Genomic DNA, 282454 nt, shown 5'->3' on the forward strand with positions numbered 1-282454 from the left:
TTTTTCTTATTTGCTTTAATTAATATCTTGGGGTTGGTGAAAGACTTTGCTCAACTTATTTCAACTTCCAGAAGGTTTCCACCAGAGGTGGCGAGGACCCTTCTTCCTTCTCTCCCTCCACCCTATGGAAATGGTCACTCACCTTTTCTGCACCACAGATTCAGGGTCTGTCTCTCTCTTCAGTGCCTGTCTGCAGTGAAGCCCCTGCCCCTTCTCCACCATGCCTCATGTGTTCCTGTAGCAGCGCTGCCACCTCTGTGATTGCTCTCTGGACCTCACTGCTGGGCACCTCTCAGCAGAATGAAATTCACATTAGTGCTGGGAGGGCTGGTTTGTACCCTCTCTAGCCAAGCTTTGCTCCCAATTATTAAAGCCTTTGTCAAGGAGGCTTTGATGCTAGGAATTAACTTGAAAGGAATTTGATAACCAAGGGCCATATTCATGATGCAGAGATTTCCACTAAAGGGCTCTCCCCGACTCCCCAGCATCTCCTGAATTTTGAGCAGATTCTCTAGTTGTCATGGCAACAGCCTAATTTGCTCTCTTTTTGTGGTTTAAGTAAGCATCATGTAAAAGCTCTTCAATAAATGATGCTAAAACATCCTGGGCTTTGGTAGTGACATTGGGCAACTTGCCACATGGCTTAGTTTAATTGCTCTGAAGCTACCACCAAGTGCATAATTCAGGGTTTCCTTTAACACAAAAGCTCTTAAAAGTTTGGATGGCTGCAAGGGAAAGAGGAGAACAAAAAGAGCAGCTGCCATTCTTCAGAAGTGAAGCAACTTCAGAAGCAAGAGGGCAGTTTTGTCCCTTTTTGTGGCTAAATCCCTAAAGGAGGAAGACAAAAGCTTAGTTGAGACTCTTACTTTTTCAGCCTTCAGATCACTTTGAACTAGGTGAGAAGGGCAAAAGCATCCCCTGTTCCTGTACTCTCTTCTCCCAAGGCAGGCAGCATGGCTCAATCCTACTTTAGGACTGAGATGGAGGTAGACAGTCCAGCAATTCAGGAGGTGGCAATCCCTTTGCATTGTCCTTGCTACCCTTTCAATGTGAAGGCAGTGCCTAAAGAAAGGCACTGCCTTTAGGAAAAGCTCTGGTCTGTCACCAAAGAGCTGCCTTTGTAGCTTTGCTGTACTTGGGCTTGACTTCACCCTGGTGTCCCTACTGCGCCTGGAGGCAGAGCTGAGGCTACCCAGCCCTCCAGGCCTGGGAGAGAAGACAAACCAAGAGCTGGTGGAGGAGTTGCTTGAAGGAGTTTGGGCTCTAGTGCAAACCTGAACCTCTCATCGTTGTGGTAGTAGATATATAGACTCTACTGAGTAAATATTAGCACATGGGAAGCAGTGTTCTTGGACTCTAATGGAAGAAGAATGGCGGCTTCATCTTGCCTATTTATTTTCAGTTACGGTGGAATGACACAGCTGTTTGTTAGCGCTGTGCACATGAGCATGTATTAGCAGTAGCTTTCATTATTGCTGTGAATGGTCATTAAAAATCCCTGTTGGCTGCTTGGCCTGTTCTGAGGATACCAAAGGCTTAAAGGGTGGTCTTGCTGAGCTCCCTCCATTTTCACTATTCTTCCCATGACAATAAAACTCTTTAGGCAATAAAGGTGGCCTGAGGCTTGATTTAGATAGTGGTGATCCTGTTGAGGGAAGCGCAATGGTCTGTAACTCTTCAAACAAAGCCTCACCTGAGAAAAAAACAGCGGTATTCATTTTGAGACCAACTACTTCTTAGGAAATACAAGTATAGATACTTGTCTCTACAAATTTCTGGTCAGGAAAAAAAAAAAAAAACACCAAACCAAAACCAGAACAGAACACTTTAGTAATTTGGTTTGGGGGAAAACTTCAACTTTGGTGTGGGTATTTTTTGTGTGGGGATTCAAGCTCCCACAGCAGGCATGTGAAGTCACAGTCTCTGGGCAGTGCATCTATGAACCTTTCTCTTTCAGGAACCATGCACGTGCACCCTCTGGGTGTCTGAACTGATGGGATGACAGCACAGTTGCTTTACAGAGGATACTGTGCTACAAGGCAGACTCTCCCTCTTCCCTGTGATCTGCTTGTCTCGTCACTCCCTTCTCCAGAACGGTTTCGTTCTTTTTTCACATATTGCATTCAGGGAAGAGACAAAGTGATGTGCTGCAATATCACTTTGCCTGGACAGAAATCTCTGTATCCACTGAGATGGTAGCGACCATTCACAAAGGAAATACTGTATTTTGAGCCAAGGATGGAAGTGCAAGAATAAAATGGGAATGGCATGCTTTAGGGGGAGGAAGACAAGAGGGATGGAATGAGAAATTCAAGTGGTTAATGTAAGGTCTCCTTTTCAGGAATGACAAACAGATTCTGGTATCTTTACCCACCTCTCTGATAAAAGCCTGACAGTGGGGGCGAAGTCTGTGACACCAGAGCCTGCACACCCTTGTTGTTTTACTAAATTATTCATTCCTGTTCCTGTGATAATATAGTTATAAGGAGGAGCCTAATTGAATTTACTGCCAGGCATTGGCCAATAGGGTGATAAGGATCCGGCAGAATGGGATGACGGTGAATCCTGCTGGTGTGCTGTGAATGTGAAGCAGGACAGACTGGCAGTTCGTGTGCAGGAGAGAAAGCAAAGCGGTCCAGGGCCCCTGGATTAGCAGAATAAGGAAAGGAAAGGTAAGGCAGCGGGTGAGACCGGGATTTGCCTGAATCATATGCTGACCCTGTGCTGAAAGGCTGGTTTTGTTCATAGGGAAGCACTCTGCAGGCAGTTTTCCTGCAGGGTTTGGAGGGAACAGGAATGCGTGTGGTGGCACTTGCTCAGTGTAGCCTGTGCCTTTGTCTTTAAACGTGCTGCAGGGTTCTGTAATGCTGCATGTTCACTGAGCGTGTCTGTACGGAGATTCCTGTGGTTTGTGTGGATCCAGCAGTAGTGCGTGGAGCCTGTGCAGTGAGGGGAGTCCAAGGGGAGGAATTACCTCATGGGCACAGTGGGGAAAACAGTAGTGCTTTCTGGTTTGACTGAAAATGAAAATGCCGAGGCTCTTGGTGAGCTGTTTGCAAACAAAACAGAGCAAGTGTGTGTGCATCTGTCTGTGTATGTACTGGATCTGCAGTGAGATGTTAAAATGGGAAAGAGGAGCTCAGACTGGAGCATTAGGTGTCGCAGGTGGAGATAAATTGCAGGCAATCTGTGTAATCAGATTCTCTAACATGGAGAATGCAAGTGGGTACAGAAGTGAATTAATCCTATCTGCTGAGCTGCCTACACCTGAAAAGGAAGGGGGAGATGGGCTGGGAATCGGGACAGGTAATGTGGCTGGTTAGGGAAACTGAGGCTCAAACCATCCTGCCTGCTGTGCCTGCTGCTAAAGTGGTGGCTTATTGAGTTACTTCTACAGATGTGTTATTTCCCTTTTAATGATGCAAAGGTGAGCATCTCTGAGGATCAGGTTAGGGCCCACAAATTACGTTAACTGGAAGAACAGGACCACATCAAGCAAATGAGCCTGTGCCCTTCCTTTTGTTTCACTGCCTTTGCTCTGATAACAAGTGATGGCTGAACAGACAGGGCAGGTGGGGGAAGATGGATTACAAACGTGGCAAGTGGCATTAAGCCATGCAGACAGCATTTGCAGTGATGATGTTATAATCACACTTCTTCAGCTTACGTTTTTGCAAGCCTGTAAGACAAGGCTGTCACAAATTTGGGGTAAACTTATTCCAGTCACTAACTGGAGCAGAGGTCACAGCTCACTGTAAGGCACTAACATTTTTAGCTGCTTCTGAGACAAAGATATTGCTCACCTGTGGATATCTCATCTCTGTTGGAAACTCACGATGAGTGTTCAGGGAGATACGCTTTTTCTGCTTGCTCAGAAAACAACACCTAGAGGCTCCCTCCAAAAAGAGAAGTGAGGCAGAAAACTCCATAGGGAGATGCAACTAAATGGCTTCTCTTGGATTAGCCAAATCCTTTCTGCCCAAATAGGTTCTCATTTCTCCCTGACACCAAATTTCTTACATCAGGGGTCAGATTTCCTCTACCCAAGCTTCTTTTTTTTTTCTGTGGTTTTTCCACCTGGCCTGAAGATGAAGAAAATGACTCATAGTCCCTTCAGAGAGCACCTCCCTGCTCATGTCTATATTCTGCTCATGACATCTCCTGGAGTCCCTCTGGGTCGTGCTCCTCCGGGTGTGGGCTGCATCTGACTCCCTCTGTCTCACAGCTTGTGCATGCACCCCAAGCAAGACCGAAGGGATACTCACTTGGTAAAAGTATGAAAAGGTTCTACCTTGCGGTGGATATTTGTGTTTGGTGATGAAAAAAAGGAAACATTGCAGATTCCCATAGGATAGAGGCAGGCTTTCCTCATCTCACCTGGAAGAGCTGACTGAAAATGGATCTAACACAGGGCATATGGTCATAGTAGAGTTTGACTCCAGCTTTCGAAGAACTTGCAACAACAGAGTGAGTGAAGACATTAAAAAGACAAGCCTGGCCATCAGAGAATAAACTCCCCAGTATAATCAAATTCTTTCCCTTTGCCCCAGAAACAGAGGAAGAGTCGAATAACTTGCTTATTCACACACTGCAAAAGGCTGCACAGCTCCCTGGTGCAGAGCAGGAGGTTCTTCCTACTAAAGAGTGGGCAGATACTCCTTGCTCCTGGAGAGTCGCTCTCTCTGCACATCAGAGGAAGCCTTCTGCTCTTGCCGGTTTTGGGAAGTGCGCCTTCCCTGGGAGATCCCCACAGGGATTTGGCAGGAGAAGCATCCCTCTGACGCTGCAGCAGCCTGGTGTTGGCTTGCAGCAGTTACTGCCGGTTGGGTGCCTACATTGTTTGCTTCTGCCCTCAGAGTCAACAGGGAGGCTCAGGAACAGGCAAAATGCCAGCGTATTCCCAGGGAAGCTGACGTCATTGCCAATTCACTGGTGCCAGACACTGTGCTGGAAACCTGAGGTTGCTTTTTGCCATTAATTGCTCAGATGATTAATTCATGCAATGATATCATTTTCTTGGGTAGAGGTTAGGAGGTTATGTACTCTAGTAATGAGAGGCGTGATGGGATGCGAAACTCGTGCTCCTCATTGATGTTAACACTAATCAGAACAAACTAGCCATTGTGTGCTCCACATCATACTTCCTGCCCCAGAAAAGGTACCATTTTTCCCTTGAGTTTTCTAGGGGGGATGAAGGGCTGATGCCATGGGATGTGTGAGCAAGTGTTCTCGTGTGATTTGCAGTATTGCAAATTCTACACGAGAGGACTGAACCACAATGCCCCTTAACTCACAGCTATTCTGCAGCAAGGAGTTTTGTTTTCATGTTAACTACTTTATTTATATAATTTAAATTCCCCTTTCAAACAAGAAAAAAACAGTATTATCCTCATTATTTAAAAAAAAAAAAAAAAAGGCATTTGTTTCTTATCACACAGTGGCTGGTGTGTTGCATTGTGGTGTTCTCCCCTCAGAGGGTTCTGCTCAGTCTGCAGGGGTGTAGGATCAATTTTTATTGGTCTGGAAATTCCCCAGAATGTCAAGTTTTGCTGTAAACACTCTAGGATATTTAATTCTTTTGGGGACATTTTTAGGCTGAAAATCCTTTTCCTGTCTCTTCAATAGCTAAGCAAATAAGTCTAGAATTCCCAGGTGGGCATTACAAAGAGCTGTCTTGGCCCAGATACAATTAATAGCTGATAAAGTTGCAGCAACTTGATCTGGTAATCTATTGGTAGGTGAAACTGCTAACTTGAAATGTCAAACAAACCACCCAGGGCATTTTCAGAGCTGTTGTAAGAGCATTTTGTGTCAGATGACATCATTGCTCTGCCACATGGATCCCTCCCTCTCACTCACTCCAGTGTAGTTCTTCTCACTTCAGGCCTCTGTGGTTTTGGCTGATTTGCATTCCCAGAGGTGTACAAAGCCCTGGATCATAACTTTTCAAACAGACTTGGTAAGACCATATGGAAATCTTCCAATTTCTAGTTTGGCCTTTCATTTATGGGATAAAATGGTTCCCATTATATTTAAGCAGTGGGGAAGCTGTGCTCTCTCTCCATTCTGGATAATTCTTCACTTTTCCCATCCTTCATGATTTGTTGTGGTATTCTACCTCATCTAGAGATTTGAAAATGTCAAGGAGCTTTTTTAAATGCTGACAAATAACAGAGATTTGATTAGCAGCTGTAGCAGATCACTTACCAGTCCATAAGTCCATCACTTACCAGTACTGTAGACTCATATATATTTATAATACAGTTATCAAGGAAAATGAAGTGATTATGCAGAACTAATGATGTCTGTATTAATGGCTATAAGGTTCCAGACGTTCATCTCTTGTCTGTTTAATGAGGAATAATTCTATGTCTGTGCAGATCAAATGCTAAAGCGAGGGTGCAGTTTGGCTCTGCTGCCCTTAGCAGATTACACTGGCCACAAGAAAGGTGGCTCAGGGCATGTGCTTGTAATTTAGACCCTGCTCATAAAGGTGAGGAAAACTAATGACACAGCCCTGGAAAAGTAGGAGGAAGAATCTGTGATGTGGCCTTTGGGTGGGAATGATCTTTTGTCCTGGTGGGAGCAATCTTTTGTCCTGGTGGGAGCCCTCCACTGCAAAGGGCTGAATTCTGTATCGCCATCAGAGTGACAGGAAGGGGAAGAAAAGATTGTCTGCTTCCCAGGATGGTCTGTGGTGGACTGGGATGAGGGGAGGGAGGACAACATGAATTGGATGGAGTAGGAAAGACTCTTTTTCCTCCGGAGTATCCCCTTCCTATCACTTTGAGAGAGTAACTACAGTCATTTTTAAAAGCACATTAAATTTTGCTCTGAACTATCAGACTGGGATACAAACAATACAGAGAGCTTCTGTGTTGTATCATACTCCAGACTGAAGAAGGCGAACAGCATTATACTCCTGTGTGTCTGAAAAATAAATCAGAGCCCGTGTTAAAAGGAGGAGAAAGGTAGGACAAAGGTAGGAACGAAGAGCCATGTGAAAAGCTGGACAAAGTAACAGAGAGGGGTGTGCCTTTTTTTGGAAGAAGGAAATTTTGGTTTCTGCCAAGCTTTATGGGGTCAGGCTGATTTTTTTTTTCCCACTCTCAGCCTGAGCCAGAGCCAGCACTCCTTCCCTGTACACTTCAGCTGGAGGAAAAAAAAAAAAGGCATTGGCTTCCTTGTTTCTTCTCATAAACCGGAGCAAACATACAGAAGCAAACATACTCCTTTTGAAATATGACAAACAGTGTTTTCAGCCAGACCTTCATGGTTTGAAATTACTGCTGAGCTCCCTTGAGTATAAAAAGTGTGCTACCTTGAGCCCTATGTTTTGATTTACACTTTAATGTTACATTTAGTTGACAATGGCACAAGAAGGAAATAGTATTTTACCTTGCTGATTCTAGCCCTTTAAAACCTCAAAGCCATTTTTAAAAAGATACTAATTGACCAGTTGTTAGTAAAAGCCACAGCTAAAGCCACTCACATTACTTGGAGTCAAATAAGGAGTTTACTGATTCCCATCCAAGTGTATGGAGAAAATCCCACTCTTCTGCAACTCAGAACTTCCAAGCCTGCTGGAAAAAAACAGCCAGAAAGGCTTACATCATATCTTTTATGTAGCCAATGCAAAATATTTTTCATCTAGAAGGACTGCTAGGTTTTCACCAGCACTAAATTAAGTTTATAAGCAACCACAAGTATATTTACATAGAGCTATTAGAAAAGCAAAACCAATAGCAGCAGAACAGTCAGCTCCAAGATGACTCAGATCCTTAAAATCTGTCGTTTAAAATATAGTAACACTCCTTTTTTAGATGAAGTGTATTATTTTTAATATAGGGTATTCCAGCCCTATGTGGCCGTCTTCTTTTGTAAAATACAATCAACATATCTGTTATGCCATCATCTTTCTCCCCTACTTTTAACTGTACTGTGCTGGGTTTAAAGTAGGACAGAAGAGCCCAGGAACATATCAAAGACATTCTTGGCTGCAGAGACACTTTTTCCTGACTCTGAAGAGCAAGCTGATGAACTCCAGAGGATGATGCTAGAAAATACAGATCCTTCCTGGAGAAGGAAAATCGGGAGTTTTCTCATTGAACTTACCAGCACAGCACAGCTGTTTGTAGCCGCTGCTGTAGAGCAGTGAACAATAAAATGGAAACTTGGGATAAAGAATGATCCCGTGGTGCCAGAGAGGATGGTACCATGTGTTTCTGTCCCTGAGTCACCGCACACGCTTCTGATGCACTGTGCCCATCACTGGCAGATGTCGGGGGCTGTGGACACAGCGTGTGGGCAGAGAAACACACTTGGCGCACGGCTGTTTTCTCAACTGGGCTTAGCAAAACCAAATGATGTGACAAGCTAGGAAGCATTTATTCTTTTTTTACACCCCCCCCCCCCCTTTTTTTTTTTTTATTTACTGCTTAAAGATGAGAACTCAGAGCCTGTATGTTTGCTAAAACATTGATTGCACTTTGGCAAGACGGGTTGGATGAAACACTGCGCTCCCTCCAGCAGCTCAAGGCTGCTGTATTTAGCTTGATACTTCTATCTAAAATAGGCCTGTGTGTATTTAGCTAATCTTTCAGGCAGGCTTTCTTACTTCAGCAGCCTTGTGAAATTTCTTTTAGCAGGAGAGAGAGGAGTAGGCGAGGTAGGGGGTTGCTGCTTTGTAATAAAAATGAAAGAGGCTGACAGGAATCCACATGAAGGTTACCTTGGTTTACTCTGGGCAACCTTAATAATTCAGCAGAGCTTTCAGTCAGGGCTTCCCACGCTGTTCCCCACAGGGGCAGTTTCAGATATGAGAGTTTCTTGAGGCCATTCAAGGCACCAGCTACTGAGAAACACAAGGCATAGGAGAGGATGGTGCCTGTCAAGAGCTGGAGCTGACAGTTCCTATTAATGTGCAGGGAGGCTTTTCCAGGGAAGATTCTTTGATGTCTCTGACTCTTGGTCACAGTTCACAGGCCTCTGGCTTTACATGTCATGCTTCTTTCATGAAAGAAAGTGCCACATCTTTCTTTTGCTGAGAAAGACTGTGAGACTGTCCCCTCCTTAGGCGTGACCCTCAGAGCAAGACTGTGCCTTTAGTCACCCAGGGCAAACTCAGACCTTGCAAAGTCACAGCAGACATCTCACGCAAAATTCATGCCAGCTGTGCAAGTCCATCTGCCTTCCACCATCTTCAGGAAGAGAGAGGGGTCACTTCTAACTTCCAAATTTATTTTGTTTCAGAGAGGACCCCTTAGAAGTTGATGAGAATTTCCCTTGAGCTAGAAGGGAAGGAATTGAGTTTCTACTTGCTGAGATAATTTCCAGTTAAATAAGTTGCATTGCTTCAGTTTTTCTGTATGCCCTGTTCTGCTAATAGAAGCAATAGCTGATTACCTCACACAATGCTGTCAGACCACTATATTTTCCAAGAACAGAGTAGGTGGTGAAGAATGAATAGACTCTTTAGTTGTCTGAATTTCTAAGTGCATGTTTTCATGCTTAGTGATAGGGCAACAAAGGCAATGGGCAGGTGAGGAAAACTGATTTTTTTAAGGAGAGCATAGCACATGCCTATTTCATGGTATAATCAGGGGTAGCAGCTGATGGGGGAGGTGAAATAAGAATAGAAGCACAGAATGTCTTGGGTTGAAGGAGACCTTAAAGATCACCTCGTTCCACGCCCCTCACCACCACAGACAGGGGACACCTTACAGTAGGTCAGGTTGCTCAGGGCCCTATTCAATAATCATCTGCAATAAAGAGCAAACAGTTGCCACTTCCTGCATCACTTGGCAATATTTTTTATTCAGCTTTCAGGGCAACAGAAAACTGAGCAATCAGCTCAGGTAAGACTGCTGCCAGGCACTGCTTCGCCCTGCACTGTCAGCAGCTGCTGCTCAAGATCTAGCTGCCCAGGAGAGAGCTTCTGGTTTACACCATGAACATCTGAGCTCTCCTGGGATGCTTAAGCAAGTGTCTTTGCATTGGGATGTCATATGGCCATGCTTCAGTCCTTGCTGAAGCTGGGAGAAAAAACTGTTTTCTTCACTCAGGTTTTCATGGAGCTGTTGCTTTGCTCTTGTTGCAGAGACTATGGTTTAGGTACAGGACTGGTTTGGACCAGCTGGTGAGTATTTACAAACTAGCCTTGGAGTTGTTTTTTCCATCATAAATTATAAACTCATGATGGGAGGAGATAGGAGAAGCTACACAAGCTGCACTAGTGGGAGGACAAGCTCAATGATCCTAGTCTTCAAATTCATTTGATTTTTACAAGTGCTCTGCGGTGCTTTAGTGGTAATTGAAGAGATCCAAAGCAATTATCCTCTTTCAGAAATGAGATACTAATGATGAAGAGCTGAAGCGAGACAAGAGCAAGTGATTAAGCTGATAATAGTGAAGGACTTCTATATATTTGTTATCATGCTGTGTACATTATTTTTGCTCACAATATGGCCCTTTCTTGTCCTGGTTTTACATTTGTATTCCAATATGAAGTGGTCTAACGAGGATCACTCATGGAAAATACATGTGGATGTGCAGGGCCTGGCACCAGCCTGTAAAGGTGGTTCAATATTTCAATGAAGTTCAATGGTGATACCAGATTTTATAATCCCATCACTGGGACATGTTTAGTTACTGCTTTTTCGCTGAAGTAGTTAAAAAAGGGGACAGGACTCCTTGTGTCTAACCTGGCTTATTTATAAAAGATTATTCATACACTAATTTCTTACACATTATCGTCTTCTGGCCATCAAAAACATTTTTTGCAGTAATAGCTCTGAAACTGGACACCAGTGACATAAACAGTACTCATTTGAGCTGAGAACCCTGTATATCCTTCCATATTAAAAAGTAATATGTTTTTCAGGTAAACTTAATTTTAAATTGTTGGTATACTTACATTGCATATTATTGAACACCTCTGCAATCTGTATCACCACACAGATCGGTCTCTCTAGAATGTGACCCAATTTAACCTTTCCATGCTTAGTTATATAGTTAGTGATTTGCTTAAAGTCATTTAGAAAAAAATAGAGAAAGGAACAAGTATTTTGATCCACAAAATCCCGAAGACTGGTTTTCTTTTGTGTGGAAATAAAGAGTAATGTTTTGTGTGTTTTAGTGAACTGACTCCTGTACTGTACCATGCAGGAATATTAGCTCTGCCCTTCAGCTCAAAGCTATGGCAAACACTGGCTATGCAAGTGTAAGCGCAGGTGGATTTTGGCTCATCATCTGAACAGGAGGAGGCCAGGGTGAGTGCCTCTGCAAAGCTGCAGGGAATAAACACACTTCCTCAGCCTGCTTTATTTAACACCTTGCCATCCATGCCAGCCACTGAAATCTTGAAGCTAGAAGTTACTCTCTGGGGTTTGTATTTTGGTTTGGTTTGGTTTTTTAACCAGTTCTCTGTCTAAACAGTGATGACAAAGAGAGGCATTTTTAACAGGTGGCCAGAAAGTTTCAAACTTTCTGACCTTAATGATCCTGAGAGCACAGGCACTCTGTCTGGGCAAGAGCTGGAAATAAACCTAGCAGAACAAGGCAACTCTCCAGCTGTTACTCAGAGCACTGTGGAGTTTGGTTTGAGTTCTTCAGCTGATACTGCAGTCTACTCTTGGGCACATCTTTTTGTTTTGTAAAAGCATATCCAGAGTAAAAGTGTCTTCTGTCTGTAGGCTTCAGTCATGTGGGGCAGTGCTACTTAATTCTGAAAAATGCAGACTGACCCAGAGAGGAATAGGAATACTTTGCAATGCTGCTTCTATCATTATCCATATCGTTGTGCAATTGTATACGTGTAGTGACTGCCCACCTGTCCTGCTAGTTAGGACACAGATGTGGAAAGGGAGACTCTGTGTGTCACTATTGTATTAGGGACAGCAATAATAACAACACACAGCTCTCCAATGTCAGAAGAAGGTAAGAGAGCAAATCTTTATTTTACAGTGTCCTCTTTATAGACAATTCTGAGGGAATAAGAAATGACTGGCCGTCAAACCAACACTTCACCATCATTGGCCACTCAGAGGCAACACTGCTTGAACAGACTTAAAAGTAAACAGCCAGTTGGACAAACAACACCTGCCAGGACCAAAACAACACCTGCAAGGACTGTTTTGGTTCCTCCTAACAATTTCTCAGGCCGGAGTGGGAAAGTTTTGTGACTTGGTTTCCCACAGGATCAACTGCTGCCTGGTTTCTCTCTCTGACCTTGGTTTCAACATCCACACCTGTGTGGCTCTCAGGTGGATTCTCTGTGAGGTTTTCAGGATGTGCCCACTTCTGTTCTGCCTGCTGCAATGCTCATGCTCTCTTGTGACCAGTAATTCACACCATACTTGTGTGTGTATCCAGCAAGAGCTCACAACAATGCTTGTGTCTTGAGTTCCTCTCACAGCACCTGCTGGAGCTGTCCAGCTGCAGAGCAGCTACATGCTCCTCTTCTCCTCTTCACCTTCCATCTCTCCTTTCCTTGAGACAGAACTTCCCAAAGCACAGGAGAACCTAAAATAGCTGAGCAGCTTTATCCTTTGTGTTCCCTATTACAAAATGGTTCTAAGTGCTGCTTTTTACCTCGGAGAAAATGGTTTTGCTTTTTCCCTCGCTGATGGTCACTATTTACCCTCCAGGTCTTAAAAGGTTTGGTGGTTGGTTTCTTAAATAAGGCTGGCCGCTTTTGTAACTCTTAAAAGCTTTGTAATTCAGCTATTGATCAGCAGGGGAAGCAGAGCTCCTGAAGCTGCCTGTGCTTGGCTCAAAGGAGCAACATGGAGGTGAATGAGCTGAGCCTGGCAAGATCTCTGCACTCTGCAAAATAAAGCTTGTCTTCTCAAATGGGAAACCAAGTCACTGACACTGCATCCCCTTCCTCCAAGCTGATAGCAGAAGACCCTGTTAAAATCACATTGTGCTTTATTTCCTTCTCTGGGCAGAGCCCACCAGCCTGATCCCTCATAACTTTGTCTGGGTCCAGAATCTAATCCAGTTCCCACACTCATGTATCCTATGTTCAGATGCTTTCTGTCTACACATAGCATCCAGTGCTGGGGGGCTCCGACACCACCCAGCTTGAGTACAAAGACGGGATAGGCAAGCAGGCAGGAACTGGGAGAGAACACAGCCAGATAAAAGGGAGTTAGTGATATTATATTATATTATATTATATTATATTATATTATATTATATTATATTATATTATATTATATTATATTATATTGTCTATATTATTTATTTGTAATATTTATTTATATTATATAATATAATAATTATAATAATATAATATATCATTATTTATAATATTTATTATATTATATTATTAGTAATGATATAATTTATCACTGGCTTTTTAAAAGCTATTTTCTAATCTTAGCAGTGCACCTCTGGTGGTGCAACTCTTTGTCAACGCAGTGTCCCTACAGAGACAACATAAATTCATAAATGGCCTTCAAAACCTGTCCAGATTCTTTATTGTAAGGGAGCCAAACAGCTACCCCCTGGCTGTCCTGCAGAGGCTCCTGCTGGTACCACAAATATATTTGGCTTCTGTCTCTCCAACCTGCAGCCATGCTAGAGCAGGATCTCATGGACATTTTTGAGGCTGCAACAAAGCAGGCAATGTCTCAAAGACTGGGGTGCTCAGTCCAGCTCTGGGATAGGGGAACGTGCCTTTGCTGGGGTGAGAAGTGTGTGGGTACATGGTGGGAGCAAAAGGGACGTGTTCCACAAACTGACACATCTTTTCATGTGTCTCCATGTGATCAATACTAAAGATGCAAAAAGGTGAAGAAAAACATCTCCCACAAATGCTCAGCATGGTTTGGGTTGGCTGTCACAGAGCTTGAGACCCTGCAGTGCTCCAGTTGAAGGTCTACCAATCCCCATTTTCTCTGTCTCTTTGGCAGGAATAGTCCAGCCAGTCAACCTCCCACCACTTCTACATTTCATGAAAGAATTTTCATCAATCTGTCTTACAGTTGTGCCACAAGTCTTTCCCAGAATGCAGTAAAACATTGTCTTGCTCTTCCATCACAAAAATAAATCAGTAAGCATGCTCCAGTTATTGGCTTAGTCTTCGTGTTGCTACATGAGATGAGCAAATATGGTTAGAAAGCAAATGAGCTGCACAAAAGGAAGTTACAGGTTTTATTTCTCCAGGTATCTGCTGTTCACACTATCAGGTGAAGTAAGTCTCAAGTATATGATAATGGGTTCCTTGCCATATGGGGAAAATCTGGGAAACTGGAATCTGCCTGGAATGATTCAAAGGGAAGAAATGAGACAGATTTCTCTGTCTCATGGCAGCAATGGCAGCAAATGGCAGCAAAGCTTAGATGGAATATGTTAGTACTACAGATGGTTTGGAGGACTTCAGAGGTTTGAAAGAAGACTTTTTAACCCCTTGAAACATAGAACATTTGGAAAGAAATTGAGTTTTTGTGGCACCTTAAAATGAATTAGAAGCACAGATGCAAGAATTATGAAGTTATGTTTGAAGATTTTTTTTTATTTGGAAATGTGTAATAGATTTTTTTCTTATAAACATATCAAAAGTAATGCAATTTGTGCTCCAAAGAGAAAATCCTTCTTATCATTATGAGTTAACTAATAATTATCTATTTGATGTATATTATAATCTCTTTGTTAATTGTTTCTTCCTGTTTCACAGCCTATAGCATCTTTTTCCCTACAAGGTATCTAGTTCACTTTATGATAGTGAAATATTTTGTTTACAAGCATTTTGAACAACCAGTCCATTGTGGCAGAGCTGAAATAGAGTAGAAAGAAAATGGCACAGGAATTAGGAAGTGTTTGTGATCACAATCAAGACATGAGCCCCATTAGCACTGGGCAAGCTGCTGCCTTTCCTCTGAGATTCTGTGAGTTGTCAGTCCCTGAGGCACCTCTTATCTGGATGAGTCCTAATGCATATTGGCAGGGCCTACATACTAAATACGCCCAGCTTCTTGATTTTATTCAGATCAGCACTCTTCAAAGCAGCACGCCTCTCAGCTGAAGGAAATCCCTGCTCCATTAATGGCGTGTCTGGTGTCACTTTCACTCTTATCACTGTGAAATCAGGACTTGCATGGTCGCTGCAGGAAACTTGGAGCATGTATCACAGCACACAACATGTACAGCATCAGATCCAAGACTGGGAAGGAAAAAGACAGGGCCTTCCAAGCACTGCTTACTTCCTTCTTACCATTTCATCTACTTCACATGCAGGGCATTTATCTCTACAAATTCTCTGGGTTGTACTGCTGTCCTTTGCTTTCCTTTGCTTTCCTTTACTATCACCACGAGGACCCACTTTGGCATGTATGTAACCACCAGCCCTAATGGAAGCATTAGTGTCGCCATTGCTTGGGGTAGGAATGACCACAGTCCTCCTGGGAAATAAGAAATGGAGCCAGGATGCAAAATCAACCAACTTTCAGATGGAGATGGCTCTGTGGCATTCAAGGATTAGACACACTGCCTGCTCCAGTTGAGCTGGGTCTGGCTTTGCTGATAAGCAATTCTTGATGTGAACAGAGACAGGCCACAAAAGGCCTCCATAAGCTCATTGATAAGAGGATATTACCACTGAAACAGCACCACATCCATTAGGTGCCAACAGGATTTCCACAGTGAGAATAAAATGAGGAAATAATATATTGTTTCCAAGAAGTAGCACATTGTAATTTGTTCTTGGAGGATATTAAGGCCAGAGAGTATTACCATAATATTCAGACTTATTTTTCACTAGAAAATTTTTCACTATTATTCATGGTTTTAGTCATCTCCCTTTGCAATCTACTCGAAAGTCTGATGACCTTACAGAGACATTTTTTCAGATTGATTTCAGATTGTTTTTCCCCATCTTCTTTTCCTTGCCATTATGAAATAATAGGCAAAAGAGGAAGCAGACTAACTCATTTGCTGTGCAAATGAGGGTGTAGCTCTTGGGAAGTGGTTCCATTTGCATTTGGTTTGATTTGCAAACTATCCCCCACTATCTTCAGGAGATAAAGCAGCCTCCCTACCACAAAGTTGTTATGTAGAAAGCTCTGGCAGCTTTGCAAAAGGAAAATATAGATAAGATTTGTGAAACCAAGACTTCCAGTTAAATAGCCACCCAAGCAAGCAGAGAAGATTTCTCTTTTTTTAAGATCTACAGGAACGCAACAATAAGATCATTGCACCTTTATATGTTTCGGTGGCTCAGTGAAGCATGTTGAACATTGTGATGTGATTCACTTCTGACAAAGAGACATCCTCTCATCTCTGACAATCTCTCTGTTTGAGCAGAGAAATTGAATACACGAGAGACTGACTTCTTGTGAAAATCCACTAAAGGATGGGTGGAACTAGATGATTCTTCAGATCCCCTCCAGCCCAGGCCATTCTCTGATTCCGGTGAGCTGCTGTCTAACACATAGCAGGAGACGCGGCTCCGTTATTGTTCTGATAACTGTTTCTGCTCCCCTGCCCTGCCATCCCCTCCAGCTGCAGGCTCCTGACTTCTTGCAACTGCCTCAAAAGACACCATATGGCTCTGCTGGTGTCAGTGGAATTTGTGCTGTAGTTTTACATGCTCTAGAAAATATAAACCAGTGTCTACATTAAAGCTGTATTCTGTTGCTGGTGTTCGGGAAAGCTCTCTGCAAACTGAAAACCAGCAAACTGAAAACTCTGCTTTCCTCTGTTCTTTGGGCTGGCATACAGTCCTATACTTTTTGTATGTGCTTCAGGTTTACAAAACGTGGAGTACTTGGGGGGTATCCTTTTCCTTTCCTTTTTCTAACCATATTGTTGTAATTTCCTGATTTATGGAATTTCAGCTGTTGCTGAAAAGATACCAAGAAATGTTTGAACATGTGAACCCAGGACTGTGGCAAATTAAATAAAAATCCAACAAAAATTCTAATTAATTTCAGAACTATTTTTTTTTTCATTGTGCTTTCAGTTCTTCCCTAGAAATGCCAAGTTATGCCAAGCTTGGGAATTCTGAAACCATTCAGGGTGAAACACTAAAAGCTTGACAATAATAAATAATCTCTTGCATTCCTCTTTTTGAAATGTACTAGAAATGTGGAAAATACAGTTTTAAAGAATATACTGTATGCGGAAAGGCATCCAGCTGGATTTTGAGTTTCCTAACATGGCTGTGCCTCCACAGAAGCTGACTCCCACGTTGTGTCAGTATGCCTGAAGGCAGAAAGGGATCCAGGGGAATGCATTAAAATTCGAATGTGTGCTGAAGATGATCTGCAAAATGGATGTGAGGGATGTAAGTCAATGGTTATTGCCAGGCGAGGAGCATCCCCCCCACCTTCCCACCCACCGTGGGGCAGAAGGAAGTGTGCAATTCCTTACAGTGAGGTGGGGGCAATAATCCCTCCGCATTGTTTTTCCCTCCTGCTGCCCCCAGCATTGCTCTGTCAAGAGCAGTAATCAGATGCAGGTTGATGTGGCTGTGTCAGTTCATTACCTGAGAGCATGAGATAACAAGCTCAGGGGAAATCTAAGCATGGATAACAGCTATCAGCCAGCTGAGCTGGGTTCCCTCCGGACACTACTTCACATCAGAAAATAACCCAACAAGAGGTTTAAGTGAACATTTTGTTCTTGCTTTCTAACACGTGTCAACGAGTTTTCTGCGATAACTTGTGTCTCCATGGAATATACCCTTGAGAGAAAGCAGGTAGGTGCTTGGCTGCTGTCAGTGTGCTGAGTGAGTAGATTGCATACCCTCCCTTGCTCTTCCAAAAATACCAGCCAGGAAGTTTAACTGCGCGTTAGTAAGGGGCTGACAGTGCCAGCCTCTTGGCTGTTGTTTTCAAGGTCAGCTCTAATTGACCCCCTTCTTGCCTCATTTTGTTGCTCACATTGTTCCCTTTGGATTCCCTGATGGTGCTCACATTGTTGGGATTTCTGCGTGTTCCTGGATTGTCTGCTGGTTAAGCCTATTCCTGCTTGCTTCCTCTGTTTCTGCTTGTGCCTTCTTCTCCTCCTGCTCCTCTCCCCATCTCTCTTGCCTGCTCTCTTTCCTCACGACTCACTCATTTTTCTGTGCCTCAGTTATTATTTCCCCACTCCGAAGTGCAGACCCAGCCTGTGGCTCCATGGCCCAGATGCTGTTTTCCCAGCTAGTTTTTAGGAGCAGCTGTTTCACTCAGCAGCAGATGACTCCTGCTTGGTGAGAAGCAGCTGCTTGTCTTGCAACTTGAGGAATTCCACGGGAGCTGTTGCTTTGTCTGGAAGCAGCCCATGGGCTGTATTTCCAGCTGTGCAGAGAGCTCCCCTCCTGCAGGCAAGTTTGTGCCTGGCTCGGCATTAAGTAGGTGATGTGTCTCCATGTGAGTCATTGGAACGCTGGTGTGCACAGGGAACGTACAGCTTGATGGCGTAGAGCCAGCAGCTCTCCTGCCTGTGGCTCTGGAGTGACAGAAAAACACTCAGTGGATATGCCTTGCTTCTGATGGAGGTGTAGGCTCCTGCAATTGTTAAAATTGTGAGCAGCCCTGTTCACTTGCCAGGATAAGATCTGTACGTGCACTGGGTGGATGCTGTGCTGCATGAGAGCTACAGAGCCAGATTTGGCCTGACAGGCTGAGCCCTCACAAAGTCCACAGAGAGTTTCAAGCAGTAGGAAAATGAGGTCCTAACCTGCTCAGCCTGCACATGTATGAAAATGCCTACCTCTGAAAGTTAAATAACAGTGTGAGTGATGCAAAAGCAGACTGAGGTTTTCTAGTAATCAAAGCAGTGTAAACTGCTGGCAGAAAACCTCCTGGCAATTTGCACTAATCTCATTGCAGAGAAGATCTCCTCTGTGGTGGCACTGATGGCATTTGACAAATTAGTACAGTGAAGCCACCAATAGCTTCATTAAAAAGAAAATAAATAAAAATCTATTTTAATTACATTAGACAGATCATTAGAAAACTGTATCTAATGAGAAGAGGACAGTCTGCGCCATTACTCTGAGATGCCCAAAGTTGAGGCTCCTGAGAGGAACCCCAGACTGGGGCCAGGCATTGCTCTCTGCTGCAGCAGTGTCATCCTGTTTGATTTTAACCTCCGTGTGCTTTGCCAGAGGGAGATTTCCCTGTGACTTCAGTGTTTAGGTTTCCTCTCCTTCGTCCCCAAGCCAACGGCATGCAGCCCACTCTTAGCAGATAGTGGAGGCTGTGCCAGCCGGCAGAGGGAAAGGCCAGACTAAGTGCAGCATTCCCAAACTCTCTAGACAAGAGAATTTTGCCAGCTCCCATCATCTCCTGGGCAACATCTCCCACTACAAAACACCTGGTGGAAAAAAAATGACAGATCATTGCAAATATTCTTGTTTAAAAGGGTGCAGGAAGACAGTGGTCATGGCCTTGCACTAAATATGATAAATTGTTTAGTTTGAGCACTGGGCACAATTTGAGAAGCTCCATTGCAGAGGAAAACTGTGTGCCTTCCATGCACATCATGGAATACTGTGGCCCTCCCCAGCCTTGGTACACTGTAGGTCATGAGCCTCCATGCTGTTCTTCCCTCACTGCAGGGCCCAGCAGAGGCATTTATTTACTTGCTGATGCTTTGCAAGTTACCCATGTTCATCTGGAAAGTGATAATGTCTCAGGGGAGGAAGCAGCTATGCAAACATCTGGCAGCGGGGAAGAAGCACCTTCACAAAAATGCAGGTCCTTACGGTCGCTGTCCCAAGGATGCTGGCTTGTGACAAGAGCCTTGTCCAGCCTCTGTGGCTGGGGGCAGGTTCCCTCCCGTGGCTGAGAGCTGCCACAGCAGGAACCCGCGGCTCTGTGATGTCGTGCAAAGAGCAGGTATCTTGTGCTGCAGGTGCTTCTCCCTAGACCAATATCAAATTTATGCCCCGTGTCTTGCCAGTTCACCCCACGGCCATAGAGAAGAGCATGACTAATAGCTGCACACAGTAATGAGATACTCTTTGGACCCCTTCTGACAGTAGACAGATCTCTGGGATGCTCCTCTTTAACCAGGATTGCGCCTACTCCTGAATGGATTGTCACTGAATGGAGAGGATTTTTCTTATTTGTGCTATGCAAAGAGAAAACACAGGTTCCTGAGCAGAGGCCAGCACAGCCCATTTTTACCCAGTCTGTGGATAAAAATCCCCGAAAGCCTTTGCAGGGTGTACCACCCGGGTCATCCTAGACAGGTAGGAGTGGCTGGCTCTGTGCTGGCACTCACCATTCCTGCAGCAGGACAGGTGTTGTGTGCGTATGCATGAGGTGAGCAGCTAGCTCACAGTTCATGGGTACTCTCCATTGCCTGCTTTTTGGAACAATTGTTGCAGGACTAGCCAGTCCTACTAAAGTGCTCCGTGGTGTGTGTCTGCTGATGTTGAGCAGTCACAAAGTGCATCAGGATCAGGCGGGAAGTCAGCACAATGCCCTGAGATACATTATCGACTGTGAATGTGGCAGGAAGTCATTAAAGATTTCCTGAGCCATTCCCTGGGAAAATACCACCTCCAGGCTCCAGCAAAGTCAGAGGACTTGCACTGTCAGGGCTTAGAAAGCAAAAGAAAAATTACTTAATTAAGCCAATGCCAGCAGCTCCAGCAGGGAGCCCTCTGCTCCGGATGGATCCTATGCCCGTGGAGTCAGCATGGTGATGGAGAACGAGATCTGGGGACATGCCAAGGGGCTCTTTGTAGCTTGCTTACTCACAGGTAGGCTCATCTGAGCCTCTCTAAGGGTTTGGGAGCTACGAGAGTTATATGGACATGGACAGGTCTGACTCCTTTGTCTGTAAACCTTTGTAAATCCCTGCAGGTGAAAATAAATGAGAGCTGTTTGGTTGCTCCATGAGCTCTCACCCACAGCTCCAGGAGGGAGATTTACAATTAGTTCTCTTGGACAACTGGGAAAAGACAATTTTCTGCCATCAGGAGGCAATCAGAGGTTGGGACGAGAGGGTGAGCAGTAAGGGAGACCAAACCAGGTGAAGGCAAAGCAGCTCCAATATTGGTAGGGAGTCATTCAAACAGACTCAAAGGGGGTTAGGCATAATTTAAACAATTATACCATGGATGCATGAGACTAATTTCACTAGATGTATGGGATATCTCTCATTTTTGTTGCTGCAAATATGTATGTCTTGAAAAACGTGTGTGTTTTACTAGTAATATTTTTTTTTGTTTTTCCCCTAAATCTCACCAACCAAGACTCAAAGGTTGTCTTAGCAGACAAAAATTTATTGGGAAATTACTGTGGAAGTCTGTCTTCTGGGATGTGCCTAGAGGTGAAATTTATTTTTAAGCTGTGAGATTATTTAATTGGCAAAAATACTTGTATTCTGAGTAAAAACAAAATCATCATACCATGGTCAAGGGAGAAGAGTCATATACTTATATTTAACCGTGTTCATTTTCTCATTTTAGGAGATGAGCAAAATAAATTCTCATTATAACAATGCAAACAAAAGAACCAAACAAACCAAAAACACCAACAAGAGAGGAAAAAAGCTATATGAAGATTAGACAGCCAAGTTTCTAGGTTTGAGTACCTGCAAAATTCCTACAAGGGAATTTCTAAAATGGGATAACCTTCTAGTATCTACCAACCAATCACCAGTGAGCACCTGGCTCAGAGTCTGAGTGCAGAGAGGAGGAGGGGCAGAAAAGAGTAATTTCTGTCACTGAACTTGATCAAAATGTGTATGGGAATTTTTCTGCTATTTGTTGTTTACATCCTATTTGAATTTCAGGCATTTGTTCCTTACATTCAGAACCTTGCTCACAAGCCTACCAAAGATGATATAACTTTATATACATTTGGATTATTCTGGTTATTCTGTGATTTTAAACACACAAGATATGAGAAATAAGATGCCTCTCTTTTTAAAATTAGCATTTATCAGAGTAATTTTTTCTTTCTCCACAGTGATAGAATTGTTGGCCACTAGGCTAGTGCAGGTTGGTCTGTATGAGAGACATTCTGGATGAGGATGGTGACATATATTCTGTCCCAAATTACTGCAGCAGTGTGGAATACTGCCTAACAACCAGCAGTCCTTCCTTCTCTTGTTGATTAATGTTCCTGTCTGAGACCAAAAGGGGGTTACTTATCTCACAGTATGTATCTCATATATATATGTCTTTGATTCTCTTCTCACAGGAGAGAAAGAAAACATAGCTGACAAAATTAGGCATATCTCTCCAGCACAATTTCAAGGGGTAAAGCTTGCCTGCCTGGACTTTAAGGAGGTACCCACACGGACACAGAGACATCCTCCAGGATTGGTAACAGCACTGTCCAGCCTTGCTCTTGCTGAGGAAGTTTCCCCACAGCACTGCAACGATGAATTTCCTCCGGCGGCGTCTCTCAGACAGTAGTTTTGTGGCAAATCTGCCCAATGGCTACATGATGGACTTGCAGCGCCCCGACAGCTCCACCAGCTCCCCGGTTTCTCCTGCCACGGAGAGAAAGCACCTGCAGCCACCTCAACCCTCGCACTCTTCCTCTCCCAGCAGCAGCATCTTCAGTTCCATCTCCAGTGCCATGAAGCAAACCACGCAAGCGGCTGCAGGACTGATCGATCACTCGGCCGGCCCCGCGCCCCCCGTGGCACAGAAACCCAAAATCCTCCTGGTGATCGATGATGCACACACAGACTGGTAAGTCATCCGTGATCCCCCACCGAATTCAGCTCTGCATTCTCAGGGATCTGGGAATCACGGATAATCTGCAGGGGGTGCACAGATGCTTTCACATCTGGGTCATCAGCTCTGGCCCCAGGCTGGTGTCTGTCAAACAACTTGTGTGAATGGCAAAGTGGGATTTTTCGTAACTTAATTGGTGAAAAATGTTCATTTGGTATTCATTGACCACCTTCTTCATAGCCTGAATATATTAACACACACGGGGCGTTCTTGGCTTGGCAGGCTTAGCCAAGCTGTCATACCTAGCAATGATCCTAAGAAGTCACAGCTGAAGGTGTGTTAATGATGTGGTTCAGGACCTTAATCCACTGTGCTGACTCTAAATGTTAAATGTGACTCAATCTCTCCATCTCTCTTGAGCTTTTCTCTGTATGCAAATTTATATATAAACTATGAAAAGATAACCAAACTTTCTACTACCTGTCAAGGGCCCTTCACCTGCTAAGCATAGCAACAACTACTGGCAAAAGGATCTCAGGCTCAGCTAAGACTCGAATTTGTCTTTTTGTCTTGTCATGCAGATCTCTTTACAAAAAAAAGTTTGGAAGTTTATTTCCTGTGACATTGGGTAGTACAGTACACTTTCCAAAGTGTTCCCAGTTGAAGTCTTCTGAAGTGTTAGAAAAATTACTTACTGCCTTTTGTATGCTCCTTTTCAAAGTCAGCTGGTTTTGAAAGCTTTAGGCAACCTGTCTGAGAGTCTTATCCAGGGGAAAAAATCCAGAGAATGTGTTGAGAAGATGCTCTTGTTTCATCTGCCAGCTTCTCGCAAGACAAAAGAAGGAGAGAGTAGCCCAGGTAAGGGGGCAGTATGGAAGACTTCAAAGTTAAAGAAGTTGGGTTATTGGGTCATGGTCAAGGGGGATTATTTTATTTTTCTGTTCATCCTGCATCTCTTCTCAGTTTACCTAGAAGAGTGGGGACAAGGTGAGACCTACCTTTTTAGTATATCTTCACAAATCAAAAGCTTAGCTCTTACATAAAATGAGACCATGACTGAATACATGTAGGTCAGGCATCTTCAGCCAACTTGAAGTAAGGGAGGGAAAACAAAGGAAGAACAACTTCTTAAGTGAGTGGGAAAGGTTGTCACCGTGAATGTTTCCCTGGCCTAGTGCCTTTCATCACAGTAGAAGCCTCTCAATGCCAGCTCCATCAGTAAAAAACACCAGTCTGGCTCAACCAGACCTGATCTCTCCTGGGTACACCTCAAGTCTCCTGCAAACCGATGCTTACTAAACTCTGTCTTTGCAAAGTGTTTTTGCAGTTCCTTGGAGATGCTGCCAGGTGGCAGTCCCTTAACACAGCATCCTCTGTCTGGGAATGGGAGTGCTTTTGATGCACAGCTCCAGCATCTGGGGCTTAGCCAGCGCTGTGTACTCCAAACACTGTAATCAGAGAGGAAGGCCCTAGCTCAAAGGCCAATCTAGTTTTTCCTTGAGATTAATGGTGCTGAAGGTAGTCAGGGCAGGGCAAAAAAACAGGAGGGGTTGGATCCTGCTGCAGTGTTTTCATGTTTAAAAATACACGCGCTTCATTTGAATCTCTGCCTTTATATCTCCCAGCTGCTGTTCTGTCATGCAGGCTTTGTGGTCTGTGAGCTGAGCTTGCTGAGGGAGCAGCAGCTGGGATATATAAAAAGGAACTATACCTTCCTTTAAGCAAGGCTACCCATGCTGTCCTCACTCCTCCACTCCTGTAAGCACTCCTCGCATCCTGCTCTCTTGGCTATCCCTCTGCTGTCTATAACTTAGCAGTTTCTAGGAATGATGGGAGTCCCCTTTCATTTATCCCAGCTCTCTGACTCAGCCCACAAGTTTGCAGGTATCAAATGCTGATTGCAAAGGTTCCCTCCCTTTTCTTTCTCTAAGGCTGTGAGGACACTGAACAAAATTAGTGTATGAATTCACGATTGTACCCTGATATATGTGTGACATGAAGAACAAGGAAAGACTATTACTAACCCTTGCCTGCCATGGCTCTTTGTAGCATGGACAGAAATACATGCCTGGAAACTTTCCCAGCTTAAAGGCTGGTCCTTTCTGAGAGAGCATAGCAATACAACCATTCCAGTGGGCCATGAGTACTTTCTCCTGGTTGATTTTTGTGTCTCCAGGAAACTCAGTGAGCCCTTGAGAGTAGCACTGAAGAGCAGTAGCTCCCATGGCTCCGTGGGTGTTTATTTTTGGTAAGGTACTTCTGAGCAATGCCAGTCACCCTCTCGGTATCAGCCAGGGTATTATGTGAGTGCAGGCTGAGCAGCCTCAGGAAGCAGCGTTTGCCTTGTGAGACCCTTGCTAATGAAGCTGATTATCCAGGGATTCTGACTATCCACTCTGCATCATACACAGAAACAGTCCCAGATTTTGGAGGGTGAACAGCAGCACATTGTTACTTCTGTGCTGGTGATTCTGGGTTCGGAAGGAACATCATGTTTGTAATGCATTTCACCTCTGCCCGCTCTGGTCTTCCTGCTTGTGAAACCTTTGTATTTGGTTTTCAAGAGTGTCTTTCCTTCTCCTTTTGAAACAGCTAACTAGAACAATCCCCAAGAAATAAGTACTGACATGTTGCCCTTATTTCAAGGGTGAGGGGCTTCCACAGTGCCTCCTCCCCCAGAGCAAGTTACACAGGGTTTACAACAAGGACCAGCTTGTTCATGGACAGGAATGGTGAGAGACAGTGGAATCCACCATTTTATTTCTCTTCTCTAAATGAAAACGCTTTCTCAGAATTGAAGACTCTAGCAATACTGCCAAGCCAGACATATTTATCATCACTGTTTGTATTACAGAAAAGGGCTGCAGTTGTGCGTTGGGACGAGGTGTTGCACAAGTGCTCAACGAAATGCTTTAACAACCCAAACAGGCAAGCACATGTTGAATGCACTTTAAAGTGACAAATGACAATCCTTTCTATTTTTGAGGACCTACTAGGTCTCTGATGGCACAGCATAGCACTAGATTTCTCTCAGAGGTCTGAAGGAAAGAAAGAGCATCCATGGAAATCCATGGCCTGTCTTCCAGAATCAAATCCTTGCCATCCTTGACATGCAATATGCTCTGGTTTATTCCAGAGGCAAAGTATTATAAAACCAATGTGAGTCCCACAGAATACGATCAGCTGCTTTCTGCATTAGCAGCAGTAAAAGAAAGGTACATTCTATTAAGAACAAGGGAACTCACCCAGCTTTCTGTTAAAGTGGCAACATTTTGACAGATTTTCCATTCTCCTCAAAGACGCAGCTCTAGACATTACAAGGAAGCACGCAGTGAATTGGCATGTGTAGGATGTGCACGAGAGGAAAATCCTACATATACAGCTCCCTTGTGCTCTTGGCTTTGACAGGCAGTCCTCAGAGGCACACACAGCAGAGAATGTACCTGTGCATCAACACACCAGCGAAAAGCTTGGCTTCTCTTCTCTCATAATTGGCACATTTCTCAGCTGGGGAGCCTCCGCCTGGAGAATGAGGCTCCTTCTGGTGGATTGAGAGTATCTGTGCCTTGGGACACTTCCAAAAATGCATCCACAACTTACCCACAGCAGCTGCCAGAGAAAATGGAGCTCAGACGTGAAGACACGTGCATGTGTTGAAAATATAGCAAATGGGAGCAGGGCCATGAGTAAGGAGGACAGCAGAACTCCAGGTGGTGGCACATGGGCCAGCTCCAGCAGCCCAACCTCAGCCAGGAGGGAAGCATCCCACTGCTGGCAACCTCCTCACCCACCATGCTATTAAGCAAAATTATGCTCTAGCTGGATTGAATTTCTCAGCAGATCAAACAGGATTTTGCACTGAATTATTAACCCCTATCCTCTGTGCAAGTGCTCAGCTTTCCAGCCTAATACCTCATGTTTAAACAGCTTATGGGGGAAGTGATCAAGCACAGCTAAGGCTCCTATTAGCCACACATGCTAAAAACATTGCTTTCTGGGCCAGACAGCATAACAAAGTTGTTCTTGTTGCATTTGCTGGATATCTAAGTTACATTTGTGAAACAGCTCATGTAGCTTTTCAAAGCCATTAGCGTGTTTTGCCCACATTTCAGGCTCTTTCCAGAGCTCAGAGTGCTATGTTTACTGCCTTGCCCAAAATACACGTGCCCTGCGTGCAGCAGCTGCGCACAGGAGGATTGTGAAATGCTTCAGCAAAAAATAAGTCACAGGATATTTTAGGAGACACAAAATCGCATTGTTTTTTCTCCCCTTTTATTTGCATCCAAATCTGCCTGAACATACTGTCTCCAAAAATTTTAAGATCAAGGGAGAGAGAAACTGTGATTAACACTGAATGAAATCCTCTTAAAACATTTGAAATGGTTCTTTGTATAACAATAACGTCATGATTCAGGTTTAATTATGGACTGATTTGACAGGATTACTGTTTTATACTGGTCAAAGGAAATGATCAATTTATTTTAAAAAGAAAATTATTTTTACTTTGGAAAGATTAAAATATTGAGCTCTAAATATGTCATTTGCCTAAAAATTTGATTGTGAAATAGTAATAGTCTAATACTGAATTTTAGTAACATGGGAGCTCCTAAATCCTGTGGTTTTTTTCAAGGAATTCCTTTTAAAAATATTCAATGAGTGTCATAAGTCATTTCATGCTTTCAGTAGGCTGAAGGTGATATACTAAGGCTCCCATTAAGAGGAATATTTCTGTACCTAACTCTTTTAAACATAATAAGAAGTTTTGGAGTTTAGCTTGAACTTAGGAAATTGCTGGTAAAATTGCAAACTTTTGTTTACATTTCCTGATAAGAAAGTCCCAAATCCTCTAACATGGTGGTCACTGACAATAGAATATTATGAATAAGTTGGGGTTTTTTACACAGTGGTGAGCTTTTAAGGTTTCACAAGTTCTGTGCAACAATCCAGCAATAAGTTGAAAAAACACATAAAATGCATGTTTTTACAAATTTGGTTTAAAAGCCCTTGTACTTTCATCATTTAACTTTGGCTACCCAGAACCAAATGTTTTTGTTCCGACACTTCTAGCCAAATTCCACTTTTTGAGAAGTGGAATTTGGCTAGAAGTGGCAAGTGTGTGTTAAATGAGTGTGTGTGTGTTTGTGCACATGTGCACACCTGGGAGCAGTATGGAGAGTTTCTGTATTCCTTAGCATACAGACATAGGGGTGAAAAGGAGGCAAAGCTGTCAAAACTTGTCAAGGAATTGCATTTATCACATCACTTTCCAGTCTGTTTTAGGTATAGCACCATCATGTCTGTCTGTATTTTTGTCCTGCATATGTAAAGTATCTTGGGATCTAGTCCCCCTAAATGAAAGGTGATACAGAAATGTAAAGGATTAGTATCATTACAAAAATAGACACAAGGAATACGGAAAACATTCCCTACCAGGTTATAACTATGCTAATGCAAGTCAAATCTGAGTCCTTAATTACTTTACCAGAGTTCCAATAAATGCATAGAATTTAACCTCAGAATGTCCTGCCTAGTCCTGTACATCAGGACATATTAAAAAAACCAAAAACCCTCCAACAAACCCAACCCTCAGATATATTTCTCAAGAATTGTGAGCCAGATTTCTTCTGCCTGAAAGTCCACAGCCCTGCCCCAGCGTTGGTCCAAGTTAGGCCAGTTCTACTGCTCCTCAGATTCAAGGAGAACTGAAGTAGGCAGGAAAAAAATATTGCAAAATCCTCAACAAAATGATACCCCTTGCAAACAGCTCTGGGCCATATTATTCAGATTTAGCAATGTGGAAATGTTCCAGCAATGCACTATTTTGATAATACACAGTGTCAGATTGCTGCCTCATGTTGTACTTAATGCAGTACCCCACCTCCACCCCCTACCCTCCTACCCCCAGCTCTTTGTGGGCAGGAGGAATGTGGCCACAGTACAGCCTGGGTGGGGGACCAGACCTACAGCAAAGTGTCCTTCCTATTCTGACAGCTCAGAGAAGCACAAAAAGCTGTGCCCAAAAGCAACAGCGCTGCACTAACTAGTGCTTCTTCTCTTGGTGGGGGGATGGCTTTGATTACCCCTGTTTGATGTGCAGGAGGTGGCACAGGAAGATGCTGGGAGGCCACTATTGTGTGGGACTCCACAATTCCTTGAATAGAACAAGTGGTCTGAATGGCTGTGTCTGCAATTGTTAAAGTGCTGGTGGCTGGCCAAGCCAGGTCTCCCTGGAAAACAGGCCCTCAGAAAGGGAGGACTCACAAAAGAAGATTTTAAAAACCCTTCTCCCTTGCTGCCCCAAAACTTCCCTTTCCATCTGCATTCAAGCCAAAAAAATCCAGCCCTGTATGGTGAGATCTCAGGTCTCATCAAGGACCTCACCAGCAGTACTTCCTTTATCCAAAAAACCCCTAACCCCTACCACCATCAGAGCCCAGCACAACCTCCTCGGGTGAGGCGTTCTTTCCCTTGATGTGATCCCATAACTAATAATGTTTCAGGGGCAGTTTTACAGTAACCAGAGTGGGCTAGGTTTTGTGGCTCTTCCCAGGAGGCAACAAAAGAAGTCTATTCCTGCAGCCCGACGGAGGACACTGAGGACACGCCTGCAGCGCTGTGGAGCTGGCTCTCCCTTTAGTGGCAACGCCGGGTCACGTGGTGACCGCACCAAGAGCAAGGTGATCTTGCCATGGGGAGAAACACGGCTGGTAACATCACTGCTGTGCCCCAGGGACGGAGCTGAAATTTCTATGGAGCTCCTGGCAAAGTATCAGTGTATTTAGGGTTGCCTTTTGACCCACCACAAATCTGAAATTTACTTCCCTGAGATTTACAGGTCCTTCCCTGTTGGTATGTACAATGTGAATACCTTTTCTTTCTTTCTGCACTTGCCTCTAGTCCATTTAACTTTGAATTTAATTTAACCTTGTTTTCTGAGGTGTCAAAGCACACATCCATCACTCTTATTCACCATTCTGATACCCCCACCCGTTGCCCCAAGGTACTCTTGCAGAATGAGTATTAATTACCAACCAGTCCATTTCACAGCTGAACACTGCATAAAGGTCTCTGGGCCAAGCAGATGTGGACAAAAGCTCCAGCAGTTTGCAGACCTCAGCATTTATGGAGTGATTTTTCACATCCTTATGCCCTGAGCAATCAGGAGTTGACCATCTCAAAATTCCTTACTATGTACGGCTTAGAATTTCTAAAGTGGGGAAGAGTGGTGGAGCGGGTGAGAACTGGCTCCTGAAAGGAAAACCTTCCTTACTTTCACCCTTGAAAAGAAAAGGGCACAAATGCATCTCTCCTCCCCCTTCCCTCCCTGCTGCCCTTATAGCGTGTAGGGACTGGGGGGGTCTGGGCATTCCAGCAGCTGCTGGCCAGTATCCTGGAAACTGCCTCCTTTTTCCCAGTCCCAGCCCCTTTTATGAAGGAGACAATGCGAACATACAGTGAGTGCCTTGTGCATCACTTGGGCCCCCAGGCCCTTTGACACGGGGATTTTGTACAGTGGCTCACCACCTCCCCACCCTCCCGAGGTGCCCCCACACCCAAACCAGGGGGCTTCAGTCTCGCCTTTTCCTGGATTATCCAGAAAGAAATTGCATGCCTTATTTTCCCAAGGGCTCGAAAGAAATATGTGTATTGTGGTACTAGGGAAATAGTCCAGATAATTCCAGAATTTACCAATGGATGCTTTTTAGTTTGTTTACTTGAGTCTCTTCTTACCGTTTCTCTCCGTCTTTCTTCCACACAATCCCTTGCCCACCTCTCCCTAAGAGTCCCATGCATTTCTCCCTTTGTCGTGTTTTGCTCTGGTCCCTCCACATCTTAGGAAAGGCTCCCTCCTGCTCCAGTTAAGAAGTGGTTTCCATGCAAAGTTTGGCTTGGCTTTCTCTGCGTGTTGTGTCTTGATCCAGAGGCACAAGCTGAGTTAGAGGACTTGGAGGAATTTGCCATTACAATATCCCAGTGTCCTTTTGCATGCCCTCAGTGAGGAGACCCCATTTTTAGGTTGGAGGTACAAGCCATCTCTTGAGTTTGTAGCTCAAGGCCTCTGTTGGCCAGTGATACAGGTGTGAGTCAGGGCTCACTCACATCACAGGGGATTTGGGCTCAGGCTTATTAATTCATCTGAAGAATGGCTTCTCAGTTTCATGACAATATTTGCTGTATCAGTTCCACTGAGATCTCTCCTAGGAAGATCTGAAAATCTGTGAATTAACCTGAGTAGGTCATAGGAGGTGAATTGATCATTTATTATTCCCTGCTACTTTTAAAGGTACGCTCCATATCTGACAGAAAATTGTTGCATATGCTTCCTCCAACCATGGTAATTGAGGCAGACTGGGGCTGGTTTACGGAATATCTCTGCAAAATTAACTTCTATCCTTTCCAGATTACTTCATAAGAGGAATTGGGTTTCTTATGTCCCTGTAATCATGTCAGAGCTGAGGCAGAAAGTAAAAGTTATGTTTATTTGATGCCTTTGCACCCAGAAAATGCATCCTTTTCCAGAGCATGCAGCTTCTTAAACAGAAAGAGAAAGGGGTTCAAGGCAAGTTTCATTCCTACAGGCCAGGGTAGATATTTGGCTGTTTGTCACAGCGCTTCCTCCCTCCCAGTCCATGGGGCCACATTTAAATGGATTGCCAGCTCTATAAATCCCACCCAGGAACTGCTCTTGAGCATGGCCCTGCAGTTTTCTTCAGTCAAAACATGTTTACATGTTAATTCACTGAGATCACAGCAACCGCACCAGCCCATCTGCACCCTGCCTAGCCAAATTACAGCTCTGTGTTCTGCTGAGCTGAACATCTGACATGCTTTAAAATAAAGGGGTGGCCAGCCAAGCAGTGGTCAGTGCTGCAGACTGCCTGGGAGAGGCAGTGGTCTGTGTGGCCAGTGGCTTGCCCGGTGTCCCCGGCTGGGGACGTTGAGCCCTTCTGGGGCCATGAGCTGCTCCTCTGATCACTGGGAGCTAGCTGTGCTGAAGGTGAGTGGGGACACTTCCAAGGTTCCCAGAAAGTTTTTGGACTGGTCTGGGCACAGCTCCTCTGCTGCACTACAAGCTGCCTAGATTAACTCTGCAGCAGGCAGGTCCTAGACAGAGGTCTGGAAGAGATTTGCTCAGGTGGTTTTGGGTCAGAGAGCATCAACAAATATCTTGTACAGTCATGAGACTTCCAGAAACATCCATCTCTCTTTCTCATGCATCCCCACCACAGCAGCGTGGCCTTCCTTTCCTCTGTCTCATGCCCACTATGAGAGCCACAAACCACTTCAGACATTGTGCAGAGCTGACCAAAAGAGTCTCTCTCTTGTAAGAGGTATGATGCTTCCACTGCATCAGCAATGATTCCAGCTTGCTTAAAATGTAAAGGGCTCCAGGAGGATGCTAAGGCCATTTTTCATTTCAGTGTGATAGCCTCTGCTGCCCAAGGGCTCCAAAACCCCAGGTGAGAATTGAAAACATCACTCTATCCATTTCAGAGATATTTCAGAAAGAAATATTTTATTCTTACCCTGGGCTGTGTCAAAATGATGGGCAGACCAAAATCTTTGGCTGCAAATTTCTTGGCACCTGTAGTCTTCACAGACACTCAGAGCAGGTTAAGCTTCCTGGGGGGCTGTCTTGGAAACAAAGTGATATATTGTACAGTTAAAGGAAAGTTCTAGGGACATTGGATGAGACAACCTGCGTGGAAAGAGGGATAGGATAGAGAGGTGACATTAAGCTGAGGTCCCTTTTACTACTCCAACAACTCCTAACGCTGGTTTCCCCCTCTGTGTGACCATCCATAAGCGCAGCCAGTACTGCAGAGGAGAAAGGTGATTTTGTTAACAGAGTAGAGGCTAATTTCCTGGACCAGGCAATGGAAGCCTCTTTGCTGCATCTGAACCAGGCTGAGGACTGTGGTCAATCACGCTTCATTAGAAGCTGAATCAAAACTTCAAAGCTACAAACTCCCCAAGGAGTTTGCAACCAGCTGGTCAACAAAGAGGGGAGGCCATAGAGGGAGGAAGTGTGTTCCATAAATGTGGGTAAGGAATATATATTATGAGCATGCTGGGAATAAAAACAAACTTGTACCAGGGAATAGCGCACCTCAAATTTCAGATCAGTTCCTGTGAGCCCTCTGAAAGCCTATTGCAGTTTGTAAGAAGTCACTGGTTCCAGCAATGTCCTCAATGTTTAGGAGTGAGGAATGTTGCCAGACCCTCTTGAGCCATGCCTTCAGAAATTTAATGGAATTATTAAGTGCATTTAGAGTTCCTGTTTATTGTTAGAGGCATAATGTCTTAACTTGTCTGCTGAGTTGTTTTTCACATGCAGTGCTCATAAATAAAAAAAAAAATAAAATAAAAAAAAAAAAATAAAAAAAAAAAGGCCAGAGACCTACTTGTTATATCAAACAGGAGTTGTTTGAGTCACCTGGTCTCGGTAACACCTGGCTGCTACATTGTCCCTCACCTATGCAGAAGTCTTATTTGCCCCATGCTCCTGGAAGGGCTGTCTGGGAAGGGAAGTGTTATACAGCATTCAGATTTCCTTGTTAGAATTAAGCAGAAAGCTTTTGACATTTTTAATGTATTTTTCTATTACAATGAAAAATTTTGATTTCATTTTGAGCCAGAATGACAAAACAACTTTTTTATTTACACATCACATTTCTGGGGGAGGGGAACACTCACTATTAAATTGTGTGTTTCAGCCATGGGGAAAATTTCCTTCCTACTGTCTTTCCTTTTTTATTGTAACAAATAGACACATAGTAAAAACGCGAGCCAGCTTTCTTTTTCTTTCTTTTTTTTTTTTTTTTTAATACTATAAAATAGGGAGCAAAGTTGGCTTCCCCTAATTTTCCTTTACTTCTTTATTCTGTCCTGTCTTTGCCAATTTGAAACAGAACCCAGAGTTACTTTTTCTCTGAAAACAGGCTCTTGCAAGACTAAACTGTTTTCAATGCATTCCAAATAGAAGAGCCCTTTGGAGCCTACAGAGCCTTCTGAAAGTTTGTAAGGGAGGAGGACTGACAAAATAAATTCATATTTTCTTCTGTCAAGCTTGTTTGGTGAGAGGAAGAATTGGGGAGAAATATTCACAGGGAAGTTTATGGTGGCAATTTCCCCACTGACCAATCAATATAAAGGACATTATACACAAATATGAATATGAAAAGTTAAACTGCCTGTCCTTTTCCTGTTTTCTTCTCCAGCACTACTGTCAACCTTCCCCTCGCATGAACAACTTCTCAAAGTGCTTTATTGTCTGCATAGCATGGGGACATGGGAACAGAGGTGACGGAAGGTGTGTGTTGTTCTCACAGTAGTGATCAACCCCAAAGCAAACAAAGTTTCTCAGTCCAGGAGAAGAGATTCTCCACAAGTGACAGTGTAGAGGTGCAGATACAGTTTCCCTAAATCAACATCAAAAAGAAACAGAAGTGGAAAGCATCTCTGGAGTGAGAGAGCATGAGAACAAGCGCTTGTGCTGTGAGGATAAAGCTCCTTGCTCAACATCAGCAGTTGCTCCTGATGCTGCGCCATATGTTGCTCTCCTTTTACAGAATAAAGATTGAGTATTAAATGAGATATAGCAAGGAATCACTGATTAGAGCTGTTCCCTGGAAAAGATTAGGAGAACATTTGGTTTTCAATTTGAAAATTAAATGGAAAAGTAACAAGCCTTGAAGGAACTTTCCAATGTGGTTTTCATCTGGCTTGGCAGGTTTCTCCTGGAGAACAGAAAGCTAAAAGAAGATAGGAATTAGAAAAACATGCTGTGACCCGGATAGAAATTCTTCAGCAAAAAGGGAAATGCAGAAGCAAAACAGTATGTAATGAAAGACAAAAATCTTATTTAACCACGTTTGTCTCTCTTGTTTCTTCTGCAGGGCCAAATATTTCCAGGGGAAGAAGGTGAATGGAGAATTTGATATCCGAGTGGAACAGGTCAGTGACAAGTGAATTTCTCTCTAAGGAAATGTATGTGGACATGGCTAGGGAGAGGTAATCTATCCCAGAAACAGTAATGAGGTTCATAGCCTGGTTTTTTATGTGTTCCACTGGGCACTGGACACATTCTCTTTCCCTGTTAGCCTTGGCACCAGACATTCATTCCAGCTGAAGCCTCTTCATGTTTGGGGTCTGTCCCCTGCTCTGTGTGTTGGTGCAGTGTCTGTCAAAAAAGGTCCCATATTGACTGAGAGCATAATGCAATTTTGCTGGTGAGGACCATGGCCAGGCCTCTGCAGCTTCCTTTAAATGCCCACATAGCGACTCCAACATTGTCCAAGGGAATGAAGCCCCCAGTGGGTAGGTGATTTGAAGAATGGAAAACAAGGATCCTGGCTCTTTCCAGTTTTCCCCTCCCTGCCACTCAGATTAGGCAGCCCAGCCTCCATTAGTGGACAAGAAGCTGGTCTTGACTCCTCCAGACCTCAGAAGGAGAAGAGATGATGACATTTCCCATCTGTATCACTATTTCTCCAGGGAAACACAGAAGCTGCATTGTCAGTGGCAGTCCTTGAATCCTACCCCAGGTCCCTCTTGCCTATTGTTAAGGTCAAGAGAGGGGCACTGCATCCTTCAGATTGGGGCTTTTTGGCCCCTTCTTATTTTGTCCATCCATCTTTGCTCAGTATTTCTTGATATTTTATTTTCCTTCATTGCTCCTACCCTATTTATCTAGATCCTTCCTAACATCTTCACCTCTTCCTCAAGCAGTCTAGGAGCCTAAACTGTTGTGGGAACAGGTCCCCTAAAGCTGAATGCTGACCCTCTCTACTTGAAAAATGAATGTTCTCCCACAATTTTCTTATTAAAAATAATAAAAAAAAAAAGATGGGGCGAGGGAATAACTGTGCTCATCAACATGGTCCACATATTTCTCTGTGAGTTCCTGGCTTACCAGTCTTCACTCCTATAACTCTCCCCTGAATGGAACGCAGACTGTGCCATGGTGCACAAGCCTTAACCTAGCTGTTTAGTTCTTCATAAAGTCTCTGTCAGAGAGTTTGACTCTTAGACACTTCTTGAACCATTTGGTCATCTCTGTAAGTTCATTTAGTTTTTCATTTTTCCATTTGATCCTGTTTCAGATAACCACATATTATGTGCCAGAAATACAGTTTGCCTTAGGATTTTTTTAGATTTTATAGGAGAAAAACCACTTCTGATCTGAAAAGCTAAATAACAAAGAAGTTTGAATGGCAGAAAGCAATGAAAGGAAATACCCAGATGTTTAAATACTCTTGGAAAACCACATTGGGAAAAAGCCGCTGCCTTACTTTTACTGACCATGCTAGCTCTTTTGCCATTCTTCCAGGATGTTCGGTAGTTGGTTTGAACTTTTTCTCCTCTTCTTTCATATCCATCTCTGTTACAACTTAATTCTTTCTAAGCAAGCCATTTTAGCAATGTGTGGGGGAAGCAGAACAGGATAGTAGGTGATATTTTTTGAAAGTCGCAATATAACTTATTTGTAATGGAGCAGGAGTGCTGAAAGCAGCAGTGTCTCTCCCTCTCTCAGCAGCAGGAAGTCGGTTATCTAATCTGGTTGTACAGCCCTACCAGCTCTCCAGGCTGCCTCCCCCTCCTCTGAGGAGAAAGCAGGCCATATGTGATCACGCTGTCCTGCTCTGTGGAACGCATTGGTTCACTTGAGCTGAATTTGAGAAACAGACAGATGTTTCAAGATAGTAAGTTTCTGCAAGAGGTGAATCAAGTTCAAATTAGACACTGGGTAAAACACAGGGAAGAGACTGTTAAATACTACACTGCTGCTCAGGGAGCTGCTTCTGAAGTCTTAGCTTGTGTGAAAATAGGTTTTATGGACTCTCAAATAAGGTTTTCTGGTTCTTTAGTACGGAGTGAATTATATGACCTTGATAGCAACCCCCAGGCCCTAGTTCTTCACATTCATTATTCCCAGGAAGAGACAGGGGTTACTGTGGGTATCACCTGGTGCCCGTGTATGAGGAGAGAGCTGGCAGGGACACTGCATTGTGTACACTACTCTCCTGTCATTCATTAAAATGAATGTGAAGCCAAACTTTGTTTTCCACCTTTGTTTCTTCTCTCCTGATCTTCAGTGTAACACTGAAACAATATTTATAATGTGCTTTAAAGGCTGAAGGATTTATTATTGTCCACCATTTGGTGAACCAGTCAAGCAGTGCCATTGCCTTTTTCCTGCTGGCTGCAGGGAGAGAGGTGAAAGGCTTTGGTGGTGTGAAGCCAGTCAAAGTGCTCTCCTGAGTCATGGCCCCTTTTTCTTTGGAGGCAGTTTGGATTACATTTTGGTTATTTGGGTATTTTTCTACTTCTGTAGCAATGATAGTCATTCATGAGACTGATTGAAACACTGACCCAAAAGTGAAAATCTCTTTGACCTATTCTGATTAAAACCCTGATGGTTTAAGTTGTATTCAGTGTGGGTAAAGCTCTAAGCTTTAAGAGAACAGCTGAGTCTAAAAATACTATTTCTATTTTATGCTAAAAATAAGCTGCTTAGATTTTGATCCATGTTTTTTCTTTTACTTGCCTGGTGATTTCTAGCTTTCTGAACTGCAGTATATGCATCTCTAGTTCTTTTCTCTAGAAATGCAAATACTAAAAGAGTTCTTTTAGAAATGAAAAGCATAAGTTTAAATAAATGTCTCTAAGTCTAAGTTGAACTTAAAGAAGAACCTTAAAGTGGCATGGGAATGAACCACATTGCTTTTAGTCTCTCACAAAAACAATTTTTCTTTTATCTCTTCTGTTCGTCATTGGCCAGAAAACAGGAGGCATTAGGAACCACAGTATATTGAGGAAGAGGAGGAATTATACCATAGGCCTTAAGCTCTGTCTGATGTTTTCCTTCATTAGACAGAAACTAACTCAGCCCCTCCTTTCCCACCCCTTTTGTGCTGTCCCAGAGGAAACTTAATCTTGTGTGCTCTAAGGATTTCTGGGGTTTTCCTTTTGGAGCATAACACACCTTGTGTGGGGTCTCCTTGGGCCTTCACCATGCCCCATGCCCAAGGGGAATGCCTTGTGGTGGTATATCCCCAGCACACTTGCAGACAAGCAGAGGAGGGGGAAAGAGATGGTGCTGCGACCTGGACAGCCACAGACCCATCAGACAGACCATGACCCTGAGGGTGTGTCTTGGTTTGGAAGGACAGGTGTTCTGGTTACATCTTGCATTGCAACCTAAGACAGGGTGGGGGGCAGGTGAGGGGGACACTTGGCACCTGCCTGGAAGAACGATGTCTACAAAGCAGGAGATGTGCAGAGCAGGGTCACTGGGATGGCCACAGAGATCTGGCTTATGAGAGGATGTTTCTGCCCATCCAGGGACGGCAGTTGCCGGGGACTCCTTTGCAGGAGTTTAAATTCCCCGGCATTCAGGTGGTTTTAGAGTCTTTTTTGCCCTTTGCAAAGCTCTGAGCCAAATGGATGAAAAGACGGAGTCTTCAAGGTTACATGCTTTGCTTTTTAGTTATCTTACAATTTTCTCAGTGTCCAAAAGATGTTTGCCGCGGCTCGGACATCTGGTGACTCCTCCTGTCTCTGGGCTGTCCTTATCTTTTATACTAATTGCTACGTATTCTTTATTTACTATTTTTTACCAATGTCTATCACTATTACTAAAAAGGTCATCTTTACTCTGACCCAATCCTCACTAACTACTTTGTGCCAACGTCACTGCAGAAATGGAGTGAGGGAACAAGAAGGAAGAAGAAAGGGACAACGCCCCAAATTCTCCATCTTGCCCCATTCACTTCAATGCCAAGAATCCCAAACTCACTGTTTTTTCACCCTGTGATATACTAAACTACTATTTTTCACACTCTTGTGGCCTGCAATGCTTCCTGCAGTGCAAGAAGCCTCTCCCATGGACTGAAATAAAATCCAGTGTCTCTCTGAGCTCTGGGCTCTGGGCTGCCAGACCCCCCTGCCCAGGTCTCTGACCCTCCAGGGCAACCAAAGGAATGCCCTGGACTCCAACAAGAGGAGACTGGAAGAGTTGAGTTTGTTTCTCCTGCCATAACAGAGGATAAAGGAGACATGAGTGCTTTTAGTAAATACCTTGGTGCAAGTAAGGGTTTCATGACACAGTGCCAAAGGGTTAGATCCTATGGCTCTGATGGGCTTTTCTAGTCCTGTGTCCTGCATGGACCAATGAGAGACACAGCAGGCAAGAGCAAGCAGAACCTCTTAAAAAGAATCCACCACCTTCAGGGTATCTTTCCTAGCACTGGCTAATTGATGGTGGACACGGGTGGAAAGTGTGAAAGGAGAATCATGAAGCCAAAAGGTCCATCTGCATTTTTATTCCTGTTGGTGGTTCACACGTCTTCTTCCCACCATTTCCTGCTGTGACAAGGTGGGTCCGTCTGTCCATCTGACGTGCATTTTTCTTGCATGGCTCATTCACTTGTTCCCACTGTTCAGCTTATTTTCAGGGAATTATTATTCAGTGAAGTCCTATGTACATGCTTCTGGAAAAGTCTTGCGGTATAGATTACGACTCTATTGGCAGTCTTGTCAGGAAAAAAGTTGTATTTGGCAGTCACAGAAGATAATTGTAATACAAATCATGAATTACGGCTCCACTGTACTTCCTGCTCTAAAGAGGTATTTTCATGTGTGGCAAAAAATGGTCCATTCAAAAGGTAGAGTCTGACAGGTCTCTGTCAGGTTATTGATTTTATGTTTAGGGTTTGGGGTTTTTTCCAAATGAATGCCAGAAAGCAGTTCAAGAACAGCAACAGAGTTCTCACATGCAAGCATTCAGAAAACATGAATAAAGAGACCTGAAGAATTAGCAAGAATTACACAAAGATCATTATTTTCCTAAATTAATACTTTTTTTGGGGGGGGTCTTGGAATTTTAGAGTTTATGGTTTTGAGCCATTTTATTTCAGGCAGTCACATAACTTCTGAAATAAAAACGTAAGAAACAATCCTGAATGCCATCAGGGCTGATGCACCAAAAGGTGTTCACACAGCTGAAGACACAGGGACCTTCAGCACCAGCATTGTCTCTAGCCTAGGAGAATGCATCCTAACTTCAGAACTTGTGAAGAGCACTTGTGGAAGCTGCTCTTGGAGCCACAAAGCAGTATTCACATCACAGATGGACTCTGTCCATTCTTTTCTCACAGAGAGCAATCCTAGTACTGGGGAAAGGTGGGGAGCAGGGTGCCTGCCCAAGAAAAAATGTCTCAGGAAGAGACACGGGGAATCAGGATATGTTATCTCTAATTCTGCATGCATGCATAGCCTCAACCCTCATCCCACAGGCATCCAAACTATCTGGTCACCTTTCTGCCTCTGCAGGATTTAAGGATTGCTTACTTTCCCCTTGGGATGCTTTTAATGGTTGTAGTGAAATGTGCTGCTTTAGGAATGAAGCCTTTCCTTGTACATATTGGAAGATCCACCAAAAAATAAGGCATAAAATCCACAGAGGAATGTGTGCGATTGTATTATACAGTAGCAATTCCTCATCCCAAGTGCCTAAGCCATGGCACAGACCAGGCTAGTCAGTAGCCTAGACAAAGCAATGCAAGGATTACAGTGGATCTCAGTCAGAATACAAGTTAAAAAACAGTCACACTGCTGCCTGTGTGACAAATCCATACTCAAGCATATGGTCGGCAGTATTACAAATGGAGGAAGCTGTCGACCTGCCAGAGAGAATCCCAGTGACAGCAACAACTCTGATCAGTTCACTGAGATGCATCATCTACAAGAAAAATCTTACAAGAATGGGACTAGTTTTGTCTAAAAAAAAAACAAAAAAAAAACAAAAAAGGAAACGAAAATCTTTGAGGAATAAGTCTTAAGGTTCTGCTGAAAGGAGTAATGGACACAAAGAAATTGCTGTCTTAAATGTAAGGAGAAAGATTTAGATTGGGCTTTGGGAAAATTTTCCATTGTTGTTAAGGTACAGACTGCCTGAGGAGGTTCCTCATCTATGGAAAACCGAAGAAGAAGGTTATATAGTATCTGCACACAATGACAGAGGCAGAGCTGGTCATGCCTTAGGAAAGAGAGAAAGACTGTGTGACGTCTTGAAGCCCTTCCAACACAACTTTCTGTTATTCTATGAAAAATCCTTAAAGTACACCTTGAACAAATACTTCCCTTAAATCACGAACAGGCACAGCTACCAAGCCAGGCATTTCTAGCATTTCTACTATTGCATGATTGAAAATGACAAAATCTCTCATTTTAGCATCAGGAAACAGAAATAGACACTCTAAAATAGCTCACGAAAAAGATCTCCAGCACATAGAGGATGCTGACGGAAACTGAGAGTGCCTTAAGGTTTAGTCCAAATGATTTGGAGAGTCTTCTGATTCTTAATACCTGAAGGAGGCATTTTTGACAAAACTATGATTGAAGTAGCTGTGGGCATCATCTCATATCTGAGCCTCACAGAGGTGTGAAATATTTCTACTCCCACAGTCTTATTACATTATTCTTCAAGACAGATTGTGTCATGTTTGTCACACACGGTTTTCTCTTGCCCTGAATGTTTTTGCAGCCACTGGCACTGCTGCAAAGCAAGTGTAAAACACCATCAGGCTAATGCAATGCCTTCTTCTGTTCCGTGACTCCTAATGCCACAGACTCTGCAAGGCCATGGGGAGCTGCGCTCTCCTGTTTCATGCACAGTTACCTGTCACTCTATCTGCATGGGCTGCTTTCAAAGACCTCTTTGTCTGCAAGGTAAACTCAGGCTGGAGATGATCTCAGAGCTGAAATCTCAGCCAAGGGAAGTCATTGGGCTACAAAACCCACAAAGTTAAAAATACAGGGAGCACTGGAAAATCAACAGGAAACAATTTCTGCTGACTGAAGGTTTTAGCCTTCTTCCAAATGCCAGCTAGCAGCAGCCTGTTGGATGGAACAAAGCAGATACATGAAAGCAGCAGCATTCCTTAACTTTGTCTGTTAAAGCAGGAGTGAATGCCATGCAAAGGTTAGGATGGTTCCTCAGCTCTGATTGTAGATCTGGACATTTTGGGAGTGAGATAGCTGAATCCCCCAGACCCTCTCTACATTTCTCTCTCCTTGCCAGTGTTCCCTGGACAATGGTTGCCAAAGGGGATTTCTCCTTTTCTTCTGGCTCTTGACGTTAGCAGGGCCTGAAATTGTTCCTGGCAGTTTGGCATGAAGTACTCACCAGCTCGAGGGGTTCTCAGGCCTATTTGCAGGTCAGGTGTCTGAGCACAGCTTTGTTTGGCCTGACTGCCTCAGAGAAACGCCTGTCAGACTAACTTAGTCAGGCTGCAAGTGCTCTTCATCAAATGAAGATTGCTCATTTTCACCCCCAGCAAAGAGGAGTGTTAAGCTCTTTACCACAAACCTTTACTGCAAGTCATGAAAAAAAAATTTGGAAGAAAAGCATAAAAACCATGAAAACACAGACCTAAAACTTCCCTTTCCTCCGCTGGTGTTCACATCAGATGATGCATTCCTCAGCAACAGAAGCTGGAGGTCCAGCTCTACAACACTCTGCTTTCAGAGTGGGACATCTCTGAGGCACATGGAGATACACAGGTGGGGAAAAGATCCTTTCATCTCCCCAGTCCACAGTGCCTCTGGAGCTAATGTGTGCACTAGCAAGCTTGCCTTGGTCCTTTGGGGAGATCACTGATGGTGCCCAAAGCATCTGATCTTACTGAATTTGTCCAAGATGGACTCCTCTCTCTCTAGGTCTCCTGAGATTTTTCAAATGTAAAAAAGGCAGGTGCCTTTTAGGGATACATGTTTTCTTATCTCTAATCTGATAGGGTCACTGAAGAAGCGTGGCTGTGGCCAAGGCAACGCAGTGCAATCTCTCATGAGTAAAACCCAGGCAGTCACCTGAACCACAGCCAATCCCTCCCTGTGAGCATGTCTGTGTGTTTGTGTTTGAAGCAGAATTTATTTCTTGGCAATAGGAATTTTCCCCCTCTTTTCATTGTAATTGGGAGTTACAATGATGTAAGATCATGTAAGGGTGTTGCTTTAAAAAGTTTACACAGGGCCACTGACATGAAATCTCATTACATCATCGGGTCACCAGTCCATAGCCATTGCTTTTAAATTACACAGATTTTAAAAGGAAAGTTGGAAATTATTTTTTCATTTGTCGTCTGGCCTTTGAGCCTTTACAGGTGCACTAGTTCTCCATTGGCAAGTTTTTTCCATGAGTTCATGAGGACAAAACACAGCCGGGGGCAGCAGGGGGGAACTGTCCCTTTTTTTTTAGGTATAAATGTTGTTCCTGGCACTATCTTTTGGTTCCAACTAATAGAAGTAGCAGAAGAACATTGAACAGTACAAGGATCTCAATAAAGTCATAAGTATTAGCAGCACCATCTGAGTGCTTTGGTATTAGATAGCTACTGGTTAGAAGATGATATTACTGCTGCCCAGTCTTCATCATACTAAGTCTGAAAAAATGTTTTAAAAAAAAGGGGAGACAAACTGTTCAAAGGGAGAAGGCTAGATTTTTCTGCCTCAAAAAAATGAAACCTGTTTATTTATATTTATCATAATCACCCCTGTGTCTTTTGCTCCCCACGGCTGAAATACCCCTTGCCAACCTTTCCAGCCTTGCAAGTCGTGCCTCTTTTAAAATACAAAGTGTTTTAATGATTGAGCAGCTCTGTTAATAACTTACCCAGCTTTGCTAAGTCTTTAATAGTAAAAATCTTAATAAGCAAATCGCATCATGTGACCTCTGCTTAACACCTTCCTGCAACATAATGAGGTTTAAAAAGGTTTAAATCTTTTGTATTAGATTTATAGTTGGCCAGTGGCATGGCAGCCAACTCAGACATCATTCTAAATGGATGTCTCCAAGTGGAAACTTGGAATTTGAATTCAAATGACCTTACTTCTTTTTTATTATTACTGTTATTATTATTCTTTCCTGTGTGCATTTTTCAGCCTGCTCATTCTTAATTCCTTCAGTACTTACTACTGCAATAAGCCTAATCCTGTGTACTTTTACACCCCAAGTGTGGGAGCCACAAATACTTCTGCAGTCTTTCAGGGAAAACCAGATATAATTGGATCTCCAGTTGCCTCACAGAAAGAAAAAAAAAAAAAAAAAGGAAAGGCACATTCCAGACGGAGAAAATTCTATGTCTGTGTGTCTGTGTCTGGGTGTTTGTATCTCTGATGCCCTTGAGTAACACTTTGTCCTTTTTCTCCCCTCCAGGCCGAGTTCTCCGAGTTGAACCTGGCTGCTTACGTCATGGGTGGCTGCATGGTGGACATGCAGGTCATGAGGAACGGCACCAAGGTGGTCAGGTGAGGAGCACCAGCTGGTCTTGAAAACTGGGCTTTGTGGATCAATGTTGGGGCAAGCAGGTCAGCCTCAGGCAGTGACAGATATCTGAATCAGGGCACCACAGTCCTGTAGCTTCAAGGATTCTTGGAAGTGGTGTAAAGATTGACTCGACTCTGATGGGTTTGTATCAGGACTCAGGTGCACATTTTGCCGTACAGTCATTGTTTCCAGTCTAGACCCTTTCATGCAACAGCAAATGCCTCCTTCTCAGGTTCTTTTTAGTCTCCAGACTCCCAAGAAAAGAGACAATAGATCTTCTTCTCCCTTATTTTTCTCTCCTTCTCTGTCAACTAACCCTCATTTTAAACAGTGGCTCTAATTCATTAGCCTACCTGTCTTAGGCCCTGATCCCAGTGGATAGCCGCTAAGCTCAGATGACCAGATCAAGAGCCCTGAGAAGAAGGACTTGGGGGTGTTGGAGGATGAGAAGCTTGACATAAGCCAGCAGTATGCTCTCACAGCCCTGAAAGCCAACCACATCCTAGGCTGCCTCCAAAGAAGCGTGGCCAGCAGGGCAAGGGAAGGGATTCTGCCCCTCTGCTCTGTTCTGGTGACACCCCACCTGGAGCACTGCATCCAGCTCTGGGGTACCCAATGTGAGAAGGACATGGAGCTGTTGGAGCTAGTCCAAAGGAGGGCCATGATAACCATCAGGGGTTTGAAACACCTCTCCTGTGAAGACAGGCTGAGAGCTGGGTTGTTCAGCCTAGAGATGAGAAGGCTCCAGGGAGACCTTATAGGACACTCATGTACCTAAAGGGAACTACAATAGCGTTTTGCAAGGGCACGTAGTAATAGGACAGGGTGGAATGGCTTTAACATGAATGGGGATAGATTTAGGCTACGTATCAGGAAAATATCCTTTACTGGGGGGGTGGTGAGGCACAGGCAGAGGCTGCCCAGACAAGGTGTGGATGCCCATGTCTGGCAGCATTCAATGCTGGATGTTGCTTTGAGCAACCTGGTCTAGTGGAAGGTGTCCCTGCTCATGACAAGGGGGTTGGAACTTGATGAACTTCAGGGTTCCTTCCAGTGCAAACTATTCTGTGATTCTGTGGTCCTGATGCTTGTAGCCTGATTTGCTCCTGAAATACCACTTTTTTCTTTGTGGGAGATTCCCAGTGCTCTGGCCTTGCCTCGTGGTATATCTCAGAGGTAATACCATCTCTGTTAGATGGGGATTTCTGTCCTACTAGCATTACCTCGTCATTGCAGTCATTGCAAGCAGACTCTTTTCCCAAGCAAAGCTTCTCCAATCACACATCCAATTCACTTCCCAAAAGCATTGTTCCCGTTCTTTCAAACACCAGAGCGACAGCAATTTGGAGCTAATGTTAGATGCATCTTTACAAGTTCTAGGTAAAGTATAGTATATGTTGCCACATCTGCGTATGATGCCTCTGTTTACCTTCACCAATATTACTTTCCACCCTATTATTCCCAAGCCTTCATCTTTATGGGTTCCTGTCATTACAACTCTACGTGTCATCTTTGACACAATAGCTTTTCTCTGTGTTGAAATCTCATTGCTGTTCCAAATTAATTTTTCTAGCCACCCTGCTTCTTTCTGTACAGTTTCTTTGCACTTTTTGGTATACTCAGCATCTTTGAGTTTAATACTGTTGGCACATTCAATCAATGCTTTTTCTGGTTGCAACTAGTTCAGAATTAGAGGTAGAGACATATAATGTAGCATGCAGTGATATTTTTGAAAGGGATTATTAGAACAGCTGAAAAACTGTGATTTTGAGCATGCTGGCCTCTGTTTAATTTCTCAAAATCTCATTTCCAGTCCAAACAGTGCAAAGCAAAACATGTCACTGTCAATTAGCTATGACTGTGGTCCATCAATTCATTTCAGGTCTTGACATGTCTCTTAGTACATCCACAAGTCTCCATTTGTTCTCTGGTAAAATTTCACAATCGTCTGCTAAAAACCTTTAAAGTTGTGTCTGGTACATGCATTTGCTTTCTCCTGTCCCACAAATATCTGTTTCTGAGTGAAACAAAGCATTATGTCCCATGAACCAACCACTGGAGCACTCATCAGACGGTGTGCAGTGCTAATGCACTCCCGTGTTTGCTTGTTCATGGTGCTGGAAGGTTTCCCAAGAACCATTTCCTAGGTTGATCACTTCTTCATTTTCCTTCCTGTGTCTTTCCTCCCAAAGCCATTCATACATCTGGCAGAAAGATCTTGAGCTATTAAACTGAAACTGAAGACAAAATTTATTTCACAAAACTGTCTGGGGCATGGTTTTCATGTTTCTGCTCACATTGAACACACAAGTATTCCAGCTACCATTTTTACATGGATATTTATATGTGAAATATGTGGTATTTTGCATGGCATTAGCTCAGGGGATTTTGTTTTCATTCCTGCATGTTTGAGGACACATTTGTATTGTGGGAAGCAAATTTGGCAAATACATACATGTCTGGATATGCAATTTATATCGCATATGCTATATGCCATAATCCTTGCAACCAGCAAATATTTGTTTACAGCCTGTACAGATGTGCCCCTGTTGTGCCCAGCTCAGTGAATTCAAGTGCTCAGGTCAGCCAGCTTCCACAGCCACTCCTAGCAATAATCTAGAAGGTATAGAAATTAAAACTCCTCTTTACTTTAGAAAGTAAATTGTGGAACTGAGCTGTGTAGAAGCACCTCGACCCATCCACATGGGCGCAGCTGCTTCCCACTCACTTGAAGTCCCACCATTCCATCCACAGCCACGTCCTGCCTGGCCACAGACACCCCACAGACACCCGGCCCAGCCACAGAGAGACACCTTCAACTCACACATGTGCACCAACCCTGCTGCTGCTGTCATCTTTTTTCCATCCCTTATTAGGCCCTTGATAATTATTGAACAAAACATTCAGTCAAAACTCAGAATGTTTCTAGATGGTGAAATGTAATACTCATCATATTTTTTAAATACCCAGAGCCATGGAAATCCCACTGAATATTTGTAAGAAGGTAAATACAGCACCATCTTGCTAACAAGCACATTTGGGATTCCCCCCTGCAGGAGCCTGCCTGCTTCACATTCTTCTTCAAAGGGAGAATAATAAAATGTAGCAGTTTAGTGGAAAGACAGCAATATGGTATCATAGACCAGTAGATTTAAACCACTGAAATAATAAATTTCTTAAGAGCAACAATTAATATTAATATTCATTTTTCTATTAAGCAACCACTGGTCTGTCCTCTCCAGCTTGACATTATGTTTACTGATAAGCTATCTAACAATTTATTAGCCTAATAAATTCTGTCATTTTGGAGCAGATCTCCTACTTCTTTATTTAAACAGGAAATACCAGATGGCACATGTAAAGCAAAGTTTAAACCAAAGTCTTTTTCTGCTGATCACTTGATATTTTCTGACACCTTGGAGTTAAGGTATTCTTTCACACCCCATGTCAACTGATTTGAACAGCACCAGAAAAAAATTGTGGTTCTTTTACCTGGAAGATAAATCCCCTAATAAGATGGTGTAAGAGTCCTTAAAGCCTTTCATTTACCACTTGCCTCAGAAAAACTAAAAAAAACAAAACAAACAAACAAACAAACAAAAAAAAAACAAAACAACAACAACAACAAACTTTAGAAATATTACGGAAAGCAAAGACATAGACATATACATAACTCTTAGCCTCTGTATCTTGAAATAAGTAGCTATAAGTAAGTTACAAAACAATCTAACTGAAGCCAGGCATTACTTTGCTTGCCTGAGTTGTAAAATAACCGTGGCTCCAAGAATTTATTTTTACAGTAACTATGTTCTGGGTCTCCAGCTTCTCTTTTTTAGCTACTACATTCTGCTCATCTCTAGGAGGTGGTGGAGGATATGAGATAGTGTTCAGTGAAATGTGCTGCTGGAGACAGAGGCTATCATCTAACAAATCTAAAAAACTGCATCTGTGTTTTCTGTGCCAGTTCCACCATGGTTTGCGAAGGCTCCATCACCCTGTTCAACACATTTCCTTCAGACAGAGAGCTGGCCATGAAGTATCTTGTGCAGTCTCTAAGCAGGAACTTTTCTATGTCAGTGCCCTGTGGCCCTTGGCCTGACTGAGGACACTAGTGGGGTGAGCCGGGCACCAGAAGCAGTGTTGGGCACTAGCCAGGGCTGGTGAGGAATCTCCCACACATTGGTCCTTGTTATCCCAGCCCTTATTTGGAAAAAATGGCAGCAGACCTTCCCCATTGAAAAGTTAAATATGGGAAGCAGGAGGTAGTGTTTATTCACCCCAAAGGTTCCCTCACCAACTTAGACATAGCAACCCTTAAAACAGAGAAATGGAATCATTTCAGGGCGCAATAGCTGGAGTACTAAAGAGAGTGTAAAAACAAGTGTGGGTTTATGCCTACTTTTAAAACACTTGGGTGGATTCCTCATCCTCCTCCCAGTGGCATACACAACCTCCTTTTGAACAGGTCTATAAACACAAACAGAAAGAGACAGAGTGAACCATCTGGAATCTAATTTACTCTAGAAAGCTCTTGGACTATGTCACTTTCACTGGGGTTAGATGTGAGGAATGGGATTTTTATTTTCACATTCCTCTGAAGGGCCCTTCATATCAATATTTTGGAAGTGTAAAGAGGCTGTCAGTGTCAGCCCTGCACCCACTTTGAGGTGCATTTATGCTTTCAGGATATTATAAAAGTGTCTAAGTAGAAATGAAGATTTGGGCTGTGTCTGTTTCTGACAGAAACATTTAGACTCCCAAACTATGATCTCAGGTTCTGTATTCAATTAAATGCTTGACTGTTGGGCTTCACAAGACTTCAGCTATTAAATCCAGTAGATATAACACAGGGATATGTTGAAAATCTGGACAGCTCTTTTACCCAGGGAATATTAATGTCTTTGGGAGCATTTCAGACCTTTAAGGATATAAATTAATCATGCACCAGACTACTCTCATCTCCTGTCTCCCTGCAGAGCTTCCTCTTTTGCCATTGGGGCCCATCATCCTGGAGAGAAAGCACACTTTCATGCTTGCATGGGACCTGTTAGAGAAATGGCCACACCATACCAGTGTGGTATGCAGGCTCCATGCAACCTCACAGCACAAACAGCTGGTGGACCAGGAGATGCCCAAGGCCTGAAGTGGGGAGGATTCTGTGACAAGAAATGGCCCTGGCGAGTGTAGTGGGGTGTCCAAAATGACAGCAAAGGAAATAGGAATAGCACCAAGGACAAAGTCTTGCTGTGGGGAAGGATCTCTGCTGTGGAATGATGTTTAGCCCGACCGGCCTTGCCTGGATGTGACCTGTCTGTGTAAGGTGTGTGTGCCCCCCTGCTCACCCTGGATGATGTGCCCTTGCTACTCACAGCCATGGTGGGGTCAGTGAATTCTCCAGTTTTTCCACACAAGCCCATTCATTCCTGTAGAAAACACTGACATTCCTGTTGTTTCCAGCTGATTCAATGCTTCTGTGATGCTCTGAGCTGTAACAACAGGACAGCAGCCTGTTGAGTCACCATCCCCCAAATCCCTGAAAATGCTTTTTTCCTTAAGGATATTTTTACCCTGCGAGTTGCAGTAAAGTCACTGCATGAGGAGGCAAATCCTTTTATGTGGGAGAAGTAGAGAAGAAGCTGGCAAACCCACAGGTGTTCCCCTGCTATTCAGAGCTTGCAGATTCCAGATATGTAGTCTGACTTAAAAAGATCTGTCTGCACCAGGATGCAAGACTCTTTAAAGTCCAGTAAGGACACTGTCCTCTGCCCACTGTGTTTTTCCCATCCCATTAGGTTCACTCACCCCAAAGGTCCATTGAGAAGCAGCTGCCTGAAAGAGGCATGGAGGTTTTATATCCTACAGAGGCCATGCTTACTCGCCACACAGTAGTCGCATGTTGCTAGAAGGATGCTGTCTTGTCTCTCCAGGACTATTTGTTCACAAGAGTTGATGGTTTCTTGTAGCTCTCCTACAGGGACAATGTCCAGGAAGGTCATGGGAGTAGCTACTGTTCCTGGACACTGATGTAGGAAGTATTGGCAGGCAGTAGGTCATTTTCCAGCTTCTCATGTTCCAGGAAACTTGTGCCAAAGATGAACTCCAGCTGTTGTCTAATCCCTATCTTTTTAAATTTAACTCTTGACCTAATTGGGGTCTTTTTTGGGATGTCTTTTTCTAGTTATTTCTATTGTTTCTGGGTTTGGGGGTGGGTTAGTGTTGTGTTGGTTGGTTGGTTGGTTGGCTGTTTTGCTGCTTCCAAACCAAATTTCTGCAATTTTCTGTGCAGTTGCAAATAGTAGAAAAAATGGCAGAAACTGATGGCAGCCAGAGAGAAAAATATGTTGAGCACATGGTTCTCCCAAGTTCTGCAGAAAGTGCCACATGGTGGAGTACAATATGTGCTATGTTATTTAACACTGAGAAACATTTGGGCAATTTTTTCTATCGATGGCATGGCAATCCATAAATGTAATTGAGAAGTGTGTGTAACAGCCTGTAAGCTTTTGAAAATTCAGTTTAGGGAAGGGACCAATGTACCACTTTCCACACTGAAATACCCTGTAGAGACAATGAGCTGGGACGAGGTGTCTAACAGGGTACACCCTGGCAAACTGTGGTTACATATGAAACAATTTAACACCTCAAGTAAACATCTATAAACTGAGAAATTATTCCCATATGGGGGATGACCTAACATTGTTTTTCACTAATATCTCCCCCCTGCTTCACCTGCTTGTCCCTGGTTTTTTGTTTGGTTTTGGCTTGTTTTTTGTTTTTTGGGGTTTTTTTTGAGCAGGAAGTACAAAAGAGAAGAGACAGTGGGGTGTGATTACTTACGTATTTATTCTCAGTTACTTCCACCTCAACTCCTGCTGCTAAACAGCTGCTTGGAGGCCTGCTTCTCCCTTCAGGGTTTGCTGATGTCCCAGATGAATAATGTCCCTGTTCACCTCCTCAGCAGCTGGCGCCCGGCCGACATGCAGGCAGGACACTGACAATTATTGGGAAAACATTTGGCACGCAGGCAGCTGCCAGAAAGCAAAAGTCGCTCTGAGCAGAGCAGGGTGGGGAGCATTGCAGATACTAAACTACTCCCTGACCCCTTTTGCATTTACAGTAATTCTTTCCAATAAGGAATGAGCAGCCAGGGTCTAGAGCACTCAATAATTAGTTAATCCAGGATTAAATATAATAATGATTTTTGTACATTGTTTCAGTCTTAATCGGGGTTTTTGTTGTTTATTTTAATTGATCCTGCCACAGATCGTTTCCTTTCCGCATGGGTTTTCGCATTTGCGAGTCCTTCAGCAGGAATGAGGGGTGGAGCTTCCTTAGTTGCCGAGTGCCTTTTATAAGAGGCCTCCAGGGAGCGCGGCAACCTGGAGCACAGCGACCAGGAGCGGGCAAGCAGGGGCGTGGCACGTCTCTGGGGCGTGACCACGGCAGCTCGCACGGCAGCTCGTGCGGGCAGGGCAAGCAGGCAGGGATGCAAGCTCTCTTGCTAGTAAGGTGTGCTGCGTGTTGTTTGAGGTGTTTCTGCTGGCTGGTGGGTCTTGGGGTTTCTCTTAGCAATGGTTTCACCACGGTCGAAAACTGTGGTTGGTACAAGCGTATGTGGCCAAGTGGAGCTCTCCAAAAGGGATGCGTCTGTACAGACCCATTCCTGCCCGGAGTGTTTGAGCTTCTCGGTTGTTTCAGGGGGTGGCGGAGGTATGCCTGTGGTGTTGTAATGGTTTTAATTTAATAAAACCGGGCGGAAACACCAATTAATGTAGGGGGTTTAGTGTTAATATTTTTATGGGGGGGAGAGATTAGGAGAAAAATAAACAAAGCAGGCTTATGCCTAAAAATGAACAAAAAAAAATAGTTTTATTAACACACACTAAAAGAATAGGAAAAAAAAAGGTTAAAAAAAAAACTAAAACAGAATGAAACTTCAAAAACACGCTTCTTTCCTCTTACAAATGATTAACTTTCTTATTGAACAACATAGAAAGACACAACTTAGGAATCTCAGTCAGTTTCACTACTTAGACATAACTACACATTATTTTAGGAGAAGAGTCTTTCTAAGATCTTTTTATGAAGACGTTTGCTACAAGACAAAATAGTCCAGTGCTCTCTGTCTGTCACACCTTCTGCTGCCACCCGGAATTTTCACAGACTGTGATGTTCTATCCGCAGAGCTTCTCAGTGTATCTGGGGTATTATTTATGAATACTTCTTCTGATCTAAAATTATCTTTGTCTTAAAAAGCTGAGACCTCCTTTTGACCCAGGAGCGGGGGTTTCAAAGTTCCCAAATAAATCTCTATTACACCAGTCCTTAATTTTTATTAGAATAGCATTCTACCCAAATAATACTAAGATGCTGCAAAGAACAGTTCATTTCTTCATCATTTACCTTAGAAAAGTCCAGTTAAAAATGTCCACTTCTTCAATCCTATTCCAATATTATTAGTTCTTTCACTTCTCATCTAACTGAGTTCATGCAGTGTCTGTTCCATGTACCTTCTGTTTTTCTTTCTTCTTTCTCTCGAGGAAGAATTGTGCTTTAAAAGTTTCGTGTTGCTAAGAAAGGGTTAAATCTGCCCGGGCTTGCAAAGGCCAGGTGCACAAGCCGGGCTGCAGGGCTGAAGAAAAAATGCAAGGCCGTGCTGATGGAGGAAGCTGGTAAAGGTCCTTTTTTCCACCCCTCGGTCTCATCTAGGGCGGTCCAGCTCAGAGTTGTTATGGAGCTGCAGGCTTGCTTTCTCCGCTGCCAGCGGTGATTAGGCTGGGCCATGTTTTGGCCCCTTCTGCCGTGGTCTGAGCACATGGCCCCGCACTGCCGAGCTGCAGCTGCCCCTCTCCCCTGCCAGCAGCGAGGGAAAGGGGCTCAGCCGGCCCAGGCTCTCTCTGTGCGGGCAGCGGCCCTCAGACCCCCGGCCCGGCCGCCCAAAAGGGCAGCGAGGCCGGACCCGAGGCTGCCCGCCGCCCCCGGTGTTACCTCATGGCTGATCCTAAAGCGAGAGAGCCGGCGGTCAGCTGCAGATCAGTTTTAAATGTTCCTTCCAAAGGCGCACTGACACTTCTCATTGGTCAACTTAGCTGTCAATATCCCAGCCTGCTTTCTGATAGGTCCTTGTCCTCCTCCCCCCAACCCACTCTACGGTCAGGGCAGGGAAAAACATTTTACATTTCCCTATATCTAGACAACAAAATTGTGCCAACCCATGATAGGTGTGAACAGGTAAACAGGTGAATGATCTCCTTTCACTAGTGGCTGAACTTAGGGAGGAAATTGAAAGATTAAGGAGTATCAGGGAAAGTGAAAGGGAAATTGACTGGTGGAGTTCAACACTTCCATCTTTAAGGAGGCCCATAAAGTTTCAGAGGACTCATTTGCCTCCCCCTCCCAGGCAGTAGAAGGGCACCTGGTAGATGAAGGGGAGTGGAAATTGGTCCCTGCTTGGGGAGGCAATAATAAAAACTCCTCCTGACCCCCATCCCCTAGCCAGGTGTCACTTCATAATAGGTATGAGGCCCTGGATCTAGAGAGCCAGCCAGATGATTTAGATGATTTAGAGGGAAATTATCTGCCCAGTGAGCCTCCCAATTATGATTCATCTGTAAGATAGATATCCGCCTCTAACATCAAGAAGAAAAGAAGGGTAATCGTAGTAGGTGACTCCCTTCTGAGAGGAACAGAAGGCCCCTTATGTCGCCCGGACCCATCCCACTGGGAAGTCGGCTGCCTCCCTGGGGCCTGGGTATGAAATATCACTGAGAGACTTCCTAGGCTGATTCAGCCCTCTGATTATTACCCACTGCTTATACTCCAGGCTGGCAGTGATGAGATTGAAAAGAGGAGTGTCAACGCGATTAAAAGGGACTTTCAGGCACTGGGTCAAGTGGTTGATAAGACAGGGGCCCAGGCAGTGTTCTGCTCAGTCCCTTTGGTGGCAGAAAAAAATTATGAAAGAAATAGGAGAACTCATATCATTAATAAGTGGCTTAAGGGTTGGTGTCATTGACAAAATTTTGGATTTTGATCATGGGGCAACATTTAGAGCACCTGCTCTGTTGGAACCAGATGGGATACATCTCTCTGTTAAGGGAAGAAGGTTCTTAGCTCATGAACTGTCAGACCTCATTGAGAGGGCTTTAAATTAGGTTTGAAGGGGGAAGGGGATGCAGCTGGGCTCTCTGGAAGCAGGCCCAAAGGTGGTAAGCCTGAGTCAGGAGTGAAATCAGTAGCCCAGCTGAGGTGCCCGTATACCAATGCACACAGCATGGGTAACAAACAGGAAGAGCTGGAGGCCATGGTGCAACAGCAAAGCTGTGATGTAGTCGCCATCACAGAAACGTGGTGGGATGAGTCACATAGCTGGAGCACTGCACTCGATGGCTACAAGCTCTTCAGAAGAGACAGGCAAGGGAGAAGAGGTGGAGGGGTGGCCCTTTATATTAAGAAGGCTTTCGACACCATAAGTACTGAAACTAATGAAGATGGAGTTGAATGCCTATGGGTAAGAATTAAGGGGAAAGCCAACAAGGCTGACATCCTGCTGGGAGTCTGTTATCTCCATCCAACCAGGAGGAAGAGGTGGACAACTTATTTTATAAGCAGCTGGAGAATGTTTCAGGATCGTCAGCCCTTGTTCTTGCGGGTGGCATCAACCTTCCAGATATCTGCTGGGAACTTAATACAGCAGAAAGGAGGCAGTCCAGGAAATTTTTAGAGTGCATGGAGGATAACTTTTTGTTGCAGCTAGTGGGTGAGCCCACCAGGGGAAGGACTATGTTAGATCTGTTGTTTGCAAATAGAGATGGGCTGATGGGAGATGTGGTCGTTGGAGGCCGATTTGGGCAACTTGCCTTCAAGACAACTGTTCTCTTGGGTTGGTTGATGGTGCTAGGGAGTAGAATGGTTCCCCTATTATCCAAGAGGAGGCAGTCAGAGAACTGCTGAGATGCTTGGATACTCATAGATCTATGGGCCCAGATGGGATCCATCCCAGAGTGATGAGGGAGCTGGCAGATGAGCTTGCAAAGACACTCTCCATCACTTACCAACAGTTCTGGCTCACTGGATAGGCTCCAGATGACTGGAAACTGGCCAATGTGACACCCATTCACAAAAAGGGTGGGAGGGAGGATCCTAGTAATTATAGACCAGTCAGCCTGACCTCAGTACCTGGCAAGATAATGGAACAGTTTATACTGAGTGTCATCACACAGAATTTACAGGATGGCCAGGGTCTCAGGCCCAGCCAGCACAGGTTTAGCAGAAGTAGGTCATGATTGACCAAACTGGTCTCCTTTTATGACCAGGTGTTCCACCTGGTGGATGCAGGGAAGGCTGTGGATGTTGTCTGTTTGGACTTCAGCAAAGCCTTTGACACTGTCTCCCACAGCACACTCCTGGAAAAGCTGGCAGCCCGTGGCTTGGACAGGAGCATTCTTTGCTGGGTTAAGAGCTGGCTGCATGGCTAGGCCAGGCCTACTGGTGACTGGCCGCCAGCTGGTGCTGCATCCCGCTGGTGGCCAGTCACCAGTGGTGTCCCTCAGGGGTCTGTGCTGGGGCCAGTTCTGTCCAATATTGTTATTGATGACATGGACAAGAATATTGAATTTTTCATTAGTGAATTTGGGGATGACACTAAGCTGGGAGCGTGTGTCGATCTGTTGGAAGGTAGGATGACTCTGCAGAGAGATCTGGAATGGTTGGATGGATGGGCAGAGTCTAACAAGATGAAGTTTAATAAGTCCAAGTGCCGAGTCCTGCACTTTGGCCACAATAACCCCCTGCAGCGTTATAGGCTGGGGACGGTGTGGCTGGACAGTGCCCAGGAGGAAAGGGACCTGGGGACACTGGGGACAGCAGCTGGACATGAGCCAGCAGTGTGCCCAGGTGGCCAAGAGGGCCAATGGCATCCTGGCCTGGATCAGGAATGGTGTGGCCAGCAGGAGCAGGGAGGTCATTCTTCCTCTGTACTCGGCACTGGTGAGGCCACACCTTGAGTGCTGTGTCCAGTTGTGGGCCCCTCAGTTCAGGAGGGATACTGAGACACTTGAGCTTGTCCAGAGGCAACGAGGCTGGTGAGGGGCTTGGAGCACAAGCCATATGAAGAACGACTGAGGGAGCTGGGGTTGTTTAGCCTGCAGAAAGGGAGACTCAGAGGTGACCTCATCACTCTCTACAACTTCCCGAAGGGTGGCTGTGGTCAGCTGGGGGTTGGTCTCTTTCTTCAGGCAACAACAGACAGAACAAGAGGACACAGTCTCAAGCTGCGACAAGGGAGATACAGGCTGGATATTAGGAAAAAGTTTTTCATGGAAAGCGTGATAAAGTACTGAAATGGTCTGCCCAGAGATGGTGGAGTCACCATCCCTGGATGTGTTTAAAAAAAGACTGGATGTGGCACTCAATGCCATGATCTAGTTGAGGTGTTAGGGCATGGGTTGGACTCGATGATCTTGAAGGTTTCTTCCAACCTAGACATTCTGTGATTCTGTGTGTAAGGCTTCTTCCAGGGAATGGCGATCATCCCAATGGTTTCCAAAGATCCTCTCCTAAATTACTCTATGATTTTATTCTGTGATGTTGGAAAGTATTTGGATCACCTTCTGTAAAAGCTTAGGATCACGAGCATTTTTTAAGGCAGGTGTTGGCAGCTGTGGTTGTTACTACTTTAAGGTTTGTCTGAGTCCACATGCTTTTCCTTGTCAATGTCAATCAGTTTAGAAGTAAAATATATGGCAGAATTTTGAGGCTTCCATAATACAGTTCAGAGAGTGTGTGACACGATTTAATGGTGAGCATTTATCTGTGACTGAGAAGAAAATCAGAGCACCTTCCAGGGTGTCTTCATCTGCCTACAGTGGTATTGGTCCTACTGCAGCTGTTCTTCCTGGCTCCTGCTGCTTTTGTTGCACTGATCTCCCACACCTCCCATGTTTTTTACCCAGCCATTCTCTATTACAATATTCAAAAAACAAAAACCTGTTTCTCTCCTCCAGGCTAGTAAAGAGAGGTTATTCTTTATTCTATGTTGCTTTCTTTTTTCTCTAAAACCAACTCTCTGTTATCTTATTTAAATAAGCAATCACATTTTTTTCTTTCTTCTAATAACTTCAGCGGGGTTTATTTTTTTCCGTGAAAAATATGACATGAGGTTTTGACTGAAATGACTTTTTTTCTTAGCAAATTTTCCACTTTACTGAAACATCAAACAGAATGTTAAATCTAACATAGGGGGAAGTGTCATTGATTTCATATTAGTTTTCAGTAATGTAACAACAACACTATTAACGCCCAAGCAAAACACAAAAAGAACTTGTTCCTATTTATAAATGCCATTTTCTATTAGGTGTCAGACACCTGAGGCACTGCATATTTGGAGGTATTTTTGCACTTCTTGGGCAAAAGTTGCAGCCTCTTATGGCTTGGACTTGGGCCTCAGATGCTTCCCTGAAGGCTTCATTAATTGCCAGTAACTCAGAACTTGTTGTATCATATTCCTAAATTATGCAGTTCTCTTCTTTGTGTCATGCCAGACAGGAAAGGCTTTAGAAGGAAATTTAGCCGGAATGACTTGATCGCTGGAAAGTGTCTAAAACTGAATGAAGTCACCTTGAATAATGGAGGGTAGCCAGAACCTGAAGTGAGGATGTCGTCTTCAGTGTCCTGGGGAGTCTTGTAAGGGCAAAGTCTTGTAAGACTCTCAGTCTTCTAAAAAGAGGAGAGCCCATCCTTCTCCAACAACACCAGGAAAATGCTCTCTCACCCCTAATGGTGCTGAAGTATAAAGCACCCTTTGGCTGCAAATGATTATGCACAGTGGAAGGGGTCATTAAGAAGTATTTTGACAATCACAGAATTGGTTGGGAAAGACCTCTAAGAGCATTGGTCCAACCATTAATAAGCACTGACATTTTCACCACTAAATCACACCCCTAAGTGCCATATCCACACACCCTTTGAACAGTTCAAGGGATGGTGACCCAACCACTTCCCTGGCCAGACTGTTCCAATGCTTGATAACCCTTTCCATGAAAAAAATTTTCCTGATATCCACTATCCTCCCCTGGCAGAACCTGAGGCCATGCCCTCTTATCCTTGTTACCTGGGAGGAGAGGCCAATCCCCACCTCACTACAACATGTTCTAGCACCTCAATGTCTTTCAGTGAGGGACCCAACACTGGACACAGGATTTGAGATGAGGTCTTACCAGTGTTCAGCACAGGGGAACAATTTAATGTGTTGATCACGCTATTTCTGGTACAAACAGCGTATTCTGCTGTGTTCTTTCTTCGTACTCTTGAATCTCTTTGTGCTTCAGTAAGAAAAGCTGAAGGACCAGGAACCAAGCCAGAGTTATGGCTATATGCAGAAATAAGAAATAGGAGATCTCTTCAAGGCCTGAAACCTCCCAGCAGGATTTTCTGTCATCATCTTCTCTACCACAAAGCAGGCTGGGGACCTGCTTTCTGCACAGAAATGTTATTGATTGTTCATTTTGCCGCTGGTCTTCATTTCTCCATTCAGGCTCTGGTGCTCTTCAGCTGATGTTTATTCTCAGCTAGTCCCTGGCCTGGCACTCCACTGCCTTGTTCTCAGTATCCATGGGAACATGCACATTGTTCCACAGCTCAAAACAGGGATTCAGTGTCCACCTTCACTTTAGAGATTCACTTCTCATCTGCTGCATGAGAGAGTGCCCTGCCTTCCTACAGGATACAAAGTTTGCGAATAGGCTTTTCGACATTAATTCTGTATTCTTGTATCTATCATCTAAGTGGAGAAACTCTTTCTTTGCCAGGATCTGAAAAGACAAGAGCTTTTTTCCTGAGCTTTTGGCTGGCAAAAGTAAAGCCAAAAAAGGCAGTTTCCCAGCCGCCCTGTGTCCTCCCCCTCTCAGAAATCTGGATGAGGAGAGACACGTCCGGAACTCCTGCCTCTCCAGGCACAACAACTGTTCAATAACTCAGCACAGACACCGAGCCCTGGTCCTAAGTAGCTGGTTAATCCTTCTTGAGGACCTGTCCCCGCCTCCAGGCTACTTTCTACACAGCAAGTCCAGCAGAATGGAGCAGCCCAGGCGTTCCAAGATTTGTATTCACTTGCTGTTTCTCAGCAGGGGTCACCACTTGCCTCATCCCCATTGACACCAGGGAGGTCCATAAATCAGCTGCACAGCGATAGCACAGCCCTCATGATGATCATTATGCGTCTCACTGCTGGAGGAAAGCACCACCTTTGGTGCCAAGTACATTAGGGAACATGCCTACGTTCAAAAAAACTCCAGGGGAGGGAATCACAACATTTCTAAAGTTTGGCCTCTTGCATCACCAAAGCTGAGCATGCTCCTCGCCATGTCTTAGGCAGGCGATAACAAAAGTCCAAGGCCAACAAACCAAACTAACAGCTTTAAAACAACAAAGCTGTGCTGCGGTTTGTGTACAGCGTTTGTTGCCACAATCTGGCCCAGAGTCACCATCTCACATTTCTCTGCCAGAATGATGGAAATATAAATAGGGGCTATAAACCCAAAGTATTTCCAGCTCATACATCCAAAGGATAGAAATTATAGTCTCTTAGCAAGGAAAATGTTTGAGGGTAGTGAGGTAATGGGACCTGGTTACAGAGCTCATTTCTTTGAAAATCTTTAATACAGCATGGAAATTTTTCAATGTCCTTGATGCAACCTCTGTTAACTTATAAAATAATCCCTTCTTTCAGTGGAAAAGCCCCTTCCTTTGAGAATGAACTGCTGAGCTCCATCTTGGGAACCGTTTCTTTCCAGCTGCTGTTTCCAGATATTTTTGAATGGTTCTGAAGACAGAGCGTCAGCAAGGAATGAAATCTGGCTGCTTGAAAGATAATCCATTGCCTGCTGGCTTACCTAGAAAGGGCCTCACTTTTCTGTGCATTAGCTGAGGGCTGCTGCTGTTGAGGCATAGGAGTCCAAGCTCCAGTCTTGCTAAATAATATTCTGGAAGTCCATACCATGAGTCACAGCAGCATACAAGGGGCTCTGCTCATTTGATTAATTACATTACCATGCCTGCCCTTCACTTGTTGACACACAGCCATAAGAGCCTGGGATGTGCTGCGTATGTAGTAAACTGATTAAAGGGGGAATGTGTGTCAATGTATGGATGTGTACGAGAGCTTTTTGAAATCCCTTATGATCTTTCCACCCACTGGGCATTGCTTCAATACGGAGCTCAATCGTCAGGAAACAAACTTGCTCCCTCATCTGCGTCGCACATTGAAGGAAGCTTGCCAAGTACGGCCAAGCTTTTAGAAAGAAAAAAGAATCCCCCCACCAGTGAATTTATGACCCTTGGCTCTGTTTGTGGCTTGTTCCTTTGCATGCCTGAGTGACATGGAAACTGCAGAAAATCTGTTTGGCCTGTTTCTATGCTCTCACACTTGAAACTATGTTGGATTTTTCCTTTTATTAATGACTAGGGGGTTTTGTTGGGTTTGTTACATTATAATACAAGCAATACACCATGAGAGGCCCAGAGAAGAGCAACACATATTAGTGAAAAGAAAAGAGAAGGATGGAAAAGAAACAAGGAGTGGCCAGAAGTGCTTTGGGAGCATTTGAAAGTAAAACACCACTCTCCTTGTCTCTTCCAGGTCCTTCAAGCCAGATTTTGTCCTCATCCGCCAGCACGCCTACAGCATGGCACTGGGGGAAGACTTCCGCAGCCTCATCATCGGCCTCCAGTACGGTGGCATTCACACGGTCAACTCCCTCTACTCCATCTACAACTTCTGCAGCAAGCCCTGGGTGGTAAGTGATGATCCAGCTCTGCTGCACGTCAGCACTGCAAAGGAGATCTCTGGTGCCGATGGAATGTCAAGCTCGCCTTCCTGGAGTTTCAAAGGATTTGGTCTCTTTAGGTTAAAATCTAAACAACCTTAGGAATCCAGGTGGGAATTCTTGGCGGGGTAAAACCTGCCAGCGCTACTTCTTTATCAGCCTCTAGTTGTATCACGGTGTTATTTCTTTGCCCTGAGTAGGACATTTCCCTAGATTTCTTGTAAAGCTTGGGAAAGACCCACATTGGAGAGTGCATGGAGGACTGTCTCCCGTGGGAGGGATCCCACACTGGAGCAGGGTAAGAGTGTGAGGAGTCCTCCCCCTGAGAAGGAAGGAAGGATCGGTAGAGACAACATGTGATGAACAGACCATAACCACCATTCCCAATTTTCCTGCACCATTGGCTGGGAGGAGGTGAAGAAAAATCAATCCAGACAGAGTCAAACCACCACACATGTAGAGTTTTTCAACTCTTTTAACTCCAGAATGAAAATAAATGCAATATTATCATAGATAATGCTGTCTCATTGAACCTGAAACTCTGCACCTTGCAAAAACTAAGGCTGAGTCAGCTCCTGATGAGGACAGGGCAGTGTTTTGATATTTTTCTCTGGAAGCTCCCTTCACCCATTGTTTAAATTTCATCAAGTTCACATGAGAGTCTCAGAAAACCTTGAAAAATATTATCATTCGTTTTTCTCAGCCCCAAATCAAAGTATGTAATAATTCCCCAGACCATTTCTATGACCAACTCAGTGGCAGCTGAAGCTGAAGAAGCAGGAGAGCTGGAGAGATAAGTTGGCTGTGGGTCAAGAGTAAGGATGGCCATGGCAATACCTGCTGGAGGAAGTCAGACCCTGATACCATTTTAGAGCTGGCATATGCATTTTCCAAGCAGTTTTGTCCCAAAATATCTTTTCTGATCTCTGATGCCTCCAGAATGGAAATTTTCCTGCATTCTTCTAGGTTCAAAGCAGGAAGCTACAGCTATATGGATGTGAGAAGGAGATGGGATTTTCCAATATGGTGCCGTGAAAAACCTCTATATGCAGTTTCAGGAATTCCCTTCTCATTGCACAAATTGAGCTTGGGGTGAGATGGAATGTTTATATCAAATTATAACTATCTCACTCATCACCTTATTAAGTGGGGTTTTATTGTCATTTTTTTCCTTGGAATAAATATCCTAGTAGTCCTTAGTCTGTTGGCAGCTCAAATCCAGATGAGGTCTGTAGCAACTCAGACTTTTTTTTCCATGACTGGGCAGTGCTGGATTTAAGTAATTTCTTACTAAAATGGTACCAGTGTAATAAACTGAGTCTTTTCATTTTTCACCCTTTTTACAACATTTGTGGGGTTTGTTGAGACCAAAAGAAAGATCTTGTCTTTTCCAAAGTGTTGTCATGCAATAGTCAGGGTAGTGAGAACAATCTCACTTTGCCATTGCTGTATAGGTGGTTAATTTGACCTCAGTTTCCATTTGATTTTTCAGTTCTGAGCTCAGTACCACACCTTCACATTGTTTCTGACAGTTGGTCCTTCACTCAGGTGCATCGGCCCTGGTGATCAGACAAATAGCCTCCACATTTCCACTGCCTTTTGCTGACAGTCATGTCATCCATTCCATCTGATTTTGGGGTCGAGTCAGTCAGGGCTTAGTTAACACTTACAACTCATGCTTTGTAATTACATTTCTGATGGTGTGAAGGGGCCTCAAGATGTGAAAGGCCTATTTTTAGGCATCTAAAATAAAAGAAAACAAACAAACTTAGTACATTAAAAAAAAAAAAAAAAGAAAAAAAGAAAAAAAATCAGTGCTGAAAAGACAGTGTGGGAGAACCTGGCTCTGCCAGCAGCTTGGCTCTAGCTACTCTGGGTATTGTTGTGCCATGCTTTCCTCACAGGGAATACAGCTAGCACAGACAGCCTTCCCAGAGGAGTCAAGGAAATCACTTGCAAACAATTTAAGCAGGTTTGCAGAATGCCCCCTTTCCTTACTGCCCCTGCACACACATCACACTCAAACCAGTGATTGTAACGTGCTCAGCAATCTAAGATTGCATTGAATGAGCAACACTGAGATGGTATTTAAGCTCATGTAGAGATTGCAGTGGGGCATTTGAGGGCAAAAAACCTTCACTGACAGCAGAATCACAAAATTTTGTTTTTGGGATAGCTGGGAACTGAGAGATAGGGACACTTGAGTGCACGTTCCACTTTGATTGCAAAACAGGCGTCTTGAAATAAGGGCTCTGCATAACAAAGATTACTGGAAACTTTTTGGATCTAGAAAACAGCTGAGATGCATGAAGAAATGAAATTAAATACCCCTGGGAAATGTGCTTTTCACTCTCATTTTTTATTTTCTCCAAAAATGGTTGCTTTTCATAGAAATGTTTATGATTCTGTGGAGGGGGATGAAATTGAGACTGTTTTTCCTTGGCATTTTGCAACCACGTTTTATTCTCAGCAACTCTAATCACAATCAGCTGAGTTTGGGTTTGAATTTACTCAAACATGCAGGCCCATTTTTGATGACATTTTCCAGGTTTCCAGTTCTGCAATACAAACACTTATTCAATGATTAAAACAGGCACAGTTTGAACTTGATGTTTCTGAGAGAAAAAAGTATTTGGGGTGTCTCACACCCTGAGAGAAACATCTAAGAAATCTAATTTTTAGGATGATCCCAGAACAATTGAGAAATAACACTACAAGCACACTAAGCACAATGCTTCAACCACCAATAATAATTTCTGTGTTAGAATTCTAAGTTGCAGTCCAAAATACAGTGGGAAGAATGCTCAGAGTAGTACTCACAGTGCATGCAGGTAATGTCTATAATTGCAAAGCAACTTTTGCATCTGTAAGGCAGCAGAAAACATGAAATTTTCCTGACAGTCACCTCCTGAGTCCAGGGACTCCTAGCCAAACTGTCATTGACTGTCAAGGGATATAGGCTCCCTGATGACCTAGGTACTTTCAAAATATGCGAAAGGCCTTAAGGTCCTCTGAATGGACCTTTTTATTTCTCTATAAAGACTCTCTGCATTGTAACTCTGATCTCCAGTCAAGCTGAGACATTTCCCCTGCTTACGTGTTCGAGGTACCTAAACCCAGGCTGTGTCACACTGCTTTGCCCCATGTGTTATCTGTGGTCTGGATGCAATCTCACTAAAAGTGGTGGAACAACAGAAAGCAAAAATTGCTGCCAGCATGTGAAAGGTGTGGTTTTATCTAGCGGAGCTGCTGACAACAACATTCCAACCCATCTGCATGGGGAGATATTACTTGAGCTCTGTTATCAGGTATCTCAGAGGCTGCTGCACCGCGTAAAGTGAGAGTCTCTGTCAACATCCTGTCCCTAACAACTGGTAAAAAAAGAGAAAATGGGAGGGAACTCTCCCATGAGGGACAATACCAAAGTCAGACCTTTTTGCAGGCTTGGCCCAGTGACGAGGCTCCCAGATGTCTGAGTCTCTCATATGAAACACTTGCTATTTCAGCAACAGCCAAGAGCTGTATGCTTCAAAAGGAACAACTCAGAACATTGTCCATCAGCTGCGCAGTTGTTCCAGTTATTTTGTTTGAGCTGTTTTCCCGGGATAAATGTATATTGCCTCAACATCATGGTGTCCATGGTTCACCAGGACTGCAAGCACACACAGCAAGAGGCATGGGCTGTTCTTAGCCAGTGTTTTTCCTTCTCTCTTTGTCTCTAGCTCATTGTGTTTAACTTTTAAGCCCTGTTTGCTTACCTTGCTAGTCAAAACAGGGCATTATTTTTCTTTTCTAGAATGTGCAGGGCTAATACAAGTAGTTAAGAGAGGCAAGCTGTCCTCCTTCCACAACATCAATACCCCCCTTGCCAACAATAATTATTCTACATTGGGAGTTTTTCCTCTTATCTGCTGATGCATGTGAGGGTGGTGGTGGTGTTAGTGATGGGATATGCTGCCTCTTGATGTTTCCTGGATTTTCTTTAAATGCTGTGTTTTGAACTATGAGATTAGGAAAAAGATTTTTTTGCATTTGTCTGCAAATCTGCTGGCAGCTGCCCCTTCAGCATTTGGCCTGCGTCTGGCACACACCTTGCAGCCTAATTTTTTTGCACAGTGACTGCATGCCAAGATTTAACTCTCAAAGCGGTATTCCTTCTCCACCAGCAAACGAAGTTTCAACTTCTCATGCAACAATTCTTTTGCTTAGACTAGTCCAGTAACCAGAAAAGGAGCCTTAACAGGGCTACTCAGCAGAAAACATCCTCAGTAGCTCTCTCCATCTGCAATGTAACCTTGGTGTTGTGATTTGGTGCATTCACTGGCTCCAGCTGTTGCGCAGAAGTGCTCAGAACATGCAAGATTAAGCAGCTAATGTTATCGAGAAGAAAGGGAGCTTACTTTTTCTTCTCTTCTTCCCTAGATGTCTGTTTCCTTCCCTTATCTATGTGTTACTTCCCTCAGGTGACACAGTGATCTCCTTCAAGATTAATACGTCCCTACCTTTGATGGGCAACTTGAGAAACTCATGCAAAGGACTTAAAATCTGTCCTTACTTAGCCCAGGGTGGAGACCTTTATTAATTAACTTCACTTTACCAAATTCTGGGGGGCTTGGAAACTGAATTCAATATATAAACTGCTTTGTGAATATGACTCAATGGGGAACTCAGTCCTATCTATCAGCTCAGCAGGAACCAATACCCAAACATTTTATTCTCTTACACGGTCGTCACTTCACCAACAGCCATGCCAGTTCAGCGCTGTCTGTGGTAACAGGGCTGTGTCTAAGCTTCTCCTGAGATTCTGGGATATGCATCACCTCTTACTCTCTTTGGTATACCAATCCGGCTTCAGAAATATTTTCTGTCATGGTTATTAGGTTTCTCTCTTATAGTTTTGATTTTTTTCTCCTGGTGAATGATGGATCGAACAGGGAGGCAGCAGACAACATACAGAACAGTCTGCTTGCTTCACAGATGGCTGAAGCGGAGCAGGAATTTGCCGTGATGTGTTAGGCTTCTGTTGGGGTTCTGGAACCTGAACAGAAATCACAGAAGTCCTAGGGTGGAGAGCTTTGTGTCTGGTTGGGCATTACCCAGCAGGATAAAAGGGTTTATAATGGTGGTGATAGTGGTGATAATGGTGAAGTTCATGCTGACGGGTGGGGACAATTACAAATGTTCCTCCTTGTGTGTGAAATACTGGAGGGTTGCTGCCCCCCCCGATGTTGGTACTGCTCTCTAGATACCACCCTCACAGACTGGTGCCTCCCTCAGACCTCATGTAGATGGGACAGGGACAGGCAGATGAACCCCTCTCTGTCCTGTCATTCATGAAGGGCTGTTGGGGGGCCCTTGGTTCACGATAAATGTCAGTTATGATTAACAGTGCGCTCTTACTCCCTTGGTCTGACACTCAAGACCCTCTAGTAACTGCCGTCCCCTAGCAATTCTCCTGCCCTCCAGCACAAAGGGCCTTGCTTGGATTTGGCTGTGGGGAAGAGATCCAAGGGACAGTTTTAGTTTATTTAGTCCCTAATTGAACTGGTGGCACTGATTTTCCAGGCTCTATCCTCTACCAAGAAAGACTCCTCTCCCCAGCTGCATTTGGAATGCAAATCTTATTCATAGTAGATCTGTAAGAAAATGCAAAATTATTCTCTTCTGGGTCTTGAATCCCTTCTATGCTCCTTTAGTCCAAGGTTTGTGTACATAGGCTGGCTTGGCCATGGATAAACACAGCAGCTTCATAGTCTCTTGCTGCTCTCAGGTGAAGAAAGCAAGGAGGGAAAGACATGATAATGTTTCTCTCACCTCCTTCACCACTATCAGAACATTTTGCAAGCATTTGCCTGTTGCACAATAAGTCACTGACATACGTTGTATCTGTTTTTTGTTCCCTTTCCCTCACCCCAAGTTCTCTCAGCTCATTAAAATCTTCAACTCGCTGGGCCCTGAGAAGTTCCCCCTGGTGGAGCAAACATTCTTCCCAAGCCATAAGCAGATGGTGAGTAACTTTGCTTTCTTCTGATGCCACTGTGGATGGGGTGGAAACAACAGATGCAACTTGGGCACAGGAAATGGTGGTGGGAATGCTGGGAAGAGTCTAAATTTTACTTACAGAAAATATACTAGCTAAAAAGTGCTATGCAAAAGGCGCTGCTTAGGAGTCTCTTTCCTTTCTTGCCCAGCCCTCCCCCAAGTCATGTAAGAACCCTGAAAAAAATGTACAAAGAAGCTGAAAAGCTCAAAACTAAAGCAGAACTCCATTGTAAAATACATTCAACAACAAGCTCATCCCTTAGAGCAAAGAATCACTCTATTCAGATAAAGTGGATTTTCCCTACTCCTGGAATTGTTTAAAATATGCTGACAATTTGGGACATGGGTCCTAAGAGATGTTTGTTTCACAGTGTTAGTTTGCTTGGTCTGTCACGTGCCCACCCTCCAAGAAACATTTATCAGCCTGAAGGTACTCGGGGTAACTTGGAGTTCTTAAAAGTTCGTTTCAGCTTCTCATGTTTTCTTTGCACAGTGCTCTGGTCTTTCTGTCAACAGCTAAACACTCAGTGCCCTGTGTGGCTGCTGGGCACTGTACCAAACTCTTAGGACACCTTCCAAAGAAATCTGTGTAGGTGCCTTTAATCCTGGAGAACATGGCAAAGAGAGGAGCTTTGTTTAAAGCTGGTCATGGCTCTTGTTTTCCCTGCATTAAAAGAAAGACTAGTCCTTTGTGAGATTTTGCTCCCAACTTACATCCATGAATTAATGGCCCTTCCTACATGGCTGAGGCTTGGATGAAACCCTGTATGAACCATGACCCCCTGTGTGACCACTGGCTGGCTGAGATGATTTCCCAGGCTTGACTGTGAATCCAAGCAGCATTGCCAGCCTGAACATGAGGGCTCTTGAGAATGCCAAACTAAGGCTCAAAAATATTCAAACCCCTCTCTTCTCACACACTTGTTGCAACACCGTGGGCCAGCCAGAGCACAAAACAGGGTGTAGGTACATGATCATCTAGTTTCTTGTGAAAAATCCCACTGCTGCCTGCTAGGTACTCAAGTATTTTGAGATGCCAGTCCTTCACCTCTCTGTTCCAATGCTCTGCTCTCCACCTCTGCCGTGTAGACTACAGCATTTCCATGTTTTACAGGCACATTGTGGAGGTAAGTACAGTCATGAAGTTGTATTATAATTTAAGACATAAAGAAATGGATAGTCCATAAAAAATGTGACAGTTTTTTGCACATCTATAAGATTAATTTGTTGCACACCTGTTGTATTTAATTCCCTATGATTTATGAAGGTTTTGTGACATAAGTAATGCTTCAGGACAGTTGTGACTTGGACCACCATTTCAGGAATGGTGTTTTTGGAACACTTGATAAAGTTTATCATTACAAAGAAGTTAACACTTTTAGCATGATTTTTTTTTTTTTTTTTTTTCCTGGCTATCTGCTTCTTGGTTCCTCAAATGTAGATGTATTTGGTACCAGCAAAGTAGTTTGGTTTAGCACTGATCTTAATTTCACTTATTTTCCATCTTTATAATTAATCACCTATTTGGAGATGCTATTACTTACTTCCAAAAGGATACAGGAAGCCTTTTAAACTGTAGATAATCTCATATGAACACAAACACTACTGCTGACATGCAAGCCTGAGTAATCTGGTTTAAATTGGTCACTTTCCCACATTTACAGAAGCAAAAATCCACTTGGGCAAGTTCAGGTCAGCCCTTCCCAGGTGAGAGGGGGCTGTCTGCCTCACAGAATGAACCTACACAACTTATAAGTATCTTTTCTGGGAGCATCTTCCCAGCATCCTGGGCTGTTAAGAGTCTGAGAGGTCAAGTGCTTACACCAAGCAAGCTGCATTGCAGTCATCACCAAACACCTGTGGAAGTTGCTTGCCCACTGTGCATCAGCTTGCCCATCTGTCCGATAGGAATATACTGATCCCCTTTTACCACTTTCTCTTCCCTCTCCTGGAAGCATTACCAAGATGTACCAGTGAGCACTCATAAAATTCATCGTGGTCCTTTGATGGGTGACCCCCTGGAAGTGTTCATAACGAGTATTATGGTTTTACCTCTCTGCAATGTGACACACTTTAAGCACTTAAGCACATAGGAGACCCTCATCCTTCTATATACAAAATTTTCCAGAGTCTGCTTTCTAAACCTTTGGATTAAACAAAGAACAGATTCAAAGATCTCTTTCATTCTTTCATCTCTGTAGAGACTAGATTTTCCAAGAGTAAAAAGTGAGCTATAGGAAGTTTCTAACAGTAGGTCTATTTTTGTGAGCATTTTAACTTATCTGAAAATGCTTTTTTCGAAGCTTCTTTCTCATGAGAATGGGGCACTTTTAATCAGCCTTAAACAGAAAGCCTAATGAGAAGACACAAGATTCTGACATTTCACAGCAGAAGAGATGAAACTCTCTTCCCTTTGCCATGGGCATGCACATTTCAGACCTCACCCCCAAAATGACCAGTTTTCTGGAAAATAAGGGTGGTCTGGCAAGCATTCTTCCAAGGACCTATGGGTGCTACAGCCAACCCCAATGACTGCCTTGCTCTGTAGTGACCTCCCATGGCCAATTAACAACTGGGAGTCATTAACTTCAAAACAGACCTTTCGCCTCTCCTGGGCTTATGACCACAGTAACAATTCTTAGAGAGAACAACCTCTTAAAAAGAGGGGGGCATTCCTGAAGGGATCTTTGCCGAAGCACAAGAATTGCCAGAGGTGGAGTATCTGCTTTGGGACCAATAAAAGTGTATCAGGAAGGGGAAGGAAATTAATAAAACCAGTTGCAAATCCATTTGTGTACATTTGAAGTCAACAGAAACTAATATAAGTGAAACAGAGACAGAATGTCTGTGATAGAAATAAAACCACTTTACTGTTTAGAATAAAAGGACACTATAAAAAGTGAACATTATGCAACATTACCTTAAAAGACAATATACATTCACTGAATATAAAATTTATAAATAACATGGAGGAAAACTGTAAACAGTGCTAGAAAATTTAGCAACAAATACATTCCTTCTGGACAAGATTTTTCACATGGGTTTGGGTCTCTCCCCAAGTTTCCATGACTATCAGGAACAGCGGAGTGGCTCCGTGAAGGAAGGACAGCATCAGAGAGAAGGAGAAGCCAGTACAAGCAAAACAGCAGCAAATGTTTAGTGGGTTTTTATGGTTTTTTTTCCTCAAGACTGGTAGCCCAAAAGTCACTTATTCTAAAAAAGATAAAAACTTTTATCAGATATTCTGTTCTGTCCTTCTAAGCTATAAAGCACACAATAAGTGAGCAGTATTTTCAGAGACATCTGGAAGGATGGACGTTTGTTCTCATGGAAGCTTTTATTTCCAACAGTCTTTACTGTAAAAAACACAACAGTATGTTTCCCATCATCCCATCATTGTGAGGTAGCATTTCACTCTGACAAGTGTGAATGGGCTACAACGATAGATTTAGGTTTTAGAATAGTCCTATCTAAAGGGCCACATTACTCTTCAAAAGATGGGAAATTTAGACTTAAAAATGGCATTTTTTCTCCATACAGGGGAGGCAGAAGCCTCCCACAAGAGGATTTATTTAAGGAATTCCATGTACAGATCTCCTCCTACACTCTACCCCCTCCATTTTGGAAAGGGCAAATAGAATCTAACCTTTCCCAAACCCTCGATATATATTTTTGTCATTTTAAAGGGGAAAACACTCTCCAGCAAGTAGGGAAAAAAATATGCATAAATAAGAAACTGGACCGCTTCAGTCTAGAAATTAGCTATGCACTGTAAAAAGTGTTTTTAATAATGTCGGTGTGTCTAAAGCATGGTGGCAAGGAGTGTGTGTGTAATTCTGGACATGTCCATTGGCAGGCAGAAGTGACTTAGCAAAGCAGAAGAAAGGAGAGCTGACAGAAAGGAAGAAGTCTTTGAGTCTGATTTAGAGCCAGTTCAATCCATGTAATGGCTTCCACTTCAGGAGTGCCTTCAGGCAGGTCCTTAATGCAAGCACAAGCCCAAGAAATGCATGTCCCTGATAGCGTGCACAGAAACAAAATAAAGAAGCTTCCCAAAAGAAATGTATTTTCACTGGATTCTTCCCCCTCCTTTCAGCTCCACATTTTGAAAAGCCTTAATAACTGTTTCTTTACACAGCAAGGGCAAAGATTTGCCACCAAACCTCCGCCTCTGCCAGTCTAGCTGTCTGCATCTCAAATATTTTACCGTCTGCAAAACAAAGTGGGAATATGCTTCACTTTTCAGTAATGCATCTGCTGTTTTGTTGTTTACAAAGCACATAGCTACACTATATTCCTACGTAGGGACACAAGTCCTCATAGTATTAGAATGCAAATATTTTCACAATAATTTGAGTGCAATACTGTGATGTCTCAACTAGCTAAATGAATCAGTGACAGGTAAAATACACAGAGCTGCAGTTTAATGAAAATTCAAATCAATACTTTACTGCATAGAGGGGCATTTTTGTTTAGCCTTCCAAAGCTGTGAGAAGTGGCTGCAGCTCAAAGAGATGCTGGCTTTGACAAGTCAGTCACCTTGAACTTGAGGAGGGCCACATCCTGCAATGCCGACTCCAAACAGTGCAAACACTTAGGGTGGCTCCATTCTGCCCTCAGTGATTTTGTCAGCCATGCACAACTCGAACAGAGATTGTTCCACTGGGCCCAAAGCCCAAACCCATATTTTGCCAAAAGGAACAACTTTCTGAACTACCACCTGATCCTGTGACAGGTGTCATGAAGCACCCTACTCTCCCTCTCATCTCCAACCCATAATTTAGGAGTAGTTACAGAGAAGAGAACTTCAGAGAAGTGTTCCAAGTCTAAATCACAGGAAAATCCAATAGACTGTCAATGTGGTTTGTGCTGCATTGCCACTCAGAGCTGCTGGGAAAAAAAATACATGCAGCAGACCTAGGCACCTCTTACAGCAACTCCATGAAAATGCCCTTTAAAGTTCATGCTAAAAATGAAGCTTTTTGTTGCAAAAAGTAATCCAGCAAATGGGGCATTTCAGAGGGTGTACATCTGGCAGAGCTCTGATAGCACGCAAGGAACATAAAAACACATCAGGACCCATCTCAGACACTCTTTCTTTTCCATTTGGCAAAGAGTCTGAACAGCTCCCCAGTAATTGAGGTCACTGATGGTAAAATGCTGTATTGCCCCAAGCTGGAATCACTGCAGCAACTTTTTCCTGCTGGTGGCAGCTCTGCTTTCTAAGTGGAATGAACAGAAGATATATGGAAACCTAAGATAAATAATCATAATAATACAAAAATGAAGTTAAGCACAATCTTCTCCCTGCCCAAGCCCTCCCCATCCGAAACTTAGTCACCCATTTTGTCAGCACCCCTTCTTCACCATCATTAAAACTTAAAATACTTTTATTTGATAAGAAAAATTATATTATAGTTTTCTTAATAATTAAAAAAAACCAAAACAAAATAGAATGAAAAAAACTTCTCCAGTCAACAGCAAAGCACAAGACAGTAAGGCTTCTCCTCCCACATGACTGCAGAACATGGTATGAGCACATGCACAGGACTACGCTTAACAGTGCCTAGAGGGAAACACAGCACTTGACACAGAAGGAATCCTCCGGGCAGCTGAAAATTTTATGATCCCAGACAACGCTTATTAGGAGACCACTTTTTCTTGCCTAGCCCACACACACACTTCCTTTCACTATATAAACAAATGCAGCTATTGTAGCTGCAAGGGAGGAACCGCGGTGCAAGGAGTTACAGAGGAAACAATGACTGTAGCCACTACTGCAGATACACTGGAGTTTCGACATCTTAAAAGCAACTCACTGACTCGGAATGTCAATATTTCTGTCTTTAAAACACAACCAAACCATTCTTTTGTTTATAACACCAAAAAAAATTTCACCTCCTGTCAAAAATAGCTTATGTCATTAAGTCTATATACATCTTAGTTCAGCAAAACACTATTTTGGCAATACTTTTTTTTTTTTTTTAAATAACAATAAGAGTTCTGGCAAGTCTCCCCTTTCCCTCTTGCACGTGATTGATTTACAGTTGTTGGTTTTGCATCTGTTTGGTTTAAGGTGTTCACAAGCTGTTTTTGCTGTTGAAGCTAAGCTGCAAAAAATTTCAGGTGCCAATGCTGCTCAAAATGGGATGGCACAACCCTTCATATGCTCTGCTGTAGTTGCATTTACCTCCCTGAAAATAGGGGATGGGGCTTTTGTTTTTGAAACAACAAAAACAAGAATACAAAATACTCTCTTTTCTTCTGGGGAAAGCCAGAACTTCAAATGTGCTGTTGCATTCACACTGTGACTGAATTAGCAAGGACAGTCAGTCAACAATGCTTATACCAGATGATGTGGTCAGACACACCAGGTAAAGTCTCACACTGCTGGAGTCAATCACATTGCCAGTCTCTCCTATAGAGGAGGATTTCTTTTGGATGTAATTTTGTCCAGAGTTTAGGCTGGGTTTCTTTTCATTTTGCTTTGTTTGCCTGATTTTTCTGATTAATGAAACCTGTTTCCCTTAAAATAGATTTTTCTATGTATTTTCAGCACTTAGTGCATGAAAAGGGGTGATGGGAAGCCAGCGCATAGAAGAACACAGTGCCTAATTGGCATCGTTTTTAGATTTTTGTTTTCCTAAAAAAATAGAGATTATATTGCTACAGCTAATGATACATGTAAGAGAGCAAGAGCTCCTTTTTTTTTTTTTTTTTCCCCTCCCATTTTTCCCTCTGGTGTGCAAAAGTAAGCTCCCAAATGTTGTCTGATCAAAATGAGTGGTATCGAAAAATGGAAAAGGCGATTACAAATTCAGTAAGGTAGCACAGACTTTTTTCTTTCCTTTCCTTTTTTTTTTCCTTTTCTTTTTTAAGTGTTCGAAGTGCTAGAATTTGCATGAAAATAGGCACTAATTTCATTGTCATCATCACGATGTGGTAAGAGTTAGTGTCCAAAGGAAGATCAGCCACAAGTAAGGGAGAGAAGAGATAAGGAAAGGGAGAGTTGCTCAGGGATCTGTGGCATTGATTATCGTTTTGTCTGGAGGTGCCCATCCTCTATACCAGCTGCAGTAGCCTTCCACCCTCTGGATGCAGGCATAGTGCTTTGCTTGATATCCCAAGTGGCCGAAGTTGGAGAGCATATCTGTCCAAATGCACTCATTCTTGGAGGTGGCAAAACAGGGCAAATAGTAGCAGGGCCTAATCTGCAATCAGAAAGAGAAATCAGGTAAGGCTACATGTAAAAACAATATTATATAAAATGTCTTTTTAACAGAGGCAAGTGATTCAAAATTCCATTGCCTCAAACCTTGCTTTCTAATCCAAAATACAGCCTCAGTTCTGTAAGCACGTAAGCATGTGCTTAGTTTCACAGACACAGCTAATTCCGTAGTCAAAAGGGCTTTTCAGGTGCAGAAAAGTTGAGCTTATGTCTATGTTTTTGCAGGCTTGACGCCATGTGCAAAAGTCTTAGTTCCAGTGCCAGGCTGTGGAGTTTTAAGTACTCAAAATGTTTACACAGGAAAAAAGCTGGACATATCTTGACAGGCCTTTGGTACCTGGTTTCATTCACTTGCAAATGATTCTGCATAGATTCTGAAAGTCTTCCCCAAGCCCAGCTAACTCCAACAGGTTATTAAAGGCATAGCCTGCCTCTGCATTTGATTGTCTCTTCTCTGGTCTCAACATGAAAAAATGAACTTTACTTCTCTGTAAAAATTGTTGTCCTCCATTTCTCTTTCTGGCTTGTCTCTGGTACCGCTGAGTATTACCAGCCAGGAGAAACAGAGTTCTTGGGCTTGGATGTCTGAATGCCATCTTGGAGACACACATACCTTGCAGCCACAGCCCAGGTGATAACGGTGGTTCAGTCCTTTGCGCTGGGACAGAGTCAGCCGGTCCCATTTCTCATACCAGTTGCACAGGCCAGTGTAAACCTTCCCCTCATACACCCGGCCTTGAAAACAGACACATGGTCACAAGTTAGCACTTCTCAGCTCAAGCACTTCTCTTGTTTCCTGAATTTGCTAATGCTCTCAATATGTTTGGCTTCAGCCACTGCTCAGCAAATGCTTTCTTTTATTAACTGGTTCAGGAATCTCTGGCCCAGCAAGATGACAGCAACTCTGAAAGTCAGGAGTGTTGTGCTGGCTGAGAGCACCACCAGCAACATGCAGGTTAGTAATGCTGTCCAGCTCCTCTTAACAACAGAGCAAATGAACTGACACCTTCCCTAGAAACAAGACTTGGCAAGTGCCACATGTCCATCTCCCTGCATCCCCCCATTGCAGCAGCCTGCATTTCTCCAGCTCTTTCAAAAAATGACCTTTCATTTCTGACACAGCCCAATAGCACCCAGTTCCCTGTGACAGACATCCTAGCTCAGGTATAAATTGAGAGTCATGAACTGTCATACAACATACTTGTCACATCATGCCTGGCTATAAAAGATACACTTTAGGAAAGAGAGGGACATCTAGAGAATGAAGTGACTCTCAGAGTCACTCAGAGTAGAGTACTGAACACCAGAATACTGTTGACCATCTTAACACTTAGGAAATTGTGTACAGAGCTGTCTACACGAGTGCACATGTCCTTAGCAGGTGTACGTATAAAAGAGAAGAAGTTTTGTTTATTGAGAACTACAAGGTCCTTTACCTGTAATCAGATATTGGTACTTGTTGACCTCCAGCTTGACTCCACAAAGACTCTCAGAGGCTTCTGTGTAGATGTACTGAACATGTGGCATTATCTGGAAGCCCTTGTACATCTAGAGAAAGAAAAAAAAAAAATTATTTAAGTAATCTGAAGAGGACAAATTTCACTTAACATTCTTTACAATCTACATTCCTAGTTTGTGGTAGTAAGCAATAAATTTTCTGTTTTTCACAAGAGTGAAGGAATAATGACACCGGCTGGACTCATGGAAGTCTCCCTACCAGATCTGCTGGTAAAGCAGAAAAACCACCTGCTAATAAGCCATTACAATTCAGCACAGGGATCAGTTTTTCCCATTCATATTAGTTCCAGTGGCAGTGACTGAACAAAGTGCTAATGCTGCAGGCTCTGCCAACATCCTGATTTTTTTTTCCCCTTATAAAGGTCATAATTAGGGAGAAATAAAATTAGTTCAAGCTTGGAATCTTTCTCCTCTATGTGATTTAGAGGAGACTTCCCCTTTCCCTTCCAAACTAAGTGGTTTTTCTTTTAAATAATTACCCTATTTTCCAGTGTTGCTGCTGTTAGAGTTTCAAACCTTTCGCACTTGATCTAAGTCATCAAGGCAGACACCTCCTCCTCAAAGGCGTAGCACACTCAACTCCTGCTGACCTCAGTTTCTCTAACTCAATTAATGCAGACATTGAATTCTACACTATCTTCTAAATTTGGTCTCGTACTGATGGGTGCCATAAAGAAAATATCATGTATACATAATTCCTCTGCACTCCTCCTTCATAATCTTTCTTCCAGCTCAGTTTAATTGAAACATGAACCCACACATACACTGGCAGTTGGATTCAGTCAGAAATTAGCACATGTCCCCATCTGACCTGGCCTTACTGTTGCAATTTAAAGAAACTCATGCCCACCTGTTAGCAGTGTAATTAAGTCTTTGCATAGCAATGAAACAACCACTACATGTGTACATTGGACCCATTAAACATATCCTATTTTTAAAACACATGATTATTTTCCCAGGATTTTCATCTTTAAAATTTTTTGTCTTTCCAAATCATTCAGTCACTTTTTTCCCTGCGAACTCCACAAATGGCCAATATTTAGAAGTTAAAGAAGAAACAATACAAGTCAGAGAGAATTAGTTGTCTGGCATTTCCCAGTCTATTCTCTTCTCTCTCATCTTTGCTGATAGACAGCACATACACATTCAGTTTAGTAGTAAATAATTACTTAGGCAAAAGAGGACCAAAAAATCCCAAACAATCCTAGAGCTACAGATCCTTGCTGCTGTGTCACCTGAGCTGTAGTATTCTTCTCCAGGCTGCATTCTATTCCTTAAAGTCCCCTATCACCCCAGGGTATTTCACCATTCCCCCACCTCCTTTAAAAACAACAAAACTTTTTCTTTCTGAAAGAACATCTGTTAATTTAACAGACTTTATGCTAGGCCCAAATACTTAATACAAAATCATAAAAAATTACTACTAATTCTGCCATGCTGAGGGGCCAAATTATCTTTGAAGCATCTATGGAATGTCAGCCAGGTGAGTTTTTTTCTTCCTAGATAGATTCCCCTAATCGGTATGATCTTGTAACAGTGTCACAACTCAGTAACACCACTGCTAACTACAGTAAAAGACGCATTAAAGAGTTTGCATTTTCCAGCCTTTCTTCTATACTCAGCTAAATGCAAGGAAAGTATTTTTTCAATTAACCCTACTGTATCAACAAAAACTCACAATGTCATATTTCAAGCATGATCTGTATCTGTAAGTGGCCAATGGAGAAGGAAGAAGTGAACTTTACCTAATCTCTGCTTTATCCCTTTCAATTTTCTTGGTACTGGATGACCTACTCAGATTTTCCAATCCAATCAACATAGGTGGAGATCTACATTCTGGCACAAGCATCCTGTCTGTCCTTGGATGAGTTATTTAGCCCTCAGCACACTTTTGTTTCTTCCTTCCCATGGGTACCGTGAAGAAAGGCACACAGAATAAAGGTCACGTGTCCAGACTCCTTTCTAGTGTGTGTCACACCAAGAAGCTCAGATAACAGTATCTCAGCAGATAAAACTAGCTAAGATAACAGCTGGGGCTGCCCAGCCCCTCCAGGCAGTGCATTATCAATACTGCAGAGAGCTGCACACCGTGCATGACAGTGCAAGGGATGTGTCATGCACAGTGCTGAGTTCCCAGCCATGTTGGGCTAATTAACTCTAAGGTCTGCTCGTAGAGAGGCACACTTGGAGCCCTTTCTTCCTCTTGCCCACAGGGCTATGAGCTACACTAATCATTCCCCTGGGAAGCTGCTCAGGGCCTTCCCACAGGACTCTTACAGTCATCACTTTTCACCTCTTCTGAGCCATCAAGCCCAACATGACTGCCTATGAAGTAGCCAGTGATGCTGAACTAGGGCTTCTTTTTCGGCTCCTGGACCTAATTTCCTGTTCACATTACCATCAGGGCCACCACTGTCAAGGCTGCGAAAGAAAGCATGCTCAGCCTCCCAGAAAGCACTTCCACTCAGCCCTCAGTGACCCACATCGATGGCAGCCATGCTGACTGAACCCATGCTGGGGCAGACAGGGCCTCCCACACTCTCTGATGACTGAATAAAATTCACCAGGAGGACCTCGGTCCTCAGGGAAGGAAAAAGAAAGTTTGGCAAGGAGGAATCTTCTACAGATGCCCACTGTTAAAACAAATAAAACACTATCTTGAGCATTATTTTTGGATATGCAAAGTGTCTTGGAAGTGCTGTTAGGTCAGTCAGAAGAAACCCACCCATAAAGCTAGCCTCTCTCCTAACTGCTACCCTCGGAGTTCTCCTGTCCCCACAAATGTGTATTTTTGGAAGCATAATAACAGGGAATAAAGTATTAGCAAGCATGACATGGTGATGTCTCCTAGTGCTGTTTGATTTCCATTTATGTCAGCATTCCCCTTAGCAGCTCCCATTCTGCCTCAGAAATGCACAGGTAAATCCTGTGGTGGATCCTGCTGCTTAAACAACTTCACCCTGTAAAACTGTTCATGATGTTCCTCCCTCTATCCCTCCCATGTGAGGTTGCACCAGATATCAAAAGCTGGGAGTCACACCTTGCCTAACCTTCAGCTACCTAAAACATAGGCAATTCACAGGAATTAGGCATCCTCTCTAGTCAAATGCCAAGAACAGACATCTCCAGAACAACTCAGCCCATCCCAAAACAGCTGCCTAAAACTTGTGGGCTGAATTACGCTTTGGTGGTTCCTCTCTCTACCCGCTGACAATCAAGAGAGCAGGAAAGACTCAACACCTCATTTTAGTCTGTCTAAAATTAAACTAAATTAATCCTACCCCACTTCTTTCCTCTTGGGACTATCACATTTCCCCCCATAGACTCATTTTACAGATAAGCAACAAACCAAGGAAAGTCTTGCTTCTGGCAGCCTGTGCAGGGTGCTGCCCTGGTCAACCAGGATTGTTTGTGCTCATGGAGGAGAAATATCTTATCTCCTTGTTTCCTTTGCAGTTTCCTGAAATAGGCTTGGGCCATTCTCAGAATGCACTGCAAGATCACAGAACATATAGGGGTTAGATCAGTCCTGTGCAGATTTATGACACGTGATCTCAAACTATTTCTATATTATTCGAGAAAGCAGTGGGGAGAGGCAGAGGCTGCTTGAAAAACTACAAGGCCTCTTCAGGCAACAAACCTGAACTCTAGAAAGCCTGGCACTGTTCTGTCCCTGTGGGCTGACCTTGTGCTCCAGTCCAGGCCCCAAGCTGATTTAGTTGTGAAATGCCGCAACGAGTTCATAGTGAGATCAAGAATCTAACCAGGCAAACTCCAAGGAGCCTGTGAAAGAGCTATGGAGATAGTTTGTTGCCCTTTAAGGCTTTCAGTGCTTTCCGCAGGCAATTCAGTACACACGGATAGACTAAATGGCTTGTTTATTTTTCACCTGCAGGTGCAGAAGGGTTTATGCAGACTGATAAGTTAGTTTTATCTTCAGAGTTGTTCCTATGCAGCTGTGCAGAGCCATCAGCCTCCTCAGTTCTCTTTTCAGTAGGAGGACAGTCAGCTTTCATTGGAGCAAACAAGGGAGAAATTTGCTGCATCACTCTGAACTCCCCCACTGTATGGATCTAAATCCCTCTTTATACTGAAGCCTCTAAGCTCAGCAGAAAGACAGCAGGGTTTCCAAAGAAGACACTTGGTTTGTTTGTTTGTTTATGAAGAACTATGTCCTCCGGACATTCCAGTCCTGCTGAGCACTTTGCTCCAGGTTCCTTCCGGCCAAAGGTCACAGTTAAATGTCCAGTGCAACATCCCACCAGCCCACCATCTAGGCAGCAGACGTAAGGGCAGTTTGGCCAACACACGATTTCCTCTTGAAAATCCCTCTTGCTTTTGTTGGATGCATAACTTCCCAACAAAACACTGTGGAAATGCTCCTAGAGAAAGGCCCTGTGCTGCAGAATAACCCAATGAAAATAGCCAGTACAGGCTCAGGTGTCTTAGTTAGAAGAGGGGCAGTGTTCTGAGTGATAAAAGGTAGTAGTTCAATATTCTAGATCACTGTTCATGGTCGTGTGTTAGGTGGGGAGGACCAAACTCTTGCCACTGAGAAGGCGGAAAAGTAGTGGTACTGGACAGACCAGGATGAAATCAGAAAGACAAGCTGATGAAGCCACTGCAGCATGTGGACACTGAGTAGTTTTGTGAAGCAGGGTATGCTTGCTGAGCTGAAGAGTGACAAAACTAGAGAAGAACAGCACAGAGTGCTGTAAGCCTGACAAAGCCAACAACAGCCATAAAAAAAAAGTGGCAGTGTTGTCTCATTATTGCCAATACAACCAGCCGTTTATGTTTTGGTTTTTGTTTGTTTGTTTTTTTAATAAATATATATTTCTTTTAGAATATTGCAGAGAAATTCTTAAGGTTAAGGAAGTCAACAAGCCCAGCCTCATGCCCTCTTATTCAAAGTGCAGGCATTCCACTCTTGTGGAAGAGCCATGCCAGGACCAGATTTGGCTACGTGCATGGTTTTGCGACAGCTTATGAAACAGGCTTTGCCTCTCCTCCTCCCTGCTTTCGTGCTTAGCTATAAACTGCCTTATAAAGAGAGTTACTGTTACAAGGCAGGCAAGTGACTGGTTTTTTCTGAACCTTTACTTTGTCTAATATGTTTCAGATTTCTGCAGTCTCTGCCAAGCTTTTCCATTCCCTTTCTTTTTTTTTTTTCCTAAGGACATAAACCAGTCTTATGACTGGAATGCCATGGCCAAGAAAAACAATCTAGGGCTGATTTTTAGCATTACATAACAAGAGGGCAGTTTAAGAAAAAAAAAAAAAACACAAGTCCAAAGTAGCAGGTTGAGTGCAGTTTGTGCAACAAAGAATTAGAGCTCTGAAGAAATAAGCGAAAGAAATCAAGCAACTGGCATAGTTCTACCTCTTTTCATCTCTGAATCAGTACTTTGCAGCTCTTCTAAGCTGACAATATTTAAAAGCTGCAATGCTACATTTAGCTTTATATAAAGAATCACTACATGATTTTAATTTTTTTTTTTTTGCATGGAAAAAATGCCGTAATCTCAACTGGTGGTCACAAAGAAAGCAAGGAAAGAAGAGAAATGAGCACTATCCCAAGCCTGGCAGACCCCCTACCATAATTTCCTTCTTTGATTTAATGAAAGTACTGCACAGAAAAGCTGGCATTTCCAGTCAAACACTGCATGTGGAACACAAAAGACGTCTTCAGTACCTAAAGAAGACCATCTGGCAACTTTTACTACCAGAAATCTTAAAACAATGGAAGAATTCAGGTACACAGCACTATATGTCAGGATTGATCTCTTCCTGCTCCTTTTCCCTCTCCAGGTAAATTTCTACCAATTGCTGGTTTCCTTCCATTCTGTATGGCCAGTACAAAAAATGGAGGTGCTGTTAAGTATGCAGAGTGTTTGTTATTCTGTGTTAATTAGATTCCTTACTATATCTACTAGCTTGTGGGAAATGTCTGCAAACATACCTTCATCTGCTTGACCGTGTATCGCATCGTTCCAAACGGTCCATCTTTCATGAGCTTCTTTCCCACCACTTTAGCTCGGATCACTGTCATAAGGGAGGAAAAAATACAGCAAATTATAGACAACTTTACACAACATTTATACTATACACTCCACTTTAAAAAATCCTTCACAAAACTGTTTAGATAAGTTATCCTGTAAAATAAACAAAACTCCAGGTCAACCTTCTTCTCATATTATTCTAAATCTCACTCACAGTGAAGGCATGTAAAATGGGATGGCAAAGCAGGCATTTATTTAGAGGAAATCTAGTTTTGTGTGAAGAATATGAACAAATATTATTTGTGGTTAAGTCCCACTGAAAGAGCAGACTGTAGCTGGGACCAAGATAGATTAAAATCTTTGCACCAAACCACGTTTGTGATGTCTTAACTCTCAACATACAGGATGATGTTCAATAGGATGCTACTTTTAAATTGTTCTTTGTGTACCCAATGCAGCTTCTGCTCCCCAATAAGCATAACTCAGTACAGGGTAGTGGAATATCCCGTATCTGGGATTTCACTACAGCTGCCACCTTTGAGGTACCACAAAACTAATAAATGCTCCCTTGAACAAACAGTGACTGTGCAAAATCAGATTATTCAGCAACCATCAAGTGCCCAGTGAAAGCCGCCAGACCAACCAGAAATCATCTGGAAGACAAGCTAAAGCTGATCCATCAGATCTTATGTACACTGCACTGCATTTCTTCACGGATACTAAGGGGCAGTGTGTGCTCTGTGGCACAGGTACCAGCACTGTACCACAGATGCATCACAGCAATATCAACTGAGTCCAAGCCACCACAGATACGGATTTTGAGGTCCCATAGATAAGGATTTTTTTATTTTTTTTTTTTTTTAATCTAATAGGAAGTTTACAGTGAGTGCTTAATGAAGGGTTCTCTTGCTCATCCATTTCTGGGGCATTCCACACACACACAAAAGAAAACTTTAAAAACTGTTTTATTGATCTTCTTTGAAAAAGTTCTGAAACCCCCTGCTCATCTCAGCAGAGAAGCAAAGCTCAGGGACAGGGCAAGTATTATTCATTTTAATCTACCACAGAAAACAAAACAAAACCAAAAAAATGCAGGGAGGCTTAGAAAGGAGACAAAGAGGTGGAAGCAGGAAAACACAGTGAGTTATTTGCATTACAGCACTATCTAACAGCAGCAACAACATTTAGGGATATGTTTTGCTGGCTATAAAGGACATTAAACAAGCATCTTGTTGCATCTTAGTTTATTTAGGCTTCAAATCTGTAAAAGCCCACTGAAAAGAATGGGGAAAAGAGAAGACTAAGGGGTTGTTTATGGCCTAGGTCCAACCAAGGAGGCAAAAAGCTTGTCTCAGCTTTTGGAATAAACAGAACAGATTTAAAGGAACAAACAGGTCTGGTTTTACACACCAGCTCCTGAACCTTGTTCCACAAAGGGTGGCGTGAAATGAAGACAAATCCACTCTGCTCTGGTTTATATCCTGCTGGTTTATATCTGGCTTCTGCCAGACTTGACAAAGAAATTTTAAACTAGGTAAGACAGACCTGGCTTTGATTCAAAGAACCAACAAAATTTTTCACTGAGTGTAAAACTTCCATTTTTTTCAAAACTTCTATTTCCCAATGGCAGTAAAAGCAATTTTATTGATTCTCCTATTTAACAAGTTGTTCCAACTTCAACTTACTCTCACTTTCAAACTTTAGCAGCTATATTCAACCATGTGCTTGAGGACTGAAGAACTAGCTTCCTCCACTTGCTGCCCCTAACCACCACAACCACCAGCAGAGCTACTGGAACCAGGCTGTCCAAGGGTCAGTGAGAAAGAATACAATTGCTTAAGGCTTTGTGAATTCCAGGACAGCTCACTAACACTGGAGTCTGTGGCAGAGAGTGTCAAAAGTCTTATTTTCATCTGCAGATACACTGAAATTGAAAAAACTGGTATTTTCCCAACACACCTAAAACCAACAACAAAAAAAATCTTGTATGTTACTGACAATGCTAAGAAATATACTAAAAGGCAGTATTGCAAAATGTTAGGGTTTCCAAAGCAGAATGCAGTTAAGCATATAAGATCACAAGCACATTCTCAGTTTCTGAATACCTAAAAAAAATTCTTCATTTGTTTCACTCCTAGCTTGTCAGTCCTTTGACTTCTAGTTAGGTATCACAGCCATTTCAGACAGAAGCTTTGATTTATGGACTAATCAACAGCTTCAACAAATATTCAAAATGCAGATTTCCACTGGGACATAAGAGCATTCTGATCTCAACTAATAATACCCTTGCAAACAAGTAAAAGGGTCTGTATTTTACTATTATTGTTCCACAATAAAGTTGGAGAAGAACAACCATCCTAGCAAATTTACCTGGAAAAGCCATGATAAACCTTAGTGTGGGAGCTGTCACTTCAAGCCATTTGTAAGAGGGTCAAGCTCTCTGTTTTTCAGAAATTTTGCCTTTATCACTCCAATGGTAATGTTTCTAGCTAAGTTCTTTTCTTTACTGAAGAGCTAGAAATGGGGGGAAAAAACCAACCAAACAAAAAAAACCCCACCTTGCATAACTTTTCCCATATTAATGGAAAAATCAAGATGTTAGCCAAGGAGCAGAGGATAATCCAAGTTAAGTCTATCACCTGTAATTTGTGAGGTTAAATTCCCATCCCTGAGGATGAGATGCCTCCGAGCTGCTGGAGAGTCTGCTGGATGGGCAGAACTGCTCAGAGGTTTCTCTCACACGTGTACCTTCAAACCCCTAAGGCTCCACTCATGAGAGCCACTTGTACACCTTGCTCAGAGCAGAGCTCCATGCTGCACATCTGTAGCCACATGTTTCCCAATCCCTATCTTTGCTCCTTCAAACCACCACTCCCCAGTTATATGGCTGGGCCACTCTTCACACCTGGCCACAAAACAAAGAATTGTTCCTGACTGAGCAAGGGCCATGCATACTTGCCAGAGGAACTTTTCACCCTCTGTGAATTATCTAAAATTTACGGCATTTCTGTTGCAAAATTCAGTCCATGTTAAGTTAATGAAGTCGACTGTTTACTGCTACAGACTCCTACTTCTTGAGCAGAATGAGGCAAAAGGTGCTCTGACTGCTCTCCTGAGCTCCTCCCTTCTCCTTGAAGCTCCATTACAGTCCTGCTATTACTGATGGGAAACTTTATCCCACACAAGTGGTCACCAAAATAGCTGCATATTTTTAAACCGCAATTCCTTTGAAGCACTGCATATGAAAATACTCCAAGATGAATGTTTCTCAGTACTTTGGGGTTTCAGGTCAGGTCACTTTGTGGGACTGGAGCAGTTGGCAAGGTCTCATGAGCGATTTGTAATTATTTATGAAAAGCTAAATTAGACAAGGATATAAATCTTGGTAAGATAAGCATGGCAGCCATGCCATGATACAAAGAGGAGAAGACATACGTACTGCTTCTCAACATTTGACATGATTAAAAAATTCAGGAGGAAACATCCCCTCATGAAAGGAAAAAGCCAGGCTTTAGTTGATACTCTAAAACAAAACAAAAAAGAACCCCAATAATCTGCTGTGTTTGACTATTCAAGAAATGCATCTAAGAATGTATCACAAATTATTAGTGTATTTATCTCTTTTCCCTGCCTTTTTTGTGGTTTTTGTTTGTGGTGGGGTTTTTTTTTTAATGTAAACTAGCATAGTAGTTAGGAAAACAGAGATGGCTCAGATATGCCAGGACTAGTATAGTGCCAGTAGCTACTGATTTGTGTTTCCCTGGCATCTCTAGTGTGGTACAAACTGTCTGCAGCTGCAAGAATACATATAAATACCGGCAAAAAACACCTACATCTTTTCCAAATGTCGCTGGATGAGGTCCTGTAAAGTCAAACAAATCAGAATGGGCATATGAGAAAAAGTGATCTTTTATTTGCCCATATGCATACATATCTAACTCAAGTACTCTTTAACTTACTACTTACTCTGTGGCCATTTTCTCAAGGATTCCAGGGAGAATAGGCCTAAAGGCAAGCTATGAAGCAGAAGAGGACATTGACTTTACATCTGAGATGGCAGAAGGCATTCTTTTCACGAGTCAAGGAGCAGAAAAACAGGCAATGAGAGAATAAGACATGCACTTGCCAAGCTGAGGAAACAACACGGTGAAAAGACTTGTGGCTACCAATTCCATCCAGGCACACAGTAACTATTACATGTGTGGTAGCTCTTTTTCCCAGCTGACAAGCAACATCAAATGTCCTGGTTCAATCCAGCCCATGTCCTTTATCGGGACCAGCCACTAGATGGTGACCCTTCCCAAATCCTACCTTCCCCTGAAGAGAGGGCAGCAGTACAGACCCAGGCTAACACCACCAATCCCAGCTGCTTGCTCAACTGCACCATGAGAATCAGATGCTTTCATGAAAGTGGGCTGGTTGTCATCCATAAACAGCATTTTAAATGGAGGCACACCCTTCAGAGACCAGGATTTGCTCCTAACCCATTTCCCTTGTGACCAATTACCACAAATGGCTCAGGAGGGTAATGATTGCTACACTTCTCATTATTGTTTCAAGGATTTATTTTATTGGTGTGCAATATGAGTAATTTTAAGTGAGAGCTTTAGCTGAAATGCATGCTCTCTGCAGTTAAGTGAGTGAAGGATGTGGAGGACTCGTTGTTTCCTAATGGAGACACACAGGACAAGTTATTCTCCCAGGCCATTCTCTGACATCCAAATAGTGGCTAAATAAAACATATAAGGAACAGCAATGTGACTGGGAGGCTGAAGAAAAGCTCCTTCTAGCCTGAGGCCACTGACTACATCAACACTCAAAAACGCTGCTTTAACACCAGACATGGGACACACCAAGGAAGATGGTTGCCATTTTATTAATTCAAAGACTATACAAGGGTTCACTTCCAAGAGCACTTTACTGAGACCTTTTTTACCAGCTTTACTAGCCACTCTCCCATTTGATCTGCCTCACAAGAACTTTCTGTGCTGGTACCTGTTGGAGGGCTCACATCACACATGGCTAAGGCAGCTGGTATGTTTTAGACTCCTGAGTATACCTAGCACACTACTGAATATTAGTGTCATTTATGGGGGTGTCCCCTAATGTGGTCAAGGCAGGATGCTTTTACACACATTTTCTAGTACTGGTGCTGACTGTGCTGCTAAGATGGAATTGCTGTCTCCCTTGCTCGCTCTCACAAGGTGCATTCCTTTTCCCACTCCCCCACCTGATCTGTTAGCAATTACTACCAACACTCTTGGCTGCCCTAAAACCAGAGGACCATAACTAATGAACTGGAAGCATGGCCCAACTGTATGCGGCCTCTTGGGAGGCTCTATTAAATTGCCTGGCAGCTGCAGGCTTCTATGAACAGCAAGTTCATGGTGCCTGCTTTAGGAGGGAGATGAGATAGCAGCCCTTCACCCATTCCTCCACTTCCATAGGAAAGCAGAGTGAAGATGGAAATACTGAGTACAGCAGAGGATTTATGAAGAGGGGAAAAAAACAGAAGTCTCCAGGCAGTTTGGTGATCTGTTAGTACTGAAAGTAGCCTCCTCCTCCATAACCAAAACAGAATTCTTTTACAAATCAGTGTTGAATTTGAAAGCTTCTTGCAAAGCACAAGAAAGCTGAAAAAATACCACGGAGGAGCTTTCTTTTGCCTCATTCCATCATGACCTTCATCCAAAGCCAAAAAAGGCAAAACAAACCCTTTTGCTTTGTCTTTGGAGAAGTCAAATGCAGCTGTGCTGGTACACAGCATCACCAAAGAATATCAAGGAAGCAAAAAAAAAGGTAGCGAAGTTAAGAGGTTCACTGCTGGTTGTCTTCCTCTTAGGCCCTGACTAACAAAATAGTTCCCATTACTGGCACTCCAAATCTTGACTTCTCGTCTTTTCAAAGTACTCACAGGAACACTAATGGAGAAAGAGCACTTTTTCAACACCATTCACCTCTGCCAGTCAGTTGCCACATGAATATCACATTGTAAAAGATGCGTGTTTACATAAGTAAGTGTGTTGGTAAATAACAATGAAAGTCCAAATAAAAACAGGAAAGCAAGACACATATAACTTTCCTTCCCCTGTTCTAATGAGAATTCTGACATTTACTTTCAGCCTTTGTTTTACAGATCCAAAAAAACTTCCCCTGTGAAGCATGGCAAGTCTATTTGAAGGCTATCCCCAAACAAGTGGAAGGCAATTAAATGGGTTTACCCAGGTCTAAGCTACACATAAAACAAGTGATCACAATTACACTTGCTAAATATTAACCACATTTCCCATCCCTGCAGATTTCCTTGCCACTGAGAGTCTGTTTGCATAACATTCTGTGCTGCTTGATTTCTAACACTGCAAAATAAGGAGTGATACAACTTTTTCATACAAGACTTTGATTGTGTCAGACCTTCCATCACCTCAAAAAGTACAAACTGCTCTAGAAGGGCTTTTACTTGGGAGAAAGTTAATCATCCCAACAAGACCATAAATTAAAGAAACAAGGTTGCATAAAACAACCAGGCAGAACTTGGTTAGTGGTTGGCATTTCACCTGTAGCTTATTAACCGGATCCAGCCTTTGTGATGGCAGCACTATCAAGCATTTTTCTCCCTCCCTATATGGTGCATCTGATCCTATGGAAGTCCAAGCACTCTTTGAAATACATTAGAATCAGAGAAAAACTAGAGAAGTCTGTTAAATGAGAACCTGTAAATTCTATTTGGGCATTTCTTTCAGGCTCCTATATGCAATTTAGTCAAAGACTCTTCAACTTCACAACACTGCCCCTGCATTTAACTCCTGATGTTAGTTCCCCTGCTTCACCATCATACACACTGTTGGGAAGATAGAGGGAAGACTGAATGGAGAAGGAAGAATGGATGGATCTGAAATGCATTTATATCCAATTAGAAGATCCAAGCAGAATCTCTTAGATCCACATGTAGATGTTAGTACATGTAAAAACTAGCTTCAGGAAATACCTCATGAAAAACAGAGAAGGTAAAGGAAGAAAAGAGGAAAAAATCCCATTGTCTGTTGTTACCAGCTATTACACCTACTAAACTCAGTGAAGCCAGGTAGACATAAGAGATTAGCTACATCAGGCACAGTGTTGAGTTACTGGAGTTACATGCTTTGCTGGGTTAATCTCACATTTTACATCAACAAAACATTCTAGGTTTGCTATAGAACTAAGCAGAGACACTGCAGACTATGTAATGAGTGTGCCTACAACATTGAGAACCCTGTGGTAAAATAAAAAGAGAAAACAATGTAATTCCTGCCAACTAGACATTTCTCTGTCTCCCTTTTGGCAGGCTTTTTTTTAACTTTCCACCTATATTTTTTAACTCATCACTGGAAGCTGAATTCAGGCTAAAGGCGGTAGGCAAGAATCAGAGAAAAGGAAGGAAAAATGACACAAGTGGAGGGAGGGGAAGGGAGTGCCTCACAGACAGAGCACAGTAGAGGCACCTCACATCTCTCTCCAAGGAGTGTTTTCAGCAGAGTGCATTTTGCCTCATTCTGTGTCTCTGACAACTGCCAAAGACAGAAATTATATCAGCCAAGGTTAGCAGTGTTGGAAAGATGGTTGTCAAAACCAACACACAAAAAGCACTTCCTAAGCCAGCTTACAACAATGGATAAAAATAACAAGCATATGACTCAGAGCAATACTCAGCTCAAAACACCTTTTCCATTTCCTTTTGTCTACATACAATTGGTGCAATAGAATAAGATTTAGTTCAGCCCTCTCTTCCAGATCAAGTACTTCCCAACACAGTACATAGAGGACCAGGGGAAGCCAGGCTGAGACGAGCCTCTGGTTTCCCACAGTTCTTTGAAATTGTTCAAAGGAGCCACGGGTCTAAGCTTTCCACTCAGAGGATATGGTAGAGCTGATGTGAGACCAATTAGGGGCAAATGGAAACCATATGCAATTTTAATGAAACAAGAAGCTGGTGCACATAAGTTACTGCTGCAGGAGCATTTACTGCCTGAAAGGAATGTGCATCTGGCATTGATCGTTTCCCAACCCATCAAGTGAGCAGTAACATGGAAAGCAAATTGGAGCATATGATGAGAGATGAATTGCCTAAAGAGTACAGTTAGGGGAGCAGCCTCTGCAAGGAGAAAAACATATCCTTTGCCTGTGATTTAGTGATAAAAGTGCAAGTGAGGCTGATCTTCCATTTCCACAGATCATGATGATAAACTGCAGGAACTAGTGCTAAAGTGATGAAAATGGATCAAGTGATATTTTCTAGAACCTACTATGATCACAGAAATCTCATTCTGATTCACATGGGGCAGACTCTTTCTCTCTTGAGGTCATGGACACTCCTTAAAGAACAAAGTACTGTTGAAACTAAACAAGGGTAATACAGTCCTCAAATGACGTTGCTTTCTGGTGTACATCAAAATGGGTACACAATGAGAATTCATGTTGAAGAGGCAGTGTAGACACATCCTTTTGAATTTTTTTTTTTAAATTTACTATAACTTACCTAGGAAGTTTCAGTTCTGCTGAGAAAGGTAAGACTCAGCTTGCAAAGCCATAGATAAATTGCTTTACTGGGCTATGGTAATTTCTTCTGTAGGCTGTTGTGTTGATATCAGGTTTCAGAACAAACACCGTGTCCACTAGGCCACCAAGAGATGGCTCACATATATCAAAGAGGAGGTGAGGGAAGATGCTCTGATCCAGCACTTGACCAGTGAATGCCCAGGGCTTGAACCTGGTAGATGTTACTTGGCATTTCAAGTAATAATGAGACTTCTGCAAAACCAGACATGTAGAACTGGCATGTCTGCTCCTTAGTGCTAGATTCCCCTTGGGGTATAACAAGCATCATAAATTCGTCACTGTATTTTTTAAGGATGCTATAGAAAAATTTGAGCCAAATCTGCCAATTTATTAGCCTTTCTTAACCCACTGTGCAATCTACAAACCCACTGGGCACCAGATCCAAACAGTTCAACAGGTGCTAAAGAGAACACCTGAAGGCAGTTTTCATCTATGCATTAGAAATAGGGCATCTCTGAGAGCCCATGTAAACCTTTCAAAAGAGAGATTATCAAAAGCCACAGGCCTGGACACTCCCTGCTTCATCAGCTTACTTCAGAGGACTCTCCTTGCTTCTGCACCTTGCCCATCTGGGACCAGTGCCAGCGTTCTGCAAGGAGGCTGCACTCCACTGATCACATGGTTTATGCTCAATTTTGCACGTAGGAGCTAGAGAGGAAGAACTGTTTGGGAACATGTATAGATTTCAAGGGTAGTGGGTGGGCCTGCAAATTCCTTCCTGCATTACAAAACTTGTATTAAACTGACAGGCTAAGCAGCTGTCCACACCAGAGAGGTACACATATTTAACCAGGTCAGGCCTACACGCGTTGCTCTGCTGCTCCTATTCACACTGGGCCTGACAGGACCTAGTATTTGGTCTGCCAGACCCTGGGATTAAACTTACGTTCAAACAACTTCCCCAGTGAAAAGACTATCTCTGCCCACTATTCTTGAAACATCATCAATTGTTTTGAAGCTGCCAGCATCTACAGACTGTTCACATATACTGGACACATCCATGACACAGTTCTGGTTATATCACAATGTTTAAGGAATTTACTAATTGCCCATTTTATTAATGTCTGTTATGTAATCACAATAATTACTGCCATGTAGCTGATCTTAGGTACATGAAGAATTTTACCCTGGAGTCTGAGCACCACTTAAAGCCTTAGGTGCGGCACTCAGATCCTGATTCACTGTTAACTAAAGCAAGTAGGAAACCTCCCTGAGTCCCGTGTGAGCCACACATACAACAGTTCCCAGCAGCCTATAGTTCAAGGTTAGGACAATACCAGGGCAATTTAAATAATTTGCCCACTTATCCAGAACTTTCCAGAAGTCCATGTAGTGCAATGTCATAACTGCATTCCAAAGCATCGTCCTTCATTTTTGAGCTTAGAAGGGCTAATGAACTCAGTATTGATTTATTGTGGAAATCAGGTAACAAAAACCCAACTAACAACAACAACAACTGAAAAAACAAACAAACAAACAAACAAAAAACACACACCAAAATCACCCATTTTTTACATGAGTAACACAAATACTGCACATTGTGCATCCTCTGGCTCTGAAGACAGGATTCTCCCTGTGCAATAACACAGAGCACTGATAGCAGAAAAGGTAGCTAGACAATGGCCAGTAACCTTCCTTCTTCGAACAGTTTGCTCAAACTCCCTGACTGTCCTACTGACAGACAGCCTAAGGTGTTCCATGGAAACTGTTTCTCATTCTTCTGCTACCCAAACTTTCTTCACCCATACTTTTCATCAGAATTTCATGTCCATGAACAACGTAGTAAACCCGTAATCCAGAAGTAGTGTATCATTACCTGGATGCTTATATACATCCTTAGTGCTACCAATGACATGAGTTATGGCTCTTAGCGAGACTAAGCACAGAGAACACACTGAATGATTAACAGTGCCTGTCTACCACTAACTGCTGACTTTTTTTTGCACAAGTATTTACACAAATTAAAGACTAACCCATGTTTTTTTATTCTTAGACAGTGCTGATAATAAGTGCATTTTAAATGGAAATGCTTAAGTCTGACAATATGAATCTGATGGAGATTCACTCCAAAGTGAATGTACCAGTCACTTAGCTCATGTGTGCTACTGGAGTCTGACAGCTTCTGAAAGAACTCTTACTGAAAATTTCCATCAGTTTCCAATTTGAGGGAGGCAAGCTTGCATTCCCATATCACTTCTTAGGTGTACTTGTAACGTTTTAGGAAAAAACCTAAAGGTCACAAGTTATGGTTGGATAATCATTTCACAGCTGCCCTGGCACAGTGATGGCTACTTTTGAATGTTCTAAGGCCCATTAACTGTTTGGGAGGCAGCAGTTCTCTGGATACTGCAGTTCTGAACGTTTACAGAGAAGGGTAATCATTTCCAGGGTATCCACTGAGCCTGTTTCCTGTCTGTCTCAGTCTCCTCAGACATTGCTGTAACAGGACTATTTTGGCAAAGTAATGAACCACACTCCCAAGAGACAGCTTTTCAGGGCCGGAGTTAAGCTCACACCTGGAGCACAGGTGTAAGCTTGTTTAAACATTGACACGGACGGAACTAACAGAAATACAAGGGGAAATACCTTGTCTCGCTCCACCGACAGCAACACAATCACAAAGCAATCTTGTTTGTTTATTAAGGCAGCAAACCCAAGGAGAACAGCCCATTGGCAAGGACGGGAACAAGCAAAGGGAATATAGGTTTGTGCTGTAAAGGGAATTCTCACTATTCAGGGAAAGCTAACTATAAGCTGAGAAGGACTGATGAACTGGAATATCTCCCACCTTGAAAGGTGGTGCATAACCTGATCAAAATCATCACTTCCAGGAGGGGAGGCTGTTATTGTTAAGTCATCAGGGATGTTTTTGGAAAGGCCTTTTCCTGACAGGGATCATGGCTTTACTTAAGGCACAAATTTCTAAGGAAAGTATCAACTTCAGCAAAATTGGGTTTTTTTCATTTTTTTCTTTGAAAAATTATGACCTATTTTTAACCTGCATCAGCAATTCTCTTCAACTACACTTGAAGTCTCAGTGATGAGGTGAAATGACACCTTCATTCAAACTGGACATCCTTCAAAACATCACATTCAGAGGTACCTCAATCACTCTTCCCAGAAAATGCCATGCTGAAAACTCCAATATTATCATTTTCCCTCCCATTTCAGATGGAATGAACTTCCACCATTCCAAAATTCTCTATGAAGCAGAAATTCTGACCCTCCTCACAAAGTTTCTAGCCTTCTCTTTCACTGTATAAATCAGGTGACAACAACAATCTCTAATAACAGAAGTAAGAGTAATTCCATTTTTCTCCTCATTTTTCAGCCATGGCAAGTAAATTCATACCAATGAGAGCTGCAGGTGCTGAGAACTTGCATAATTTCAAAAAGTAAGCCATTATCCCCTACAATCTCAGAGTATCTAAACTAAAATCAGCATTCAACATCAAAGATCAGTCCTTTAATTCACTGTGCCAATAAAAGTCTGTCAACACCACAGACTGTAAATGAACATAGACCTACAAGAGCTATTTTTTAATAGCAAGTTAGGATACCACGAACACTAATTTAACCTGTTCCTCAAGTAAAACATCGACCTGCTGAGTGCTTGTACTTTGAGTCTGCAGGCAAGTCAGAAAGCCAACTGTGAAAAATGCCTTCCTATTCTTTCTTTCCTTTCTGGCTGCTTCCAACATTTTGAAGCAGTATTGTTTGATTGCAGGCTGCTTCCTGAAGCTGCTTCCTTCAACTGTCTGCTGAACCCAGTTGGAAACTTTCTACTGATTTTAACTGGAGTGGGATCAGGCCCTAAATAAGTAGTGGAGGAATCCCTAGACTTAGAAACTGAACAGTTGTCTCTAGCTTTCCAAAAGAAAAGTTATCCCTGCAGCTGTTTTCCCCTAAGTGCCATATCGCTCCAAATTGTTACAGGACTGGAGGGAGGGGGAGAAGGTGGAATCTCAATAACCCATTAAAAAGGCGTATGGGCCGTTGCGCAGCAGCTCTTTCAGTTCGGCTGAGGCAGGGTCACTGCTGCCAGGCTCAGACAGCCCTAAGGGCACGGGAAAAGTCGTCTTCTTGTTTTCACATCTCATTCACGCAGTGGATAACGAGGGGGAGGGAGGAATCAGATTTTGGGTTAATTAGCACCATGAACAGACAGCTGCATTGTCATTAAAAGTTCAAGAAGTCACCGGGGTCATCACCGAACTGCAAGATGTACACACACGCACACGAGGCACACGTCTAAGCCTGGGCTTTGGCAGCCCTGCTCGGGGTCTGCTTTTCCCCCGCCCCAGGGATAGACTTGGAGTCAAGAACACTGAACTGTTGTAGCTGTCAGGAGAAGACAGAAGCATAAAGGTACTCCCTCTGAATAGCAGTTGTCCATCCCCTTGGAACTGCTTCATTTCACATGTAATATACCAGCTAAGAATAGTTACAGAGCTTTTTTCTCCCCTGAGAAAAATCAGAGGTATGGCTTACCAATGTATAGTTTCATGTTCACTTCCAACACTCTGTGGGATAAGCAGAACCCCAGTTACCAAAACCATGCTGCTGGTGCACACTGTTTCCTTCCACAAGCAAGGAAACTGAGGAAGTGCAAGTGCACATTAGCAAATTCAGAAATGAGCATGTATGAATAATAATGAAAAGATAAAACCTCTAAAATGTCAAGGATTGCTATTAATAAGATTTGGAACTGTGTTAGCCTCAGAGAGTCACAAGTTGGCTTAAAAACAAAAACAACAAATTATCCAACTATGCAAAAAAGCCACAGATTACATTTTCCTTGCCTCGGATTGTAGTAACATTTTCTGTTAAGGGATTTTAAGGAAAACACAAGACAATTAAGGATTCCCCTGCCACCTTCCAAACAGAGCAGAGAAGAAATATAATCTTGAATAGCTGAAACATTACTGCTTATTCAGAAAGCAAAATGGCATTGCCTGGTTCTGTCGGCTTTGCTGCCGATATATTCTAAAACCAAAATGGATCTGAAACCACCATCATTATAGTGAAATCTCACCAAAGCATTGTTTTGTTTTTCTGGGTGAAAAGCATTACAGATCCTGCTTGCTCTTCCTATTAAATTGGCAGGCGAACATGTAGCTAGCTCCTGAGTGTATAGTTCCATTCAGGGGCTATTCTTTGGCAAGGGAAAATAGCCTGGGAATACAGAAACAAGAATTATTTTATTTAACACCTGTTTATCCCAGTGTACAATGATTGTCCATATTACTGCATTTCAGTATGTTTATGACAATACGGTAAGTTGCAGCAACTCTAGCAAATGTTCACACGAGGAAAAAGAGTAGAATAAAGTGACACAGTCCAAAATTCAGTGTGAAAATTACATACATCAGCATTTTGATTCTAATTGACCAAGTTAAGACTGGTACTACAAGCTCTTGTGGATTTTATCAGAGAAGGGAATCAAGTAGGCTAAGCTACTCCTCTTAGAAGACTCCTCTGAATTCTTTCCCTCCCATTCTGGACCTGGATATTTTTTTGAACCAAAACCACCTTTCCCATATTTTTCAACAGTGCAACCTAGTGATGCTTCATCAAAACACCACCACAGTATTTCACCAACAACTTTGGTCAATCTTTCCTTGTTGGTCCACATATATATTGAGGAGTATGTACTGGAGGAACCCTGCCACGCGCTGACCTTATGACAGTTTGATGAACAAACACTGAACCTGCACAAAAATGTGAATCCCTGCATGTGCCAAGACAACTATCACCATAGAATCATGTTCTGTCCTCTCTCCTTTCTGTCAAAACAAGCAGTCAGGATGTGAGTAGGCAATGTCAAATTCAGAAGAGGAGAGCTTTGAACAGCATAAATGATGACGTTTATGTCAATATCCCAAGCTGCCATGCTGCATTAAAGGACAAACAGGAAAGCAGTTTCTGAGACAGCAGGGAAAGAAAGACCCAGTGCTTTCCTATACCCAGCTCTTCCAACAGCCATTAGTACTAGAGGAAACCAGTGTGAGAGAAGGGCATGCAGAAACAAACATGAGATCGTGCACTGACAGGAAGGAACCTATTGGCTTGAAAACTTTCCGGTACCAGTGAAAGCTTTGTTTCCCATACAGCCAAATACACCAGACAGGTGTGGTCTGATTCTCTCAATCTAAGCTATTTCTGCAGTCAATTTAAACGTGCCATTGGAATTAATGCTGGCAAGAATCTGCTTCCTACCCTCTTGGTCTCCCAGTCAAACAGAAAAAGATGACAACAGAATACACTGGCAAGCTCAAGAGATAGCTACAATTTAGAATGCACATGGAAGGTAGATTAGACACTCACCCTGATAAAGAAAAAAGGACTCCAGAGTTGAAGTATTCCTCTAAAGAGTTTTGGAAGGAACTTAGTACTCCATGGATTGAATCAATCACTAATAACAAGGAATTAAGATGACAGTCTGAAAAAGGCGTTTTGGGAAAGTCAGAGCTTCTGAGAGGTATATTTTATCAGTATCAGGATTCCAGCCCTGCTGGATGATGCAAATGACTATCACAGGTTCTGCTGCAGCGTGTTTGTTCCAAAGTAAAGGTGTTAAAGGCAAAATACTGGTAAGTGTCACTGGCTATTTGCCACCTGATCTAGTTGAGCTTCTCTCTGAATGCCTTAAAACCTTCCTGTGGTAACTGGGAGTCTCCTAAAGTACACCTAGAAGTTCTATCTGATATTATAAAAATTTCTATTTCTCTGCTTCTCTGTAAAGCTGCAAACTGTTACACAGTGGGGGAAAGCAGGACAGCTGTTTAATTCTATTGAAAATATACTGTCTCTAGAGAAGATGGAAAGAGACTTATTGAAGTCTCTTTTTTTTATTTTGATCCTCTAAGGAAATAACCAACTAAATCCTTAATCCCCCAACCCCTTGGGGAAACAAAACAAAACACACACACCAAAAAAAAAAAAAAAAACACCACAAAAACAGGTGCTGTTCTTCATATTTAAAAAAGTAAAACAAAGGGCTTAAGAACTCATCCTGCCCCCACCCCAGCACAATCCTTTCCAGTCCTGAAGTTCCTGCACAGGAACTGCAGTTCTTGTCTTCCCACGCTTCTCTGGGTTTGTGATTTTTGCCCTGCAGGATGCTAAGGGAGGGCTGGGTATTTGGTGGCTATTGAAGTACTGTACATGATGGCTATTGAAGTGCCCCAGGGATCACTTTGCTCTTTTATTTCCTCTTGGACTGATCCACCTCACCAAAGCATTTAAGATATTCAGTACTGGAAGTGCTGTACTTTTGCATGCAGTGTGGTCTCTCAACTAGTTCCATCTTTTCTCCACCCCACATTCTCCCAGGTACCAGAATTCTTTTAGGTTTCAGTTCTGTGCCTTGTGTAGCACATTATTTATTGGAGGAAATAATTTCCTTAGAAACAGACTCACACATCCTAATCCAGAGGTGAGCATGATAAACAAGGAGGATGTTTCACTCTTCAAGAAATTTAAAGGAGGGGACTCAGCAACCTCACACTTTACAAGATAAAGCAGAGGACCCAACAGCCACTCACTTCACAAGAGCTGGTCTTAAAGCTCTTTCATATTTTCACCTCAGATCCATTTCATCTCGATGTGCGTTTCTTTGGACCTATGAAAGGCAGGCAGGATATTTATAGCAGTGGCAGAGGAGGCAGGAAGTAGGGAACTGGGGTGGGTGCTTGGAAAGCATATAAAGGGCTTGGAGCACGAGGGTCAGCCTGGAACTTCATCCCCCAAAAGAACACAGAGCTGAAGGACAAGTGTCTGGGGAATAAGGGAAATCTGGTTTTCCACAGATATCCACTGGCTCACTCCTCCTGTACCTGTTCCCTTTCCAACACCAGCCATTTCCTGTCTTTCAAAGTTAAGCGGAAGTTTTCCATTCTGTGGTTTTCCTGTCCTGGTAAAGGAAGCAAAAAGCAACAACTTTTTTTTCTCTTATATTTTAACTGTTTGGAGACTAACAACAAAACCTCCTCACTGGAGGGAGAGCTTCCTACTTACAGTTGATCCATGAAATTTGAGAAGGCTGATTAAACATCAGAGGAGCATGATCTTTGCTTGTTGGTGTATTCACTGAGCATGAGAGATTGAACTTGTTGTCTGACCAAATGCTCCAGTGCTCCTCTATAGAAAATTAACAGACTAACATAATGCCAGCAGGCCTCCCTGCTGACTTCACTGCAGTAACACCCAATACTGAGGGAAACATGGAGAAAAGGAAACAGATGTTGAAGTCTCCATACTGTAATTACAATGCAGCATGAGGGAGTTAGAATTCAAGTCCTTCATTCTAGGCCAGCAGGAGCTTGGATCATTTTGAATATAGCCTTGTGAAACAGAAGTACTCCTGTTTCTACAGACTGTTGTGTGACTTTTTTTTTTTTAATGAATCGGTAGGGAGCAAGAAGTGCTCCCTAATGTGTTACCTTCATGCTGTTGCATCTGGTGTAGCCATTGCTACCTGCTCAAGCTTTGTGCAAATTTGGTGCAACTTCTAACAGCTTTGCTGAAGTACCAGTGATTATGCAGGCCAGCAGAAAGCTGGTTTTTTCCCCTTTCAAATACAGGATTAGAGAAAAGAAAAGTCTACAAGGTATCTTTTCCCTCCTTGGGGCCTCTAACATGCTTTTTTTAACATCCCAAATAAACTGGTTCTAAATTCTTACAAACCAGCAGGATTGCAGAGCTCTGACACTTTAGAAACAGATAGGATAGCTAAGGAAGACTGTAAGGTTTTTTATTAGTGTATTTTTGCCCAGGATCAGTAACAGTGTGTTGGACAATGATGGTTCTGCTATTTGCACGCTCTCCTTTTATCTCCTGGCTGCAGTGGGGCACGTTACATCATGTATCTCAAAAGTACCTTTAGACAGCATGTTATATATGGCTTCATTTCATTTGCTTCTCCTGCTGCTCAATGTGAATCATTTTCCAGCTAAGCAGTATTTTCCTTACAACTCACCTGGCAAAAATAAAAAACCAAGTCTTGCACACACACCCATACAACCTGCATTTCTTGAATGGCTATCTGAAGGAACTTTGCATTCATCTCAATGGAGGAAGGCAACAGCTTGGCTGGAGTCCAGATAGAGTAAAGGGCATGTGCTCTGTCCATGGCAAGTCCACACAGCCAGGTTTTTTCAGAGCCTAAGCCTTGATTGCCAGTCAGAAATTACCATGCTGCAGGCTGTTAGGGATCAATCAATAGAAAACCAGATTGTTTTATGGGGGTTCTCCTACTTAAGTGTTCCCTGAAGCCCAAATGCACACTCACCTTCCTGGATGGAGAAGATCCACCTTAGGCATGCCCCACACAGCTCCAGGCAGGTGGCTTCCCATGTGTCACAGCTAGTGACTCCTCCCGGCTTGACCAACCAGTTCATCATTGGGCCTTCCACACTGTACCTCTACCTTCTCCAGGAATCCTTCTCTCCTCCTCATACTCTGAGATAGTCTCTGGAAGACCTTTGCCACTCCTGCAGCTCCTAAATACCTTCTCCTGTTACAGTTCTCCCACTGAGCCTATTTCTGTGGCCATTCTCTTCCCCAGCCTGTAATAAAGACAGAAGTTTTCAAAGCTGAGCCCACTGACACAGGCCTCTAGCTCTCCACTAGCACAGCCCAAGACCATATCCCTAAGTTGACAATGGCCTCTCTACTCTCCAAGCACTGCTCTCTGATGGTTCTTGGCACATTTCTGTCCAAGGAGGGACACCCGAAACCACCTCCTTTCTTCCTAAAGTAAAATGAGATTCTACATCACAAGTAAACCATAGTGATTTTTATGAGGCTTGATATAATTTTTTGTATATGCACCTCTCTGCTATTTAACTAGAGTTTTATTGTCTGTATACTGTTTCTAAGGGCTCAAATTGCCCTTTAGAAAGGTCTTATATAAACACTAGCAGGAATTTGGACTATTCATGGTCAACATTAATTTTAGTACTGTGCCACTCAAGAGACTTCTGTCTTGTTTCCAGAAGACTCCCACTATCTTTTCTAGCTGGCAGAAGTTTTGAGTAAATAAACTAATCAGAGTTATGTGAAATTACTTGCATTTTTATGCTATTAGACACTGTCAGTTAATGCACTATGTCTTCACTCTGGTCACTCAAAAGAACTACTTCACATAACAGTACAATGTTAACTTTGTTTTTGACAATAGCTTTTAAGCTCTCTAGTGTTTGTAACATTCCTCTTAGAAACCTGAAGTGATCAAGTCAAATCAAATTCCGATATAAGGCAGTGAAATATTGGTGAGACAAATGGCAATGCACCTGCCTTACACAGAGCATGAGGCTTACAAGGCAGATTCAATATTTCCTCTCCATATTCATTACTAGGAGAGATTTTAGATCTTGTATTGGAGGGTGCAAAACCATTTAACCCACCTTGGTCTCATTTACCTGAGGTCCAGCACCAGCCTAACACTTTCAAATAGCAGAAATTTGAAATTCACAGTGGTTAACATTCTTTTCTCAAGTTATTCCAAAGTAGACCCAGTTTGGCCTAGTTTTAAATAAGACCCTATTCCACTGTGGGCAAATAACACCGATAAGAGTGTCACTGGTGGACAGAGACAAGATAAAGACCCAGCAGTGTGCATCCCTCCCATTAGCCCTGAGTGGTTTTACACAGAGGGTTACCAAGTAGGTTGACCTTCAGCTCAGCAATTGCAAAGAGCATTCAGTGCCACAGTGGAAAAGCTGAAACAGTCTTGGATAGTTTCAAATGTAGTCAGCTGCTCTAATCAGCCTTGTCTCAGAGAAGTCTATGTAAGGGATAGTTAGCTTAAAGAGTAGTAAGAGTCCAATAAAGTTCTGCCAGTAAAATTTCAAGTGTCACATGTGGATGTGCTTCAGAGGTTTAGATGAGCTACAGTAGGCCTTTAATGAACTCTGCATTTACTTAACTAATTGGTGCTTGAAGGCATAATTTTCCTCCCATCTTCTACACTACTATTATTTTACCAGTATAATTTGCTTGCAATTTATATTATCATGTGAAATACAGAATCATATACCCAGAAAGTCTATGGCAATAAGCAGCACATTAGAGCAAGAGCCTCTTCATCTTGGGAAAAAAAAAAAAAAAAAAAAAAAAAAAAAAAAAAAAAAAAAAAAAAAAAAAAAAAAAAAAACACCTCAACTTGAGGGAAACTCAAGCACAGGCCCTGCTGACATTATGAGGATTGAAAATAAATTCCTTAGCTTAGCCTGGTTCAGAGCTGGCAAACACAGCATGCCTGGTCTTGCCTGTTGACTTAAACCAAGCTGTCCTCTCAGGTTTACCAGCTGTTACAAACTCCCAGAGAGTATCTGGCGGAACTTTGCTTTAATTCCAAGACCTCCTAGTGAGACCAAATAAGCTCCTTCCTTCAGTGATGCCGGCTTGGTTGGACTACCTAAGAGCACCACATGGTATTGGAGCTGTGAGGAAAAAGAAGTTGACCTTAGACAACATTGTTACATGATAAAACTAGGTTTCCATCTTAGTAATTCTAACATCCAACATAAGGCAAGGTGAGTCAAGAGTGACTGCTACTAAAAAGGCTTGGCCCCAGCCACCCTGACTGGGATTGCCCTTGAGTACAGAGATCCATCTCAGATGCAATGCAGTTTCCATATCCAAGAAAGTCTGAAAGTGCAGGACTAACTGTATTATTGTCTTGGGAAAAGTGAAGTCCACTGATAGAGCTGAATTAATTTGTCACCTTGTGTCACTTCTCCTATGGTCAAACAATCAAATCTGTTCGTCCTGAAAAACAGACATGAATAAGGCAGAGCCTCCCTGAACCCAGATGAAAAACATTAGTACTATGTATGGCTGTCTATAACTAGGTTCCCACCAGCCCACTTCTTTCCAGAAACATCAGAGGAGCAATTGGCAGGTGGAGAGTTCTAAAGAACATACGGGAAATCAGCGAAAATAAGAAGGAAAGAAATGTCTGCATAAAGCAGGAGCTCCAAGGCTTAAGGTTGGAACATCTGTCTCTCTGCTGGCTCAGAGGCCTTGCTGGGGATAATTCCTGCAGGAAATCTGGAGTAAGCATATGCAATAATAGAAAGAAATAACCTTCTGCCTTACATCTTCCAAACAGTAATTTCCACCACTTTTATTTTTTAATAGATACATTTGGAGAAGTGACTAACTCCAGATCCCACTACTCTTATAAGGACTAAAATTGCAAATAACCCCCCCACACACAGAGAAACAAACAAATAAAAAACCACCACCAACAACGAAGTAACTTCTATTTCCACTTCTACTAAATAGGACAATTCAGCTATGAGTGGCCATCTTTCTGTCAGGAGACATGACCAGTCACAAGGAACACCCTCTTCCAACAAAGTTTTTACCATGGACATTGGAATGCCATAGAAGTTAAACAAATCTCTTCCATTTCTTCACATGTAAAATGAAATTTGCAGTACTTTTTTTTTCCCCCTTTTTTGAAGCTTTACATGATGCTTCTCAGATTTCCTCCTTCTAAAATGCCTCCAAGGGAAGTACGGTCTAAAAATAAAATCACATTATTACTTCCTTGACAAAAGTCTGATTCCAAAATAGATACACTTTTGCAACCATTACCACAACATGTAACAAAAAAAAATAGTTTTAAATTCATCTCGACTCTAAAGATTGGTCTAATTAATTGGAGTTGAGTTATTGTAACTTTTAAATCAGTCTGGCAGACGTTACCTGTCTGTTTTAGAGGCTAAGACAGGATATTTGATATCACTACACAACAACAACAACAAAAAAAGCATGTTCAAAATTTCATGTACAATCAAGTGTTCAAAATTTCACGTACAATCAAGTGTTCTGCACAGCTCTTTTAGCTTATTAGTGAGAAGGTGGAATGAACAACTCAGGGAAACCAGTGAAAGGCCAGGTTTTCAGTTAGGTGCTTAGACTTCAGGTCAAACAAATTCACTCATTTCCTTCTTGCTCTTCTCTCACATTCTCAGTTCAAAGGATGGGAACCACTGCAGTGCTATTGGTATAGGAGGATGTAAAAAAGATTGGCTTTCACAGCACCAGGGGACCCTTAAGAACTTAACTTCACCTCCCCAGGGCTTGCCATCTCCATCTCACCAAGAGTGAGGTTACCTAGAACAGAGAGGAGCACTAACCACTGGCATCCTTGCTGATACAGGTATTTCTTCCCCCAACACACACCATACAAAGGAATTAAGCTCCTTTGAACTTTGGTAAGAGACATCTAATAGTGCCATAGCTCTTCTCTAAAGTATATGCACAAGATAGAAGAGAGCTGTGGAGTGAATAAAGTACTTTTTCACTTGCAGACTGGTTTGTCAAAATGCAGTCTGCAATTTCATATATTTTCTCCCTTTTGAAAGGAGATGTGGGGCAGAGGGGGCCAAACAGGAGGTGTTTTCCAAACCTGTGAATTCAACATTTAGCAGCCAAGCTCAAAAATTCCTGCTGTTCGTGAAAAAAAAAAAAAAAAAAAAAAAAAAAAAAAAAAAAAGACAAACAAGTCCCTTTCATGTCAGCTATGTCCAGCTGGAAATGTCACAGCTTTGTCACAAAAGACCAAAGCATGCCTGGTGTCTGTTCTTTCAAAAGACCTCCTAATTCAAACAAAAGAAAAATATTCACATCTGGAAGGGTTCATAGGCAGAGGGCGGGAGGGGAGGAAGCAAAGTTCAGATGGCAAACCATAGCAGTCACTGTTTGTCCAATTATGGAACTGCCTCTTCTGGCACTTACTGATCCCATTAAAAGAAAGAAAACCAAGAGTTAAAACAGCAATTTAATTATTGTTTGACTCCATAGGGCCAGATAAGACACACCTCTTCACTTTTGCTCCATTCATCATGATGGAACAGTCAGGCTGAGTGAAAAGATCCCTTGTGACCTGTCTAGCAGTAGAACCTCTTTTTTTCCTCCCCTCCCTCCTTCTTTAAATTAAAAATGTATATATACATCATTTATGAAGGTCAAGATTCCTTCAAAGACCACAACCTTCACTTTCAAAGGATGTACATATTGAAGCCCTACCCCTTCTAATGGGTTTATTTGACCATCTGTTTCTGTAAACATTAAAACCTAGTGACTGCAGGGTTGGGAGGCTGTATCAGAACTGAACCACTGGAAAAGGAAAAATTAAATGTCCAGTGAGATCAGATTAAAGGAGAAGAGAATAAACTGGAGAGTAGGGCTTCACTGGTTAAGCAGGAAGCAACAGCAGAAGTTCACATTACAGTCCTCAATTAAAAGTTTTCTCCTTCAAAATGCAGTGCTTCTGAGGATAAAAAGCCTCTCCTAGGCTGCCACCTAGCTAGTTAATTTCTTACATTGTTTTAGGAGCTATTTTAAAAGCCTCTTTTGCTCCAGCCCTTACTGCACTGACTCCTCCCTTTAGAGCTGGTATTTTGTCAGAAGTTTCAAGAGCGATAAAAACTTGCTGCCAAGTCCCTTTCTTCCACAATGTGTTTTATAACCCAGCATGTAGTTTAGTCTGTCTAAACACTGCACTAGTACACTGCCATCAGTTTCCATGGAAATGATTAACTCCTCCAGAGCCAGAAAGCTTTAGTGAACTTTTTGTCCTTTCCACATATGAAGAACGTGACAGCATTTACTAAATTCCACCTATAGAAATACCACATTTTCCAGACAGTTCTAGAAAATATAAGGATTTGCTCTTGCTTCAACCCATCAGAAACTTGTCGTTTTAACCAAACTTGCATTCAAGTCATTGAATGGGTTGCTCTTTCCCCTCAAGCTGTTCTTCCTTTGCATTGCTGTGATGTCTGAAGGCATGACAGCCCCAGAGACATCAACTTTTTGAACTGCTTTGTCTCAGAGCAAGCCAAGGCTTGAGAGATAACGAAGAGCTCAGAAGAGAGAAAGGAAAGATGAAGGGAAGACTTTGAACTTAACCAGAAATCAGAGTAGAAAACAGAAAAACTTTGTGACCTAAAGTTTACAAGCCCCGTTTTATGAAACATCATAGTTTGCTCCTAGTCACTTACACGTCTAGTAAAAAATGTATTTAATACCATTTTTTTTAACTAAAACTACCCCTCATCTATTATAGCATGACCTAACCAGAGCAAGAAAGCAGTCCTTCTCCCAAAATACAGTTAATGAAGGCCACATGCTGCCATCAGCTTTTGCTGTGGTGAAACTGTTTCCCAGTCTCACTTTCACAGAAAGGACAATCTCCCTGGCAGCTGTCACTTAAGTGGCACACTTGTTGATCCAAATTATGAAAATGGCAACAGAAGTTTGAACAATTTCATTTCCTGGAAGAAGTTCCCAGTATTTTATAAATATTTTCCAGGCTATCATCACTGAAGCAAACTGTAACCTTTCCACAACTTTTAACATGTAATGGTTTTTTTGGCATTCAGGAATAGATACACTGTATAAACTAAACACAAATAACCAGGCACAACTGCAATTTCTGTAGAAGAACTGAAGGCAAGAAGTAGATCTTTTGCCACTAACCTTGGCTAACTTGAAAAGGCTACTGGCAGCATTCATAGCAATGGGTGTTCTGCTGCAGTGAAAATTTACCTTCTATTTGACTTCCATAGCAGTTGTCAGGATTTATTTGCAGACTCTATTCCGAGTCAGTACCATGTGGGTACCAGCAGTGCTAAGTCCTTGGCTTTTATGCTGTGCTATTAAGGCAACCTACAGAGAAGGCAGGAGATTTCTCGGACTTGTGCCGTCCTCTCACCACTGCTGAAGTGACAACCTGCATTTACCATTACAAGGACATGTGTCCAGTAGTAGCTCAAAGGACGCCACTAACTGATTTCATGTACTTTGCCACCAAAGAGCTACCAAGCAATAACCATATTTTGCTACCCACTCTTAGCCACAAGCAAGCCAAAACTTGGGAACAGAGTCTCTATTGCCTCCTCCTCCTCAGAGATTTTTGGTGCTGTCCTTGTCCCCTACCTAAAGTTAGTGTAACAAAAAAAACCCTAGGGATGCTGAAACCCATAGTGGAAAACCTATTAGGATCCAATGAAAGCGTTTCAACTTTCCCAAAAGCGTGCAGGTTTCAACTTTCCCAGAAGAAACCCTCCCACACACAGCTGCAAAGACCACAGCTCAGCGTGCAGAAAGCCTGGAGACACTTGGTACCTGCTTCTCCAGCCCTTCCCAGCATTACAAGCACAGCACCACAAGCCTGGTCGAGGCGCACCTACCACCAGCCGCCACGGGCTGTTTTTTGGCTTGGGAGAACCCATCCTAATCCTACCTCCTACATCTTGTCACCAAGTTGACGAGGAAATTTTGGCAGCCCACACCTCCAGTTGTGTTTCCGCCCTGCTGTAGGAAACATGCCACTCTAACAATTACTGATTTCTTTAAAGTACTTGTGGGAGAGGCGGCTGCCGCCGCGGGACGGGGCCAGGGAGGGCCGGCCAGGGGTCCGCCACCCCACGCCTCTCCTCTAACCAGCCCAGGCGTCTGAGGCAGCGACGGAGCCAAACCCGCTCCTGGAAAGTCGGGTCACGGCTCTCCGGTGTGACCCGCCCGCCGCACCTCCGCCTCCCTGCGCGCCTGGCGGCTGCCTCGCGGTGACAGCCGCGCTGCTGCCCGCACCCCTCGCGGCCCCGGCAGCTCGCCGGCTCCCCCAGGCTCTCCCGGCCAGGGCGGCTACGGGGCGGCGGCACTTACCGATATCGGAGTTGCAGAAAGCGTCCTGCGGATGGATGGGGACGCAAGTGCAAGCCTCCACCACCAAGTCCCGCAGGCTCCAGCCGCACAGGAACACGACGAGGAAGCTCAGCCACGCCGTCATGTTGCCCCCGAGGTGCCTCCTCACTTCTGCGGAGCAGGAGGCGGCCGCTGAAGTGTTCGCCCGACTTTATTCTTGCTCCCTAACAGCCCGTGCACGGCGGCTGCCTGTCCTGCCCCCGTCTCTCCGGCCGGCTCGCTGGGCAGGACGGTGCGGGTGCGGTGCGGTGCGGTGCGGAGCTGAGGGGAGCTGAGGGGAGCTGAGGCACGGCGCGCTGCGGACGGAGCGGGACCGGCGCGCGGAGTTATACCCGGCTCGCGCCGCTCGCGCTCCGGAGGCGCCGCCGCGGGCGGCCAATGGCAGCGCCGCATTACCTCATCGGCGCGAGCGCGGGGCGGGGCCGCGCCCGCCGCGCCTTATAGGGAATAGAGCGGGCGCGCGGCGGGCGGACGGGGGCGTGGCCCCGGGGCCGGTACCGGTACCGCGGGGTCGGGCCGGGCCGGGCCGGGCCGGGCCGGGCTGGGCTGGGCTGGGCTGGGCTGGGCTGGGGCCGGTACCGCGGGGCGGGGGGGCCTCGCTCCGCTCCGCACCGCACCGCTGCACACCCCTCCTGCCGGCCGGCGTCCGCCCGGGCTCGCCACAGCCTCCCCCGGGCCGCCCCGCGCCGTTCCGCGCCGCTCCTCAGGGCACCTGGAAAACGTGCGCCGGGCTTGCGGTTCGCTTGGAGAGCTCGCGCTGTTTCCCTTCAATCCGTATGGGCTCTCTGCAAACTGACTTTGAGCTGGAGGCATGGCACGCTATTCGGGCTGTTCCAAAGAGCTTTCAGACAGCCGTCAGATACCGCGCGAGTGCGGTGTGCTGCTTCTTTTCCTCTTCCAACAGGCAGTGGAAAGGATGGGGGGAAAGAAGGACAAGACCTATTTGAACTGTAAACCCGGATTTTGCCCTGAATGTTTTTAATCCTGCTCGGATGTTCCTTCTCCACTGCCCAGCAATTCCCTTTCTCTGGCCTTTCAGTCAGAAATGGGTCATAAACTGCTAAAACCAAGCTGGAAAAAGCAGTGTTGTATCTACCCGGGCACCCCCAACATTTAATCTCAAAGTATATTTTAGCAGAGCAGCTTTAGTGGCATTTAGAGAAACGTCCTGTTTGTTTTGTTTTCCTTTATCCCCTTTCAGAGCCATAAATTTCTGTCAGCTGTAGAAATGTAAATGTTATAGAAGAGCTGGGACTGTAAGGAAGGAGATTGCCAGCTGCATGATATGGACAGCCTTATTATCCTCCAAAGGGGACTGAGGGGTGATTAATCACAGTATCAAACCAGTGTATATAATGTCAGAGTACTTTCCACGGGGTTTACAAGACTTAAGAGCGTCTAGTTATAAATTATGCTGGTATTAAAGGCCAGGGACCAGCTGTCCTAAATTTCTATATAGTCAGCTAAGTCTTTAGATTTACAATTCTGCTCCATCTGGGTGAAGCACAGGCTGCCTACACCTTTTCTTTAATCACACTGTCCATATAAAATTAAAATCTCCTGTCTTATGGAAGCCCAGGCTTTTATTTGGAGCATCAGTAGGCAAGAGCTTCAAGATGGGTGTTGTCAGGGATCAAGGTTGCAATGCCAGCAGTGGAAAACACAAGTTCCCATCCTCGCTGTGACACAGACAACCTGTGTGGCAGCTTTGCCTCACTGTGCTTCAGATCTCTGTGTCATGGGACAACAGTGATGGGAGCTGCTCAGGAGCGCGCATTATAGAACACACTGAAAAAATCAAACCGTGCTGGGGCACTAATGGGTTATATAAGTATGTATGAGAGGGGGGTATTAAATAGGTCATTCCTTTTAGACACGTCAGAGTCTGAAGCATTGGGCCCAAACTGCAATACAAGAAACCCTGCGCAAAAAATACTTTAGGTACATGGACTCTGTGTTCAAGGTACAAGTGAAGCTGGATCCATTGGATTGGATGGACTGTCATTTCAGTTTTACTGGGTGTAAACAAGGAACAACTCCACCGACCTCAGCAGAGTAACACAGAAGAAAAATGAGGTGTGTCTGACACTCTTATTTTTCCTTTGTTGATGTAAAAAGTTTGATATCCACTAACATCATGATACACCTGGCCTATCAACATCTCAGATCAATATCTGAGAGAAGTGGAATTCTGCCAGAACCTGACACTGGTGTAAATAAGGGAGAGCTTGGCCCACACACAACTAGATTATAATCACAGCTCCTGCACCACCTCCCTTCGCTCTCTGGCCAAGTAACTCCCTTGAGTATGTTTCTTCATTCCTATAATAACAGCTTTCCTGCGTGTTCCGAGGACTAACAAGCTAAATGCTTTGTAATAAGCTTTTAAGCTGTTGGGTGCTGTGTAAATGCTGAGTGTCTATGATACACAGATGCAGGACACATTCAGAGGAGACGGAAAAACAAACTCTTTAGTCACCTTCTCAATTTCTGAAATGGGAGAGGAAGGGGCCTAGAAATTACTGAAGTTCCACGGGGCCCTCCAAGGTATAGAAGTAGCTTGTTTACAGTGAGGCTGACCATGCTAGTTAAAATGATGCCAAGTTTGTGCTGATTGCAGGAACTAGCTCACTTTTCGGATATAATCCAGAGAAGCACTCAGATGAAAAGGAGTGACATGGCTTGATCCAAGTCTGGGCACACCTCTTTGGGAAGGGATGGGGTGCAGGCTGTCAGTATGGCAAGGCTTTCCACTATCTTCTATACCACTGTTTAGGACATGATCTAGAAATTTTTTTAGTGCTTGTATTATCATTGCCTGGAGTAGTAGTACCTGTGTTTGGTCAGGGCTTAGATGATTCACCTGCTTTTTTTAAACTTAGATATTCTTTTTCAAATAGATAATTTCTCTACAGTAGCAGGGATCCAGTTTTTTCAACCAGGACTGGATACGGTACAATAAGAACAGTATTTATTTGCCTCTGGAAGACTACACTTCACACAGAGAAACCAGTGTGTTATTTTTGTAAAGTACAGGTAAATCATACTCAGGAAAGTTCAATCTGGCCACTGGCCTGCTTGAGGACTCTGTTAGATAGTTTAATCTGCTTGTACACTCATTTTATCATCTGTAAATAGAGATATTCTATGTTATCCTCTCATAATATCCATTAGATATGCAATATTAGCCTCTCCCCTTTAAGACCTACCAGCAAAGTGAACTCTGAAAAAGCCAGCCAAGGATTCTGAGTGTTATTTATAAGAAAAAATATTGATAATGGTGTCAGAGTAACAGAGAAAGTCAATGAAGGAACTGAAAGGAGAATTCTCTCTGAATTCTTCTTCTATGCCCTGTCTGCATGGGAAAAACTACAATGAGAAAAAAAAAAAATCAAACAAAAACTATCATTCCGCTTCTTTGCTCAGATAAAACTTTAAGCCTTATATGGCCGTAAAGAAGGTAGCATTGAAAGAAGGAGAAGGTAGAGACTTTGATCTTCATATGAGAAAATTCAAGTTCACATTTGGTTAATGTCACCAAATAAAGAAATGTATGTTATCCCAGTCTTCCGTCAAGAACACATCGCTGAACGCAATTCAGGATCTCTCTGCCGAACCGAGCAGCCACACAGCTTCATGCTGTGATCCTGTCGGATCCCGCAAGCCAAGCATGGCTGGGCTGGGTCAATAGTTGGTGTGAAAATTCCCAGGGAAAGCCATGTCCCGCAGGTGTCGTTGACTGAGCACAGGGTGCCTCTCCCCTCCGTCCTGCAGGAATGTGCGCGGCAGTGCTAGGGGGCAGTGCACTGCAAGAGATGGTTCCGGCCTCCGCAATGCCTAAAGAACCGATCTTTGGAAAAGGAAACATATTAATCTGTGTGTCCATTTAAATTTCAGGAAGGAGAATTACCTTCTGCTTTCACAGATACTCAGTTTATATCAGGTGCATGTTAACATAATCATTTTCCTTCCACAAGACCATCCTGGAACCAGAGACGAGAGACAGAGGTACGAACTAAAGGCATGTTCACCTCCCTTCTGATCCCATTTCATGAGATGCCGGCTGCTTCAGTACAGGAGGGCTTCATCACACTACAGCAACTGCTGGGACAAAAAAAAAAAAAAAAAAAAAAAAAAAAAAAAAAAAAAAAAAAGAGCCACGAAATGCCAGGAGGGTTGAGAGAAAGAGAGAGAGCAAGCCCACTACCGCCAGAGAAAAATACCCTTACAAATGTCACGTGTAGTGGTTGTCACTCTAGCTAACACTCCAGTTCCTCACCAGATCTTAGCTGGCTTAAACTGAAGTTGGCATGAATGAAATCAGGAGTTCAACCTGTAGTTCAACAGCCCTGCCACCTCCTTAACAACATATATACTTTAAAAGTTTTTGAAGTAAGGGCCCTTCTCTATTTTAATTTTTTGACAGCAAATTGACTTGATTCATGAGCATGGATTCTTGCCATTAGCATTCTAAATTGTCCATCTGACCAGCTGCTCAAAAGCATCCTCTTATCCCAAAAACTTTTCTTGAAGTTGATGATCTTCATATCTTTTACATCAGCTCAGCATCGTGCCCTCTAGGAGGTCTCATGGTTTTTCTGCTTTTGTGCAGCATGAGGGGAAGGGTAGGTGTTTTCAGAACTATCTGATGTCCTTTTCAGAGCACACCCCTGCCATCTTGTAGGACAGTAGAGAATGGTCATGCATCGCAACAAAAAAAGGTTCTCATATTTGTTGATTACCTACTTCTTTTTCAGTAAAATGTTTCTTTTCTAACACTGCCCTCCAAGAAGACTTTTTGTTTAAAATGTTTGTATTTGCTATGATTTATATGTGTGAAACAAGTTGAAAAAACTCCTATTAATTCTACCATTGTATCAGTGAACTTTATGTGCTATTTAAAATGAGAAGACTCCTTCTTCAAAAATGTCTTTGATTCTATAAATACATACCAAAAAAAATTCATTTGATCTCTTTCTCTGAGGTTGCAAAGGAATTATGTCACCTTCCTGTCTGCAAGCCAGACATAGGTAACACTCCATCCCATTCCCAAGCTTTTCATTGGAGGTACACCATTAAATTTTCATCAGCTCTAACGGTTCTGTACTGTGTTCAGTCTTCAAGGATCCTTTAGAGATTGTGCCCACTGAGAGCACTCAGCCTGGGAGCAGACTGTAGGCACCATGTATTTCCAGGAATATTACATTATAAAGGGTTGTGGAATATGAAATCACCCTCTCAGTAGTGTGGGGATCCTCCAGTCAGGCTGTGATGTGGCATCAGCTGCAGAAGAGTAACCAGGAAATATCTTTTAACAGCCTTATCAAGCTGAAAATGTTTCCTGCACATGACCGTGCTCTTTGGCCCAAATCCAGCGAAACACTAAGGCACATGTTCAACTTTAAGCACACAAGATGCTCTGCTGAAGTCAACAGAACCATTTACATACACAAAGTTAAATATAAGCTTAAGTGCATTTCTGGACCAGGGCCAAAGGGCTCAGTACCATGCAGGGTTCAAGCCAGGAGGCTGTGATTAGATGGTCTGACAGAATCCGGGAGGGAAGGACATGACGTGATTTGCTTGGTTCTACCTGCCTATGCCTCATTCCAAGCAACTAATTTTCTCTCATTTTTGTTTATAGCAAGTCTTTCCATTTCTCTTGTTTTGCTTTCCTGCTGCTGTAGCCATTTCCACATGAAAGTTTTGATTTTCTTTTTTAAACCCTTCTAAACTGCATCAATAGCTTTAAGTGACTGAACAAAGAGATTTCAAATAGATGAAATGCTTCAAATGGTAATAAGAGCTGGTGTTCTCAGAACTTTGGAGGCTGCACTAAATACAGAAGAAAGTGAGAGCAATTGAAAATCACTTTTCTGTTGTTCCTTTGTATGAACTCGTTTCTGGCTTATGCAATGCACAGTAATTAAAATGACTGGAATGCCTTACATTTTTAAGAGAGCTTTAAGGCAGCTCTGTGGCATTGCAGCCAGCAGAGTTCATGAGCAGATTCATGGCTGTAATCAAGGTTTGACGTTTCTATCCACGTAACTTGAAGAAGACAATATCTTTGTAGACACCTTTGAGGGGAGTTTGAGGAAGGAGAGATAGACAGAAAAGCAGTAACATCTGCTCCCTGAATAAGCTCCATGAGAAGCTATGGGGCAGGTCTTCCTTTTGATGAGACAAGAGCCTAAAGACTGGGGTCGTCATCAGAGATTTCATTGCCTTCTCTCACTGTAGCCTTAATGTCCAGCTCAAGTTCAAGTGTGGGACAGCACTTACAGACTATCTCTCACTTTAATATCAGAATCTCGTAGTACCTCCTCCTAGGTGCTGTGCAGGAAATGTCTCTATCTGTGAGAGAGGGTTTGTATTTGAGTACTGAACACTGTAGTTGCTGTGTGTATTTGTGGGGTTCCAAGCAGCTCCCTGAGGTTTAGCTGAGAGCCTGGCAGACTGACATGTCTCTCACAACTGGTTGCCCTCCCTGTGATGATGTTTGCTCTGCCTGGCAGTGGTGAGGGATTATCTTGGTACTTTTCGGTCCCCCAGTTTTTGTTTTTACTGAACACAGTGGTCAGCCACCACTGCCATCCCTGGTTTTCTCTCAACACCTGGCCTGGCTTTTCACAGTAATGATTTGCCACAGAGAAGCAGGAGAGCTGAACACAAGCCCCCCTTGGGAGGAGAGCTGACTGACTTGAAGACATGGCCTTTTTGGCATGTTGAGCAACTAGATCCTTCTTCCCTCGTCTCTCTGTGCCTCTCACCAGCGTTCTGAAGGCATGGACTAAGCCTGCTTCCTCATCTCTCAGCATAATCTTTCACTCCTTCTCATCAGAGGGCCTGTCAGGATACAGCTGCTTCCATAAACCCATGTGAGTGTAGGGAGGTAGAGAAAGATCCCAGGCAGGAGGCAGTGATTCTGTATGTCTTAGACCATCCTGAGGCAATTAGAGCTGCAGTCCCTCTATATGCAGTCCCTAGGATGTGTCTGGTTTTAAAACATGTTGGAATCCCCTAAAATCACCATACCTTGAAGAGCAGAAAGATCTTTACAGGGCTTGCATCCCTCTTTTTGTTTCTTTAATGAGCCTAGAGATAGTATTGGGCTGTCAGGTGTGAAGGAAGGGTCTTTTCTTTACCTGCAGAACAGGTGCAAGTGCAGGAAAAGTTGCTGTCTTGAGTTGCCTCTCCCTGCACAACCTTCAGAGACTTCCTGTAAAAATAAGCCAGTCTCTTCATCCCCATAGTGCAGGTGTTACCAGTCTCCCACCTGAAACTGCAAATTAAGGTGTTAGTTACAAGGACAGTCTCTAATGACAAGGATAGTGTCCCAGCAGGGAATGAACTCGGTGATTCCTGTCATGCATGCCACCACATAATGTCAAAAGTGAGAACCAGTTCCTCTGTGTGGAAATCTCAACAGGGATTGTTGCCCAAGCATAGGATTTTTCTTGTAAATCCAAACTTTTTCAATGCTTTTCTTCTTGTGTTCCCTAATCAATGCTGTATTCTAAACAGTAGCTGACTGCTCACTGACATCGGGCCCTTCCCTCAGACTCACAGTCCCAGCCAGGAGAAGCTGGGGAATTTCCGATGTGAGGTTTCAAGGATAGATCTCTTTCTTCTCTAGAGAAAAAGGCTGTGCTTTGGTTTCCTCTCTCTTTTGGATTTTTTTTCCATAAATCTTGGCATTCGGTGTGAGACAAAAGATGAGGAGATAGTAGACCTGCAGTGTAAAGTGAAGACTCTTATTTGTTTATTGTCTTGCTCTTCCCAAGTGAAGAGTAATGCATTCCTGAAAGGAGCTTTTCAGGTCAGCATTGTGAGTTCCACACCTAATGTATTAATGTCAGGAGTGAAAAAATCAGTGTTTGATTTAGCACAGAAGTGCAAAAACAGTATTCTTTCTCCACTGAAGACAGGGGTAACAATCCACAGCCCCTCTTCCCCTTTCCTTTAATCTGACAACCTCTATCCCTTCGCTGTGCCTTTCTGAGGGGTGTTCCAGTGAGAGCTAACCAGAGCCAGCAGAAACTAGGAAGGTATAGTCTGTAGGTACAGATTATATACCAGCAGTTGAACTCTGAAGCTACCAAAGCTTGACCTTGTACTCTGAGCAAGCAAACACCTCTCTAGCTTTGCTCTTAGTAGCTGTGCCACCAAATCTCGCACAGTGTTGGCCAGGGGTTTGGCATTATCCCAAGTGCCTTGCAGTGGGATCCTGGCCTGCTCCAAAGCAGTGGATCATCTCAAGTGCTAAGAGGTTGGAGAGGTACTGAACACTTCTAGCAGTAGCAGGTGTCCAGTAGCAGCTCAGCACAGCACATTCTCTCTCCTCTTTCTCTCCCTCTGCCTGCCTCTCCTCTCCAAGGTAACTGCGAGAAGAGATTGAACTCTCGCCACACAGGCCAGGGAGGCAGAAGGGTTCTCCCTAGACACTTAGCTGAGGTCAGTGAGAAAAGTGCTCTCAGAGCAAAAGTTATGCAATGCATGGGAGGAATCCACAGTTTTAATCATGGGGTAATTAATGGAAAATAATAAACAAAGGGCTGAGCAACAGCAGTTTCTACCAACAGAGGTATGATTCTCCAGCAGACTTTCCCCAGCACCTGACAGTACAAAAGACAGTAGATAGACAAGCATTTTATGTGGTTTCATTTTAGCTGTATCTTTCTGTTCCCTAAATTACAACCCAGCATTTTTAAACCAAAAGCTTGCTTCCTTTTCCCTCAGTTCAAGTTCAGTGGAACTACCACACGACCATTGAGTGGAATGGGAATGCAGGGGTGGAGGTCTGCTAAGTGCCAGCAAATCCTTAGTGCAGCTAGGATAGAAGGCACTCATCTGGTCTCCCTTTCCTCACAGGATACCTGTGGGTGTACCTACTGAAGGCATTTCAATTCTTCCCAGTGTTGAGATTGAACGAGCTATTGCTGGAGAAAACCTCCCATTGATACTTAAATAAAGAAGCAGGATCATCCAGAAGAGCACAGTCTGCCTCACGAAAAGAGAAGGAGCAAGCTAGGAAGGGAATCTCTTACTTCATTTGAAATTGATTTCCCCATCCAGAATAAAACTTCACCTTTGAACACCATATATAATGGCAACTTAGCCTAGAGAGACTAATACAGTGTACAGTGTAATCTGTTTATGGATGTAAGCAACAGCACTACAGAGAGCTGGCTGGAGAAAACCCGTACGCAGTCATAGAAGTGCATTTCCTTCTCCTCCTGCTTCTCCAGAACCTACCTCCTTAACTTAGACAAGTCTGTCTCCAAGTCCCCTAAGGAGTTTCCACAAGTGTCACTGCAGTCACTTTTAACAATCTTTTTATTCTTTTTTCCCTGAAATTATAATCTGAAGAATTAGGCAGTCATAGCCATTTGGTTTTATTTTGAGAAAAGGCTTTTAAAAATAGGAAGGAGAAAATAGGAGAACCTGCTGCTGCCAAAACCCCCCCAGTTTATTCCATCAGGCATTTCTGGAAAGAGGGAGGGAGGGCAGCTTTTAAAGCCATGCCTGAGGCTGCCTATAAGGGACAGTTCTCAAAGGATTCCCTTAACCAGATTCTGAATAAGATGGGCTGTCTCATTGTAATTCACTCCATGTCTTATTCTAAGGCCATATGCTCTGGTCACGTGAAGATTTACAGTCTCATATTTGCTGGCCTCAGAGAATCTGAAAGAATTATGCAAGAAATCATGTTCTGTCGTAACTGAGGCCTCCCACAGCCGTGCTTCCTAAGACTGCTTCTAACTCGATACATGGCCCCTCTAGGGCTTTGTAAGCCCTTCTGGGGAAGAGGGAAGGGAAGCAAAGAGGGGAGCTGCTGATCATTGCCATATGCGAGAAGCGTCCCTGTCTGCACGTGGGCGTGATGTCCGTGTTGTCACAGAGGCCGAGCTCCGCCGAGCCCCCCTGTTTCCTGTTTCCAGTCAGAATCTTGCTGCCAGAGCAGGAATCCCATATCACTCTGTATTGCAGTTACAAAAGAGGAAAATTATGGCCAATGGAGGGGGAAGGGGCGGGGGAAATCCTCTTCAATGGCCATGTAGGATGTCTGGGCAGGGATGTGAACCAGGAGTCCTCAGAGGCAGTAGAATAAGTGGGAGTTTAGCAAATAACCATTTTCTTCCTTTGACTAGTGTTCCTCAGAGACCTCAGCACTCCAGTTCTCATAGCTAATTTTAGCTATTTGTGGCTGGCCTGTTCCTAATGTCCCTTTCCTATCTCTCTCACACACACTGAACCTTGGGATACTCTCTGTGGGCTGACAGATGACGTGCAAACCTCTAATCTGCAGGTCAAATATCAAAAAATAAAGTGGGATCATGAAACTGGAAGCATAATTTGCTTTTTTTCCAAATAAGGGAGATATATTCATATTAGGAGTTCTTAGCATACCAAGTTTATGAGGTTTTTTAAAAGTATATGAGGGGAATGACTTATTCTTTAAAATTTTATGGTAACCACCAAAGATGTTATCATCCCATGGACACTGCCTTTCCTATGCAGGCTATGACTGATATGCTTTCATTATTTTTTGGCACTGCTCTTTGTTAGAAAAACCAAAACCACATTCTCCCAAACACTGTACTGATACATAACAGGCAGGATGAGTTCCTGCCAAAGGGCATCGAGTACAAGTTAGAGAGTGTTAAAAATTAACATAGTGGCAATAAATGTGCCATGCCATGAGTGAAGGAGCTTGCAGCATGTGGCATTCGTACTGCAGGTATCACGTTCATGGAACTCTGAGTCTTACCTGCTTTACACTCCTGTGGTGAATTGATGTCAATGCTTTATCTGCCATGAAGTTTGTTCTACAGTTTGTGAGGAGTCTGATGTCCAGGGGCACAACAGAGTACAAAAGAAAGGTAAAAGGGTAGAGATGACTCCTCCCATCTCAACCAAATTTTCCCAGAAACATAAGGAACAGGTGGCTCTTTTTCTTCCCCTAAATTTCTCATGGATTCCCTGTCCTGATCATCCCTCCTCTCCACATACAAATCTGTAGAGGATGCTCTGCAGGTGCAAAGTGTGTGCTCCAAGTGATGGATGTGTGGCACAGTGGACAATAAAAGGGCATATGGGCCCTAAGATGCTGACTCTGCTCTGTAAGAAAATTTAGTTCAAGGCCTGGAAATTGGGTCACTAACCTTATTTTCAGTTGATTGATTTTAAAAGTCTTAGAGTCAGGTGAGGAATCCTGAGAAACTGATTAGGAGGAGGAAAAGGTCGTTATTATATCTCTCAAGTATAGAAAAGCAGTATTCCTTGAGATGTCAGAGGCCAGATTAACATTATTAATTAGGCAGACGGTTTTGCATTGGACCAGAAATAGAAGACTGACTAGGGTATCTTGGGCAAGACAGCCTGTAGCACCCTGTTCTGGCTGGCAGGAAGCAGCCAGTCTGCACAAAAAACATACCTCGTGAGCTGCTTTCCTGGGAGCTCTGCTGTTTGCTGAGGGTCCCTTAAATTTTATGAAGTGTTGGCAGCTTGTTTCACTTTCAGACAGAGATAAGTCCGGCCTAAACTGAAGGAATGAATGGGGCGAATCTCTCCGCCACTCCCACCCCTGCCTCCCCCCATCCACAGGTTGTCCTAATAATCCCTGAACAGATGGACGTGGCCATGAGAGCCCTTGAAACTCTATCTGTTTTGGAAGAGTAGTGGGTGTGGTGGTGTGGCCATGGATAGATATATGTGCTGCCTTTCACAGAGAAGCTCACTGTCCTCCAAAGCCTGCGTATCAACAAAATCCTTCCTGTGGGGACTTCCAGTTCTGCCCGAGCCAGCTGTAAATTCCTTTGAGGCTAAGACTAAGAAAATTGGAATCCTGGGAGGGCTTTGGTACAGTCCCAAAACCATTTCCACTGAACCTTCCCAAAAATATGGTTTCTCTGACCCAGGAATGTGAGCTCTGTAACTATGCAAAGCTGAAGTCCTAGACCGCTGGAATTAACCAGTATTAGCTCATTGCATCTTTGAGCTCTGTCTGTCTCAGCTAATAAGAAAATCATTTTCCCTCTGGGACACAGACTTGGTTCCATTTTTGTGCAGCACCTGGCATGATGGAGATGCTGGTATTTGAGTGAGGTGCTACTTCTATATAAACAAATTAAAAAAAAAAAAAAAAATGGGACCCCTAGTTTCTTCTTTTCTGCTTTTGAGTTGATTTTTTAGGAGTAAATAATCATAAAGCATCTGAATGAGCACTGCAGAGCTAACAGCTACTTCAGCCAGGAAATGCCTGAGGAGCAAGGAAAACAGAAACTGGAGTATAATTTGCTGTAGCACAGTGGAACAGAAGGCATCAGCTGATAGAGACTGGCTGAAGCAGGAGATATCAGAAAAGTAGTCATGTACAGAGAGCTCCTCCACTGGTCCCAACAAAGCTGGAACAAAACTACATTTGCTCTACAGCAGGTGAAGGTCCAGTTCTCCAAACCGAGGACAGCTGGCCATCCTGACCACTGGACCTACCAGCTGCCTCCTCACTTGCCAGACCTTCTTCTTTAGCCTTCTGTCCCTCACCATCTGTTTGTCCGTTTTATGGGAGAGGTCCCTTCCAGTTGTCACACTCTGCATGAACCAGTTGAAATATTTGCCTCCCCTGCTGGGGACAAGTTTCCTTCACATTTTTTGTGATTCTTTGCATGATACAAGTTATTTTCTTAATGAACATTTGCAATCTTCCCCTTTTAAACACAGAATTTCTAGAGCGATGTAACACCTCTTGGACCAAAAGCATTCCCTAAAAGTTTTCCCCATGATGTTGAGGCCCCAAATGTCAACACTCTTTCTCCCAAGGATAGGGAATGTACTCCAGGCCTCCCTCCCATGCCTGTGGTTTCTCTGTTGCAGTAAAGTCTCCAGTGAGCAGACAGCCAGAATAGCCACCAGCATGCTGGGAAGGGCACGTCAGGGGTGGGAAGGAAGAGTGGCTGCACCACTTTGTGTTCCAAGCCTGTTTAGTTGGTAGATGGTCCCTAAGGGACTGCTGGACGCTGGAGTATATCTAGGGCAGCTTCTGGGCTACTTGAGCTCACGCTGAGAGGGGCAAGGCAAAATCATGCAGCTGCACCTGGCTCCTAGGGACTGTCTTCCTTCCCACTGCTTGTAAGAAAGGTCTGAGCAGAGCAGAGCAAATTTAGACCCACATCACACCACTACACACACCGACTTCTCTGCCTCTTCCTACCTGCCGGAAGTAGGAGGGTGGGAGTTCCAGTGAAAACTTTCTTCTGGTGTGGGGAAAAAGGTAAAGAATAGCCAGGTGGTTTGCTGTGCTCACACTCTTCTCACATCCTAAAGCAGCCCCACTGACTGACATGAATGATCTTATTAACTTGTGCTCCCATGAAACGCACACAAACACAGAAGTGGGGAAGGCTGTCGGGGCTGTTCCCAGCTCTGAAGCAGCCCCTTGACAGGACTGGACTGGTTGTTTTTTTCTCTCCAGATGAGAGGCTGGTCAACACCAGCCCTAAACTCACCTCCACCCCCAAACAGCTGTTTTGCCAAAGGGTGGAGAAGCAGACCTCCTGACTGAGGGTGGAGCAGTTTGAAGGGGAGGAAAGCAGTGACTTCACTTCTTATTAAGTAATAGCAGAGCAGGGTGTGCGTCACTCTGAAAAACAAGACTTTGGGTGGGGGCAAAGGCTCTCTGCAGCATCTTGTGCATGGAGCCTTCCCCTGTGTGGGAAATGAGCAGAACACACCATGAAGAGTGAATTGAGAAAGCAAAAGATGTTTGTAAATCTTATTTAAGGGAATCCAAGAAGACCATCAAGGTGAAAAGGCTCATAATGGTGAAAGTTGTTTGGGCTACACTTTTTAGGAAAAAAATTCCTCCAGCAAGGATAGAGAAACACAGGAATAGATCGAGTTCCTGTCAAAAAAGCAGCACATGGCAATCAGCTTTCATGGGGTGCCTGTGGCACTGGGATCTGTGTACATATACCGGGGGGTGATGGCAGAACAGACAAAGGTGTCTTTGTGATCACAGAGTTACCTGCAAGCGTAACCCTGTGATATCAGGGTCTCACCCTTTGCAACTGAGCAAGTGTCACAAGATCTGGATCTATCTTCCCAAATAATATTTTCCCTGCAGCTGACTCCTTCAGGGCTGTATGAACAGCCTCAGGCCAGTCTGTTGCATTCTCTCTGCCTGATTCAATTGGCTTTTCCCAGTCCTGACTACAGCTGAAACAGTCTCTCAGGCTTGAGAGCAGTCTGGTATGTTAGACATCATTACAGGCTGTTCTGAGCAACACAAGAGTAAGAAGCAGCCTTGGACTCCAAAGGCTTCAAATGTAACAAATATTTTCATACTGCTGATACTGCGCATATTGCTCTGAAAGTGCAGTCACCAGAAAGGCCATCAGAAAAGAAGCTGTTTCACAGACGGCTCTGAGCCAGCTGTAAAAAACCCTTCCCAAAGGCTCTGTGCAATGCTTGTGGCATCATCAGAACATACCTCTGGCCCCATTTGCAGTCCGGGACATAACCAAAGGCACTTATTTCCTCCCCTAGGCCTCCCAGGTGAAACTCAGAATACCTTGGCGGTGTCCTAGAGAGACATGGCAGTGTGGAGGCACACCTACCTCATTCCTCTGGCTAGCACAGGGAGCTGCATTGCAGTGCATCCATGCTGGCGTGTGCTTCACTTGTTGGGCATTTACCCAAGATTTTGCCTGGGCACGTTTGACCTAGAGGTTCAGGCCGTTGAGTTTAGACCCATGCTACCACTCATATGAGTTATTTTACATCCAGTTTCTACACACCTTTGAATACTGCAACCACACATGGGGAGCACGTATCAGATGCAGTTAGGAATTCAGGCTCTGCTTAGGAGAGGTGTAAAAGCTGCCAGGCTGCCAAGAGGTCAGGCCCTTTATTTTTTTTCCTGTGTATAAACTAAAGCCCCAGTTTTGTGGTACCAACCTCCCAATGGCTCCTCATACAGACTTTCACTAGAGACTCATCAAATCTGCAAAGAGCCCAAGCACAGGCAATAAGCAGCTTTCCTCACCCTTGCCTCAAGTATCTGAGAAGGAAAAGATAAAAAATTAAGAAAGGAATAAATGTACCCTTCCTGCCAGTCTGACAGACAAAAGCAAGGGCGGTTCAATTTCATTAATAAACAGAATTTTGTGTTCCGACTCCCAACCTGAGAAAAATAAATTAACTGAGTGTTCAGAGAGTTCTACTTGCTTGCTCACAAATCTGCTTAGCAGAACAGCACTGTTTTGGAAATAAAGAAGGAAAAGACAAAGGAACATAAACAAAATAACAGACATCCTCCCGCTCCCAAAATTATACTTGCCAAAGCCCTTTCTCTTTGCTTGCTGGCACAGCTGCAGACCATTGCTCTCCTGGTCTGGAAACATTCCACTCACAGCTGACAGTTCAGGGGAACTGCCACACACCTGCTGGGTAGCAAAGGCTTCCTCAAGCTGGAACTGAAATAGGGTAGGAACCCCTGACCAGTCCCTCTGCTTGCTGCTTCTTGCAGCTATTCTAACTCCTTTAGCAGCTCCTCTTAAGTGGCTCCAGCTAAACATCTCCCACCACCTGCAGCTCCTGTTAAGCACTCCTGATCCTCACTGGGTTCTGGCTTTTTGTTGCTCAAAGACAACTGCTTCAACAGACTTTTCTGGTTCTCTAGTTTGCTGTATTTTTATCAGCCAAGACTGCAAACTGTTACATGAAGCTAAGGACGGTCATCTACTATGGCACAGCTAGTCCCAGCTTTTCACACTTCATCATCCTCATTATCCTCATTTTTAGGATGATGATGTTCTTGTTTTCTTACACAAATCCTCCCATATGTGCTAGCATATGTTAATCAGTATTAGGCCCACCTCTAGGCTTTTTCAGCTCTTTTCTCTCCAGCTAAGACCAGTAGAGCAATTCTGTCACTATAGCTCTCCATCTCTCTGGACCTTCTTGCTCATCGGCCAACAAAACAGAAGAGAAAACACAGGGTCTGTGTTAGTTCCTTGTGTCTTGCAGCCAGCCTGAGCCCCTCATTAGTATTCACCAAAAAATAGTAATTGTCCTATACAAGCCTCAGGACAATCCTTGTTTGTAGCAATTCAATATCCTAATGTCATATCTGTGCCGCAGACAAATGAACTCAGAAAGACTAAGCCATGCTAGCGAGTTTGTGAGTCCCAATGCTTCTCCACCCCTTCCCTGTTTTCTTAGAGCAGGCACTATTCCCTTCACAAACCAGGGAATTAGTAACAGTAATGGGGGAATGTGTCACCTCTGCATGCTGAGTGTGACTCACAAAGTCAATACGGCCTTAGCAGCTGAGAGGAACAATAGTTGTGTTCTCAGTTAGGTTTTTTTTGGCTACACCATCACTGGAGCCCAGAACAAGGGCAGTGATGTCATGGCCATAGGCTTAATGTGTATCATATATAAGACTACAAGCTCTCTGTGATCTGTTACTTCCACATTAAAGGAACTTGGGGCATATATATACACAAATAGTTGCCAGAGACAAGAATAAGTCATTTGGAACAGATTATTTTATTTCAGGCTTTTAACAAGAACGCTTGTCAGTCCCAACAGGCTCATTCTGGGGAGGTAGTACCTAGTTCAGTACTGAGCTATATAATTTAGTCAAGACCTCAGCTACAAAGACAGAAGTTTGGAATGTAGAAATGGGCAGACAAGAATCCTGCTAAGAAATAGCTTACATTTTTCTGACGATTAGCCATTGTTGCAATTAATTATATAAATAAAGAAAGAATAAGAAAAAGTTCTGAGCCAAAGAAGGAAATTACTCCCAGCCATTTTCAAGAAAATTACTTTGAAGCATTTCATACACTTGTATTTGAACAAGACTTTTCTCCATTAGCCTCTGAGTGGAGTTGGGAATTGTTTTTCCTTTCAGCAATGTGCTGTGTGTATTAGTGGTCTGTCAAAGGATCCAGTGCAGGGGGGGGTGTAGAGCTGAGCATACAGTGACACTGTAATCAGAGCCAGCCCCTGGGTCACGCAGGCACGCTCGAACTCGCTGTAACCTGCCTGGAGTGTGTGCTGATAACTGAGGCTGTGGAGTTCACAGGCGAGCTGTTAGCAAACATCCTCACCCCAGGAACTGCACAGGGCTGGAGCCTGCACTGGGCTATGAGCAGCCCACAGTGCTGTTAAAACCCAGCTCAGGACATCTGAACTGCACATGGATGGGGCTTCAGGAGCAGCTGTCTGCTTTCTGCAGGGACAGCTGTGCCAAGAGCGACAGTTCCCTGGTTTATAAAACTGTTTCCTAATGTATGGCCAGGTACCTGAGGTGACAAGACCTGCCTCTGTCCCATGTCATGGGCCCCTTTCATCTTCTGCTAGGTTAAGAAAGGATTACTCTGCCCAGAAAAACAGGGGAAGCCCTGAGAATTCATAACACAAAATCTTATCTCAAGGGAGAAAACAGAGACACGTGTGTAGAGGCTTGTTGAACTACGCATTCCTCTAATAGTTTCCCAACGCTGAGTAGTAGTGGGACAGTCACACACTTTGCTGCTTGTTCCCAACAGGCTGGAACCTTTATCTTCTGGGCTGGCTGGTGCTGGAGCCTTGCCAGTATCCCTGGAGAGCAGCTGTGGCCCCCTCGGTTCCTGTGCCTCTGCGCTGGGCAGCAGATTGGCAGAAGCTGGTGCAAAGCTGCCTGTCCAATTAAATTTGTTATTTTGCAAAAGGATTTAGCTTTGCTTGTCGGTTATTATTTAAGAAAAATCCTAAGCTGGTGCTTTAACCTGTTTTAAACCTTTCACAGGGTGAAGGAATCTGGTTCCTTTGCTTCCAAGTTGTAAACAAGGACCAGAAAGCTAAGAGAGGGCAGAGAAAACAAAACAGTATTATTTTATAATACTATTTTGCTTCAATTATTTTTATTTTCCAGTCAAAAATTATGTTAAAATCTCCTGTACTAAAAGGCTGCCACATCAGAAGGATTGCTGAACTTGGCTGCTGAAAAAATTCTGACAACAGGTCATCAGCCACCATCTCAGACACACTCCAGCTCCCACACATACCTGCTGTCTCTCCAGGGATGTGTTAGTAAGCCCATCCAGAAGGGTTTGTAGATTATAAAGATGATGAGAGATGTTCACGTTTCATAGTTTTTCCTGGGAAAAAAAAAAAAACAGAAAACAAAACAAAACAAAAAAGCCAAATCAAATAAACCACTTATTCCAAGAAAACCCGTCTATATACAAGATTTGCTCTGGCTTAATTGAGCTTGTAGCCAACTATTAGTTAAAACAAAACATTTTCAGTTGAGAAGGTTTCAGGTCAGCAGGGACTGGTAGGCTACAAGTGAAGATGATTGTAAATGCATTGTCTAAGTACAAAAACTACATTCAAATACTGTTGTACTTGCAAAGCCAGGAATTGCCCATGGGAAGTGCCCATATGAAGGCTGACACTGAAGTTTTAATTTCATTCTCTGAGCCATCCAATGTAGATAATTTATTTCACAGGATTCCTGTCACAGGATTTCTGCAATTAAAAAAAATAAACATTTCAGACTTAGCTTTGTCCTCCTGCTCAGTGGATGAACTAAGATCATCTTCAGTTCATAGGGTTTAAACAACTTTCTGAGAGCAGAATGACTAAAACTGCTTTTGAGATCATGGCATTCAACAAGATATCATATCTAACAGTTTCAGAAACATCAACAACTTTGTTTTCACAGCAGGACAGTAAATATTATGTATTTTGTAAATGAGAGGCTGCCTGCTGAAAGTGCAAAGTCAGAAGATTTGTGTACTTGATACAGAATGACAAGGACTTGGATTTTCAGTTTCTACCACTTTATATTCAAAGCATGGAGTCCAGGTGCAGTTGCAAGTGTTCCTTCCCTTTTGCAAGTCAGCTGTGGCTCAGCCACTCAGGAGTTTTGATTACAATGCCAGCTTCAATTGCTTCCACACTGGTCAGCAGAGCCCTTGCCTTCCCACCCTGGCCCTACACTGAATCTCACAACACACACACACTTTCAGTTTTGGGCCTGTTCCGCAAATAGGATCAGGGAATCAATGAATGATAAAAAAAATAACCCCTCTTAGCCTCAGAGCACAGTCTGGGACTGGGCGCTATGTCAGACATGCGGAAAGCAATGGACAGCCTTGTCACAATCACCCATGGGGAATCTGGCTAACTTGCCCAGCATCTACTGGATGGCAGGAGCACTGGCCAGCTCTGCAGGGCAGCAGTCCATCCCTTCAGTCCCATGACTCCTGCTCCTTCTGTAGTCCCTTTTCCTCTGCTGACCCTGCCAACTATGTCCCATGATGCATGAGGCAGGGAGTACTGCAGAGAGCCCTTGTGAGGCTTTCACAGCCATCAATAGCCATCAGGGGATGCCCAAATGTTACCCAGGTAACTTTCATCTTGGATTTCCTAGGTTTCTAAGCGCTTGACTCCACAGCCATTACAAATATTTTATGCAGGCATTTTGTGTGCAATATGTAGCACATGTAGATGTTGTTCTTAGGAATTTGGTTTAGTGATGGACTTGGCAGTGTTAAGTTAATGTCTGGACTTGATCTTAGAGGTCTTCCCCCACCTAAGCAATTCCATGATTCTGTATGTCCACATTTAAAGTAACCTGAAGTACAAGAAGAATGAGTAAGGGAGGACATGTGTACCTGGACAACGCTGAGGACCAGAACCAATGCTTTGTGCTTGCTCTTTATGCTACATTACTTGGAGTTAAAGAAGTTTGGAGGGACTACCAGCAAAGATTCTCCTCTCTCAGGACCGGGTTGTAGCTGTGAGCTGCAGAGCGGAACTTCCCTCTGGTTCCTTCAGAAAAGCTGCCACGTGCAAAGTGCTATTTTCTATTGGAAGCAAATGGTCACTGTGTGATAGTCTTACATGTGGCCAGAGTGTAATGAGACCTGTGAAGATGTATCAAGTCTGAGGGTTGACCTGCAACCTCCCAGTGTCTTAATAATATTTGCCAGATGGCTCCTTGGAAGTGTTTTGTGAAGCAAAAGTTTTAATAAAATATAAAATAACAAACAATACAGAAACAAAAGAACAAAGCCATGCTCAGGTGCCAGAGAAGCATCTGACACCTGACTAAGACACCCCAAGAAGCACTTTGGCACCTCTGAACTCCTTCTTAAGTATACAACCATCAAGGAGGGACAATTTGGCTTGCTGCCAATAGAAACAACTACAGGTTTTGAGAAATATTTTTAAAGCCCAGCCAGTGGCCCTGTGATGGCATTGGGCCAATTGCAGTAAGGGAAGAACAGAAAGTTCTGGGGCTTCTTTTTAAAAGTTGGGGTGTAACTTAAACCCCTTTTTCTTATTTGGAAACATCTTCTCAGGTGTGGGGGTGCATTCCTACAACTGTGATGTTCAGCACAGCTTCCTTCCTAACCCACAACCACTGTGAATGTGTCAGTGTCTCTGTTGGACACACAGAGCATGCATGACAGGTTTTGCTTCATGTCACTGTCTATCAAAATCCTTTTTTTCATCTCTCTTAAGGAGAAACACAGAGAAGTGACAGTTTCTCTGCAAGTATTGCCATCACTAGGATGGTCTGTCTAGCTCCTCTCCATTAGGACCCACTCCCAGACATAAGCTGGAGAAGCCTCAAGGCTTTTCCGATATCTTCATGATACATGGGGCATCCTTATTCCTTTCCTTTTACCATTTCAGCAGAGGATGGAACAACAGTGTCATCCGCTTCGCTTATACTCTTGGGCACTATGATAATTTAATCAGATTGTGATATCAGCTTTGGTGAAGATCTGTGTAACTAAAATGGCACAGAGCCAACTGCTGAAGAGGCTAAAACCTGACACAGGACTAGCTCTTGTAAAAGTTACTAAAATAATTCAAACTTCAGCTGGGTCATCCTTAAAATAATCTCTTTTGTTTCTCTCATTGTACCCGATCCAAGCTCCTCATTCTCAGTTTTAATGCTCAGAATATCTGTGCCTTCCCGTCCCCAGTCCTACCATTATTTCCTTAGAAGTACCATCTGAGGCTTACCGTTTTTTCTTGTGGTGCACTGCTTAGTTCTCTCCTGCTCCAGAGTCTCTGGGACAGACTCAGACAGAGCCAACTAGCTACCTTAGGGGTCTCCTGCAACACAAAGTCATTATGGGGCACACTGTACTGTGGCAAAGGGACAGCAACCCACTTCCCACTTTGGAAGATTATCAGCAGTTTACAGAAGGGATGCACAACTAAAAAAAATTAGCAACATGCCAATCCCACTTATTCTGAGCCATGTCACTTCTTCAAATAATAACCTTATTGGGTCACAACTGCATCATTAAAGGCATATTATCATGAATGAAAGATTTTTCATACTTTTTCTACCTGAAACAGGCAGCTCTTATTTTCCATACAATTGCAGCCTTCTTGTTTTCTTTCCAAAAGCTCCTTAAAAGCTCTGACCAACAGTTTTCCACAGTTTGATGTGCCATGCCCACAGCTCAGATTTTCTTGTTATTATATCTGTCATTACAGTCTGGAAGATATTGAAAGGCAAGCTTGATACTTGGGTTTTCTGTAATGAACTCCCCATAGGTATTTCTGTGTTAATAACCATAAAGAGAATACTGCAAATAGCAGGAATAATGATAACTATAAGGTGAGTTGTAAATTTACTCTTGAAATCAGCCTTAAATTTGAACAAAATGTAGTAATATCCCTTCTTGAGAAGCCAGGAGCACTCTCCTCTTGCAGGATGAAAGAGCTAAGGAATGTGCCGGCTGGCACTGACTCCCTGTCCTCTTGGGCCTTTAATGGGTTTCCTGCTCCTCAAGGTTCAAAGAGCAATTACAGTATCCAGCAAAAGTACAGCAAATGGAAAACAGATTCTCTGGGTTTCACAAAAATGCCAAGAAAATAAGTAACCAAAAGATGGAGGACTCAAAGTCACCTCATTGCAGCAGTTGACTGAGCTGAAGGGAAATTTCCCTCTGTTCATCCCTAAGGTCAGAGATAGTCCCTACCATGAGAAGTGGGTTGTGGGAACCCAGTTTGCAGACCTGTCTCCCTGAGGAGGCTCGTATTATTGGAGAGAGATGATATCAGACAGCTGGAAATTGCCTCTGGGCTTCAGCTCCTTCACTTCTTTGTTGGGGGTTTGGTTTTGTGCCTTTGAATTGGCTTTTGGAGAGGAGCAAAAGCAAGATCAGGGCAGCTTCCTTCACAGCAGCAAGTCATCATATACATAGAGAGAGTCTTTTCCCTGAGGTTTCTTGCTTGGTATTCAATAAACTCGGCCATACAGGGCAAACTGAATGAGCCTGTCTGAAGTGAAACGCCCTCCAAGTTGCTTTGCATCATGTTTCATTGCCACCTCAGATTACTTGAGATTAGATCCTATCATGGGAGATAGGGAGAAATAGCTAGAAAGTCTGAGCATCAACAATAATACCAACTTTGTGTTCAAACAAGGATGCTCAGTATCCAGTGAGAGTACAAGTAGGTCACCCAACCAGCTTAACAACAGGAGGAACTTCTCCATTAGGATTTAATTCTGGCACTGTTCAGTCATACTGCACTCATCTGGGATGGAGCTCAGCCCTGCAGTTCCTCAGGTGTAGAGAGGAAACTGTATCCTCATAATTAGACAACTGTGATGAAATAATTGCTAAAGATTTCTCTGGTCATCTTATATTACAAATTGATGCTTCCTCTAGTTTTCCTTACTGTCTACAGAGGAAGAAGGAATCCATTCTCTCCTAACCATATGGATGTGTAATTCCCCTTAACCTAACAGGAACCAAAGAGAAATTGAATGCTAAAGGGGACTGGTAAGGAATGACTGAATGAATAAAAGGCCCCTTGTAACAGCTCTGACCTGGATGTGTGAGGTTGTCTTAATCCCCAACCTCCTGCTAACAAATACGGACTACAGGCAGAGAGTTTGGATATGAAATATCCAAATCCAGAGCCAGGCACATTTGGAGAGTGAATGGGTTTTTCGGTCCCATCTTTTCACACCAGGAAGAAGGACTTGCAGTCAAAAGAAAATTAAAAATTAATTTATTTCATTTGTTCGCCTTTTGAAACTCTTTCAGTCTATCTGGGGTGAGGAAATGAGTCTGTTGTAATTAAATGTTATGACAGAAGGCCAGGTAATTTTTCCTAGATGTTCTCGGTTGACAGGTTTGGACAACATAAGGTGAAAGTGATCTTTTCTCACTGCACTTTGTTGGGTCTGTAGACATTAGCTGGCAGTATCAGCTCACTGTATCTACCCCAGGCCTCATCCTTTCTCCTTAAACTGCACAATCTATCGAAATTTCAATTTGTATAGGTAAGGAAAGAAGCAGTAGCAGAATGGGAAAGTAACAGTTTTGAAGCTTCCAGCACAACAGAGCCACACTATCTTCCATAAATGCCTGATTCCAGTTTGAACATCGTCTTTCCTTTATCAAGCCCATATTGTTACCGACAGTCTTTTTGGAGAATCTCTATGTAAGAATTTAGGAAACAATACCCCCAGTGCTGCTTTAGCAATGCTTAGAAATGGTAAATCTCTGCTGTCTTCTAGGCTCTTCAATGCCAAGGTTGGAGCAAAGGACTTCTAGGTGGTTAAAAAATCAGCTGGACCACAAGATTGGGAAGGTCATGATGATGAAAGGCTTAGTGTCTGCTTATATCTAGTAATAAATAGTGTGCACAAGAGGTTGATCCTGTGGTCCATATACTTCACCAACAACCTGGATAACAGATGTGCAGCCTCAGCATATCATTGAAAGATGCAAAATTATGACAACTGACACAAGAAATGATATCTTCAATGACGAGGCACCTCAAAGACATAAGGATTATAGCAATAGAAACCTTAAGAAGTCCACTAGAGAGAAATGCAAAGTTCTTCACCTGAGCTGGAATGACTCCCTGCATCCTTAAATGCCGGGAGGGAATGGTTGAGATACTGAAAGTCAAGAGGTTACAGTGAATTTCAGGCTGAATGAGCTGACCATGCACTGACACCCCCAGGTAGCTGTGTTCTGCACTACACGAGGAGCGGCATGACTGGCAGAACTAGAAAAGTTCTTCTCCCTGGTGCCTGACGCTGATGAAGCTGCATAGGACATGCTGTCCAGTCTGGAACCTGGACGATGTAGAGGGAAGGGAGGAAACTGGAGAGTGTCCAGCAGAAGTCTACCGCTCTGACCAGAAGTGGTCAGAGGTGTGGAGCACATGATTGGCGAGGGTGTGTTGAGGCATGTTGAGGCAGGTGAAAGGAAAGCTGATCAAACAGCCTGCAACTGCCTGAAGGGTATTTACAAGCACAACAGATCCACGTTTTCCTCAGCGGCATCAGATGATACAACATTGAACAGGAGCCACAGGAGCTGGACATCAAGAAGGAAATTCCTATAAAGGTAGTGCAGCATTGGATTAGACAGGCCACAGAGATCACAGAATATCCAATTTAGGCAGTTTTCAGGATGCAGCTATTCAGAGTTAGGGCTGAACAGATGATGTGCTGGCAACAGTACTTCTGCGAATAATTCTGTGGGTGGAGTAGATGACTTCTACAGCTGTTCCAATCACAATATCTATTGTTCTGTGATTCTTTACAGTCACTAGTCAGTGAATTTGACAAGGGGATTTCTCAAAGTTCCCTGTACAGATGGAGTTATTTCCTAGTAGACTTAGATCATTGCATGCTTGACAGCTATTTTTCCTCTAAAATATGGTGAGCAGAATTATAGTTAGATATCCTCATGCTGAGCAACATGATTCCCATTTATTATTCTGACTCTAAGTCAGCCCCAGATCATATGTACATAGAACCTGAGTTTGAGATGGATGCTCTTTGGGACTAATATTGGCATCAGCTGCACAATCAGCCCCTTCTCTAATCAATCCTTGGTCAGAGAGGACCTCACCTCAAGCAGTTACAAAGGATTTTAAAATCTTAAGTGAGGTTTTGAGAGCAAGCTTACACCATCCTTGATGGTCAGAGACATCTTTTGGATTTCCTCTTTGGTCCTGAGAAGCTATAAAGACATTTTCAGAGGTATTCAGCTGCAATAGAGATGTTGCCACAAAAATCCCGAAGCAGAATTTATTGGCTTCAAATAACTTATTGTCGTGTAAAAATACTCTGAAGGCCCATATGCCTGTGTCCCAGATATATATGCACCATACCTATGCAAGAAAAGGCACTTATTCAGGTGACAGCAATCATTCCTTGCTGTGACAGCTAAAATGTGAATGCTAGGTCCTCTTTTTACCAGTGTAGTCTTTTTGTCACAAAGTAGTATCCTGAGTGAGTCCTGGCTACAGAAACACAACAATGACAAACAGCTAAAGTCTAAATCTGGTAACTGCAGCCCACAGTTCAGTCAATGACCTTTTAGTTAAAAAGGCTGACTAGTAACAAGGCAAGCTCAAAGTGTTGCGTTGTTACGAAGAATGCAGTACTTTTACTCTGCTGTTTATGACTAATGTATCACAAGGACTCAGAGCTGCTAGTTAATTTGTAATAGTATTTGTGAATCAGAAGAGGGACAGTCTTGTGGTTACGGCTGGACTGACATTCAGGATGTCTGGGTCCAATTCCTAGTCTAGCATAGATTTTCCTTTGTAAACTTTGGCAGGCTGCTTAATCTCTCCTCCTCAGTTCCTTGCCTACAAATTTTTTCCTCCCCTTGGCTTTTTGGCTGTCTGATCCATTTTAGTTGTGAAGTATTTCTGTAGTTTCTGACATCCAGGAAAGTACAGAGTAACATGTATGATGTAACAAATTATGCTTTGAGCTGCAAATATCTCTAAAACAGCCTAAAGGCTGGTGGTGTTTGCTTCAAAACCTAACAAACATACACTTGAAGAAACCAGCCTGGACAAGTAAGTGGTTAGCAAGCAGAAACTACACTCAGAAGTAGCCATTTGTAATGAATTCAGTTAAATACCTGCTACTACTATTACTTTTGAAACCAGTACCAGCACAGTCATATTTACTACCATTTCATGCCAACCCATTTAAGTGATAGTACAGGTTCCCATTGGTATTTCTATCACATGTATTACATTAAAAAAAAAAAAAACAAACATGTATTGGAGTATTTTCTGATCATCAAATGTGAAGCAAGAATTCTATGTTTGACATTTTAAAACATTCCTTACAAATTGCAACATTCAAGTGCTTATCAGTGATGTCTCCCAGGGATGATACCCCTATCTTTCAACATAGAAAATAGTTTTAAAATTGAACCTACTGCTAATTAGGTTGCTTTGCAGCCTGAAGTTTTCAGAGATTGATTGAAATATCAAGAAATACAAAAACAAACGTGGACATAATTATTTCTACCTTACTGTCTCTAGTCAGAAGAACTCTCTTGGCATAGGAGGTCTAGATTTAAATAAAATCAAGAGTAAACAAGTCACATATTATTCACTTGGCTCTTTGGGCAGCAGAATGGAAACACATGGATCTCAGGGTGTTAGAACTAAAAATTTTTTTTTTTATTCTACCAGCAGAGCTCTGTACCCTTACAGACATGTCAAAATCTGTTCCTCCCAAAAGAATAAACCACAAATATAGATACGGAATGGGGATTTAATTGAAAAACAGCAGTAGACTATTGTATGCATGTGGAATCAAAGGGAGGAGGTAGATATCTACAGAATTAAATTCAGAGATGCCAAGAGAAAAAATACTGGAGGAAAAAAAAAAAAAAAAGGGTTCTGGTTTCCTATCAGAAATGCAATAATCAGGGTAAAATCCATGTACAGGGCATATGAGTTTTTACTACTAAGCAAGAAAAGAAAGCATTCACAAAGTCCAGCTATGCAGTCAGGTGGACCCTCACTGAAAATGGTCTTTGTGCATGCCAGGCATCTTTCATTCTGAACTAAGGGAAGCCATGGGTTGGAGTTAGTAGGACAGTCTGTTCTGGAAAACAGCATGAGCTGGAAAGTTCTCCAATGGCACTAAAGGGCAGCAAAACCAGAGAATGCAGTGGGGTTTTCACCTCTGCAGAAGATAACGTGTCTGCATGTTAATCAGCTGCATATCCACTAGCTCTGCCTGCAACACAGAGAAAAATCCCAACAGAGGTCATTGTGCCCACCAAATTGCAGCTCTTCATTATATACAGCTCTGAATGCAGTACTACTACCAAATTCACATGGCTCTACCCCTGTAGTTATAAACCACAAAGCCTGAGGGAAAAAGGAGGAAATCCCTGGGGAAGTTTTGCAAAACTAGAGGTGGGAAGTGATGGACTCAATGAGTTTCCTAGGACTTACTGTACTATGGTGAGAAAGGCTTACAGAGATTTTGGACAAACATGCTGAGCTCTGAAAAAGCATTACAGGGCCTGTACAATTTTCCAGAATTTACCAGAATCTGAGGTGCTATCAGTTGACCACTCTTCTACACGTCATGAGCTGGTGAGGACCTTTTTCCCTGAAGCCTTTGAAAGCCATTAAGAAAGTAAACATTCCTTGAAAGTACCATTCTCCCCTTTCTTTAGTTATGTTTGGAAATAAAGCAGATTCTCATAGCAAAAACGTTTGGAAAGAAGCTAAGGTTGTATAATGCTCCTGCAGGATCCTAGACTAGCAGCAGAATGGTACAGCTCAATTTTGAGGCTCTACCAAACATCAGCTGAATCTGCCACCTCAAAACATGGGAAAACAAGAACTGATGGGCTCATCTGAGGGCTGAGCCTCTCTGCTGCCAAATGGTGCACCTAACAACTTACCAAACCAGCACATTGCTGAGTAAAGGGATGGAAGTACAAACAAACAAGATCATGTACAACGAGGTGGAAGGGCTAGATTAATCAGTTAGACCTTTCCTATAACACAGCCATCATTTCAAGCCCTATCATTCTTGGTGACGCAGCTGCCAGTGCTGTTTCAGAGACATGATTTGTAGTTTCTGCTGGCCTGGGCCCAAGACTGTCACAGCTGGATAGCAAGGACTGACCCCTGCTTCATCAGGCCACACAGCATGACCAGGCCACTAAAACAAGTCCCTCTTAGCCCATTAATCATCGGTACAGGTTACTTCAGCTGGCCACCTGCACTGACTTTGACAGCAACTTCTGGTCATCAATAACACCTTTTTTAAATAAGAACATGCACAGTTTAGACACACACACAGACTCACTCCATTCTGTCCAAAGAAAGGGTTTTTTAAAACAACATATTCTCATCCGTCCTTTAGATTGGGTTGCCACTTCCCTAAAGTACAGATATTGCCTAAAATGAGGATGTTCAAGCTCTTCCTGTGCATGTTTAGGTACCATGGTTTGCCCAGCATATGGCACAAAATTAAAGGCACAATATCCATCCCCATTATATTTGAAACTTTTTTTTTAAAGCTTCACTACTGTCATAATAAAACCTAAAGTGCCAACTGAACAGACCCAAGCTTACCCATGAATCCCTTTCTGTCACTTCCCAAGATGGTGAGAGGGGACACTGTCCTCACCAGACCACACATTTTTTCTCATCAGAGGGATCTCCACGCCCTTCAAACTTGGGCTATCTGGCTCACAAGGGAAAGTCTGCCTCAGTGTTAGAAGCTGTACAGTGTTGGTAGTACATCTATAAACCAAAGTAAACTCCTTCCTGTTAATCTCTGTCACAGGCAGTAACAAGGGTGGTTACATTACGTGGTATTTACTTGCTGGGAAACAGGCAGAGGACATGCACAGATAAACTTTTCACCGAGCTTATACACAGCTTCTGTGCTTGGGCCAGCTTTTGGAAACACCTCACCAAGGCTGGCTTCGAGCATGAGACCTTTCTTCTGTCATTCCCAGGATGACCATTTTTTGTCCCACACTTGATTTCTCACATACTGGAATGTCATAGAAGATAAACAGATCCAGCAGAGGACCACGATGGGAAGCAGCCTCACCCAGCTCTTGAGGAGCCATCAGAAATCAAAGCAGCATTGTTTTGACTCAGACTCTGGAGTGCACTGTGGCAGTCTGGTCAGGGCCAGGCCTTCATCCTGCCTCGAATGTAAACATGCATGAGGCTTCTCTTACCACATGTTTTGGGAAGCATCAACAGCTCTTGGCAAGCAATAGGAAAGATGACTGAGAGGCTGTTGGCATGCTGCTTAAGCTGATGTCATCTTATAGTCAGACTAAAGCTCGGGGTGCACGCACTTAGTCACACATACACACAGCTACCAGTCACCAAACTTTTGTTATGGCTAAAAAATTAAATTAGTTATGTTTGGCTGGAGAGTTCTCCCTCCCTCTCAGAAGAGTTACGTTGCTTTCTTGCTCAAAATGGCAAGGCAGCTGCTCCCTCAGAGCACCCAGCACCCCAATACAAGGATATGTCTGTCAGGGAGCAGCAAGAGCAGGACTGCTTCTTAAAGGAAGGTGAGACAGGAGACAAGAGGGAGCTTTACTAGGGAGGTCTCAGTCCCACATTGCCAGAGAGAGGTGAGCAAGGCAAACCCAGAGGTGGTGGTCAGGTCCAACCAAAAATTCAGATCAAAATGCTGTACAGTGGGGATGGGGCAGGTACTGAGGCCAAGCTACAAAGTCAGGGAAAAGAATCAGATCCAGTATCCGCCGGGCAGGTCCACAGTGACAAAAATAAGGCCATGAAGCTAATTCATAGGTTTAGATCCAGTTCGTCAGGCTGCATAACCAGACAGGAGCAGGGCCATGGCTGGACAGGAGACCAGCACTCCTCCAGTATAGATCAAGCAAGCAATGAATGCCAAGGGCTGAGCTTAGCTCGATAGAGCTCCTGGGCCCATGGGTGTGAGCTCCAGATGAGGGGTCTCAGGGTCATTAGGGCCATTAGTGGGCTCAGGGCTCTGATAAAAACAGAAACTTCATTTTATTTTGTGTGTCAGATAATAAACTGAGGAACATCAGACTGAAAACTGTAGGTATCTTATAAAATTCCACTATCAGGGTTGATTGTAACAACTTTCTTTGCTTCTCTTTTGCTTATGCATCTGTGCTCCGGTCCTTGATTACTGGATCGCGAACTGACTTTTTTTTCCCACAAATTTTCTGCATCATTTAACACCCATTTCTGACTGAATGACCTGTTACCTCCTCATAAGTTTTGGTCCACTGTTCTGGCACTATTCAACTGCTGTCCAGAGGAGAGAATTATTCTTTTACCCATGGGCACTTCAGTGGTTCTCATTGCTGAAGTTTCATAAATATTTTCCAGCTAAGGGGATTTTATCACACCCATCATATAGATGCAAAATTGAGCTAGTAAGGGATTATGTTCAAAAGTACTGTATTTCAGTATCTTCAGTGAGATACCTGAGATTTTGGGGTTTTTTCTGTCTTTGTAGCACTATTTAGAATTTTGTGTAATCATAGAGAAGTTTCAACTGACTTCAGATGCAATAATGACTACCTGACACTTGGATTAGTAGAGATAAGGGTTGTTAGGTCGCAGAGTCTGACTTCCTCTATTTTACAGATCTAAATATAATTTAATTAAGTTATCCCTGTAATTGGTCAAATACTTCAGGATTATCCAAGGAAAAAAGCAAGTAGCTATGAAGGCAGTTAATCTCAATTTGAAGACCTGAAGAGATAAAGAGCTGGTGATTTGCTTAGGTTGATTTTGGACAGATGATTAATTTCTTTCACTTTTAAAGCTTTGCCAAATTCCTCATATGACTCTGCGTAGCTTCATCTCACAGATACAGGTGCTAACTTTACTTAACTCCACTGGATATAGATTCTTTTTACATCTGGTATTTATTCCTCAGGAACATATTTCTAACCTGTTTTCCAGTCACATTTTAAAAAGTTGGGTAAGCAGCTCACTAATAGACATGTTCTTCAGCTCTTAAATAATGTCAGTTCTTCCTGTCCACAATAATTTTTAAGTTGTTTTTTTTTTTTTTTTTTTTAATATGTAAACATGAATCCCAGACGCCGCTCTCTGGAGCTCATTAGAGCAGGACTGAAAAATTTTCAAGTTAGTTTACAGTGTTCAAAACTAGGAAAGCCAAAAATTGAGAGAGAGAACATTAATTCCTACAGAGAACTGTGATGTAAAGGATTTTCTCAGAAATTCATTTGGACTTTTTGGCACACTTAGCAACAGAATTCAATTCCTTAAGGTGTCTTGCAGCTGCCTAAATCTTCAGAGTGCCCTCTCTTATTCTGCTACTCTCTGACACATAATTTATGCATTTTCTGACTTCTGGAAGAAATGAAGCAGGGGTCCTGCAAACAACCTCTTCCTTAAGTGCAGATTTAGCCTCAGAACAGGTCTACCTGGTGGATCCTTCTGAAGGGGACCTGTGGAAAAAGTAGCTCACAGTCATGTAATTAAATGCTGATTCATAAAGCTTATGTACAAGGAAGGAAAACAAAGTTTGTGTTTCCTAAAGTTTGGGTGCTTAACTTTTTGACCTTAATAAGGTTCTTTTCATATGATATATGGGCATGGCAATCCCTAGGCTTCCCACAAATCACACTGGAAAAAAAAAAAAATCACTCTGGCAGCCGCATATTGGTACATGCATGACTCACCAAGGTTGGCACTTTGACCTGCACTTCATGAAGAGCAGGCATGTGTTTGCATCCACCACCTGTGGCCTTAAGGACATCTTCGCAAATATTTTCTGCTAGGAGAGAACTGGTAACAATCAGGACATTTTAAATCCACTCTGGACCCTGAAGGGAAAAGGTCACATTGGAGACAGACTTTCTTTCTGTGTTCCCTTGAGTTCATCTGTATCTACATTCCGGGTCTGTCCGATCCTGGGTCCTTTCTGAGCCCCATTTTCCTCATGGAGTTGGTTTTAATACCTGTCCTACTCTTTCCTGTCATAAACATGGTGCCCACTAAGTCCCGATATTTTTCACCGGTGCCACTGGCCTTGGCTGACCTATCCAGTGCCTTTATCCCTGGCTCTCCAGTGTCTTGTCCATGCTCTCTCCCCTCTCTGACTTTGCCTACCTGTTTGTTTCTTCATTCAAACTCCCTTCCCAGATATCTGTTAATTCACAGTGCACCCCTTTGTTTCAGACTCTCTCTCCAGCCCATCCCAGTTTTCTGTTTGCCCCTTGATCCTTGTGAGATACCTACCTTCCCTAAGATCCTTGTCAACACCTTGCTCTTCTTTGGTCCATAGGTCATTGCCCAGCTGCTCCTTGCCTTCCTCATCACTGCACATCAGATCACATCTCTGCTGTCTTTCCTCATAGACTCTTTGTCCCACTGGTCCCCATATACTCTGCTCTTGTCATCCTTACTCTCACCTGGCCAGACTTTTCTTCTAGTTTCCTCCTTCATAGCAGTCTTCAATCCCAGTGTCATCAGGTGACTTTCCACTGCTCCTTGGACAAATCCACTCCTTCCCAGAGCTGATTCTTGTTTTTCCTGTGCTTAAAAAATGGCTTTCCTGGTGGCCCTGATGTTAGCCCAGCACAGGGAGTGTGACATGCACAAAGAAAGGGACAGAGATACAGGAATTTCACCATGCTGTAGCACATCCCGTCAGCTCCTTGTGACCACAGACTGGAGTCTATCTGCTTGACAACTCTCACCATGCTGTAAATGTAGGGCAGTTTACTTGCCTTTTATTGAAAGGTAAATTGCCGTGAATTACCCCATTTTATGCAAAGAATGAACAGGGATAATTGCTATGTATCAGTTCACACAAAGTAATAAGCTTCCCTACATTTGTTTGTTCAAGTTTCCACATCCACAGACTGCCTTGCATCAGTTCAGTACCTGTAGCACCTGAGACTTGCAATTGCAGGGGAAGATCTCAGTGAGTCTCTGTACTTCAGAAACCTGCTTAGCCCAGGGAGATGATTTGATACACTTGAGGTAGATCTTTGGCAGGACTGTGTTTAGCAGGTGCTAACTGCGGGCATCAGAAGTTTGAAACTTGACCAAAGTTGGCCAAATTTTTATAATTATTAAAAATTTCAGGGACTGCTACTCTTCACTGGCTCCTTTCATAGCTGAAGTTGTCCGATTCACAAGGAAGCAGTCACAGGTATTCTTCACTATGAGCAAACCAACTCTTCTTTTGCTTGTGTGTCTGAGTTTTTGTCTATTAAGCCTTCTGGTTTCCTTGAAATATTCCATATACTCTTTTAAGGGAAGCACTCAGGGTGTAATATTCCGACCTGAAGGGTCACCAGAAGGAAAGTTTTTTCAAAAGGTAAACCAGTATTTTATAGTCAGCTATGATCAGCCACAAAGACAGCAGGTAATGGCCTGTCTGCATGGAACCTGCTTGTAGAGGACAGTGTTGAACATACATACCATCCACAGTGTATGTATAGACAGAGGAAAGTCTGACAGAAACAAAGAACAAGTTATATTTGCATCTATGCAATCTTCAACAGAAACATATGTGATGATGATGCTAATGATGATGCTAGTAGTAATAATATGCTGACCACATCTATGCAAGCCCAAGACTGTTTTCAAGGAAGAGAGATTATTGTGTATTAGTCTAGCATGAAGCTGAGTGATAGGAAACATATGTTTTTTGGAACTTGTTCTTGCACAATGGTATAAAAAGAGTCCTGACATTCTATAGGTCTCTGGACAATTCTGCTATTGATGTGTTGTGAGTCACTGCAAACAGACCATCTTATGTTTCTGAATCACTTCCTGCACAAGGGGTTCCTCCACTTCTTCCAGAGATTGTGTGCTGGGGAGGAATTCAGTGGGCTAAAGCCCTGGGGACCCATTCAAAGTGCTTTCCCTTTCCCTTCCCTTCTGTGCAGCTGAATGACTCAGACAGGGGATGACACCTTGAACCAATGTCATTATTCCCTTATTGGGATGGGAGAACCCTGTGAGGAGTCCTGAATGATATTTAATACTATATTTTATTTTAAGGACATCCTTTTTGTTTTGCTTTATTTTTGTTGTTGGCATTTTATGGTTTATTGGAGTTTTCTGGAGGAAATGGGTTTAGAATTTAGGACATGGTGCTGTGATAAAACAAAGGTTGTTTCAGCTGTTTCCAACACAGTTGCAGTGCTTTGTCCCTCTGTCCCAAAAGTATTCAGGCCCAGACCACAGAAATGGTCCTTAGATATCTAAGTACCTCAGAGGTCCAGTTAATTTTCCAGTTGTTAATAGATTTAACTAGCTTCATTTAGATTCCCAAAACATTCATAAGTGCTTCTCTTAGGTCTGTGCTGTTGATTTGTCATTTTTCTGATAACACAAGAGGCTGTAAGCCTGGCAGAAGATAGCAGATAGACCATCACAGAATTACAAGTTTTGTGTGATTTTCAATGTCCCAAAAGTCCTGCTTTGCATAAAAAGTATTGTTGATTGACTGTTTTAATGCATTTTCATAAAGAAAAAATTATCTGCATTTAAGGGAAATATATTCTTCTCCTAGTGAATAAAATGTTCTTGCTTTCATTTGACATTTCCACTAGAAAATACTATCTTGATGACATTTTTTCACAAAGAGATAAGCCATTGTGAATTGCTGAAACCTTGCATTTCAAGTGCTTTTAAGTTTGCTTTTCCCAAGTTATACTGGACTGATATGTGATCTTTTGGCAAATCAGTATTATGATGAAAGTACAATAAGTTTCTAAGTAATTGCAAAATTATTTTGACTTCAAGAGATCCTTATCCTGAGTGTCAGCTAATGCAGTACTTCCACACTAAATGGCAGTAAACTGGTACTGAATGAGCTGTGCCTGTTGTTCAGAAATTATTTAGAGCTGTCACAGCTGAAGGAGGTGCATTTCACTGGGGCCTGATTTTCAGTCCATCAGTGCATAGCACAGGCCTGTCATCCAGGCAGTTGCTGCTTTCAAAATATAGTTCTCCCTATACACCTTCTCCAACAAAAACATAGAATGCCATATATATATATGTGTATTTATATATATATATATTTTAATTGTCAGTCTGCTTTGCTTTCATGGAGAGGATGGTTCCAGGACCTTAGTTCTTAAAAGTTTGTTCCACCTCATTTGTTTCTTTGTAGATGTGCCAGGCTTTAGTTTGATCACTTTCTAACAATTTAGGCATTCTTACCTCTTCAGATTTTTGCTGAAGGACATCTGCGTAGCTGGAAAACCACTCATCTTCTGCAAAATCCTGTAATTTAACAATGCTAAATGCAGGTTGCAATTAACTTTCTTACATCCTTACCCTTTTCCACTGCATGGTTTCTCATTTCGGTAATGCTTCCTACCAATCTGTTGTATTGAGAGTAAATTTGGACCAGTAATGTCTTATAAAGTCTCATCACAGACTCAGATCTGCTAAAACTGCAGTGTCGTGTTGGCAACTATCTATGCCATGTGAGTAGACCTAGCAAAAATTGATATGATCACCTTTATGGCTATCTAGTTAGGCTGCCTCTGAAATTAATACCTAATTTCTCCAACGTAAAGGAATTAATGCCAGACTGCATCAGCTGACCAGCTGTTCCCATGCCATGGGAGTTCTCACTTGACTGGCCTGTGATTTCAGTAATTGTGACAAGCCTTAACAGGTTTCTTTTCCCTTGGAAGTTATCCTCAAATTCTTTTTTAATTGTTTTGTTCTTCTGCCTGTTTGGTGAGTTACCCATTTAATGAAATTAAGGGAGTGACATGTTTTTATTCGTGGATACTTTTTACTCTTGGTGTGCTTATAAATTGTACTCCTTCCAATTTGCTAATTGCCCATGAGTTTAGTCACAACTCTAATAGGAATTAGCTCACCACACAAAGTCCTGAGCTTCATTTGTTTATGGTCAATTGCCTGTAGTTTTACTTTCTATGCTAGCATGCCCGTTCCTGGCAACATTTCAGCTTGCATCAGCATCGTGTTCAAGACACAAGACATTTTCTTTGCTTTTGAGAAGGTAATGCTTTAATCCCCTGCAGCACTGCTCACTGGTCCCATGAAGTGTTGCTTGCAAACATGGTGCTCTTGTCCTCTTTGACCATGCATGGTCTTGGACGGCAATAGAAATTACAGTGGTCCTTGAAGGTTTCTCCAAACAAAAGTCCTTGTCCTGACTTGTGGTGTTTGTAAATCTGTGTGCAGCTTTGTGAGGCAGCTCCATGCTCAATGTTCCGTTCTACTGACACTCTTCTGTCTTGTAATGGCATCCTCTGTATGTGTCTTGTGTAGCTTTGAGTCTGAATTAGGTAACGCCCTTTGGCTGGCAAATTTTAATGGCATTTCCCAGAAATAACTCTGGCTCATCCAGTAGATTTTGACTGCTTTTTCTCAGGTTCCAGCCCTGTTTGCTGTCTTCCTAAAGAGTCAGTTTCTCAAGATCAAAGAGTTTGGTTTTTCAAACTCCTGACAATCCAAAACTCTGCTGCTCTTACCCCTGGTTATCTTACTGCTTAATGACATATGGTTCATATGTTTCATTTTGATGTGGAAGCCAGTATTCTTCAAATTCCCATGTTGTAGTATCCTGGTGAGGCACAGATATCAGGCTTGATTCAAAACTATTAGAAGCATCCAGTAATCCAGAATCAGCTGTTGTCAAAAATAAAGCCATTTCTGAGTGATGTAGAAGCATTCACCTGAAGAGTCACCTAAGCATAAGTTCCTGTAATCGCTGAGCAGCAGAGGCCATAAGGACACAGAGTGTCCATACTTCTATACACTGTCATTCCAATTACCCCTCTTCAGCACCTCAGGGCAAACCAGGCGTCTCCTTTTCCATGGCCCCCATGCCTGCTAGCAGACAACAAGCCCTGTTTAAATTTTTCAAGTTAACCTTCATACGCCCAGAGATCATTGGCTCCAGTAAGGTGAGGGTTTCTCTTCAATTCAGAGAATTTTCTTAGCTTTTTTTTTTTACCTGTGGGCACCAGGGTGTCAGCCAAAATCAATTTCATTCAACCAAATCCACCCATGTATTCTGTAAATGTATATATTTGATCTCATAGCAGGCACTGTCTTTGTCTTTAGTGGCGAGGAATACAGGTATTACTGTGGAACAGCTATTCTCAGCCTGAGGTACGAATCTCAGATAGTTTGGACAAACCAGGCTCTGAAACCTCCAACTGATCTCTACTGATATTAAACTTTGTTCAGACTGGTGGATGCAGATATAAAAATGAGATTCATAGGTACTTATCACACAATGTTGGGTGATAAGTAACAGATTGGAGGACCGGGACAGAAACCTGCTTTATTCAGTTTCTCTCTCTCAACTCTTCAGCTTAAATATCACAAACCTGGGCACAAGAAAGGAATCTATCTGTAACCTTTAAATGTCTTCAAGCTTCGATCATGGAACAAAAATAGAATGTGACAGCAGCAATTTCTCCTGGAAGAGACACAGTGGCTGGAAGGATGCAGCTACCAGCTTCCAGTTTGCAAAGTTTCTGCTTTAAAGGGCAATCTTAGACATAATGCTGGGTGCATCAAGTGTTACTCACATTTTCCTGATATTCCTTACAGATAAAAAAAAAAAAAAAAAAAAAAAAAAAAAAAAAAAAAAAAAAAAAAAAAAAAGTGTAAAATTACCCCAGTGAAAATCAAAGTAGGGCTTGTGTCTTACTGGCAGCAATGTCACGGGAAGAGAGGGTGGCGCCTTTTCAGCTCTGTAGACAAAAGCCAGAGGTCTGCCAAATTTTCTAGTTTCACTTTAACTGTGGGAAAGGAGTTGCAGGAGAGAGCCCAAGTTAGTGAAGGCTGATCTACATACAAAACATGTATTGGGCAGACTTGCAGTTGTTTGGCACGTGCTCTGGGCTGGCAAGGAGGGGCATCATCCTTCTAGCACAGCACCAGGCTCCAGCTGATCCACTGCCATCTGCAGGGGCAGTTGCCTCAGGCCCAGTACTCCCCGTCAGGGGCGGTGATGTGGCTGTGCTCTGGCAGGGGTGTAGCAGCAGACATGGTCTGTGCTTGCTTCATGTATTGCAAGAGCGGCTACCACAAGAGAAGCTGCCTTTTGACCCTCACTGGGAGTCTGTGCTGGCCAGGGCTATGTGGCACTAGGCTGGTAGGCAGTCCCTGCAAAATGATCTCTTGTTTGCCTGGGAATGCCATCCCCATTGATCACTTTCCAGCTGGCTTATATTGATTTAGCTTAATTCAATGCAAGTGTTTTTCATGTAGAAAAAGGCTCTGTGAATATTCCCATGAAGTCTAAATCAGTTCTTCTGTCTCTCTTATTCTTTAAATCCTATTGTCACTCACGTGTGGCTTTCCTGAACTCAGTGCATGCCTATCCCTGGGAGGAGCAATTGCCAGGGGCTTTATTTTAGAGAGGAATGCTCACCCTGGTGTCTGGGAATGAAGCCTGGCATAGCCAGCTTCAAAGACTAGACAGATTTGCTGAGTTTAAAAGACATCATTCCCTTGACTGTGATTTGTATCCCTTTTTGCTCGTATCTTCCCTTTCAGCATATGGGAAGGCTCAGGTGCTTTCCAGACTCTTTCCATTTTTGGGCCCTTTCAAATGCACTTGCAAAGGTACCAGCAAATTCTCAGTTCTGCCTCTTGCCCTCTCTTGCCCTCAGATTGCTGAGATGACTGAGGATGTGGTGGATTTGATGGAATCTGTGCTTAAAGAATCTGTTGTTTGACCCCCTGTTTACACAGAGCCCTGGCACTCAGCACAGACCTAACGGAAAGCTTATTTTTAATTCTAATAAACTAGCACAGAAGGAGAGAGTTCTTTGCCTTTTTCCTTCACTTCACATAAAAACTTTGTCCTAGTGAAGGACTCCACTCAAATATAATAGAAGGAAGAATTATTTTTCCTGTGTGCCTGTTGTTTTTCTAACAAACATTTGTGTTTGTTTATTTTTAGATTATAAAATGCAATTATTGTGTTCTCTGAAGTACACAAGTAAAATTAAAAACACATTGAGTCAAACTTGCTGCTTAATTTATGTTAATTAAACTATTCAATGGGAAGGATGTTCCTAGTTAGGTTACTTCAGTGGGATCTGGATTTTTTTCTTGGCTCTGCCACAGATTGCCTGTTTGATTCACGGCAAGTCACTTAATCTCCCAGTTCTTCATTCCCCAAATGAAGATAATTCACCTTCATTGTCTCTGTTTTGACTACAAATGTTTGAACTGGGGTGTGTTTTGCACAGTGTTCAGCGTGATATACTCTAATTTATAATCATATGTATTGATAATAGGTCATCTTGTCTCCAAGAAAGGACACCTCTGTAAGTTCTTCCCAATGCATGGACTTATAAACAACTCTACTTTCCACCATGCCCAGACAGGCAATGTCAGAGCTCTGCCAGATCATGCTCAAAACTGAGTTTTCATCAGTGGAAATATGCTGATCTCGGGTTTCCAAATCCTAGGTTTTTATTCTGGAAGTTAAGAACTCAGCTTCAAGAAGAGCTTAGTTCTTTCATTGCATCCTTAGACTTCATCTAACCTAAGGATGAAATCTCATCAGAACAGTTACTATAGATCAGGTCCAGGCCTGTGGGTTAGGTAAGACAGAAACTATGGCTTGAGCACACTTGGCTGGCACGCCTGGGAAAAGTGTTGTGTGAATGGCTGAAGGACTGCTTCACTCTGATGCTTCCTCACCTGTCAAATAATCAGTCTCAGAATAGCTTACACTGGGAGCATCTACTCCTGGACTTCCCCAGGATCTACCTCTCACTAACCAGGTAAGTGTTTAGGAGCAGTGACGATTTTCTGTCACAATGTGGTCTATACTCATTTCTGCTGACCACCTTCCTGCTACACCTGCACTCATCTGCTTTCCTGTTTATTCATCAGTTGTGTTTTGCCTGGATGTTTCCATTCTGGTTTTGTACAATGCCTAGCCGCATTGAAGACCCCAGCCCTAAGCTGGCAACACTGAAGCATCAGTTACCAGCAGAGCTGCCCTCTGTTTTCAGTCAGTGCTTGCTTTAGCTGAATTATGTTCTCAAGCTGATTGAGTCCATTGAACCTTAGATCTAAGCCCTTATTTCTCCAAATCTGGGAACTTGGGCTATATTTGCAGTAAAGAGGGCGAGCAGGAACTAATGCATGATGAGATTATGCTTTTCTTTTATCACCTGACAGCACTCTGACAGATTGCGTTTCACTGTCATCCGCAGTCACTACAAACCTCCAAAAAGACCATGGTACCTATGGAGCTTCCTCCCTTTTTGCTGTCTGTGTCTACCTGAGCAGTGTAAATGGTCAGCCCTATGATCTTTCCACCTGCAAAAATTTCCAGCTCTTGCACACTCCTACAGACTAAAACTCCTTTCTTCACTTGACATGTATTGTATGTACCATCCTTTGCAAATGTGAGACACATCTAACACAAGGGTCACAATGTAAGCTCAGAGTGCTAGTGCTTTGACTGCCTGGCCAGCTGGGCTTGGGCTGCGGTCTCACAGGAAAAGAGGAGTCCCAGCCTGTCGCTAGAGGACACAAAAAGAATAATACACATTCAAATCCAGAGCAAAAACAAGGCAATTTTATTTACATGACTTCGTTTATATAGATTCTGGACAATAACCAGGGATTGGAGAAGAGGGTTGCCACCTCTCCACCCTACTGGCCAGACTAGAAGTCCATCAATTGTCCCTCATCAGAGAGGAATGCAAAAACAACTACTTTGTTTATGTTACAAGCATGAGAAACTCCACTACAGAAATGTAAACAATTTAGAAGGCTAACAGAATATGGCAACGCCAGCCTTGCACTACTGCCAGAATACATGCTGGGTGTTGGCCCCACACCCCAAATGGATTTCCACTAAATGACACACTTCCCATAGCCAAGCAAAGCAAAAGCCCTGCCCCAAGCAAGACCCAAAGGGCCAAAGTATCCATTCTCTGCTGGCTTTTGTGGTTGTGTTCACAAAGAGGAAGTGGTGAGGAATACCAGTAGCACTTGTCATTCTTAATGTCATCTAAGTCACTATAAACCCCACTCCCTCCAAAATTCCGGCACAGTTTAAATCTACCCTCCTTATTGCCATATACATTTGCCCAAATGAATTTTAAGGTGCGTGATACAGCTCATCATGCTCATTAACAACATAGACCTCTCTTGCTGGCTATTGCTTCGGAGAAAAGTTCTTGCCACCTGCTGACACTTCCAGGACAGATCAAACTAAGGAGGCTGAAATAGAGGTTATTAAGGTTCAGAGCTGGTTCAGTTTGGACCTGGGTATTTAATTCTTCGTGTTGCTTGTTCCCATCAATAAGCTGCAAGCAAAGGAGAGTGGTAGGACCCAAGGATCAGGGTGCCCATGGGCATCAGCCTCCTGCAACACTCACACTGAATTAAAGCAAATAGCCTGTGCTTCATCCTGTTTAGGCAGCTCCCTAACAATTCACACCTGTTCCATACAGCCATTTCTGTCTTCCTACTGGTTCACTGAAAAATTCTTGCTCACTCTTTCTGTTAACTCAGCATCCTGTCTTGTGTTGAAGTTACAAGCCAGATGTTAGCTTAGCCAGTGATTAATACTTCGAAAAGGTCAGCATTGAATTTCGCTGCCAAGTTCACCCACCTCTCTGGGCAACTCCTTATACATCTCCTCTTGCCTTCATAACATATTTGCAGTTGAAAAATATTAAAACTGCTATACTACTTTATATCTTGAAAGCACATTAAAAAAAATCTTAGGTGCTGGGAAATGTTTTAAGGCTGTGCTTGGAGAAGAAGGACCTGTATAATCCCCCTCTCACATGGACTGCTTGTAGCTCTGAAAATCTATCTCTGGCTCTCTGTGTTCTTTGTGTACCACCTAGTCACCTCTCAATCAGCTCAGTGGATCTAAAGAAGTGAATCCAATATAATTAATGTCATCTTTTGGTGGGGACACAGAAGGTCTACACCAAATTTTACAAATGAAGTGTCCTTATCCTCCCTCAGTCTCAAGCCAGACTTTGTAAGGTTGGACAAGTAGTCTCACTACATTAAACATTAACACTGTCTTTGCCACATACTGCACAGCTTAGCTTGTCCCAGTTCTGTCTGGGCTTCTGTGTGTGCAGCATCACCAAAGAAGCTCTGCTCTTCATCAACAAATGCAGAGTAATCCTTTTTGATAGGTAATATTTTGAAGAATTTGATCTTGGATCCTCTCACATGGAGAAGTACAGTTAGGAGCAGGCAGATTTTGCCTAAGTGTTTTCTTGTTTCTTTTGAAGTAAAAGAGGAAATGTGGGAACCATTTCTAAATTGCCCATGCTCCAGAGTGACAGAAGAAACCCAGAAACAGATAAAGACCGACAGCTGGAACATATTGTGGTACAAGGAAGCAATTAGCTTATGGCATAAAAGAATGAAATCACATATAGAAGTAATTTGTGTCTCCTGGCATTACTTGGTAGCCTGGAAACTTTGGGACAAATGAGGTCTGTGGTCCCAGGCCAGTGCTGGCGTGGCATGGAGATGTGCCACCCTAGGAGGAAGAGTCCCAGCCTGTCCTTAACGACCTCGTCTGAGACCTCACAGATGTGTGGGAAGAGAGAGAGAGAGGAAGGGGTCAGCAGCTTCCCCTTCTCTCTGAGCTTTCCCAGCACTGCTCCAAATTCCTGAAAAAGCTTGCTTCTCCCTGCTGTTGGGACACTTTGAGCCAGCTTTGGTCCATGTTCCCCTGGGACCTCACATCATAAGCTGGGTGACTGGCTACAGCCTCTCTGTTGTCTCTCTACTCTCAGTCAGCCTCAGCTTTGGGCATGAAAGGCCATCTTCATATGGATTGCTTAAAAGTTACATCATTGAGCAATAAAACAGTGAAAATACCTCAGGGTGGGAGAGGAATTTGAGATAAACATTCTTTAGCAGATATTACAAAAGCAAGCATGGGCTCATCAAAATGGATGAGCTGATTCCCATTGCACTCTTTGTGGCCAGAGCTCCAACCCTTACGTGTGCGATGTCGTGCTACCGGGGTGATGAACTCAGGACAGCATTAGCCTCATGAAGTCAGACAGCTGGACTGATGGATGTAATCAAATTTCCTGCCCTGGTTACAGTTTTACCATCCAAAGCTTCAATTTAATCAGTGGTTGTACTCATAGTGGGATTTGTTTCAGGAGGTATCCCATTTACCACTCCCAGTTTCGGAGAACTGGTTAATCCTTCCGTGGGGCAGGGCTCGCATTTCATACCTCATAAACTCCCTGTGTGAGGGTTTAGGAAGAAAGGATAGGGTTTGTCATTAGCACCCTGTGAGCGTGTCTTCACAGCAGGCACAGAGATACCCAACCAGATGGCTTCACTCCATTAACTTTTCACAAGTGGAGACTGAGGTCCAAAACTGTACAGCAGCAGCCAGATCCATGTAGACCAACCCCATGCTCTCTCCCCAGAAAAGTCTGGGAACCGAAACACCCAAACTCTCCCTGCACAGGCCATCTACATGTGACTTTTTTGCCATATCCATCCAGCCCTACATTTTCCAAACTGATGGGCCTGCATCATGATGTGCTTCATGAGCCCATCAGCCCAGAGAATCTCCACACAGTGTCCCACTGAGATTATGGAAAAATTTGCTCTGCACAAAGAATCAGGGCAGTATTTGTGCTTTTGGGATCCCCTTCCACCAAGGACTATCATTAGCCCTGTGTGGTGCAGGATCAGTTTAAAATAATTTCACTTGGAGTACTCCATGGAAATCCCCTGCCAGTCACCCGCCTCACGTGCTTTTTGTTCTGACAATCAACAGGCCTCAAAGAGCAGTCTCAGAAGAGGCCACATCTGTATAGAGTTTAGTTCCATCCCCACAAGTGTTCCCAAACAATGCTAGTGCCAGCCGGAGGTTTGCTGAATGGTATGAGAACCAAAGGCTTTCTTTGTCTTTTCTTCATCCATTAAAACCTCGTGAGTCAAAATTAAGAAGATAGGAGTAGGAGCTTTACCAGGCTGTGGTTTCTCACAAATGCCTAAAGCTAAGTACCAATGAGAAAGTTAAAAAAGAAGTCTGCAACCCATCACCAGAGCAATGCCATAATTAGAGACAAATCCAGTGTGTGTTGCTTTACATTTATGATGCAGACAAACTAATTTAGCTAATTAGGGCTGTCTACAAAATGCATATGAAATAGCACACTGTCCTCAAGGCCCAGTATCAGAGATTCTTGCTGCTGAAATCCAAAAGTACGCAGATAAATAGCATTGACACCTGCTACTCTCTGAGGATGGAATTAGCCAAGCCACTTCTGCATGGGAAGTTTCGAATATTGTCCCACCCACAACTGATGGATGAAAACCAATCAGTTGAGAAGTCTGCAAGGATAAGTGTATATAAAACTCTCTTTGATTTCACAATTAAAGAAACAAAACCAAGAAAAAAAAGAAAAGTCCATTTGGCTTCTCTCATTAAAGCAAGCCTAAACAGTTAAGGTATGATGTATCTTCTTTGAGAAAGCAAACTATTTTCTTTGTCTGTGCAAAGATTTGTTGTTGTTGTTTAAAAGGTACTCCTGCTCCCCTGAAATTTGGTTTGTGTATTTTGATAGTAGCAGTTTGTGCAGCACAGAAACTCTGCAGAGAAGTTCAGCTACTGCGTTACTGAGGTGCTGGCACTACCTCCATGAGAATGAAAGCCCTGACCATAACAGAAGACTTCAGCAACTAGTTCTGCAAAATAATTTAGTGACATGAAGTTTGATGGAAAGACGTAGAATTGTATTAAATAAACAAGCTTTTAAAGAAACCCATCTTTCCAGACTATTTTCAGACTTTGACTGTGCCTGGTTCTACCTCCAACCAGAGTGCCTGGCATGAGGTCCTCTGCTGAACCCAGTGCCCTTCTTTTGGACACATCCCCAGTTGCCTCCATGTGGGTTTCTGCCCGCATTCCAAAAGCCTACCTGGATCCCACAACAACCTCAGTACTGTGCCTGGGAAAAAAACAAATGCCTTCCTGTACTGGGTGTGGACCAACTCACTCACATTTGTCTCATTTATCCCTGAGAAGTGGAGATATTGCTTCAGAGATGAAATCAGCTCAGGTCTCCACCTCTTTTTCCAGTAAAGGGTGACCCCTTTCTCTCTAGACAAACAGGAGTGGGCTCACAGAGACCACAGCATCCTTTGCCACTCCAGGCTTGCCCAAGGTAAAGAAGAGGGTCTATGTATCACTCCAAAAGGAATTTCTCTGCTTCCCGCTTCTTGCCATTCCTGGCTGTTGCAGCCTGCGGTACATCAATGTGTGCTCAGCAGGGGAAAAATGCTGCTGGCCGAGGTGTTGGTTGCGAGATGAAAAAGGCTGATCTGCACAGTGGTTTCTTCTGTCTTCATCTGAATGCTTTCACTTCAGGAACCCCTTCCTTGTTACAGCTGGGAAGGATGTAAACAGAAGCCAGTCCCAGCTGAAAATAACTCTGCCTATGTCCTGTGTGGAGCACGCTTGATCTCCCTTCTGCTTTTTACTGCAAATATCAAACTAGGTTGTCTCTCAGCACTGAGTTCACAGTTAGGAGCACAGGTCACCCACAGTTTCTTACATTTCATTGGGAGCTCTAGTGGGTTTAGCAAACAGGTGGAGCAGGATTGTATCTTTTCTCATGGAATGTGACACAAGAGGGAGACAAATACCCAAGTGGTGCCAGTGTGGACCCATGCCCTTAAAGCCTAGGTAGAAAAATGTATTTCTTAGCTCTTGAGAGATTTGAAGGTTTTGGATATCTCCAAAATCCTCAATAATGAACCATGGAGAAATTAAATGCAGGTCAGAAAAACTTCCCTTTTGCTGTTTGAAACCATTCCATGTCCCATTTGGATTGGGGAAGAAGTTAATTAGTGTTCATTCACTGAATCATTGAAACATGATACTTTCACCTTTCAAAATATAAAATTTTCCCCCTGGGACCTCATTCTCTTTCTCAAGCAATTGCTGAATTTCGAGAGATTGTGAAATACAGCCCTTCCTACAGTTTTTGGCTCCTACTGAAAACATGTAATTTGAAAGTTCCCAAGAAATCTCAAAAGACACAGAGCTGATTCAAACATGGGATACAATGGCTGCCTTTCATGTCCTCAATGTCTCTGACATGAGCCAAAAATTAGTCTGGATAAACACAGTAGATTTTATCTCGAGAAAGAAGCTTGAAACTGTGAAGCACAAGAATTAGGATATAGGAAGAACAGAGTCCATACATGGCCCCTGCCTGCTCTAGGTACCTAAAAAAGACAACACAACCAATTCAGGGTTAAGAGCTGTTGCCAGTGTTTAACTCCATGTGCAGCCTAAGGAGCAGATAAATCCATGGAACAGGATTTACTCCCCACATTTATGTCCCAAAGCACAAAAAGTAGGGGACATATATTTCACTCCAGACCACATTAGCAAAGTATTTGAATTCCTGCATGAGCCTAAGGGCTCAAAAAGCTGAAAATACAATCGGGCTGTAAAATAGAACAAACTCAGCCCATAGCTCAAACATTTCTCATGTGAGGCAATACCTGACTTTCCAGGTCAGCAAGCAAAAGAAATGTGGTGCAAATATCTGTGGCTATAAGCCAAAAAATGACCTGCTGTGAATTCAGTCTGAAAAAGGCGGTGAGTGAAAACTGTCATATTGGAATGGTATGACATCTGGCTACATGAGATAGACCAGTGGTGTGTACGACCAAAATGAAACACTAATGTGGGAGCAAAGATAATACATCATGCAAGATAAGAACTACTCTCCTGTTCAACCCAGTAAGGCAGACAGAGGCTATATTAACAGCAGCAAACCATTCAGTGCCAGGCTCATTCTCCGGCAGCTCTCTCATGGCCCAACCACAGCTGTGCTATCAAGCTCTTCTAGCCTCCAGTGTTCTGTGGGGCATGTCTGCAGACTTATGGTCTTTCCATGTTATACTTGGGAATTGCCTGGGAGAAGCTTATTCATCTTGAAACAGAATATGTCAGGGATTGGTCTAACAATTTAGCAGTATAGGCAAATCAGGGCCAGTAGCTTGCTATGTCATTGTTCTATTTACTTGTATAGATGTGGCATGAGATGCCAGCTGCAGGGTGATAGTTCCTGTAATCCTCATTCTTCTTTATGTCCAAAGTCCCTCCTGAGCCATTAATCAAGATCATTAACTGTGTTTTTAAAAAAGCATTAAAAATGGATCTTTCAAAGAAGTCCACCTGTGAGTGCCTGGTCCTCTGTGCTGCTGTTTCTATAACTTCCAGTGCTGAAGAATGGCAAGAAAGAAGGAGGTGGTGATTCATTGCCCAAATGCTTTCAGGAGCCCAGAGAGTATTTCAAATGTTCCAGTACCCCACAGCCTGTACCAGGCAGCACCCATGGCTCATTGTTCATGCCAGCAACTGACATGGCAATGCCAGCCAAGTCTGCATGCCATCATTGTCACTTACAAGGGCATGAGGTTTACAAGAAAACTTTGGAGCCATTTCTGTGGCAGGATGCAATTTCTCAATGAATGTAATAATAAGCCCAGGACCTGCTTCTCATTTTACACTGACATAAATGCACCTATCTCAGATGTACTACAGAAGGTTGTGAAATCACAACTAAACCCTTGCAGTCATGTGGGGGCCTCCCAGCTTTGCAGTCAGGGCACACAGCTTCACTGTGTGTAAAAGCCAGGGTGAGAACCATATGCACTTTGTCCTTTGATGAGAGAAAAGTACCTGCAGCAGACTGTGTGACAAGATTAGAGACCAGCAGTAACTGGGGCATGATTGGCATCAGTGAGACTTGTTGCAAAATGTTGTTTACCTCTCTGAAGTTTAGGGAAGTTTGTTCTCTCCAAAGAAACCCCATGCCGCCCATTTTGAAATCAGTGAGAAATCAGAGATTCCACACCCCCCCCCCCCCGCCCCCCAAAAAAAAAAAGGACAGTCAAGCCTGCCAAGTGAAGAGAGGTTTGTTGGCCAGTATCTTGTGAACCTCAGGTATTCTTAGAAGAGCAATGGCTTTGAAGACTCCAGCATAAATTCATAAAGCATTTTATTTCCTCTCTGTCTCCTTCTTACATCTTTTACCATAGCTTAGATGCTGCAGTTGACAAGTGTTCACCATCTCTTCCTTTGCAATGTGTTTAGATGTAGGATAGAATTTTCTAATTAGAGAAAAATACAGCAAAAGGCACACAATTCAGGTCAGGAGGAAAAGGAAGCTCAAGAGTTTCTTCTTCTCTTTCACTGCATCCCACAAAAAATATTTGGACAGTTTCTCAACATAAGGAGTTGGGAGAATGCATTCACTCTCCTAGCTAAAAAGGAAAGATAAGAAGCTTCCTTAAAGGCACCACTGCAAAATATCTAAGTGAACATCATGCATTAAGGAATGATAGCAATTTTCTCTGTAGTCATAGATCCTTTAAAAAGCCTGTTTGTGTTTTGATATATGGTAATGGGGATTTATTAACTAGGACTGCTAGATATGTGTGAGAATACAAGCCAACACATACGGTATTTTCGGGATTTTTTGCTGAGCATCGGCTTGTCTGGATATGTTGATATAATTCTCAAACTTGAAGCTCCAAAGGAATGAGAATATCAAATGCCCCCACTTCTATTCTCCACTAGGGGAACCCAAGTATTTCCTGTCTCAAATAAAGAAGTAAAGTAACATTAGAGGTGGAATCAATGACAAAATGTTCCGGTTTGTGCTTACCCCTTTTTACTCACTTCCATGACCCATTCTAACCGCAGCATGTTAGGAGCCCTGAAACACTGATTTGTGGTTTGTTTACTCGAGGATGTGGGGATTAAGTCATGCTGCTGTTGGGGTTTCTTTCTTTTTTTTCTTTAACCTCTCTTTTGTTGTGCTTTTTAAAAACAATGGAAGAATCAAAGGATATTTTTTTACCACCCTGCTGCCATCTCCTCCATCAACTGCCTCACTGCTTCAGATCCCAGCTGTATAATGCTGTCATGATCCAGCTGTCATTGAACTCTTCCTGTCACAAGCATCTCATTGCTCTTCTCATCATACTCCCTATTTACTCCTTTCTCCTTTGCAGATACCTACTCCTCCTCAGGATTTACTTCAACTGTCTTGAAAGCTGTCTTGAGGCTCTCTTACCCCAAATAATGGGTTTTTTTCTTCATTGTGCTCTAATTACAATACGGTAATCAACACACAGGTGTGTGTCTTACAGGAAACCATATCACATACAGCTCTGATCTTGCCATGCCTGGCAAGGCTGGCAGGCAACCAGTGCTGATCTTTAGCTCAAGTTTTGAGTAAGATAGTTCCATAAACACAATGACATCATGTCATGACATCATTATTTTCCAGTAGGTTTGAATCAGCTTGCTTGCTTTTACAGGAAATTAATGTTCACAGCTCCTTTAACTCCTTAAATTGACACCAGGGAAGTGCCACACACATTACTTCCAACATTCAGGTCTCAAGTGCATGAGACCCATCATCCATTAGGTACCCACCCAAAACAGACTTTGTCATCATACAAGTGAAAGCAGCTAAATAAACATAAAAATCAGGTTTAAAGGACAAAAGAAAAATTCAGAATATTATTTCTGGGGGAAGGGTGAAGGCAAAATTACAATCCTGTTTCCTGTGTGGCCTTCTGGCCTGGCTGAAAACCCTGGATGCTATGATAATATGACGCCAATGCCAAGAGACCAAAGTTTAATGATTCCATCTCCCACCACCCCAAATCCCTCCTAATATTAACCATGATCTAATTGCAGCCTGTAGTATTCATTTTAGCATTGATTGGAAGGGTTTTGCAGAAGAAAAAATAGTACTAGAAATTGAAAGTTCATTGTATAAAATGAGCTAGATAATGTGAATTATATGCACAAAACTTCACATAAAAGAAGGAAATCAAGAGATATTCTACTTTGTTCATGGACTACAGCATAGTACAAAAAACCACAAACTTAAAATCAGCATCTCTTTTGAGGGTCTCAGTGAAAGAGAAGAGTCAAAAGCATTGTATTTATGGGTTAGATCAGGTTTCATAGAATCATCAAATGTTAAGGGGTTGGAAGGGATCATCTATCATCTCTACTGCCATGTGCTGAGACATCTCCCACTAGACCAATTTGCTCAAGGCCTGTCCAACCTGGCTTTGAACACTGCCTAAGATTCCTTCCATCAGATCAATTTAGATCCAACTTTCTTCTACTGCTCCACCAGTAAAGAACAGAGAAAATATTCATAAATTTACAAGAAGCACTGAAGCCCTCATTATTTGCTGGAAAGGAGGGGCAGAAGGTAAAGGGGAAAGAGTCACAGTTGACAGCCATGTGTTTTCAAATAAAGGCTAAAGTGTGCATACCAGCACTCATTTTACACACCACTGCCAAAATTGATAAACTGCAAAGTCATCATTGCAGTGACATGACACACGGAGCAGAGTCCTGAAAATCAGGGGCTGAAATGGTGCACTTCGGGCCATCAGTGCTCTAAGTTGGAAATAACTTCCATGACTCTCCCTTCACTGCAACCAAAGACATGGATGAGGTCCTAATTCAGGATTCAAACTGCTGTTTGACTCTTAACAGGCTTCTACACACACCAAGACATTTATGTAATCCTTGGCACCTCAAGGCTTTGTCACAGTCTCTGGGAATTCATTTGTAAGATTTTAATTCAAAGGGTTGGAGTTACACATATGAACTAACACCCCGCATAGGAGCACTGAGCAAGCTGCAGCACTACAGTCCCATCCCAAAGCCTGGCAACCTCATCTATAACAGTCCTGCCAACAGTTTATGCACATTTTAAAATGATTGAAGTGTTTTTCACTATTTTTCCGAGAAAAGAGCCCCTGCAACACATAGAAAGACACAGACATATGTCTTTGCATGATTTCAGTAAAAACATACTTTTCTTATTAAAATGTAGTGCTATTCTGTGATTATAATAATCTTCTTTCCTGGGAAATTTATGACTCAGCATGTATAAATACTCATCTCAGAGGTCTGCCCTTGTGGGGGCTTTGGCCACCTGCAGAACTTCTCACTGTGTTCGTATGTGAATTGCATCAGAGTTGTGCGTATAATAGATTCTCCCTTATTTTGGCTTCCCTATCCATCTGGGTGCTTGCCAAATATTCTGGCTGGCCACCTTATCAGCAACAAAAATGGGACTTGAGTCCCAGCAAGACTCTGCTGGAAGCTGAAGGTCTCCTTGTTGACTGCAGTGGCATTCAAGCACTTCCACCATTTCAGCAAGGGCTTTCCAGTGGGTGGTTGTGGACTTTGGTTGCTTTAGTTCTGTGGACTGTGGAGAGCTTTTGATTATGCTTAACTTCAGCACAGACTAAGGGGACTCCACTGTCACTAGAAAAACTCATTTTATAATGCAGCTTAGTGCATGTGCCATGCTCTCTTCTTGGTTCCTCCATAAGGCAGGTTCATGTACGTGGAAATCTGGTGGGTTTTCAGCGGCAGAGGCAGATTCCTGGTTAACCATGCACCAGCATTTCTCTGGAGCCACAGCTTTCCCAGCAAGGCTACCGCATGTTTGCAGTCTGGGTCTGTCTCACCTCAAGCCCCAGGGGCTATGCCTAGGCCAAGCCACATGTGAACCCAACATGCCCTGACACCAGCTGGTCACCCCCACTTGGGATGAGATCAAGCCCTAGTAAGAAAGCTGAGCTCACGTATCCAAGAAACAAAGAGAAAGAGAGAAATTTGCCCAGCACATTGTCATTGCCGGTGGTATTTTCCAGACTAACAGTAAACTTGGGTTGTTTACTGGATCTCAAACTTTCTTTGCATGTATACAGGAAAACAGATGCTTCCCACTCCCGGGCCCCATGCCCAAGCAGGCTCTCTCAGCAACATCATAGTCAGGGGACATAGAACAGGGCAGCAGGGACATTGCTTCCTGCTTCTGTCTGCTTTGAGCTGGAGATAGAGCATTATCTATCCCACACACTTCTCTGGCCTCTTTGCCAGGGTATCAGGCGGGCTCACAGCATGCAGTTTGTTTTTCCTGCTCCGTAGGAACAGCTGCTGCTTCTGCTCCCAAACAAGGAACACAGGCCAGGGCTTCCAAGCACTTTGGCTCAAACAGGGCGCATGGGGCAGAGATGGGAGAGCTGGGAAGTGAGCCACATCTCCCAGAGCCTGAGCAGGTGGGTGCTCCAGCTACTAGGTTACCTTTCATCTTCCAGCATTGAAGGCCTGGCTTGGTCCATTCAGAGCCCTGTCTTCAGTAAGCCTCAGGTGCAGTCCTTCAATTGATCCATTAATGCTAGCAGAAGTTGAATTTCAGGCTCTTACAATGAATTAAGGAGGCAAAGGTGAAATAGAGTACAAACTCATGTGCCTGGACATATTACTTAACCATTTGACTTCATGATGGCCACCTATCAGTCTCTTGCTTCTTCTTTTGAAGCAGTAGTGCTGGTCCCTGTCTGTGCCAGGACCGTGATTTATTGTGCCCTTCTGTGGTCCAAAGAAGATCTTTCTTCAGCTTTCTGCCTGAAGAAAGTGACACAAGCTGCTTGAGGACGTGATACACTCACTGTTCCCCTCTCCTGTGACACTTCTTTATATAAGCAGCTGAATAGCAAAACATATCAGTGTTCATTACTAATTTTGTTATTTATAGTGAGCTGCCACAGATGGAGACTGCAGCACCATTCTATCTTTAGGGCGTAGTGCCTGCCTGTCCATACAGACAATTGGTAATTAGCACAAGAACAAGTTGTTTATCTATTCTCAAACTTAAATAAATAGGAGACCCATTTATGCATCAAAGTTCAACTGGCTCCCTTTGCCAGATCTCCAGGTTAAATGCTTAATGAATAGAGCACATCGCTTTGGGCTCTAAAGTAAAGATAAAAGTGTCTTTAAAGGAAATGAAATATGCAATAAAAAATAACCAGCTATATACTGAACAAATACCACTTGGATCACAAGTATCATAAGCACAAGACAAGGTCACAGAGGTGCCAAGCAGAGGTGTAGAAATGGGTAAACCAGTACATAGGGGAACTGTAGTGCATATATCCTACATACTCATGACGTGCACTTCCTATCAGTACAGCCACCCAGCTCTGAGCTGATCGCTCCAAGTGAATCCTTGCATGAGCATGAAGCTGGAGAAGAAAAGGCAGAGAGGGTACTTGCAGTACTTCAAGTAAAATCCCACATGTGCTCTAAGATGACCTTGTATGCCTTGGGTGGCAGGACCCTTCCCAACAGAAACACCACACAAGCCAGGCAGAACAAATTACTTTTGTTGTTGTTTTTGTTGTTGTTGCTGATTCCAATCCTTCTTTGTTTTCTTTTATTCACTCTACCCACCCCTGAAGGTAGAGAAGGACAGGCTTTATGCATAGATGAACTCTGTGAGTTGCACCTAAGGGCTGGCGCCACTTCCTACTCTCCTTGTCCCCCCACCCTCCCTGTGGATGGGAGGAGTGCACTATTAAGGCCAAAGCAGTCTGTGTGGAAAAGAACAAAAAATCCTTGTCTTTCTCACCATTCGGATGTTTTCAGCATCTGAAAGTGTTCACTTACTCAAGCTTGGAAGGGCAAGTGTTTTACATGCATATGGGTATACACAAATCCTTATGTACAGGGTGGGAAAACTGCTATCACACAGCAGATGTGGGTCAGATTAGAGGAATTCTGCCAGGCCTCCATTTTCAATCATATGGAATCCAGTAAAGTGCTATTTGCTCACTGCCCAGCCATCCAGACAAAGTTTATTTGGCCTTTTTATTGTCCAGTTTACAGCATTCAGGAAGGGGGTAAAAGCTACTAAATGAAAGAAAATGATTCCAAATACAGTGGCTGGGGAGAAAAAAAACAAAACAAAACAAAACAAGGGAAAAAAAAAAAAAACCACAAAAACCAAAAAAACACACCTAATGAAAGGGTACTTCTTTTGTATTTCAGCTCACAACTCCAAATTTTCCTGTAGTGGTCAAGCTGGGACATGCTCATTCTGGAATGGGGAAGGTAAGTAAAAGAAAAAAAAAAGTGTGTGTGTGTGTGTGTGTGTATATATATATATATATATCTGGAAGCAGATACATATGTGGCACAGCATTCCTGTGATTACATATGGCATGTGACCAGCCAGACAAGGGGTTAAACGTCCCCACAACCTATCAGGGTTGCACTGGCTGTTCCTGTGGGAGAAAAGGCCTTTTTCCGCTGTCACGCACTTGGAGACAGGCAGTGGGATTGGGCTAGAGGCTGTCTGGGATAAGGGAAGGGGGGGTTGGTGAAGCGTGGGGGAAAAGCTGCCTGGGCTGAAGTCATTAGGCTTGTCTTTTATACATTTTCTCTTCTCCTGAAAGTGGTAGTGTTGTTTATTCAAGCACCTGTAAAGTGCAGCTATACCCCATAGCACTCACAACGAGGAGCTGAGGCACTGGGCTTCTTGAGTGCATTATGATGACGTTATTTAAAAAACAGGAGCCCTTCAGTTATTTTTTTTCCTCCTTGCAAGGAGGAACAAGACCTTACAAAGCAGAGTGGCTGGTTGCCTGCCAAGGAATCCTGAAAAACAGTTCACTACCCAGAAGGACCTGTTTGTTTTTCCCAGGCTCTCTGGGATCTTTATTCTTCCAGTGAACTAGCAGCCCCTGTTTCTTGGGGTGACTGGGCTCCCCTTTCAGTGAGGCATCACCAGCATGTTCCTGCTGCACTTCAGTCTCCTCTTTCTTGCCTATATCTTTTCAAAAGGCATCCCCTATCTGTCTAAAATTTGACTTGTTCAGAAGTACAAAATTGAGCTATCATCTCTGAATCCAAAAGAGCGGTACATGAACTCGTAACTGATATGCCTGTCACAGTGCCTCCCTAGAGCAGACAGACCTTCTCCCGGCCTCACACTTTACCTGAAAAATATATATAGTCACACCACTTTTAAACTTGGTACAGTTTGTTTGCTTATGCTCTGGAAACAGAAGCCCTTTCTGGCTTGCTGGATTGCACATGGAAGATCTAATAATCTTTCTTGCTTTGGTTGCAATGTTCCCTTGTCTGGATGGTAGCTGCAGGGGAGGAAGTGGGCACAAATCCCTGTGCCAGTGGTGGAGTTGGCTTTCAGCATCAAGGAAGAAACATGTAAATAAGCAGGAAATGTTGGTTAATATATTTGTGCTGCCTATGTTAAGCAGGCAGAGTTGTCATTGAATTAGAGTGTGTGCAGACAGCCTAGAGGTGCTTGTAGGGAGCCACTAACTTTTTCCTAGGAAGGATTTCATTAGCAAAAACCAACCAGGACAAACCAGGAGGAAAACCTCTGCCTTGAGACCCTGCAAGCCTGCATGTCTCTGACTGCTCTGCCATTTCATCTGTAATGCAGAGAGGGCTTCGTGTGTCCCATGAAGCAAGGATCCTTAATGGCTACAGAAATGAGGGCAGAATCAGAGTAGAGTACTCCAATCTTAACAGTATTTCCAGACAAAACTCTCAGCAAAACATTTAGCTTTTGTCTTCTGCACCACACACCAGATCTTCTTCCACCTCATACTTTCCCTACCATTTTATTCTTTAATTATGTTGATTTTTGCTGTCACAAGTTACAGAGGAAGAGAGTTTCTGTTCAGGTTCCTGGCACAATTGTACTCAGAGGTACAAGGAGGGTATGTAGGAAGTCATTCCAGATAAATAAAGATAGGCTAGCAGCCAGCATCTTAGAAGAAAGAACTGGTCTGAGGCCAAGTTTACTTTAGTCCGTTATGAAATTGGTGACTACTAGCAAAGTCTGGATGTGCATTTGGGCACTGAGTTTCAACACTGCTCTGTTCAGTAGCTGGGGAAGGTACAGGAAGCAAGGGTTGTTGACCTTATGGTTTTAGTTTGGGCCCTTCTCCAGACACAAGCAGCCTGAAGGAAAGTTGAGACTGATTAAATTTTCTCTCTTCAGTCTCACGGCAAAAAGAGAAGAGAGAAAGATAAAATAAAGAATAAATCGGTTGGTTGAAAAGACAAGTAACAAGAATTTGTTTCATGCTTTTTTTGAAACATTAGCATTCAAGCCCAAGCAGGAATGACAAAAGAAACCACAGAAAATATCAGAAGAAATACAGAGAAGCGGAACTGTGGATATACTACAAAAGTTACACCTACCGATAAAAAAAAGCAAACCTACAATAAAGTAATGCAGAAGGGGGAAGTTCCCAGGAGACATGATGGTGTTTTTAACCATCATAACGCAAAAACATTAGATTAGATTAGATTAGATTAGATTAGATTAGATTAGATTAGATTAAGCTAAATTATTTCCTTGCACTGGTCTTCAGAAGTAGAGGTGATAGCAGGAAATAGCAGGTCTTTAGCTATACAATATAGATAATATGAAAAGAGAGAGGCTTGCTTTTGGTTTGATGTGTGCAACAAAGTAAATGTTAATAAAGCACCTGCACCAGGTCATGTTTTGTATTAAACCAGTGACCGGAGAAACAGGATAGAATAACCAATGTATTAGCCAAAGTACACATGTGAGTATTAAAATAGTACTTACTGCAACAAATGATGCCAATATAGTGAGCCACATATTTACACCTGCAATTGGTGCTTTAAAGGACGTGAGCATTCAGGTTACAGTGTTATTGCCAACAGAAATTGTCAAGGAAGTACTTACATTTTTTTTTGTTATTAATGATAAAATCATATGTAATGGGAGGCACCAACACGTAGAAGAATGAGCAAAGATGGGAAGTCCAGGCACTGTTATTCTTTATTTGTCTGAGGCAGTGGTCAGAAGCCAGAAAAATTCTGGATGCAGAAAATGCATCTTCCCCGAAGAGCTCCACCATCTGCTTTCAGGGAGATTTGTGTCATTTCACAGTTTCCTTCAGTTTTGCTGTGTTACAAACTAGAGGAATTATAATGATTACCTGATACTTATTGCTAATTCATGTTCATAACGTTCTTGACAGTGTAAGTGCTGAGTGTTTATTATTTTGCAATAATTGCTAGAAGGAGTATAATCATAATAGACTTTCATTTTCACATATTGTTTGTTTTGACATAATTTTAACAAAATTCACTCACCACATTTTTAATCAGAGGGCTGAACAAAGAATCCTCAAAGCTGAAATGAAAAATAACCGCATTAGGGATTGTATAAAATAGGCAGTATTGACTGCCTTCCACTTAAGGGTGGGTCAACACAATTGTCTTTAGCTTGGGAGAAGAACAGCTATTATTCACGATCAGAACCAAAAGGGGGGGCAGTATACCATTCATGAAAGAAATGCTCTTGCCAAGTGATGTGTGCATTTGAAGTGCACATGGAGATGGAGAAAACAAATTTGCAATAAAAGGCATTTTTTAAAAATTTTTATTGAGAAATGCAGAAACAACAGCCTCTCTATTGACTTGAACAGAGACACCAGTAATAGCCTTCATCCAGGAACAGACAATCTCCTAATCTAAAAACAGAACACATGCCCTTCACTCCCTCCCATGATCATCATTATCCTCCTTCCAAAATTTGGAATCACATCATATTTCAGTGGCACTGGAAGATTGTAATAAGTGCTCTCTGTTCTGCTGGGCTTGTGCAGTCTTGATACAAATAAAATATTTGTAGAAATACTGCTTAGACTGTTTACAATGGAGTCAGCAGAGAGGGACCTTTCTCATGTTGCGTTTTAGTTGTCCAGACTCACAGGATCAACAGTACTTCCAGGGGAACCATGGATGGACACTGAGAGATGTCTTTCCATGTGCAGAACAGAACTGCTGTTAACCCAGCAGCTCCTTAGAGGTCAAGGCATTTTAAAGCATTGTGCAGTTTGAACCTAGCTACCCCAGAAATGATTGGGGGCCTCTGTTGAACAGGGAGAGCACTGCAGTGAGAAAGGAATAACACTTCTTCCTGACTCCGGATCTCATAATGCCAGAGCCCATGGAAAAGAATAAGGCTCTGAGTGTGTTAGTATTTGCCATTTGTGTGTTAACATGACCCTAAAGTGCCCTAGGAACAGAGCCCAGTACTGCAAATTCACTCAAAGAGCCTCTTCACCTCTTCCTGATCAGATTATGAGAAGGAAACAACTGCCAGATCTACAAAGAGAGGAAAACCACTATCTGTTCACGTGACTTTACATATATTTATACCAATTATATCTATATATATGTATATTTTGCTACTCCTACTTTACTTTTAGACCTCTCTAATTAGGTCAGTTTAAGAGTCACCTCCTATCCCCTCCTGCCCCATAATTATGAAAACACCTTCCCAGTACAAATCCCGGTTCAGATGAATTTATTACATTGTAGAAGAAAAACTTGTTGTTCATAATAATATGGTCAGAGTTATTTTCTCTCTTACTGGATGGGAAAGATTTCTCTGCTTCTTTTTTTTTTTTTTTTTTCCTGGTATAAATATAGCACAAACTAAACAGAGCCACTCTGTAATGTAAAAATACTGCAAGGTTTTTATCAGGAAGGACAGCTCGTCACCTTGTCTCTCTCAGGACTGGAAATAGAATGTTCCAAAAGTGAGAGCTTTGAAAATCCAGTGTGCTAAAGAGGAAAGGAAGGGAAAGGGCTGCCTCAGTTTGTCAAGGAACAAATATTTTCTTTTAGAAAAGACAAATAATGACTTGACATGTAACATTCATTCACAGCAGAGCAGCGCAATCACTGCATTCTCACTGACTCATGAGTGAGGATGTTCCAAATGTCTTGAAAATAGAAAAAAAATCCCCTTTTCTTGCACATCAGTCTGGAAGCTTTTGCTGGACACAGGAAACTGTGACTGACCCAAGGCACCAAGGACCACAACAGCCAGGACCTGGGCTCTGTATTGGGAAGGTTCAATGCATTAAAGGCAGCAGATGGGGAACTTCAATGTGAGGATAATAATGAAATGCAAACGCCATTGTGACTTCAAAGTTAGGCCTAAACTGATTGTGTGTCGGTTGGATTGGGTATTTTCTGAGAAGGAGAGCATAAGTTGGGGTAGAGGAAAGGAGAGGTTCAGGAAACCATCTGCACAAAACTGTTCCTGAAGACCCACTATCCCAAGATGGTAGGGTCTCTACAGAAAGGCTGAGAGCAAGTCGAGATGGACAAAAAATCACAAACTTTGTGTGGCTGCACCATTTCCACTAGAGGAAAACACTCAGACAGTGCATTTTCACAAGCCCACCAAGAGTTAGTTAAACATCACATTGCCAAGTCCAGCCCTGGCTCAGCCTTCGGCACTCACCTCCCAGCTGAACCTGGCTCTAACCTCATTCTGGACTCAGAAAGTGCTTCTGCAAGTTATCTCCAAAGAGATGTGTGTTTAGCCTGTAGGGCAGAGTTAACCTCAAAGGCAGAGTTCACACTGGATGACGCTCAAGAAAGACAAAGCTAGGGCAGTCCTAGCAGACTAAGATAATTATGACACTTTGGCTAACCGATTATTTTTTCATGTGGCCACATAATGAAAGCAAAAGGGGACTGCAAAGCAATACCTTGCAGTGCTTAGGCTAAAGATGAGGGAGGAGAGCTGCAGCTGTGGGACCCTGGTGTCCAGGAACATCTGGGATGTGCAAGAGGTAGCAGATTAGGGAACTGTGAGACAGAGGAAGCAGAAGTTTTGTCCCAGATAGATCCCTCACTGGAGGAACCTGTGCTCAAACAGATCTCAGGTGTGGTTCAGACTGCCCAGGAAATTGCCACAGTGGAGTTTTAACTCTGCCAGAACTGATCCAAAATCCTGCCTTGCAAGAAAGGCCTCAAAACAAGGTCTGCAACAGGAATGGAGCAGAATGTTTCTTTATGACCTGCCCCTTGGACTGCTCTCCAGCCAAAGGCAAAAAGATCAGTGCTTCTCAGGAAGGCTGAGGATGGCAACTGGTAATGGATGCAGGTCATGTAGGCTCTGAGATGCCACCACAGGGCAAAGGGATGTTTACATCTCTGTAAGCATGTCCCCAGCAATCCAGCCAGACTCCCCTTTCCAACAGGGAGCATGCTAGGGCATCACTAGTGCCTGGGTTAGAGAAGAGAGACAGAAGGGAAGGAGGAACTTTCTTACTCAGAAAAGGCATTTGTCAACACACTGGCCCAAACCCTTCTTAATAGGCCACTAAAATGCTACAGCAAACAGCAGCTTAAGGCTTCAGAATGAGGCTATTGCTGCTCAAACAGGCAGCACAGCTAAGCAAACAGGCTGCCAGGGCAGGGGCTATGTTTGTACTCACTGTTTGCACACCTCTATGCAGTTAATGGGATACAGCATTTATCCTAAGAAGGTTGCAAAATAAAAGAAGGGGGGGGATAGGAATGGATTCCTGTTGGTTTCTTTTCAATTTCTTTTATCAGCTTCATGTGTTGGCCAACCTACCATTTTAGAAGACAGATTTGTCTCTTGTTAGGTAAGTTGTTAACTTTGCTCTGGATTGATTTTTAATGGTACCTTCTTAAATAATGCCCTCTGGTGTCACACTACATCCACCCTGGCTTTGGTTATGTCTGGGATTTTTTTCTTCTGTTCAGAAAATGGATATCTTATTGACATCTAAAAGAGTTACAAGACAGGAGGAAGTTAATTATACAAAATTTAAAAGTAAAAAGCCGATAAAATGGGGGAGTCAATAGATAAGGCAGGAAAATAAATCTAATTTGACTGTAATTTGAGTGCTTCCTGTTTATGAAGTAATAACCATACCCTGGGATAAACCAGCATTAACCCAGAACACGGCCGTTATTTTGTCAAATTTGGCTGGCTCTAACAATTAACAAATGGTGGCTCAGATTTCAGCTTTGGTATGGTGATTATTTTGATGCCTGGTGGGAAATAAGGCTGTGATCTCCTACAAGGGGACTTCTGTGAGTTGCTTTCTCTGAAAAGTCCATGGAAAGGTCTCTGGCACAGGCCAGGGAAGATGTCCAGAGCTGTTTCCTGGGGACTGTGCAGTGGTATAGCACTGTGGGAGTCATCTTTATTTTTCATTTCTTACTTTGTGTCCTTGGTGAGTCCCCCCTCTTTATTAACCCAGCTAAAAGTCCTCAGGCCTATTAGAAAGAACGTTTTCAATTGCCTTCCTTCTCTCCCCGTTGGGAAGGGGTGGTGGAGAGGAGGAAGAAATGGACCCCTCCTTTCCACAGCATGCTGTATTTTTGAGGAAACATCATATTTAACAAGATGAGTTCCTTTCTAGCAATATCAATATGGTCTAATTCCAGTCTGGAGAGAGAAGCTGCATCCTTTCCTTTGCTCTGGGTCAAATGTTCCTGGGCTGTGGACGCAAACATTTCAGTTTGGGCCCAAAGACCTCTGTTGCACTAGCACAGCACTTTGTTTTAAATCCCACAAACGTCCTTGTTTCAAGTAGGTCATTATATAATAGCTTTTGTATTTTCTCACTCCCAAGAGGGTCCGGGAGAATATGTTGTAACACCATGTCAGTGTCGCCTGCCCTTGCAGTCCCTTTTGTGATCATCTCATCTGGGTGGGACTCTCTTGCTTGATGTCATTCAGCTCAGGGCAGCTCTTATCAGTTCAACAAAAATACCCAGCTCCAACACAGCCTGCATTGTTCCCTCTGGTATTTTGCAAGTCCAGGCTCTGGGTTCCCTCTCTCATTCTCCCCGCTGCCTCCAGGGCATTCCTACCACCTCACCCTGCCCTGCATATCCCTACTCAGACAGAGAGGGAAACAAAACAGCCTAGAGCAAGGCTGTTCCTCCTGGATGGCGTGTAATGGTTGCCTTTTATATTGGCTATTTCCTTTATTTTTTCTTTTGGTACCCTCCCTTCCCACAGATGACTGTCATCGCCCTCTGTTCCTTTCCTCAGCAATTCCTGGATGGTGAGAGCACAGCCCTCACCACAGGAAAAGGGAGAAGGACTAGGGGTATTTGTTAGTCAGTAACAGGAGAAGCAAAGACGAGTTCTTTTTCCTATTCAGGGATCTAGAAATGGTCACAGGTCAAACTGGTTGCACTTTTCACCTTCCCCATAACTGTTCAGTTTTTGAGAGCTTTTCTACAACAGGATGTGGCCAAATCTTTGGCCTGTATGTAAGCTGGCACTTACACAAAACAATCTAAACATAGTAAAACAGGTTAGCAACAAGCTTGTCCTCGGTTCCCTAGTGAAGATGTCTCCCGCCCTCCCTTGGCTGAAAGCAGATACAAAAAACCGCAGGTTTGTTCTTTGAGAAGAAACACCAGATACCATTGCATGTGCTTCCTTCAGCCGGCTCCACAGAGTCTAGCATCACTTTCCTTTAACACACAGTGACGCAGCTGGGAAACTCCTCTGGAGAAGAGACCTATGGACTGTCACCTGTCAGTGCACACTTAGCAAAGCAGTGTTGCAATCCCCAACTGTGGTCTCAAAGCATCACCAAGATACAAAGTGAGGGTAATAACATAAAGAGAGCCACACACTTGCTCATCCTTTTCATACAGTCGTGGTCTTTTTTCCACAAATTCATCCACTCTTCCTGCACACGTCCAGCCCTAAGGAACAAGATTTGTACAGGTTTCTCTGACGCACCAAACAAGTGTTTGCCAGTACACTAAAGGCCATGGTTAAAGGTATGAGTGAGCTGAAGTTGTCCACTATGTTCTTGTTACATGCTTGTTCAGTTTTGCTTTCCCAAATCAAAGAGCTTTTGTAGAGGTTTGATTATATCATTAGAAATTCTGCTGTTTTGGTCATTCCTCATTTCACTTTTTTTTTTTTTTTTACTATGATACAGATCATTTCCCATAACTGAATACAGATCTGTGAAAAGCTGTCTTCTCAGAAAAACTGTAGCTCATAGATCTCAACTGTTCTTTTATTTCCAAATGCAACTGAAGTCTAACATCCAACAAGCTGTCCTACCCACATGCTCGTTGCCTCACACTCATATAAGTCTCCCCAAGAGTCACAAACTCCCCCAGAGACATCCTTTTCCTTCAGAGTTTGCATCCAGTCAAGAGACCTGCACAATTCCTCAGAAAAATTTGGAGGGGGTTGATGTGAAATACCAGGGAGCTGAAGCCTAGAGGTGTCAGACAACCAGCTCTTGTGTTGATTTCCCGGAACTGGTTTGTATATCCTGACCACCCAAAATATTCTGTTTTCATCCATCCCAACATGGAAAATAGCAGTTGTAAACTTTGAATGAAGTAATACCTCTTAACAGATTGAATATTTTTTTCTGAAGCATCCTAAAAGCAAAGAGCATTAGCAAGAGCCACTTGGGCAATGGTCTAGCTGCCTCTCTGGTGCCAGGTATACCAGGACTGGTGCATGAGGAAGGAGAATGGGATGGATTTGCTCTGGGTTGGTTTACTCTGGGAAATGTCTCTCTTTGAATCACAGAAATGTCTCTCTTTGAATCACAGAAGCCCTGCTCTGTCCTCAGCTGTGTCTGTGTGGGGTTTAATTGACATTGTGCTATTCAGGTGCAGAGATGACTTCAGCTCACAAAGTATTCATATTCTTTTTGCTCTCGTCTCTTTTTTACTGGATTTTGATAATGAAGGTCAAAGTCGAGAACCAGCACGACTTCCGGGACATGGCCAGCATAGTAGCCATGGCAAAAACCTATGCCACCACCGAGCCATTCATTGACTCCAAATATGACATCCGAATCCAGAAAATTGGCAGCAACTACAAGGCTTACATGTGAGTGCATGGCTATGCCAGAGCGTGACGGGGAGGAGACAGTGCTCTGGATATGACTGAGTCGGTGTCTGCTCTGGGCAGGAGTAGGTAGCTGACTTAATTTCCTTGAAGAATAACCCTGCTGTTGTCCTCCCACCTCCGAACTCAGATCCCTCATCTACCAATCATCTTTTCCGTTAGTCACTCTCAGGTCATTGTTTCTGGAATGTAAATCTCTGTCTGTCTGTTCCTGAGATTCAGTTAGTTCCCACTATAATGACTGTGTTTGGCCATCACCTCTCCATCCTGTTGCTGAAGAGCTCATCTTTCCCAGCAAAATCCTCCAGCTCCAAGTACCCTCTAGTGGGAACTGAACCTGCCCACTTTCCACCTGGAGAAAAAAATAAAAGAGATTGAACTAGGTGCAGCTCCTGGAGTCCTACAGTGTCCAGGCCATAGCAGCAGCCCATCCTGCAGCCTACAGCAGCACATCACACAAGGGGCACAGAGCACCAGGTACGAACGGCCTCAGCCGGGGCAGCGCGCAGAGTTTCTGTGGGCATTTTGCATGTGTGCTCCTCCATGCATACAAAGGAGAGAGAAGACGTGAGGCATTTCTGTGGGTGCCCCAGAGCTCCTTCCTGCCCTATGGGGTAGTGAGGGAGGTGGCATGACAGCAATCTTCAACACTGGTATGTTTAAATCTATTAAAAAGCATTCAGCCGAACTTCAGTAGTCACCACGCTCAATGAGAGGTGTTACCACATGAGTCAGTAAGACACCTGTTTCTTCTTACTACAAACCAGCAAATGAAAAAAGCCACACAGCACAGCTCATCCAGAAGCTCTTTATCCAACCACAGAATTCTGGACAAGTAATCTGCTCCAGCAGTACATTCTTCAGTTTGACAGATAAATTGCATATGTCACCTAACAACCCACAACATTTTGACTTTTGGGGCCATGTTTGCAAACTTCTAGGACATAATTCTGCTGAAACATAGTTAAACAAGATAATCAAATGTACACAATCACATATTTTTCAGCTATAACTGCCTAAAATTCCCAGCTGGATTCCTAGCACAGAAATGTTTAAGAAAACTAGATAATGACTGAGTCACTTCTTCATGGGAAGGAAGGACATGTGGGACACTTGCCTACTTCATGTGATCTCAATGGAAGAAAATTTATTTTTAATTGGATCAGGTCAACAATAGCACAGTTGCCTAATATTACATTAACATCTCAGAGAGTCTGACCTAAAATGGCCAAAGGAAAGAAGGTTTAAAATATCAATTAAAATTCCCTAATCCTGCCAACACACCTAGCCTTGGCTCCAGAGCCTGCTCCTCAACTGCCTCTAACTGCAACAAAGGCCAAGTTAGTCTGACCATACTCGCTCCTCACTTATAATTTGCACTCACCATGCATTCATCCAAAACAGGGATCAGAACTAATACCAGATCATTGAGAAAAGGAAGCAGTCACACTAAGACTTATTCCCACTTGGGAGTATAGTTGCACAAATAATTGTTTGCTAAAAAAAAATGTTTTCATATGAAAACAGTCATAAACAGAGAACACCTTAATGATAAATGAAGCTCATTAGCAAAGAAAGTAAACAGCAGGATTCACCCAGTGACTTGCTAACCCAGTAGGTTGACTTGGATTGAGAGAGCCATTTATGGATGTGACCTTCAGAGAATGGTATAGTCAGTCCCACCAGGGACTGCTCCTTCCACCACAGCATTAGACAAAATAGGTTATTTCTATAAGTATAAGGTATAAGTCCCTACTATGTCCAAGGACAGAGGTAAAAGCACCCAAAATATCAGAGCTCTCACTGGTGTCCGGAAGAGGAAATTCAAATCCATTAGTCATGCTAGCAAAACTCAGCCTTAAAGGTAATTCCAACATCTGCAGTAGCGTCATACGTAGTGACTAGCTTTGATCTGTGAACCATGGAATCTATCCAGTAATTTTATACCTTCACCCACACATATAGACTTTAAAAGTCCCTTTTCTTTTGAGAAAAGGCTGCACTGAAATTCTCCAGAATATGTTTACTTTGCACCAAGCATCTGCCAGAGGGAGGATGCTGCAGGGTGAGTCATGCATTCCTCCCTGCCCTACATGTTCAATGCACTTCCTTCCAGCCCATGACCCAAGGCTTCAGTTCAGTTTCCCATTGGCTTCAGTGCAGTGACTCTAGATTTACACTGCTAACAATCTCCTACTTAGCCCATGCATTGAGCCAGTCTGAAATCAGCAGATAAGCAGCATATGATACATACCTAAAATTCCACCAAGTGTATTTGACTGCCGTTATAATACTGGTGAAGATAAAACATGAAAACAGCTTGTGTTACAGCTCAAATTGGGGCAGAATTTTTTGCTTCCACACTCACCCCAACTAGAGGCAAACAGGGGGATCATTTCCAGTTGGGACTCCTGAAATGTTGTTCAGTTTGAATTAAGCCAGCAGCTACTGACTTTCAGGCATGGGATATTCTTGCCACCAGCTCTTATAAGAGGGTAATACCCTTCCTTTGTAGTTTCCTGAGTGGGATTTCTGACCTTGTTACCTCCAATGCAGTTCAATGTGCTCTGCAGGAGGTACCACATCAACTGTGTCTAAGCTAGAACTATTTATAGACTGAGATAGGACACCAACAGCTCTTGGTCTGCTCATTTATTCACTTCTCCTAAACAATGCTGAAGGTGTTGTGGTCACAAATCTGTTTGAGCAACTGGTCTCTGAAAGTCTGGGGTCCTTCTCTTTAAGATACTGACTGTACACTGTGTGGCCCCCTGATGTTTAGGATGGTTAGAGGCACTTCAGCTTTCAGTCCCTAAAAGAAATGGGGTTTGAGGCAGGACATCCTTAGGAAAATATTTCAGTGTCATTTTTCACTTCATACCATACCAAAAAAAAAAAACAAAAAAAAAAAAAAAAAAAAAAAAAAAAAAAAAAAAAAAAAAAAAAAAACCACCTGAAAAGAAGCTGTATGAGGAGGAGTTGGGGTCACTTGGTCTACTTCGCTTGGAGAATGAGAGAATTGAGGGGAGACCTCATTGCAATCTACAACTTCCTCAGAAGGGGAAAAGGAGGGGCAGACACTGATCTCTTCTCTCTGGTGACCAGTGACAGAACTAAAGTTGTGTCAAGGGAGGTTTAGGTTGGATATCAGGAGAAGGTTCTTCATCAGAGGGTGGTTGGTCCCTGGAACATCTACCCAGGGAAGTGGTCACAGCACCAAGCCTGACAGATTTCAGTAAGCATTTGGACAATACTCTCAGGCACATGGTGTGATTCTTGGGGATAGTGCTGTGCAGGGCTAGAAATTTGGCTTGATAATCCTTTTGAGTCCCTTCTGACTGAGAATATGCAGTGTTTCTGTGATTCTCTAAGTTGGGGGGCACAGCTGACACCTGAACTGCTCAGACATGCTTGGAAGGGAGTGATCTTGACAGAGGCTGTGGTGTAGGGTTTGGTGTCTGATCCAGTCGACTTCAAATAAAACTCTTCAGTCTCAAAACAGCAAGGTTTCCTAACAGGAAAGTTAGGAATACAGCAGAGATACATTTTAAATCTTATGCTCCAAATTGGCTCAAGATAGATAAGCATAAACAAGTCCAACACATCAGCCCAATGGCTTGAGCAGAGTTCTTATTTTGGGAGCCATCCCACATCAAATTTCCTCATAAAACTGTCAATCTCTGGTTTCATTTTCTTAGGGACAGCACAGTTGCTTACATTTGGTATGCCAGGTACATATTCTAAACACCAATGTCAAATCATCTTGTCGCTAATGAGACTCCAGGAGTTCCCACCAGTACTAATGGGATTTTGGATGTCTTCTGCCACTTCAGGGCAATTTTCTGTTAAAAATAAATGTTAGCAAAGAGTGGTTCTTCCCATTGCAGAACTGAAAAATATAATCGTAAGAATCCCATATCAAAAAGAGAAAAAGAGAAAGAAAGGCTGAGGCTAAACACTGACCTTACAGGCCATCAAAGGGCTCATGACAGTCCAAGCTTGAGGAGGAATCCATTATTTTGCTTAGGAAGTAGGCAGAAAAATGGATGCTGGGTGAAGGCAACAGGCCCAAAAGTTAACTATATAAAAACACAGTTAATTTGACACAGTAATCATGCTCCTTTGCCCACCCTGCCCCCCTCCCCCCCCCTACTCCACTCCTTTAAACAGAGTTATGAAGACAATTTAAATTTCACAGCAACTAAACATAGCAGTTTAGAGGAGAATTGGAAAAAGAAGTCCAGGGTGTCTCTCACAAGAGTAAAGGGGAGACGCAGGCAGTTATCTATAATGATCCAAGTTTATAGTCTACCAGGACATCAGTATTACCACCGCTGAATGCAGTTTTGCAAATTCAGCGTCTTTTGCACATGTTGCTAAAAATTTGAGAGAACTGGCAGCAAGGGCTCCCACGACCTCATATTGAAGTGTTGGATCACACCGCATGCTCCCCTCATAAATCTCTACCTAAATCTTCTTCAGTGTGGAGGGGCTTCCTGGACGTATTCTGTCAGTTTTTTGACTTGTCCTGGCTTGTACACTATGGAAGGGTTATCTGGAGTGTTGTCAGAGCAGGCTGTCTGATGTCTGCCTTGGGCCCAAGGTCAAAAAAAGGAAAATTTTCACCCCTGATGGTGATGGCAAAACCCAGAATTTTCTAGCAACAGTACCATTTTTTGGAAATTAACTATCAGTTGCAGCTATTGAAACTCCAAAGGCTTTGAAATAAGAAATTCTCCAAGTCCAAACACAGTGAGCCACTGACAGGTCAATGAAAAGTCAGTGAAAAGACAGTATGATAATATATTCTATGACATCTGTACCACTGAAATCAAATTGAAGTGGACACAGAAGTAAAATTGAAATCAAATTTAGGTAGACCTGGAATGTCAGAACTGATATTTTGTGAAGCTGCTCAGCAAATATTTGCCTGGAGAGCTTCTGTTCCATGGATGGCGGATGCTACCCTTTGCAGAATACAAGGGTGATTATCCTAGAGATCTTTTACACACATTTCAGTTCCTCTAGGTCGGATGTATAAAGAAAGAAAGTACTCACAGAGCCTGATGTGTGCTCAAGATTCCTTGGAGGTTTCTCTGCCTAAAATCCTCAGTCAGTTTTTCATGAGTCTGAACAACATATCCTGTATGGAGTGTTGTTTAGGAAGGATTTGGAAAGGCTTCTGGGAGGAAGAACCTCACCTCATCCCCTCCTGTACAAGCCCAGAGCCAAGAATGAGGACTATATATGGGAGGATGGGTCAGGAGTCTATTTTCATGTTCAGGTTATGTTTTTGGTTTGTTTTCCTAGGAGAACTTCCATCTCTGGAAACTGGAAGGCAAACACAGGTTCTGCGATGCTAGAACAGATTGCAATGACAGAGAGGTAAGGAAGAGTGTTTCAAGACAGTATTAGCTATTCTTGGGTTAGAAGGGAGGAATTGTACTTCCAACTTTGGTTAATTGAGAGAACTGGTAAGCCAGGTCTCCTGGGAGGCTGGATAAAGACTTTAAAAGACCAAGTGTTTTCTTAAAAAAATACTAAGGACACAAAGGCAAACTGTCCTATTTTGAAGAACAGGCTGAAATCTAGAAACCAACATTGCTAAATCATTAGACCTTTAGTGAACATAACCACAGGAAACAAGACCAGCATGCTAGGTGAAGCACACCAGTACAAACATGTAGGGATAAAATCAGAAAGGTCAAAGCACAAAACACAAAGTAACATGAGGTTATTCTAAGAACATTACTAATGAGAGGCAGACACAGAAAAGAGCTTTTCTTCTGCTTAACAGAGGATAAAACTGTCAGCTGAAGTGCTGAGAGCACTTTTTTCCTTTAGGCTCACAAAAGTGGTCACTGTAAGCCAAGGTCTTCTCACTGCTGAACGGAGCAGAAAGAATTCCCTCATGCATCTTACAGACTAAAATTTGCAGATGCTACTTCCATGTATTCAGATCACTGTGATATTTGTTAATATTGCAACTGCCTGACACTGTGGACTGATGGTAACATGCTTTGCTGGAACTGCTATCCTGCAGAACTAACTCTTGTTCTCATCACTTTTCTCCATCCGTCTAAGTATGATTATTCATAGATTTATAGAATCCATAGATTACATGTAGGCATTAATCCTTAGTGAATTTAAGATTTTTTCAAGTTATACATCCAGTTTGTCAGGTTCGTGATTAAGTCTTACTCTGTCCAATTTTGGGCACCACAATTAAAGAGAAATAGCAAGGAGTTATTGAAGAAAAATAGCAAGTAGAAAATCCAAATGACAATAAAAGGAACATTCAGAGAAAACCTAATGAGCTGCTGAGAAAAACATACAACAATTCTAGGTAGTTCTGTGTAGTTTTCCACCTTTTTCAGTTAGCAGACCACTGATATTTTTCCAGTGGAGGTGTAGACTAAAGCACAATGAACCCCTGCCAGCAGTGCAGAAGTTCACTCTCCTTCATTAACTGTTACAGACCTGGGAGAAGTAGCCCACAAGCTGAACACCACTTCATCCTAAAGATGAAAAAAAAAAAAAAAAAAAAAAAAAAAAAAAAAAAAAAAAAAGAGCATAGGGTCTTTAAACATAAGAAAACCTCTTAATAAGCATTTCTCACTACTTATATTACAAGTATAATACTGTAAGAAATAAATTATAGCTTTGAACATTTCCTATATTTTCTTAAAGTAAGGATAACATAGCACAGAAATCAGTTCTCTGAAAGGGATGGCAAATCTCTCTCCTCTTTCAGACCAGATTAATGAAATGTCTCCTCTTGGGAACGTAAGAGTTGTACAGGCAATCATCAAAGGTCCCTTCTGCACCTTTAGTTCTGTGAAACAGGGAAGCCAAGCCCCAAATCAGATGCTGAAGGTGACTCTGCAAGACCCTAATAGTACCATGAGAAGTGGGCATGATGATGCATCCTGGCTGTTCATAACACAGCTGAAGCTAGACACATGAAGGGTAGACATTTCCTTATTGCAGTGTTGTAGGATTGAAACCCAGATTGCTGGCAGCCTGCAACACTGCATTTTGATGGTTTGTTTTGTTGATTGTCCCACAATTAACTACTCCAGCCTTATTCAGCCATAAATGCAACAAACCCTGTTGAAACCTGTGAGTTGCCAGTGCATTAAATAAGGCATGAATCTGCTCAAATGCTCTGATGTTTAGGAGCAACCTGAAATACCTACTGTACTGAATAGTAAGTACAAAAGAAAGAAATGTTCAGGTAATGCAGAAATGACAGTAAATCCTGTGAAAATGCAACACCTGCTGCATGTGCATAAACTCACTCCCCTATAATACTTCTATTACACCCCAGCAGCCTTGATGCTTGCAGCGCTCGCCTATGGCCAACAAACACTGCAGATGTGTAGCCATCAGAGTCTTTGGCATGAACAACAATTCCCTGAGCCCAGATACCTAGAGATGCTTCTCAGGAATAGAGGTGGTTCCCACGATGGTGCCCCTGGACGCCGGGCCACAACAGTGCTTGAGGGGTGCTCTCTGTACCTCCTACCTGACTCATGCAGTCCTTAATTCTCCTCCTCCTTATGCTGCTGAGTCCTCCTCATACACTGTCTTCCTTGGGGGTCCAGAGTGAACACACTTGGTCTCCTCATTAGGCATAAAAGAGTAGTAGTCTTAAAAGTAGTCATAAAAGGTAGTAATATAAGTCATATTTTTTCTTCTTCCCAGAGACATTGTGTTCACACAAGTTGATCATTATATTGTCAAGCTATGGGGATTCTGACTGGCTTCAAGGATGTAAATTTGCTCTTTAGCCAGAACAGCTCTTTCCCCAGTCCCTGTAGCATCTGCAAAATGTCAGTGTTTTCATGAGACTGGGGCCTTCCCTCCCCTCTCTGCATCTTGTCATAGTCCTGCTTACAGCTCTGCTGTTCTGAGATTATTATTTTTATTTAAATGGCTGGGACCACAGCACAGCTGCACAGGAAATAAAACCAGGCTGCCTCATTCCCGCCTCATTTGCACAGTGGGGGGACGTGGTCCCCCCATAATATGCCTCTTGTCATTCTCTCTCCTCCTCTGACTCCAGGATAGCTAAGGGGCCACCAGCTCACATTCCCATCCTGGGATGGACAGGGAAAACTGCTGCAGCCTGAAGGTGTCCCTCCAACAAATAGTGCCTGGTCCAGGTGATGAGATTGCCTGACTAGCAACAACACCCAAGGGACAAAAGGAGGCAGGAGACTATAAAAGTATAAAATTGAAAGTAAATTGTAAAATGCAGGAGCCACTGCATTACAGATCAGAGAGGGGATGGGTACTCCTTGCTAAATTCAACGCTCACTTTCTGATCCTATTCCAGTCCAGGACATCTTATCAGGAGAAAGCTGCCTGCATAATGGAGGGCTTTCAGGCAAAGCCAATACAAATGCTGAGGGGCCAACACTACTGGGAGATTAAATGAGCTAAATATTTATAGCTTGGCTGAATGACAACCAACTGGAGATCTGATGTAAATACCAAGGAAGGAAAGAAACATTTTAAGGTGGCTTTGAGGGCAGGATTGAATCAATCTGAAATGAAGGGAAACTTTAGGCAAGATTCTTTTTTTTTTACTCCATCTCCTGCACAAGAGAGGGAGCTAAGGACCCAGCAAAGCACACGAAGGACATTGTAATAGCCCTTGTAATAAGGGCTCCCAAATGGCTTTGTGTTCCTATGGGCAGTGGGGTGGGTGTCTGGTTTTGGTGGGCTACCCAAGGACAGCTAATCCTAGGCCATGCTCTTGTGGTTTCTGCAGGTACAGACTCTGGGCAGATGCCTGTGCAGAAATGTTTGGAGGTCTTGATATCTGCGCTGTAAAAGCTGTCCACAGCAAAGATGGAAAAGACTATATCATTGAGGTGAGAGCATGGGCAACCTGAGTGTGAATCTCCTTTGGGAAGCATATCTGCAAGCGCTCTGCCTTGGAGTTCATATGCACCAATGTGCTCGCTTACCCCTGCATGCTCCTCTGCTCCTCCATGCCCACCCACTTCCTCAGGCCATGCCCCACTGATATGTGAGGAACTGATTCCGAGCCCCAGCCAAACCAGCAGACACACAGCAAGGTGTCAGGGTTGAAGTGCCTTCCTTTCTCAGTGCGGACTGTGAAAGGGAAGGAAAGCCACAGAGTGCTTGGCCACCTCAGCTTTCCAGCAGATGATTCAGTTCATTAAAAATCTCAGTTTCTCCCTGAATGAACCTGTCTTTCTTCAATCACTCTAAAGGGGACTTCCAAAAAAAAAAAAAAAAAAAAAATCCTAGCTCCACCTAATTTAAAAGAGGAAAATAAATTGTGAGAGTGCAGCAAAAGATTCACAAGCAACAGAAGCAACTTGACTGAACAAAACAAAACAAAAAAGTGTATTTTCTAAAAACTTTTGCCCAGACAGCATTCACTACAGTAAGAGGCAAGACAAAACACCACAAAGTTACTATGGGTAATGTGTGCCACAACATTTTGTATTCAGGGCTGGACAGACTGCGGCTCTGAGAGTTCAATGTGCTCCTTCCCAGGCCAGGAGGCAGGTATGGAAGTGGGGTAAATAGCACACTCAGATCATCCTAACAGGGCAGAGAAGGAAAAGCTGGCCAGAAATTCAAAGCGGAAACTGAAGAGATGCCCTGGAGGAGAGACAATCCAGCTAGTAAGCAAGTGCCTCTGTCAGTATGTGACTTGAGGAGACACAACTTCTGACCTGCTGTAAACTCCACCAACACAGGCTAACTGAGGAAGACAAGCAGAGCCAGCCTATTGGCTTCATGCAGGGGTGCTGACACACTGGAAAGCTATGTGTGGGAGAGCAGTCCCACCCGCTGAGGATTGGGATGCTGATGAGAACCACATGAGCCCTCCAGTGACTGCGCATTCCTGCATTAAATATCTGCTCTCCCCAGGGAGGGGAGCAGTGACCTGTCAAAGGCCATGTGATAGAAGCGTGCTGCCAGCAACCAAACACTGGCAAGCCTCTGTCTTTTTCTGAATTGATGGGGCCAGGGCTAATGGGTCTGCACCCGTATGCAATTCATCAGCACCTAGAGGAGCATCCCCTAGAGCAGACTGCTGTGCACTTTTAAATCTCTATGCCCCTGCAGCTGGGAAAGTAAGAGCAAGCAGCCTTGCTAGAGACAAGTGTAAGGACATTTGGATTGTCTCCACACATGGTTAGACATGATATGTGGTTTTTATATCCCTGCATATATTCTTGCACATAAGCCTAAGTACGTGCACACACGGCTAGTTCTGGGCTTAAAGATTATATGCTTCTGTCTGGATATGCATCTGGGTTTTCACATCTGCCACTCTGTGTGACTGACTGGTGAAAAACACATCTGTACCCTAACAGCCATCATCAGCTTGCACACAGAGAAATGCACACTCATGCTCCTCTCTCTGTGACCAAGGTAAGCAGCAATGCATCTAACATGACACAAATCAGAAGAAACAATATCATTTCAGATGGGTCATGCTGAACTATCCCAGTGGAGAATCTGATTGAGTAGGCCTGATGTATCAGCATCTAGCAGGCATTCAGATGCCAGGCTGATGGACATTGTTGGGAAAAAAGTAGTGTAGTGCCATACAAGGAGTGAACAAAGCCAAACAGGCACCTTTTTATGAAGATCTGAAGGAGATGTTGAAAAGTAATTAATTGCCTCCAGCCAACTTCCTGGGGTACATTTCTTCATTTATGGTCTGAAACTGATCCCTTGTTTTGATTTTTTCTTTTGATAGTCAGAGAAAAAAGTTATTTGACAGAGTGACAGTTGTATTTTCTTGGTAAGAAGGAACTGTGTGCTGTGACATTTTACAAGAAAGTATGCTTAAATGGGCTGAAGAAACACAGAATTTGCACAATGCAATTGCAGGCAGTAATTAATTTTCACAATGCAAAGTTGTTCTTCAGGAAAGATTCACAGAGGTAATGAGGGGGAGCTCTGTGAACTGAGATTTATCACAGTGGTTTGTTGCAAACAAAATCAGATTAAGACAGATGAGTTACCAACAGCACAAAAGTAATCTTGCACACACAGTATTTGCTCTTACTTGAACTTCACCTTCTTTTCTTTTCCCATGACAAACAGTAGAATCTGTTATGTTTCTGCCTTCAAAGCATGTACCATTTTTATGGCTCCTATTGAAACAGATGTCCAGTCATCAGTTTCCTTCCTTCCTTCCTTCCTTCCTTCCTTCCTTCCTTCCTTCCTTCCTTCCTTCCTTCCTTCCTTCCTTCCTTCCTTCCTTCCTTCCTTCCTTCCTTCCTTCCTTCCTTCCTTCCTTCCTTCCTTCCTTCCTTCCTTCCTTCCTTCCTTCTCAACTAACACTCCATTCTCAAACATCAGAGTGTGAAAAAACAAGCCCAGGCTTCAGCATCAGGTAGGCATGAAAGGGAGATCCAGGATGGTCTTTTCCTGAGTCTCTTTCCCTGCTCACTTTTCCTTCACACCTCATACACCTCATCAGGCAACAGCAGCTGCAACAGGAGCAGCCACTGACCTTGGGCAGCTACAAAGGCTGGGTCCATATGTGCTGACATCTTCTTGCCTTGCCCTGCTGTTCTGTGATTGCTGGGGAAGGAATGAGTGCAATCTGTCTGTAATTCACATATTCCTCTCAGCCGGTTGATTTATTCAGTATTAGCATTTGTATCTACCAGTTCCAGACTAATTCACCCTTCCTGGAGGACAGGTGAGGTGACATCTCATGATCTTTTTCAGTTCAGTCAGGCAACCAGCTGTATCATTTTACCCACAGAAATCACTGCCATTTTCAAAGGCCTTCCCTTGTGCATGTGATTGTTCAGTCCTGTATTTGCTGTCTCCCACATCTCACATTCCTCTGCCAGGTAATACATATCAGGACAGGAGATAGCCTCATCCCTGGTGCACCTTCACTGTTTCAGGTGGAACCTGCTCCAGGGTTCACTGCTCGAGGGTTCACTCCCCCTGGTGCCTTTGGTTTATAAAGCACCATCTTCCTCTTCAGCCGCAGAAAGAGGAAAAAGCAGTACTTGAGATGGGGAAACCTCTTCAGCCACAGAAAGAGGAAAAAGCAATACTTGAGATGGGGAAATTGGCTCTGGGGTTCTCAGCACAGGAAAAAAATGGACCTGTTGGAGCAGATTCAGAGGAGGGTCATGAAGAAGATTACAGTGCTGGAGCACCTGTCCTATGAAGACAGCTCCCAAAAGAACTGTGATTCTTCAGCCTGAAGAAAAGAAGGATCTGAGCAGATCTTATAGCACTTTCCAGTATGTAAAGGGGGGCCATAAGAAAGGGACAAACCTTTTAGCTGGGCCTGTCGCAACAGGAAAAATTATAATGATTTTAATAGAGGGTACATTCAGATTATTTATAAGGAAGAAATTTTTTACAGTGTAGATAGCGGTGGATGGCCCATCTGTTGAGACGTTCAAGGTCAGGTTGGATGGGGCTCGAGAGGAACCTGACCTAGTTGAACATATCTTTGCTCATAGCAGGGGTATTGGACTGGATCGCCTTTAAAACTTCCTTCCAGCCCAAACCATTCTACGATTCTATGAAAAGCGGAGTTTGGGGTGTTTTGAGCAGATCCGTGTCTCGGTGACTCCCGAGGGGCCGGGAGCGCGGCTGGCCTGACTCTCGGCAGGGTAAGGGCATCATCTAGTGGTCACACGGCATCATCTCGTGGCCACACGGCATCATCTCGTGGTCACACGGCATCATCTCGTGGTCACACGGCATCATCTCGTGGCCACACGGCATCATCTTGTGCTCGCACGGGCCCCTCGCACCGCGCCGAGCACGGAGACCGCTTCTCTCTCGGGAACTGTAATTGCCACATTTCCTTCGAAGATAAGAGTGGGGAGGAGGGAAACCTGCCCAGGGACGTGCTGGAGGGCCCCCAGGAGCTCCTGGCTAGTGAGACCCAGGTGAGAATTGGCCATTCCCTGACGCTGTTAGGAAGCATCACCTTCCTCACCTCATTTCTCAACGAAGAGCAGCTAAGTGGATAGTGGAAGGAAAAGCCACCTTGTGTATTTTGCCAAACACTGACATATAATTTTCTAACCATCTCCTTTTATGCCCTGGGCCAAGTCGGCCATGGATATAAACATCAACCCCCTTTCCATGTGTATCGTAGTTAAAACTTTCTAGGTAGCTTTTCTATTATTCATAGAAGACACCTAAAGAGATTAAACAAAACCATTACTCTGCAAGAGAAGAGCAGAATACAAACTCAATGAACTCACCTCACTGATTGCCTCTACTTTAAATCTAAAAAAAAAGGGTGCAAAATTTTCCATTTCCCTTCAAGAGTGCACTCTTGCAGCCTTGCCAGGGTGGAGTACATTTCCGATTGTTATCTGAGCGTGAGTCAGTGCCTTTCTTGAGCAATTCAACCTTCAACTTTGCATTTCCAGGGATTTTAATGTTTGCTTTAAAAATAAAAGCAAAATAAAATAAACTCTTCCAACTCTGATATTTTGGTACTATTATATTTACTCCAGCTGAATCTTAACTTCATCAGAGTACAGTTCTTCCTGTGGGATTTAGCTCATGTTCGCAAAACATTTGACTTATGATGGACTGTTGAAAATCATGTTCAGGGCTGCTATACAGCTGAGGGTCTGCTGTGCTTTCAGTATTATTGTTGTGAGGCCATTTCTTACTTCAAAGACCCTTTGACAGTTTTCCTCCCCCATCCTCACAGTCTTGCTTCCCAGTTTTCCCCAGTAGATTTGTAGAACTTGCTTGGGAAGCAGATGAATCACAGCATTATCAAGAAGACAAGCAGAGACCAAGTTTATTTTCCTGCACTTGGTGCTGGTGTGGTGACATTCTATTCACTACACATCTGTGGTGTTTATTTTCCCTCTCAGGGTGCAGTGCTTTGTGTTCATTAATCCCGAATGTTTCCCAGTTACCGCCAGTCCCTGTTGCTCTCATCTCCTCAGGCTTCAGTACATGTTGTTTCTCTTTTCCTGTGGCCCTTTAAGTTGCAATGTTACCCCCAAATACTGTGGGACAATGCCAGAGAGAACTTATCCATCAGAGGCATGTGAAGGAGAAAATTTGTATTAAGTTGATTTAGAAATCTTCCAGCCACCCTAAGTCTTGGCTTGGCTCCCAAGTCATGAAGGGAGGGAAGATGGAGAGTTGAGGGAAGTACATTTCCAAAAAAACCCTAAGAGAAATCCCACACCTGGAAAAGCCAAGCGTGTTTCAGCATGAGGACGGTGGTGACCACAGATATTGGCAAGGATGTGGAGACACAAAACAGGTTAATGCAAGAGGTGAGTTGAAACAGGCATCTGCCACCAGGAAACCACCTTACTAACTGTTGTTTTTGCCTCCTGTGGCAGGTGATGGACAGCTCAATGCCCCTGATTGGGGAGCACATAGAAGAGGACAGACAACTTATAGCTGATCTTGTTGTTTCCAAAATGACTCAGCTTGTCGTCACTGCTGGATCTACACCATCACCGCTGAGGCCTTGGGTATGAGTGAATAGAGACCTTGTGACCAAGTTATTTCCCTGAACTTTTTCCTTTCTCCCTCCTGAGTGTCAGGCAGTCAGACATCTCAGAGAGTTGAACAGTCCCATATGGGAGTGTATTGGACAGACAGACCCCTGCTCTTCCAAAGGAGACTCTCACAAGCTCTTTGAAGTGGGCACCCCTAAGGAGCATCTCTCTCCCTTACTCTCCTTCCAGATAAATATGACATTACACCAGTAGCATGTCCAAGCATCTAGACATTCTGAATTGCTAAATTCAGTGATTCCCATTGAAGACAGGCATTTTTACCGGTACTTCTAATACTCAGATTCATTTCCATCTAACACCCTCAGGATAGGTTTCATTATGGTTTTTGCATCCCTCATCCCTGTTCTGCTTTCAAGAACAGAAAGTGGCAATCTCCAGCAAGACTTGTTCCATTCCTTTCTGCAGTTTCTTCTTCAAAGGACAAAGAGATGTCCTTTGCCACCTCATCAGGGGGAGGCTTTATTAAAGCTGAAATCATAAAAGAACCTATTATTTTAGCATTTAAACTGACCCCTTAGTTCTTCTTGTGTACATCCATTTTGAGTATCAAATGCATTAACTTTTACTGCCACATTTCCCAGGGGCAGTTCTGTATAAATGAAACACCCCAGAACATAACCTGAGTATCCAGGTGTACTTGTGCTTGTACCTCTTTCAGTATCTAACAGAGAGCCAAGTGCGAAGGTTTGAGGACAGCAAATCTGTACAACAAAAGAGACAAGAAAAAAGGCTGAGGGACAAAACTGCTTGCAACACGCTGGTGCAATTTTCATTTCCACTTGAGACAAAAAAAAATGGTAGAAGGCACATTAATGATGCTCTGTCTTTGTCATATGACAAGCCACTCCAGCTAAACCAGGTCCCAGCATGAAAGGTATTTGGGGTAACTCCAAGTTTTAGCTAGAGTGAAGGAATAAACATTTAATAGACACTGCAAATGCTTTGAGGCAGGGAAAGTGGTACAGAAGAGATAGTATTTACAAAGTGGAATCAAGAACTACTTGAAATAGCCAAGATATAGAGTGTATGAACTAAGTGAAAAGGGCAAGCCAACAGAAACTGAGAACATGGACAGGTGCATCTGTTTTCTGTGTCTGTAATATACTGGTACAGAATTGGATTATATTAGAGCAGACCTAAATTAAGGCCAAAACAAGAACAAAGGAAATCTTGAAGGGGTAGTATGTCAAATAGAAAAGTCAAATAAAAGTGTCTTCATCAGGAATAAAACCTAGAAATACCTGTATATATTATCAAGAAAACAAAACCACAAATACGTTAACTAGAGTGTTTTACTGTAGAGAAAGAGCTTGGTGCCACAAACATCACAAAAATTGTACATACTACATTACTAACATAATGTTATAACAGTTAGAAGTGTCCAGAGAGAAATAATTAAGTATGAGGCTGGTGAGATGCAGAACTGGAGCTACAGTTGAAGACTTCCACAGAAGGAATACAAAGAGCAGTTTTGAATATAAAGACAGTAGTACTGAATATGTAGAAATATGAATCCTTGAATATCCTATGGGTATAAATAGAATAACTCTACATATTATTGAACTTCTTTATACTAGACTCTGGGTTGAGAAAAATGGAGAAGTTATGAAACTGATTGCACAAAATTACAGAATCACAGAATCACAGAATCACGGAAATTTTAGGTTGGAAGAGACCTTCAAGATCATTGAGTCCAACCCATCTCTAATACCTCAACTAGACCATGACACCAAGTGCCACATCCAGACTTTTTTTAAACAGAGATGGAAAAGTAACAACAATGTGAGACTTCAGTTATCAAGAAGCAAGTCAAATATCACAGTGAGACAGCAGTTCAGAGCGGGGTAGAAACACCTTGACTTTGACATAAGAAGCATCCAGGTATACATCCAGATAGTGAGTGTGTACCAATAGATTTAATGTCCAAGGGACAAATGTGGTATCAAAAAGTAAGGGTATGACAAAAGCATAAGTAAAAATTAATCAACTCCCGAGCAGCAAAACTGTAAAGATGCTATTTGAGAGACCACTCTTTTCCAGAATTCGTATATACATTTCTGATCTGCTCCTGAACCAAGAATGTGAGAAATAAACTTGTAGAGTTAAATGACGAAAAGGACATTCAAGACAAACAGGAAAAAATCTTTCAAATTGGAAATCTAACATTTAAGAAGACCTTTATATGGAATCATACAAGTAATAAAAGGATATGTAGAAAGGACAGAAATTAATTTTAAGGAGCAGATAGAGGAAAGAAACAAGTTCTGTGAGTTCATCAGAAAATTGAGCTCTACCAAACAATTGGTGGACTCCATGGATCATCCAAATTTAAGGGAGGAAAAGAAGGCAAGAGGGACAGCATTGTGACTCTAGTAAATGTAATTGCTGAAAGTGGGGAACTTCTTTACCTTGTTGTAGTTTTTCCTGATTTTTGTGATCAGAATGACACAGAAGAGAACAAAAACAGTTATTAAATCAGTGATGACTGATATTTTAAAAAAAATATTAAGCCCCCAACTCCAGATGGCCACATGCAATGAACTGAATCTGGGAAGCGACTAAGCTGCCAAAAAAACTGTGCAATATCATTAGAAATAGTTACTGCTCCAGAGGACTGGTGTGCAACAAATACAAAATATGTAACTTGAAAGCTGTAAGAGCAATGTAGAAAAAATTAGACAAATAAGTCATAGACTTTATGAATTAACTGAAATGATAATTTAAAGAAGAACACAGAAGAATAAATAAATCAGCAGAAACCACAGCTAAGGGCATTTACCACATGATTTTTTTGTGAAGAAGAAAAATGTCCCATTAATTTCCTTTTGATAACTTTCCTTTCATTTCCTTGGGAATTCTTTCATGAAGTGGTAGATAACAGGCAATCAGTCAGAATGATGTAGCCAGTCAAAAAGCCTTAGGCAAGGTGACAGACAAGCTATAAAAAGAGCATGGAGGGGCTAAAAGGTAAAGTTTTATTGTGTAGCAGAATATGACCTCAGATATAGATGTTAGAGATTTTAATTCTTGCAAACAGTTAGCAGAGGGATACTTCAAGGATATTGAGCCTGGCCATGCTGATAAACGGGTTGGTTGAGCCCCAGACAGGATAAGATGTTAATGACAAGTTTGCTTTCATGCCTTCAGCATGAAACCCAGTCTCATGGCTACACTGTGGTTCTGTCCTTGCCTCTCTGACCCACCACTAGACTTTCCCTTCACTGTTCCTCTTCCAAAGGCAGAAGACCTTGGTCTGGCCCTCACCCCTTCATTTCTCAGCTTCAAAAACCTGTTTTGCCTTTATCTCTGAGATGCCATGGTTGATTGTAGGGAGAGGCTGTAGAGGTAAATATGAGATCCAATTACTTTTCTTTGTCTGGTTTAAACAAGACATCTCACTGCATTAGACCAGTTAATTTCCATCAACACCAAGGCAAGGTTTAGTTCCCAAGCTATGTAGGGCTAGAAGCCATGAAAGGAAAATACCCAGATTTTCCTTCCCCATCCATTTGCAAGTCACAGATAAATAGTGCAAAAGATGGACTGCCAACTTCATCACATTTATGTTAGTCAGTTGAAACTAATTTCAGTATTTCCAACTACAAAACATTTCTTCCCCTTTCCAGAATCACTTAGCTCATTCTCTTGACCTTTCAGGAGCCTTGAAGACCCTTTTATCATGATGTTCTGCATGTAAATAATCCAGCATGTACCAGCCTATCTGTCTCCAGCTTCCCTGGTTTTCATAAACAATTTTGTGCAATAGGTTTACTCTGACTTTTGTTAACTTTGGACCAGCTCTTTGTGCAGCAGCTCTGCGTTGCTTAATCTGTTTATTAAAATATCTGTCAAAAAGACTAAACAGCAAGAGAGAAGAAAGAGCAGATGGCACCAAATTATTTGTGTTAGTCAGGACCAGGAATGGCAGTGAAGAACATCTGACAGAACTATGTATGTTCAGTCACCACAACAGCAAATGAAACTACATATGGAAGACTGAAGGGTAAGCTAAGCTGGGGGTAGAGAGAGGGAGAGCATAAACAATGTGCAGAACTTTCAAGTGGCACCAGCCATTCCCTTGAGAAACACTTTGTCGCATACAGGCTAATGAAAACCATTGCTCAGCCTATGGTTGTGTTGACAAGGGAAAAGCAGGAAATTAGGATGCAGGAAAAATGAACTGGCGATGTATACAGAGGATCCAAAAATGGCTTCATCTGGAAAAATGTAAGCAGACCCATCTCTGGCATCTGCAGGAGAAATTACAAAGCTGGGAAAGAGGTTGGTGATGAAAAGAATTAAGGGCTTGGAAATACTCCCATTGAGGGACTGGGGGGATTCTGAAGTCTCCTGGCTTTAGAAAGGAGGTGAATGAGAGAGAGGGCAGTGAAGGTTTACAAAATAATGAATGGCCTAGCATGGGCAGGTTGTGAGAACTAATCTCAAAACTCAAGAACAAAGCAACAAAGATAAGAAATGAGAAAGACAGTGAGGCTGAAAGTTGAGCAAGACTCAAAGGGTCTGGATGTAAATATCAAAACAAAATATTTGGAACTGTTGCAAAGACTTTGTGCAGCAGATAATAAGCTTCATGTTTCAGGGCTGAAGTTGGCTTATTAGCAATCAAGAGAAGACCCCTAAGGGTACAGAGATTATTACTCCATAGACATTCCCATAGTTCATCCCTCCTTCCTTTGGAACATCTGGTGCTGGCAACTGTCCAAAATGGGAGATGGGACTAAAAGAACCCCTCAAGCCAGATACATTTGGTAATTCCTGATTGCCTAAAAAACATTCTAAGTTGTAACTTCATTGTTATTCCCTGTGAGCAAACAAATTCTATGCTCTTTTTTACTCACCTCTCCATTTCAGTCCCATGAGATTTTACCAGCCAGATGCTGGATGTGTGTGAATGTGTATTTAAGGAACACTTCATGACTCTGCAGTTCCTGTATTACCTCATGGCTTCTCTTTGGGGACCCTGTATTAACTGGATTGTCTGTTTTCTCTCTAGCCTCCACAAGCTCAGCCTGTGTCAATGAAATCTCAGACTGGACCTGTGCTTGGACAACTGTCACAACCACGGCCTCCTCCACAAGGTACAGTTCTCTGATTCCCATGGCAGTGATGACTCTGAGTCCTATCAGTTTGCCTTCTAAATAAAAGGTATCAGGACAAAGGTTTCACTCATTTTCCAATTCACTGCCAAGCAGGCAGCAAATTCAGTGTACTATTAAAGCAGATATTGTCATATTCCACAGCAGCTCAGAAAGTGAGATGAAAATTTGATATAGATCCCGTTGACGGCACTGGTAGGACTTGGCTCAGCAAAACAAGGCCACTTGAACTGGCACTGAAGCAGGATTCTGGGCACATAGTATATTGTGTTTGCACAAAGCTGTGCAGCTACAAATGTTGAGAAGTGATGAGAAGATGCTAGTGTTGTCAGGCTTGGGACAGACATCAATGTTGCAATGCCAGGATCCTTGATCCATCTGTCCAGGGGTTCCCATCTCAGCAAGAACACACCCTCAGCTCCTCCTGACAGCAGAAGCAGGTTTGACTGATGTGACTTGGTCAGAACAACAGGTTTAATTTATTGTCCTGATGTACACTCAGGTGATGAAGCACAGGGCTGCCCTCTTGGCATTCCATACTATTACTGATATGAGCTGTTGGCCTTGCAGGATAACTATTGCCCGTTTCCAGTACTCCAATTCTCTGTAAAACTTTTCCTCACATAACTCCCCTAACCACCTGTAAAATCCAGCCAGACCTCACAACACTATCTGCAGCTTTTGTCAGGTTCTCACAGTATTATCTGTCATGTCCAGCAATTTCTCATATCATGTCCAATTGTTTTCCAAATCCCATTCAGTTCTGAGAGTCTGCTACCAAAGCAACTGAAGGCGGCTGGTGATGGTTCTGGAACAGAGGTATGGATAGTAATAGGATGGAATGTCACACATCAAACTGCTGAGCCCTTGAAGGGACTGCTTGACCCAAACTAGCAGGGTCAGCTTACATTTCCCACAGAGTTGGTTCTCCAGTGACTCTTCCTTCCCTAAGCAGGAAGTGCTCACCAAGAATAAGAAACACCAAATACGTGAAGGGCAAGGCAGGTTGAAGTGACTCCCTTTGGGGAGAGTGGAGGGACTTCTTTAGTGCTGAAGAAGATAAGAGAAATGGACAACTCTAGAGAGGAGGGCATGACACCAATTTTAGGCCTATAAAAGAGGATTTGCCACATTCTTCTCCATGAAGCTGCTCAGAAGAGTCTCTCCTGCTAGCAAACCTGTCCCTCCATAAAGATGTTCTGTGCTTGTTGCCCACCACATGCATTTCCTCACTTTTATGTCTACATGCCCCTTTCAGGTGGACCGCGCCCGCCACAAGGATCTCAGCCTCCACGAACAAACGCACCCCCACAGCAGCGGCTGTCTCCTCAAGGACAGCAGCCCCAGAGTCCCCAGTCCACTTCCCCTCAGCAGCAAAGGTCACCTGGATCTCCACAGCAAGTCCGATCAGCAACTGGCTCCTCTCCAGTCCAGGCCTCCAAGGCAGGCGCCTTCCCTCCACAGCAGCCGAGGCCTCCTGCCCAAGGCCGGGCTCCCAGCCAGCCAAGCCCCACAGAAATGTCCAAGCAGCAAACCACCCCACACCCACACCTGAAGTAAGTGCTCTGAAAAACTGCTAGTGTCTGTAGATATTAGAATAAGGCTGTCCAAAAAGTATCCTGAGCTGACATGGAGAACGTATCAGGTGTTGTCAGGCAGCAGTCCCCAGGGACAAAGGCCTGCACAACACTAACTTTAGAGGTTAATGTGAATCCTGTTGTCTGGAAGAACACTAAGACATCATTAAGATTAACTCTTCCTCTTGTTCATGTGCTCACTGTTAATTGTGTGCTCTACCTTGGCCATATCAACACAGCCACTGCCTTCCCAGCAGGGTGTCTACTCCTTACAGGCTGCAAACAGCACAATATTGGCCAGAAAGCTCAGCGGGAGTTATTCCTTCACTATTTCCTAAGTGCAGGAGCCACAAAAGTCCTTTTTGCATTTGGAAGCAAAAAGGCAGGGGAGACAGGGGGAAGCGAAAGTGGCCCTATTCATGTATATAAAATTCCAGATAGTGACTGTATGGGAAGCACTCTTGTGGAGCAGAGCACACTGCTGAACTATTGTGGATCTTTGGAAGCAGCTTTTGCTGTCACCTTTTGTGGACAATATCTAGCTGGCAACATGGCAGGAAAATTGACCAAAGAAAAAGTCTGATGCTGACAAGAAGTTAACATGAGCAAATTGGTATGAACAAGCCAGAACAAAACATAGGCTAGGAATAAGAAGACAATTTCTGAGAAGCAGAGGACTGATGTTCTAGAACAAGCTTTCAGTTATCATATTTACATTATCAAGGCAAACTAAAAGAGCTGTACTTAAGGATCAAAATGTTGGTGCTAAGGATGTAGTCACCATGTATTTCAGATACCTTTTCCAGTCCAGGTTTTGTGCTGGATATCTATTACTGATCAGAAGAAACAGCATGGTAACAGGGAATATCGGCACATTTACTTCAAAAGCACAGTTCTGATCTGAACTTGACCACTAGCAGATACACAGCCAGAAGGAGCAGTGTGGTCAGCCCCAAGACCTGCATTAGAGAGTTGACAGTCAGAGCAGACTGGCTGGGGAGGGCAGGAAACAGCACACATTGTTGGAGGTCTGGATACCAACTTACCCAGCCTCTGGTGCTATCACAGCTGAAAGGCCAAGACCATCATTCCTAGTAAGGCTGATGAGAGACAGGTTACCCCTAATACTAATCCATTCTTCTGTATTAGTAGTGAAATTACTTAAGGATTTCTCACAACAGCTTCACCAAATGGCAATTGCATACTTCTAGTCAGATGTTTTCATCAACACTTACCAGTTTGGACTGAGCCACTGGCCCATGCCCCATTCTGTCCCACCTCCCCCATTCCTGGATGTCTTAGCACATGGATATTTTCCATGCCAACCTGTCCTTTTATCCTTGCATTTGTCTGTGTGATGAAACACAAAGCATGAGTAACCAGCTTTGAATTCCCACCTTCTCCTGCTGAGACTGAACTCTGTTTTCCCTTTCAGCAAATCACAATCCCTGACAAACAGCTTCAGCGTATCTGACTCAACTCAGCGAGGAAATGCCACTGAAGATGAAGCAAAAGCTGAGACCATCCGCAACCTGAGGAAATCATTTGCTAGCCTGTTTTCTGATTAACAGTCCTGCAGCTGGATTTGTGCTTTTGTCAGCCCTCACTCTACATTATGTCATATCTGATGTCATCCTGGAATACACTCAATGAACCCAGCGATTTACAACTAACACCTGGGTAAAGGGAATTTAGAAAACTATAGTTGTTTTAATACAAAGAAAATATTCTAATAACGGTCTGAAAAGTGACTGTATAAAAGTGTCACTATTTCATTGGGTTTTGTGCATAATAAGAATCACATCTGTTCAAATGACTGAGCTGTAAAGCAAATTTTACTCTCTTGCTAACCCCTGTGAAGTCAACACAGTTATGACAGTGCAAACTGGGTTTCATTTTGATCTGTATATAGTCAATTCAATTGTTAACTTCCAATTACTGAATTCTTGTTAAGGTCAAGCTAAAAAAATTAGGCTTCTTTCAGAAACACACGTGCAGAGTCAAGAATAAGTATCCATTGACTGACAAAGTAAGCATGCTTGAGCATCCAGTGAACTGTGGAATTTCATTATACTGACTTCATAAAAGGTCAATTTTCAGAGCAAAACTACGCTCAAGATAAATACAGTACCAGGCATCAGTAAGCAACCAAAGATCACACAAGCAGGTCAGCCAGATGGACTGCTGCTTTGTTCCAGATCACTCTGTTCATAGCAGATAAAACATCTCTGTTTCATGCCTTGCATTTATGTCCCCTGTGTGTGATTCCCAAGTTCTGAGAGAAAAATGTCATGTTCTAACCCTGTAGCCTTAGTTCAAAAATAACCTAAGAAATGGGTCTTCCACACAAAAAAACAATTTCTTCCCCTGCCCCTGAAAACACCAGGGTTCACATACACAGTTCACACAAATTCCAGACAAAATCCAGCTAAGCTCCAAGCACTTTGGTGACTTGGTCACATCTGGCTGTGTATGTCCCTCAGGAACACGGTTAATTAATAGCAGAGCTGATGAAGTGCACATAGTTGTGTGCTGAGTGTTCCATAATACTGAATGCACACAGAGATGGAATGAAATCCTGTCTCCTGCCTTGAATTCCCACAGACTTTGCTGGGGTGAATGCAAAATGAGTGGAAGGTGACAAACGTGCAACAGAACTGGAAAATTATACTTCTCAAACAAGATGACCTGGGTCCTTCCTGAGACACCAAGCCACAGGAGGGCATGTATGGGATTGTCCCAAGCAGGTAACCATCAGTACTGTTTCTCCCTGACGACTCCCAACAATTATTCTTCCAGAGAAGACAGAGATGGATCTTTGCTGATGTGCTTTCCCTCTAAGCCTGCAACACTGAAGGAAGCTGTGTCTGTGCACATATACTGGGACATGACAAACCCCACACAAGCTGTGTTCATGATTGAAAAAGCTCACCCACCCTGGGTAAATCCACATATTTATAGCTATTTATACCAGCTGAGAGCCTACCCCTTGCACCCTGGGAGGTCTGTTTGGACCTAATGCAGGTGTCAATCCTCATCCCACCTCCTCAGCATGCAGTTCTGAGGCTGGACTTGGCTTTGTGCTTCCCTTGGCAACCTCACCGTGATGACATTTAGGAATACCCAGGGAGATCAGTAAGTTAAAAAAAATACTTGAGACAATGGCCCAGATCTTTGCTGTCACTTAAACAGGGAGATACCCAAAGCAGCAAAAGCAACAGCTGCATTTGCCATCTTGGATCTTACGATTCACTGGTGGGAATAAAGCCAAACAAGGAAATCCTTCCTGCATAGCACCTGTAATGAACATCCAAACCCAATGAAGTCATCTGGACCTTGTATGACCCACCCCTGAGCAGGCCTTTGCACATAAAATGGCAAGTAACAGCATAGCTTTTCCAGATTGAAAGTCCCTCAAGAGACTCATCTGGATCAATGATTTATACCTCAAATTCAGTATTACAGAACCACCCTACTCTCTGATGGTTTGTCTTCTGTTTTGTTTTCCTCAGTTCTGTGCTCTCCTTCAGGGTTTGATAAGTAGTTTACAATGTAGCATCATAATATGTGTCATCATCTGAGGAAAAAAAAAAAAAAAAAAACACTTCCTGCTGGTTTGCAGTCTCCAGGAGCAATAAAAGAGTGAGAAATGGCCTTGAGCAAGCAGTGTCCCACTGGCAAAAGAAGCAGATTAACAGGCTTCACTATATGGAGAAGGGGTAAAACAACCCTGACAGGAGAGGATTTCCTTCTTTAACACATCCCTCAGCATGGTTTATGCCTTTCCCTACTAAATGGTCACCAGATAGAAATGAAAGTTTACTGCAAGAATCCTCAATTGCTTTATCCCCTGAAACTCCATGATTCCCTCACCAACACAACATAAACAAAAAAGGAATGGTGACTAGTACAGCATGGCCCCATAAATCGACAGCAGTTCGTCACTGAAAATGCAACAGCTGGCTCATTTACTGAGGCTGCATTTGAACACTGCATTTGTCCCCTGACAGACCACAGGAACAGGATAGTACCTGTCAGCTTTTGATACCCAGCAGAGACTCAATCTCTTCATTTGCCTACAGCTCCCAGCTGTCACCTTTCAAGGGACAAGCAAACAGAATCACATCTCACCGTCTGGCTTTAAGTTGCAACATCAAGTACAAACAACAGGCACTCTCAGCTTAATTTAATTAGTTCATAGGTCCTGAAAAAGCAGCTTCAATTCTATTCACAGAAATGCTTTAAAACACTTAGTTGATTTCCAAAGTTAGGATGATGAAAATCTCTTGCGTCCTGTAACTATCCCAACAGTACAATTCTCGTCTATAGCCATAATGTTAACATACTAGATGTGGCTAGCAGGAGATTCACAAATGCATCATCCCATCTTCAAGTTATCACCTTTGATGCTGGCTTTCTACTCCAAAATTCCTACATGCTAGAAAAAGAGAAGAGGTATTCTCCTTTAACGAGAATGGGAAATTAAGGTATACCCAAGAGGCATTTAGGTACCTAAATATAACAGCAGGGGCAGGAAGAAAACAACAGAAAAAAACTGGTACAGAAGCTATATTTAAATCACAGGGCACAAAAGCCCCACAGCTCACCTTGGGATCTTTCTCACACAGATGTGAAAACTGAGCACCCGGTCAAAGCTTCTTTTGTCCTATTTGCTTTGATTTTCTTCACATGGAAGCCAGGAAACATGAATAGGTTTGTGTGTTTAGGTCCAGCCCAAGAAGTAGCTGGGACACAGCTACAACCCCCAACCATATCCACCACCTAGAAAATTAGTTTACATTTTGCTGTTTCCTAAAGAACACCTTGACTTTCTTGTCATAGCTAGGTGTGGTATTTCAAGAGGAACGGAGCACACATTCCCAGGCAAGCTAAGGTCCAAAAGAACGGCAGTCCTCCTTGTAAACGCAGCGGTATTTTACAGTCTTCCACTAAGGAAGCAGGTGTCCAAGACCTTACATCTTGTGCATGGCTCAGCTGCTTCATCTGGTTGGCTTAAAGTTTCATTAATAAGATAAAATAATACACAGAAAAGCGAAGGAAAATAGTTCCTTATTTCCAAGTGACTCGGTAGCAACCTTTACAGTGCTAGATACTGATGAATAGTACAGGTAAGGAATACTCAGCTTAAGGCATTTCATCTTTTTTATTTCCTTTATCATTTGCACACACTTGACTTAAAAGCTGGCAAATAAAGCAAGCAGCTAGTTTTCAAGCATTTCTTCTGTTTTGTCTTCTAATTTTATACTGTTGGTCCTGAGATACTTTATATCCTGTTTTATGAGTAATAGGAACTCCTCTTTAAGGAACTTTACAGTTTCAGCTAAGTCAGGTCTCCTAATCTTTGACTCACAACACCTTTACTAGAACGTGAAGGACAACAGAAAAAGGGAAGGAATATCTTCAGGTCACTTAGTGGGGTGTGTGTAAAAGGGTTGAGTGCATTACTTCAGAAACAAACATTTCAGTGACAAAATCCAGGATAAACTGAGCCTCCGGCATCAGCCTGGCCAAAGTATGACTTCATGCTTGTCTTCATGGCAAAGAGGGCACAATTCCGGAGCAGCAGGGCAAATCATGTGACTGTCATCAAGGCACTGGCAATGTGAGTACCACTGGCACCAACAAATTAACTTCTCACGTGCATTATGTGATTGCTGTTCCCAGAAATAGCTTGGAAAAAAGGAAGAGGCTAAGTTACGAATTATTTTATCAGTTGAAGGTCTGTAACCTTATCTGAATATTATTTATGCATTGCTGAAGCATTCATCACAAGGACAAAATGGTGCAGTACCAATACAGTGGAGACTTTTCTTTTTTATAGTCAGTGGAATATAAAGAATTTCTGCTAACACCAAGAGATCTGACTATACATTTCACTGGTGAAAATGCTTTTGGAACAAGGCAATTCAGCCACTGATGGCAAATGTTAAAAAATAAGGCTAATCTTGGTCGCAAAGGAAAACTATCTCTGTGAAGTAGAAAAGGAAGAAAGAAACAACACAACTTTTGACAGCAAAATAAAGTATTATATTTTACTTCCACTAGCAAAACTCCCTGACCTTACTGAAGTCAGCTGATTTTATACAAAACAAGAAGACGAACAACTGAAATCTCATCTGAAAAAGCACATAAGTATTACTGATTAAATAGCTTGTATTTAACAGGAAATGTCATTCCATTTCCACAGCTGGAATTCCCAAAATGTTTTAGAAAATAATGTCAGTTGTCACAACAGTCATTAGTACCATTCACATTTATAGAAACACATCTTAAAAAATACATAAGAAATTAAAAGTTCTACCAAAGTTTAGTCATTCCAGTCTTCCTTTATTTGAGCTCCAGCATCAGCTTGCAGGTCTTATCAGGAAACTTTAACAGTGGTCTAATTAGCTCCTCATTAGTTAATAAGACAACACTTGAATGGTGCTCATAACATGCTATGACACATTTCTTTTAGGCAAGATATCATCTGACACTTAAGTAATGGAATTAAATGGAATTTACTGAAGTCAGAACTCATTCTGCTTCTCATGTTGTTGTTGATCCCATTCCCACTGCAACCAGGTTAGCCTATTTAATTCTTTAAGTACATCAGATAGGAAGATGCATCTTTGCAACACTTTTAGTTCAAACACAGTAAATGCAGTCATGTACTACAGATCCTTATTTGCAAAGTCAAGGAAAAAGTCAAAAGTTTTGCTGCTGATTCTTTGTAAAATTGCTCTGCTTTTGCTTAGACTTCTGAGTTGCACTGTAGCATGACTTTACTCAATTGTTTGTAAAATGAATTGTGTTCTAATATTTCTATTGTAAAGAAAATCCCTTTGCTGTATTCTTTGTGCATTAAATAACAATACAAAACGCATTTTACCTAATAAAATATTAAAGGAAAAGGAAACAACACCTTTAAAAATTTACATGAACACACATCTACCATAACAGTGGCAGTATCCTGTTCTATGTGGTAACTTGTTTGTTAATAAAGATTATTAATTAGCCAGGTAAATTTTAAACAAAACCTTTCACACTGGCAATTCAGTAAAACTCTCCAAATAAGACAGACAACTAGAGGGTTTGTGTTTAAAGTGCTGTTTATCTGATGCAGTAAGGATTTGGCCGGTCTTCTGGTCTCTATAGCACTTCACAGACGATTAAGGGCAAGGAGCGGGGCAGCAGAACAAACTGCTTTAAGTAGCTCTTCGAGGAACAGACCTTAAGTGCCAGGTGGTACAGCACTACCAGAGCACAAAACAAACCCAGCCTCTGCGGCTGGGACATCACCATGCACACATGTTCTTGACACAATCTGATGGCAGCTGTTAGTGCCTGGGATTTGCAGCCTCCTGCAGTTAGAAAGCAAGCTCAGCAACTACAGAACTCCCCGCAACAAAAAGCAGCAATCAAATGAATGCACGGCGAATGTCCATGGGGCGGCCCCGGCTGGGTCGAGGTGGAAACCTGTCACTGGGACCAACTCGTCCTGGAAGCGTAGGGTTTGCTCCAGGCAGGGAGCCAATTGGGTCAAAATGTGGTCTGAATGGAGGAAACTGACCTGGTGCTTCTCCCTGGCCAGGAATGAGTGAGTTAATTGGGTCTCCAACATATGGAAGTGTTGGTCTCTCATCATATTCTCCCCCAATAATCATTGGGGGATAGATTGGATTTGATGGGAATGGGTTGGGTGGAAAGGGATTAGGATAGAATGGGTTGGGATGAAAGGGGATTGGATGAGGTATAGGGGGCAGAAGCATCATGTGCCTCCATCTCAGGGCCTCCTTCTTCTGTTTCAACTTTTTCTTGTATAGCTGCGGACAGAAAAAAAAGCATTTTAAAGCTCTCTAAGTGTTCCAGCTTCAGCTACTGCATTCAGTTTTACAGCACTTCTCAAAAAAGTGCTCCTCACCAGTTTGAAAACCCCAAGCAGCAATTCCCCTGCCCACCAAAGACCAGGCACAGCATCCTTGGAAGATCTCTAACCCCCAGTCTGAGCATGCACCATGTAACTTGTTGATGCTCCTTTCCACTAGTCTGACCAACACGCATACACAGAACACCACAATTTTAAGCTAAATTTTAACTCGAAGCTACTGCCTCCCAAAGTCTATACTTAATTCTCAAACAGAGACTGACCTCAGAGATATTATATAAAAAAGCCACCTACTTCTTTCCAGTCTGTGTCACGAGGCCTTGCAACAGGATCTACAAAGAGAAGGAAAGAATTAAGAAAACAGATCTTGTGCCACCGAGACCTGTAGTTTATCAGAATTCAAAGAATAATCAAGATACGAAAAGCGCATTTGGTCAACACATATTTTTCTAAAGATAATGCATCTTAGAAAATATAAAGCTCCAGGTTCATTTGATAGGTAATCTACTTGCACACCCATTCCACAAAAAGCATAATCTCCAAATGTTACTAAATAGAGAAATCCCAGAAACACAGTTTCTGCCTTTGCCTTCTGACAGCACTTCCCTTGATTACCTTTGCTTCTTTACTCTCTTGTGAGAAATTGAAGTAGGAATGTATCTTCCCTCCATTTCCTAATATCTGCAGTAGCCAATACACCAAGGTAGCAAAGGAAACGGATGAAGACAAGGAAAGCCTGCACCACATGATGGGAAGAACCATGTGGAGCAGCAATAATGGCTCAGAAGATTGCCAACCATTTTCCTCAGCAGAAAACTCTATATCCACCTGAATCACACCTGACCAACTGTACTGATTAGTATCATAAACAACTGCATTCACTCAACATGTTTCAATATCATTATTGGTTGCCTGAGGAGACTCTTATCAAAACCTGTCAGAATTAATCCCTCTGTTAACATGAGAATGTAATTAGAAAAAGATTTGCCTCAACATTACCTCGGAAATCCCGCAGATACATAAACCTCCAGAGAAGCTGGTCATTGGAAGCTGTGTAGAGATCACGGCAAACAGCGGAGAGAGAGATGAGGGAACGGACATCCAGGAGTCTGAAAATGCGAAGCTTGAGCTCAAGAGGAAGGACCACTAACCCAAACACATCCGGCAAATTCAAAGCTACAGAAAGGAGAAAGAAAGTTCAGAAAAAATTGAGTAAACTTGACATCACTTAGGTAGTGTTTTCATCTCTAAAGACACTAGAAGAAAGAAAGAACATTATAATCTTTCCCTTACATCCTCTCCCTTTGATGCCTGAGTTACATCACTGTTCTGAGCAACTACTGTGATGTGACTCCTTGCGAAACAGACCTCTTGCAATTCTAGCTACACTTAAAAGGTGCACAAAATAGGGCAACTGACATTTTATATTGAGGACTACGCCTAAGAAACATTCCACACACCAAATTATGTGTATAGGCTATAGAGCAAAGAAACAAGTAAAGAAAAAAAGACCTGCCAAATTCCACGAGCCTGCAAAAACCACAAATATAGAGGACACGCTTCGCCTAAAATCTTTTCATGCACTGAGTCTAAAGGGAATTCCACTGTCTTCAGAATACAAAGCTGAGACCTTTTATGACAGTAACTATGCAGAGAAAGCCTGACTTCCTACTGCTTCACGAACACCTGCCTGGGTTACTTCCCACCATCCTTTCCAAGCCCTCAGTGACCAGCTCCTAACAAGATCATTCCTGAGGTCAGACTTCCAAACATGATCCTAAAATTTTTTTCTGTTTTGACAAAGAAATAGATAAAAACTACAGAACTACTGCTACAAAATTATCGTGATTTCCTCATCATTATGCAGGGAAAACAGCCACTCCATTTCCATCTCTGAAGTCAGACTAGAGCCATCAAAATTTAAAACCAGAATTATATTAACATTTTCTGAGTTACAAAGATTAATATGATTTCTTTAGAATGTATATTTTACTTTATACTTACTGTTTGTATGCCTATCACTGAACAGCTGCTTCCAACACTCTCCCTTCAGAGCTTTAGATTGACTCCCTTCCTTCCATCCTCAAAAATTAAGTACCATCCTAATTGTAAATATTTTCTCTCACCTTGTCGCGCAGCAGCCAGGAGAGAGTAAACCAGCTGGTCTTTAAAGAGACGGGATAATTTCTGAAGGTCTTTGTAAACACCCGCAACCTTCTCTATCAAAGAAGAGAGGGAAAAAGCTTAATTTCAAGAGGTTATAATGCAAAAATTAAGTAAAAATTACAGTTTCCTTATAAGCACAACTTTAATCTGCTTGTGATTTTGATGGGAGCAGCTCTGCAGCTAGAGTGTAATTATCCTGCAACAAGTCAGTCATTGATAAACTTAGGCTAAGCCTTCTCTTTGGCACAGTTAAGTGAAAGGCACAGTTAAGTGAAAGAATTGAGTTCTCTGGAAACAAACTGACTCTCAAGCTGTCACAGCTTCCTTTGTCAGATTTCAAAGCTCCTGCCTAACATGCGTCTATGTTCTAAAAGCCTGCAACCTTCATTTCTCTGACAGAAGTATTCTTCCATTCTGTTCTCTGAAGAAAGAAGAGCAAGAGGACTTTACTGTTATACTGGACACATTTCAGCACTCAGTTCTTCTACAACCCTTCAATTAGACTTTTACATCAGGGACTACACAGAACACAGGAAATTGAGTCAGTCTGGACTGCCAATAAAGCAACTCATATCCTTCAGAGAATATAAGGATGGTAAGGTCTGTTCTCACAAGGATTCACAAGGATCTGCCCTTCTCTCCTCTCTCATTTTAGCACTCTGGAGAAACCTATGCGGTCAGCACATGTTTTCTGACAAAAAAGAATTTAACAACTACAGAGTCACAAGAAGAGTTTAGGTACCACCAACCTCTGACATCCTGAGCTGCCAGGCAGAAAATGGATATCACCCAGCACTGCCCCAGAGATCCACACATATGCCTAGGACCTCATAAATAACAGGCCAAAGGATAAACTGAGCTTTGCAAGGTTCTTTCCTTATATTTTTAATCCAATACAATTTGTGCTAACAACAAAGTGTGAGTAAATGGCTACACCCTGAATTCCTTTAACCACAAAGTTATGACTAACCTAAATGGTAACCATATTTTTATTCTTTTTTGCTATTCTGTATTTATTTGGTGCTCTACTAAAGCATATTCTTACCCACTGTGTCCCTTCTTTACTTTTCAGTTTACTACTATGAGATCAATAGCTCAGGCATACCTGGGTCCTGAAAGCAAACAAAGGATGACGGCAATAGCTGGATTCTCTTAACACTTTTAATCTCTTCATTGATTTTTAATGTTGCTACAAAGATAAGAAAGACATTTCAAAATTTAAAACACAGAGACAACAAAGACCACATCATTACTGAAGTAATACATAGTCTGGAAGTTGTAAGTCTTGCAAAAATCATAAAAGAAGCCAAAACATTGTAGCTGAAGCAAATCTACTTCCGTCATGTCTGGCAATGTGTACAACATTCCTATGAAATGAGACAACAAACATATTTCTACAATATTGCAACAAAAAGGCCAGCTGAAGGATTAATCTGTTACAACAAGAGGGAATGAAACATTTAACACAAAGAATGGAAATGCCAAGACTATTCAGCATCAGAAGTGGCATCTTCTGCACCTCAGCAACCCAAGTAATAACGGTGCAGTTCAAAACACACAAAAGCACACTTAAGTTTTCTCTTCCTAAACAATGGTGATACCTAGGAATGTGCATCCAGGGTGAAGACTTGACTGACTTACCATTAATAGCAATAAGATCTCCCAGAGGTACACAAGTCAAACCAGCAGAACCTTCTCCACAAAGGGGATGTGTGTACTGTAGTTTATAAACACCATTCCCTCTCCATTTCTCTGGCATAGAGACTACCTTGGCTTCTATACCCTACAAATGTAAAGAGATAACAAACACGCTGTCAGGCTTCTGCAATGTACCAATGCTGAGGGGTGAGAAAAGGATTAGAGGTTAGGAAATGGCAAAATGATGCTCGCAATTCAACTCTTAGGTCAGTCCTAATGACACAGTGATTATGAATATGTATGATTATACATATTTTCCCCACAACTAACAGCAAATCCAAGTAACGTCCAGTAATTTTTATCCTGTTAGGAACAAACATTCAGTGAGCACTCACACCTATTTCTTTGAGACACATCCTTCATTCTGTCATCCATTTCAGCATTCTGAAAACTCCTGCACATAATTAATTTTCTGTACAAAAAAAAAAAAAAAAAAAAAGTTTTACACCTTTTCTGTGAACTTACAGTATCTGACAGGGCTTTAAGAATCATAGTTTGAAGTTAGTTAGAAAACCTGAGCCAACTAACAGGTTTGCTGTCAATTTCAGCATGAAAAGGCTCAGATGGAATATCAGAGATGTTGATACAAATTTAATGTAACCACAAGTAAAAGTAGATTCTTTCTTTCCTCTTAAGTCTGGAGGGGAATCATCTTCCCTACCTCCAAGCCTGCTCACTGCCATAAACAAACTTTACGCCCAGTGGCAAATATATTCTTAACATTGTATTTCAAATCATAGGGATGCAATGAACTTAGCAGATTTATTAAATTGGTATTGGTCAACCAGACACCCACATGTGCCTAGTCAGCCTCACTGCAAGAAAAAAGATGAGAATTTAAATACCTGCCTGAGACCAAGTCTTTTTCTCCATATTCAGACATATTAGTAAACATAAAATGCAAAGGGAAAAAGTGAACCCATACATTGTACACACGTACTGCCACAGGTGCTCAAAAATGATACCTCTATAGATTAGTAAAACCAAAGCCAAACTTGACACTTAGTTGAATATTGAATTAGAGACAGTTTTTTGGCAGACCTTGGCCTCATAAAGCACCACGTGACAGAATATCATTGAGATGATACCGACACTCAAGGCAGTATTTTGGGGAAGTGCTACAACCTAAGCACATCTGCACATGCTCTGCAGTATAAGGAAGAAGTGGGAGGTTCAGCTGGGTCCCAGTGAGGCTGAGGACCAAAAGAAACACAGGGACAGGCCTCTTCTTCCACACCTGAAAGCTGTTCCAGTCTTTAGCCTGAAGCCTTTTTGTTTAGGGAAGCTAGAGAAGATGATCCTTCAGCAGCCCCTGCAGCCCAGCTGACATAGGAAAAGGCAGAAGCAGATCCTCAGATGAATCCTGCGTATTTCACAGCTTCCCCACAATGACCCAGAAATTCCTGCTTGGTGCTGCCCCTACCTACCTGAGGTACATAGCCTGTCTCCATCATGAGGAGATGAACCAGAACAATCAAGGCATCAGTGGCACTGGTACACTCAGCAGAAAGGTAGAGCATCTCTAAGGAATGGGGTATTTCACCATCAGCAGCTTCACTGCACAGCATGGGTTCAGAGGGATAGGAACCTGCACCTTCTTCCAGGTCAGCATCCTCTGGAACTAATCCAGAAGGATATTCTAGGCTGGATCCTGCCTTCAGGAGAAAGCAAAACATATTTTTGTTCAGAAAACTACACCCCTGTATACATCAACATTATACATCTACTTATTCCAGCCTGATTTTGCATACAAGTTGTACAAATTCATTACACATCCATTTTCTAGCATTCCAGATGGGGACTGGGATTTTATATAAACCTTTGGATTTTTTAATCTTTATAATGTAAACCCTTCATGAAAAGGTTTGTCACTTTATTGCATATACTAACTGAAGACAAAGTGATCATAATACATTAAACCTTCATCAGAATTTCTGCAACATACACAGGAATAATTTAATCACTAGAATATCACCTTATAGTTGAACTTAGCCAATTTGCATGGCAAGTAACCAAAATGGTAACTTGGGCTGCCAACAAACACAACAAGCCTAAACAACAGGGAGAAAAAAAAAAATAAATAAATCAATGGAGTGCACCTGCTGTCACCTGAGGAAGACTGTGGCTTCATTGTAGCTTCCTTTCTTCTAAATCATGGCATGTTATTAATTAACTAAAACTACATACAGACACTTTATTTTAAAAAAGTAGAATGAAAACTGTAAACAGATTTACCTAGCATAAGAGTCAGGAAAGGGGGGGAAAAAAGAGCCTGTCTTTGAGACTCCCTGTTGCATCTGCTCTAATCTAGAATCAGGTCCTCAAGCAGATAGCACTGAGGCAGGCAAGAAACATAATCCTTACTTCCTTATAAGTGCATGTTCCAGCAAAAACATTTACTCCTGTAAACCTGAAACACTTTGAGCTCTCTGAACTAGCTTCTGTGCCACAGTAATAATACAACGAATAGAGAAAAATTTCCATTCAAATAACTGAGCATGTATCAGACAAGTATAAGGAACCAAATGTTCTCAAGAAATTCACTCCTATATAGTACAGCAACTGACACAACAAGATACCTTCTTTTTTGTCTTGTGCTGTACAGGAAAATTCTCATGTACTTACCCTTTCATCACTCTCTTGAACTTCCACCTGAGCCTTCTCATTGTCAGATTGCTCATTCTGCCCTTCTTCTTTTGGACTGTTGGCCTGACTTTTGTTGGGGGTCAAGGTGGATGGCTCATGACCATTCTGAAGTGAGGGAAGAGGAGAAGGAGGAGGAGGTAGGCTGGTAGGTTGTCCATCTGGCTCTTCTAGTAACAAGCATATCAAATCACCAGAAACAATCCCATATGATGCTAAGGTCTTCTGATCCTCTGTGAGGGCATCTTTTCTGTTCAATGTTATTGAAAACGTGGTATCAGGACTGCAAAATAATTTAAAAAAAAAAAAAAAAAAAGTAAGGAAATGTGGTTGGCTGCACCTGGATAGCCACACACTCAACACAACAATTGGTGCTAGAGTGTAGTTGACCTGATGGTGATTGGTCAAAGATTAGACTTGATGACCTTGTCCAACCTTAGTGATTCTATGATTCTACAATTAGAAATGCACAGTGCACATTACAGTAGTATTGTGCTACGGGGCTTAATCCATTATTAATTACCCACATGTAAAAGAAATAGTGAGGGAGGAAAAAGGTTATATGAAATTATTTCCCCCATGTTTCTCACCAAGTACATTATAAGTTGCTGTAGCTGCTTGGTAAATAAAACTTCAGTTACAGAAACTGCTCATAAAACAGTTAGGAAGGAAAGCACACAAGTGCCCTTCAAAATAGAAAATATCACAGCTAGAAAAAGAAGATCTGAATAAACTACTGCCTCGGATTATTTAAAAATAATTAGTGTTGAAGATTCAACCAACCTGCTTTCTCATCAAGCTAACCATTAATTTCAATGATCAGCAGGTGTCCTATAGAGTGCTAGCTGCAAATGACGGTAAGAAGGTAAGATGCTTCAGGCCCCAAAAAAAGAACAACAGAAATTAAACTGGTTAGCAGGGAAGCAGCTACCCAGTAGTAGCTAAAAAATACACCCACTGCGGCAAGACAAGCAGTAACTTCAGATTTCTCCTGCCCCCACTGCTGTGTGAATCACCAGAGAAGCACCAGCACGTCGGACCTCATTAAAGGTTTGTCACACAAACCCTGCAGCCAACATCAGAAAACGCTCCCCTTTACAGGTGATTCATTTTCCTACGGAGGATGCCGTGAGTTCTTCACAGACAAAATGTTTATGAAACTTAATCCCAGATTCTCCAAGAAGCCTGAGAGACGTGTAAAACTGAGACCCTGCAGCATTTCATAACTTAAGCGCCGCGCGGAAATCTCAGTCAGCTCTGACCGTGCTGCAATCCGCATTTCAGAGCTGAGCGCTCCCGAAGTTTTGCCTTCCCGCTCGGCAGCGCCCAGCCGGGAAGCAGCCCGGGTCCCAGGCCCTGCAGGAGCCCGGGCAGCCGGTCCCGTGGCCCGGGTAAAGCGGCCGGGCCGGGCCATGGCAAGCCCCGTGACGCGCCCCGGGCCCGGGCGGTGCCGCCGCAGCGGCGCCGCGCCCGCCCCGCAGGGGGCAGCACCGCGGCCCCGAGGCCCGGGGCAGATCCCTCCCCCCGCACCGCGTGGTACGGCCCCGCCGGCCCGGGCCGCGCACGGTCGGCATCGCCTCCCCCCCGGCACCCCTCGCGATGGTTCGCTCCGCTCTCTACCTGTACCCCCAGGCGGGCAGCAGGGCCAGGCGCAGCTGCGCGCGCAGCTCCCCCAGCGTTGGCTCCGCCCCCTGCACTTCCAGGGCCGCCGTTCGCTTCTGCAGCCGTACGCGGAGCTTCATGGCGGCGGCGGCGGCGGCGGGGACCGGGGAGGGTCTCCGGGCCCACCTCGCGCCCCGAGCGGGCCCCGCCGAGCAGCGGCAGCGGGGAAGGTGGCGGCGGGGCGCGGGCGCAAAGGCTGCCGGGCCGGGCCGTTGTTTTGGTTGTCGCGGCGCCGCCTCAGCCCGGCCCCGGCCCCGCCTCCGGGGCTCGCGGCACGCCCCGATCGCGGTCTCTGCGTGCCGCGCTGTGGCCCGGCCGCCATCGATGATTGGGCGCTCGGCTGTGCGCGGGGCGGAACCGCGCCCGTGCGCGCCCCGCAGGGGGAGCGGGAGCCGCCATTGCCGCGCGTGTGAGCTCGCCGCTGTTCCGGCGCCTCACAACTGCTCTGTTCCTCCTCAGCCTCTTACCCTGCCATGGATAAGGCACTGGCGGGAGTGATTCCTGCGCCTGCGCTGCGTGTCGCCGCGTGGTGAGGGTACATCACCTGCCCTCTTCCGCAGTGTAACACCGGGCCGGGTGATGTTCTGTAGGCCAGACTGCCAGAGAGAGCCTGGCTGGGTGTTAAACTGTTGGCGAGAGTTGAAATGCACAAAGGGAAAGACTGAAGGAGGATGTTACCCCCGAGAGTGTTCTGTTTTATGAAGGAACCCGATTTTTCTAGACCAGGCTGCTGAGTTGTCATCTCAGAGGTAGTGCTACAACACGTGTGAGCAAATAATCTCGACAGAAGTATGAAGTGGTACAAACTGAAGTTTACTGGCTTTAGTTCCCCTTCACCTGGGGAAAAAAGCCCTTCCCCGCGTCTTTTATCTGGAAATGCACGCTTGGCAGGAGTATAATGTTGACTCGGGGAGAGTGTAAAAGGCAGATTTTTTTCAAGATTTCACTTTGGTTTATGAATTCCATAGAATTTTCAAATGCATTAAATTCAGAGGTGACTTAGAACAATATGTATTCTCAGATCATTTTCTTTCTAACAGTAAAACGGCTTGCATCACATTTCTCCATATAAAGACACAGGAAAAGTGGGTTACTTTCTAGGAATAAAATAGTAATAAGTGAAATCACAAGACCTAGCTTACACAGGTACCATCAAGTACAACTTGCGCTCATTAGGGCGCTATTCACATTGTTTAACCCTGTAGGAACAGCCCTGCTGTCTTCTTTCAGCACCTAGGGGCCCAACAGGAAAAAGGGGACTTGAAACTTCAAAAAACTCTTTATTCTGGGCTGTAAGTGAAAACTCCTTAATGCATCTGAACATGGCCGTCCAAACCATCCAATTGTTTTTAGAGCTGGCTGTCAGAGAGGTCTCAAAGTGCTGGTTTCAGCATGGCAATAAATTCCTCAGTGGAAAGGAGAGGCTTGTACTGAAGGTGATGAAGGGAAAGAGGCTGCTGAGCTGGAACACCACTTGCTGGACAAGGGAAGAGCTGATGCTCATTACGGTGAGCTTGGTGTAACTTAACAGCTCTTCCACGACAAACACTAAAACAAGTGATTTCCTGACAAGCTGCACCCTGTGCCACTGCCCTTTTTGAAGGAGTCATCATGAAATGGGGACACATCCTGAATAAACCCAGAAGAGTGGGTTGCTGCAGCAGAGGGGGATGAGAGTGGAAGAGAAGTAGAAAGGAGAACACGTGAGGAGCACTGTGCCTCTCAGAAATTCTTTGCTCTCTCTTGAAGAGGGTTGAATCCAAAGTGTGTCATGTTACTGCCTCAATGTCATTACATTTTCCTTTGGCCTAGGATGTAGGATGTCCTACACTCTTTCATTCTTCAGTTATCTCTGTTGCAGCCACCTCCTGTTATCACACTCTATGGCATCTTAGTCCGTGCTCTTTTGGATGAGTTGAGGAGGCTTCCCTAGTATGAGGAATGTCTACGGTTGCAGACATGGTGCTAACAGCAGAACCACCTTTTTTGTAGCTTGCACAAGCTGAAGCAATTGTGTGACATGAAGTAGTTCAGTTTCTGAGGAGCTGACTCTAGTCATTATTAGGTAACCAGTTACACTAGTTACAAGTGAGCACTTTTGCTGCCATTCTGTAAATTTTTCCTTTGAACTTTATGAGTCATGCTGTAATGTAAGGTTTAGTCATGTTTTCCACTCAATGTATGGCTTAGACACGTTTTCCACACAGCAGGAAAACCTAGGAAACAATTAGGATGAAAGGCTAAAACATTTTCCTCAGCTTTCAAGTTTAGCAAATTTCAAATGACTCAACACCACCATTATTTTTTCCTTCACGCATCGCTCTAGAAAAAAAGGCTGTTACTTGATGAGTTACAGGTTTTCTCCATTTTAATTTTGTCTCAGTCTGCAGGCAGGAGACTTTCAATGGCCATATATGAAGTTGAACTCTGGCTGGGAAAGGCACTTGTCAAAATAGTACAGGAAACCTGTGTACCTAGAGGCTTGAAAAAATGGTTGTGTAAAGAGGAATTTTGACTTTCAGCGTAGTTCACTGTCTTAAGAGCGAATTATTTTTAAGTCTCATTCATTAGGATAATACACAGTATGGTGACAAAAGAAAGCTCTTTGTCAGTAGCTTGGAATGATTGTTGAAGACAATGTGGTTTCTCTACTCAAAGTACTTTAATTGAGGGTGTTTCTTTCCCTCATGGTCAGTGTGAAACACAAGCAATAGAACCTGTTTCACCAAAGCTGTAAAACCCTACAGATAACTCTAGTGGATGCTCTTCAGTAATTTGAAATTTAAAGCTGTAGTCCTGTCGACCAAGTCCCATAGCAGAGGAAAACTATAAAATGTAAAGGTCTCTTTGGTTCAGTTACATACCTCATGGAAATTCTTTTTTCCTGAAAGATGAGTGTGGTAATAAAGCTGTGAGCCACTGGACCTTCTCTGGTATTTCTCTTCATGTATTTGCCACTATAAATAATGTATTTTATAATATGTATAAATAAATATATGTGTGTATATATTAACTTATGATGCTCATATTTTGAATGACAAGAGTCACACTGAAAGATGTGATAAATTGTGGGATGAGAAGGAGATGGGTATGAAGGCTGGAGTATTATAAGGAGATGAAGTGCCAGAGTCTGAAGTGCCATTGAAGTGTGCCAGTGGAAGAGGAGATGCAAATGAAAGCCAGTGGAGAGAACCTCCTAAATTTTCTTGCAGCTTGCTGGTGGTCATCTTTACTGCTAGAAGGTATTTTAGAGCCCTTTATACTAATGCTCTGTAGAGGAGTGGAACTCTTCATTGTACCGACTTAGGCTGGCTGTGTACAGATGACCCTTAAACAGTGTCTGAGTTTGCTATTGTGGCTCTTAACTTCTGTTTCCTATTAAAATCTTGATTGTGTGGAGCAAAAGACCCTTCCAACAGCTTTCCTGGAGTCTGCCAGATTGCTTCAGACACTTTAATTGTTTTTCCTTCGATTGCCTATTTTTAACAATATCAAATTTTACTGTGCAAAAGTATTTGAAGTGGCACACTAAAGTCTGAGTTTGGTATCTTTTCATTAGCAGACTAAAATCACATTTCTCTGTATCGTGAAAATAGGGTCATTTTTTTCTTACGAAGATCACTGTGTCCACCTCTCAGGAATCTGACAGGACTGAAATTTGTGTGAACCCAGGGAAGTGGCTGCCTGGGCTGAGAGTGCCTCATGCTGCTGTCAGCTCCCTGAGAGGAAGGGAATGGGTGTACAAGAGACCGGTGAGTGAGCCAAACAGGGGAGAGAAAAGCAGAGAAGAAAGCTTAGAACAGACTTATGCAGATGATAGACTCGAGCCTGAATGTGGGCAGCTTCCAGACAAATAATGCCTGCTACATTCCTGTTCAGTGTCTTGGTGTTTCTTACTCTTTCCCTGTCTCTTGGGAACCACCCCTCAGTTCTTAGCTGTGAGGGCCGCATGCAGGGGCAGAGCCAGGACAAGGACACTGAGTTTTGCTTTGCTAAATGGACTTTGGTACAAATGAGCCTCACAGTCCTGGCTCAGGTGCTAGGATAGGGCAGTTACAGAACTCAGCAACATTGACTCAATGGGTCCAAACAGTGACAATGGTTTTTTCCATCAGCTCATCAGACAACTGCCTCCCAACATTGTTATCCATTGTTAACAGATTCTGTGTAGGCACTGCAGCTATGCTATTTATTTTGCAGCCTGGCATAGATTAATAGTTCTCTGGCAACCATGCTCCAAGGCCTTGAAAGCCTTTATGAAGGGCATCAGTAGTAAAGCCACACATAGGAAAAGCTGTGGTAACACAAAGCTTTTGCAAGGCTGCTGAAAAATCGGGCAGTACCTCAGACACACTCACAGATACAACCTGTGGGATAGGGGCAGCCATTTCTTCCTGTGGATTCTGTTTATATTCCTTTCCCCTCAAGAGGTGATTTTCCATATGGAGTATCAGTGTGTAGGAAGGGTAAAAACACTGAGGCTATTGAGTCCTTTTTGATTTGACATAGTTGAGTGAGCTGCAGAAACCCTACTGGATCTTGAGTATACTGCAGTGTAACTAGAAACAATGGAGCAAAGAAGGAACTGAAAAATCCAGTCCCAGTTCTGTGATAACAGCAGAGATTTTGGGAAACTAAAGTGATCTTTCTGGAGTTCAGTTTGGGTAGACTATATTTGCTGTCGTGATCGAGAGCTGTTTGTCTTGTGTTTATTAACTAGTGAGGTTTCTAAATATTTGAAAGTGAAAGAAATTACTCTGTGGGTTGTATACTGGAGAATCTTGTACAGGAGCAAGGCAAGACAATGACAAAATTCTTTCTCAGATATACTCTATTCTGAGGATGGTCAATTTAAGATACTGTGTTTTTATGGCTGTGTTAAACTTGTACAAGACAAGTATGGTGACTTTTTCTACATCAGAAGCTTGCTGAGTTCTTACGTAAATTTTATCTGTAATCTTTACTGTGATTGTTTATTAAAAGTTTTTGCAGACTGCTCACAAAGGAGAAACCAGACATGGGTATCTACGGCCTAGTAAGTAGAGTACTTCATTAGGGTGAGACAGGTATACAAACTGAAACAAAGGAGTTTTTAATATTTTTCTCTACTTCAAGTACTTGAACTACTATAATCTTTGTGAAGACAAAAGAAGTAAGAGAATTATTTACGTCCAGAAATCGTTCCGTGCCTGGTCAGTTACTGAAGATAAAAATCAGAGCAATTTGTCTGACATCTATTGTCCTCAGCAGTGCAATTGGCAGCTCTCATTTAGACTATCAGACAGCTGACAAGTTCCTTCTGCTTAGCTCTGTCTGCTTCAGTCATCTGATTGACCTTATACAATCAATCCTGGTGTCTGAGAGGGGCTGGGGAATGAAACCAAGAGTATCAGCTTTGGAGTGCAGAAGTAAAACTTGTTGGTGCGTGGAAGCAGTATGAAATGGTACCATCTTTTATTCCCATGGCAGTTCAGCTTCTTCTTTCAGCTTCTTACCCAACATACATTTAAAAGCCAAATAAGAACTAATTAACTCCAAAGCACAGTAATGACCAAGATTGCTGTTTTCTGTTCCTCAGTGTGAATGAAATGGGAATGAGGTATCTCAGCTGCATCAGTGTTTCTAGCAATCCTGCTAGATAAATATCTAGTAAATATCTGTGTCCTTTAAAAATAGAAAAATCTGTCTTTCTGGTTTTACATTGATTTTTAATTTACCCTTATTAATCAGGATTGGGAGTGGCATGTTTGCAGGAAAAGTTAGGACACTTTTTTGGAAAACGTTTAGGATATGTGACTTCAGTGGGCTGTTGTGTATAATACAGCATTGCTACCTTAAAGTATTTATTTTGAGTCACTTAAAATAGAGAAAACAAAAAAAGGTATAAGAACTAGAGACTGACCAATTAAAGGGTGCAGTTTCAAAATTTGTCACAATGTGGATTATGTTTTTAAATGTTTCTTCCCTGAGACTACTTCTTCTTGCATGGTGTCCTGGGATAACTTTGTAAGGATTCTTCGAAGAACCAATATCAGGGCAATATTTATAATGCATTTTGTCTGTCTTACATTGGGAAATCTACCAAAGACCATTATTTTGTGAGGTGCTGGGTGGAACACAGATTTGTAACTATTTAGAGTCTGACCTGATAATACTAAGTTCAATACAGAAATAAGACTAACAAAAGGTTCTGGTGAGTGTTTGTGCTTGTTTTAAATACATTTATGTGTTTTCTAGCAGATTGTGAAATAGATTGTCCAAGACAACATGATGCTTGTTAGAAATCCAGGACTGACTTTATAGGCTTCAAATTACCCAGAAACTAGCAAAACCTGTGGCTACTGATTAATTAGCATGGTTTTATGCATAGGCAAGGTATCATGATCACAATCAGATGTGTTAGAAAAGGATGTGCCACTCCCCTCTGTGGTAAGCCTAGTGTAAAGTTTTTATAGGTCCCTAATAAACAATTTTCTAATGCAGCACTGGGAAGACTTGAAGTTGTCTTGAGAAGCTATTGTTATTTCTAGGAAGTTGAGCAGTACCTGTCATTGGTAGTGAAAATCAGGATCAATACAAGAATTTTGAACAAAGAAATCTTACTTCTGTAGTAGGGATGTGTCACAGAAAGAAACCATTTGTCTCAGGTTTTGTGGTTATGTCCTGCCATGCAGTGGCTCAGAGCCTGCTTTGCACTCAACCGCACCACTGCAATCTCATGCCAGGAAGCTCTTGTCCACTCCTTTGTGGTCACCATATAATTCTCGCACATGCTTTGAATTTACTCTTGCATTCCCTTCTTATGTAATCTCATTTAGTCAATCTTAGGTAGCAATGTCTGACCTACCTTGTTTTATTAGACCAGCAGATTCAGTTGAAAAACTTTGGAACTCTCAAATCCGGTGTATCCTAGGGAAGCTCTGTGTATAAAAAAAAGGTGGTTTATAGAGGAAGACAGACCTGCTACTCCTTGACTGGGGTTGCTTTGTCATGCTCACTCTGCAGCTGGTAGGACAGATGGTAAAATGAAATAGCTAAGACTTGGGTGTGGGGAAAGGATAGAGTAGTGGAGCAGAACCATTCAGTCTCACCAATAGTTAGTGCCAGCCAAAGTGATATCCAAGGAATCAGAAAACTGTGCCAGCTCCCACAATGATAGCTTTGTGCAATAAAATCATTAACTAAAGTCCTCTTGCCTATCCATCCTTGTCCAAATTTCATTGAGGGGAGTCATGGATACAGATGCTTTGCAACTCATGGTATGCGTAATTTATGAAAGCATTTGTATCATACATGTTGTTAACAGACCTGTGACAAAGGTGAGAAGATGCTGAAGACATATTTTTTCCTGCTGTGTTCACTGTCCTTGAGGCTTGAGGCTAATCCTGGTCTTAAAGTGAGAATTACTCAGAAGGTGCTGGGCTATGGTATGTCTAACATTGCCAGGAGTTAATTTATCATAAATACTCTATGTAGAGAATATTGTTTCTTAATAGAGGTGCAATGCAGGAACAAGCTTCTTAAATACTGAAATAGAATCTATTCCTTTTGTCATCTCACACCAGAAACTCTCTTACCTTATTTATTTCCTTTCTTTTGTGTGCATCCCAGGTGTGAATTTATCCTTTATTGATGACTGCATTCTCCTAGAGTCCAATAGTTTCTACTACATTCTTCTTACCTGTATACTTTCTTAGAACCAGGATTAGATGGTCAAACAATTGATCCTTTTTTTGAAGTGTCAAAAACCTGACTAAAAATGCAATATCTTGCTAAAGATAGTCAGACAAATTGGGGGAAAAAAGCTTACCATTTTGGAAAAGACTCGTAGCTGCACACCTTTACTCTCACTCCTGCATTTAGCATGGGACAGCACCTGCATATGCTATTCTTTAAAAAAAATTTAGTAACTACCATAATTCTGCCCCTTAACAGAAAAATTCCACAGTATGTTTTCCATACTCTTATTCATGCTAACTTTCACTGTCTCTTACCTAAGGCTTACTCCATGGGTGTGGAGGGCATGTAGTAGAATTTCAGTGGTTTACAGAATTAATGTTAGTAATAAAGGTTAACAAGGCACAAATTCAATGAAGACTGGGTCATGCTAAGGACTAATCATCATTTATGTATTGAACATACTGACAGGTAAACAGTGGGCTTGTGAGGTGAAAAATAAAAAAGCTTATGCCACTGAGATGAAAGCAAGGATCAGGTCCACTTATTTTGCTGTATGAGAATTGTTTTAAAGGCTTATGAGGGGTTGAAAAGTGCAGGGCAAACATCAATCACCCAAAACAGTACTGATCTTCCTTGCTTCTTAGGGATCTCTGATGCCTTTAGAAATGAGAATTCAGCCTGGTGTTTCTTAGTGTGAGCACAGGAGTTCTTGTGACAGTCAGCATGGCCTTCCAAGTGCTGAATGAACAGACTAAGTTGGCACAGTCCTGCGTTAGTAAGTAAGAGCAGATTAACAGCGCTTCTCCCAAAGGTATTTCTCATATTTGAAGAGCTTGGTGCCTGACATCCTTTCCCTTAATGTAAGATTTGAAGGCTGAGGCAATATATCCTGCCTTCATGTTTCTTGCCCACAAGAACCTTGAGAGAAATTCTACCTGACATCACTGGCTGCCTTCACTGAGAGTCATAAGAGAGCTTTAAGTTATTTTAGTGAGAGCTCATATTTTGCTTTGGACACAGGAATTTCCAGGGAATCACAACTTACTTCTCCTTCATAAAAGATGCATTTTATAAAAAGATATTCCAGTGTTGAGTTATCACAAATTTCAGGTTTTTTCTTTCCTAATACTATGGAGCCTGGCAATGAAAAAAAACCAAAAAAAAACCCACAAAAAACAAAAAAAACCCAGGTATTTTTTATTCAGCAATTTTGGGGTCAAAAATTTGTGGTGTATCTTGTGATACAAGCATCTGAAAGCAGGACATCATTCAGTATTAAAGTTTTAGTTATGTCTTAATCAAAGGTGAGCAAAAAGAAAGAAGGCGTGAAGAATTTGGAATTAAAAGATGCTCTGTTTGTTGGTACAAGGTCTGTGTATATTATCAATGCACAAATAACATTGAAACATTCAAGAAAGTAGAGCTTCCTTACAGCAAGTAAAGAAGGTAAGAAGATGAGACATCTGCAGCAGGCTGTGAAGCTAAGGTGCAGTGGCAAAACACGTCCTGTGAAAGAAATGGGAAGAAGTAATTTTAGAGATTGTCTTTAAAACTCAAACAATTTCCTGTACAGAAGCCACAATTCAGATAGTTCTGCATTTGACATACCAGCACTTCAGATGCATATGTCACACTTTTTCCATAAGTAACCACTACATAGAGAAGTAACCTTGCTACTTCATAACTTGTTTTTTCTTCCAACAGATACGAGGCAATCTGAGGTAAAGGTGATGATCAAGCGTTTCCCAAGATCACCCACATTATGAGTGAAGGGAGTATAAGAGTTTCAGAAACCTGACATGAACTCTAGAATATAAAACACAACTCAGGAACAAAATGATCCTAACAGATTATCTTGATCTTAGATTAAATGGCTTATATGTGAGGCTAAGAGAAGTTATAAATGGGAATATTTGGAATTAGTTGGAAGGAGATCTAGGTAAGGATCATAAAATCAGAGTGTTGCAAGAACTGTGTTAAAAATTAGGATTAAATTATTCAGCAGTATATCTGGGCCTTCAGGTGCCCAAATCCAATCTGCAAGGCATGTGCTTTCCTATATCCCCTTGTAAGGAGGACATTTGGGAGGGAGCTCCTGAAACAAGCAGTATTGAAAGAGACTTTCCCAAGCTGGAGTGGGCAGGAGAATTTCTCAGTTGTTAAGGTCAAAGATATCATTTCAAGGTAAGTAAAGGAAATAAATTTCAATGTTTTAGGATGAAACAGCTTTTTATTACCACATTGCAATAATTACGCAGCCACTGTTTTGTTCAGTGTAAAATTTTAGTGGTTCATCCTATTCTGCTTCTGATTGGTTTTAAAAGCACTTGTTCTGCTACACTCAGAGATGAGCTTTATAAACCTTCTCAAGGAGCACCTTGGCTGGGTTTTTTCAGTTGGTTTGTATCAGAGTTTGGAGCAAGACAGGTGTAAGCATGGCTATGATACAGCAGGGGAAATGAGTGGGAAAGAGGGCAGAATTGGTATTATTAACAATCTGCTGCTATGAAGGACCTGTAGCAGTGAAAATAATCTGTGCTTGATGAAAAAAAAGCCAAAAAAGGGATAAGATGAAAATGTGTATCTCGGCTTGATGTGGCAGGAAGATGCTTTTTACAGAGTATTTTCGGATTAATTTTTGTGATAAATTGCCATTTTAACCGGATAGGGCTCAACAAGTGTTTACTGAAGAGGAAAACCTTTGTACCAGGAACAGCCAGTAGAAAAACGGTTACAGATTTTCCTACAAGTTCTCCAAATATAGGGATTAATATAAAAACAGGTCTTTCTACAGCCTTCAATCCCACCTTCCAATAGGCTGTAAACAAAAAACCAAGAAAACATGGAGCCAAATTCTTCCAAGGGTACACACTGGAACAATGGTGAGCAAAAGGCATAAGTCACATCAAGAAAAGTACCACAGTTAGGAAAAAATTCTAGAGAACACAAAAAAAAAGGACTGAAGATGTTGAGGAGTCTGCATTCTTGGATGAGTTCAAGACTCAGGTGGGCAGAGTTTCTGAGTTATTTCGTCTTTGGCTACGAAGTTGCACTGGAAAAATCTCCTGACGTCCTATTTCAACCTGAATTATTGCATGATTTTCAAAACTCCAATTCATTCCCCTCACCATAGTTCTTGAATTTGGCAGTCTTCCCAGTGTATAATCTGATTTTAGCTCACAGCAAACAAGATACCTAAAGGCAGTCTTTACTGCCTGAGATGTTATTGGAAAGTTATGGTCATTTTAACTGAAAGTAGCTGGTGCCTTCTGCCCCAGGGAAAGCAGATTAAAGGCAATTGTTTCAGAGATCTCTGCCAGATAGCAGGGAACAATGAGAGATGTATACTGCATGATAAGATGACATGTTTTATCTTTACAATGTTCAACTCAGTTCAACACGCCCATTTGCAAGACAATATCCTTGAACATCAGAAATATTTGTTTTGGCAGGGAAATATTCAAGTAAGATTTAATTTAGAAAAATGGATCTTCTCCAGAGCCCTTTGCTTAGGCAAGGAAGCAGAATGGGAAAACAAAAACTTTGATGGTCTTCAGTAAATGCTAGCATTCAGATAACCTAGATTTATCTATAGATGTAGCATCTGAGATTAAACATGGATTTATTCTTTTCCTGGCAAGAAGATTTCTCTTTAAAGACTTCAATCTTCTCCCAAGGAAAGGTTTTTGTTATCAAAAAAACAAAACAAAACGAAACAAGCCTCCCCCCCAAAAAAAAAAAAAACCAAACCAAAAAACACCACCAAACAACCAACCAACCAAACACTGGCCAAATATCAAGGATTCTTTTTCCAAGGATGCTACAAGATGTAATGGTACAAGTGTCTTTCTTTCCTGAAATATACATGGGTCACTCATTTCTAAGAAATTATTTTACTGAAGCATAGATTTTGTCTATTATAGCCGAAGAATTTTCAGTGATCAGAGGACTTTCTCAGTCTTTTGACATGCAGTCTGATAATCCCCCTTTCTGTATTCTGTAGGCTCAGAATTAATGCTGTAGATTTCCCAGAAACTTCTGCTTCCTTTATTACTGGCACTGGCATTTATTGTCAGTGGCACAGGCTTCTGCTACAATCAGTGCAGACTGCAGAATACACAAATGGCTGCTGTAGGTATTGTACAGAATGCAGGCAGGAGGGCTCTGGGAGAAGAATTGCAAATGAAATTAAGAAATATACTTGGAAATTGTTTTTCAGGTCAGATAAGCTTTATCATTTAACTACAATCCAACAATAACCTATTTGAATAAACTTCTTAAGAAGGAAACCTCTCCTGACAACTAACGTTGTTTTGTGGGGGTTTTAAAATTATTTTACCCCACAGGTCTCTTTGGGAAGTATCAGTTCAGACATCTGTTAGCATGCTCAGTTTGTCCAGACATTGCATGAATATTCAGGACCACAGAATTTACAGTGGACAGATTTGTTACTTTCTTTGATAGTATAGCTGGAACTATCGACTATAGTCGACTCTATAGCTAATTATCTACGTGCTAGTTCAGTGTACATTGCCTTCCAAAGAGCTCCTACTAAACCAAGGTCACTGTCACAATGCCAAACATTCAGAACTTCAGAAACTCAGAATTTGGGTTGCCTATGGAAAACTGACTTAGCTTCATAAGCCTATGCAGAGTAAGATTGTCTGTAATGACATGATTGCACGCAGATTTTTCCAATTATCTCAGCATTTTTGCAATAGAATTTTAATATATAATATATTTAGTGGTATTAAATAGTACAGCTTTTCTCGGGAGTGGGGAGGGCTAAAAATTCTGGGATATCAGAGAAGTTTACAAGGTTCTAATCTCTACAATTTGAGTTAATGGAGCAGCTGGTAGCAGTAGGCATTGCTCTATTGTGAGCCAGATAGCACAGCAAGATGGATCACCAGGCTGCATAATCTCACAGCACAGCACGTCCTGATTCCAAAGGAGCATGGACATGCAGTTCTGCATTCTGTCTCAGTGAGACTGGTGGCTGGAAACTGCTGTCATTATGCCCCCAGCCTCTCTTTTTTATCTTTTGTTATGTCAGTATTGTGAAGAAAAAGGGTATATGAGCTGAAAAGAGGAGGTTTAAAATGTTAATGGTGATAGAAGGGACTTTGTGATTGGCAATACTAGACACTGGTTTGGTCAGGGGCAGTCTAGGGTAAAAATTAATCTTTTAGGATTACGGCTTCTTTTTCCAGGAATTTTGCTTTGCCTGAAAAAAATTAAGAGGCAAGTGGAGAGACTCATGGTTTGAACTTCCTCTTGGATGGGGCTCCTTCTCTATGCTATGGCGCTACCACTGTAGTAATGCCTGAGAAAAGAGAACTCAAGTAATCAAGATGAAAGGGTGAAAAGTGATGCTTTCAGTGTCAGTCCTGTTATGGTAAATGAGGCTTTTATACGGCTATTCTAACAACCATTCAACTCTCTATCCTATTTGGTTGCTTTTGGTTGCTTGCTTTTGCAACTCCTAATCATAGTCCTAATACCTACATTTGCTGGAATTTAGGTTTAAAGAGATTTCTGTTGGTTATCGTAGTAGGGATTTTTACAGAAAGGAGAATGAATGGGTTTAGGGCTGGACAAAAAAAAATTGGAGTAATGTAAAGATCTAAAGGAGTTATTGAAAACTTTCTTACAGGAAGGAGCATAGTGGAACAATTACAATACTGATAAAACTTGGGTTATATATTTATGAGCTAACTGGATTCTGCTGTTGGAGTCCCAGAGACCTTTACATTGATCTGTCATGATAAACTGGAATGTCCTATGTTTCTGTGAAATTTTGACATTTTTGTAAACTTGTCAAATCCTGCACCATACTGAAAATTCGTGTCCTGGAAACATTTGCATATAATCTGTTTTTGAATACCAGGCATGTCCCTAAAATACTTTAATCCCTAGAAAACCCATTCTTCATTCTAGGTAATAGAAGCAAGGAGTCCTTTCAAACTTGATTTACACACCATTTCCTAAATTGTTCCCTTACAGCAGATGTTTTCTTGACTGCGTTTGGCTTTTTTTTTCCCAGGCAGCAAAGGTGGAGGAGAAGTTGGTGTGTCCATCTCAGGACTGTTTATTGCAGTTATCTTCTTTGAAGTGGCACAGGATAGCACAGGCCACTTATCCACATTGCTGCACAGATGCCAGCTGAGCATTGGTAGTGTAAAAGTCAAGTTAAGTGGAGGATCCAGATATGTACAGCAAACTTTCTAATTACTCTGTGGGGAGTAGCACAGTTTGTACCAAAAAGGGACACTTTTCAAATTTTGATTTCTAAGGATCCAGCTACAGGATATGATTAACCACTGAAGGCTCTGAAAAGAGATTTTTAATGATCTGTTTCCAAAACCAGACTCCTTTGTGAGTGTTTGAAATGCAGTTAATTTACATTTCTTCCTGCATGTGCCAGCAAATGAGCTGACTAGACCTACAGCACATGAAAGCATTGACATTTGACCATATTAGAGAGTACAAGGCTGCAAATGGAGGTTTGCAGGTATAGAGGGGATCTAGACTGATTAAGTTTTTTTGACAAGCTGACCTACAATTTACGAATAAAGCTTTCAAAAGAGAATATGAAACAATTCATATTCTCTTCCAGTTCTTACTATGATTTTCTAGATCTTTTTTTTCTTACTCTTAAGACAAAATGTGGCTAATTGAGCATCACTTATAAACTAACATTCACAACTTTGCAGATTGCTTCTATATAGCTCTTCTGAGACTTAGACCCCCTAGATTTGTCTGAGACTCTCAAATTAATAAAAAATTGTTCAGTCTACCATATTGCTATAATTGCTTCTTGTTAATATAAATTACATTGGTGTTCCAGTCTGCCAGATTTTATATTTCAAAGATTTCAATCCATCGTAAGAAAGCCACTGTCTCCATTTCCTTTCCTCCAGCTGGATCTACAGCTTTCTGTCTGGTTATCTTGAGAAGGCAATTCATACCAAGTTGGATAAAAATGTAAGTTTGCAAAGATGGTTTCAGTTAGCAAAGGGAGTAGTTAAAACACAGGCCTTGAATTTCTGACTTGTCTCTCTATTCATATAGCTATGCCTAAATGTCAAATACAAAATCCAAATGATAATGCACTGCTTAGAAAGCATAAGGGTGACTTGGTGATAGCAGTTTTTTGTTAGGTAATTTTCATAGTGCTCAAATTGTAGCCATTTTTATTAGATGTCAAACTATTCCTGTGTTCATGGTACAAAAAAAAAGGGAAGTAAGAAGAATACAGCCATTGTTCTGTACCTTAACGTGTTCCATACTGCACCCTAGAAATCTCTTGCATGCATCTTATATACAATATTCAGATTTCTTCTGTACCCGTAGCAAGTCACCTGCAATCTTTCAGTCTGTTGTAATTGACCTGTGCTATTTCTTTAGAAATTGGAGATGAGAATTTTCCTGCTGATCCTTTATACTCTTAGTGTGTGGACATAAGACTTGTGTTCAGTGAGGTGACAAGATGCTGCAGGCAGACCATGTCACACTTGAGCTTGATTCTTTTCCACCAGTGACAATTCCTGTGCCATTCTTGCAGTGGCATGAATACAATAGTTATCTATGTTCAAAAGGATATAAGATTTTCACTACTATAATCAATGCCACAGCTTTTTATTATTGTTCTTGTTAGAGTTTTTATCCCCAAAACTGAGGATAAAATTGGGTTTTTTCTCAAGTCAAATTAATTCAATTCCTGTAAGTCATATAATTAAACTCATAGAGTTTGTTCCCGTCCTTCAGTTTTCATTACAGATATTTCTATTATCTGCTCTGTTATTCATAAGCAGAGCAAGTAGACATGTGACAAGCAGTGGCAAATATTACTGAAAATCATGGTCAGCGAGATAATTTTCCTATGCAGCACATAATTAAACACTTCAGGTTCAAGGGCACTCCAAGCTGTGCTGTCACACTCATATTCATTTTGAGAAGTTCATCATCTCTGTGTGAGTTCACCAATTCTCTTTGAACTGAATTTTATACAGAATAAACAGACAGCACAGTCCAATCAAAACCAACAATCAGACTGAGGCTGCATCCCGCACCTTTGAAAAAGTCTTCGATCATACTGGCAATGAAGCACTCTCTATGTGAAAAAGCTTCCTTTTCCTTCAACACTGATAGGCAGAAAAATATGCTAACGTCATCTCCCAAAGGACTTTGTCTTATTTTGCGGTATTTCACGAATCATATAGGAGAGTTTAGTTCTCTTGTGCAAACAGATAACAAAAATGGCGACTCTGCCCTAGATTTTTCACTGCATGGGAGAGACATCTGCAAAGCGTATTCAGTTGTGAACAGCAGGAGAACAAGGCCTAAACCAGGAGGAATCAGTGGCTTTTCCAAAGGGCATACTCTCACTCTTTCCCTTATAATAATTTCTGTCTTTTTCTTCTTCCATCTCCCAGCATTCTTCTTCTTCTTCTTCAGATTCATCATTTCTAAAATGCCTTTGCTTTAACTAAGCAATAACTCTTTGTGATGCGGTTTTGTAATTAACATCTGTTTTGTTTTTGTCTATCATTCTTCTAGTTTTAAGCCAGACTGACGCCTTTGCACAATTAGACTATTCCCTAGTTAGTTCTCCTGCAGTCTTTAAATCACATATTAACTTGGATTTGAAGGAATTTTGTCTTTAATATCAGTGTGCTTTCTAAGACTTTTCTGATTATCTTTTGAGTTGATGAATTTTCTTTCACTACAGTCTTAATCAGCCTCTCCAATATTTACTTAGAAAAGCAGTAAGACATTTAGGGAATTTTGGTCAAGAGTTATTTTGGAAACCAGCATTTGTTAATTAACCAAAGCTATCATTTACAATTAAATTATTTCAGAGCTGAAACCCTTCAGAGGTGCTTTACAAACAGCTTTAAAGTGATTTTTAGATACACAGCTCTTGCACTGCTGCTTGGTATTGACCTGTTAGCTGTGATACATAATCTGTGATGGTTCCCGATGTGATTGCAGTCCAAAGCTATTTGTTTTGGAATGATTCAGCATCTTGTGTAAGTACAGGTTACACCCAAAAAGAAGGCTCTTTTCAGACAGTCCTTGAGCAGCTTCTTATCTACTTTTCACCTTTGTTGCAGGAGTTATCTCAGCAACACCCAGTTTTCCCAGCAGTTTCAAAAGTCCTTTTAATTCAGAGCATCCCCATGACTCTCAGAACAGACTTCAGTTAAGAAAGTTGTGCCAGAGCTGATTTTGTTCAAGCAACTCTTGTCACAAGCAGGATATACACCGTTTAAAAGAACTAAGCAATTACTTATCAGCTGCTGTCACGATCTTGAATTCACAGGCTAATCTTTAATACGTGGACATCCCACTGGGACACAGGAAGACTTTTCTAAGTCAGTCAAGGATGTTATTCAGTGCTCCTTGGAACAGGCTGGTTCCTGATGGTTATAGGTTGTCTTCTTCCAACTTCCAGCTTTTATTCTTACAGTTTTATACCTTTCCATGCTAGTGTTTTTCCTATTGAATCTTCCAGCTAGTAACATTCACAGTGTCAGTAACTACACTATTTACTGTCTGTATTACTGTTCTTTAATTTCATGGCCTCATACTCTCTCACATTTTAATAGTTATTTTCTTAGCATACCTGAACTAAGGTCCCCTACCTGTGCAGCACCCAAAATAGGTCTTGGAGGGTTGGCAGCTGGGCCAGGGCTAGGTGATAGGTGATATAAAAGGCTCTTTTGTGTCCCTGTCCTAAGCAACTTCCAGTGATTTTCAAGAGTGTCTGAAGATTTTCTTGAAATGTCACACTCAGCATTGAATTTAAAAAGACGTCTTTGCTACAAGAGAAAGAAAACTATGGCCCAGAGAATTATTTTTTGTGTGTATCTTGTAGGTGTTGTTCAGAATACTCACTTGAATGCTCAAATTCAAACTTTGAAAGCATAGCACACAGATTTTTTTTGATTCCTGTATTTTTTTCAAAAGAGCTGTTATTTGCTGATTTTTAGGGCATAACACAAACTTATTTGCTTAGTTCAGTGTTTCTTTAATGTCAAGCTTTTCCTCAGACTAGGAAAAATTCTTTCTGTTCAACCAATGCTAATGCATTCTGACAGATAAAAATGTTTCAACTAGAAGTATTTGATAATGACTTTTTGCAGGGCACAGTGCATCCAGTAGGAAATCACACAGACCGTCCCTTTGTGCCAGCTCCATTTGCTCTCCCAAACCAGGGTGATTCCATGATAACTTTGGGAGTCTCCAACTATTTTCTTAAGCCTGCTTCACTGGCTCACTACAGAGCAGGGGCCTTTAACATCACTATCTCCCAAGAGGTGAGTATGGCTTGCTTGTGAAAGAATTACAGATATTAACAGGATGGATAGTCAGCAGAGAAGACTAACAACTTATGTTTGCCATTTCGCATAGATTTGGGTCATACTTGCACGGCTTGTAAGAGGGATTCATCACATTCAGTTTGTCATAATTTAAAGTAGTCAAAGTCCCTCTCAGACTTCAGTCTGAATTTCTCAGCAGCTCTAGGCAAAGAATGACAGGATGAACATCACAGAGTTGGTGTGCCAGGAGTGGCAAAGGGAATCTAAAAAAGCTTTTCTCAGCATGGATTCCACATAGGAAAGGGCAAGACAAGAAAAAGTGTACTGAAGCCCCAGTCTGCTGCACACTGGCCCGTGATAAATGTATTGGCTATGTTGAGAACTAGAATAAATCCTCAGACTTAACAGAGCAGTAGAATGAGGCAGACAGCAGGTACAAGCAAAGGAAGCTTTCCACTGTGGTTGGAGAGCATACAAGACCTCTCAGAAATGTCAGTTTCCACAATGGCATTTGTAGTCAGTTTCCAATAAGTTTTGCTAACTGTAACATCACTAAGAGGGTCTTTATGAAACCTGGTGACACAAATGGTACTAGTAATCATCATCACAGTGGTCAGCAGTAAAAAGGCAAATGAGATTTTTGAGTCCTCGCCTCTGACATACTCAGTATATTTAATCTGAGAAAGTCTCAAAGGCAATAGTCGTGTCTGTTCTTTCAAAGAATAATGCCTGTTTACTGGTACATGCTCCTGAATCAAGCCCATGAGAAATCTTTCTCTTGTGTCACAAAGAGCACTGTCAGTTCCTTAGAAATCATTCTGGGGCAAGAAAATACTAAATCAAGACATGGATTCTCTAAAACTAAAACAAACAGGCTGCATTGGGTTTTCTTCCCCCAAGGAAAACCTAATTTTCAAGCTGATAAGATTACCTCATTTATTTTGTTTACAGCTTGATAATACTTTTAATCTTAACACTTTCCTAGTCAGATGTTTTATTTCTGATGTGAGTACTTTTATTTGTACAGACCTTTTAAGAAAAAGCAGTATGTAATATTTTCTATGGATATTATCTGTGTGTAAGCTCATTTGCAAAAGCTTGGAGGAGACAAGAAAAGTGGTTTATTTTTAGTGCAAGATTCAAACTTACATGTCTATCCCATGATAACTCTTCCTAACTATATCATACTACCCTTTAGTCATTCTCTACTCCTCTAAGTGCTAGATTTGCTCTCAGTCTTTGAAACATTTATAAAAATAAGTGGTAGCCATCTGTCAGATCAATCTCCTTTCATTCCTCTTCAAGGTAAAGGTATCTCTGCTATTGGTAGCCTGATTTCTCTTTGCAAAAATTCCTGATTTCTGACTCCTGGAGATTATGTACACAATGATAAATAATAGTCATGAGTCTATAAATGTCATGCAAGAAACTAAGACACTATGAAATGCTTTAAAAATATGACAATATTTACTATAAGATTATGACATTCAGAATCTGCACTGCAAACTGAAGCTTTGTCCTCTAGAAGTTTCCCTACTTTTCAAAAGGTTGGCTCTTTTGAAAGGCTGTCAACTTTTCCAATTTCTTTATATTATTAAAGTGATTAGGTTTTTCGTGGGTTTTTTTGGTTTTTTGTTTTTTTGGTTTTTTTACTGGAATCACTCATTTCCCTCATTTCTATAACATACTAATCTTTTTGTCTTGGAATATGTTCTTCAGGAATAGCCCTTAAATTGTTTCTCTCTATATGTTCAGTATCAGTGAGTTTAAAACGTCATCATTTGCTTTATCGTCTCTGAGACTCAGAGTATATGCAATGCTAATTTTGTGACTTCAGTTGGTGTAACGAAAATGAAGTATTTTTAATACTGATCCATTGCAAGAGGAGTGGTAAATAACACCTGATTGTGATGCAGCTATAGGAACTGTAGCTTGAGGAAAGCTTAACTGCCCTCAGCAGTTTTTTCCTCTTTGAACCCGCACAGATTGCTCCAAGTTACACAGCAGAGATCCCAGTGCTGCTGAGGCTGATGGCTGCATCACCTTCTGAAGTCAGGTTAAATGCAGGCAGATGTGTCCTACAGATCACTGGCTGCGTAGAAGTGTTTGCTGTTCTGCCAAATTCAACCACCCAGTACATTTTTGTAGGGAATCTAGTAAGTAAAGGGAGCTAGAAGATCAGTGCTGAGGCTGAACAAATCACACAGCGATCTTCCCAGTCCTTGGAAAATCTTAGAGATTAGCCTAAAATGGCGTATACTGGTCTGCCACAAATATGCACATTGTTTTGTTGCATTTCACAGGAAGGAAACATGCACCACACATTGTAGATGTTAGTAGATTTAATAGGCATGTGCAGAGAGCCCTTTTTTCCATGTGGGAGGTTGAGTAACTATTCAAGAATAAATTGTAATATATGAAATGGTTACTGTCTGATACCCAGTGTTCCTAACCTCTGGGTTATAAAGTAGTTCAGTGTGTCCCCAGACATCTTTTCATTAGATTGCAAGTGAACCAATTATGTCAGCCATGCAAGGACTTAAATGATCCTAGTGATAAAGAGGCAATCAGGGCAGTGTTTGTCACTGTTCACTCAATCCCAGTTACTGGCAGAAAGTGACAAATTCACAAATTATTTCACAATCTATGTGTATTGATCACAGGAGAAGTTTAGACACTGTGTTTCCAATCACAAAAGCAATTGCATTTGTGCCTGTATCTAAGACAGCATCTGTCTGTGCATACAGTCACAGAAGACAGCTTTGTTCTTTCCCCCTGCGGACGGCCAGTACTAGAGCCAATTTGACATAAGCAAACAGAAGTTGATTATCTCATTTCTTCTGAAGAGGCAACCAAGAAAAATTCAGAAAGAAGCATTAATTATCCCTACATTAGGGTACAACAGAACTCATTGTGTCAACTTGACAGTGTTTATTTCACCATGAGAAAAAGAATATCAGCTACCTTCTTCTCATAGGAGCTCCAAGATACTTTCAACAGGTTGGTCTAAATCTTGGAGATGAAATATAATAATATTGGGGAACAAACATGTCTCTTGTGCCCCGTGACGCTCCCTCTTTCTGTAGCTTAAATACCTTTCCAGATGACAATGTTCAATTTATTGGTTATCTTGAAGACATCTGTTTCAGTCTGTGTTGGTGTTGGAGAATCAAGTTCAGTGGTTTGCTCAAAATCCTGTGAATGTTTCTGCTGTGCAAAGTCTATCCATCATAAACAGAAGTGCTGCAGTGCAAACTCTGCACAGGACCACTGTCCCTATAGTTCTCCATATGCCTTCTTGAGAGGGGCAGGAAAAAGTGAGACTGCATAGCACACGCTGCAGCAGCATGTCATCAAACGAATGAGACTAGAAAGGTGTCTGCAGTTTGAATCAAAGCTCAGAGCTTTTTAGATTTCACTTAGATCTTGCTTATTTTGTAGTTACCTGCTGTTGGCGCTTGTTCTCAGCTGTCTTACAATAAATTTTGTTCACACTTCAAGTAGGGCTGGGTTTACAGCCCCTTTCTCCATAAACACACCTCATGGGCAGAAGCAAAAACTTTCAGACAGGTAAACCACATCTTCATGTTAGCTCTATACATCAAGCTGGGTTAGGATTTCAGAATTTATGACCATTTTTAATCTATTATAATTTCATTGAAGAAAAATGTGAGCAGCCTTTTCTTAGTTTTGGTCACTGGACTTTTTAACAGGAAAAGAGGACTTAAAATGATTAGAGCCTGTCAGTGTAAGTTTAAGAAGTAATGATGCTGCTCACTTAGAGCTTTTGACACAATAATGTGTTCTCCTATTCTTCAAAAGTTTGTTTTTCCCCAGGATTATATTTACAGTGAACCAAGAATTTATCACAGGCATCAGTGGGAAAAGTTAGTAAATCATAATGGTTAGAAATGGATATGAGTTTATTCAAATCATAATGAACATTTGACGAAGATGTTGTTCAGTCATTCCAGGAAATGACAATTCTAGAAAAAATTTATTTCCTAAATCTTATAGTCACAGCTCTGGACTACACATGAACATAGGAGGAGATTAGTACCAGAAAGAGCCTGGTGATTGTAGGGCTCATTGTAGTTGTGCCAGTTTTAATTAAAAGCTGTTGGGAATTGAAGTGCCTTTGACAAAGTTAAATGTGTGAATCTGCGTAAAATCAGTATGAATTTCCACAAATGAATCTTCAAGCAGTGTGCATAACTTGTACCTTCACTCTTTCTAGTGAATCCTCTTCTTTTACTTCTTTTACTTCAGGTTCCAGTTCTCCCTGCTGCACTCCAGTCTTGGCTTCCCTGACGTTAGTTGATGATTTCAGTGTGAGGAAAGGTAGCTGAGCCCTTTGGAGACAAAAGAAATTCTTCTGAACTTATTGTGAACAATTATTGGTCTGTCTTGGGGATATCGTCCGCCACTGCTCTTTCTGTTTTGAAACCCTGTATTCTCTGCTTTTCTTTTTCTTTTCAGTAAGAGGAGATACCTCTAAGAATGTTGGGGTTTTTATCTCGTCGGAGGCTCAAAATGTTATATAGTCTGCTGGGTTCAGACAGAATTCACAGCTGGATTGAGTATGTGTAGTAGTTGGAGTGAATGCAAAATCAGGCTTAAGCTTCATTTCAGGAATTATCTTAAATCACTTCAAACAAATACAATAAAAACAGGAGTTTAAAAGGGGAATATAAGAAACGCAATGCCACTATTTAGATCACTCACTGTAGACTTGGAAATGCTCAGTGAGACTCTTCAGCAGCTCAGTCCAACCCACATCTTTAAGTAAAGGGAGAAGGACACTAATCACTGTGGCATTAAGACAGAGCGTGAGCACAGGACAGTTGTTCCACACACCGAGTTCTTCCCTCCAGAGAGCTTTTCACTTACGAGAACTGAGTCCTGCCAGCTGAAATGAGGCTTAGCATATTTCATTCCTAAAGTTAAGGTTCATCCCAGGTACTTTGCATACAGAAAAAAACCCCCTTCAATTTAATTAATTGCAAGAAATGTGGACACCTCTTTGCCATGTACATTTTGCATTGTTCAGCTGTAACTTAAACCAAAATAATGTTTTGGGTTTTTTTTCCCCAGAGATTTTCTCTGTCAAGCTCTGCTCTGATTGGGTTGCTTGTCACCTAGCCATCCATCTTCCTAAGCTACAACCTCATAGACACCAGGCATTAATCACCAAATGTGCTTTTTCCCTCACAGCAGAAGAGGAGAATTTTCTGTCTTATCCTTTACAGAGAACAGTGATTCCAGTAATCAATGGTACGGACTGTAGCCAGTTCCTGAGCACATCTGGTAGGAAAGCAAGACGGAAACCATAAATGGGAGTGCCCAGCTTTAAAGACTGTTATGGGACAGGTTTATTCTATGCTGGACTTTGATCCTGGTCATTCAGCCATATGGATCTACAGATCCAGCTGCCATAGAGCAAGTGTTTGCTCCCTTCCAAACAGTGGGCTTGGGTTCTGTTTTCACTGAATGCAGTGTGGCAGCAGAGCTGAGACAGGCTTGAGTCTTGTCCTAACAGAGTCAAGCCATGACCAGAGAATGGCCCAAACTGAGGAAGAGCAGAACACACTGGCATCTTTGGGCATCAGGGTAACATCCCTGACTTTATCACCTCCATCTGCCTTTGTGCTTCACCTGCTGCCACAGACACAAGAGTAGAAAATCAGTTCTGTGTGATGCAGGGAGTAAGGGACAAGGAAGAAGCGGGTGATGGTGGAAAGAAGCAGGTGGGAGGGTACAAAAGGTGTCTCTGAGATGAACAGAGGTGAGAAGACTGCTGAGGAAAAAGGTGAGGTATCAATGAGAAGAGAAGAAAGAGAATGAAAGGGTGGGAATCAAAAGTCAGATGTTTAGAAAAGCAAATAAGAATAAAGCTGGGATTTGATCCAAGAAAATAGGGATAGATGAGAAAAAGAGGAACCCACAGGCTGAGAGGATCAACTAGAGAAGAAAATAAAGATGGAGAGTCAGAATGGAAAGCAGCAGAAACCAGATTTTGAGAGAGAGATACCAGAAGAGGAACAAAGGCAATGTCAGACAGCTGAGAGACTGTAAGATGTTTATATGCAAATCTTTTGCAGGGTTTTTTGCTTTTTAGTACATATGAATAATAGCTCCCTTGAGAGACATGACAGCTAATCAAAGGGAAATCGCAAACAAATTGAGTTCCTTAAGAAAGATGCTTCTGAAGTGCATTTTTTTTTACTTTCAAATATGTATATTTGTCCTTTTTGAAGCTAAACTAGTGAAAGGATTTCCTCTTCTTTATTTGGCCCACATTAGCCTGACTGGACCTGTAATAAAAATGAATCATGTGAGAAGCCAAATTTCTTCTTACAGAATATTGCTTCTGTTTCAGGCCTGTGAATTTGTGCATTTTCCAGTGCACACATTTCTAAATGTTGTCAATAGTAAAGCTTTCACTGTTCGTTAGATATAACATGCAAACTCTGAACCCAAAATGAGCCCCCCACCCTAGCAGCTGTAAGCTGTAAAGGATCCTCCAGCCATTTTGGGTGCCAGCATGGGGACATGACAAGGACAGCACTACTATCCCCAGCAGGGCTTAGGAGCATGAGTGCCTGAGTCCCCATTACTCTGACCATTCTCTAAGAAGGCTCGTGGGCAGAGTGTCCCTGCGGTATGTGTTGCCCAGTCTTTTGGAGAGTTGTATTGACCTAAATCAGAGCCCATTCCTACCCTAAAGTTGACTAAAGTTCAGGAGACACAAAGCCATTCTTGCCTCCTGCCCTGCTGAGGGTCTTACCATGGGAACAAGTCTCAGAGTACTGTACCCGAATATACCCATCTGAATTTAGGGTAATTTTGTATGTTTTTCTTTCCTCAGGGTCATCTGGTTATTTGCACTGATGTTTGCTATCAACTGGAGGATGAGGAGGATCTTCACAGCCACTGCTGATGTCCTTTACTTTTAAAGAACAATAAGAGAAAAATGTAGTGTTCCTTCTGTTGTCTTATAGGGAGTAGATGCTATAACATTAGAAGTATGGCTTTTCATCACTATTTTTAATGTTTTACTAAAAACTTCTTAAGCACTTTTCACAAAGCAAATCTGTTGTTTTTAAGTACAGTGAGTGTAGCTAACTGTTGTTGATGCTTTGGAGAACTTGCTGCAGCCCGATGAGAAGGAGTGATGGAATCTTTTCACTATGAGTCATAGACAATACATTTTCTTAATATTAAAAGCCAGTTCTTGCATAATTCAATTTATCTCCATTGGTGTTAGCAAAACTTTGTGTATGGAGTGAGACCTTATCCTTGGTAAGAATTTCACAATTCGTCCCTTTGTAACTGGACACCAATAGGTGGGAACAGATCTATAAAGCTCAGTGAATTGCCATGTAATTATAGAATCATATAATCTAGTCCAGAGACTGGCTGGAAACAGGACTAATTGGATGAGGTTATTGAGCATGGTGTCCAGTCGAGTCTTGAACCCATCCAGGGATGAAGGTTCCACAATCTCTCAGGACAATCTGTTTCACTACTTAACTACCTTTAGAATATTTTTTTTTTCCTAGTATCTAATCAGTATTTCTCATTTTCCAGCATGTTCTGTGGCCTTTTGTACTTTCACCACACACTTCCAAGAAGAGTCTGGTGCCATTTTCTATGTAGTCTGTGCAAAATTTGCAGGCAACAGAATGGCCTGCAGCGAAATGGCCTTTCAAGCCCTCTCTTCTCCAAGGTGTACAACCTAAGCTCTCAGACTCTCCTTGTGGTTCATGTTCTCTATCCCTCTTTGTGGCATCTTCTGGTGCAGGCCAGAGGACAAGCCTTGCTAGTAAAAGTGGCTTTTTCTATGTCTTTTGTCACTGGTCCCCCATCCTACTGAGCAATAGGCCCACATTCGTCTTCTGCTGTCAATGTACTTACAGAAACCTTTCCCGTAGCCTTTCATCTCCAGCTGAACTTTGGCTTTCCTGATTTCATTTCTATGTGTGCAAACAAGATATTTGTCTTCCTTCCAAGTAGCTGGTCTCAGTTTCCATCTTCTGTACGCTTCCTTTTTGTGTTTAGGTTCACTCTGGATCTCCATGTTCTCCATGCTGGCTTTCTGCCACAGTTGCTCAACTGCCTGAACATTCTAATGGCATTTCTTATGCTCTGAGGCAGCTGGCCTTGAAGATTAGCCAGCTCTTCTGGGCTTCTGCTCTCCAGGGCAACTTCCCACAGATCCTGCCAAGCAGGTCTCATCTGAAGTCTATGGCTGTAATTCTGTTCTTTGTCTTGTTGCTTCTCCCAGGAACTGAAACCTGACAGTCTCATGCTCACTGCAGCAAAGGCTGTCCTTGGCCTCTACATCATACAGAAGTTGTTCTTTGATTGTGAGTAGCTGCAGCTCTTTGAGGGTATCAATCTCCAAAAAATTCCATACCTCTAATATTTGTAAAATGGAAGCTGTATTTTTACTTTTATCAGGGTCAACAAAGACATTCAACCAGGAGACATTAAAAGTGTATGGAAAGGAAAACTACTTTACAAATGTCACGCTACAGAAAGTTCAGTTCAGGATAGAATCATGGCTTGAATAGTTTGAGCTGAATCATTTTATTTATCCAGCTGTCTGATGGAATACTCAAAAAAAGGCATCCTGAAACCAAATAGCAGAAAATCATAGCAGGGCTTCCAATTCTTTGTATTCTTTGGTAGGTGAAGAGTGACTAGAAAAAGAATGCAAGAAGAACTCCAAAGAAATTGAGATTTTCAATTAGATTGCTGTCCCTCGCTGATACCAGAAAATATATAGAGGTTTATGTAACTGAGGGTGTGAGTTATATTCATCATTTGCCAGATATGAATAATGAAATTATTATGCATGTGACTCCCTGTGGTGAATGTTCAATCTCTGAGAAGTATGAGCATTTGTTGACTGACAAGTGTGTTTACCTTTTCTGTTCATGGATTGCACAATTAAATGACTCAGATTGTCCAGCAAAGTGCCCCATGCCTGGGGAATTTGCTTGGTACTTGCAAGCTAATTGATTAAATCACCTCCTTGACAAGCCAAGTAGTACTGGTCAGCTGAAGTACTGGTTAACTGAATAAGAAAACAGAAGAAATAGAAAATATTGATTGCAAGGACTTGATACTGTATATTTGTTCCAGATATATACACTGCAGTGTCTGTGTGTATTTTTATATATGTATATGGTATAATATAAATACTATATTGTTTATGGTTTCCTGTATCCTGAGCAATTTCAGACAGATGGGACTTGTTTTCCATCTGTTTTTCATAGCAATGACACATTAATTTACTTATTTTACAATAAAACATATCTATGAATATCTGTCCTGTGGAAATACTGGAATTCTCACTGGGGTTTCCTCCTCATCTGAAAAAGGAGTGCTGAAACCATCTGCCACAAAGGCAGCATGCCACCCCAAACTCTGTGTTCTGGCTCCTAAGCACCCCCAGCCAACATTTTACATTGTCCTCTGCTTATCCCTAAATGAAACTTGATAGATTTTACCTGGGAGACCCTAAATCGCTTGGGATGTGGTTATCAGAGGCCACTCCCTGGGTGATACTGCTGAAGATGACAGCGATTGGTTCTCTTCAAGCCCACAGCTCTTTCCTTTAAAAGACGGGCTCATGGCTGCAGAAGGTTTTCCCTGCAACATCCTCAGTCCTGTGGTCTGCTACAGCAAAGGTCTTCTCTTCAGCCTTTGGAGGAGAGGTATGGAAACAAATACATGGTGATCACTCTTTGTCAAGGAGTAGCTTTGCAGGGAAGTGATGTAGCTAAATCTGGTTAAATTTTGAGATTTTAAAGTTTGAGCACTATGCGTATGTCAAAACCGCATTTCCTTCTAGTCCTTTTTATTTGTCCTACGTATGAAGTGTGTTTCTTTCATCTCTCAGTATCTGTCAGTTAAAATTTAAAAAGAAAATACTAGTTATACTAAAAGGCAAAGGTGTTCTGCAGGATAGCTTGAAACTCTTAAAAAATTAAGTCAATGTTCTCTGATAATTTTGCAGATTGTTTATATTGTGATCATGACTGAAAATATTCTGGTGGTTTGAGGTATATTGTTACCTCTGGTAATGAAGCAGCTAGTGAAAGAGGCAGCAATATCAAAACAATTTTTCAGGTATTAGGAAAGGCAATTATCTACTTATGGATGGTTTCATTCCAGCTCTTCAATAGCCCTGTGATAACTAAAGAAATTTTATCTGTAAACGTAATGCTAGAAAAGACACTCTCCTGGACTTTCAGTTGTTCATAACCCAGTGTAGTAGCTGGAAATGAGGAAAACCGTAATAACGTGGCCTATTTGCCAGGTCAGTCCTAGATGACAAGTAACTCCATAGAAGGCTGTCCCAGCTCTGGGGAAAAAACAAAGCCATTCTCTCATTTTGTCTAGTTTTGTTTAAAATTTCTTCATCAGGGTGGCTTCTCTCACTCTCCCTGGGAAACCTTGCTGAAAGCAAAACCTTCTGAATTTCACACTACATGCAGTCTGTGATTTATACAGGTAGCTCCATCTTGCTTTAAATCCTGTCACAGAAGCCCCTGGGATGGGCATTTGCTTCACTCATTCACCATCCTTGTAGTGAATCCTGTAGAGCCACCAAATTACAACCTAAAAATTCAATGTTTGTCCAGATGGATGTATCCCAAGCACTTTCCTCAGTCTCTATGGCAGTGAATAGCCTGACTTTTCTCCTCTGTCCCATGGAGCTCACTTTTTGTAAGTCTGTGGAGAATGGGTCTTCTCTTCCAGGGTTGCTGGGCTTTCCACTTTCCTCATTCTGGAGGGAAAACTGATGTCCAGGGTAGGGGGGAACAACCACCAAGTGACACAACATGAATTTCTGCTATCATTGTAAATATTTATTAACAGGTCCTGTAAAAAATGAGGAAGATGCTGAAGATTTGCTGTTTTCTCCTCCTCTTAAGTTTGCTCAGTGGGCAACTGAACGCCAACCCTGGACTCAAAGTGAGGATCACCCAGAAGGGGCTGGAGTATGGTATGTGTGATGTTCTCAGGAGTTGTTCATGGCATTGCCTTGAATACTGATACGACAAAGGAAAGAGGGCAGTGGGAGTAATGACCCCATGATAGGCTATAGAGGAAAGTTTAACAACACAATAGAGTAAAGTCAGTAAGTGCTTGACAGCATTGTACATCCGTATCAAGGTTCATCAGACCTCAGATATTGAATTAGTTAGTTCAGCTCTTGCCATGACTAGGAGTGAGACCTGAAATAGCACTGCTGGGTCTCAAGTGAGATACCACCTTTGTGCTGATTCTGTGTCCATCACATTTCCTAAGGCAGAGACACATAACTCTAAACTCCCAGGCACTATCAAAGGCAACTGAACTGATCATTGTTTTCCTGTAGCCAAGGAGGTTGGGCTAGAAATCCTGAAGCAGAATATGGAGAAGGAGCATTTCCCTGATTTGACTGGCCATGAGAAATCTGGGCTTGGAAACGTCAAATACAACATCTCAAGGTAAGTATTCTCTCTGAAGGCAATTTGTGTTTGACTGAAATTTTCATCTTATTTTGTGTTCATTCTGACTATTAAGTCCACTTTTTTAAAAAATCTTTTCTCTCCCTTTTCTCTCTCATGCTCTAGGATACATGTTACTGCTGTTGAATTACCCAGTGCTTCCATCTCCCTCCTACCAGGGTCTGGGATAAAACTGGTGATTGGAAATGCTTCTCTAACCATCGATATGAACTGGAGCATAAGGACTTGGATGTTGTATGTACAGCTTTACACGTCCTGGGATTTTTTTCTTGATGGATAAAACAAAATGACAAATTTTAGTTTATTCTTGTGACCCCTTCATTGTAAAGGTGCTCTTTACCAACTGGCAGCAGTAACCCAGGAGCACAGACTGGTGCTTCTCAACAGATCTGCTGGTGGGAGACAGCCCCTGCCCCCTCAGACATCAGCACTGATAAAGAGCCCATGGCTGAGAAGCACTGCTGCAAATAGTACAGGACTGCTGCTCTAGCTGAATGCTGTCATTGTCCAGCCTGCCAGCTAATGACACTTTTAGAAAAACTGTAGTGTGGTGGATCACAGTCCAGTATAATAAACCCTCATAGTGCAATCACACTATTAGAAACCCTCTGCTATGCCACCAAGAGATACAATTCAAAAGCTGATGGAAAATGGATAAGCAAATGGCAATATCCTTAGAGCAGTCTCCACGCCTTCCCAGTCCCAGGCTGCTTCAGAGGAAAGAAATCTCTCTTCCCTTCCCCATAACCCACATTACCTATACTGCTAAACTGACTGAATACAGCAGTCTCTGATCTGCACTTCTGCCAGGGACAGCAGGGCTGCATGCAGGGGAGGGGACCTGGGAGCTGAGGGGGTGACACAGCAGAAGACACAGGCAGGCAAAGCAGAGTCATGGCAGTGACCAGGACCAGCCATGGGTCTACATCACAAGGCAGTTCCACAGAGAAGAGGCGGGGGTTTTCTCAGTTTCTATTTATTTTCACTTGATGCAGCAAAGACAGTGGAAGAGGCACAGTGCACATTTCAAAGGTGTTTGTTACTGCAATCTTTTCAACACCCCTGGATAATACAGGCCCTACATCAATATCCCTCACCAGCTGCCAGACAACTTCTGGTGATGTAGACATCAAGCTGAATGGCAAAACTGGGTAAGTGGAAGACATCTGTATAAACTCTGTCACAAAATAACTGTCAATGAATGGCACAGAAACGACTTCACAAATTAGGGCACACAGAATTGCTTTTAGGCATCATAAGGCACCACAGATGGGAACTGGGGCCCTAATACAGCATTGAAATGGCCAACATTGATATTTGTCCTTGTATTTACACACAGTAGAAGATAACGACAGAAACAACCCCTTATGCTTCTTCAGCACCCACTTCTTTCAAACTTCCCTAATCTTCAGCTCTATGTAGAAGTTACAAGTTTGTGCTGTGCTTCACTCCTCCTACTCACAGTGCTATCAAAATTGAACAGAACCAGACTGGCTATTAAGCCCCTGGGTACAGCCCCATTAAAAAGTATCTCATTATTTTCTTGTATTTCTCTCACTGTCTGAATACCACTCTTGTCACCTGTTTGGGGGGTTGTGTTTGTTTGTTTATTTTTACTTGTTTTGAAAGTCCCTAGTGCAGAGACTATTTTGTACATACATGGTGGTGGTACTATGAACAAATCTCTTTTCACAAATATTAATTAACCCAGGCTGAGATGCATAGTGCTGAAATTATAATCTTTTAAATTGTGGCTCTCTGATAGTTTTTACATTTAAAAAAGTTCCTATGTGTACTAAAATATCACACTAAGAGGCCATTAAATTCATGTTCTGCAGAGATATCTGATATCCTCTTAATGACCATAGCACTTGACCCATTAATTGCCTTCTTCCTTCCCTCTAGCTTCCTGCATAACTTCTTTATCAAGTATCTGAAGAAACCCATTCACAGGAGCCTGGTCACTAATGTAAGCCTTTCGCGTTGTGCAGGGGAGAGGTGTAAGGAGGACAGCATTCACAAGGCAGTGCTGTGAACTTGGCAAAGGAAGAATTAGAAAAATAATCCTATAATAGTCCTATTCTGGTCTGATCAGCATAGTTATCATTTTGCAGCCAGAAATTATTCCAGATAAAGTGACATGTTCATAGACAAGATACTGACAGAGCTACATTCAACCAAGGCAGCAGTAGGGATGGAAAATGTAGTTATTTTTCCATTCCAATCCAGAATAAGTCCCTGCCTGTGTACCTACAGGCATCTTGGGGCTTGGGTCATTTTTATGCTTGGCAGACAGAACATACACTGGGCAACACATAGAGAAATTACAGGATATCAACTGATAGTACGACATTTCAACTTCATTGTATCAAAGGGGTGAGTAGTTCTGATGACAACCTGCCCAGGGCCACTGAGAGGAAACAGAGCTTGAGATGGCTGTCATTCTGTCCAGGGATTTACAGTTGGACTCGCTGATCTTAAGGGTCTTTTCCAACCTAAATGATTCCATGATTCTGAGATCTCTCCTGTGTCACCAGTACGGTATCTGTCCTTGCTCTGTTTAAGGCTGTGGTTTTGTCACCCCCACCAGGCTGCCTCTGGGAACTTCCCTCTTTTTTGCAGCTCTGACATACAACATGCTTACACTGCACCAAGCAGGAACCTAGGGGATCCAAGGTTAGCTGAAGAGAAGCCAGATTAGGTGTTTTGATAGACAAATGCTGCAATGTGTGTCATGCTGCATAAAGATCTGCTAGCACACATGTAAGAGGTGCTTATACATCCACACTAATTAGTCCATAACTTGAGTGTGCTTTTGTTGTAGTCATGTCCCAATATCAGAGCTGGGATCCAGCTGATAGATGAAGACCTCCGATCACTGAATGGTGAGTCATCAGTGATACGTTTCCCTTCTGTTTTCTTTCTTCTGACCAGTGAAATTCTGCTGTTTCCTTAATGGTAACTGCTCAGCACTGCCTCCAGGAGTGGCATCAGTCCCTCTGATCCGTCTGCTCCCTTGCATACAGAACCACAGTTAAATAACAACTGGGCTACTTGAGCTAGAAAAGTGTGTTTCTAAGAGCCAAGGACTTGGTAGCAATTCTCAACTTGCAAGTGTGGCAGTACTTCTGTTGTGAGAAATGCCACTTAGAGGCCACGCAGTACCGAAGCTGAGGCAGTTTTCACCTACCATGCTCCGAGTCCTCCTGCACACACAGCACTTGACAAGCTGAAGCCTGCTGTCCTAGCCTGCCTGTAAATTAAGTTTTACTTGCCTATTTATCAAACTTGCCAGAGACAAAATGAAAAAGCTCCTTTGCAAAAACCTTCTCATTTGAACCACTTGGGGTTAGGTTTGCAGGCATTTAAGACACCCCAAGTGTTGGTCAGATACCATGTGCAAAGCACAGGTGTCTAAGCAGATCAGGCACCCTCCTGGGAACATATTTGCAAGTTACAGGCACTTGGGATGCTCTTAGAACTGCTTGATGAAAAACTCTAACACCTCTTTATGCCCTGAAGCACTGACATGGCCATCTTCTTTTTTGGGTTAGACCAAACTTACTTTCCACAACGAGAAAATAACAGAGAAACTAGAGAAGGAGCTTTACATAAGGTCTCGGTATAAATATCAAATCTTAGGTCAGAATGCATGTTAGGAGGTCCCTGGTTGTGTTTTCCCCTACTCTCTGGAACAATTTGTGTCATTCTCTTTCAGAAACTGACTTAGTTTCAAGTACACATAAAATTATTTCTGTGGTTTTTGTAATATTCTGTTCTTTATCTACTACCCTTACAGCTGTAATGCAGATTGATGATTTGGCTGAAGTAGACTACTCCTTAAGTAGCTTGCCAGCAGTATTCCGACCATTCATTGACCTGGACTTAAAGGTAGTATTTTGTTCATTAAGTTTAAGCTGCCTTGTGCTTGGTGCTCTACAAAGGCCGAATGAAATGACAGTCTTGTCACAAAGATCCTAAAAATTAAGGATTTAAAAAAGGACGACAGGGAAATAAGAGAGGTAGAAACAAAAAGAAACAAGAAGTTAGGATCTGCTTGTGTGGTAGACACTGGTCTCAGCACACCAGCTCTGCAGCTGCTGTCAAACTCTTCTGAGTATTGCAGCAACTAGATTTTAAGCAGGGACTTGAGTCAGACTAAAGCCATGCAAAATCCTGGCTGTTCCAAGAGCTACTGTCCCACGTAAGTGGGGAAATATACAAAGACTGGTAAATCCAACAAGTGAGGATTGAATGGAGGTCACCAACTGTGATTCAGCACTTTGTAAGCATTCTGATAGTCCTTAAAAGGCAACAGGAGCTTTAGAGCTAGATGAGAAAATAAAGACAGACGAAATACATTTGAGATTAAACAGAAAGAAGAGAACTAATAAAATGGACATAAAAAACTTTACCCTTTAAATGTCATCGTCACTTTCAATCAGTTTTACTTTTTTGTTTCATCTGGATGCATTTGGAAGTATTAGATCTTCAAGGCTTGGTCAATATGATGGGTAATGCAGAACACAACATAGGCATTTCAGGTTTGTCTGACACAACTTTCCTTTCTCATAAGCCTTTTTTCTGCACAACATATCGACTTGATTATGGGCAGAATACAGTGGTGATTTTGACCAAGAAAGACCTCTGATCAGAAAGAGATCTCTTGACCAAGAAAGAGATCAATTTTGTATTTGGGACTATTGGATTGTTCTTAAGCAGCAGTTCTCAGATTTAAATTCCTGGAAATGAGGAAAGGAAAAAGTAAGGCTTTTCAAAAAGGAGGACCACTAGTCATGTTCTTCATACAATATTTAGACATTTAATTTAGAGGGTGATCTGAAGTGGCAGACTGTCCTCAGTAGGTGACCAGTATCCCAAAAGACAGATCTTGGGCTCCATCTGTGAAGATGTCCAAATGCTGAAACTTGTCTTCACCACCTGCCTGAAAGCACCAAGCCTTCAGGTTGTACTACAAAGCCTGCATTCACATTTGTATACCAAATCAATAGCCTGGGCAAAGTCAAGGGAAGTAGCATTCATTGTCTGCTGTCATGCTAAAGTTATATTTTGACTCCGTTTTTTTTATCTCTGACAATAACTTTTAGGGCGTAGTCTTCCCAGCTGGAAACTATACTGACTCTCCCTACGTGGCAGCTTCCTTCACAATCCCAGACCAAAGTGACTCCATGCTCTACCTTGCCTTCTCTGAGTATTTCTTTCAGACCTCCTCATTTGCTTACTACACCGCAGGGGCCTTCAACATGACCATTGCAGAGGAGGTGAGCAGGACACAGAGGAACGGCGTCAGAGTAGCTCAGATAGGGCTTTGACCTGCCAGATGTCAGTATGTGGCCATACAAAGCTCTCAGCTGGTCTGTAGAGTCCTAAGACAGTAGATTATAAATGCGAGGGTGTTGTTATTCTCTTTTACTTATGCTCTATAAAGATTCAGGCCACAGCTAGGCATGCCAAGTTCCACTGAGCCAAGTACCAAATACTATTCATTTTGTTACAAAAAACAAGGGGTTTGTACACCTGAGGCACAGACTTCTCTAACAGGGACAAGGGATAAACTCTGGAGAATTTTGCAGCCTTAGTGGCTGTTTTCTGAGGGATCTTCATAGAATGAAAATATACAGGGACTTTGTAAGACAAGCATCTGTCAAAGCACAGCACCTGTGGCTTGGAGGCTGCCTGACTTGGCTAACCTGACTGCAGGAGGTTCAGTAAGTCACAAAACCTACAGACTGCAGCACAAACTATAATTACCTTAAGCATTTGCTTTCTGAGGGATTATTTTGGCATGTATTATTTGGAAGCTGTTTTAAGTATACTGAGTCTCTTAGCAATATTTCTGAGAGGCACAAAATCAAAGATTCATTGAAATAACCATAACAATGCATTTAGGGAAAAGCTGACCATGAAGGTCAAATCTGGTAACTCGTTTGTTTTCTCTCTTTTATTTTTTCCTTCAGACTTGCAGCTATTTTAATATAAACACAGAGATATTTGGCAGTATCATCCCTGAGGTGAGTTTCATTACTTTCACAAAGTGTCGGGGAAGCCCCCCCAGTTTGGGTGTCAAGACCCCTCACTACTGGGGTATCCCTAAGGCTTATAGGGCCAGCAGGGCTCCTGCACTGGAGAAACAGGCACGTGTGCCTTGTAACAGCAGAGCAGATGGGCTTTGTCACTTCCCACCCCATGATGAGCTGAATGACATGCACTGTTACCAAACATAATCTTGGCCCGTAACCTTGCACATCAATCTTTTCTCTGGGCACCGTGCCCAAGCCACAGCTGTTCCCACCTAAAGCCAGCTCTATGCAGGAAAAAGCTTCCAGTCATGAGTCCTGCTTTGAGAGACATCCAAGAGGGCCTCAGCTCAGAAAAATCATCTTTCTCCTCCCCAAACCTGCATAATTCTCTTTATTTTGCTGCTGGACTGTGACTGATGAGCAGAAAACTTGGGAAGGGACCATGTGCAGGAAAATGAGCTAACAGATGGACAGGAAACTACATCCTATGGAACAGACAAGGCCGATGCACAGGATTTCCATTTATTTTAGGTGAAGGAGATGAATATAACAGGACAGATAATATGAGCATGCATGGCTTCCACTAGCCTTCTGAGACAAAATGAGAAACCAAAAATGAGCATAAGAACCCCTAGGCTATAAATACTGAGGATGGGTGAAATCAGACTAATAGTTCAAAGTACTTCACATTCTTGTTTGCTTCCCAGATGTTATTAAGTTCCTTCCTCAGAAATATAAGAATTCTCCAAGGGCAGTCATGTATGATGTTCTCCATAAAATGCCATGAGCATTGATGTGAATATTCCACCCCCTCTGTTTCAAACACTGAATATTTGTGAGCCTATTCGCTCTTTTGTGAGCCTATTCACTGTGAGCCTATCACTCTTCAGGCAATGAACAGAGTGAGGCTTCTCTGAGGACAGTCCAGTGAAGGAACCCATCTCCTGAGATGGGTGAATTTCAAAGTGAATGACTCCTGAGCTCTTTTACTGTGTGATTAAATATCACATTCGTGGTCCATTTATCTCCTCTGTTCACAAGCAAGTATTTAATTTCTCTTGAAATAATATGGAAAAAATTGTACTACTCAAGTGGAAGGAACTTTCCACTGCATCCCTGAGTGGCCAATATTGTTAATTTAGCTCCACAGAAAACCTTTATTTCCTGCTTACCTGAAAGAATCTAATGTTAGCAGCTATTGTTAACCTCATCATAAGGAACTACTCCAAAATTATTGCTTCAAAACTGAAAAAATGCAGTATTCTGATCCATTCTATAAGTTTTTGGTTTTTTTTTTTTTTGTCTTTGAATCTTACAGGTAGCTAAATATTCAGTTACACCCTACCCAGTGATGTTGAAGCTAATGTCTACTGAAATCCCCACCATCAGCTTACAGCAGGATTCCTTCACGCTAGAGATTCAGGGCTCCGTGGAGGTGTTGGCCGTTTTGCCAGACTCAACCACCCAGTCTCTGTTCACACTGAACATAGTAAGTACAACAAACACAGTGACATTTAACTCAGGGTTAAATATGTTTGTTTCTTCCTTCTCTTAAAACTCTGTACAAGAAACAAAGAAAATGCCAATTTTCTAGTAGTTAAACATGCAGCTTCCCCTTAGTTACAGGTGTAGACATGACCTCACCTAACCTACAGGACATTTCTATGGCAAAGAACATTTTCCTACAGATGGACAAAACTCCCAACATATAGTGCCTCTGACTGAGCAAGGTTTTGTTCTTAGGAACAAAAGAATTACAGTTGTGCAAGTGTGAGTCATGCCTCGACATCTTTTTCGTGGCTTTGATTAATGACATCTCATTACCCCCTTTTCAGCTGTTGTCAGTGCCATTCAAATAGACAGATACTTACTGTGTGCAGCCTTGCAATGAGAAAGCTGCATTTACCTAAAACAGCTTCCATGCAAAACTGGAAAGATGGTATTTATGTATTTATGATGAAAGCACAGCAAGGGTCCTGGGGTTTTTTATGACTAGTAACCCATGGTTTCTTTATTCTGCAGGCAGCCAACACCAGCATTTCTCTGAATATATTTGATAAGAAATTGATGGGCTCGCTATGTTTAAACAGGTAATCCAACCTGGGATGAAAAAGATTTCCTGTGGAAAACAATGCTAGCAATCCCAACATTAGTAGTTCAGACATATGATCAGATAACTATGAATATGTTTTGCTGGTAAATTCACCTGCATTAGATTCTCTGAATCTGGCACCACTTCACAGTTTAGAGGAGGCAGGAAGCTTCTCTCTGACAATTGCCATGGCCCCCAAGGGACTTCCCACCGGTGGATTGCTGCAGGGAAGTAGTCTCACCGAACTTCCCTGCTTTTCACATCTACTGTCCCTTGTGAGGTAGATAAACTAAGCATGCAGGGCAGTTTTGATGACCATAAATCATCTGAGAGTTTCCCTCATCCCTTTCCAGCTGGCGAGATGTCATGGCTTTCTAGACAACCTGTGCCACTAAATAATGTCAGAACAGTCCAGGGCACAGTAAAGAACCTGGGCCTCTGCAGGTCCCCTGTGAAGATATTCTTATAGCAGACATCCTTCAGCTGAAGTCCTGCAGCTTCCAAGGTTCAGAAAGCTGGAGACCAGAGGCTAGGTCGTTCACACAACTCTCATGTCACACCTTATGGAGAACACCCTCCGTATATCAGGACCTCGCAACTGGGAATTGGGACTCCAATTTCATAAAAGTATCTAAGAAAGACACAGGGTTAAGAACATGCAGAGTTCGTCAGGGCAAAGGGATGTCAGGAATTTAAGGAGGATAGTGTTGTTAGCATTTTCTGCAGTAATTTTCAGAGAGGAAAATCTAGAGTGTGCTGGAAGCTGGCCTTGAGAACTTGGGTACTGGTGCTGAGGAAACTCAGAAAACTTTTGCTGGATACAAGAGTAACATAGGGAATAAATATTTCAATGTGGCAACAGAGGCGGTAGCAACAAAGCCAGCAGCAGCAGTACCACACAATGAACAGATCCTTTCTTCCTGGTAAGACTCACATGAAAGCATTATGCAGATGTACCAAAATCACTGGAAAATACCTGACACCACACAAGTCCTTGGTAAAATCATTTATCAGTAGGATTTCCAGAACAGCACAGAGGGTGAAGCACAGTCTCATTGCTGGCTACAGCCCTTCTAACACACTCTTGCATGGATGCTCAGCAGTGCTCCAAGAAAACCACATTTTTCTCTATGCAGCAGTATTCAGTGTGTAAAAGTGCTTCAAAATTCTCTTTACAGATGCTTCTTAAGGCCTGGAGCTCTACAGCAATGACTGCACATGATTAGAATAACTGTGTTTATCCTTTCTTAGTGACTCATCTTGTTTCATTTCTTTCCCTCAGGATCCAGTTCTCCCTAGCCCACTCCAATATTGGCTCTTTTGAGGTAAGTGGGTAGTTGAAGCATATAGGAAATGCAAACTAAGAATATCAGTGATATCAATGCTAAAGATTAAGCAGCTAAATTTTATCTGTATTGCTAAATCCTTTGGCTTCATTCCCAAGTGGCTCTTTTCCTGTGTTCTGGCAGCCACCTCTCTGTTCCGGACTTACAAGTAAACTCTTTGGGGCAAGCTAGTGCTGTGCAAATGAGACATTTTGTAGTTGCCCCGGCTGCAGCAGGCAGAGATCTCTCGAATCATCAGGGTGAAACAGAGCAAAGCTGACCTGTAGCAGCAGAGCTGAGCTCCATCCAGTGGTCACAGGGATGGCGGAGGCACAGGCACTCCGCGGGTGCTCATCAAGGTGCTCGGAATTATGGCAAGGAGGGGGAGTCAAGGCACTCCCCTCAGACGCCTGAAACAGTGCAGTTGCAGCCTTGCAGGGGAAAACCCTGCCCCGCAGAGAGTCATTTCATCCTCAGTACAGTCAATCTGTTCCAAGTAGCTGAGGAGAAAGGAATAAAACTGTTCTGGTCCTGCTCTGCTACTGCTGATAAATTATCTCATGAATAAAGCAAATTAAAATGTTGGCCAAGCATAATGAAATCCATTTGTATTTGGCATCTCACTTCCTTTGCATCATTCCGAAACCCTAAGCTCCAAAAATCACTTGAGTTAATGACTCTTTGAGACCAAAAGAGAACTGGAAGTTGACTAAGAGCCTACTAACTCCACCCAGGATTAGGGCATGACAGTTCTACCTCCATCAATGATGGCTAACTCAGTCTTCTTATCTGTGGCAGGTCTTGCCTCTGGAGAACATCCTATCTTACATTTTACAGACTGAAGTAATTCCATCAGCTAATGGTAAGGCTGTATTTCAAAGCATCACCTAAAAAGCTTCCAGCAGAATGAGTTATTCTAGGAACTTCTGACTTTCTGAGTAAGTTTTCAGCTCCCCTTAACTTGGAGAGGAAAACAACCATCAGCCAGTAAGCAGTGGAAGGTGGAGATTGATCTGTAGGGGTGTAAGTGCTCCCCCTCACTTACAAAAAGGGCAAAAATTACTAGGAAAGTAAAAATTCAGTGCCTTCATCTCAGTCTAGGTGGTCCTGATGCATCGTGGAGAAAAGCAAAAGTCTCTATCATCTGCACACCTGTCTGAGGCCACCATATGTGAAATGTACTCCTTTTCATTAGACCAGAACACAGCTTTTGCGTCTCATAAATCTTATTTAAGGCCCTGGAGGGAGATACAGCTTTGTGTCAGCCCGCTGTACTGGGATGAACACCACCTTCTTTTGTTAATAGATACAAATGGGAATAGATTCTATTGATGGTAGAGCTGTATTAACAATCCCTTAGGGATCATTAGGGATAAATCACTCACTATGTAATGGGTTGAACATAAAATGCCTTGGTTTGCCTGCAACACTCTACCAAGAGAGAAACACTTGTAATTCTTTTTTCCCATTGGCAAATGAGCATCTCAGCAACCTCCCAGGCTTGCTTGTGAAGACTAAGAGGCTAATTGTTATAAATTACCTATAAGTCTCTGGATAAACAGTGTTGTTGAAGGGCAGGTGTTTATTATCTTTCTAATGCATACCTAAATCATTGTTTCTTTTTTTAAGCTAAATTGTCAAAAGGATTCCCTCTTCCCAATCTGGCCAATGTTACCTTGACAGGACCTCACATTACAATTGTACAGGTGAGATTTTGATACTTATAAATGATTTTCCTTTATGAAAGGTTATTCCCTCTTTTTCCTTTTTTTTCCCCCCTGTCCCCTGGCATTTATTTACCTTCTATAGTGCCAGAAATTTGCTGTATTTGAGCTACTTAAGCAGTAAAAATGGGTTTAAAAGGAGATCTGTAATAACAGTAAAATTCTATTGGAAACAAATATATCTTGCTTTGAGAGGAAAAGTTAGAACTGAATATATAACTATGGAGTGATCAAATGTGCAATTTGTTCAGCCTTGCAAGCTGCAATTCAGTGTAAAAATGCATTTAACATATTGTTCAAGTTTGGCCAATCACATCAAATTAGAGCTATTGCTATCTCACAGTCTTGTTGAATACTTGGAATATGAGAGGTAGGCAAATTCAATTTTGTGCACCTAGGATGCCCAGATTTTGTTAATAATTGGTGATACTGACTGAGGCTAGTAGCCCAAAGTAGTTAGTGAACTCTCAGAAAATATTTTTTTTCCTTCTGGTTATCCTTCTCCAAATCTAGCCCTTAGTTTGGGCATAGAGAATGTTGTTAGGTAAGCAGTAGTACAAGGGTATTGCTGACAAACTAATGCCCAGAAAATTAGTAACCTGCTGCATTTCTCCACTTGTTTAACAACTTCTCGAAGTTATTTTCAGTTTTTCTGAAGTTTTTCTTTGAAGAGACTCCTAAATCTTTCTTTGTGGTTGAGCACAAAACACAGTTCAGGAAAGGAAATGCAAAGATTGTTTTTAATTGTTCTTTACCTCCCATATACCTGGATCCCTACAAAATATAATTGCTCCAAGACTGCTTTCAGTGGCACTCATTGCCAACAGTCTTATGGACTATTTGTGAATGAAGGATTTTAGTGATTCTGTGGTGCCCATTCCCCCCTCATGTTCTCTAACCAGTCTCCTCATCAGTAACGAAGAATGAGATACAACACGGAATTGCTATGCCCTACCAAAGTGAATGAGATTCCTATTTAAAGGTTAGAGTTTAGGCTCTAGTTCTAGAGTTTCTATTTCCAGTCCCAGTCTGTTGACTATGGTCAATAGGAAGAAGAACAATTCTTCCTTTTCATAGACAGGCTGGATGGTGCTTTGAGCTACCTGATCTAGTGGAAACTGCCCATGGCAGGGGGATTGGAACTGGTCGGTCTTTAAGGTCACTTCCAACTCCACCCATTCTGTAATTCTGTGACTGTGATGAACTGCTCTCTGCAGGCTCATTGCTCTGTATGTGCTGACAGCGGGGGAAGCTCTAAGGACAAGTTCAGATTAAATGGCTAATTCTTAAGTGGTACAAATTAGGTAAAAAATAATACCACCTTGTGATGCTTGCCTAGTTGCCTCAAGGCTCATATGAACCTTCCTGAGTAGGCTGTATGATGTTTAGATTCCCTTCTGTCATTAACATGGTGCAAAGGGACAGTACCCAGGGAAAGATGGAGGCCTTTTGCAAAGTTCAAAAGTCAGAGTTGAATAAAACTTGTTAATTCCAAGGCTCAGCTCTTCTCAGTAGATTTTTGGACCTTAAACACCAAGATCAATTTGAATTTAAGAAACCCCAAAGTAAAATGTTCATTTTAATTCATAGTATGTCCATAACTGTTCTTCTCCCCACAGGGATATGTGTTGATTTCAACTGATGTCCACTACAAACACGAAAGGAAAAGAGAGACTACTTGTTAAGCATGAACTTCAAATCAAGTCAATAATGGGACTCCAAAGACTAAACACTGTCCAGTTCTGCCGAAATGTTTAACTTGAGCTCTGACACCCCCATCCTTCTTGGGGCAAGAGGGGGTGCTGGGAATCAAAAAAAGCTGATGGAATGGTTAGCTGGTATAATGGTGGTAACAAGCAGACCCAAGGGAGAATATGTAACACATGCTTGACATTTATTTATTTTACGGTTTAACTGACATAAAAATGTTTTTCAGATTAATAACTCTTTCAAAATACGATTTTGTCTATGCACTTCCAGAAGGATGCTGCAATCTCTTAAAATTAGGAGAAGTATGTTGTCAAAATGATGCTGCTAGGTCAGATACAGCTGCTAATAATGTTTTTACTTTAACAACCTTAAACACATCCCTTCTGCACACCATGCATGAAGTAGGGAGTGAGCCCTCTCCAGAACTGCGGAACTGCCAGACTGGGAACTGTCCCAGTTACAATGAGAACTAAAATCTTTGCAGTATCTTAACATAAATCTTAAGGTGCAGAAGCAGGACATGAGTCAGTGGCACTACTACTCTCCATCTCTCCCTGTGACTGTTCAAATCCTTGTGCCTGTCATGTGCCCTGTTTAGGGCTGTTTAGCCAGGTTAGATACATTTAACTCCCTCAGTGTTTCTGGGTAAATCCTCTAGATCTAATTCTCCGATATCTTTGTCTGAATTGAAGGTTGGATACTTTTCTTATTTCGTTTGGGTATCTTACCCTCTTTCTTTCTCCACCTTTTCTTCCCGTATTTTATTAGTGTGCGAATGTGAGCACAGTTCTGCAGAGGGCCATGCCTGCCCTGCAAGGCGCAGGTGCTTGTGCTTTGGCCAAACCTGGCCGGGAAGCCGGCTCTGCCTCCCAAACACCTGTTTCCCTCATGCTGACAAACACAGCCAGTGATGGGGTGCGGGCAGCTTTTGCCTGTCCGGAGCTGAGCGAGCTCACCCCACCTGCTGCAGGGAGGTACCCAAATACCCCACGGGCCAGAGCTACTCTGCCTCGGGGGTCAGTACGCACAGACACCTGAAAAAAAAAATACTTAGGGTTTTTCCACACAAACTAGCCCAGAAGCCGTACGTGAAGGAGAAGGCAGCCAGGTACAACCCAGAGCCCTGCTGACGCCCCGGCCCGCGGGCACTGAGTGCCTGCCGCGGGCTGCCCCAGCATCCTGGGAGACGGGTCTGGCATGGGCTTCGCTGGGAATGGGCCAGCCCTCGGCACGGGTGAGGGACGGACGGACGGGCGGACGGAGGCGGCAAGAAGCAGAGATGAGGGATGAGGAGGAGTTTTGAGCCTCGGCGGCTCCTGTCCGCTGCTGCTACCGCGGGCTCGCGTCAGTTCCTGCCGCCGGCCGGCGCTGCCATCGGGATCCGCCGAGCGGGAGCGCCGCCGCCATGAGCCGCAGCTACAACGATGAGCTGCAGTACCTGGACAAGATTGACAAGAACTGCTGGCGGATCAAGAAGGGCTTCGTGCCGAACATGCGTGTGCGTGGGAGGGGGCCTGGGTGTTCGGGGCGGGGGTCGGGGGATGGGGCGCGGAGTCAGGGTCGGGGCGGCCCGGGTGGAGCCGGGCGGCTGACGGCTCTCCCCACAGGTGGAGGGCGTCTTCTACGTGAACGACCCGCTGGAGAAGCTGATGTTCGAGGAGCTGCGCAATGCCTGCCGAGGCGGAGGTGGGTCCAGCGGGGTGCGGACCCCCTGCCCCGGGGGGTGACACGGAATCACCCTCTGAGAAAGCCCTCTGAGATCATCGAGTCCAGCCTGGGACCGAACGCTACCATGCCAGCTTAAACCGTGGCAATGAGTGCCCCGGTCTGTCCATTCTTTGAACGCTTCCAGGGACGGTGACCCCACCACCTCCCTAGGCAGCCCATTCCAGTGTGCAATCACCCTTAACGTGAAGAAATTCCTCCTAATGTCCAACCTAAGCCTCTCCTGTGGGAGGAGCCCGTGTTCTGCCCCGGGGCTGTCCCCGCTCGTCCTTCCCCGAGCCCCGGGGTGCAGCGGGGCAGGCCCGGCGGGTGGCTCTGGAGAGGCAGCGGACACGAGCGGGTTATCCCGGCGCTGCCCGGGAGCAGCACGGGCGGTCACAGCTGTAGCGTGGCCTGTGCCCACCTCTGGCGAGCGGGCCCGGCGCTGCCGGCTGCGCTGTGTGCTCGGGAGTGTTCCTTGAATGCCGCTCTCACGGGTTCCTGTACCTGTTTTCTGTGGAGATGGGGTGCTGCCAGCTGGGCTGGAGGGAGCACGCTGCTGTTGTTAGCACAGAGCCCACGCTATTGGTACAAACACAGCAGAAGTTAGTCTTTAATGAAAGAAACACTGCATTTAATGAAACCGCAGATTGTGTGCAATGCCCGGCTCTTTTTGCCAGATTAGAAGTCTTGTCAGTGGCTGATGGTTTTTTTGCCAGTGTTTTAAGTAGTTCCTAGAAAGTGTTTCATTGTGATTATCATGGTGAATTATCAGATTGCTTTTTTTTTTTTTTAATCTTTTCCAGGTGCGGGTGGCTTCTTGCCTGCTATGAAACAGATTGGGAATGTAGCTGCATTGCCTGGAATTGTTCATGTGAGTATCTGCTTTGAAAATCTGCTCTTTTTCTGTTCCCATCTGCCTGAGACTATTGCATTCCAAATGGGAACTCTCTCATGAGAAGAGGTATGGACCAACGCAGTGTGTTAGGAGCCTGTGTCTAAGTAAGGAATGCTTGTAAAGGCAGGCTGCAAAACTAAGTTGTCAGAAAGGACAGTAGCTACTTGCTTCGTTGCTTGGCTTTTGAGATACAGCTTTTCATGCTGTTTCAGCTTCTTGAGCCACCTTTCCCCATTGTTCATACTAACTGGTTGTTGGTTTTGAATTGCCTCTGCTCTGGAATACATGGAGAAGTGTGGAGAGAGCAGGAGGTGGTGCTGTTGTCTATCTGCATTATTGTTACTGGCCTCATGTAAGTAGTGAGCCTTCACATGCATTCAACACTGCCTGCCCTCATCCTGTGCCTTTTTGGAAGCAAAGCATCAGATACAATGATGCAGGAGGAAAATGCTTACCTGTGACTTTCCAAGAAGTGCAAAGTCTGATATGGAAATGATCCTTTTCACATTCAATATTGCATCTATTAATAAGCAACAAATAAAAGAATTTTAAAAAATGTCTCTTTAAGGAGAAGTTTTGAATTTATGGATGCAGTAAAAGGCAGACCATCATGCTGTTGAATGCCTTAAGGCTCATGCCAAAATGAAGTATGATAGAAGTAACAACTTGCTAAAATGGGAATTTTGGCTGGTAGTTTGTGGAAGAGATGCTGCAATCATGTACATATTCAAATCTTCACTTTTTATTTCTAAACCAATGATTTCTTGGTGATGGCAAGGAGAGGCAGAAGCAGCAAATAATCCCATTCAAAAGTACTGTTCACTTCAGTGTGTGGTGGCACTTTAATAGATATTGAAAAGTTCCAATTTCTGATAACTTTCCGGGTCTCACGAGGTGTTTGCTTCAGAGATCTGCTCTCTGCTTTTTTTGAGTGTACTGTAAGTGCAGGAGATTAGATCCTTACCTGAGCTGATGTGTTCACTCCACCTACATCTGAACATGCCTTCTCCTTTTGGTATATTTTTTTGCAAGTGTGACAACCACTGCCACAATGCAAAGTATTACCAAGGCAACTCTGCAGCACTGAGTTTCATAAAACTTTAAAATTGCCTTTCAGAGATCAATAGGCCTTCCAGATGTCCATTCTGGCTATGGATTTGCTATTGGCAACATGGCTGCTTTTGATATGAGTGATCCTGAAGCAGTGGTTTCACCAGGTAAGGATGACTGACTTAACCTGCTCTGAGGAATATCTGGGATGGAATAAAAACATTTTTCAAAATGGCAGGACTTTACAGTACTTCACATCCAGAAGCAAAGCAAAAGATATGAGAATTATAAGGATTTAAGGGGTGCTTAATTCTTGCACTTAGAATCTTTATGGAGCAGATAGTTACACTGAGAACAGCTAAACAGTACAGGAGAATTGCCCTTGTGTTTGCAGCTTGGACTTAGAAGTCCCTCAATTTTGAAGTCTTTGACCTTGGGATTTCACCAGATTGATAAAGAACTGACTAGTTTCTTCGAGTAGTTTGAAAACATCTTTTCAGGATATTTCTATACTTAAAACGTGAGCTTACAATATGTCCGTCTTTTTAGTAAACACCCAGATCTTTGGTTACTGATAGATTGAAACTTGTGTGGCTGTCGTGATACATGATACATACTCCTGTTTCAGTTTTGCTTTGATCAGTTCAAGTGCTCCTGATAGACTCAGACCCAAGGTCTCTTAGTTTGGTATCTCCCCTCTAATATTAGTAATACCAGAACCTTCATACTAAAGGTGGCATGATTATCTTTCACATTTGGTGTTGCCGTATAGAATTTATTATTATAAATAGTAAGAGTTAAGCAAAACAAAAAGAACTGAAGTTCAATATTTCTTATAAGTACTAATTACTTCTTATAACTATTTATTATTCAAAGATTTATTAGTCAAGATTCATAAACTTATTTTTGGTGATTGCTTTCAAGAACATTTTACATCAGGGAGCCATTCTAAGATCTGTCACTTTTCTCCTGACCTTAGGCAACAGAACAGGAGCATTCCCTCTACTTTCTACGAGCAGTGTGTTTTATAATTGCATCCACTTCTCTTTGTCAACTTGCTGGAGTAACTTTGTAAACAGAGACCTCTGTGGGCAATCGTACAGCTACGTCTTGAAGTCTGAGGCTTCATGTAAATCTGCTAAAACTAAGCTTAATGCAGTTGTGCTTTTTTTCCCCCCAGTATTATGTCACAAGAAAAGGAGTGAGATTACAGCCTTGAGTACACACTCCCTGACGTGGCTTTTTCTCCGCTCGTAGGTGGTGTCGGCTTTGACATCAACTGTGGTGTCCGCTTGCTGCGGACAAATTTGGATGAAAGTGACGTGCAGCCTGTGAAAGAGCAGCTGGCCCAGGCCATGTTTGACCACATTCCTGTTGGTGTCGGCTCCAAAGGTGTCATCCCCATGAATGCCAAGTAAGAGACTGACTTTGTGCTCACTAGAGGGGACATCTCTGCTGTTAGTTTTGGTGCAAGATTCATCAGTGGGAGACTTGAGAAAGGAAGACTAATTCTAAAATGCTTTCCATTCTTTCTGTGTAGGTGCTTTACCAGGACTGACATAATCATCAATGCACAATCAGCTCTTTCTTCCCCCATTTAAACCCCTTAAAGGCTCTTGCTGGGTTGTCACTTCTTTTGACAGAAAACTTCCATGAACATAAAAGTCTTTTTTGAAAGGGATGAGAGATAGGATTATAGATAAAAAATAGGATATTTCCCACCCAGCAAAGAGGAAAAAGTGATGACGTACCAAAAGTTAATATATCTGTGGAGCGTGATTTTCATGAAGTATTAAGAAGCTGGACTTGTTGTTGGGGGCTGAGCATAGCATAATAGAATCATTTAGGTTGGATAGGGTCTTTTGAGGTCATCTCGTCCAACTCCTTGCAGAAAGGATCTAAATCTAAAGGTAGGTCTTAAAAAAAAAATGCATCAAGTAGCTCAAGACCATATCCAGTGGAATTTTGAGTATATCCAAGGATAATCATCTTATGTAGGTGTTTGATAATTGTAGGGATTTGGAAGAGGCACTGGAGATGGGTGTGGACTGGTCTCTCCGAGAGGGCTATGCCTGGGCAGAGGACAAGGAGCACTGTGAGGAATATGGAAGAATGCTACAGGCCGACCCCAACAAAGTCTCTTCAAGGGCAAAGAAAAGGGGGCTGCCTCAGGTAAGGTTATGTTTCAGGAGGGCTGTGCATGCTCTCACGGTTCAAATGTAAAGGTTAGAGAGTAGTTCTCTAATTCAGTATCTTTTCTTGAAACTCTGTCTGGCATTACTAGGGAAATGCTAGATGGGGAAAATGTGAGATGATGAGGTCAGTTCTGAATAATTCTGGACAGAACTGCAGCAGAGGAGAATAATGCTGGGTGTACCCAAGGTCCCTGGGGCCATCGGGTTTTCATCTGTTAACACCAGGTACTGGAAGTTGTATTGGGTGGTATTTCCACATCCAGATGTAATTTGTTTTGGAGAGACAGGCAAGTTAATGTTCAACTTTCATCTGTGTTTGCTCAGCAAATTAATAGCAGGGCAAGAAAAGATGCAATAATAAATGGAACTATCTGATAACTGAATCACAGTTTAAGAGTTGGATTCATTTCTATATATAGTGTCTCACTGCTCTGTGTGGAATAATTTGAGATGGCTATACTAATGGTACATTTGTAAAGCTTTCTTGTATATTCTTGATATTAATTGTATTATTATATGTTAATTGGGGTGGGGCAAAATTACAGTATTTTAACCTCAAAATAACGTTATGTCCCCAGTTTTCACATTTGCTTTGCAAATAAGCGATCAGCTGTTACAGAGTTGAAAAAATTTGGGCTTGGAAATGGAATATCTTGTTTTAATCTGCTGAAAAGATTTAAGTACCTAATTAACAAGATGTTGTAACTTTTTTGTGGAGTTATAACCAAGTATAAGACTGTCTGCTTTGTACAAACTGAAGATGAAGTCCCAATACTCTATACTCTTCCTATCCATGCCAAAGTAAGTTGGAAGAAGGTGGCAGCACAGTCTGTATGTAGATCCTGGTCTCTTGTTTAATCACAGTCTTGTTCCAACAGCACAGGTAGTTACAAATTTGAACAAAAAGGAAAGTGGTGATGCTACTGTGTTCGACTTCCTCCCAGTTTACATGGGGATATTTTTTCCCCAAAAAAAACCTTTTCTAAACCTAAACCCCTGCTGTAGCAATGTGCCCTATCTCCTGTTGCCTTAGCTCTCCCCTGTGCTCCCAGAAGCTGCTTTCCTTGCCCTGTCTGATCAGTGTCTTGTGATTGGCAGCTGGGGACCCTGGGAGCCGGAAATCATTATGCTGAGATCCAGGTGGTGGATGAGATTTACAACGAGTATGCTGCCAAGAAAATGGGCATTGACCACAAAGGGCAGGTGTGCGTGATGATCCACAGTGGAAGCAGAGGGCTGGGCCACCAGGTTGCCACAGGTATGATCTGACTGGTGTAGCTACCTGGAGCGAGGCAAACCCCTCAGCATGGTCATGTCACTGACAGCAAACTCCAGCACCAAAGAGCATTTCTTACAGTGCAGTTGATGAGAGCATCCTGAATTGCCTGGTTAGGTGTTACCTGTTTGCAAACGATTGATAATGTTCTGCCACAGATTTGCTTTTGTATTTGAGAAACAGCCTTGGGCTTGACCATTGGACAGATGAGTTCAGTTTTGGAATATAAATTACAGACACCCATGTTAATCTCAAAGATTGCAGCAAAATTAAGAAGTCACTTTGACTTACTGTGTTTATTTCCCAGATGCACTGGTGGCTATGGAAAAAGCCATGAAACGGGACAAAATCATAGTGAATGATCGCCAGTTGGCGTGTGCCAGGATTGCCTCTGCAGAGGGACAGGATTACTTGAAGGGAATGGCAGCTGCTGGCAACTATGCCTGGGTTAACCGCTCTTCCATGACTTTCCTAACACGACAGGTAGGAGTGGAGTTGTCTCTGATGCAGGTATTTTTGCTGCTTCATCCCAGACTTAGAGAACAAAGCGTACTTGCACTATTTAACTTAATTTCATTTTTATGTTTCTTAAAGTGTCTTTTTCTGGAGAGACTTGCACAAAGCTGCAGTCATGACAATCTGTCTAAAACTGCTCAACGTCACTGGATTGTACTTGGCAGAAGCCACTTAATAAGCAGTGTTCGTGAAAATGCCTTGAGCTGAAAAAAGGAGATACAAGAAAACTGGGGGGTTTATTGCTAAAATTGGGGGGTTTTGTTGCTAAAGCCAGCTTTTCAGTGTTGCACAAATTTGCCTAATTGATACCTGACTGAATTACAACAGGAAGCTTCCGGTGAGCAGAGAAACAATCTGTGCAGTCCAGTTCTGTCATTCTTAGCATTGCTGTTTTCAGTTCCACTGTGGCTGACTTATGTTGATCTTGTATCTCACATCCTGATTTGCTCTCATTTTAGGCCTTTGCCAAAGTCTTCAACACAACCCCAGATGACCTTGACATGCACGTTATCTATGACGTGTCTCACAACATTGCCAAAGTGGAGCAGCATGTAGTAGATGGAAAGGAGCGGACCCTGCTGGTGCACAGAAAGGGATCAACCAGGGCCTTCCCTCCTCACCATCCTCTTATTGCTGTTGATTATCAAGTAAGTTTAGCTTTGGGAGAAGGAAATTGAGAGTTCTGGATTAATCAGACAATTTTAGAGTCCCTAGCAGATACCTTGAAAAACAATCTCACAGCATTTAGGTAGCAGCACTGGAATCCTGGTGGGATGGCAGTATTCAGCTTGTGTGTGTTAGATCTTTGGGATCCTTTATGCCAAGGGCAGAATTCAATGGTTTGCCTTGTCTGACTGTTGGACACAAGGCATTTTATCTACTGGTCTGCTCTTTCAGTGCAGTTAGTTTTCTAGAATCCTTGACTCCAGGCACCTGGGACAACCAGGGATGCTCTCAAGGAATGTTAATCTGATCTTTTCTGGAGATAGAGTTCCTCTCAGACTTCTATTAAGAATGAGTTTTTTCAGCTTTTTCTTACAAATGAATGCTTTGCATCCCCAGCTGACTGGACAGCCCGTTTTGATTGGTGGCACAATGGGCACCTGTAGCTATGTCCTCACTGGAACAGAGCAAGGCATGACTGAGACCTTTGGAACTACTTGCCATGGAGCTGTAAGTCAAGAAGTTATTTCAGGGAGGGGTTGGGGTGAGACTGTCATCCAGAGAACAAAGTTGTTGAAGCATCATACAATGTGTGATTTATCTGTTGGTCATACAAGTAGAGAGTAGCCTTGCCAGTAGTCCCGGCCCAGGAGATCTGCAGGGTAGGAGTCTTTGTTCCCTTACTGAGTAGTTGTGACTACTTCTGAAGAAAATCTAGAGGATACTGCTTTTTATAAGGCAGATGTTAGGATGAAGATATGGGGAATAAGCTCCTTTTACCAAATTCTGGTATCTCAGAGCTAGTGGGAGGGATTAACTGTGCTGAGGCTGTCTATGTAAAACTCCTCAGTAGTTAAAGTATTTCATAGTGTTATTCATAGTGTGAGACAGTCATTGAGGAAGAGAAGTATCTTCCAGTAAGTTCCAAGTCCTGAACACTGTTTGGTTTGGGTAAAAAGACACTTGCAGACAAGCGTGTTATACAAATGAAGCTTTCCTAGCCATCATACAAGAGGGGTGGTTTTGCAGGAGCCTGTGACCTGAAGGCAAAATTAATTTCCTGCATTCAGGTTTATTGTGGTCTGTGCTCTCAGTCTATCTGTGTTTGCTTATAATGCAATAATGGGGTTTTTTTATAAGAAAGAGTTTTGTTTTTCCTATCTGCTACAAAAAATAGAACTAACAAAACTGTTGGCCTAGGGTCGTGCACTGTCTCGAGCCAAATCTCGGCGTAACTTGGACTTCCAGGATGTACTGGACAAGCTGGCTGACATGGGCATTGCCATCCGTGTTGCTTCTCCCAAACTGGTCATGGAAGAAGTGAGTTTTAGTATTCTGTTGTCTTGGAAGGAAAAGGGGTCTTGCTTCATGGCTGAATTACCCTCCCTGGCCTCATTTTTTGCAGTGCTAAGCGATTGCCAGTACTCTAAATATGCAGCTTGTGTGATTTTTGATGGAGCTGTCAAATTTTTGGAAAATGATAAGAAGTGTTCTCTATCCTAAAAGCATGCTGAAAGGGGAGATGCCTGACTGACAGGTTTGGGGGGGGTATGTTTTTTCCTCTTCTGCCTGGTGATAGGGACAACGGCTATTTTTGTTGGAGCATCTACAAAAGTTGCTATGTTTTATGGATTTTCTTCTTGAATGATGTCCTCCTTGCTTTAAATTTACCTTACACTGCAGCTTTCATGTATGTTAGTAGCAGCTGGAAGGATCCTCTTTTAAGATGAACTTCCATATTTGCTCAAGGAGAGAACTCTGAATGGTCAGAAAATTTTGGGTATTATGACTTCACGTTCCTTTGCATTAACATGAGCATGCCTTTTCTGTTGACAGCCTCACTCGTGAAAGTGTTAATCATTTGGCACTATGCTTTTCTGGGTGTTGGTATTACATGAACATGTTGATCACATTAATGTCTCTATTTAAGAGCAGCTTCCTTGTCAGAATAGGGCTGGAGGGGGAAGCTCTAGAGTTAAACCTTGACAACTGTTACTAAGGGGCAGTGAAGATAAAATTTAAAAGCTACCTGTAAAGAAGTTGGAGTCACTTCCTACTAGATAATGGGATTTGACATTCTGACATGCTGGGGCACTGATTAGCTGAAGAACTGGATTAAAATAGCTGTTATTTTATCTGAAATATGATGAAAGCTTATTTGGAAAACTAAGTGTCTTACAGATTTTTTTAGATACATAAGGTGGGCAGATTCTCAATATGTTCACCTACTTCTACACCCTCCATTCATTTATATGGTTACTTTTGTGAAGAGTGGATTTCAAAAGCCTACACCTGTGACTATGGGTTGTTTACAGTTTTGTCTCTTTTTTTTGTTGTTTTTTTCCCCCTCCAGGCACCAGAGTCTTACAAGAACGTGACTGATGTAGTTAACACTTGCCACGAAGCTGGCATCAGCAAGAAAGCCATTAAACTGAGACCTATTGCTGTTATAAAAGGCTAGGAGCCAACAACGCACCGATGTCTCCAGGCCTTACACAAAACTGACTAGAATTGTCATCTTCCCACACCTCTTGGACTCCCTAGGATGCTCAAATATCACATTCCTTTTCTGGAAACACAACAGCTGAGGATACATCTATTTTTAACCACTCCTAGCCACGATTAATGCCTATCCTCCTGTTATATGGCGTTCTTTTCTTGTGAGGACAGGGCAAAGAAATAAGTAAGTCTTGGTTTTTATAGGCAGTCCTTTCTCCATTTCCCTGCTCAGGCAGGACTTCAGACTTGCCTGAATTGTCACTAAGTGCTGTGTTGCAAGACCACCTCCATCAGTGAAGGTGGTGTATGAGCCAGACCTGCGGTCGCCACACCTGAGTGCCTGGAGCTTTGTCTGCATATGGAAGTACTCTGATAGACAGAGCAGGGAGAGGCTGTCCTGTTTGCAGCTGCCTTTTTGCATAGTTTGTACCGTTGCATGTTTTGTGGCAATTGGCTAAGAAATCTAGAGTTGGGAGCAGGCTTCTGCTCAGGTTGAGAGGGGCTAGCTAAGCTTGGGACACAGTCTTACCCCCAGCCTCTCCTGTTTCACACAGCACCTGGTGGATGTGGCTCTGGACAAGTAGGCATTCCACAGCCTTTTGGAAAAGCTGAGTAGAACTGAGTATGTTGCCTGGAGAGGTTTTGTTTGCCTAGTAAAAGTTATAGCTTAACTTAGAGATGTGCTAATCCAACATTTTAAAAAGCTCTAAGCATGTGAAAGTTGGGTTGGGTAATGCTGCTCACTGTGTCCCACAGCTGTGATTTAAAGGAGCCCAATTTCAGGGTCAGGCCCAATGCAGTGGGGCAAAGTGTTTCTTTTACATTCATTAACCAAGACTGGAGGGGAAGCTGACCATCCCCACTGGATCATTTTGGGGGATTACAATAAAATGGGAAGATGGACGTGGCAGTGTGTCTGTGTCATGATTATTCTGTGTACTCAAAAGCAGACAACAGACATTTTAGCCATACACGAGCTTGAAACGCATTGAGTTTTGTGACTTCAGATGATGGATCTTGCAAAGAATGCGCAGATGGCAGGATTTTAGCAGGATGCAAGGAAGGGCAATGCAGTGCAGTTTTCCCGACTGGGTTATGCCAGCAGTGTGGTGGCTGTGACTTGTCCTTGCCGGCCGTGCTGAGCCCAGCTCGCTGCGCCGGGATGGCGCCTGCCTGCCTGCCATGCCGGATGGCGGCACAAGAGGGCAGCTGCAGGGAAACAGCACCCCAAAGCAAGAGTGGAGCCCTGCCAAGGACTCGTGTAAGGGGAACAGATAGTGATTGATGGACTGCGGTGCCTTTTGATGAAACATCCCTTTAAGTTCAGGCTCTTAGAAAGCATAATGGTATCTCACTGTCGTAATCACTTTGTTCCTACGGGTTTCTTAGGTTCAAATGCTGTGTTTGTGCAGGTTCAGAAGCAGCACCTACCTACTCACAGGCACTGCTGTGAGTTCTTGTGGGTCTAATCTACAGCTTCTTGTTTCCCTCTCCTTTCTTCAGTGGAACAGGTCCAGATTGCCATTTCAGAGGGCTGAGACACACTTGCTGAATTTGAAGCAAAAATCACTTTGCCTAGAAATGTGAATTAGCCTCTAGTGGCTGAAAGAAATTTGGTCTCAAATCTTCTGTAGAAGTCTGTGTTCCTTGCAGAAGTTTCTGTCTGTAAATACTTCAGCTTCTTTGATATGGAATGCAAGGGAACCTTTAAAAAATTCACATTTAAAAATAAGCATTTCACAAACACAGTCCTCCTTTCAACTTCTACTTACCCTTACCATTAAGGGACAAATTTATGTTTTTTACAAGCAGAAGTCATGAGTACCATGGAGGTGCTGTCATATGGATGGGATGTATGCCTTAAGTCCTCTGATCATGAGTGTTTATGTATTAGCACTCAAGACTGCAAGAAAAGCTGTCGATCTTGGTTTCCTGTTACAAAGCTAGTATTAGTTTTGGTTATATATTGTGCTTTATGAAGTCAGGTGCTGGTTTCCTAACTGCCTAAAAAAGTAATGAAAAATGTAAGATGTCTCCCAGGTCTTTGATTTTTTTCCAATTCAAGTCTGGTTTTTTTCTGCAAATAGGGTTGTCCACCAACTTTTTTTATTCTCCATTTTAAAAACTAAATTATAAAAAGTGTTAGAGAAGAGAATGAAGTCATGCAGTATTAAAATTCATATGCTGAAATACAGGTGGATCTGCATTTTGGTGATGCCAAAGAACCAGTGTGATTATTGAACCATCTCTGCTTCCATGGAAGATTTCTGAGAACTCTGAAATACCTGTTGATGATGCACTTTCCTCCCCAAAAGACGGAAAAAGCCTTGGTGAATGAGTGTTAGGGCCTTTTTTCCTTGGGATACCACAGTTAAGAGATCTGGTTTACATCTACCCTTGGAGCTGCTGCATGCTTCTGTCCAACCAGAGGCACTCACTTTTTCCCTGCCTAAATTCAGTGGATTCACTCATCTGTGGCCCGCAGCAGAAGGTTTGTTGGCTTGCACAGGGTGTCTGCATTAAATCTGCACTGCAGGGTTATGATGCTCTTTCAGAAAGCCCTCGGATTGCACCCCAAGCTGGGAGTGCTGTTTGTGGGGTGCAGCACCAGGTGGAAGGGGCAGCACTCAGCCCCTGGACTGTGTGAGAGCCTCGGGAAGGCAGTTCCTCCCAGCAGTGTTGCAAATGAGGCATTTCTATTTCCATTTGTCTTAACAGATGGCAAAGCTGGGGTGCAGCTGATGGCCTCCCTTGACTTGGTCACACTTTGTGCCTGACACCCCTAATTCAGCCTCTCCCCAGCCAGGTAAGCTGCTGTGGTATATTAGTACCATACTGCACACCTCACAGGTCGGGAGCCTGGTGTCTGATGTTTATCAGCTGGTGTCACGTTCGTCACCATCCTAAATCTCTTGGGATTTCTGTTCCCTCTTAGACTTTTCTCTCTCTGCTTTTAATACAGCTCTGCACACACGGCTCCCTCCTACGCTGGTGGTCTCAGGCTGGTGTTCTGGCCCAGGAGGAGCAAGAGATCTCTGACACATCTCTGGCGCAGGCACCCCCGCTCTGTCCTCCACTCTCCTTTGTTCCTCTCAAACATAAACACACTTAACTGGCCTCTTCTCCTCTCCCTCCACCGCCCCAGCCTTCAAAGTGATCAGACGTAGCAATATCCCTCCTGCAGCGTGTGCCAGCACGCTCCCTGCTTGCAGGAGAGAAAGCTTCAGCGAAGCAGCTGGCTCTGCCTGTACCTGGCATTTGCTTTACTCAAGCTCTTGAGCCCTGTCCTAGCTCGAGGGGATTTGATCACCAGCACCTCTGGTTTTCTGTCTGGAAAGGTGGCAGTGGGAGGTGTACAGTGGACAAGCAGGAGCTCTGCAGCCCCCAGCCAGGGGGACACTGAGTACAGGCACTTTGTCCCCTGCTCCATGGGAGGAAGAAGAGGATAACTTCCTGGCACTCACAAACACCAAGAATTATGTGGTTTCTGGTGGGGTTTTCGTTTGCAATACGTAGCAGGAGGGTGGGGATCATGCTGAGTGATGGGGGAGGGGGAAGAGCACAGGGTACAGAAATGCCTCTGGGTCTCCCATTGGCAGCTTGGTCTCCTCAGGCAACCAGCCATCCCCAGCCTGAGCTGCTGCTGCTGGCTTTCGCAGTGCTGAGCACATCCCCATCTTGCTGCACCCTTGTTCCCAATCCGCAGGAGACTGCTTTGGGTCATGTTGTATATATAAATTCAGAAACCAAAATAATTGCTAGTTTTAATTGCAGAGATTAGGACCAGGAAAGGGAAATGGAATCATCTGCCAACACTTAATTTAACATTTACTAGCTTAGTAAAAGACAGGCAGGGGCTGGGCTGCCCTCACAGGCTGAGGTGTTTGAGTCAGCCTTGTATTGGAGTCTGTTCCAAGAAATCACCTGGTTAACCAGCTCTCAGCTCTTAAGAATTGTAACCTGTTTGTGCTTTTAATCTTAAAAAAAAAAAAAAATTAAAAAAAAAAAATCCTGGTTCTTTTATTTTTGACTAATGCTTGTTATTGTGGTGCTTTAAATTTGTGTCATTCACAGACAAGTTATCAACCTTTAAAACCATAGGCAGGCTGATGAGTTCTCCACTGTTTCCCTGCCAAATGTTTAACCGCTTCTTGGATGAGGACTAAAAAGGTATCATTGTAAATTATTCTTTCCCTCAAAGGTATTTAAACTGTAGCTGTTGCTAAAGGGATTTTCTCCACCTTTCATAGGAGTGTTTTTGTTAGGCAGTTACACAAAGGGGCATGACAAGCACTTTCTCCTCCATTTTGAGTATCAATGTGTTTTGAATCTAGCCCAAAAAGGACTTTGTCCATCTCCCTGACACAAGTTGTGCATGTTTGCAGGGCTGGAGCCCTTTCATGGTGGAAGAACCGAGCCTTGCCGAGGAGGAGAAAACTCTCCGTCCAGGGAGCCTTCTTTTCCCAGCCCGTGGGGCTGTGCTGGCAGGAGGCTGCCTGTGGGTGCAGGCAGCGCTGGGTGCTCTCCTACCCCAGCAGCCCCAGTGGGCACCTCTGGCACAGAATCCCTCCCCAGGGACAGGATCTCAGGAGGACTGCAGCGCCCATGGGACAGCTGTCAGGCCTCAGAGGGGCGAGCAGGAAGGGAGAACCCCGCTCACAGGCGTGGTGTGCCAGGAGCTCTGCACTGCTCCTGTCCCACACCTCAGTCCCAGGGCTGTGGGATGACCTGGGCAAGGCCTTCCCAAATCCCATTAGGATAGTTCAGGAGATGTGAAGGCTGCTGGCTGCTCTGCCAGACCCACCAGCTCTTCCATTAATGGGCAGTGAATGAGGCAGAAGTTTTATCTTGCTAGAGAAACACAAAGCCTTGCTTGGGCTAATATTCCCTTCCTTGTCTCTCACGCAGAAATTCCAACAATTTGATGATTATCAACAGCAGCCAAGAGCACCATTGCTGTCTCCTTTCCCCCTGCTTCTCTGGCATGTCGGGGGCTTTCCCCAACATTGAGGTGGTTTCAGGGTCCTTGCTCCCCTGCACAGCTCTGAGCCAAGCCGAAGGAAGAGACGGAGTTCTCAGATTTAGATTTTTCAATGTTGCATACTTCGTTTATTGTTTCTTATCTTACAATTTTCTCGGAGTCCGACAAGATGTTCGCAGCTGCATGGATTCCTCACGTCTCCCCCCGAGCTGGGCTGTCCTTATCTTTTATACTAATTACTACGTATTTCTTGTTTACTATTTCTTACCAATGTCTATCACTATTACTAAAAAGGTCATCTTTACTTTGACCCAATCCTCACTAACTACTTTGTGCCACGTCAATGCAGCAATGGAGTGAGGGAAGGAGAAGGAGAAGAAGAAGGAGACAACGCCCCAGATTCTCCATCTTGTCCCCATTCACTTCAATGCTAGGAACCTAAAATTACTATTTTCTCACCCTGTGATAAGCTAAACTACTATTTCTCACATTCTTGTGGCCTGTAAACCTTCTCTCAGTGTAGGAAGTTTTTCCCATGGACTGAGATCAAAGCCAGTGTCTCTCTGAGCTCTGGGCTGGGGTCCCAGACCCCCCTGCCCAGGTCCCTGACCCTCCAGGGCAACCAAAGGAATGCCCTGGACTCCAACACTGGCAGAAAGTGAATCCTCCATCACAGACTGGTTCTGGAAAGAGAAGTTCAGCTTAAGGCTCAGATCTTTGAGTCCATCATGGACTTTTCCAGCCTGTACCAAGTCACTTCATCTTCTTATGCCTTGGTGCCCTATTTACAAATAGGAATAAAAATCACTTTCTTTAACCTCACTTTTTATTGGTCTTTCCTACTTAAGTACAAATCTGTGATTCAGTGACCAGATCCTTCTACTCCTGTGAGTGCTGCTGATCATAGTGGTACCACTCCGTGGAGCATGGCCTAAGCTGGGTCATGCTCAGTGCATGCTGTCTTCTCCCAAGGCTTCAGTGCTGCTGGAGGGATGGGTTCATTCCTGTCACAGTCTAAACTGGAAGTAGGAGAGAATGTAAGCTGTTCAGTTTCAAGCAGAAACTGCAAAATTCAGAATCACTTTTTCTGTCCACTTCTGGTTAGAACACAGAGCCTCTGAGCCAGACCCTCATCTTGATTTCAGTGTTAGTAAGTGCCTAAATTCCTCTGTGCCCGTGTGAAGTGCTGAACATGCCACCATCTTTGCGTGCCAGGGGACAGAAGCTGAGAGAGCATCAGGTTGTTCTCTCAGGGTGGACCAAGGAAAGGGATGGTGTTAGACTGATGCTTTCAGGCAGGAAACATTCAGCAGTGCATGTCAGTACGTGGGGTTTCATTTCACTACTTCACACTGAACAGCCCTACCTGAAGAACATTGAAAATCTGAAGATCAAACCAAAATATTGCATGTCAGGGAAGGAAATATTTAAGGGAGGCCTTTGGTTCCAGTGGGAAAACAAAACCCTGATGGATCAACTGGAAATCATTTTATTCTTCAGCTACTCATGTTTGCCATGGAAACAAGCCCTTAGTGTTGTGACATAAGAAGTGAAGAGCCCCCAGCCCATAGTCAGTGCCAGAGTCCATCTCCCCAGCACACGGGGCCGCTCATGACACTGTCCCCTCAGCCCTGCCTTTGCCACCTGCATCCGCCATCCTCCCCAGCCTCCATGGCATCACCAGGGATGAAAGGCTGGATTCACTTTGGTTTGCGTTCAACCCACGTTTCACAGTGCCTGGTGGACTCATCTCTCCCCCTCCCCATCTTCGGCGACTCAGCCAAAGAATTTTAATCTCCGTCGTCTGTAGCTGTAAAATATAATACCAATGGAGTTGGGCTTTTTTATCCCGAAGCCATGAAACTGTTGTCAGAAGAAATTGATACACGCTAGTGAGGGGAACAAAGTGCTGCTGGGGAGGATTTGACTCAAGACAGCACTTCAAATGGAAATTTCCCTGTTTGAAGTGGATATGTCCTTCATTCCTACACCTTTCATTTCTGTTACACTGTGGGAGCGAGGGCTCGGAGGGTCTGTTCGCAGGAGAGTCAGCCCCTGCTCAGGCTCTTGTCTGCAGAAGGTCCCCCTCACCTGGCTGTGGGTGACCTCACTGCTCATGGGAGCCCTGGGGAAATGGTTTTTTTGGGGTGAAGGGGTTCCTGCAGCCCAGCTTGGGAAGCGCCTCAGCCACTGCCCCGCTACCCCAGGGCTGCAAGGTGGGAGCTTGACCAGCGCCTGACCAGCTCTGGGCAGGGGGTCTGTCCATGTAAACACTGAGCCTATCCCAAGCACTTCAGATCAAATCACAGGGTCTTCCCCTTCCTTCAAACACATCTGAAGCCTAAAGGAAATAGATCAAACATTGGATTTGAACTGAGATTAATTAGATGTTTGCAACTGGAGGGGGAAGGAAAAAAAAGGCATTAAGGTTTGTCTGCATTAACTATGCCTGTGGGGGTGTTTCTTTGTCTTTGCATGTGATGATACTCCATGAGATACCAGGTCTGGTTCCACCAGATCTCTGGAAAAGCCTTAGAGGCTTCAGGAGACTCTGCAAATGTGTTTCAGCAGGAGGCAGACGACGAGAAGGGAAGTGTCGGCACTCCTGCTCAGAGCACTGGAGCCTTTGTTGAGTGGCTGGAGGCTACTTCTCAGCTCCCTGATTTCAAACAAGTATAATTATCAGTTGGATAGGGTTCAGGACACCAAGGGAGCTGCCAGATCTTTCATGAGGAGGTGAGTTTGTTCCACTGAATCTAGGATAAAAAAAATCAGGAAAGAGGGATATATTTTAACCACGTAAGTGTTGTCATACATCCATAAGGTACCAGGTGGAATATACGCCTATCTGGTAGCCTGGTTTATGCACCTTTTCCCTTTGGAGCATTTGTGTTGTAATATTCTCATCTAAAACCTGGCTGAAATTAAGAGGCACTGGAAATTTCACTGTAAAACCTATTCTCCAAAGAGCTCCATCCCAAAGAGTCTCATTAAAAATTAACACGTGATCGTCTAGAAATCTCAATAACTCTTCAAACATTTTGAACTTTTTTACTCTGCCCTACAAACTGCCTTTTCTTAAAACTCTCCAAGTAAATTTTAAGTAAGTCTAATGAATTTCAATTTGAACATTTCATGGTGTGGAAGCCTTAAGCCTTCAGATCTACCGAGGCACTTTCCTAATTGTTGCAATGAAGTCACTGTCAATATTTGAGCATACACTTGTGACCTTTGTTCTCAGTATTAAAAGTTAAGGCTAGCTGAAAAAACAGAATGCTTGCAGAAAACAAAAAATAAACCCAAAACTGCCTCTGTTTTGTGGGCATGGCTCAATGCAAACATATTTTTTACATTATTTCCACTTCTATTCTTCCAAACTGAAAACGGCCTCATTTACAGATTGAAAGAATAAATTTTTTCTTATCTGTAAAACTTAACTTCAGGTATAAAATAGAACACATCATGCTGATGATTCCTGGACACGGTTTGCTGCTGCCAGTGTCACACCTGAGTCACAGGTTATACCAGATGACACCTGCCCCACTCTCCAAGCCCCTGCTCTCCAGAGCCTGGTACCTGCTATTGTAGGTGCTCTGTGGCATTTGCCCCACAAGTATCTGTGCCTACACCTGCATGCCAGGCTTCATTGCTACACCCTTACTTTACCTCTTGCAATCAAGAACCATGTGGGAAACTCACCAGTGACTTTCTCAAAGGTGCTCTTCTTACCCCCTGCTTCAGCCATTGAAAGTCTGGCCAGAGACCCCACCAGACTTTGTTATTGAAAAAAAAAAATCCTGAGACTGGAAATGTGCTCCTTAAGCCAGTCACCTCAGTGGAATTCCAGTAAAGTTTGCAGAAAGTAACAAATGCTCAAAGAGTTTTGTCAAAAGTAAATTTTAAAATGCTTAAATGCAACATGTTTTTCAATCACAGAGTCAACTAATTTCATTCACCTCTGAAGGCACTGACCACTCGTACTGCTGAGCAACTCAGCTATTTTGCGGTGGTGGCATTGCTGCTGTTTTGTCTTTTCAAAGCAAGCTCCCCCAAGACATGCAGCTCCAACTCAGCACCCTCATGAAACTTGCTTTTGGTAAAAATCAAAGCAGCTGGTAACTGAATGAGCTTCTCACACAGGATAATATAAACACCACTTAATAACCTTATGCTTTATGGGCTTGTTAATGCAAATGGAAATTTTAAAGCTTTCATTGTGCTGCAAAATGCAAAGCTATGGAGCACGCTGCGCATAAACAAAGCAAATTCCTTGCATTTGTACTGCTTGTCGTGCTGACAGCTTTGATCTGTCCTAACAGGGCCCTTGGGATCTGCACCACCACTTGCAATGGGGCATTGCCCCTGTGAACCGGGGCTGCAGCATTACCCGGCGTGTTGGGAGCAGCCTGCTGGGGCTGAGGGGCTGAAGGAGGCAAGAGTGGAATAGAGCAGGGCTTCCCAAGGCTTTTTGCCTGGCTTCAGCAGTGGTCTGCATTAGTCAGCAGTGGAATGCTCATGACAAGGAGGATGCCAGTGGCACCGTTGTCATGACAGCCTGGTAGAGATTTATTTGTCCCCACCACCCTCACTGTCACTGTAATGTAAAGGGATGGGATGGGATGGGATGGGATGGGATGGGATGGGATGGGATGGGATGGGATGGGATGGGATGGGATGGGATGGGATGGGATGGGACGGGACGGAACGGAACAGAACAGAACAGAATAGAATGGAATAGCTGCCAGCTCTGTAATCCCAGAGCTGGGTAACTTGCAAGGGCCGGTTCATCGACAAGCACAGGGGCCCTGGGTGCTTCCACTCACACAGGGGACAAGGAACCCATGCAACCAGCTCCTGGTAAAGCATTACTGGGGCAATCTGGTGATGTGTTCCAGTGGGGCAGGATCTACTGGTGCTCCCAGCAGAGAGGCAAGAGGTGGGCCCTGCTGTTGTTGAAACAGAGGCAAAATGCAGGGCTGAAATAATCTGGATTTATCACTTGGCTCCAGACAGGTGGGCTCCACACAGGTGGGCTCCCACAGCAGGTGGGCTGAGCACTGTAATCTTCCCCTCACTCCCCAGATAGAGCACAGCATGCTCACAACTGCTCAGCACTTGGATAAAAAAATATACTTGGAGGTCTTTTGCAATGATGAACAAGAAAAGGTGAACAAGAAGTGATAACAGGTAAATAAACAGGGTGCGTCTGAGGTGCAGGAAAATGTATTAAGTTGGGGGGGGGTGGTTTGGTTTTATTTTCCCAGAATTAATCCTCCCCAAAGATGTCATATCTGATTTGTTCCTGTTTCCCTTGTTTCAGCTGATATGGTATCAGTTAGTGTGCGGCACCTCAAAACCACTTTCTTGTCTCCCTCCCATCTTCCATGCTTCCACCTTTTCCCATGCACAAACACCACAACACACACTCCTGTGTTTGTGCCTCTGGCTTATTTTATTTATGCATTACACAGTTTATTATCAGTTTCATTGGTGAAGCCCCAGTGTGCTTTAATGCCTCTGGGTGTGGAGATGCACACATCACCTCTGCATGAGTGATCCCTTGCAACAAGCTGTCTGCAGCTGAGCCCGGAACTTCTTCAGTGCTTTTTACATTTAAAAAGCTACATTGAGACAGCAGCCTCGCATAGCAAAATGCTGCAGTAAAGCACATACATGAAAAGATGTGAAAATTCCATTTATTTGTAACTACTTGTTCTCCTTGTGATCTCAGTGCAGGTGGAAGAGATTCGTTAGGATTCAGTGCTGACATTTTATAGCCCTGGAACACAAAAATCTGCTGTGCATGCCCAGAATCACACCACATCAAAACAAAATCATGTTGACAAGCAAGCTGCTTTATGAGCAGCGCCGTAAATGCAGCTTGGCTTGGCTTTGTGCTGTATAAGCTCCAAGGCTTCACTGCCCACTACCTTCCCCACATTTTCAACTTTTCAGCCTCCCCCAGACTATTCGTGTAGCTTTCTCCTCCCCCCCAAAAAAACCCAAACAAACCCACCTTCAAAATACTTATGTTTTCTAACTAGCCCGGCAGAACAGGCAAGAGGCGACACAAAGCGCGTGTGCCTGCTCACAGCTCACACCAGTGTCAGCTCTCCCCTCTGTACGGACTCTACATTGGCACATTTCTCTACTCTGGTGCCACCAGTGCTCGTGGACCGTGTAGGAATTTCATGTCTTTGACACCTCTACCCCCAGTGGTATCAGAAGTGAGCTGAGGGGTCTCCAAATTTTTCAAGGGGATCTTCTCTCCTCTAACTTGTTCTCTCAGCAAACAAAGGCAGCTTGAAGAACTTTTCCCCTGCTCTGTGAGTGGATATAGTCACAAGATGGTAGAAAAGAATTCTGTAAGAATTGTGTGAAAAATACATGAGTGAGCATTTATAGTGGATTTTTACCTACAAGCACACCTTCGAGTTGATGGAAAACGCTGCTCCTCTTGAGTTTTCAGAGATTCCACTCATGTAGCAGGATAGCCTCACAGAAGATCTGGGTGCAGCTGCAGTCTTGCCATTCTGCTGCTCCCCATTTACCTAGAACAAATTTATCTCTTCTCTGTAGCCCTCTCTCTGTGTTCTGAGGGTTACTGGTGAGAAGCACCTGGTGAAGTTGTATTTGCTCAGACTATTTTGGAAAGGTTTACTAAGACCTGACTCAGCTATTGCGCTTACCTCAGCTCACTCCAGCAGGGCTCTCCTGTTGGTACCTCTTCAGAGTCTCTCTTCAAAATGTTTTGGATCTTGTTTTGCCTCCGCCTAAGTGTGCTGGAGGCAAATGTTACTGTGTGTGTGTGTGTGTGTGTGTGTGTGTGTATGGGGGTGTGTGGACAATCCCTGCTCATTTATTCCAGTGAGATAAATTGGCCCTGATTACTTTACTGCCTGAACATGACTTTTCTATAGTGCCTTCTGGTTTTCTTTGGCCACATTATTGACACTGGGTAATATAACATGAAAGGATTGTGGATGGGCTTTTACAAAGAAATCAGCTAAATAGCTATTAGAGGATTAAAAGCAATACCATGGCCGGGATAACATATCTTTAAATTGCTGATAATATCAAGAAGCAAATGGATTTGTAATTTAATGGCAGCAGAGGGAAGACTTCAGATGTCTGTTTTTTCCAGATTTGAGAGAAAGATTAAAGTGTCTGCTTTTGGTGTGCAATGGTTGGATAAAGCTGTAGCATGGTTGCCTACAGATAGCAGCATTCACCTTTCTCACAAATAGTAATTGTCCCATGTGGAGAGAATTCTTCTGGTCAAAATTTTTATTAAAACTTTAATTTTCATGGTGAAAAGTTGGACCATTGTCTGCTTTAAAAGTCTCATCATGATACACTTTAGAAAGTGCATCACTTTGAAAAACCCTTTGTCTAGACAAAAACAGCTTAATAAAACTTTTGAAATGTGGCATCCGCTTTAAACCTTTGCTGATGCCTGGACAAAAGCACTAATCCATATTTAGGAAATCTTGTTTTCTACTTGCTTGTGCTCAAATTGTGTAAAAAGTTTGCATAACAACAGGAACTGTGAGAAATAAAAATGTACAACTTTCTTCAAGAGAGGGGTTCAATCTGTGACAGACTCTCCCCACAGAAAGAATTTCCTTTTCACCCAGAAATTATTTTTTTAATAAAATTAAATTAAAATACATATGGCATTCTGGGTCTTTTTGTATCTTCAGCATTGAGGTTGGATTGGGAGGTATTTTAAGGACATCTCCAGAGCTGTTCAAGATGTATAGTCTGAAAAAAAGTAGCTAGAGAGCCTAAAGCAGTGATGGCCAAGCACAGACCCAGGGTGGGATAATTTCCACTCCATTAGATGGGAACACTGAGGAACATTCCACATGAGAGATGAAAAGGGGCAGAGTCACAGCCTTGTCCCCTTCTCCAGCCAGCTGCTCACGGAGAAGGTGGCACAGTGCACCATCTCTCTGAGGTTTGGGAATCAAGGACTGAGGCTCCTGGATATTTATCTGTCAGGGTCAGACCTCTGTGACAGCAATCTGACCTAAACATTCATCTGTGGCCTTATCTGACGTGTCCTGCCTAGGAAGTAATGGTCACTCTGGCAATTTTAATTTTTTAATGGTTTGGGTTGATTCAGCTATTTATTGTCATTGTATCATGAAGCTTTTCATCTTCCGAGTCTTTCCAAAGAAGCACGTTTCACAGAATCTGCCTCTGGTACTCTGAGGGAGTGTATGTTTTTTATAGATAACAAAGATTTAATCTCTGCTTTGAGGGAGAAATGCAGTGCAGGCTTACTCACAGAATTACCAGCAGCAATACCACATTTCCAGAAATCTCAAAACTGAGTCAGAGGGAGAGATAGGTAGAATCTCTTGCCAGAGAAACACAAAAGAAACAAGAAAAGTCAAGAAATAATGGAACCCAATCAGACATTTGGACCTCTACCTCGTTGTCCTCTTCTTTCTTGGGTAAGAAATACAAACACTGCACAGCCAGAAATGAATGCATTGGCTCTGGATTTGAACTGTGCAGGCAACTAAACCTCAATTTTTGAGTTTGGCAAACAGCCGCTGCAAAAGTAACAGCCCTCAGAGAAACAAAAGAGTCATTAGAAAATGGAGCTGTCTCCCATGTAAAGGGTAAAGAATGAGACCTGTGTCTGCCATCGACACAGGAGCTAAAAGTGTACAAATGTTGAGAATAGTCTAGAAAGCAGCAGAGTATTTTTGTACCAAGTAATTTTTATTAGATGCCCAAAACACAAACCTGCTCCTTATCTAAATTTCTAAATCTAGATTAAAAATTTAGTTTTATAGGTGGCAATTCATATTTACTTCCTTTCCATTTTCTCTATTTTTCCCCGAAAAGTTACTGCTCCTATGATCAGAGCTGTCCTGTCTGTTGTCAGTTAAAAGTGAAAAAAGATGCAGGCAGGATTAATCACCTTTTTTATTTAAAGGAAATTTATGGACTCATTTTGAGGTAATTGATCAATATTTGTTCTCACTTATACATGAGTATTTTTTCAGGTGTTCAGTCAACATGACATGAAGGAAAGAAAAAAGGATACAAAATCATTTCATTAACACAAGGCCAAAAAAGCAAAAGTTTGAAAGGTGTGTGGAAAGTGGATGGGTAAGAAGTTTACCCCATATTCAGAATGGGATTTAAGCCTTGGAGAAAGGCAGATTTTAAACCAAACTGGAGAGAAAATCTCATTTTAAGTAGACGCAATCCAAATTAAAGGTATTCCATAGATTTTGAGGTATTTATTTTAAAAGCTGTGTCCTTTTGTAATACAATATTCTAAACAAAAGGAGAAATACCTACATTTTCATGCAGATGTAAACTGCTATATTCAACATTTCCCTTTCTGTACACACCAGTGTCTAACCACTACAGGTTATATTTCTAAGCATATAATTTCTGACCTGCCAAGGACACAATCAAGACTATTTTGTCAATTAACTCAGATTTCAGAAAAGCAGGAAAAAGGCTTTCATTTTTTCAGTATCTTGAGTGAAGCTTTGCTTTTGAAGGTGCAGTTTTACAGAATTCTGTTTCCCTCTTCCTAGCATTGACTGGAATGAGTGGCCAGCTTTATTTTCCAGAAAACTATCCTTAGAATAATCACCAAATAGCCAGTGTCCAGTGTATGAGCTGTTTCTTTCACTTTAGAAGATGCTTTAAAAGAAATTAATTTCCAAATACAGCCTTGTTTTTATTTGAAAAAAATTGTTGTTTCATAAACAGAAGTATTTCTGTGAGTTTTCCAAAATATTTAGGGAAAGATATTTTATCTAAATTTTACCTTCCTCAGTCCAAGTGTTTGCAGCGCAATGCATCTCAGGTTAGCAGTCAGGAAAAACAGACAGTAATACTCACAGGACAAAGCAGGAGAAAGGGGAAGGGAATTTCCTGAAATGGATTTATCTGGTTTTACTGTCTCAAGTGAAAGGCAAAAGAAAATAGAACAGAACAAAAGCTGAATGAAAAGTAGAATGCAAATGTTGCTCCGGTTTAGCAGTCCAAAGGAAGCTTAGTAAGACAGCTGAAGCAACCTGAGAGATATCTGTTTGTTTACAAATCAAATTTAAGTGTTATACAGCAAACATTTAAAGTCCTTTGACAGATTGAAAATACCTTTTTTTTGTTTGTTTTTGTCTTCCCTATCTGTTTTTCCTTTCCCCGATATTAATTTTCATCTGTAGAAAATTCCCCGGGGTTTGGAATTGTTTTTCAGCCAAACTTGAAGCTTTCTGTGTCCAGGGAGGAGACCTAGCTGCCTGTCTCCCCAAATTCACTGTAGGGGGATGACGCTGAAGAAGTTTTGGACTCTCCATCGCTGTTGCACTCCCGCGGGGAAGCCGGACTGGGAGTTCCTGGGCACTCCTTGGCAGAGAGCATTTCCTTGCTGGTAGAGCCTAAGGGATGGCAGTCCAGCAAGCTCTGCAGGTGTTTGATGTAGCTTATTGCAGCTCTCAGGGTCTCCACTTTGCTGAGACGCTTGTCAGTGAATTCCTTGGGCAGGTGCTCCCTCAGGCGCGTGTAGCCCTCGTTCACGCAGCGCACCCGCTGCCTCTCCCTCTCGTTCCTCTTCCGAATGAAGGCGGGCTCGGAGGAATAGTCATAGATGCCCATGTAGCCAGGAAATGGGATGTAGGAGATGTGACCCGTGTGCCCACTATAGGCTTGCTCCCAATAAGATGGGTCCAGGTGGAAGGGAACCCCAAAGGGCTCTCTCAGGGGTACCCCATGGGGGTGCGTGTGGCTGTTAGCCAGGGACACAGCTCCTGGAAATGCAATCCTCTTCAATAGTTTATCATTGTCTTTAGTGCTGTCCATGCTTCTTTTTTTTTTTTCCTCACCAGTGGAGTGTTAGTTCCTGAATATGGCTTCCAATGTATTAATCCAACATTTGTATAGGTACCCTGCCCCACAGGCTGCAGTTTTTTCCTGTGATGTATAAAAACTCAGATCTCAAAGCAAGGCTAACAACTCATGGAGTCCACACTGTGCCTGGAAAGCCTTGTTGTTTTTATAGCTGTAGGATGCCAGTTAACGTACAGACAGGTTTTGAGGACCATCGCTCCACAATTTAAGCCCTTCTTTTCCTGTGATCTTCATATTTCAAAAGATAATAAGAGGGTTCCTGTGTATTTCTTTTCTCTCCGCTTGAAATTATGACCATAAGAGTTAATGCCAAACATAAATAATCTTCCAGGCTCTAAACACTTCTCATGTATTGTAATCCATGATATCATTTGATATAATTGTCTCCAAAAGATGGGTAATTTGCAAAGTTTACAGGAATCTTCAAAGTTTTGGCAGAATTCCTCACTTCCAGGAACCAAGGATCTTCTGTCATCTAAAAAACTACCCAAAGGCTTTTCACAATGAAATCCAAAAGACAACTGCAAGCTTTGTTGTTTCGGCTGCTCTGGTTTAACTGAACCAGCTCATGAGTAGTTTGCAAAACTTATATGGCATATCTGTAGCTTTCTGGGGAAGCTGAGACATCTTCAAAGGAAAGAGTGCTCTCTTGTGGTTGCAAGTCTTGTCAGATCAGGAATGTACTACGTGCAAGCATAAGAGTAAAACTGCCTTCTTTGCCCTAAGAGACGTTTTTTCAAGAAGTGTGACTTTCACAAATTGAACATGAGCATTTTGGCATTTTCAAACAGTTTTCAATGTTTTGTGTGTTTCTGTTCATTGTAGGAATGTTCTGGTCATCCCTAGGAGAACTTGCTTCAGATAAACAAACACAAAGGTGATGCCCTGATAGCCCCATTACTGGATGTTTACGTGGATATTGGCTTACCTGACGGACCCTACACACTGCTTTAATGGTCTCTTGACCATGCCAGGTCTGTGCTGTCTCCTCCAGTTTGCCTGCAGCTTGCCAAAGCAAAGAGGTGGACAAAAGACAAGGATTTTTGGCAGTAAAGTCCTAATGTCCTTGTCTGTGCCTTTCATCTGAGATACCCTGCTGTACTAGGATCTTCCTCTGCAGCAACTTGACGGTATTTGACTTTTCCCATGTTGCTGTTCAAGAGCTCTGTAGTTACAGTTTTTTGTTGAAAACACATTTTCACAGTTAACTGAATCTCCATTTTTGGCCATCATCAGAATGTTTGGTCTGGGAGAGCTGTGGGAAGGGACAGACATGAAAAGGTACACGTAGGTAGGCTCTATTAAAATTGTTCTTTTGTTCAAAGTGAAAGTTTCCGCCCTGCTCAGTGTTTCATGCGAAACTGCCTCAGAAGTGTCAGTAACTGAAACATTCTCCACTCTGAGAAACACATCTATGCCACTGCTGAGTTAAAACTCAGCAATGATGTGAGTAGCATGCATTTTCGAGTCAGCCTTTGTGTCTCTGCTGTCCTGTTCTCCAGGTTCAAAAAAGCAGTGGTAATCTTCAAAGTACAAGGAACCTACAGACAGACCATTCCAGACAAACGTGAGTGAGAACAGTCTGGACTCTGGTTTATGTCAGGGGTAGAATCAGCACCAAAATGGCTCAAAAGTCTGAGGAAAAATTACTGGGGAATACCCCATGGTATGTACAGCTCATTTCAGATCAAGTAAGTGAGAATCTTTCTGCCTTTTAAAAAATCTTTGGAAACAGTCAATCAGGATGGACTTTTCAATATTACTTGCACTGTAAATGTCATTGTCCAGAAATGTTTTCAGAAATGAATGCTTAAAGGAAAATAGCTCTTTCATATAGCACTAGGCTAGGCCAGGACTTCTAGTTTCCTTAAAACAAAGAGGATGTTGACCTCTAAGCAAATACCTGAAGCAGGCAAAGGCCATTTGATCTGTGTTGCCATTAGATTTAAAACACTGCTCTCTGGCAGTATTTCTATAAGAAAATGGGAGCATGCCTCTTGGGGGGCTCAGCTGCCAGATCATTTCACAGCTCTCCATGACCTTGCCAGCAGCCCGGCCATGTTAAAAGGCAGGGTTACCTTTCAGTTCTGTCATGCAAATGCACTTTGCCTTGCTGCCAGACCTCTTTTCTGTGTTTACAGTAAATGCAGGCCACCAGCACTTCCCAGAGTTGTCAGGATTGCACCTGTGCTAAAGACGTCTTCTCTTCTGACAGAAAAATCCACATTGCTAATCCTTTAGAGAAATACATGAAGAAAAATTACCGATAAATGTTAATTGTTGACCTGAATCATTGAAGCTGATTCTCATATCAAACGTACTCTGAAGTCTAAATTTGTTTGTGTGCAAGAGAAATGAGAAAATATGCCACGGGCTTTTGATGAATGTGGTATCTTGTTGACAACCTAATGTCACTTGCTCGGAAAGGGATTTGCCCCTGGGCAGAGAGCCAGAGCAAGGCCAACACATCTTACATCCCACTGCAGGTCCTTGTTGAGAGCATGAGCAGGATTAAAGCAATTTATCATTCCTGTACCGACTTCCGCGCGAAGTCTCAACATGTGTGCACATGCAGACACAGTGAAAGCAGCAGGGCTGGACCACCAAACGGGACAGGCTAATACACATTCTTTTCAATTTTAAGAGTAGGTTAAGACTACATTAATAATGCTCCTCTTTTAAGATAAGGCTTTGATCTTCTTTCTTACACTGTTTCTCCAATTAAGTCCTCTTCACACCTTTGTCTGGATGAAGCTTCGACTCCACAAAGCAGTATCTGCCATGCTGATGCAAAGCCGATGGCCTGGTTTGCTTTTCAGGCAGTAAAAATCAGGTGTTCAATGTTCTACAATGGCAGAGCTCGTGCTCTTTATACATATATTTTATGTTTTGTTTTGTTTTGTTTGTAAATACAAAGTCTAAATGGGGATCCTGGGAGATTCCTTACACATGCCATCATCTGTGGTATTCAAACACGTTCTCTTGCTTTTCTTATACTTCACTATAAGCACTTAACTACCCAGCCAAAATGAATAGAAAATACTCGACATATCTAAAAATAAAACATTTAGGCAAATTCCTTCCAGTTATAACTTTGTTGTGGTTTTAATTGCATATATCCTAACACAATATCTATGTCATTTTTGTACAAACAAATCCTCAACATGTTCCCACTCCCACAGGAACTGTAATCATGAATAACACTGCTGACATTACACAGTGATTTGAATTACTTGAGTTATTCAAAGAAAAAGTTCCTCCTTGACCCTGTTCCTCTGTGCATGAAAAGAAAGTCATTGGTGGAAATATTGTAGTAGAAACACAAGAGTAAGCTGAACACATGCAAGTCCACTAACTTCCCAACAGAAGATGTCCCAGCTGTTTTATCCGTTATAATAGATTATAATAGATTATAATATATTATAGATTATAATAGATTATAATATAATCCGCGAATACGTTACTGAGAAGGATGAAGAAAATACACCAGGAATTTAAGAAGAAACTCTCACAACACTGTGCATTTCTTATATTGAAACTCTCATAATGTTGTGCATTTCTTATATTTTACTGTGCTGTAATTATGCTAAATTCTAGTATTATACATATCATAGATGTCTAGGCTGCTGCAATTTATTAACAGAGACAAAAATATGTACTTAACAGATTTTCCTGTTAACTGTTCTCACAGAATCATAGTAATAACTTTGCTTGAGACTGAGGAGCAGGAATATAGGATTGAGTAGGTTTGTGTCTGCCTTGTCCTGTTTTATCCTTAAGCATGGGTCATCTCTTTCCAGCCCTACACCTAGAAGTGAAAGCTGCACATAGACTGCCTAAGCTTCATACTGTGATTATCACCAAAATACTGGCCTGCAAAGTGCTGACAAGCCAATAAAGGTGATGAGAAAATTGGAATTTTGATGGTAAAATGGCTTTTTGCATCATCTTCATTCCAGTGTTATTCTGCTTGGTGTGAGAAAGAACCCACGGGCAGGTTTGCGATAGCAGAAGAGAACTAATAGTACCGAGACAAGGACATGGTCCAGAAGGGACTTTGGCTTACACTGCAGGGAAAGACTAAAGCATGTTTACTGCATCTCTTTCCCCTGTGGTTTCAGTCTCCCTCATCTTTCTGTATTTCTCTAGAGTTTGAAGACAACTTGAAAAATAGCTCAGCAATTTGTTCCTTACACAGCAAGTACCACTATAAATGTCAATAAACCAGGCTTTCAGGAGACACAGTGCAGTTGTCTTATCAAAACACTTCACATACAATAAAATCATTTGGTATATTAAAAAAAATATCTTTCCGTGCAGAAGAAACAGATCCCAAATGTGTTTTATCACAATACCTTGGGCATGCAGCATACATCTCTGTAGACAGAGATTAATTTCTCATTCAGTGACACTTCATATTATCACTGGCTTCCTTCGATACTTCTGCTTTAAACTGGTAGTTAAGATATCACTAGTTCAAGGCAGTAAAATGACTACAAAAAAAGCTGGAATCTCAGAGGACTCATGCTTGACAGCAGGAAAAAATACTCTTATCTACGTATGACTACATCCAATCTGGCTCATAGGCTCGAAGTATTACTTTCGGCTCAGAGAGTTGAAATAGTGCAAAGATTTCAGTGCCAGGACACTTCTACTGTAGAATTACAGTATTATAATTGGAATTAAGACAAGCTGAGGCCTTGGGATAACCCAGCATTTCAGGACAGAACCGAGATGTTCTGAGTGTGACCATGAAGTTTTAAGGATGAGAACTGAAAATGGAAGGTCTCCTGTCATCTCCTATTAGGGAATGCAAAGTGAAGAGAGAGACTTTTGGGCTTGTAGTCATTTACTGTAGGTTCTAAGAAAGATGTGAAGTATTAGCACCAACATGTGAACATGTGGGACTATACACACAAAAATGAAGCACACCTAAAGCCCCTATCACAGGATTAGCAGTCCATAAAAACTTGAGGACTGGTGGGTTCTTTTTTGACTTGCTGAAATAATGTTTGGACAATTTGGAATCAGACAGTCAATTAGTCAGTCAGTCATGGTTAGGGTAATGACTATATGGCCTGGTGGAGGTGAGGTCGTGGGATACATGGTAAACTAAACAAGGTCATTCTTTTGCTCATGAATGAGAGAGACCTGGTCTTTCTTTGCCTTAATGTACTACTTTAGATGTTAGATATTTAGACTGAACCCATTATGCAGGTCCCAGTTTCAGGCCATAAAACACAGAAAGGCAGCTCCAAAGGGAATTCTCACACATCTCCGACACCTATTTTAGGATGGGATGAAGCACTCACTGCAGGAAACTATTTCTCTCCTTCAGCTATAGAGCTTGAAAAAGAAGTGTAAACAAGGTGTTTAACTTTCTGACACAGCCAAAGGAGGAGAGTATGTTTCCACACCCAGAAGAATCGATAGGTTTGTACTGAACTAAAACGACCTCTACATTTAGGCTCTTTAGATCATGGAATGATCCTTACAGATCATACATTTAGGTTCTTTAGATCAAAGGAGAGCAGACAGAAAAATACTCTGAATTTCCTCCCACGCAGACATCCTATCGAGGGCCGGCTCATTTAAGGAGGCATCACTTAAGTGTCAGGCACAAGCAAATTACCAAACCCCATTACAGTGTTCCAGGAAACAGCTGTTCGCCCCGGCACTGCAGGAAGGCGGCGATTGATTTGAGC

The 282454-nt window shown here is 42.7% G+C and overlaps 6 protein-coding genes and 1 pseudogene across 8 annotated transcripts; 4 read left to right on the forward strand and 3 right to left on the reverse strand.

Moving 5' to 3' along the window:
- The first annotated feature begins 2533 nt into the window (after positions 1-2533).
- On the forward strand, positions 2534-198517 carry SYN3 (synapsin III). Its single transcript, XM_040062902.1, has 14 exons — positions 2534-2672; positions 22152-22651; positions 34537-34594; positions 43857-43948; positions 60604-60760; positions 66708-66797; positions 160647-160709; positions 170192-170334; positions 175663-175737; positions 179132-179234; positions 184719-184853; positions 189916-190000; positions 191277-191574; positions 193031-198517. Exons 2-14 carry the CDS (start codon positions 22335-22337, stop codon positions 193161-193163), a joined length of 1749 nt encoding a protein of 582 aa, XP_039918836.1. The 5' UTR covers positions 2534-2672; positions 22152-22334; the 3' UTR covers positions 193164-198517.
- On the reverse strand, positions 69684-107195 carry TIMP3 (TIMP metallopeptidase inhibitor 3). The gene is made up of 5 exons (XM_040062906.2): positions 106862-107195; positions 81541-81623; positions 75497-75608; positions 74674-74795; positions 69684-74043 (listed from the first exon to the last, which is right to left on the reverse strand). The coding sequence occupies exons 1-5, from the start codon at positions 106983-106985 to the stop codon at positions 73846-73848; spliced, it is 639 nt and encodes a 212-aa protein (XP_039918840.1). The 5' UTR covers positions 106986-107195; the 3' UTR covers positions 69684-73845.
- On the reverse strand, positions 197621-207872 carry FBXO7 (F-box protein 7). Its single transcript, XM_040062904.2, has 9 exons — positions 207611-207872; positions 205973-206273; positions 204775-205002; positions 203291-203432; positions 202755-202838; positions 201610-201702; positions 200483-200659; positions 199778-199815; positions 197621-199421 (listed from the first exon to the last, which is right to left on the reverse strand). The coding sequence occupies exons 1-9, from the start codon at positions 207730-207732 to the stop codon at positions 199017-199019; spliced, it is 1590 nt and encodes a 529-aa protein (XP_039918838.1). The 5' UTR covers positions 207733-207872; the 3' UTR covers positions 197621-199016.
- A 4797-nt stretch (positions 207873-212669) lies between these two features.
- On the forward strand, positions 212670-234037 carry LOC120752093 (BPI fold-containing family C protein-like; annotated as a pseudogene).
- A 1238-nt stretch (positions 234038-235275) lies between these two features.
- On the forward strand, positions 235276-250963 carry LOC120751968 (BPI fold-containing family C protein-like). 2 transcript variants are annotated; one of them, XM_040062531.2, is made up of 16 exons: positions 235276-235385; positions 236554-236680; positions 237056-237167; positions 237294-237422; positions 238184-238339; positions 239094-239157; positions 240013-240073; positions 240988-241079; positions 242297-242470; positions 243167-243220; positions 244548-244718; positions 245252-245319; positions 246604-246646; positions 247445-247508; positions 248276-248352; positions 249990-250963. In XM_040062531.2, the coding sequence occupies exons 2-16, from the start codon at positions 236566-236568 to the stop codon at positions 250053-250055; spliced, it is 1446 nt and encodes a 481-aa protein (XP_039918465.1). In that variant the 5' UTR covers positions 235276-235385; positions 236554-236565; the 3' UTR covers positions 250056-250963. The 2 variants fall into 2 exon arrangements, with proteins under 2 accessions (XP_039918465.1, XP_039918466.1); XM_040062532.2 differs by lacking the exon at positions 242297-242470.
- A 104-nt stretch (positions 250964-251067) lies between these two features.
- Positions 251068-261791, forward strand: RTCB (RNA 2',3'-cyclic phosphate and 5'-OH ligase). Of its 2 annotated transcripts, none has more exons than XM_058420335.1 (12): positions 251068-251188; positions 251688-251766; positions 252591-252658; positions 253800-253899; positions 254990-255146; positions 255748-255904; positions 257026-257185; positions 257511-257686; positions 258178-258366; positions 258782-258892; positions 259583-259702; positions 260736-261791. In XM_058420335.1, the coding sequence occupies exons 2-12, from the start codon at positions 251730-251732 to the stop codon at positions 260841-260843; spliced, it is 1383 nt and encodes a 460-aa protein (XP_058276318.1). In that variant the 5' UTR covers positions 251068-251188; positions 251688-251729; the 3' UTR covers positions 260844-261791. The 2 variants fall into 2 exon arrangements, with proteins under 2 accessions (XP_058276318.1, XP_039918464.1); XM_040062530.1 differs by lacking the exon at positions 251068-251188 and adding an exon at positions 251413-251578.
- A 14343-nt stretch (positions 261792-276134) lies between these two features.
- On the reverse strand, positions 276135-276701 carry ASCL4 (achaete-scute family bHLH transcription factor 4). The gene has a single exon (XM_040063405.1). The coding sequence runs from the start codon at positions 276699-276701 to the stop codon at positions 276135-276137; it is 567 nt and encodes a 188-aa protein (XP_039919339.1).
- Between the last annotated feature and the right edge of the window lie 5753 nt (positions 276702-282454).

This window comes from Hirundo rustica, chromosome 4 (assembly GCF_015227805.2).
Source record: "Hirundo rustica isolate bHirRus1 chromosome 4, bHirRus1.pri.v3, whole genome shotgun sequence".
NCBI classification, from domain to species: domain Eukaryota; kingdom Metazoa; phylum Chordata; class Aves; order Passeriformes; family Hirundinidae; genus Hirundo; species Hirundo rustica.

Excerpts from the sequence above, each read along its gene's own strand:
- SYN3 (XM_040062902.1), top strand. The coding sequence starts at position 22,335 with ATGAATTTCCTCCGGCGGCGTCTCTCAGACAGTAGTTTTGTGGCAAAT. Across the intron at positions 22,652-34,536 it reads GATGATGCACACACAGACTG|GGCCAAATATTTCCAGGGGA; the intron begins GTAAGTCATCCG and ends TTTCTTCTGCAG. Across the intron at positions 191,575-193,030 it reads ACCCCACACCCACACCTGAA|CAAATCACAATCCCTGACAA; the intron begins GTAAGTGCTCTG and ends TTTCCCTTTCAG.
- TIMP3 (XM_040062906.2), bottom strand. The coding sequence starts at position 106,985 with ATGACGGCGTGGCTGAGCTTCCTCGTCGTGTTCCTGTGCGGCTGGAGC. Across the intron at positions 81,624-106,861 it reads TTTCTGCAACTCCGATATCG|TGATCCGAGCTAAAGTGGTG; the intron begins GTAAGTGCCGCC and ends CCCTTATGACAG. Across the intron at positions 74,796-75,496 it reads GTACCAATATCTGATTACAG|GCCGGGTGTATGAGGGGAAG; the intron begins GTAAAGGACCTT and ends TCTGTTTTCAAG.
- FBXO7 (XM_040062904.2), bottom strand. The coding sequence starts at position 207,732 with ATGAAGCTCCGCGTACGGCTGCAGAAGCGAACGGCGGCCCTGGAAGTG. Across the intron at positions 206,274-207,610 it reads CTGCCCGCCTGGGGGTACAG|TCCTGATACCACGTTTTCAA; the intron begins GTAGAGAGCGGA and ends ATTATTTTGCAG. Across the intron at positions 199,816-200,482 it reads GTATCTGCGGGATTTCCGAG|ATCCTGTTGCAAGGCCTCGT; the intron begins GTAATGTTGAGG and ends TTCTCTTTGTAG.
- LOC120751968 (XM_040062531.2), top strand. The coding sequence starts at position 236,566 with ATGAGGAAGATGCTGAAGATTTGCTGTTTTCTCCTCCTCTTAAGTTTG. Across the intron at positions 237,168-237,293 it reads GTCAAATACAACATCTCAAG|GATACATGTTACTGCTGTTG; the intron begins GTAAGTATTCTC and ends CTCATGCTCTAG. Across the intron at positions 237,423-238,183 it reads AGCATAAGGACTTGGATGTT|CAAAGACAGTGGAAGAGGCA; the intron begins GTATGTACAGCT and ends CACTTGATGCAG.
- RTCB (XM_040062530.1), top strand. The coding sequence starts at position 251,486 with ATGAGCCGCAGCTACAACGATGAGCTGCAGTACCTGGACAAGATTGAC. Across the intron at positions 251,579-251,687 it reads GCTTCGTGCCGAACATGCGT|GTGGAGGGCGTCTTCTACGT; the intron begins GTGCGTGGGAGG and ends CTCTCCCCACAG. Across the intron at positions 251,767-252,590 it reads CAATGCCTGCCGAGGCGGAG|GTGCGGGTGGCTTCTTGCCT; the intron begins GTGGGTCCAGCG and ends AATCTTTTCCAG.
- ASCL4 (XM_040063405.1), bottom strand. The coding sequence starts at position 276,701 with ATGGACAGCACTAAAGACAATGATAAACTATTGAAGAGGATTGCATTT.